The sequence below is a fragment of the Sarcophilus harrisii genome, chromosome 2 (assembly GCF_902635505.1).
Source record: "Sarcophilus harrisii chromosome 2, mSarHar1.11, whole genome shotgun sequence".
Taxonomy (NCBI): domain Eukaryota; kingdom Metazoa; phylum Chordata; class Mammalia; order Dasyuromorphia; family Dasyuridae; genus Sarcophilus; species Sarcophilus harrisii.
This window is the reverse complement of record NC_045427.1, coordinates 226,403,796-226,669,495: the sequence shown is the minus strand read 5'-3', so window position 1 is coordinate 226,669,495 and position 265,700 is coordinate 226,403,796. Positions and strand designations below refer to the sequence as shown.

The following is a 265,700-nucleotide window of genomic DNA, read 5'->3' as shown; positions in this document are numbered from 1 at the left end:
AAAGTCAAAAGAGCTTGGTTTTAGTCCTTCAGTCTGTCACTATCCCAGTCTGGGCCTCGGTTTCCTTTCCTGTAAAATGAAATTGGATGAAATGATCTCTCAGGTCCCTTCACTGATAGCTTTGACATTTTCTATTCTAAGGTCCTACAAATTCTAATATTCTCTGCTCTAAGCTCCCTTATGGCTGTGACAACCCATATTTTAAGATCATTTTGAAGTTTTATTTATAATGATTCTATTGAAGCAAAATGCTTTTTTCTTGTGGTGACACCTTGTAGTTCGTACAAATGATTTGATGAAACTCAAAAAATTCACTTTGCTGAAATACAGAGACTAAATGGTTACTCTTTAAAATGTACCAAGAAAAATAACATGGTCGGGGCCGCTAGGTGGCACAGTGAATAGAGCACTGGCCCTGAAGTCAGGAGGACTTGAGTTCAAATCTAGTTTCAGACACTAAACACTTCCTGGCTGTGTAACCCTGGGCAAGTCATTTAACCCCAACTGCCTCAGCAAAAAAAAAAAGAAAAAGAAAAGAAAAATGACTGGTAGCTGTTGTAGGTATTTTGCTATTTGTAACATAAGCAAGCATAGTACCTAAAAAAATGACAAAATCATTTTTGTCATTTAGTCAGAGGATATATTCATGTAGTAGCAATTTTGTAAATGACAAAGAGTACTTTCCTGCAGGGGATTAAATTGGGAATGAGTCATCTTGGAAGCATATTGGATATTTGCAATAATATAAAAAAGATATCTCACTTGGAAATGAAATCTTCCTAAGGTTTCTGAAGTCTAGAGATCCCCACACTTAGAGATTTATGAACTTTTAACAAGAAATTGGACTAAAACACTCAAATATTCTTTCCAAATAGCAAAATTGGAAGTCTAAGGGAATTGTTCAACATTCACCACAGAACTCACTTTGTATTTGGGAAGGAATTTGAAAAGGGAATCTGTGAAAGGCACACAAGTGGTCTCTTTTAGGGGCAATGGCTGGAAAGAGGTAACATTACCCAACATCTGCTTTAAAATTTTCTCAAATGTTGTTACTTCTAGGGGACTGACGTACAGTGATAAGTAACCTCAAAATAATAATATAATACTTTAAGGTTTGCAGAGTGCTTCCCATATATTATTCTTATTTAATTCTCCTAAAAAATCTTGTGATTTGAAAGATATTTTTATACCCATTCTACAGATCAGGAAACTGGGACTGAGAATGACTTAAATGATTTAATGTAGGATTTGAACTCGTCTTCTTGACTCTTAATTCTAGTATTCTATCCATTATATTACTTAGCTGCCTCAAAAGGGGGATCAGGATAAGGTTGTAAAGTAGTGATTTCCTATCCATAGTGTGGCATAAGTAAGGAGTATTATAAAAAACAACATGGATGTAAACTCTGAGTGGGAGCTGGATTTTGTAATAGAAATCTTTCTTGCACCAGGAGCAAAGCTAACAGTATCACCTACCATCATTTACACTCCACTGCCTAAAAACTATCCAGTTTTCACTCTACATGAGCCCTTTTTTTTATATCCTCTCTCCTTTTCTCATCTTTAGCTGCCATCATTAAGAGCCTCAAACAAGCTCTGTTATGGCTTCCTGCTTTTTTTATTTGAAACTACATAGAAATGAAAAGAATTATAGACAAGGTAACAGTCTTCCCTGATGGGCAGGAAGCAACAGCTCCCATCAGCAGTACAACAGTCACACTCAGTATGCCCATCACTTCTTGGCACAGGAGATTGCTCCAAAGCTGTGATTCTACCCCTACCCTATCATCCACAAAAGCAACTCCAAATTATTCTAATCACTGGAGTCACATAGTTAGAGGAAGTACACCTCATCCATGCCACAGTTGGTCCCTCTAATACTCCTAACAGCCTGTACTTCTGTATCCATGTGGCTCTCAAAATGGAAGTTTTCCTTTTCTTTCTCTCTGTCTCTGACTTTGTCTCTCTATCTCTGTCTTAGACTGTTTCTGTCTCTGCTTCTTACTATCCCTGTCTAAGTCTCTGTCTCTGTTTTTGTCTCCGTGTCTTAATCTCTCTGTCTCTCTCTCTGCCTCTGTCTCTCTGCCTCTATCTCTGTCTTTTTCTCTCTGCCTACCTTTCTCTGTCTCTCTGTCTCAGTCTCTCTGTCTCTCTCTGTGTGTCTCTTTGTCTCTGTCTCTTTCTCTCTCTCTTTCTGTCTGTCTCCCCCCTCACCCCAGAAAAGTCTCCACATTACCTAACTGGTCAATTCTGGGATTCTCAGACAGAATCATAGGATCATAAGATTTAGAACCGGAGGAGTACTTAAGGGCCATCTCATCTAACCTCTTCATTTTAAAGATAAGAAAATTGAGAATCAGAGAGGTTAAGTGACTTGTCCAAGATCACACAACCATCACTGTCAGCCTTCCCGGCTCCCCATCTGGTCATCCAGCCATCCATAGCTCTCTGGCAACTCTTCCACTATAGGCAGCCCCAGAAGGAAATGATTCTGACTATAGGGTGTCATCCTTTTCCATGCAATTCATGTCCATTCTTTATTCAAGTGAACAGCAGCATGGCATAATTGATAGAAAGGAGACTTTGGAATGAGAAAAGTATGAATTCAAATCTTGTCTTTGACCCATACCAGCTAAAAAATTAGTCAACCTCTCAATGTTCTAAGTAACTTTCTAAGACTATAAATTTCAGAAATCTGCATAAGCAAAGGAGATTTCCTCATCTGGGAATGCCCAATAACAATGAATTCACAGGTCTAGTCCCTATCTTTATATTTACTCAAACCTCACAACACTACTTTCAGGGCAACAGTTATTTGATTTTTACAGATAGGGAAACTGCAGCACTAGAGCAAAGGCATTTTCCCCAACATCAAAATGCTCCTCAACAACCAAATTGGAAATAAAAGTAAATTGGACCCAATAGATCATTTAGTACAACTTTTTCATTTTCTTGATATCTGAGGCCCAGGGAAGAAAGGGAAAATTCTTGAAGTCATAAAGGAAGTAAGGAGCAGAACCAGGATAGAAATCATATCTTCAATGTAACCAAATGTTATTTCTCATTCTTTTCATTGTTCTTCCCAGGTTTTCCTGCTTCTGTGCATGTGTATGTGTATGTGTACATGAATGCCTGTACACATTTAGGTATGTGCATGTATATTTTTCAAATCCAGTCGTGAACACTTACTAGCTGTATGACTCTGGGCAAGTTGCTTAATGTCTGCCTTAGTTTCCTCATCTGCAAAAATAGTTATAGTAATAGTACCTACATCCCTAGGGTTATTGTAAAAATCAAATGAGATAATTATATAAGGCACTTAACATATATGCATGTATTATATACATTTAATCCTCACAATAGCCTTCTAAGTTAGATGCTATTATTATCCTCATTTTATGAGGAAGAAATTGAGGCTAGGAAAGATTAAGTGACTTACATAGGATCATGCAGCTAAATAAGTATCTAAAACATGATTTTCCCACATACTATCAATCCAAATGGTCACAGTCCTCCACTATATCATCAAGTTGCCAAGGATTAATTACTACTAAGAATTCATGTTGTAAATAATACCAAGAGGGAAAATATTTTTTCAGGATGCTATCTGCCACTGCAGGAAAAATAAAAGCAGAATAAGGTAGGTTTCCATTGCTATGGACTAAAGTGAAAGTGGGGATGAATTGATGAAATGTCTCAGTGATAGGAAATATTTAAAGAAATCCCATTTCCTTTTAAGTAAATATGTTAACTCTAATAATGAAAAGCTTCCCAAGTGACCTGCTAAGTCTACAGGAAACAGCCCATTTAGTAATTATCAGCATCAGCTTGGCAACAAACCTAATATGAGATGGTCTTATTTTCAGAAATAGGTAAGATATTAGCAAGCAGAAAGTGATGGGGAGGCAAGAAGACACCAGCTATTAATTCCCTATAATCCTGAATCCTGGTCCTGCCAGCTGTCTCTGCCTCTAGTTTTACCTTCACGCTCAATGAAAAACAGAGTTGCCTGGCACAGGGCCATTTGATATGGGCTCCTGAGTCAAGAGATTGTCACAGAGAAAGAAATAAGAAACTAAAACCACATCCTTAGTGGTGTAGCTGCAGCTCTCCAGTGAGCAGCTCTAAGTGAACAGCTGGTGAAGAGAAACTGAATGTGGGGCAAATTTAACTGAGAATTTGAGAGTTGAAGTAGAGGCTGTATCTAGGTGGCATGGTGACTAGCATACTGAAGAGCTGAATTCAAAATACTCCCCCAAAATTTACTAGCCATATGACCCTGGGCATGTTGATTTATCTCTATCTGCTTCCATTTTCTCATCTGCTCAATGGGAATTATAATAGTACCTATCTTCCAGAGCTGTTTTAAGGATAAAATGAGGTAACAGTGAGATGGAGCAATGGACAAAGTGTTGAGTCTGAAATCATGAAGATCAAATCCAGCCTTACTATCTATATCTGAGTAAATGACTCAATCTCTATTTTGCCTCAGTTTCCCCATCTGCAAAATGGAGGTGATAAAAATAGCACCTACATCTCAGGGTTGTAAAGGTCAAATGCCAACATAATTGTAAAGCACTTAGCACAGTGTATATAGAATATAGAAAGTACTATATAAATGTTGACTATTATGATATATTACTATAATATTAATTGTATTATTTATGTTATATTATTAATATATTATCATATTAATACATTATTATAAATGATATTAACTATTATTAATAAATAAAAAGTATTTTGCAAACCTTAAAATGCTGTATAAATGTTAGGGATAAAAGCACCTAATGATTTCACTGGTATAGACAACTCTCAAAGGAGAAAACTCCTTTAACCAAAGCACCTTCTCCAAAATTTCTAATCTGTGACTTGCCAAGGGTCCCACAATCAATATGTCAGACAAGACTTGAACCCATATCTTTGTGACTTCAAAGCCATCTCTATCTACTAGATCACACTGTCTTTCAATATAAATATAACATTATATATAATATAACATTATATATAATATAACATAAAAGCTATTTTTATTCTCCTCGACTAAAGAACAGAGGGAGAAAAGTAAAAAAAATTTAGGAAGAGAGTTTCTGAAAAAAAAAAAAAACTTAAAACTTAGGAACAGGAAGTCTCTTCTTAAGGAAAAAAGTGGCCATTATATGGCCTTTCACACTTTACATACATGATCTCATTTCATCCTTATGAAATAGACAGCCTTTATAAGATATATAGTACAGTTGAAGCAGAATTGAATTAGCCCAAAGGAAATGCGAGATGCACAAAATTAAAAAAGCCACTACAAATGTTCATAGGGACTATTTGTGTCCAACCTGTGGCAGAGCATTCTGAGCTTATGTTAGTCTGATAAGCCATAGCCCAACACACTGTAATTCAACTCTAACAAAGTGATGTCATTTTGGTAGTCTTCAAGTACAAAGGACAACAACCAACCAACAGTTGAGTATATTGAAAAGATTATTGGATTCAGAATCCACACACTCAGACTCAGTTTCAGGCTTTGTCATTTATTTCTTTACACATCCATTTTTTCACCTATAAAATGAGGATTAATAGTGTGTGCCCAGCCTACCTCACAGGATCATTATGTAATGCCTGTGAAGCTGAGGCAAGATAGAGATTAGAGAGTAGTTAAAATTTTATTTAAAAGGGAGAGATTTACTGGGACCAAATGGATCCATAGTTTGGTCCCAGGCCTGAATGAGACTATCATCTCCAAGAATCCAGAAAATAATGTGAGTTCTCAATGACCTATATACAGATGCCTCAGACTCAGGGGGTAGATTGAGGCAGGGATGGAGTCGGGGTGCTGAGAGCAGGAAATGGACTCTGAGGAGATAGGGTGAGCCACCAGAGATGGGGGAAGGCATCTTGATAAGACAGTATCTGACATAGCTTGAGATGGGGAGAGGCATTCTGATACTCTAAAACATAAGACCTTTTATCCTTATCAAATATTCTGATAAAGAGGGAGGGGAGGTTTTGCAGGACTGAGCTTTGAGCTGATAATTATAAACTGAAGCAGAACAATTAGAGAAACTGAGTCAGGACTGGGTCAAGATAATTAGAGTCAGGACAATAAAAGAGAACTGTGGCATAACAATTATGCCTCATAAGTCTTTAAGTACTTTAAGTAGCACTAGTACTGCTATGCCCATTTTACAAATTAGGATATGTAAGCTCTGATGGGTGCATGAATAGCCTGAGGTCACATATAAAATAAGTGATGAAAATGAAATTTGAATCCAAATCAGTTTATTCTTGGTCCAGGACTCTTGCCCCAGATCATCCAAAACTTGCTATACCAATTTTTGAAGGCTAGTGACTGGTAGATTTCACCCACCTCACATTTACTTATGCTTTTCAGTATTTCTCTGTAGCAAAGAAAAATACAATAAAATAAATAGTAGGAGAAAGGTCCTCAGTTTCCCTGTAGGCACTGTCCAAGTCAGTGAAAGAGAAAGAAATTTCATTTAAGTTAGAGAGCCTTGGTTCAAATCCTAGCTCTATCACTTAATATCTATGTGACCTTGATCAAGTCATTTAAAATTCTCTGAAGTACAATTTCCTTATCTATTAAAGTAAAGGGGTTGGAATAGTGAATCCCTCAGTACCCTTCTAGATCTATTATTATGATCTTCCTTCATATGATGCTCAGATCCTAAAGGACTGAAATAAGCTTGCACATTTCCTGAGTCTGCCTGTAGTGTGATCTGCCTCATCATATATACACTTCCAACTAATTACTAACAAAGCGCAGCATTTTCAGATGCTTCATGAAAGGGTCGGGTCATGTACTGCTACTTCTAGCAATAGGTGATAATACATGCACTTTTAAATGAGCAGAATGGAAGAAAAATAGCATTTCAAGGACCACGTGTTTCTCTAGGCATTATCTATTTCTGCAAGAAGACAGACCCTTGGAGAAACTGCAAGACTAGGAATCAAAGGTTATTGTTCAGTCATTTCATTTATGACAGATTCTTCATGACCCCCTTTGGGTTTTTGAGGAGGGTTTTTGGCAAAGATACTGAAGTGGCTTTCCATTTCCTTTTCCAATACATTTTACAAATGAGGAAACTGAGGTAAACAGGGTTAAGTGATTTGCCCAGAGTCACAAAACTAGTAACTATCAGAGACCAGATTTGAACTCTGGTAGATGAGCCTTCTTTACTCCAAGCCTGGCATTCTATCCCCTGTGCTATCTAACTGTTCAGGTGTCAGAGAATGTGGACCCAAATCCCAGTTCTGCCATTTACTCTGTTTGAGGCATTTCACTTCCCTGATTCTAAATTTTCTCATCTGTAAAATGAAAGGCTTGGAGGAGATCAGAGAAGTTGAGTCAAACACCAGGCCTAAAGATAGGGCTAGCAACACTCCCTAGTACCACTGGTAATTAAATATATTAGCAAATAAATAATTAAATGGTGATTTATTTAACAGAATAAATTGAAAATATAATAAAACCCAGATAACATCACATTTTAAAACTAAATCAATATGCAGCTCACAAGGATCCTTATCACAGTGAAGTAACCTGTTTCTACTTGAATTTGATACCTCTAGACTAGATGATCAAAGTTCCTGATTTTCCTAAGTTTTTTTTTTTAATTCCAAATTTCCCCTTATATCTTTTTCTTCCCTCCTCCCAGAAAGTTATCCCACATAACAGATTTTTTTATAAAAAGGAATTAGAGAAATAAATCAACAAAACTGATTGATACATTGAAAAAATATAATATATGGATTGCTCTATACTGTAGACCCCACACTTATGCAAAAGAATGGGCAAAAGTGTCTTATAGTATCTCACCTTTGCTGCTAAATTTGTTCTTTGCAATTTTGTGCTTGTTTTTTCTATTAACATTTTTATTGTCATTGTGTCTATTGTCTTCCTCTTTCTGATTACTTTCCTCTGAATCAGTTCATGTAAATGTATCTATGCAACTCTGTATTTATAATATTCATCACTTTTTGTAGCACAGTAACATTTCATTATATTTACTTACCACAAATTGTTTAGCCTTCCCCAATAGATCGACATCTACTTTGTTTCCAATTCTTTGCTACCACAAAGAGCATTGTTAAAAAAAACTTTGATGTAAGTCAAGCTTTTCTTCCCCCCACCCTACCCCACCTTACTCACTCACTTCCTTGGATTATATGGTTGACTGTAGAATTATTGGGCCATAAGGTATGGTCATTAAAGCTTTCTTTGCATAATTCTAAATTGTCTTTCAAAATAGTTGTACTGATTCTCAACTCTACCAATAATAGGCATTAGTATGCCTATCTTTCAAAAAGCTCTCCAGCATAATTCCCATCTTTTGTCATTTTTGACAATTTTCTGTGAAATGAAACCTCAGGGCTATTTTAATTTGTATTTCTCTTATTATTCATGATTTGGAGAATTCTCTTCATTGAACAGCCTATTGCTAATGTATCTTTCCATTTCTGACACTTGGCTCCTCCAAACTATTTCTGTCTACCAGATAGCTATTACTTTTTTTTTTTCACACTGTCCAGGCTAAACTTGAAAACTGCTTCTCTGGAGCTGCTATCAACAGACCTTGCTAGCTTGGCCTAATGTTCACTCTCAAGCAGAGTTCAAATTAAATCCTTTTCTACGCACAAGGAAGGATATTGCTATAAAATTTAGCTCTTACATATATTTTACTTCCAGAAGTGGTGTTTTGAAACTGATCACAAAGTCTATTAAATTCTTCTTGCCTGTGGCTAGCATCCTCATTGACCAGCAGGCCCACTCTTGGACTTCCTTATAAGGTCCAATGCTACTGGTTTGCAATGCTTCTGCCAGCAAGGACTATCTCTCATTCCTCTCCCAGTTGGCAGCTATGATTAAGTCTGAGCTTTATTACATGCATAGTCCAGAGAGGAGAAAGGTAGTTCTTCTAAGAAGCTGGTTGTTTCTTCAGCTCTGGCTTTCTCTTTGCCATGTCCGATACTTTTAATCACAGGATTTCAATCGATATTTATTGAATACTTCTGTGCAAGAAAGAAAGAAAGAAAGAAAGAAAGAAAGAAAGGAGGGAAGGAAGGAAGGAGGGAAGGAAGGAAGGAAGGAAGGAAAGAAGGAAGGAAGGAAGGAAGGAAGGAAGGAAGGAAGGAAGGAAGGAAGGAAGGAAGGAAGGAAGGAAGGAAGAAAGAAAGGAAGGAAAGAAAGAAAGAAAGAAAGAAAGAAAGAAAGAAAGAAAGAAAGAAAGAAAGAAAGAAAGAAAGAAAGAAAGAAAGAAAAAGAAAGAAGGAAGGAAGGAAGAGAAAGAAAGAAAAGAAAGAAAGAAAGAAAGAAAGAAAGAAAGAAAGAAAGAAAGAAGGAAGGAAGGAAGGAAGAAGGAAGGAAGGAAGGAAGGAAAGAAGGAAGGAAGGAAGGAAGGAAAGAAGGAAGGAAGGAAAGAAAGAAAGAAAGAAAGAAAAGAAAGAAAGAAAGAAAGAAAGAAAAAGAAAGAAAGAAGGAAGGAAGGAAAGAAAGAAAGAAAGAAAGAAAGAAAGAAAGAAAGAAGAAAGAAAGAAAAGAAAAGAAGGAAGAAAAAGAAAGGAAGGAAGGAAGAAAGAAAGAAAGAAAGAAAGAAAGAAAGAAAGAAAGAAAGAAAGAAAGAAAAGAAAGAAAGAAGGAAGGAAGGAAGGAAAGAAAGAAAGAAAGAAAGAAAGAAAGAAAGAAAGAAAAAGAAAAGAAGGAAGAAAAAGAAAGGAAGGAAGGAAGGAAGAAAGAAAGAAAGAAAGAAAGAAAGAAAGAAAGAAAGAAAGAAAGAAAGAAAGAAAGAAAGGAAGAAAGAAGGAAGAAAAGAAAGAAAAAGAAAAGAAAGAAAGAAGGAAGGAAAGAAAGAAAGAAAAGAAAGAAGGAAAGAAAAGAAAGAAAGAAAGAAAGAAAGAAAGAAAGAAAGAAAAAAGAAAGAGAGGAAGAAAAAGAAAGAAAGGAAGAAGGAAGGAAGGAAGAAAGAAAGAAAGAAAGAAGAAAGAAAGAAAGAAAGAAAGAAAGAAAGAAACTGTTTCAAAGAAACGAATTGGCAAAAGAGAGAGAAAGAATGAAAAATCAGAAAGAAACGAAAGAATACGAAAGACTAAGAATAGAAGAAATTAGAAAGGAATTTAGTATTAAAAGAAAATCCTGCTTTCAATAAACCTTACATTTTTTAATTGGAAGAAAGAAGGGTAGTGGAGAGAGTAATGAAAGATCTAGAAAAACTGGCAAGTAACACAGGACTTGTGCTAAGATATCTAAAAATGAGAATACTGGTCTAGATAACAGGACTATTTTCTTAATCCTAAATACTTCCATAAAATGTCCAGTAACATAATGAATTCATAATCATTAACTTTTTATATACTGTTGAATCAGAATATAATGAAGGTAGAGCTGGAAAGGACCTTAGAAATTTAGGCAAGTAAAAAGGACTTGCTGTTGAGATCTTACAGAAAATAAATAGCATGGCTAGGATTCAAACAGAAGACCTAGTCCAGAATCTGTGCATATCGAAGTATCAAACTGTCAGAGAAAGTGGGATAGAGCATAACAGAACGAGCAAAGAAATCAGTTAGACTCTCAGGCCTACACGACTGTTTTAACGAAAAAAGAGAATTGGTCTAGCAGACTTTTAAGATCCCTTACATTTTAAATTTAAGTCTGTGGAGTATTTAAAGACAAGACTTAATTCACTTTGCTTTCTATTACTGTTTGAATTTGCAGAGAACTACATTTTTGTTTTTCATGTGGAATTGGTTTTGATAAGAAAAAGGACCAGACAGATAGAGAAGAGAGAAAGAAGAAGAACAGATGCAGAGAAAGTTATGGGGAGAGAGGCAAAGACAGAGACAGAGACAAAGAAGAAAACAGAGAGAAAGAGAGGATACAGACAGAAGAGAAAGAAAAGAGACCCAGACAGAGAGAAATAATAAATACAAATAGTAAAAGCTGTGAGAAGAATAAAGAAGACAGAGGAGTTTAAAGTTCACTTTTTGCTTTCTATTACTGGTTTGAATTTGTTGTAGAGAATACATTTTTTTTTGTTTTTCATGTAACTTAGGTTTTGACTTAAGATATATGTCTCAGTGGCTTTTCAAAATTGTTATCATTCCTCTTTCCTTCAGGAAGAGGACCAATGATATCATACAGTGGTCTTGACTTGCAAGTCAATTGGATTTAAGTGAGGCAGAGCTACTCAAAATTGTCAGCCTCAATCTTCTAAAGTAATCAAAATCCAGTGGCAAACAAAGGTCAAGACAACTGGAAATGACCCAAGATAGAGGGGGTAAACTTGACCTTGCTTTTTAAAGTCCTAGATGAAAAGGGTCTTAGAGATCATCTAATCCAATGCCCTTCAGTTTTTATTTTTAAATTTCATCTTTTTTGTTAATGACATTTTTTTTTACTTTTTTTCTGAGGCAATTGGGGTCAAGTATTCTATAGGTGAGTATACTCAACTATAGTCCCCTTACCTCTGCAATGAAAGGCAACACATTTTCTTCCATTCTTCCCTGATGCCAAGTTTAACCAAAATAATTACAGAATTTTCAGTTTGAAGTTTGGATTTTTTTTCCTCTTCCATTCACATTTTCATTAAGAATCTAGTTTTCCTGGTTCTTTATCAGTTCATGTAGGTCTTCCTATGAGTCTCTGTATTTTTTCATATTTGTCATAATAATATTCTATTACATATATGTACCAACATTTTTTAGCCTTTCTCCTATTAGTAGTCATTTCTTTTGATTTTAGCTTTTTGCTAGTCCCCTTCATTTTTAAGAAAGTGAAACCTGAGAATTAGAAGGGGATAATTTGCCCAGGTGGCATGTTGGCAAGATAATAGGACCAAAACTTGAACCCCATGTTCCTGACCTCTTGTATACTCTACCTTACTTTCTCTTTTCCAATCTCTACGACTTCTAACTTTTTCAGGGAGGACAAAAATTCATCTCATCTAAGAGCTAGAAGGAAGATCCTATATGCTGATAGTCTAACTACTTTTCCTTGACATCTAATGTATGGCCACTGAACTTGACCTTTCAACAGCTTGTAGAAACTTAATTAGAAGGTAAGAGTTGACAAATCATTAGAAGAAAAATTATAACTGGCTGAAATCCTAGATTGCAGTTCCAGTGGGAAGGGCCTTGGATTTCAAATTCTAAAATCTAGGTCTGAATTCTAACTTTGTTGATAACTCCTTGTGTAGCCTTTTTCTAAGAGGCACCAGGGCATGTGGATAGAACCAGAAATACTAAAATCAAATCCACACCTGACACTAGTTGTGAGAAATAAATCAGTTAAATTCTCAAAGATTAGAGCTTCTATTCAGAGTCTGGCAGGGAAGAAAAAATCCCAGGTCTTTGACACTTTAATGTATCTGGGAAAGTATAGGCAAGTCGATGAATCTCTCTGAGTTTCAGTTTCCTCCTTTATTAAATGAAAGGATTGAATTAGATGATCTCTAAGGTCTCTTCCAACTCTAAAATTACTTGTGATCCATGTGTTAAATTAAGAATAACTCGCAGAGTAGATGTAAAGTCTGTCAGAGGACTTAGGTTCTAGCTGGAACTCTGTCATTTAAATTGCTGTGGCAGTCAACAAGCAATTCTCCAAAAAAAATTACAAAATATTAATAACTGCATGAAAGAATGCTTCAAATCACTACTAATGAGAGAAATGCAAATCAAAACAAACCTGAGATTTCACCTCACACCCTGAAAATTACCACAATAAATAGTAATAATCAAATGTTGGAGGGATTGTAGGAAGATAGGCACACTGATAAATTGCTGGTGGAGTTGTAAATAGGTATTATCACTTTAGAAAGTAATTTGAAATTATGAAAATAAAGTAACTAAAATGTCCATGTCCATACCCTTTGAGCCAAAGACCACATTATTAGATTATACTGCAAGGAAAGTATTGATAAAAATAAGGCCCCTGTATATGCTAAAGTATTTATGATATATAAATTTTTGTAATGTTGTTGTTTATTGTTTGTCCTTCATTTTTGAAGAAGAACAATAACGTTACAGGGTGATGTCTTTACTTTTGAGTTAATTGGATTTAAGTAAGGCTGTCCTGCCTAAAGTCATCATTCTTACTCCCTCCTCTGGAGAGAAGTCCAGTGGCAAGACAAACGTCAGATGACTAGTGATGACCCAAGAATCAGTGGATGACCTTGGTACCACTGATGTCTGATCAAGATGGAAGTAGTCCTTTGTGGCCATCAGGAACAAATTGTTCTCATTCCCCCTATTCCACCGGGGAAGTTTCACGTGCTTGGGTTAGACATCTTCCTAACTCACCTATGGGATTAAGACCTGTTGGTTACCCCCATCCTTGTTTATCCTATCTGCCCAGACAATTTTACCAGGGAGTGGTCACTGTGCATGCTACAGCTTCTAGGAGTCACAGGTGAGAGTTGGGTGCCAGGTGGACAGCAAAAGTGTCTGAATCTGAAAATCTGAAAAAAAAAAAACAGCAAACCTTCACACAAGATGTGCCAGTCTTTCTAAACACTACATACATCTCTCAAAGAACTGAAAATAAAGTAGATGTTAATTGGTTTGGGAATGATAAACAAGTTGTGATACAATAATATAATGGAATACTACTGTACTGCAAGAAATTATAAATGTGATGAATACAGAAAAGCATGGAAAAATCTACTTGAATTGATAAAGCATGAAGTAAGCAGAGCCAAAAAACAATATATTCAAGAACTACAACAATGTAAATGGAAAGAACAACCACACATAAAAATCAAAAGTGAATGTTGTTGTAAACTTATAAAGAAAAAATGTACTTTAAAAGAAAAACTGTAAGAGAATGCTCTCCAACCAAATTCACATCCAACTGCAGCACCTCTGTTGGATTAGTGCCGAGTTTTTCCCTCAGTTTCCACTGGACTGGTCCTGAAGGTCACTTCTTGCTCCTTGGTATCTTGATGTTGGACTGGAAAAAGCTGTCATGGATTTTTACTTTTGGACTCCATAATAACCCAATCTTATTCTCCTAACCTTCTGAAATCCATACAAATTAATCTCCTTCATCCAGAAAGAACAATAAGGTAAACAACCAAAGCCTATTTTTGTGGGAGAAAGTATTGACTTCACAGGGAAGGACCCAACTTTCTGGACAGTTAGAGTCAAAACCAAGGAAAGAGATTCACTGAGAGAACAAAGGAGAATATCTGAGGCTCTGGTCAGCTAATGCCTTTCAAAAATACCTTCAGATCTGGCTACATAGCCAGTCAAAGAGGCTGCCTTTTACCACATGGTTTAGAAAAATAGTACTGATTATAGAATGTCTACACATAATCCACAGTCTCCCAAAGCAAAATTCCATTTTCTATCATCATGACTCTCCTTAGGAGCAGGCTCCTTTACCTCCTTCATAGGAGGAGTAACATCAGAGACACTTGTGTGCTGATTCCCTGATACATGTGACTGATTCTCCAGAACAGATTAACTGACTTGGAAAAATAAGTGTTAAACTAATAATAATAATATTAAACTAATAATAATTTGCCTATAAAATCCAATCTTATTTGAATTAAAGTTTTATCTGCAGCCATAATCCTTCCATTCCCAAGAGCAAACATTTGAAGGGCTAATGACCTAACTGGTCATCACAAATTTATTTTGATGCTGAATTTCTGTTGTTTAATGTAACTCCAGTCCCAAAGTCCATTGGAATGAAACTCTGCTCATTTTGTGGAGCTTGAGGAAACCATCCCACACTCATGAGCTTATAAAAAGAAGTAAATTTGAGAAGTGATAGTTATAGATTAAGTTTATGACATTGTCATATCATAAGAATCATAGCCCAGGAGATCCTAGGGGAAAGCTTAGAATAGAGAATGTTAAAACTGGAAATCTTAATAAATAGAATGTCAGGGAGCTTGGGGAGGCGGGGTTTAGAGCTCAAAGAGAGTTACAAAGACTATTTAGCCTAAGTCCATTGATTACCTACCTAACTACTATTTACATGTTGATTCAGGACTTAGATATATATATATATATATATATATATATATATATATATATATATGCCCAGACACCCTAAGTGAACCAGGATCATTCAAATGTGACCTGTAAGAGAAACATGTGATGGAAAGAGAACTAAGCTGAGTCAGGAAATCTGAGTTGCAATTCTGATTCTGCCACAAATTAATTCTGTTAGATTGAGCAAGTCACAGTCCCTAACCAGCACTCAATTTACTCATCTTTAAAATGAGATGTCTAGGGTCCCTTCCAACTCTAGCTACTATGAGTTTAAGGAGCTAGTTCACATTACTTTATCCTGTACTGCCATCTATGGGTCAGTATTGGTAGTAGGCTTCAAGATCTCAAGATCAAGAATTTGTTTCTGTTTCTAGATGGTCAAGCATCTGCTCTTCCTTGGTTCTCTTCCTACTTATCTAGTTACTTGTTTTCAATCTCATTTTCTGAGTGACCAATATTCCTTGGCAGAGTCTTGACAATAATATTATCTCTTATAGGCTTAACTATTATCTTTATGAAAATGACTCTCCTGGATCTAAATATCCAGCTCTAGTCTCTCTCCTGAGTGCTTAGTACTTCATCAATAATTGTCTATTGGACATATTTTTATGTATGTATATGCACATATACACATATATGTATGTATATATATATATATATACACTTCTACATATATACATACATATTCTATACACACACATTCAATATGTCTAAAACAGAAGCAAAACATAATGTAAATGCGGTATCATTAATTTTCTTCCAAACCTATCGCTTTTCCTAATTTCCTTATTTCTGCTCAGTGCTCCAGTCTCTTTCACTAATTCACAGACTCGAGTCATCTTCAACTCTTACCCTTGCTTGCCAACTAAATCTAATGTTTCCAGTTTTCATTGATTGTTCCTCCAAAGCATCTCTTACATTGTCCACTTCTATCAAATCCACAACTACCATGATATTTCAGGCCTTTATCACCCCTTTCTCTTAGTTGAATAGCCTCTTCACTGGTCTCCCTGCCTTGGAGTTATTCTTCCCCACATGACTGCCAAATTGACAATTCTTAATCAGGCATCTCACTAGTGAATCCTGCTCAAAAAGTTCCAATGGTTCTCTATTACCTCTAAAATAAATTACAAACTTGTTTCTCTGTTCAGTATGTAAACCCTTTCTATGGAGTTCCTAATTCCCTGAAATTACTTTACATGTAATTTGTATTTACTTATCTAAGTCTCTGTTGTTTTCCTCAATAGCAGGCAAATGCCTTGAGGGCTGATCTATTTGGATTTTGTCTCTGTATTCCTGGCAAAGGGACTAAGATATAGGTAGGTACTTAATAAATTCTTGCTGAATGGGATAGAGTGGATTTGTGATACTGTAACTGAGGGGTACCTCCTCTAAAACTTTTGACCATAAATTGTTGCCTGGGGTATCAAGAGATTAAGTGAATTGCCCACATAGCTAGAATTAGACGGAAGAAGGATTTGAAAAGTCCTGAAACCAGGACTTTTTAGCGAAGAGCAATGCTCTGTCTATAATGACATGCTTAATTCATTCAAATAAAATAAAATATATTTAACATTATAAAGTGGGGGGAGGAGGCATTTACAAACCTAAAATAAAGCATATAAAGGTAGAAGTTGGTCTAAAATGATTGAATCCATGGTATTGGCATTCTACATCTGCCAATATAAAATGCAAGAATATATTAGGAAATATTATTGGTGTTAAAAAAAGCATAAATGTTATTAATGATTTGGACAAAACAGTCAGAAACTGAAGATAATTTTTTAGCCTGCAAGGCTGTCATCTATGTATAGATAAAGATATCTTACATATACACTTATTAGAACCTTTCTTTCTCAAAGTACACAAAAGACCTTTGGACACAAAAGCAATATGTTAATCAAAGGAATAAAAGCCCATAGGCCACCTTGGTCCTGTAAATGAGTCACTTATCTTAGTATTATCTAAAAAGAGCATGAAGATAAATTTGCAGGTGAAGAATAAGGGAGCTGCCTTCTAAGGTTAGAAATATACTATGAAAATCTCTTATTCTCCATTTAATAAACTGGGGTCATCTGAAAATTTATCTAAGCCTTTTATAAAGTAAATGTCATAAAAGAAGACATAGAGATCTAATCCAACCTCATTTGACAAATGAGGAAACTGAGGTCCACAATGGAAAAATAACTTGTGCCATATCACTCAACAATTCAGTGGCAGGACCCAAACTCAAACACACCTGACTGTGTCCAATATTTCCTCAACATTTCATGATACTTAATACTCCATTTTTCCTTCTTTAACCTGTATTTACACACAAAATGACTTCTAAAAATTCTGATTTTTAAATATTTTCTTCAGTCAAGACAATAATTCAGATCACTAAATTATGTGCAGAAAACATAAAGTTTAGAAAGGATATGGTTTCTGCCTTCAGGAAGCTGATGATCTAGTAGGGGAAAATAAGAGATTTGGATAACTTACTATGAAACACAGTCACACATAAATGTTTAAGTGGAACAAAAGATTTTTTTAAGTAAACATCATTATTTATGGTGCCATTTGATCTGCATTTTTAAAGTTTAAGGATGTTACAAGCATAAGAATCAGTATGTACCAAGGTATGTTCATGTTGTCAGGAAAGACAAGAATATTTGCAGGAACCAGAGTCTTCTCTTCTAGCAGCTGAACCTCCACTCCAGTCAGGTAATTAACATCCCAGTTAAAGCAATGAGAAAAACAACTTAAAATGTTTGAAACATAAGCTTTTCAGATGAGCGTGATAAGAGATGAGGTTAAAAAAGGTAAGGTTGCACTAGAGTATGGAAAGGCCTTGGATAGGAGAGTTAAATTTTACTAGGTGGGTATTAAGTCTTGAGACCACTGAAGAGTCTCAAGAAAAAAAAAGTAATATAATTGTGCCTAAGGAAATATTCATCTGTCAAAAATGTATTGAGATGGAAAGAACTGTGAAGAAGCTATTGACAAAATGCAAGTGGGTGATTGAGTTCTAAGGTGGTAGCATCAGGAATAAAAGTTGTAAGTTTTACAGAAGTAGATTTGACAGGACTTGGCAACTGATTGTAACATAGGAGGGAAGGGACTAGGAGATGGAAAAGTCAGAAATCACTCACACACATACACACGTTTTCACATATCAGAGAGGGTGGTAATGCTGTTGACAATAAAGTGAAATCAGAATGATAAGCAGTTTAGAAGGAAAAATAATAAGTTCAGCTAGAGACATGCTGAGTTTCAAGCAGCAGCAGGAAACCCTAATGGAAATGGACATTGATCCTTCCTATAGATATGTCTAGAGCTCCAGAAAGAGGGTGCAATCAATCTCTAAGGATTTTGCAAGAAATGAACAATCATCTCAAAGCTCACAGTTATCAAGCTCACAAAATTTAAAGCAATAGCTCAATAATAATAACAAGTCTTTTAGAGGACAGACATGTCAAATTCAAATAGAAGCCACCTAAAAGATACTTCTAAAGGATCATGTAGGCCACATATTGAATTAAAAAAAAATAAAATAAACATAAGTGAATATTATCAATGTCATGTTGTATTTTTATTTATTTTGTTAAACATTTTCCAATTATATTTTGATTTAGTTCAGAACTCACTCCAGAGTTTTGTGGGCTGCTTGTGCCTTTGTTATAAACCACCAGTACCAGAAAAATGATTAGTTAGTAAATTAAGCTGTATCATAAATCATTCATGGAAACTCAGAAGAGACCTTAGAGGTTGGCCTTTGAGGGGGCAGTCGAAACCCTCAGTAGGCGATAATTTTCATTTACTGTGAGGTTTTCCCATCTTGGACCTTTTTCCTTGACTAAGATAAAGCAAAAAAGCAAGATCTATTGAGACTAAGTATAGCTTATGGTTGCTAAGGCAGTGGTGATATAGTTCACGCTCAGAAAGGATTTGCATTCAAGTAAACAACCTGCTGCCCCCTCCTGATTAACTTGTGAAACGGCATCCACATGACTCGTCCGAGCAAGATGTCAGGGCTGGGAGGGATGTAGATTCTAGGCCAATAGAACCACTTTTTTGGATGAAGAACTAAGACCCAGAGAGTATGATAGTGACAATTGAGTCTATTACTCATGTTTCCTCAATCCTTCTCCAAAAGAAAAGGAAAATGATGAAAGATTGATAATATCCATATCAGTTCACTTTTGTTTTCTCTCAAGAACTTGGTTCCCTGATAGTTTAAAGTTCATTCTAGTATAATAGTCTATAATTAACCCTTTCCTATCTTTGACATCCCCAAATAATTCAAGATCTTTTTTACCCATGCTCACTCTAACTTGTCACAAGGAATAATGTCCTCTAAAAAAAATCTCTCTCTCTCTCTCTCTCTCTCTCTCTCTCTCTCTCTCTTTCTGCAATTGTGGGCAGCCGAACCTCGACTCCAGTCAGGTAATTAACATCCCAGTTAAAACAATGAGAAAAACAATTTAAAATGTTTGAGATAACCTTTCTTTCCAAGTAGAGATCTTGTATCCTAGCAACAGTAGGAACACATTCTGAATAGGCTTTAAATAAAACAACAACAGCTCTTCACACAGAAGGGCCCAGTGCCAGGGGAAGCTAGAGCCCTGAACAGCATTCAACTGTCAATTTTTTCCTTCAGTGATCCATGAATGGTTGTGACAGATGCTGCACCTTAGGCCCCTGATCTGGGGCAGTGAAAGGAAGAGAACAGGAGGGGCTTAGGAAAGATAGTCAGGATTATCCCAACTAGACAGCAATACTATGGAATTAACAATGATTTCAGGGAAGGAAATAGACTCTAAATAACCACCCACTCCTCTTTAAAAATATATATGTAGCTATATATATATATACATATATATTTCCACCCACATACCTTGAAAAAATTCATATTTCAGTGATGTTAATAAAGAAGACAACATTGTGAGCATTCAGTTCTTGAGTCAAAGTTGGCAAGTTTGTTGCTGAGATCTGTATTGATCTCTACATGAGCCATGAAAAGAGTAATGAATTGAAGTCAAAAGGCCTGATTTTTAGACCTGCCCCAGTCATTTACTAGTTTTGCAACCTTGGACACCTTATTTTCCCTCTCTGGTTGATGGTTGGTTTACTTTTTCTTATGGAGTAGAAAGTCCTATAATGAAAGAACTTTTGCACAATCTTGGAAAAGTCATAATCCCTCTGGACTTTAGTTTCCTCATTTGTAAAATGAAGGGAGGGAGGGAAATGGAACCAAATAACCAACACTAAATTAATGATGAATCTTGTACTATTTGCCTCTCAGGGTTGTTGTGAGGACAGTTCTCTGTCCTCAGTAAATGAGAAAGCTCTGAAGAAATGTGAGCTTCTATTAGCACAAGAATGGAAAAAACATGGGCCGACTAGAAAAAACTCTGACTATTCTTAGACGGCTACTTAGAACATCTGATCCCATCCTAACCCAGCCCTCTCCTGGTCTATTGTTCCTTTCCCCTAGTGCCATGGTACTATTTAAACTTTGATGCTATCCATCAGATCCACTTCTTAAACAAGTGCCCATGTTCTCTCCTGTGCATTTTCCCCAAAATCTTCACCCATTCTATAATCCCTAGAAAAATTCTGAAACATGTAGCCAAAATCATAGAATTATGGAATCACAAAGTTAGAAGGCACTTCAGAGGGCATCTAGTTTAGCTTCTATTTAAAAGTTTTTATATTTTTTCAATTACCTGTATGAATTTTTTAAACATTCATTTTATTTTAAATTTTGAGTTCCAAATTTTCTTCCTCTTTCCTTCTCCTCCCCATCCCAAGAAGGCAATAATTTGATATTGATTATATATGTACAGTCATACAAAAATATTTCCATATCAGTCATATTAGTGAAAGAAAGCACCAACAAAAATAACAAAATTCCAAAAAAAATTAAATTTAAAAGCATGATTCTATTTGTCTTCAGGTTTCATCAGTTCTTTCTCTGGAGGTAGAGAACATTTTTCATTATAAGTCCTACAGAATTGTCTTGGATCATTTTATTATTGAGCCATTGCTAAGTCATTCAAAGTCATTCATCATTGATCATTGTACAATATAACTGTTAATGTGTATACTGTTCTTCTGGTTCTGTTTTTCTGAAATCATCCTGCTCATCATTTCTTATAGCACAATAATATTCTATTATAACCACATACTACAACTTGTTTAGCCATTCCCCAATTAATGGACATCCCCTCAATTTCCAGTTCTTAGCCATCATAAAAAAGAACTGCTATGAATGTTTTTGTACAAATAGATTCTTTTTCCCTTTTTTGAATGCTTTTGGATACAGACCTAAAAGTGGTATTGCTGCTGTATCAAAAAGTATGCTTGTTTGATCATCCTTTGGACACAATTTCAAATTGCTTTCCAGAATGTTTGGAGATCAGTTTACAATTCCACCAACAGTGTATTAGTGTCTTGATTTTTCCATTTTCCCTTCAACAATTGCCATTTTCCTTTCACTTTAGCCAGTCTGTTGAATGAGAGGTATTACTTCAGAGTTGTTTTAATTTGTATTTTTCTAATCAATACTGATTTAGAGTATTTTTCCTGACTATAGACAGTTTTCAGTTCTTCTTTTGAAAATTGCCTGTTTGAATATAATAAAGATGACAATACTATTTAATCTATTTATTTAGTGTTATACCAGGCTCCCAAGAAACTAATCTATTTATTTAGTGCTATACCAGGCTCCCAAGAAACTATTTTAATGACCTAGAAAAAATAACAAAATTCATATGGAAAAACAAAAGGTCAAGAATTTCAACGGAACTAATAAAAAAAAAATCAAATGAAGGTGACCTAGCTGTACCTGATCTAAAACTATATTACAAAGCAGCAATCACCAAAACCATTTGGTATTGGCTAAGAAATAGACTAGTTGATCAGTGGAATAGGTTAGGTTCACAGGACAAAACAGTCAATTAACTATAGCAATTCAGTGCTTGACAAATCCAAAGATCCCAACGTTTGGGATAAGAATTCACTTTTTGGCAAAAACTGCTGGGAAAACTGGAAATTAGTATGGCAGAAACTAGGCATGGACCCACACTTAATACTGTACACCAAGATAAGATCAAAATGGGTTCATGATTTAGGAATAAAGAATGATATTATAAATAAATTAGAAGAACATAGGATAGTTTACCTCTCAGACTTGTGGAAGAAGAAGGAATTTGTGACCAAAGAAGAACTAGAGATTATCATTGATCACAAAATAGAAAATTTTGATTACATCAAATTGAAAAGTTTTTGTACAAACAAAACTAATGCAGACAAGATTAGAAGGGAAGCAATAAACTGATAAAACATTTTTACAGTCAAAGGTTCTGATAAAGGCCTCATTTCCAAAATATATGAAGAATTGACTCTAATTTATAAGAAATCAAGCCATTTTCCAATTGATAACTGCTCAAAGTATATGAACAGACAATTCTCAGATGAAGAAATTGAAACTATTTCTAGTCATATGAAAAGATGCTCCAAGTCATTATTAATCAGAGAAATACAAATTAAGGCAACTCTGAAATGCTACTACATACCTGTCAGATTGGTTAGAATGACAGGGAAAAATAATGACAAATGTTGGAGGGGATGTGGGAAAACTGGGACACTGATGCATTGTTGGTGGAGTTGTGAATACATCCAGCCATTCTGGAGAGCAATTTGGAACTATGCTCAAAAAGTTATCAAACTGTGCATACCCTTTCATCCAGCAGTGTTACTACTGAGATTATATCCCAAAGAGATTTTAAAGAAGGGAAAGGGACCTGTATGTGCAAGAATGTTTGTGGCAGCCCTTTTTGTAGTGGCCAGAAACTGGAAATTGAATGGATGGATGCTCATCAATAGGAGAATAGCTAAATAAATTGTGATATATGAATATTATGGAATATTATTGTTCTATAAGAAATAACCAGCAGGATGATTTCAGAAAGGCCTGGAGAGACTTACATGAACTGATGATGAGTGAAATGAGCAAGACCAGGAGATCATTATAAACTTCAACAATACTGTATGATGATCAATTCTGATGGACATGGCCCTCTTCAACAATGAGATGAACCAAACCAGTTCCAATAGAGCAGTAATGAATTGAATCAGCTATACCCAGTGAAAGAACTCTGGGAGATGACTATGAACCACTACATAGAATTCCCAGTCTCTCTATTTTGTCCACCTGCATTTTTTTATTTCCTTCACAGGCTAATTGTATACTATTTCAAAGTCCAATTCTTTTTGTACAGAAAATAACTGTTTGGGCATGTATACATATATTGTATTTAACTTATACTTTAACATATTTAACATATATTGGTCAACCTGCCATCTGGGGAAAGGGATGGGGAGAAGGAGGGGAAAAGTTGGAACAAAAGGTTTTGCAATTGTTAATGCTGAAAAATTACCCATGCATATATTTTGTAAATAAAAAGTTATAATAAAAAAAAAGTTCCAAAGTAATGTAGTCAAACTAGCAATGAGATGTCTGAACCAAACTCTCTCCTTACATGGAGATTTAGAATTTATGGCCTTCAAATAGAGGTAGCGTATAGTTAAAAGGAGTACTAAAACTGATGATATTTATTCTTCCCATCATTTGGCTGCTGTAATTGCTAGAAAGTTTTTTTCTTTGTTTTTCTCCCCCACCCCAGATCTGTGATTTCATAAACAGAAGGAATATCCCAAACAGAAACTCTTTTGATTCATCATCAACAATTCATATCCTTTATGAACAGACAATTTTTGGATAAAGAAATTGAAACTATTTCTAGTCATATGAAAAGGTGCTCCAAATCATTGTTGATCGGAGAATTGCAAATTAAGACAACTCTGAGATACCATTACATACCTGTCAGATTGGCTAAGATGACAGGAAAAAATAATGATGAATGTTGGAGAGGATGTGAGAAAACTGGAACATTGATACATTGTTGGTGGAATTATGAACAAATCCAACCCTTCTGGAGAGCAATTTGGAACTATGCTAAAAAATTATCAAACTGTGCATATCCTTTGGTCCAGCAGTGTTACTACTGGGCTTATATCCCAAAGAGATCTTAAAGAAGGGAAAGGGCCCTGTATGTGCAAAAATGTTTGTGGCCACCCTTTTTGTAGTGGCTACAAACTGGAAACTGAATGGCTGGTTCAATTGGATCAAATGGAGAATGGCTGAATAAATTGTGGTATATGAATGTTATGGAATATTATTGTTCTGTAAGAAATGACCAGCAGGATGAATACAGAGAGGCTTGGAGAGACTTACATGAACTGATGCTAAGTGAAATGAAAAGAACCAGGAGATCATTATATACTTCAACAGCAATACTATATGATGATCAATTCTGATGGATGTGGCCCTCTTCAACAATGAGATGATCCTAATCAGTTCTAGTTGTTCAGTAATGAAGAAAACCAGCTACACTCAGCGAAAAAATTATGGGAAATGAGTGTGAACCACAACACAGCATTTCCACTCTTTCTGTTATTGTCTGCTTGCATTTTTGTTTTCCTTCACAGGTTATTTGTACCTTCTTTCTAAATCTGATTTTTCTTGTGCAGCAATATAACTATATAAATATGTATACATATATTATATTTAACATATTTAACATGTATTAGACTACCTGCTATCTAGGGAGAGGGTAGGAAGAGGCTGGGGGGAAGGAGGGGAAAAGTTGGAACAGAAAGTTTAGCAAGGTCAATGTTGAAAAATTACCCATGCATATGTTTTGAAAATAAAAAGCTACAATAAAAACAAACTAATTAGTTAATTAATTAATAAACAATTCATATCTTTAAAGACTTAAAAACTATATTCTTAAAGACTGCTAGATAGTGTAGTGGATAGCCTTTGAAATCAGGAGGATCTGAGTTCAAATCTGTCTTCAGATACTTAATACTTACTAGCTGTGTGACTCAGGATAAGTCATTAAATCCCAAATGCCTTGCAAAAAAAAAAAAAAAAAAGGATTTGGAGGCTTAGCGCTTTTCAAATTACCTGAGTTAAGTGAATGAACCAGGGTGATATAGCCAGTATGAGTGGGGGAAAAAACTTGAATCCACTTCTTCCTGATTCTGTCCATTACCACATACTACCCCTACTGAATCATCCCCTTATGTGGGACTAAAATTAAGCTCCTTGTAATTGTGTTCCATTTACTACTGGTTTAGCCTGCTGGAACCAAATGGTATAAGCTTACTTTCTCCTATCAAAGATTTGTTTAAAGATAATTATTGCATTTTTTCTCCTTTGGGCTAAAGAGTTCAGTTCTTTCTGCATCTTGTCTTATATATGTTTGCAAGTACTTGAATTCTACACAAGTTAGAGTTGGAAGAAATATCTGAGGCCAGTGGGTCCAACCCCTTCATTTTACAGATAAGGAAACTAAAACCCAAAAAGGATAAGTGACTCTTGAGCCAAGACCCACAGGTACTAAATGCCAGCTCTAAAGTCACTCTTCTTTTCACTAGATCATGTTACTTCATTCAATCAAGCTCTCTGTTTACAATGAAGACAGTCTCAGGGAAAACTGAGAGACCACAGTGGAGACTCCCATGTTCAATGAAAGGCATTCTAAATACCTAGAAATTCAGAAAAACGTTGTATCAGGATTGAGGAGGTAGGGGTTTGAGTTTTAGTTCCATAGATAAATAGTTTAGTGTTTGTTCTTGGACAAGTCAATTTCTTCTCTGAATCTCAGTTCTTTGCTCCCTAAAATGAAAGGATTAGACTAAATAGTCTCTAAGATTCCATCCAGTTAGAAAAGTTCTATATTCTTGAACTCTGGGAGATGACTAAAAACCATTACATTGAATTCCCAATCCCTATATTTATGCACACCTGCATTTTTGATTTCCTTCACAAGCTAATTGTACAATATTTCAGAGTCTGATTCTTTTTGTACAGCAAAATAACGTTTTGGTCATGTATACTTATTGTGTATCTAAGTTATATTTTAATATATTTAACATCTACTGGTCATCCTGCCATCTAGGGGAGGGGGTGGGGGGGTAAGAGGTGAAAAATTGGAACAAGAGGTTTGGCAATTGTTAATGCTGTAAAGTTACCCATGTATATATCCTGTAAATAAAAGGCTATTAAATAAAAAAAAAAAAAAGAAAAGTTCTATATTCTCTTAACACCTTCAATATCAGCCTTCCTTTCTACTTTGTAACACATAGGTGCTCTTAGTTTAAGACTCTAAGCAAATATTCTCACTCTCAATACTTAAATTTTTCTTTTCTCCTTTAAATCAAGACACAGATTATGTTGTAGTAAGGTCAGCTTCCATGGAAGCTTTCTGTACTTCAGACCCTATCATAAAGAAAACTATATCAAGAAATTAACTGTGATGTGAAAATCACTGAAGAAAAGAAAATGTAGGTAGATCCTTGGATTACCAAGCAAGAAAAGGAGACCAGTGTAACAGGAACAGAGAAGGAATTTCAGAAGAAACATTATGCTCTTGTTTTAAAAATCACTTTATCATCAATTGATATATGCCTTTCTTCAAAAGGCTGAAGAAACATTCTGTAAGACTCCTCATGTGTGTTAAGCTGTGATTATGCTTTGTGTGGGTCTGTTGTGCTTTCACACTGAACCCCATATGCTATGTCAGCTGGGCTCAGCAATAATCTGTAGATATAATAAGATAAGGACAGAGTAGAGCTTTTAACAGTACATTTCTAGGCACCATTAGTCAATATTACTTTTTAAAATTCATTTTAAACAAGTCTTTTGATATTACTGATGTTAATGATATTACATCCATCATATCTAGATAAATCACATATATACACATAACATACACACACACACACACACACACACACACACACATAGTTGAACCATATCTTGTAACAAAAAAAAAAAATCAAGCAAATACAACTGTTGCAGTAACCATATCTAACAATGTATATATACATATATATATATATAAATATAATATATTTATATATATATATATATAACATTTTGGCTCTTTTTTTTTACTTGAAATCACTCAACTCCTCTTAATTTTGGCATCTTTCTGCTATTATTTCCTATTTATGCCATAAAGAACTTCCTTTGTGTATATTTGCATGTTGTCTCCCCCATTAGATTATAAGCAACTTGTGGTTGCCGCTTTACATCTCCAGTACTTATCACAGTGTCTGGCATATAGTAGGCATTTAACAATGTTAATTGCTTGATTGATTTTAGTCCACTGGCTTCTCTGTGTAGAGGAAGGTATTCATTCTTATTATTTCTAAACATTTTCAGCTTGAATTACCACTTAAACTTTGAGTCATAGGGGTGGTAATTTTTATAGTTCAACAAGCATCTATTATGTATATGGTCCTGTGCTTATAGGGAGATGAAAAACATATAGTCCTTGTAGACTTTTTGATGGTAATCTCAATGAAAATGAAGAGTTGAAGGGGGGAGCTCAGCATGTGGAAAAGAAATAAAACATATAAAAATAATTATAATCAAGTTAGACTATAAAACGAGTTAGGCTGCAAAAAGTGACAGAAGTCCAACACAACATATTTTGAGAGATCTGAAGATATGATCCTTAAAGGGGAAGGAACAAGGAAGATTTTATGAAGAAAGTAGCACCTGAGTTGGGCTTTGAAGGAACAAAAGAATTTCAATAAGCAGTAATATTGAGTATGGGGGAGTGGAAATTGTAATGAGGAATGGCACAGCCAATGAAAGAGAAGGCAGGATGAAATTGAGGAATGAATCCAATTTGCCTAGAATATATATATATATATATATATATATATATATATATATTCAAGTGTAATGTGACTTACAGCTAGAAAGGTAGGTATGAATTAAATTGTCAAAGAATCTCAAATATCAAGCTGAATTTGGACTTTATTCAGTAATAAGAGAACCAGAGAAGATTTCTAAGGAAGAAGTAATGAAATTAGGAAGATTATCAGCATAACAATGTGAAGGATGATTGGAGAGGTAGAGAAACTAAAGGAAAAGTAATTCAAAGGTTATTATAATTTTGTAAAAAGATGAAGAATTCTAAGTTTATTTTGCCTGATTTTCAAAAACTCTGTGAAGAAAGTTGTAATTCATTTCATTTAAGAACCTATAGGTGCATACAATTAAACAATGTGAGAATAATACGTAGCTTTATACATACATAGTCAGAAATACTTTTTGCTTTAAAAGAACTTGTGAAGTCATACATTACTATGTTTCATGTTAACTTATTTTAATTAATTTTGTGTCAGTTTATTAATAAATGTTTGTGGTATTGAATTGTATTTCACAATAAATTAATTCAAAATGAATATAAAATCTGAATATTACAGATCATACTATTAAAAAGTTAAAAGATAAAAAGATCATATTCGTTTTACAGATATGGATAGGAGTAACCAAACAAGAAACAGCAATAAATACAAAAGATGAAATGAATAATTTTTATTATATGAAATGGAAAAGCTTTTGCTTTTCTAGGATAAGAAGGAAAAGTAATCTACCAAGCAGAAATCTTTGTATCAAATATCTCTGATAAGAGTTTGATATTGAAAATTCATGGGCAAATAATAGAAATAAGTAAGACCAAAAACCATTCTCCAATAGCAAAGTGGTGAAAGGATATGAAATAACAGGTCTAGAAATACAAATTGTAAACTATTAACAACCATATGAAAATAGTTGCAAATCACTAATAATAAGAGAAAGGCATATTGAAATTTGAGGTTTCACCTCACACCCAGAAAATTTGCAATAATGACAAAAAATGGGAATAGTCAATGTTGAAGTAGTTGTGAAAAGAAAGACACACTCCGGACTTCCAGCCAACATAGCAGAGGAGACGCACAGATCTACTTAAGCTCCACGTTTTCTCTCAGAATTTATTTCATGACAAGCCTCAGAATTAGTGCTTGACTGAAAAAAAAAACCCCACAAATAATTACCAACAGAAGACATCCTTGAATTTCGCCAGAAAAGGTCTATTTTTGCTCAAGGGTGGGGACGGTTAGACTGGGCACAGGCTGAGGGCAAGCAGCGACAGCGAGTGCACAGCAAGCAGCTCACACTGAGCAGATGGAAGGGGATTGGGGTGTGATCTCAGCCATCTCTGCAGGAAGAGCTTTACTATAGTATTGGCTACTTTGCCTTGGCAGCAAGCCAGTAGACAAGCAGAGAAGCTAAAAACACAGGGGGTGAAGACTATAATCCTGAAAAGCTAGGGTCTCTCAGGACCTGGCCACACCTACCCGCAGTGTCTCAGCACACTCTCAGAGTCTCAGAGCTCAGATGCAGTGCAGTCATTGCTGTCCTGCTAGTGCCTCACTGCTTTCCCCCGCAGTCTGTAGAGGAAGCTTGGTAACATCATCCAGCCCCCGCCCCCCCCCCCCAAATAAAGCAGACTGCATTTGGTTTTTTCCTGCTAGTTTGTCTTCTTTGATTCTTCTTGGACAAAATGAGCAAAAAATTTAAATGGACCTTAACCATTGATAGCTTCTATATAGATAGAGAGCAGACTTTAAACCCTGAAGAGACTAAAAACAGACAGTCTCCAGATGAATCCCCAAAGGGGGATATGATCTGGTCCTCAACATATGAGACTCTCATAGAAGAAATTAAAAAGGCTCTCACAAGAGAGCCTCAATAAGTCATCCCACTCACTTAAAGAAAAAGTGGATAAAGAAATCAAATCCTTAAAAAACAGAATTAGTTAACTGGAAAAAGAAAATAGCTCTCTAAAAAATAAAATTGGTGAAATAGAAAAAAAAATCCATAGAACAGAACAACTCATTTAAAAACTCAATTGGACAATTAGAAAAAGATATTAAAAAGTGAATGAAGAAAATACTTCATTGAAAATCAGAATCGAACAAATGCAATTGAATGACTTGAGGAGATACCAAGAATCAGTCAAGTAAAACCAAAAAAAAAAAAAAAAAAAAAAAAAATGAAACAATGGGAAAAATGTCAAATATCTTCTTGGGAAAACAACAGACCTGGAAAATAAATCTAGGAGAAACAATTTGAGAATTATTGGACTCCCTGAAAAATATGATAAAAAAAAGAGCCTGAACACTATTTTCCAGGAAATTATCAAAGAGAACTGCCCAGGGGTTATAGAAACAGAGAGTAAAATAGAAATTGAAAGAATACATCCATCACCTACTGAAAGGGATTCTAAATTCAAAACATCAAGAAATATAGTGGCCAAATGCCAGAACTATTAGATGAAGGAAAAAATACTACAAGCTGCTAGAAAAAATCAATTCAAATATAGAGGAGCCATAATAAGGATTACTCAAGATCTAGCAGTGTCCACATTAAAGGATTGAAAGGCCTGGAATATGATATTCCGAAAGGCTAAGGAACTTGGTATGCAGCCAAAAATAACTTACCCAGACAAAATGAGCATCTTTTTCCAGGGAAGAAGATGGACATTCAATGAAATAAGTGAATTTCACCTATTTTTGATGAAAAAACCGAAACTAAACAAAAAGTTTGATCTACAAATATAGAACTCAAGAGAAATCTAAAAAGATAAAAAGAAATCTTGGGAACTATATTTCTGCTATAAAGATATATAAAGAACACATGTATACTTTATTCTAGAAACCAGAGGTTGGAAAGGAAATTGTACCTGGAAAAGGGTAAAGTGGGGGTACTACATCTCACAAAGAGGCAAAGGAAACCTATTATATCTGAGAGAAAGAATGGAGGGGGATGAACATAGTGTGTATCTTACTGCCATCAGAATTGGCTTAAAGAGAAAAATATTAGACATATTCCATTTATGGTGAAACTTCTCCCACCTCATTGAAAAGTGGGAGGGGAAAAATGAAAAGGGAAGGAGTAAGCTAAGTGGAAGGGAATACAGAAATTGTGAGGAAAAGGGGTAAGATAGGGGAAGGAACTCTAAGGTGGGGGGAGGGATACTAAAAAGGGAGGGCTGTGAGAAGCAAGTGGTGCTCACAAGTTTAATACTGGGGAGGGGGATAAGGGGAAAAGAAAGGAGAAAAGCATAAACAGGGGTTAACAAGATGGCAAATAATACAGAATTGGTAATTTTAACCATAAATGTGAATGGGGTAAACTCCCCCATAAAGAGGAAGCGGTTAGCAAAATGGATTAAAAGCCAGAATCCTACAATATGTTATTTACAGGAGACACACTTGAAGCAGGGTGATACATACAGAGTAAAGGTAAAAGGTTGGAGCAGAATCTACTATGCTTCATGTGAATTTAAAAAAGCAGGGGTAGCCATCCTCATCTCAGAATAAGCAAAAGCAAAAAAATGATCTAATTAAAAGAGATAAGGAAGGGCACTATATCTTGCTAAAGGGTAGCATAGATAATGAAGTAATATCAATATTAAACATATATGCACCAAGTGGTGTAGCATTTAAATTCTTAAAAGACAAATTAAGAGAGCTGCAAGAAGAAATAGACAGCAAAACTATAATAGTGGGAGATCTCAACCTTGCACTCAGAATTAGATAAATCAAACCACAAAATAAATAAGAAAAAGGTCAAAGAGGTAATAGAATACTAGAAAAGTTAGATATGATAGATCTCTGGTGTGATGACCATGTATTTTAAAATCAGCCGGAGTCAGGAATTCAGGTTAAGGGAAAATCTTCAATCTTTATTTTCAGTAGAGGTGAAGAAGGGTCGGAGGTAAAAGGAGAACTGGCAATAGCAATATATGCAGCTGAGTCAAGAAGCCAGCCAGACCAGAAGCCACGAGACCAGCAGCCACCAGAGCAGAACCCAGCCAGCAGTCTCTCTCAGCTTCTCTTCCTGCCTCTCTGCCTCCACCCACCAAAATCGTCATTTCCTATATAACACATCAGGACTTGCACAGAAAGTGAGCAGGGGTCATTCTTTCTCCAAGCCTCTATATTAATAGAGTATGGTCCAATTACTATTTAGCCTCACATGCTTGGGACCTCAGTGCATCAACTCAAGCCTCAGCCTATTACACTCTGGAGAAAACTAAATGGAGACAGAAAGGAATACACTTTCTTCGCAGCAGCTCATGGAACCTATACAAAAATTCATCATATATTAGGACATAAAAACTTCAAACTCAAATGCAGTAAGGCAGAAATAGTAAATGCCTCCTTTTTAGACCACGATGCATGATGCAATGAAAATTACGTTCAATAAAAAGCCAGGGGAAAAATAGACCAAAAATAATCGGAAACTAAATAATCTCATACAAAAGAATGATTGGGTAAAATAGCAAATCACAGACATAATTAATAACAACACCCAAGAAAATGACAATAATGAGATATCATACCAAAATGTGTGGGATGCAGCCAAAGCGGTAATAAGGGGAAATTTCATATCTCCAGAGGTCTACTTGCATAAAATAGAGAAAGAGAAGGTCAATGAATTGAGCTTACAACTAAAAATGCTAGAAAAGGAACAAATTAAAAACCCCCAGTCAAACCCTAAACTTGAAATTCTAAAAATAAAAGAAGAGATTAATAAAATTGAAAGTTAAAAAACTATTGAATTAATTAATAAAACTAAGAGTTGGTTCTATGAAAAAACCAACAAAAAAGACAAACCCTTAGAAATCTGATTGAAAAAAGGAAAGAGGAAAATCAAATTGTTAGTCTTAAAAATGAAAAGGGAAAACTCGCCACAAATGAAGAGGAAATTAGAGTACTAATTAGGAGTTACTTTGCCCAACTTTATGCCAATAAATTTGATAACTTAAATGAAATGGAAGAATACCTTCAAAAATATAGCTTGCCCAGATTAACAGAGGAAGAAGTAAATAGACTAAACAGTCCCATTTTAGAAAAAGAAATAGAACAAGCTATTAGCCAACTCCCTAAGAAAAAATCCCCAGGACCAGATGAATTTATATGTGAATTCTACCAAACATTTAAAGAACAATTAACTCCAATACTATATAAACTATTTGAAAAAATAGGGATTGAAGGACTCCTACCAAATTCCTTTTATGACACAGACATGGTACTGATGCCTAAACCAAGTAGGACAAAAACAGAGAAAGAAAATTATAGACTAATCTCCCTAATGAATATTGATAGTAAAATCTTAAATAATATATTAACAAAAAGATTACAGAAAATCATCCCCAGGATAATACACTATGACCAAGTAAGATTTATACCAGGAATGCAGGGCTGGTTCAATATTAGGAAAACTATTAGCATAATTGACTATATCAATAACCAAATTAACAAAAACCATGTGATGATTTCATATATAGATGCAGAAAAAGCATTTGATAAAATCCAACAACTATTCCTAATAAAAACACTTGAGAGTATAAGAATAAATGGACTTTTCCTTAAAATAGTCAAGAGCATATATTTAAATCCATCAGCAAGCATCATATGTAATGGGAAAAAACTGAAACCTTTCCCAGTAAGATCAGGAGTGAAACAAGGTTGCCCACTATCACCATTATTATTCAATATTGTATTAGAAACGCTAGCCTTGTCAATAAGAATTGAGAAAGAGATTAAAGGAATCAGAGTAGGTAATGAGGAAGCCAAACTATCACTCTTTGCAGATGATATGATGGTATACTTAGAGAACCCCAGAGATTCTACTAAAAAGCTATTAGAAATAATTCATAACTTTAGCCAAGTTGCAGGATACAAAATAAATCCACATAAATCCTCAGCATTTTATACATCACCAACAAAATCCAATAGCAAGAGATACAAAAAGAAATTCCATTCAAAATAACTGTTGATAGCATAAAATATTTGGGTATCTATCTACCAAAGAAAAGTCGGGAATTACAAAATTACAAAACACTTTCCACACAAATTAAGTCAAATTTAAATAATTGGAAAAATATTAAGTGTTCTTGGAGAGAATGAGCAAATATAACAAATATTTTAATGACAAAAACTACTGGGAAAACTGGAAATTAATATGACAGAAATTAAGCATGGACCTACACTTAACACCATATACCAAAATAAGATCAAAATGGGTCCATGATTTAGGAATAAAGAACAAGATCATAAATAAACTAGAGGAACATAGGATAATTTGCCTCTCAGACTTGTGGAGGAGGAAGGAATTTGTGACCAAAGATGAACTAGAGATCATTATTGATCACAAAATAGAAAATTTTGATTACATCAAATTAAAAAGCCTTTGTACAAACAAAACTAATGCAAACAAAATTAGAAGGGAAGCAACAAACTTGGAAAAGATTTTTACAGCTAAAGATTCTGATAAAGGCCTTATTTCCAAAATATAGAGAATTGACTCTAAACTATAAGAAATCAAGCCATTGTCCAACTGATAAATGGTCAAAGGATATGAACAGACAATTTTCAGATGATGAAATTGAAACTATTTCCATTCATATGAAAGTGTTCCAAATCACTATTGCTCAGAAAAATTCAAATTAAGACAACTCTAAAATACCACTACACACCTGTCAGATTGGCTAAGATGACAGGAAAAAATAATGATGAATGTTGGAGGGGATGCAGGAAAACTGGGACACTGATGCATTGTTGGTGGAGTTGTGAACTAATCCAAACATTCTGGAGAGCAATCTAGAATTATGCCCCAAAATTTATCAAACTGTGCATACCCTTTGATCCAGCAGTACTACTACCGGGCTTATATCCCAAAGAAATACTAAAGAAGGGAAAGAGTCCTGTATGTGCCAAAATGTTTGTGGCGGCCCTGTTTGTAGTGGCTAGAAATGAATGGATTCCTTTAATGCCATCAATTGGAGAATGGTGGGGTAAATTGTGGTATATGAATGCTATGCAATATTATTGTTCTGTAAGAAATGACCAGCAGGATGAATACAGAGAGGCTTGGAGAAACTTACATGAACTGATTCTAAGTGAAATGAGCAGAACCAGGAGATCATTATATATTTCAACAACAATACTGTATGAGGATGTATTCTGATGGAAGTGGATATTTTCGACAAAGAGAAGATCTAATTCAGTTCCAATTGATCAATGATGGACAGAAGCAGCTACACCCAGAAAAGGAACACTGGGAAATGAGTGTAAACTGTTTGCATTTTTGTTTTTCTTCCCAGGTTATTTTTACCTTCTGAATCCAATTCTTCCTGTGCAACAAGAGAACTGTTCAGTTCTGCACACATATATTGTATCTAAGATATACTATAACATATTTAACATGTATAAGACTGTTTGCCATCTAGGGGAGGGAGTGGAGGGAGGCAAGGGAAAAGTCAGAACAGAAATGAGTGCAAGGGATAATGTTGTAAAAAATTACCCAGACATATGTTCTGTCAATAAAAAGTTACAATTTTTTAAAAAATGTCCTGATGAAAAAGAAAAGAAAGACACACTAATGCATTGCACACAATCATTCTAGAAATGACATAACCATTCTGGAAAGAAATTTTTAATAATATAAATAAAATGGCTTAAAACACTCATAGCCTTTGATCCAGAGATTCCACTACTAGGAAAATGATCTCAAGAAGGTCATTAACAAAAAATCAAGTTCCATATACATCAAAATACTTATAGTAACACTTTTTGTGATAGCAAAGGCTTAGAAACAAAGTATATGTCCAGCAGTGTAAAATGGATAAAAAATTTTTTTGAATGATATGAATATAATAGAATATTAATGCGCTGGAAAAAATGACTAATATTATGAATACCAATAGGAATTTAAGTGAAATGATGTAAAGTGAAGTAAACAGAGCCAAGGAAATCATCTCTATGACAATAGAAATGGAAAGATTAAAACCACAATACAACTGAAAAGGAAAACTGCAAAACTTAAAACAAAGAAACAAAAAACAAGTATGGCCTCAAAAAAAAAAAAAGCATAAGATACATGGCCTGGTCCTTTGCATAAATAGTTCCACAAGGGTGAAATATTAAATATAATAAAGATTCTGGGCTTGGAATCAAGAAGACTTGAGTTCAACTCCAGCCTCAGACATTAGTTGTGTGACTCTAGGATTAAACTTCTATCTCCTTCAGTTTCCTCACTGTAAAATGAGGATAGCGCCTACCTTCCAGGATTGTTGTAAGAATCAAAGAAGATATTCCTACAGTGTTCAGCACAGTTTGGCACATAGTAGACAACTACTGAATGCTTGTTTCTTCTTTTGTTCTCTTCCCCCCTTTCAACTGATCAATTTGCTAAATTTTCTTCCCTTCCTCTTTTTAAAATTCTTAAAATTCTTTTGTTCTAAGGGATAGCTCTCTGGGAAAGAGGGAAATATCAAAGAAAATCCATTTTTATGTAAAAACAAAAGATATCAAAAATGCATTTTAAAAAATGTGTAAGCTCATAAAAAATTCTCATTAGATGGGTTGAATGTTACTAATTCTAACCTCTAGTCCCATTTAAAACAAGAAGATCTCAGAAGATCTACACTGTTTTAGGTGTGCATACCATACCTAGCACATTTTATTAATATTTAGTAGTCACAGAAAAGAAGAGAACAATTGTGTCAGCTTAGTTTAAGCTAGGCATTTCCAGTATTCTGCAATCAGGCTTTTTATTTTTTGCCTTTTTTCTATATATTACTATAATTTTTTAGTCAAAAATACACCATATGGTAAATTATTTTTGCAAGGAGTAATCACTGCACTGTGGCTAGATTTTAGACCAGATGCTCTTCTAGAACTCAGAGCTCTAGAAATCCTAAAAATTCATCTGAGCAATGTCCTTCAAAGCCAAAGAGAAGCAAAAATTGTAAGAGAAGATTTGAGATAAGCTGTTGTTGTTCAGTTGTATCTGCATGCCAGGCCCATCTACTCTCCATTATCTTTTAAAATCTGTCCAAGTTCATGTTCAGTGTTTGCACAATAATAATATCTTTTCATCTCATCCTCTGCCATTCCCTTTTATTTTTGTCTTCAAACTTTCTCAATCAGGGCCTTTTCCAATGAATCCCATCTTCTCATTATAGGACCAAAGTATATATTTCTAGTGAATAGTCTGGATTAATTTAAGTATTGACTGATTTGACCTCCTTGCTGTCCAGGGGATTCTCAAATCTTCTTCAGCACCACAATCTGAAAGTCAATACTGCAGTGCTCGGCTTTCCTCAATTTCCAATTTGCACAGTCATATATTGCTACTGGAAAAACAATAACTTTGACTATAAAAACCTTTGTCAGCAAGAAGATGTCTCTGTTTTTTAGTATGCTATTCAGATTTGTTATAGCTTTCCTTCTAAAGAGCAAGTGTCTTTTAATTTCATGACTACAGTCATTGTCTGTAGTGATCTTGCACCCAGTAATATAAAATATGAAACTGCTTTAATTTCTTTTCCTTCAGGATGTGATGGTATCAGTTGCCAAAATCTTAGTTCAATTAATTTTTTTCTATTTTAAACTTCAAGAAAGCTTTTATACTCTCTTCTTTCACCCTCATCAAGAAGCTTCTTAATTCTTCTTTACTCTCTGCTATCAGTGTCTGCATATCTGAAATTGTTGCTATTTCTTGTAACTGTAATTCCAGTTTTTAATTCATCCAAGCTGGCATTTTGCATGATGTGTTCTGCATAAAAGTTAAATAAGGTGATAACCTTGTCATATTCCTTTTCCAATCTTAATCCAATCACTTGTTGCAAGTTTGGTTCTAACTACTGCTTTTTGACCCAGGTTCCTCAGGAAACAAATAAGATGATCTGCTATTCCCATCTTTTTGAGGATTGTAGCACATTTTGTTGTAATATGCATAGTCAAAAGTTTTAGAGTAGTCGATGAAGCAGCAGAACCTATAAAGACTTATATAACTGGTGTTGAGTGAAGTGAGCTGAACCAAGAACACTGCATAGAGTAACAGCAACATTTGATAGATTTGGCTCTTTTTAGCAATACAATAATCTAAGGATGGAAAATGCTATCCACATCCAGAGGAAGAACTATGCAGTTTGAATGCAGATCGAAGCATACTATTTTCGTTATTTTTTTCTTTCTCGTGATTTTTTCTCTTTTGTTCTGATTCTTCTTTAACAACATGACCAATGTGGAAATATATTTAATATGATTGTACATGTATAACCTAAATCAGATTTGTTATTGTATTTAGCAAAAATGATCCTTTAAACCAGTGGTCTCCAGACTTTTTTGATCACCAGCCTCCATCAATAAAGAATTTTGAATACACACATACACTAAAAAAGATTTTTTTTCAAAAACTCCCTAATCCAGCAAATGTTGGTAATTTGGTCTCTAATTCTTCTGCCTCTTTAAAAATCAGTCTGCTCCTCTGACAACTCGTGGTTCACATATTGCTGAAGTCTAGCTTGCAGAATATTAAACATAACCCCCTTGCTGGTGAGAGAAATGAGTGTAATTGGTAATTTGAATACTCCTTAACTTTGCTCTTCTTTAGGATGGGGATGAAAACTGATTTTTTCCAATCCAGTTGCCATTGTTGTGTTTTCCAAATTTGCTGGCATATTGAGCATAGTACTTTAACAGAATCATCTTTTAAGATTTTAAATAGCTCAACTGAAATTCTATCATCTCCAGTAGTCTTATTGTTAGCAATGTTACCTAAGGCCCACTTGGCTTAATTTTCCAGAATGTCTGGTTCTATATCTGTAACCACACCACACCATGGTTGGCACAGTGGTATGATGTTAAGATTTTACTTGCCATCTCTTCTTAATCTCTTCTGCTTCAATTACTATTTCTGTCTTTTATCATGCCCATCTTGGCATGAAACTTTCCGTTGATATATCTTAATTATGTTGAAGAGATCTCTTGTCTTTCTCATAGTTTTTTTTTCTATTTCTTTGCATTGCTAATTTAAGAAAATCTTTTCTCTCCTTGTTAGAATTTTCTGGAATTCAACAATCAGTTGCAGAATTTCTCCTTTACCATTTGCTTTCTTTCTCTCCTCAGTTATTTGCAGATTTATCAAATAGTCGTTTTGTTCTCTTGCTTTTCTTTTTCTTTGGAATGTTTTTTGTTACTGACACCTGTACAGTATTGCAAACCTCTCTCATAGTTCCTCAAACACTCTATCTACCAGATTAGTCCCTTAAATTTATTAATCACCATCACTTCATATTCATAAGAGAAGTTATTTAGATCATACCTATATGGTCTGATGGTTTTCCCTACTTTTGAGATATGGTACTACAGGGTTTTTCCATGTGTATTTTTCATGGATCTAATTCCTAAATAGTTTTTACTATGATGAACAAGAAAGGTGTTTTTTTTTTTTCCAAGCACTCTATGGAATGCAGTTTTTTCATTTATTCATTCACTTAATCAACAATAACAAAAAAATTGAATATCTAATAGGTACAAGTGTGAAGGTAGAAAGAATTACACATGATCTCATGGAATTTACAATCTCATTCAGGAGATAATTCTTCCATGCTTTAAAAGATACATAATTTTGTTCATTGTTATCAATGCAGGTCACAGTTCTTCTATATCTTAATAGAAGGTCATAAAGAAATATTATGACCAAAAACTCACTACCTAACCTGAACCTCTACAAAATTAGCTACGCAATTCCTCAGATGACATGTATGTTATTGAGTCACAAGCCATTCTAACTTGCTAAAACTTGTCATGCTCTATTGATATAACTTTTAAAAACACAGAGTCATCTCCATACCATGATGAAAACGGTTTTGATAGAGGTAAGATAATCCAAAAACACAAATGATAACAGAAAAGTAGAATATGAAAAGAAAAGGTACAAATAAAATGATAAAATTTCAAAGGAGGAAGAGACTGACTGGGATGATTGGGAGGATACCCAGGGAAGCGTTATGGATGAAATGGCTTAGAAAGGGGTAGGAAACTTTTTTCTGCCATGGCCCATCTGGATATTCATAACATCAATTGCAGGCCATACAAAATTATCAACTTAAAAATTCAAGCACTAGGAAATTGTTGTACCTAGCTTTCAGCTCATCATCATTTGTAATTGCCTTGGCAGGACCAGATCAAATAATTTTATGGGCCTTATACCAACTGCAGGCAGACATTCCCTACCTCTGGCTTAGAGTGTCCAACTCTTAGTTTTAGAATTTCAGAAGTCATTTGAATCACTCCCTATTTGAAATAGGAATCCTTTTCACTTCTTTCTAATAAATGGGTTTCCTAGCTTCTGCTTGAAGAATTCCTATGCTGGGGAGTTCACAACTTCTTAAAGCAGCCTATTCCTCCTCTGGACAGTTACATTATGATGTTTTTTCCTTGTATAGGACCAAAAGATGCACACATTTCTCCCCTCAATCTATTATTCCTAGTCTGTCCTTCAAGGCCAAGTAAAAAATGTCCAGTACCTCTTCTACTCTTCAAATATTTGAAAATAGTGATCATAAGCCTATTTTGTCTTTTTTCTCTTTCTGATTATATCCAGTTCTTTCAGTCAAGCTTCCTATCAGCATGACTTCCATCAATTTGGATATGAATTTTGTAACATGTTTGTCAGTTGCAGCAGAGTACAGAAGATTCTGTATTTCCATTAATGCAATATGAGATGGCATAAGCATGTAGGAGAGGACATTTAACTCATACATCAAATTTAGGATTGTTCTTTCTCCCTTATCTCAGTTAATTGGCTTGCCAAAAAACAAAAAAACACCTTCAAGGTTCTTCCTCTAAGCCTTTTTCTAAGAAATAAGCAAGAATAATAAACTATTTCATTAAAATATAAAAACATTTCATAACAATCAACTTCAGGATGAGAAAAAAAAGAAAAGAAAACAAAAATATTTCAAATATAATTGGTTCAAACGTAGTTGGAGTTGGTAGAGGTGCAAGAACTACCTTACATTACTCATAATAATAAGAATAGCTGCTGTTAGTTAAACAAATTAATCATAAATGCAAGAATAAATCTTCTAGGTATGATATTCTAAGACTATCTTCAGGTATTTCAAGAACTGACAGGAGAAAGATGGATTTAATTTGTAAAATATGGCCCTAACAGAAAGAAGTGGGAGTGATGAGGAGTTGTAAAGAAGCAAACTTTGACTTTGTAAGAAAAACTTCCTAAAAATTAGAGATCCAAAAGTGGAATGGGACACCCTAAGATGTAGTGACTTTCTTCTTACTAGAGATCAAGAAAAAATCTGAATGAACATCTGCCATATTTGTGGTTCTCACCCTTCTCCAAAGAAGACTTTGATTTCTGCTAGGAAAAGAGGCAATAAATTCTAAGCAGAAGTTAGCCACCCTGCTTTCCTCAGAGAGAAGAGGTATAAGACTAGAATTAAATCTATTTACTTCCTTAAATACTTTTAGTCTAAAGGAAGTCATTTTTAGTTTCAAGTTGGACTATTGATCATTATCCCTTTTACAAGGAAGGCTTTCCTTCATGCTATGTATCCAAGACTTGATTCTCTTTCCCCCAAATGCCAGTTCCACAATGAATACACAAAGCAAATAGTAAATAACCAACTTATTCAAGCCAATAACAAACAGATATCAGAAATATTCATATAAGAGTATATACCAGACAATACACAGAGTACACGAACTCTCTCACTGGGAACAAAATAAGTCAGCTGACAAAAGATAGCCCAAGATCTCATCCAAGGAAATATTCCCTTATGATAGAGACATGATCACTACATGTTGGCTTCCACCCAGAGTCCTTCTCTTATTTTATACATCTCAAGAAAGTCTGGACCTGTGTATCTTTTCTCTCAAAGCTTAAAGCCAAAATGTTAGGATTTCTCTCCAATCAAGCTCTTACCAATTCTATCTAGCAGCAGGAATGAAGCATTAAATAATCAGTCTTCACCAATGATTCTTCATTCCCATACTTTGAGGTATATATTATACTAAAAAAAATTTATTATTATCATATAAAATTGTACCACCTCTCAAGTTTATTGTGAAGAAATCACTTTGTAAAGTTATATTAGATGAGAACCATTATTATTAATTTTTTCTCAGAAAAACATGGACAAGGGAATAAGATGACAAAGCATGGATGGATTTTGATCTGTGCCAGAGAAAAACTACATTAATTAGATCACCAAATCATTGAATTACTAAAATGAGAATTCTTTACATGTTGCAAATGTAACTGGCAACTAATTTGTTGTTTTCTATTAAATTAATGACTGAGTTTTTGATTGACTCCCCAGGAAAAGTGTCAGTATGGTATATAACTTATAAAGATATTATATAGTTGCACAGAAAATATTATTCATCAAGTATCAATGCATAATAATATTTCAAAGCCATAACCTTCACAATATACTGTGAAGGCATTTACTAAATTATAAAAGAATAGAGAAAATATAGTTTCAGAAATGAGAGAGTTCTAGGAATCTGCAGTCCCATCGAAATAGGGAAACATTCTCTCCAACATACTTAAGAAGTTATCCGCCTCTTCTAAAGAATGTCCAGTGAAGGGAAACCCACTATCTCCCATGCTAGCTTACTCCACTTTTGGTTAGCTCTAAGAATGAAGAAAATTTCTCCAATGTCTACTCCAAACCTTTGTCCCTACAAATTTTATTTAATAAATGATTCTTTAAAACTAAGGTTGTCCAAAATTTTAAACTAGTGGTGATAGGAAATGTTGAATACTTACGAGTACTTATACATTGATAGAATAACATTTTACAATCCAAAAGACATTAAAAATTTGTGAATAAACCATATCTTTATGGTTGTGCTCTCTCTCTCTTTTCCCCTGTCTGTTTTTCTCATAAAAATCACTTTGGGAGCAATGTGGGGAATGGACTAGAGCATGTAGACATTTTGAGACAGGTCACAATATGAAACTATTGCAATAATCCAAGTAAGAGGTGATGAGAGCCCATACTAAAGTGGTACACACATGGATAGAAAGGAGAAGGAAGCAAGAGATAATGTGGAGGTAAAAACCATAAGATTTAGCAAATGATTGGTGTCATATATATGATAAAAGAGAGTGAAGTTGTAGTCCTAAAAGGTTGGAAGATGGTGTCCTCAGGCCACCTAACTTCAGAATCAATACTCTGGCAGCTAGGTGGTGCAGTGGATAGAGAGCTGGACCAGGAGTCAGGAAGACTTGAATTTCAATTCTCCCTCACACACTTAATAGCTTTGTAACCTAGTAACCTCTGCCTCAGTTTCTTCAACTATAAAATGGCAATAATAATAGCACTTACCTCATAGTGTTGTTTTGGGGGTCAAATGAAATAGTTGCAAAATACTTAGCACAATGCCAAAAATACAATATGCATATAAAAAATGCTTATTCTTTTCTCCTTCTCCTCAACACAAATACAAAAATTTGGAAGTTTGAGGAAAAGATAATGTGTTCAATTTGGGAAATTCTAAGTTTGAAAGGTCCATAGAAATCATTTGAAATGCTTTGTACACAGTTTATGATAAGAGATTGGATTTCCAAAGAGAGACTAGGATTCGGTATATAGATCTGAAAGTCCCCTAGATGGAGATGATTATTTTGCTCTTGAAAGCTGATGGGGTCACCAAATGAGAAAGTGTAGAAAGAAATGAGGGACAGTGAAAAAGCTTTAGAGTACATCTTCAGTAGGGGGAGGTGGGGAGAGTAATGACCAAAATGATGAGTCAGCAAAGCAAACAGAGCAGACAGGTGGAAGAAGAACCAGAATGGAATTGTATTATGAAAACTCAGGGAAGAGAGACCTTTCAAGAGAAGAGAGTAGGCAATGGGGCCAGTCTGCAGAGAGATCCAGAAGGTTGAAGAGTGGAAAAAGCACTACTGGTTTTGGTAATTAAAAGATTAGTAACTTTGGGGAGGGAAGTTTGAGTTGAGTGATGATTCTTTAGGTTACCACTTCTCTTTCTTACTCCTCACTATATTCATAATTCCACAAAATGAATGAGGATACATACTTTCTCATCTAAGAAAAAAATTAGCAGTATAGTCTGGCATATTTGGCTTTTAGAAAGTTAGTTGGGAAAGAATGGTTCCTATTGGGACAATTAATCTCTTATTGTTAGTCCATGAAAAGTCTACTGTTAAATTATATTAACTGTGATTAAGGCATCTCAGATATTGCCCATTCAGAATAAAGAATTTAAATGTGCCAGATTCACTCAGACTTCACTAATAACCTGTCTATTCTGTGCACCCAGACTTCAACAAGCTACTCTTGAAAAAGCTCAAATCGTGAATTGATTTCTACATTATCAGAAGACCATCATCAGCCATAGTGAGTCACTACTCTAAAGTGTTTAAATAACCAGAGACAATTATAAAAGTCTCATTACATTGGAAGCTCAGTGTGCTCTGTTCTATTATGGCTCTAAAGGAAATGGTGAGTTACAAGTTTTAAAAACTTGATAATATAAATGAAAAGCCTGACTAGTCCATAATGACTCAATCCTCTGTAAAATACTGTCCAGTTTTAAGTGATTCTGATCTCATTACTGGTAGAAAGATTCAGCTTTGAGAATAAAACTCCCTGCCAGCGAAGGTATTTCAGAATAGTCTATTGTCGAGAGGAACATATGGGAACAGCATATGGGGAACTCTCTATTTTTCCATATCTATATTCATAAAGGTACATGCAATGTTACATCTATCTCAAGTGAAGTTCCACTTTAAAGAGAATGTTTAATCATAACATCCACATCATAGCAGAACCTTCAAGACATATCATGCTTCTTTAATGATATAGTATAAAGGGTGAAAGGAAGTGGGCTAGTGTCGTAACAATAGCAAATGATGAAAGATGAATAACCCAAGTGTAGCACTGCTATTGACAACTTAATAGATGAACCAGAAATAAAGACTCCAGGCACACTGAGTAGAATCTTTATGGGGGATTTATGAAGTCAAACAAGAATCATTCAGGATTAGAAAGCACAGAGAGGTTATTATTTATTGTGAGAGATCTTAATAAAAGTTTGTTAAACTGAATTGGTAGGGGGGGCTACACCAATGAAATCAAGGATGCTTTGGAATATCAAATGCTTTGTTCAGATAATGAATCATAGCCTTGCTAAATAACTATTTAACCATTTAAAACTAAATAACTATTTAAAAGCTTAAATCCAAACTTTATCTAGACAAAAGAAATCCTTAGCAATTTTTTTCCCACTGTAGTGGCTCATTTTTTAATGGAGGAAGGGAAGAAAAGATGGGTTTGAGATAGAAGTATGTATCTATGATTCCATCTTTATAGGGAACTCTATATATGGAGACTGTCTAAAAAATTAAATAAGCAACTTGTCTATATTTTATAGTCTTAGAAAGTTGTCTGGGAGAACTAAGGGATTAAGTGAATCCCCTATTGTCACAAAGTCAATGTATGTCAAAGGCAGAGCTTGAACACAGGTCTTTGTGATTCCAAGGTTGATTTCCCTATCCATTATGCCACACTATCTCTTTTAAAATATTATTACTTAATTGAAGCATACTCTTTTTTTTTTCCTTGAGGGTTTTTTTTTGGAGAGGGGAGATCTATGTTTTCTTTCAAAATATGACCTTTATGGAAATATTTTGCATAATTTCATGTGTCTTTTTAAAGGGGGGGGTAAGGATGATGAGGAGGGAGAAAATCTGAATTCAAAATTTTAAAAGCAAATATAAAAGTTGTTTCATATGTACCTGAGGAAAATAAAAGTATAAAAAATAAAATTAAATAATACTATTTCTTATCATTGTAAAAGACCCCTTATGATTATGGGTAATAATCATGTTATTATCTTATCTTGGCAAAAGATTTTATAGTTTGAAAAGTACTTTTACATACAGGTAGTCTATTAGAAAATGAACTCTAGGCTGGAAGCTGGTGGTCTGGTTCTAACATTAATTTTATGTATGCAAGTCACCCTCCCCTAAGCCTGAACTCTCATTTTTGAAAATTATCAATAATAAATGCTTGTCCTACATGCCTCACATTGTGGGGAAAGTATTTTGTAAACCTAAAAATATTACATATAAACGAGTTATTATTATACAATATCTTATTTGATTTCCTACAACTTTAGTGAGATTGGCAGGACAAAGATTATCTCCATTTTTCAGACAATGAAATTAAGGTTCAAGAGGTAAAATAATTTGCCCAAAGGTACAGATTACTAAGCAATGCTTAGATTCTTCTCCTATATTTTGCTTGCTTATAGGCGTAAGGCCTCCTAAAATATATATAGGTGCATTTTTTTTAAGCATAATATATGAGCCTTTTGTACTTTGTAATGTTTTTTACATCTTGACTTTTTTTAAAAAAATAGATTTTTATTGATACTTTTAATTTTCTCACTACCTAGATGTTCCTGTTTCCTTCTGTTTATTACCCTGCTGAAGAGCTAATCCCCTTTTTAAAGTATTTTCTACATCTTCTGCTAAATTGTCATATAATCAAATTTTGTTAAGAAATTATATATTGTAGAGAATTAACTCTAATTTATAAAAAATCAAGCCATTCTCCAATTGAAAAATGGTCAAAGGATATGAACAGACAATTCTCAGATGAAGAAATTGAAACTATTTCTAGTCATATGAAAAGATGCTCCAAGTCATTATTAATCAGAGAAATGCAAATTAAGACAACTCTAAGATACCACTACACACCTGTCAGATTGGCTAAGATGACAGGAAAAAATAATGATGATTGTTGGAGGGGATGCGGGAAAACTGGGACATTGATGCATTGTTGGTGGAGTTGTGAACGAATCCAACCATTTTGGAGAGTAGTTTGGAACTATGCTCAAAAAGTTATCAAACTGTGCATACCCTTTGATCCAGCAGTGTTACTACTGGGATTATATCCCAAAGAGATTATAAAGAAGGGAAAGGGACCTGTATGTGCACGAATGTTTGTGGCAGCCCTTTTTGTAGTGGCTAGAAACTGGAAACTGAATGGATGTCCATCAGTTGGAGAATGGCTGAATAAATTGTGGTATATGAATATTATGGAATATTACTGTTCTGTAAGAAATGACCAACAGGATGATTTCAGAAAGGCCTGGAGAGACTTACACGAACTGATGCTGAGTGAAATGAGCAGGACCAGGAGATCATTATATACTTCAACAACAATACTATATGATGACCAGTTCTGATGGACCTGGCCATCCTCAGCAATGAGATCAACCAAATTATTTCCAATGGAGCAGTAATGAACTGAACCAGCTACGCCCAGAGAAAGAACTCTGGGTGATGACTAAAAACCATTAGATTGAACTCCCAATCCCTATATTTATGCCCACCTGCATTTTTGATTTCCTTCACAAGCTAATTGTACAATATTTCAGAGTCTGATTCTTTTTATACAGCAAAATAATGTTTTGGTCATGTATATTTATTGTGTATCTAATTTATATTTTAATGTATTTAACATCTACTGGTCATCCTGCCATCTGGGGGAGGGGGTGGGGGGTAAGAGGTGAAAAATTGGAACAAGAGGTTTGGCAATTGTTAACGCTGTAAAGTTATCCATGCATATAACCTGTAAATAAAAGGCTATTAAATAAAAAAATAAAATAAAATAAAAATAAAAATAAAGAAATTATATATTGAATCTTTAACTAAAAATTTCATCAGAATAATAAAGCATGGAAGTGTAGATTGACTCACAGTGCCACCTAGCACCTTTTTTTTTCTAATTTATACTATTATAAAAGCTTAAAATTAAGCCAATCATAAATAAATATAATATTAAAATGAGAGTTCTGCAAATTCAGTAAAATATATTTTTCTTCATTCTTTTAAATGCTTAATTAGTGAATGGAATATTAGGTGAAAATGAAATATTAAAAAAATAAGATTTTAAAAAAATAAAAATCAATTCATCAATGATAAAAAGGGAAGCTACTGACTAGAGATATCAGATATCTTTATAAAAATTTGCTATCCAAGGTATAGAGTATAGGAAATTAATATAATACATGTTTGTGTTATGTGTATATATACATTTATGTCAGTGTGCATATATGTGTACATAAAGAGTCATTCTTCAATAAAGAAGTGGTCAAAGGATATTAATTGTAATATTCTTCTCTAAAATATAATGTTCTCTGGGAGCAGATTTCTTGGGGAGCTTCTGGAGGCAGCCTTAGTTTCAGTTCAGTATAATCACCCCGAATGCAGTCAGGAGTTAAAGTCCAGATCCTTTATTTTCTCTTTCCAAATATTGTCTCCTTCCTTGGGCCCGTTTAGTTTTCTTAGAAGCCTATCTCTCTCCTTGGTTCTGAGAGCTCTTGCTGCTAGTCCTCTGCCTCTGCCAGCTTCAGCCTCTCTTTCTCCGAATGTCTCCAGCCAGCACAAAGGTGAGAGTTGGAATGAATCTGACTCTGCCTCCAAGAGTGGGCTTCTAGAGGTCTCTCGAAGTGCACCCTGGTTGAGGCTCCTAGCTTCTATAGGCTCTCTTAAAGGTGTGAATCTTGTGGAACTCTTAATAAGTACTAAGTACATTTGGAGAACTGTTAAACACCCTGCTGCACAACCATTGTCTCTATCAATTCTACTGACTTAGACCTTGTAAGAATTCTAACAATTAGTATATCTCTCAAAAGAGAAATTACAAACTTTCTACTTGATCCTTTACTCTCTTTTACTCTTGACTCCATACTTGACAATCTTTTGAAAATTTACCCCAAATCCCCAGTAAGAAATATATAGATCAAAACAACTCTGAGGTTTCATCTCCCAATCATACCTATTTCTCCTAAAGTTAATAAGGATGAAAAAAATATGCAAAAAGTCAATTTTCATAAGGGATGCCAGAGAAAGCCACATTTACATTCGTACTTTAAAATAGAGGCAGAGCTGGGACTTGGTCTATATTAGTCTAGAAGGCAATTTGAAGTTTTAATCTTTAAATGGTGACTAAAATGTTCACTTTCTGAATGTGAAAACTAAAGTTCTTTGAGAAGCCAAGATCACCAACTCAAGTAAGCGACATCCTCCTGACTATTAGTTCAGTGTTCTTTCTACTCACTATGACAGTCTGCTTATATTAATAAATGTTGGGATCTAAAAGTTTCATTATATTTTAAAGCTTATTGTGAAAGCAGTATATGAATATGAGTTGAATATAATACTTTCACAAAAAGATTTTAAACTTCTTTAGAGAGGTGCTCCTGTTAGTCAGTCAATAGCATCTAAAAAAGCACTAGACACAAAGGTCCTCAGTCAACATTTACAGCACTGAATTTTTCCCTAAACACTATTTTCTGTTTATACTTGACACAGATTATACTTGGCCATGTTGGTCCTTCTAGTTGTGAAAATAGTTTATCAAGAATCTGGTCCCAATTGAACTATTTTTATTTAGTTGACTGATAACCTGTTTTAAAGTCAAACAGATTTTTCTAACCCATGGTCATACACTGCTAGAATGGAGTTCAATCAGAGTCAAGTGAAAAGAGAAGAAAAGGATGAAGTAGAAAGGTTGGTATCTTTTTATGCCATGTCTTATATATCTGGCAATAGATTTCATGTGCCTTCCAAGGATCAACCTACTTAAGTACAAAGGGAATCATCAATAATTGAATGGGCAACAAGGAATGAATTATTTGACTAAGAAAGGCTAAACAAACCGAAAAATATAAAATGGACTTCAATAATGTGTGGTCCCCTTCCCTTTCTATAATGAAAATAGCAGAAAAATGGACAAAGGCAGAAGAGAATTACAATTTTTTAATTATCTAAATAAATATCAACTATGGGTATTCTAAATATGATACTTATCCAGTGACTAAGTTGACATTATACAAAAACTGAATCATATAGTATGTACTTATTGGAGGACTTTAACCAGCATTTTGGAAACTGGAATGCATTCAGGAGAATGGCTTACCGAATTGTTTTCTGAATACACAATTCTGCTAATAAAGCACTTCTATGGGGGAAAAAAAACAGACATTATAGCTGTCTTCAAGCATTAGAAGAATTGTCCTGTAGAAAAAGATTTAGACCTAGTCTGTTTAGCCCCAGAAAACAAAATTGATGGTAAGGAGTAGAAGCCAACAAAACTAAATTTAGGCTTGATGTTGGGAGAAACTTTCTATTAGAGCTGTCCCAACAGACCACCTTATAGGTAATAGGTCTGCCATCTTGGAGAAACTGGAATTACTTATCAGGATGATTACTTTATCAGATACTTTGTAATGGGAATTCTTCATTGGGTATAATTGAATTAGATGGGTAGTGTCATTAATACCTTGAAATTCCGTGAATGTAGTTTTCCAATAAGGTCTGTCTTCTTGCTTTGTCTCCCTATATCCTGTTCATCCTCCACTCATGTGACTTGATCTTCTAAAAGCATGTCAGACCATAAAACCCCTTTGTTAAATCATTTGCAATGGCACCTTTTTGCCTCTAGGATCAAATATGAAATCAACTACCTTTTAAAAACACCCTCTAACCTGGATCCTACTTACTTTTATCTTTTTTTTTTAATTAGGCAATTGGGATTAAATGACTCCTCCAGGGTCACATAGCTAGGAAGTGTTGTGTTTGCGGCCTCATTTGAACTCAGGTCCTCCAGATTCTAGGACTGCTTTTCCTCTGTGCCATCTAGCTGTGCCTCCTTTGTCTTTTTTTTTTTTTAATAGTCTCCCAATGTGTTGCATGACTAAATAGAAATGACCCTAAAAACTATGAGTTGAACAGGGTACATACATACAGAGGTCCTTGTAGGAGGTGACAATTTCGAGAGTACACAAGTTGTACTTGAAAAGAAAAAAAAAAAAAAATCCTGGACATTATTACTATCAAGAAAAGGTATCTTCAAGTCTTTCTTTTATCTTTATAGAAGCTGTAAGAATAAGATATCTCATAAGGGCATCCTTGAAAAAGGTATAAGGAGGGAAGAAGTACTATACACACACACACACACACACACATTCTATTGCAAAGCACATCTATATAGTCAGAAAATTGAGTAAAAGATACTGAGAATATAAGATTCTACTGAGACTATTTAAAAAAGCATCGGAAGAACAAAATGCTCCTTCAAAGATTTTCAATAGGGTGTCTCCCAAGCATATGTCAAACTCAGACCAGATTCCTTGAAAAAAAAATATTAATAGTTAAGGGCAACCACTTCCTATCATGTTAAGGACATAGGGAAATGTATTCTTGCTAAAGAATTTTGGCATTATCATGAAGGATGTCCAGCAAAGTCCATATGGAAGGGGGAGGGTGGGGGGGAAGAGACTGGGGAGGCAAGTCATCACCTGGTGGCCAGCTCCGGTGATGAGCTTCTCTAGCTCTAAAAAGATGGTTTTCTGACATCATATATGCCTATATCTTAAACCTAGCCTTACCATATTAAAGCATATCCTTATCATAATATGTTAAAGGAAAAAGAATATTGGCCTACATGATTTTCAATAAAGTACCTTCCAAATCTTAATACTGTGAATCGTTTGACTTATCTGAGTTTTCCCTCTCTTGGAAACCCAAAGTTATTTACTATCATGAGGGACTAAAGGAACAGTGGAGTAAAAGTACATTTTAATACTTTAGTTCATATTTGTAAATGGTTTTAATTTTAAGACCTATTTGTTTCTTATACTTTTTATACTCTACCCTGGATTATTTGAGTATTTATCTTATCTATTAGTCTGTCAAAAACAGGATTATTTAAAATTATTCTATATCCAAGGCATTTTAATTTCGATGGAAAGAGGTACACATGGCATAGTCCCCCATGCCTTCCTATGTGATTGCCTCCAGGGCAATTTAGATAAGTTTTCTAGAAATCCAGAGGAACAAAATCACAAATATGTATAGTTTGGGTTAACATTCTAGAACAGTTACCATCCCACAGATCCTAGCCCACTTTCCCTTCAGCAATCTGTAAGTTTCTCCCCAGAGAGCAGTTTCAACAATCTAAACTGAATAGGTAGGAAGAGTGTCTCCCTTTCAATTGGCCCTAAGGCCGATCACTTAAAATAGTGAGCCAATAAAGGTCTTATCCAAAGTGTTAAATTTAATTATCCATATTAATCTATTTTCCTTAAAAAAAAAAAAAAATCTTAGTTTTCATAATATTCATTTTCCCAAAAGGGAAAAACTGGAGTTTGTGGCAGGTAAAATATTATTTAATGTCTATAGAAAATAAAAAGGTTCTAATATGCTTTCATAATAGGAAAAACCATTCCTCATTATTTCTTGAATTTAAATGGCTTGTCTTATCAGAAGACAATTCACTGAAGTGTTTACATACTGTTAACATTTTGTTTGGGACTTTCTTCTCTCAAGTACTTTGTAGTCGAGAAACCTGGATACAGATTCTGATTCCAACACTTACTAAATTACAATTGAGACCAAAAAGTTACTAATTTTCTGAGCTTTGCCTTTTTCTAACAGGGTTATTGTGAGGAAAACCATTAGCAAACCTTAAAATCCCAGATAAACTATGAACTACTTAGTATTATTTTTCTACTCTTCCCTACAAGGCAGATATCAACCGTTTTCTCCAAACTGATAGAATGAAAAAAATGATTCAGAATCATTTAAAAGGCTAAGAGGCAAGTGATTATTTGGACTTTACTATCCTTATCTCACTCTCGGATTTATAGGTTAACCTATCAGCAGATCCCTAAAACACATCACAGGAAATTTGAATAGCACCAGTCCCTACTTTGGAGTAATTAGCATGTAACACCAGACCCACAAACTTCTTCAGGCTGTTTGTTGCCATCAGTCTCCTTTCAGAAACTAATCTAAAGGTTTAAAAAAAGTTTCACCTCCAAATCCTCATTTAATTCAAGACTGTCTTAGATGTTCACGTAACCAAATTTCCAAGTACAAAAGTCCGTGGGGAATGACAGAACTTTTACAGAATGAATGCCAATAGTCCTACAACCCACTAATGATGTCCTTGAAAAGTATTTTACAATATTCAGAGCAGGGAAAACTTTTAAAGTTCTGGGGCGTTTAACTATTATTTGATAGTCAAAGAATTAACAATTTCAGTGACCCCCCAAAAATAAGTACTCATTTACCCTAGTTAAATACCCATTTAGTTTTGACTTAAGCAACAAACTTTTTGAACAATACCAAGTACTTCTATTGTAATCAAAGTGTCATTTTAATTTTGTTTCAAGGAATTCGAATTTTTTCAACTGGGATGCACTTAAATTCCACCGAGCTCACAAAACAAATCAAGTTGGTACCTAAATTAAGTGTTTAAGAGCAAAAGAACATTTCCCCCACACAAAAATCCCTAGAGAAACCATTCATTGTAGAACCAGCGAACTGCTTTAACAATCAATTTTCTTTAATAGGGCAGATCAAAGCATATGGATATATCCAGAGACTATCATTTTTAACCTACTCCCAATCCTTTTTTAACTAGATAGCAGTAGTAAAAGATTCATTCTATAAAGATTGTCTTAATACGATGGACTTTTGGGGAAAAAAATCTTCTTCCAACACCCCTTCCCTCACCATTATTCACATTATAAATTCTTCCTTGAAGTAATTTTGAAATCCATGATTACAAGAGGGGCTTTTTCCATCATCTATTTCACACAAATGAATTACACAACTCAATACTGTGGAAATGTTGGGTCTATTTTGGTGGCCCACGCCATGAGACCTCCCATAACATCTCTGGCCAACAAGGAGTCCAAATCTTTGATCAACAAGCTCTGCAGGACCTTCACGGCTTTTTGAGAATCATTCCCCAGTTTGCAAATCACATAAATGGGGAAAAGTGCCCCTTTCTGGATATTCTGCTTTCCTTTCCTAACGGCGTCTCCTAAAAGTTCCAGGCTTTTGGCCTCTTTCCGCTCCAAATGGCTCAAAGGAATGTGGAGGGCATGCGGAAGGCAACAGATGTCCACCTCCACCTTAGGCCGCACGTCCAGCAGCAGGTGAGGCTGCCCCGCGTCCAACACCTGCTTGTAGTGGACAACAGAAACCCGCTCCTCCTGGGAAAGCAACCGCAGACTACGGCACTTATCGGTGGCCGAGGAGCCGCACAAGGCTTCATAGTCCAGGAGACGGGTCACGGTGGGCTGGTCCCCACACACCACACAATCTGGCCGACGGCCCCGAAGCTGAATGCGGCGGAACTGGCCACTGAGAGCATCAAAGAGCAGGAGACTGCCGCTGTAGGAGGGCCCGAGACCGGCCGCGATCTTGATCACCTCGAGCGCCTGCAGGCAACCGAGCACTCCGGGCACCACGCCCAGGACGCCTCCGTCGGCGCAGTTGGTCACCGTCTCGGCCGGGGGTGGCCTGGGGAAGACGCAGCGGTAGCAGGGCCCGTCTCCGTAGTGGTAGACGGTGAGCTGGCCCTCCAGACGCAGCGCGCTGGCCGAGACCAGAGGCCGGCCGGCCAGCACGCACGCGTCGCTGACCAGGTAGCGAGTGGGCACGTTGTCCGAGCAGTCGGCCACCACGTCGTAGAGGCGGACGAGGTCCAGCGCGGTGGCCGGGGTGAGGGCTTCGGCGTACGGAACGCACTGCACGGCTGAGTTGAGCCGCTTCAGGGCGGCGGCGGCCGAGTGCGCCTTGGCCAGGCCCGCCCGCCCTTCGCCATGCAGGACCTGCCGGTGCAGATTACTCAGCTCCACCACATCGTGATCTATGAGGCCCAGGCGGCCGACTCCGGCAGCCGCCAGATACTGGGCCAAGGGGCAGCCCAGGCCGCCGCAGCCCACCACCAGCACCGAAGAGGCGGCCAGCCGCAGCTGCCCGCGCACCCCGAGCTCCGGCAGGACCAGCTGTCGGCTGTAACGGAGAATCTCCTCCCGGGACAGGGCAGCCTTCGGCGGCAGCGGGGCCGGCTCTGGCGCCTTCCGTGGAGACTGCTCCGCCGTAGCTGCCTCCAGGCGCTGCCTGAGGAACTTTAGCTCCTCTTCACGCAAAGCAACCTCAGCCTCCAAGGCGAGCACCTCTTCGCTTGCCGCCATGCTGTTCTAACCTGGCCGTTGCCTCGGGACGGGCTTCCGCTTTCGTCTCCTAGCGACTGGGCCAAGCCAAATATTGGGGGGTGGAGGGTCGAGCAGCGTGTTAAGGGCGACAGATCGGTGTTTCCACGTCAGCCTAGTGATTGTCCCTCATCTGTAAAACGTTAGCATCCTAACGGAAAATAATTTTCAAAGGGGCCGTGAGAAGAGCAAGAGAACAAAGCCAAGCTGGTCCTTTTAAGCCCTCCTCTATTTGAACTATCCCTTCCCCCTTGCCCCCCTACGGCACTCTGCCGTCTCCGCGCACCGCACGCTCTTCTTTACGTAATTCCGATTCCGGTAGATTGCAGTTCCGCCATGGCCTCCCACAGCGATAGCTCTAGCAGTGCAGGGTCTCAGCGAAGAGGAGTGAGGAATCCTGCAGCACGGGCTACTGCAACGGATAAGTACTCGGTGCTTCTCCCCACCTACAACGAGCGGGAGAACTTGCCTCTCATCGTGTGGTTGTTGGTGAAGAGCTTCGAAGAAAGGTACCGCCCCGGGCCCTCTCTCGGGAAGGATGAGCTGGCCGTCCCTCTGCGGCTCCAGCCTGTCTTTTCCAGCGACCCCCTTCCCGCTTCCTCCCCGGCTGTTTGGTGGCTCCCTTGAGAAAGAAAGCCTCCTCTCTGAGGGCTGCTCAAGTGATCGCGAGCTATAATGGCGGCTTCCTCCCTGGGGGACCCGTTCTGGGCGGCTCTCCCAGGAATCCTCCCCCCCGCGGCATTGGAACCTCCTTCTGTCCTTTTCCAGCACCACCTCTCCCTCCCCCCGCCCTCCCTGCGACTCGGCATGGTCCCTTAGGTTGCCTGTGGGCAAGAGCCAAGCTTGAGGCTGGCCTTCTTTTCTCCCCAAACGCCTCAGACCGAAGAGTGATTAGATTGCCTATCGGTGGGTAAAGACGTGGATTAGCTTTCTGGCTCCCCAGATCTGGGCCTCCCCCTCGGAACTGACACGGGTACTGCAGGATGGGGAGAGGAAGCCCTGAGTCCTTCCTCCCCGGCGTTCTGGCTCCTGTGAGCACTTAGACAAAAGAATGAGAATTGTGCGTGCGCTGTTTGAATAATAGAAATGGAGCTTAACAGCCGAGCACAAATAACTTCCCCATACGTACATCAGTGCGTTTTTACTTAAATGTGCACATGTTATCCTTATGTGGTGAGGGTATATCATTTTGCTAACAGCTGGTAGATCGTGTGTAGCATAAATAGTCGTTTAAAAATTGGGCACAGAAGGTTGGTTTTATTTTTAATTACAAAATATCCCAAGCTTGGCGGAAGATCATACAGAATTGCAGAGATGTGGCCCCTCTGTTAATTCACTTTTGTGTAGCTCTGTAAAGTCGGACATAGTTTGTAACCCTATCTTTAATACTTGTTACCACCTTGACCTTGAATAAGTCATTTCTCATCCTCTTAACAAAAGGTTTAGACTAGCTCCTTCCAGTTCCGAATATCTTATACTGATTTGAAATTAAAAGCTTGAAAAAATTTAACAGCTTCAAAGCTAACATCAGTTTCAATTAAGAATCACTACCGATTTATAAATCAATAGATTTCCTAGTTATTTATTTAGTTGTAGGATATATTAAAGATACTAGAATGGAGAGCTAAAAAAGATTCGTCTGCTTTATCTTACAAGTGAGAAAATTGGTCCTGAATGGTTAAAAGAGTTAACTAAGATGGCAATGAGAGCCCATTTGGACTGTATGAATTACAAGACCTTTTTTCAGCAATACTTGTGATTCAGACATTGGATTCCAGGTCCTCTGATTTTAAATCTCAATTTTTTTCCCATTACACCATAGTTCTTGGTGTCATGCATTTTAAGTTAAAATGTATGATGACAGTACAACACATGTACATGAATTTTTTAAAAATTAAAATATAAAATATCAAGTTGATTTCATTGGCCATAGTAGTTTCAGGAAAATAGATTTTTCATGACTTTTGCTACTTAACTTTCCAAGTATTGGGTGAAAAGTGTTTTCTAATGCTGGATTTATTTGAAAACTGTTCACATCAGAGAGTGACACAGTAGATACAGCACTGGACCTGGAGTCAGGAAGACATAATTTCCCTAGGAAAATGACCCTAGGGAAATAATTTAATCTCTCTGTCTTGGCTTCCTCAACTGTAAAAAAAAGAATAACAATCATACTTTTCCAGGCTTGAAACGCGACAATATTTATAAAGCGCTTAGCACAGTGCTAGCATAGAGTAGGTAATTAATATTTTATTTACTTTATATCTGTTGACTGTTTATCCATTGAAGAATGCTTTTTGATCTTATATATATAGTTTGTAAGTCAGCTAACATTAATTTGGCATTTATTATGTGCCAGACAGTGTGATAAATTTTAGAATTACAAAGAAAAGCAAAAAAAAAAAAAAAAAAAGTCCCTCTTCTCAAGGAATTTATAATCTAATGAGAGAAACAACATACAAACAGCTATGTACAAACAAAATAAATACACAACAAATAGATGATTATTAGGGGAAAGTCACTAAGAGTCAGGGAAACTGGAAAAGGCTTTTGCAGAAATTGAGATACTCTAGTCGATACAGGAAGGAAGCCTGGGAAACTAGGAGGCAGAGATGAGGATTAAGCGAATTGGGGATGAAAGGGGGTGTACATAGAGATAGCAAAAATGCCTGAAGTCTGTCATGTTTGAGGAAAGGCAAGGAGACTAGTGTCGCCCAAGCCTCAGTATGTGGAAGGGAATAATAAGATGTAAGACTAGAAAGGTAGGAAGAAATACATTGTGAAGGGCTTTGAAAGCCAAATAGTATTTTATATATTTCATTCTGGAGTTAATAAGGGAGCCACTGGAATTTATTGAACAGGAGGAGGAGACTACAATCAAAATTGGTTTTTTTGTAAGATTGATAGCTAAGTGGAGGATAGAATGGAGTAAGGAAAGATTTAAGACTAGGAGATTATCAGACTACAGCAGTAGACCAAATGAGGTGACTGGGGCCTATACCAATGTCAGGGGAGAAGGGATTTTATAGAAAAGAAGTTATAAACAACAGTATATGACCAGTGATTGGATATAGGAGGATAAAATAAAATGAGGAGTTATGGTTGCCTAGGTTGCTCACTTGGATGACTGGGAGAATGGGTAGTACCCTTAACAGTAATAGGGAGGTCAGGAAGACAAAAGGGTTTGTAGAAACAGATAATGATTTCAGTTTTGGACATGTCAAATTTACGAAATCTTTTGGACTGTTTTGAGTTCTCTGAGTTGGAGATGCTAGACTGATGGTTGGCAGGACAAGTATATCTAAGAATCAACTACATAGAGATGATCATTGAAACCACAAAAACTTATGAAATAATTTGTATTCGTTTCACATGTATATCAAATATCAGACCCTCATCAGAGATACTTAAAATAAAGATTTCTTTTTCTATCTACAGTTTCTATTTTATTCTGCTATAGTTGCATTGATTTAACTCATGCAAAATTTTTTTCATTTCTTATTATCTAAATGATCTTTTGTCTTTTATGATTAACTTTATAGCTACCTAATCTGGTTCTCTTCCAATTTTTATTTTATATAACATTTAATAAGGTGAATACACTTATGTAAAATTCACTATAGTGACCATCACAGTGTTAAGCTCTATTTTAAAGACACATAAAATCACTTTGGACTAAATAGTAAGATTTTACACATTAAAAAGCTGCAGTTGACAAGAGCTAGAATAACTTTCCCATTAATCTTAATGAGGTCTTGGTATAATCAGGACTAGAACCCAGAGCTAAGTCAGTAATCCAATCTGATCAGTAATCTTTTACTCATAATTCACTGCCTCTTGATATATTCAATTCAAACTCTTCCAAATTAGATAGAATATTTGAGGATTAGCTACACCCAGGGAAAGAACTCTGGGAGATGACTATGAACGACTACATAGAATTCCCAATCCCTCTTTTTTTTGTCCACCTGCATTTTTGATTTCCTTCACAGGGTCATTGTACACTATTTCAAAGTCCGATTCTTTTTGTACAGCAAAATAACTGTTTGGACATGTATACATATATTGTATTTAACTTATACTTTAACATATTTAACATGTATTGGTCAACCTGACATCTAGGGGAAGGGGTGGGGGGAAGGAGGGAAAAAGTTGGAACAAAAAGATTTGCAACTGTCGATGCTGAAAAATTACCTATGCATATATCTTATAAATAAAAAGCTATAATAAAAATATGAATTTAAAAAAGAATATTTGAGGATTAGAATAGGTTTTTGTTTTTTATTAAATGGTACTTTTTCTTTGTAGGAATTCTATATATTTAGTGATACCTCTTAAAAATAGTTTTAATCAGTGATAGCCTAATTTCTCCCTGGGGAGGAAGACAAAGACATTGGTTTCTCTTTACACACAGTCTCTCAGGTTTTCTTTCCTATTAAAGAAATATACTCCCTTTGTTTATATTACATAGTTCTCTTGTTCCCTCTTCCCCTAAGCCTAGCAAATAAAATTTGTTATTTTTAATTTTAACACCTTAGTTATGGTATTTTTCCATGATGTTAATTGGGTTGAGCCTATTAAAAACCTTTTTAGCTTTTCTATGTTACAAGAAAAGCTGAAACTCGTAATTTATTTCAACAAATAAGAATCAGGCTGGTCCTCAATATTTTATCAAATTTCATCTTTTCTATTAGGCAATTGGAATATGACTTGAGTAAAATATTACTATTTACTTTTGTAATTGTATGGTGTTCCTCATGAATAGTTTACAATTTAGAGTGGTGGACAACATTTTTTTTTTCTGTTTTTAGTAAATAATTTTTAAATTTTTTTATTTCAGTGGAAACAACTATGAAATTATAGTCATAGATGATGGCAGTCCAGATGGGACGCAGGAAGTTGCTCAACAGTTGGAAAAGATTTATGGACCAGATAAAATTGTGAGTTAAATTATATTTGTTTTAAACTATATTCTGTTTATTTACAGAAAAGGTGGAGAGTAGTGTTGATATTTTCAATTAATTTACAGAACTGCTAAAGATAAAAAAGTTTATAAATAAGTGAAAACTACCTGGGCTATTTCTTTTTTTTTTTTTTTTTTTTTTTTTTAGTTAGAACTAAAAAATGTTTGATTTTACAAGAACAATACTTAATATAGAGAAATTTAACTTTTTATTGTTCATCACAGATCTTTATGTGAACTTTATATTTTATGGTCATTTATACTACTTTAAAGACAGTTTTTTAAAACGGCAGGAGATTTGTGACAATGAATAGATAATAGATGAATGTTGTGTTTTTTAAAATCTTCACTTCATTGTGTTGTTTTTTTTTAATAGAATGTATTCTCTGATCTTTAAAGCAGAGATCATTGCCTGTAAAATCAGTTTCCCTATTGGTATCATAGAACTTTTTAGAGAGTAATGATAGAGTTCTATACCACATATTCAATGTTATTTACAGTATTAAACAATCAGAATGCTTTATCAGCTGTTTTTTATATAGAGAGAGTGGCCCCAAAAGTCTTACTGCAATTTTGTTATTGATGGCTATATAGTGTCAGAATTAATACTAAAACCAAACTCTTTCATGGGATAGTGGCCATGAAAATTTTCTTTTTATATGAAGAAGTTAATTTAGTATCCATAGTGTACAGTTACTATAAGGATAGAGGATGGACTTGTGATTTCATTAATATAGAACCTCCCCCTCCCCAACCCTTCCACTAGTAGCTGTCAAACTTCTACAATACATAGTCTTAGTAATTGTGAGTTCCCTAGGTTCAGAGTATGACAAAAGCTAGATTTAATTCCTGGTCTTCTTGACTGTGAAGCCAGTGTTTTACTTTTTTTCTTCTTCCACTTTTTACTAGCTCTATGTATTTTATTTTAATCTCCCATGAACCTCTGGAACATAATAAACTAAAACTTTTATTGCATTTCAGAGTAATATGTAATTTGGGATACCCTCAATTCTAAGTCAAGTACTATATTTATATACTCAAGTCTTATAACTTAAGTCTTTTTCTTTCCTGCAACCTTTATATTAATAACATTTTATTTTACTGAATAAGATTACAAAAATCTAGAATGAATAAATTATACTTAAGATGCTACAATAAAACTAATTTATAATGTTGGTAGACAGAAGTGTACTTTACTTCATACTAGTTCACATTTATTTAAATACCTACTATGTGCAAGCATTGTTCTCGATGCTGAAGATAAAAAATTTAAAAACAAAACAATCCTTCCTTGGAAGGAGCTTAAATTCTGTGGAAAGGGACAAGGATATGTACACAGACTTACATTTCCCATCTCTGGGCCTTTACTGGTCATCACGAATACCTGCAATGTACTCCCTCCTCAGCCACCACTTCATGGAAATCCTTTCTCCCTTTAAGATGTAACTTAAGCGCCCCTTTCTATATAACACCACTTTCTTTTTCTTAACTTGGCCAACTATTAATTAGTACCCTTACTCCCAACCTTTCTTGTTTTTATATGTTTATAATTGTTCTTTATATTCTGTATGTGTATGTATATACATAAACATGTAGAGAAAGATTTATGTATCTCTAAAGGCATTGTACATACATATAGACCCTTGATTCCTCTGTTAGGAGGCAGGCATCCTGAGAGTAGGGATTATTTCATTCTTTGTATTTTTATTCCCAGGGCCTAGCACATAGGAAGCATTTAATAAATACTTGTTTAATAGGGTAGTAGAGCCTGGTGGCATTGTTAAATTACTATAATTTGAAGAATTTAAATGTGAATCTCGTATGGATGGGGAATTTAACTAAGATGATTAAATTAGAAAAATTAAACAATTACATAGGTACTTAATAAATTTTTGCTTAAGAATTGTTGAAAAATTCAATAATTAATATAGTAACAATGAAGTAAAATAGTTTTATTTTTGTAATTTTTTAAATTAAGAAAATTATAGTAGAGATATAATATTTTCCCTGAAGTAATAAATTAAATATGTATGAAAAATAATCACTGGGGAAAGTTGAATGCATGACAAATTATAATAATTAATAAAGCTGGAATTAAACTTGGGTCTTCTGATTCCAATCCTATATCTTGTTTCTGTTAAGTAATGCTTTCAGTCATGAAATAGTGCTCTAAAAATTTGAGGTTTGATGTGTTAGATCTCAAAATGAGTTACAAATAGCAAATAAAAACACAATTTTCTTGCATTCATATATTATTGATAAATTTTATTTACATTTATAATTACCTCAGCAAATATAATTCATATGGAATGCTAGATACATTTCTAGTATAAAATTTGTGCATTAATTTATTTTTTGGGTGAATTGAACCTGATTTTTTTAATGCAATAAAATAGTACTTTTTAAGCTTTTTAAAAATCTTCATTTTCCTATATCACATTTATTTATCTTAGAAAATGCCTGTATAGCTTGTACTCTTAATAACTTCACAAGTTTAAAATTACTGATAAGAAGCATACAATTCAAAGAAATTGGAACAGATTTGTTCCATTTCTCCCTTTACCATAAGAAGTACTTATATCCAAACCAACTGTTAGGAAAAAGAGGGAAATTTTAAAATATCTACTACCAAAAGACAGCCTTTTATAAAACCTATGGTTCTCATAATTTCAGTTTCACATACTAAAGAACAATGTGTTTGGTAAATGGTATATTGAAATTTTAATTACATATTGGTTTGGAACTCAGACAAACTGTAATTGGTCCTGAGTGATAAAGAAAGTATGTCTTTTTATAAAGTTTTAAAGGTAGAGACCTTGTCTTATTTATCTTGGTATTTCAGACACAAAGTCAGTATTTAATAAAGGTTTAAATGAATTGAGTAGATAAAAATGACCTACAGGAACTATGCAGTAGTGAAATTTAGGAAAGTTAAAAAGAAAATACTATTTCACGGTGAAAAATAAACATGGAATTCATCGTATATGTAGGCAGGAAATAAAAGAATTTGGACATATTTGTGAATGGTAAAGCCATAAAAGACAACTTATAAGAGAAGCAAGCAAACATTAACATTAGTAATAGTCATTCCTTCCTATGTCTGGAGGTTAACACTGGGTGAGAGGGACATTGATTGTTCAGTTTGGTGACTCCTATGTTCCCTGTTCCCAAGATCCGACTTTCTCTTAAAGTGGAGTTTGACTTTATAGATAACCCTATTTATATATATATATGATCCTTAATTCTGCATTATCCTTTTTATATTGAGATTTTGTGGAAACAAAACATATAATCATAAGTAATAAGAAGTTTTTTTAAATTATTTTATAACTTTGAAAATATTTCATATGGGCATTTTATGTTTCCTCCCAATATATTATAAAAAGTTTAAATGTCCTCCTGGTATCTCAGTTGATTATTTTTTACCACAGAGCTCATTGACTTGATTGTAAGCTGATTATAATTTTAGCTTCCATTTTTGTGTTCACAACCATAAGTAGGTATTACAGTCAGCTTTCTCTGTCTCCTCCCTGTGGCAGACTAGAAAAAATGGGAAGCAATCCTTCAGTATATAACTATTTAAAGCTTGTTGACCATACCTAGATACTAAAGTGTGGGATTATTTCTATTGTGGGGTTTTTTTTATTTATTTATTAGCATTTTTAAACTGTAACTGACTAATGTGAATTTGTCTACAGTATAGATAAGATCTGATGACTTTTTCTTACTCTTACAGCTTCTAAGGCCTAGAGCTAAAAAGCTAGGACTGGGTAAGTAGTCATTAAGAAGAATGTCTCAATTTACATGCCTGGTATTTATCACTATAGAGTTATACAATAATTTTTTTTCTCATTTGAGGACAAGAGAAAACTATTTAATATCTTAGACTGGCTAGTTAATAACTAATCATAATTAAATTGAAATGATGTAATTTTTTCATATCTCACCTGATAATCCTGAAAAGAGAAAATTTTGAATTATGCTTTTTTTGTTTTAAAAAAATTAGCGTGCTTTTAAAACACATAATTTAAGGAGTTGATGGGGAGTAGTTTTAGGGACATGATTTTAATTTGTTGAATAAAATCTGAATTTTATTAAAATATACATAGAGTTCTTGCTTTATGTTAGTGAATCATTCTGTAGATCTTTTTGTAAAATGGTTTTTACATAATGAAATTTGTCCACACTTTTGAGGAAGGGAAAGAGACAGGAAGCACACAATTGAGTTACATTTAGAGGGTGAACATGGATAAAAGCAGAAGATGACTTGTAACACTGGGGCATTCGGACACTCATGTGAAGTATCATGTACAGAAGAATAGAAGACAGAGAAGTAGGCAGAGTGGGGCAAAGTTCTCTCTCAGCTCCAAAGGTCTCAAGCCAAGCCTTTGATCTGGTGGTGAACATAGGTTTGTTGGTTTGTTTGTTGGGGGGGGGGGGGGGGGGGGGGGGGGGGGGGGGGGAGATGGCTTTTTGTTTTCACTTGAGGAGTGCCAAGCTAAGGGTCACAAGGGGAGAGGAAGAGGGAAGGAGGGAGACAAACAGCACATAATCCTACTGGTCAATAAAATTAACAGACATCATTTTTGAATGTGAATTTCTTTCAGAATTCTTTATGTTGTCAGATTTGCCTGATATGAATTTATGTGAAGCAAGAACTATCTGTATTCATTATTAGTGAAATATTTAACACTTACATTCCCTGTATAGAGTTAATTTTAGACTTTTACATTTTGTTTCCCCTATACTTAGGATTCCATAGTCATGTAAAATATGAATGGAATGAATGTTTTTAACTGATACCTAAATGGCTCTGTGATTTCAAAAAAAGAAGTATTATCTCCAGCACTGTGTCACATGATCCATCCATACTTGCCTATCCTGTGTGACTATGATCCATATTTTATAGATTTACAAGGTGGTCCGCCCAAGGCGATTGAGGCCTTTCCTTGTATTCCTTGAATACATTGTCAATTTCTTGCTCTTTAAATTTATAACTAGGCCATAATTATTTCTAATCATACATTTCTCTGATAATCAGTAAATAAGGGCTTAATGCTGTGTTAAGTTCTAGAGGTCAAAGAAATGCAGAAGCAATCCCTGTCACTAAGAAATTCACATTCTAATGTGGGAAAGAAATGCAAACAACTATGGACAACCAAGATATATACTGGGTAAATTAGAGGTAACCTCAGGGAATAGAAGCACTAATATTAAGAGGGATCAGGAAAAGCTTCTTGGAGGAGGTAGGATTTTAGTTGATTTGAGGAAAGCCAGGAAGTGGAGATAAGAAGGAATAGCATTGCAGGCATGAAAATTTTTGGATTTGGGGTATGGTATGTCTTATATCAGTAACATCAAGGGGACAGTATCCTTGGATTTGAGTACAGTATGAGAAGACTACAAAATTAAATCTAATCATAATTCTTTGTCATTGAAGGCAACAGCTGGTGGCTCAGTGAATAGAGCACTGATCTCAGAGTCAGGAAGATCTGAATTCAAATCCAACCTGAGAAACTTAATACCTTTCTAACTTAGCAAGTCACTTAGCCTCTTTACCTCAGTTTCCTCAATTGTAAAATAATAATAATGTCACCTCACCTGGGATTATTGTGAGGATCAAATGAGGTGATCTCTAAAAGTTCTAAGCCCAATGCCTGACACATAGTAGGTGAGTCTCCCCGCTCTATCACAAAAAAATGCTACTATAAATATTTTGATGTATGTGAAGACTTTCTTCTTATCACTTAACTCATTGGAATGTGTATATTTGTGTAATTTCTAGAAAAAAAACAAGTATTCCCATTCTTTCCACTGTTATTTGATATAATTTTGGAAATGTTAGCAATACACAATAATGCAATAAGAGTAGAGAAAAAATTAAAAGCATGATTTTATTGTTATTTCTCTGTAGTTTTCCTATAGATTTTTTTTTTTACTTAAAATGTGTATGATATCTGTTTTTCAAGAAAGCCAACAGTGTGGTTGCTAGAATATTGAAAAGAAGACAGTAAGCATGAAAATTGAAGATAACATAAATTACTTCATGATGCAATAAAATCTTGTGATAAGTCACATTTATTTAAGAATTATATTTAAGGGTAGTTAGGTGGCGCAGTAGATAGAACACCAGTCCTGAAGTCAGGAGAACCTGAGTTCAAATCAGGTCTCAGACACTTAACACTTCCTACTTGTGTGACCCTGGGCAAGTCACTTAACCCCAAGTCCCTCAGCAAAAAGAAAAAGAAGTATATTTAAAAAAAAAATTTATGTTGAATTTTTAAAAACTCATAAAATGCTAAATATGTCTAGGAAATAGTTGATTTCAATAATATGCATATCCTATCCTTGTTAGCTTTTTTTTTTTTTTTTTTTTTTGGTTAGGCATAAATAGTTTTAAAAAGAGAGAAAATTTTTTTTATTTGTAATGGTATGATGATTTATTTAAGGAATCAGCAAATATACCAATTAAAACAAATAACTTCAACAAGGCTGCAGAATGCAAAAGAAATCTTCAAAATATCAAGAGCATTTTCAAAGAATAACAAAATTCAGAAAGCAATAATAGAAAGGGAAGTTCCATTCCAGGTAACCACAAAATTCATAAATAAATATTTTGAAATTATTTTGTCAAAGTACATATATAAGTTAAATTACAAAATGCTCTTTAAAGATATTTTAAATGAAATTAAATGGCAGGAGGAACCTTTAGTGCTAATGGCCTGTTGGCCATGCTAATAGTTCCAAAATAACTAGTACCAAAGTTACTTGATAATTTTACTTCTATAGCGATCAAATTATGAAAAGGATGCTTTACAGAACTCAGTAAAATTGAGGAGGGCAAGTGTTGGGGACAGGAAGATCTGAATACAGGTCTGTTTTCAGATAGCTGGACAAGTCATTTAACCTCTCTGTCTCATTTTCCTCATCTTAAATGTGAATTTAAAATGAGATGATAATTTATAAAAACATTTTGCAAACATTAAAGCACTATATAAATGATACCTAGCTATATAAAAGAATAAAAGATCTTAAATATTGCTCGTAATAATGAAAAGAGCTAAGGACAAAAGGTAATAGCACTCCCAGACCTCAGATTTTGTTATAAAGAAGCAGTCTAGCCAAAAAAAGAATCAAAAATAGCGGATCTCAAACATACCTAGAATAAAAAAGCAAGTGGTCAAATGGGAGGAAGAAGAATCAAATTTCTGATAAGTATTTGGTATCTGAGATGTAATGGACTTTATAAACCAGACAGGTGGGAACAACTCGATGGCAAAGTGGATAGAGCACCGGCCCTGAAGTCAGGAGGACCTGAGTTCAAATCTGGCCTCAGACACTTAATATTTCCTGTGTGACCCTGGGCAAGTCACTTGACTCCAATTGCCTCAGCCAAAAAAAAAAAAAAAGACAGGATTTTAAATTTGAGTCTAGAGATGATAGGGAGCCACTGGAGTTTATTGACTAGCATGGTATCATGGTCAACCTAATTTAGAAAGATCACTTTGACAGGTGAGTGAGTGATAGATTAGCATGGGGACAAATTTGAGGCAGGAAAGCCAACCAGAAAATTATTGTAATAGGCTATCAGTAAGATAGTATGTCGGTACCAGAGTGGTATCCAAAGAGGACGGAGCATTTATGGGAAGGTGTTATAAAAAGTAGAATGGATATAACTTGACATCCACAGAATGGAGAAGAGGAGGGAGAACAAGGAATCATTGATACCTGAGTTGTGAGGATGGTGTTGATTTCTACAGCAATAGAAGAGTCAAGAAGAGGGGAAGATTGGAAGAAAGAGTAATGATTAAGTTTGGGCTTGTGGAGTTTTAAGATATCTGTGTAACATTGAGTTTGAGATGTCTGAGAGGCAATTAGAGATGTGAGCCTAGAGCTCAGCAAAGAGATAAAGACTGGATGAAAAAAAATCTGAGAATCATTTTCAAAGAAATGATAATTGAATCCATTGGAGATAAGGAGAAGAAGTCTCAGAGTAGAGTCGCACTGAAAACCCAAAGTTAATAGATACAACCCGAATGGAGATCCAGCAAAAGAAATCTGAGAGGAGTACCAGGAGATAATACTCACCCAAAGAAAGAAGAAAGTCTTGGAAGAGATTTTGGTTGCCAATAACTTAAAATAATGCCTGAAAGTAAATGTTGGAGCAATGGAAATAATTAAAAGGCAAGATACAGTAGTCGTCCCTCCTAAGACAACTTGGGAAGATGTTAGAAAAAGATCTGACCTGCTGGGGTAGTGGTCTGGCCTGATTCAGGTGTAGCCAGGCCAACAAACAGTAAACCCTAGGGGTAGTTGTGTCATTGGTCTTGTACCCTGCAGTGTGTGGGGAACTGAGGGTGGCCAGCTAATCAGCAGAAGATTGTGAGATGCTGGATACTAGTCCTAGGGATATAGACACATGTCTGTGAGTGCAGTGGCAGAGGGATGAGGACCCTTCTCATGATCCTCTTGGAGAGGACCGGTTCTGGTCCTTTTTAGCAGAGGGGTTTCATCTCCAAAGCAGATGGATACAGCCAGTGGAGAATGGACGATGGTAGTGTTGGGGGACTGTGGAAAATAATAACGTTTGCAGTATGGGAGGGTTCAGGGATGGAAAGGAGTGCTTGGCATCGTTTATAAACTCAGGTGTAAGCCAGAAGAGGAATAACTATACTTGGCTATGTATCATACTTGCTAGAACAACCAAAAAGGTCAAAGACTCCCAGATAAGAGCTCTGAAAACAACAGCATGAAAAACCTGAAAACTGAGACATTATTCCCCACATCCTGGTAATAGAGCCTAACCCCGACGTGGAATTTAACATTTAAGAAAAATGTCATTTTTAAAAATGAGTAAACACCAGAGAAAGAATCTTAACATAGAAGACAATGAAGTCAAAACAGCTACTTGTAAAGTTTCAAAGAAAAATATAAAAAGAAATAAAAGCAAGAAAATGAAAAAAAAAAAAAAAAACATGTAGTATCACATTGGAAAAACTACTGATTTGAAAAACAATTAAAAGAGACGTAATATAAGAATTTTTGGACCGCTTGAAAATCATAAACATAAAAAGAATCTAAACACCAAATTTCAAGAAATCATTAGGGAAAATTGCCTTGAAGTTTTAGAACTAGAAGGTAAGAGGCGGCTAAGTGGCGCAGTGGATAGAGAACCAGCCCTCAAGTCAGGAGCACCTGAGTTCAAATCTGGTCTCAGACACGTAACATTTCCTAGCTATGTGACCCTGGGCAAGTCACTTAACACTCACCCCCAGGGAGGGGGGAATAGAAGGTAAAATGGAATTGAAAAATTTCATCAGTCACCTGAGATTGCAAAATGAAAGCTCACAGGAACATTATAGCTAAGTGTCATCCTAGGTCAAAGAAAAAATACAAACACTAGAAGGAAACAATTCAAATATTGTGAAGCTACAGTCGGAATAACACAAGATTTAACGGTTTCTGCAGTAAAGAAGCAAAAGTATATGATATCCTGAAGAGCAAAAGAGCTGAGTTTGCAACCAAGAATAATTTGCTCAGCAAAGCTATGTGTATTCCTGCAAGGGAAAAAAATTGATAATTAATAATTAACAGAATTTTCCACCATTCTTGAGGGAAAGATCAGAAATGAAGAGACAAATTGACTTGCAAGTACAAGAATTAGGAGAATAAACATGAAAGACTAATAAGGGATTGAATTAGGTTAAATCATCTACTTATCTGAGAAGTGTAACTCTTAATATTATCATTATTATGGCAATTAGAGTATACATAAGTAAAATGTTTGGGGTTGAATTAATTGTGCTGGAATGATCCAAAAAAATAAAATTGGGTAGAAAGATATAAAATGGAAAAAATTATTTCATACATAAGAGGCATTAATGGAAGAAGTTTTACACTGGAGGGGAAGATGGGATAGGTAGTAGACAACACAGGAACCTTATTGTCATCAGAAGTAGATTAAAGAGGGAATAACATGTACGTCTAGTTGGGTATAAAAGTCTTGTCTTACCAGAGAAATAAGAGGATAAAGGGATAGGATAAGGGAGAGACTCTTGGAAGGGTGTATGGATTAAGGAGGCATTGATCAGAAGTAAAATAATTTTTGAGAAGGGGAAGGGTTGAAAGAAGGATAAACAATGGGAGGAAATGGAGTGAATGTACAACTAAATAATTTTAACATGTAATGGGATGAATTGAACTATAATGAGAGATTATAATATTCCCCATTCAGAACTAGATAAATCTAAGGAAAAATAAGAAAGTGAAGCTGATGAATAGAATGTTAGATAAGCTAGATATGATAGATGTCTGGAGAGAACTGAATAGGAATAGAAAGGAATGTTCCTATTTTTAGAGGTGGTATATGGCACCTTTATAAAAATTGACTATATATTAGGGCATAAAAAGGTTATAATAAAATGCTGGGAAATTAAATACATTCTTTTTAGATCATAATGCAACAAAAATTACATTTAATAAAAGGCCATGGAAAAAATTGATTAAAAATTAATTGGAAACTAAATAACCTAATTTTAAAGAATAGGTGGGTCAGAGAAATTGTAGTAAAAGTTTTATTAAACAAGGTGTTAAGATAACCAATCAAAAATAATGGGACTTGACAAAAGCAGTATCAGAAGAGAATTTATATGTCTAAATGCTTACATTAGTAAAATAGAGAAGAGCAGATCAGTGATTGAGTATACAATTTAAAAAACTAGAGAAGGAACAAGTTAAAAATCTTCAACTAAATTCCAAATTGGAAATCCTGAAAATTAAAGTAAGATTAATAAAAATGAATAAGAAAATCATCAAATTAATAAATAAAACTAATAGATGTTTTATGAAAAAAAACATTGATTAATATGATTGAATCATGACCAAATCATTATCAAAAATAAAGGGTTAATCCATACCTAATGGAGATGAAAAATTAGGAGTTGTCTTGCCCAATTATATGCCAATAAATTTTAAAATGGAAGAATATTTACAAAAAATATAAACTGCTCAGGTTAATAGAAGAAAAAATAGGATATCAAAATGAACTTATTTTAGGAAAAGATATTGAGTAGGCCATAAATGAATTTCCTAAGAAGAAAGCATCAGGACCAGATGGATTTATAAATTAATTCTATCAGATCTTTAAAAATCACCTAACTTCTAATATTAAAATAAATTATAAATAATAGGCAAAGAAAGAGTTATACCAAATTCATTTTATGGAATAAATATTGTGCTGATAGCCAAACCAGGAAGAGCAGTAATAGAAGAAAATAATAGGCTAGTTTCAGTAATAAATATTGATGTAAAACATCATAAATAAAATGCTAGCTAGGAGACTAACATTATATCACAAAGAATATATAATATGACCAAGTTTTATTTTTATATACACATACACATACCAGGGATGTGGGATTGGTTCAATATAAGGAAAACTATTAACATAGTTAATTATATAAGTAAATCAAATGATTATAGTTGCAGAAAAAGCTTTTGACAAAATATAATACTCATCCTTATTAAAAAGAAATGAATTTTTTCCTAATGTGATAATAAGCATTTACCTACAAGAAGTATCAGCGAACATTATTTGTAATGGGGATAAGCTAGAATTCTTACAGTAAGATCAGGAGTGAAACAAGGATGCCCATCATCACCATTATCATTTAGTATTGTACTAGAAATGCTAGCAATAGCAATAAAAGAAAGTTGAAGGAATCAGAATAGATAATGAGAAAATAAAACTTATCTCTTTTTTTTTTTTTTTTTTTGGTTGATAAACTAATTTTTTTTATAACTTTTTATAGACAGGACCCATGCCAGAGTAATTTTTTACAACATTATCCCTTGCACTCAATTCTGTTCCAATTTTTCCCCTCTCTCCCTCCACCTCCTCCCCTAGATGGCAAGCAGTCCTATATATGTTGAATAGGTTGCAATATATCCTAGATACAATATATGTGTGCAGAACCAAACAGTTCTCTTATTGCACAGGGAGAATTGGATTCAGAAGGTAAAAATAACCCAGGAAGAAAAACAAAAATGCAAGCAGTTTACATTCATTTCCCAGTGTTATTTCTTTGGGTGTAGCTGCTTCTGTCCATCCTTGATCAATTGAAACTGAGTTAGGTCTCTTTGTCAAAGAAATCCACTTCCATCAGAATACATCTTCATACAGTATCGTTGTTGAAGTATAGATGTCCTGGTTCTGCTCATTTCACTTAGCATCAGTTCATGTAAGTCTCTCCAAGCCTCTCTGTATTCATCCTGCTGGTCATTTCTTACAGAACAATAATATTCCATAACATTCATATACCACAATTTACCCAACCATTCTCCAATTGATGGGCATCCATTCGTTTTCCAGTTTCTAGCCACTACAAACAGGGCTGCCACAAACATTTTGCCACATACAGGTCCCTTTCCCTTCTTTAGTATCTCCTTGGGGTATAAGCTCAGTAGCAGCACTTGCAGGGTCAAAGGGTATGCACAGTTTGATAACTTTTTGGCCATAATTCCAGATTGCTCTCCAGAATGGTTGGATTCGTTCACAACTCCACCAACAATGTCCCAGTTTTCCTGCATCCCCTCCAACAATCATCATCATTTTTTCCTGTCATCTTAGCCAATCTGACAGGTGTGTAGTGGTATCTCAGAGTTATCTTAATTTGCATTTCTCTGATCAATAGTGATTTGGAACACTCTTTCATATGAGTGGTAATAGTTTCAATTTCATCATCTGAAAATTGTCTGTTCATAGCCTTTGACCATTTATCAATTGGAGAATGGCTTGATTTCTTATAAATTAGGGTCAATTCTCTATATATTTTGGAAATGAAGCCTTTATCAGAACCTTTAACTGTGAAGAAAACTTGTCTCTTTCTTAAAGATGATAAGATAAACTTGGAAAATCTAGAGATTCAACTGAAAAAAATAGTAGAATAATTTTAGCAGAGTAGCAGGTTATAAAATAAACCCTAAGTCATCAGCATTTCAATATATTACCAACAAAGCCCTTCAGGAAGAGAGAGTTGAGATAATTTATTTAAAATAACCAAAGACAATATGTAAACTTGCCAAGATAAATCCAGGAACTATAAACATAATTATAAAACATTTTTTATACAAATAAAATCAAACTTAAATAATTGGGAAAATATTGTTCATGGCTGGGCTGAGCCAATATAATAAAAATTACAATTCTGCCTAAGTATTCTACTTTTCAATGCCAACTTTTTCATGTGCCTTCCAACATTTGTTATCTTCCCTTTCTGTCAATTTAGCCAATCTCGTAAGTGTGAGATGGCATCTCAAAGTTATTTTAACTTGCAACTTTAGTCCAAAAGCCTTTGCCCCAAACTATATTTTCTAGTATAGTTTTCTCCATCTTTTCCTTGCCCACTTTTACATTGAAGTTATTGAATGTCAGGGTACATTTTGCTTCAAGTCTACATGGTATATTGAATGGATCACAAAACTTGAAATCATGAAAACCTGACTTTGCTCAAATCCCAATTCATTCACTTTGTGATCACTGTGTAATTCATATAACTTCCCTGTGCTTCTGCATACTCCTCGGTAAAATAAGAGGCTTGGGTTCAATAGTTTCTGAGGTACTTGACAGATTTACTAATCTCTTGCTACAGATGCTAGTGTAGATACTAAAATTATTTTGTGCTGGTTTTTACTTTGTACTTATGGGCCACATCTTTATTCGAATAAAATAACTTAAGAATAACTTTGAAGATCCTATATGATTTATTGTTCTTTTTACATCAAACCCTTAACACCACAGAACTATATATATATTTTTTTTGCTAAGGCAATTGGGGTTAAGTGACTTGCCCAGGGTCACATAGCCAGGAAGTGTTAAGTGTCTGAGACTAGATTTGAACTCAGGTCCTCCTGATTTCTGGGCTAGTGTTCTATTCACTGTGCCACCACAGAACTTTCTAAATGAGATTATAATCACTTTTAGTTTTCCTACGGAACTATATGGATGAAGAATAACTGTTCCGGTGGATTAACAGTTTGGGCAACATTTAGATCCCAAACATTTTAAAAACAAGGGCTCAATTTTAACATAGTTTTGGTATACGACTAAGTCATAGAACATCACAATGTCTCCAAAGAATTGAAATTAAGATCATTTAAAGGTTAGTAAAGAAATGCTTGGTGGACAAGAACAGACTGGAAGACATTACAAAGAAATAAAGTGAAGGATGTCATTAAAGAAATGTATGAGTGAAAGGGAAATTATGACTAAAAAAAAAATTACAGAAAGGTCACATTATTATTAACTATTAGACAGTGCTCTATTGTTATCTTTGAGGGGAGCATCACTGTAAGCTCTCTTCTCTTCCCTCCCTCCATTCCCTCTCCCCTTATTCCTTATATTGGGTATCAGATACTTGATAGCTAACATAGGAAATTGAAAACCAGGAGTATCGCAGAATGCACAGATTGTATGGGTTTTATTCTGTATCATAGAATTCTTATATTATGATCATAAGTCCTTTTTTGTTTTTGAGCAATGCAGAATGTTCCCCCCATCATGACTTGTATGGTTACAATAAAAGTAAAAGTATAAAAGTAAATCTGCCAGATTCTTTTGACTCCAAAAGGAGCTAAAATGGTTGAAGTTTACTCTTTCTGGCAGTATTGGTTGTTGGCATTCTAAATATGAGATTATAAAAAATAAAAATAATACCTATGGATAGACTGAAACATGAATGATTCTTAATAGATGCCTCTTTACTGCCACCACAAAAATGAAATGGGACCTCATAAGACTGACAGCTATTTTGTATTTTTATCTGTTTCATGGTTTACACCCACAGCCAGAGAATCTGTCACCTAATAGCTATTCTTCTGATAACTAACCTTACCATACTTAAGTAAAACTAATCCTCAGCAGACCCAGTCTGTGTCACCAAGACTCACAGCCTTTCTCTCTTGGCTTATATTGGCCTTCAAAAACCTAGGTTTACCCACATAATCTAAGTATGAGGCAGAAAAATTAAATAACGTTGATACTCCTTAGGTGCAGCCAGGCAATCCAAGTCGAAGCCTATACTCAGCAGAACTGGGTTAGATTCTACTTCTAACACATTCATAGCTGTTTGATTATGAAAAAGCTACTTAAAACCTTGGCACATTAGTTTCCTTATTTATAAAATTATAATAATACTCATATAAATGTATCATGCGATTATTTTGAGTAAATTATTTTGTAAGCTTTAAAGTGTTACATAAATAATGAGTTGTTATTCTGCCTTTTTGTGTCTTTCCTAACATCTTAAGTTTTAGGTTGAAGATTTTTATCCTTTGCTAACTTTAGAATTATAGTAGATAACTTGGATAATTGTATATATCTTCTCTATTCCTTTTTTTTTTTTTTAAGTAGATTTACATATTGGAGAGGAAAACTTAGTTCTCTTCTCACTAGTGAGGTAATAATCTGAATTAAAACTGCAGCATTTTGATATGGTAATGTGTCGATATGTTTTACTTAACTTTTTTTTAATAAAGGAGAGCCTGTAGCCTGGGGCATCATTGGGAAGTGATGATATTAAAAAGTAAATAAAATTTTCTTCTTGTTAAAAAAAATTAGCTTTAAATGAATAAATCTGAAATGTGTCTAAGTTGAAAACTTACTACTAATTTATATATGTATCATTTTTAAAATGCTGATTTGTGCTTAAGTTTTTGCCTTTTTTGATAGTTTAACTGTAAAGTCACCAAGAATTGAATAACTTAAACTTTTGCTATCAGGAACAGCTTATATTCATGGAATGCAGCATGCGACAGGAAACTTTATTATTATTATGGATGCTGATCTCTCACATCATGTAAGTGTTTTTTTCTTTGAAAATTTGTTTATATTAGCTTTAGAAGTTTGACTTCATTTTACTTACTGGTTTTTTTTTTTCCCCTAAATTATAGCCAAAATTCATTCCAGAGTTCATTAGGTAGGTTTTATTTCTAACATTTGGGGAAATTATAATAAATTATTAAAATTTAAGTATAACTTTAACTTCCCCATCAGTTTTATACCAGTTTCAAATATTTAATATTTTTGTATTGTGAAAGAAACAGCTTTTATAAATTGTTACCTAATGTATATTTCTTGTAGGAAGCAAAAAGAAGGTAATTTTGACATTGTTTCTGGAACTCGCTACAAAGGAAATGGAGGTGTCTATGGCTGGGATTTGAAGAGAAAAATTATCAGGTAGATAGTTTTAGTAATCTGTAAAGTATTTTTATTTTTTTTTTATTTTTTTAGTTGAATCTTCTATTTTAAAAAGCAAAAAAGTATTTACACTTTTCCATCCATGCATGGAACTTACCCAGAATTTAACTTTCCATTGAGGTATCTATATCACACTTTATAGAATAATTTTTCCTATTATAAAAAAACCATAAAAATAATATTTAACGTGTATTGGACTACCTGCCATCTAGAGGAGAGGGAGTGGGGGAAAGGAGGGGGAAATTTGGAACAGAAGGTTTTGCAAGTGTCAGTGTTGAAAAAATTACCCATGCATATGTTTTGTAAATAAAAAGATGTAATCATTTAAAAAATAAAATTATAAAATAACATAAATAATATAATATTAATTGATGTGAGGACTTTTTAGCTAGGGAAAATTCAGTGCAAAATTTTTGAATGGAACATTTAACCAAACTCTAAAAATTTAAGATATTATAATGTACCCTAAATTATATCATAGTTTTTAGTCTTAAATTGGTTTCTTAAATATGCATAAGATATTTTAAATTTCATCAGTGACTACTTAAACTCCACTAACTTTTTTATGGATCTGGGTTATAGTCCTAACTCTGTTAATAACTTCTATGATGCTGGTTTTGTTAACCACTAATGGACACAGTTGAACCAGACCTCTATAATTTCACTGACAGAATTAATGCTGCGGCCATTATATTCAATTACTTTTGATTCAGAAGTTTTGCTTTTGTTCTATTACAAGCTAGCTAATAAGTTGCTTTTGAATCTAATCTATTTAATTTATTGGGCAAATAAGCCTAAATGTTTGATTCTGTAATAGTTTTTAAGTATATCCAAAGAAAATTTTTTTTCTTTCTTTTAAAACTACTTACTTTAAATATATCACTAATTATTTGCCTGGATTCTGGATTTCAGATATTTAAAAAAATGTTTTTATTCTGACATGTCTTAAAATTTTCTATCACTTTACTACAATTAGTTGCCTTTCATATCTCTATAAGCTTCTGAGCATAAATTGATGTTTGCTTACTATTAGATGACTTGAAAGGCAGCCACTGAGGAATGGATTAAAACCTACTTAAGTTCCACTTTTATACTCAGCCTGGCACTTTAACCCTAGAGATCATTTAAAGACTTAAAAGTTACTGAGACTTTTTTGAGTTATTTTGGTTCCTCTTTCTGAAATTGGATTTATCCTGGAAATCAAAAGTCTGATCTCTATCTATTGAATTCTTTGTAGCCTAAGGAAAATAACTTTCCCTAGGAAAAGGGAAAACTAGTTTCCCAAAGCCTGGGGGGGAAAAACAAGCAACTTTGTATTGGTTTTCAAAACACTTTCTATTGGTCCTGGTACATTTTTGAAATGCTAATGAACTATTCATAGCTTTTAACTTGGAATTCAATTCTATTTAGCTGTGATAAAAGTGCATCCCTTCCAAATGTATTAGCCTGCAACACAAAAAAACCACTCCCAATTTTCCAAAAAGCATGCAAATGAATGATTTGTCCTGGTTAGAACTAGGCCTTTAGAAGTAAATTTTTAAAAGGGCAGGTTTTTTTTTTTCTTAAATACTTTGAATACTAGTTCAAATTAACAAATTTGTTTTTTAGGCTTGGGCCCTGGGGAAATAGAAAGTCCTTGTCCTCAGTTTGCTTACTATCTAGTGGGAGTTGGGGAATCTGAGTACCATTTTCTTGTTTGTATTCATCTCTATTGCTCTTTAACTTAACTGACAAAGGTCCCTTTTGTTAAGCATTTGGGCAGACCCTGTCCTACCTTTCTAATTCAGCTGGATTCTTCTACTATGTTACTTTTTAAATGCACTACTAGGATGCTAGAGGACAGGCAAGTAATATGGATTGCCAAGCCTGGAATCAGGAAGACTCATTTTCAGTTCAATTCTGACTTCAGAAATTTTTTAGCCGTGTAATCCTGGGCAAGTCACCTATCCTCATGTGTCCCTGCTCTTCATCAACAACATGAGTTGGAGAAGAAAACTACAAATTACTCTAATATCTTTGCCAAGAAAGCCCCAAACTGGGTCACGAAGGGTGGGCACAACTGAAAAACTGCTCAATATCTAGTAAACACTTAATACTAGTTTGTTGATTTTTATGACTATGTATACAGAACTGAAGCTATCTGTTGTCTCCCTCACTCTGGACAAGTGATGAACCTGCCTTTTTACATTCCTTCTTAGCAATCATTCACAATATTAGATTATACAATAGAAAGTTAAAGCATGCTAGTAAAGCAAATTACCTCATTTCTCCTTGTTTAATAATTATTAATCCTCTAGAAAAAGAATGTAAGCATACATTAATAGAATTGTTTTAAAATAAGTTTTAATTTAGATGTCTGATGGGAGGGAAGAAAATTTTTTTTTTGAAAGAAAAACTTGAATTTCTGTTTTTAAAAATGGACAATATCACATCTTTTACTGACCAGAAAATTTTTTTATGAGGCAAATATCCCCATCTTGAATTTTTTTTAACCATTAAAGAGTCTTTAAGTAAGGTAGTAGATAATTTATGTTTAATATGAAAGCATAAATTTATTTGTTACAGTTAATGTCACTCAGATATTAATCAGTATGTATGATTGATATTTCCATATCTTAAATTTTGTTGTGACAACTTCTTTTCAATTTTAAAATAAAAATTTTGGATATTTTATTTGGCAGCAGAGTAGCCAACTTCTTAACTCAAATTTTGCTGAGGCCAGGAGTTTCTGACTTAACTGGAAGTTTCAGGTACAGTATACTCCTAAGTTTTATTATTGTATAATATTAATTTATTATATTATACTTAATCTTTGATATATTACATTTAAGTATGAAATATATTTGATACCTTAATAATCATAACTATATCATTACATGGAAAACACTCATGTTTTCCAACAATTTATATTGCCTTCCTCTCTTATCCAAATCCATTAGATTTTTTATATTACTAATGTTATTAGATCCTGGAGTTCATGTCTGTTTCTCAGAAATGCTTGGAAAATATACCTAAATAAAGATATATTCTACAAGAATGCTATATAAGATGTTAAAGCATCCCTCTAGAAGTACTTCATAGGTAGATGAACAAGGTACAAGATTAAACATCTTGTGATCCTTAACATTTCAATTAACTGCATGGAATGAATGTATTTCCATTAAGGATAGCATAACCATAAGCTACATCTTAGTTAAATTTGTCAATTTAAACCTATATGTCAAAATATTCCCTAAAAAAGCATGTTGAGTTTATTTTGAATATTGAGCTTTGTTGTTCTCTTATTTGTAATTTTAAGAACAATTCTAAATGGACCTAAATGCCTTCTGATCTTTTTTCTTTTTATTTTCTGATCTGCTACAAAGGTCGTAGACTTAGGAATGGAAGGGACCTTAAAGGGCATTTGGCCTGGCCCTTCTCATTTAATAAATGAGGAAACTGCATCCTACAGAAGTGTTACATGACTTCTCAGTAGAAAGTCTTTTCCTTCATTGAAAATCTGTTGCCTCTCTTGAAAGATGATGCTGAGTCTCACTGGGTAATTAATTCTTGGCTGTGATTTTATTGTAGAAGCTGCCAGACCTGGGTAATCCTAACTGTTGCTCCTTGATATTTGAATTGTTTTTGTCTGGCACCTTGCAGTATTTTTTCCTTGAGATTATAGTTCTGGAGTTTTTCAGTTGTTCCTTGGGGTTTTCCTTGTGGGATCTCTTTCTGAAGGTGATGAATGGATTCTTTCAATAAGTATTTCCCCCTCTGTTTCTAGAATATTGGGGCAATTTTCCTTGATGTTCTCTTGAAGAATGCTTTCCAGGCTCTTTTTTTGGTCATGGCCTTCAGGTAGATTAATAACTTTTAAATTGTCTCTTCTAGATCTACTTTCTAGGTTGGCTGTTTTTCTAATAGTTCACATTTTCTTCCATTTGACTGATTCTTCATGTCTCATAGAGTCATTTAGCCTTCATTTGTTTCGTTCTAGTTTTTAATGTGTGATTTTCTTCAGTTAGCTTTTGTATCTCTATTTGGTCAATTCTACTTTTGAAGGTGTTGTTTTCTTGAGTGGATTTTTTTGCATTTGGCCAATTGTATTTTTTAAGGAATTGCCTTTCTTTTCTAAACTATTGATTCTGTTTTGCATACCTCTTACTTTTCTTATTTTTTTCTTCTACCTCTCTTTATTTTCCTTTTGAAAGTCTTTTATGAGCACTTCTAAGAAGTTGGATTTGAGAGCAATTCATATCATTCTTTTGAGATTTCCTCTATGGACGTTTTGTCTTCATTTGAGTTGGTGTCTTGGTCTTCCTTGTCACCATAGTATCTTTCTGTGGTCAAGGTTTGTTCTTTTCTATTTCTTGCTCATTTTCTTTCCTTTTCTTTTGGTATTCTGGAGTAAAGGGCGCACTGCCCCAAGGTTCCTATGCAGCTCTAAGTCTTGGTTTTGAGCACAGAGGCCCCTTGTGATGTAGAGGGGGAGCTTTGCCTGCTCTGTTCAGGAACCTGGTTTCCCAGAGTTTGCCTTCTGAGCTGGGACTGGAAGCTGCCTTCCACCCTACCCCCATCTCCCCCTCTACTGAGCCAGGACTGATGGTCTTAGCCGCTGATTTGCTATGATTAAAACACTGGCTTTCCTAGATAGATTCTGTCTGAGCTGACTTGAGCTGAATACCCATTTTACCCCAGTGAGACTGACCTTTCCTGAAGTTTTTCCAGTTTATCTTGAGTTGTAGAGTGGTTTCATTCCTGGTTTGGTTTCTGGAGGTTTTCAAGGGAAACTGGGAGAACTTGAGCAGCTTCCTGATTTCATTCCACCATTTTGGCTCCACTCCAGGAAGTTTGCTAAGTGACTTCTTTACGATCATACTACTAATAAATAACAGCTGGCATTTGAACCCATATCTCTGATTTCAAATCCATATTATCACTTATACCTTACTATTTTTATAAACTATTTGATGTAATTGTGCCAAGTGACTAAGGGAATCACACTGCTATGTTTGTCATCCCTAAAACTTAAAAAAAAAAAATGCTGATTCATTTTACTCCAAGACTAAGTTCTTTTTCCTCGTTTACTTTAGTTTCATTGGCTACTATAGATTTTAGGATAGTTTTTAATGCAGTTATGTTCTTTTTAAAGAAAACCTTGAGTTTTAAAAGCTCCAACTCGTAATTTGTTTATAAGATTACTACAGGCTAATTCTCCTAATTTCTACGTTCTTATTGGCCAAAACCTTTTCAGTTAAGAAATTTGAAGCTAAAATGCTATATACCATTGCCAATTGAAAATCATGTAAAATCAATCACAGTTCAGAAGGGTTTTATTTTAATCTAAGGTAATAGAAAAACAGAATGGTTTTATTGACAAGATTTTGATTTATGTATGAGCTATATTGTTTTCATCAATTTTATTTGAATGTGTCTGATAGGTCCAGTCATATCTTTCATACATAATTTTCAAAAAGAGAAAACAATTCTGGGAGTCATTATGGTTAACCCAGTTTTTTATTGCTATATGAGCAAATTCAGTTCAAAAATGGATATTAGAGGTCATGTCTTTAAGAGCTAAGTAGTGACTTGAGTAGAAAGACAGACCCCAAGGAATATATTTCTGCTTTATGCTTAGGAATAGCCAAATAGGTAAAGGATATGGTACTCCTAAGGTCTTATTTTATGTGTGTGTGTTTAGAATATTTCTATACTGTTTTGCATTGGGTTTTTGCGGAATCAAATGTCTGGTAAATTCTAAGTAAGCAATTAGCTAGTGCTTGGATAAATGAATGAAATAGCAAATAGCATGCCTAATTTTAAAGATGGTCAATGAACGTGTGGTGATATGAAGATAATATCCAATTCACAGTTCCTAAGGATTATTTGATATTCACTACTTAATTTTTAAAGAATCAAACTCAAAATTCCTTTATCAAGAAAAAGATTTGTGGGTTGAGGAGTTGGCACTAAGACTGAATAAATCCCCATATTTCTCCTTGCTTAGCAAAGCCATGCCTATTAGGAACTCCCAGTGTGAAAAACTGAAGAACTAGAAATATCTTAATACAATTTCAGAAGTGGGTAAAAAGGCTCAAAACAATGAACGCTGATTTCCAAATCTAACCCTTAGGCATTGTGGATTGAGGCAGTAAAAAACAAAAGGAAGGAAATTGACAGTTTTTGTTGAATGTCAAAGGGATTTTTCTACAAAAACCTCTTAAGTGGACCCACTCCCTACCCCCCCTTTTAAAAACTGTAACTTTGGAAATATAATTTGACCTCCTTGGGCTTCAGTTTTCTCATCTTTAAAACAAGGGATTTGAACTAGTTGAATTCTCAAGTCCCTATGAAAGAATAAGAACCCACCCTATCTTTTCCCTTTCCTTTAAAACAAGTCCAGGATTTTTGTGAATTGGGAAGTTTTAGTACCCTTTTATTTTAATACTAGAGGTCTGCTTTTTATACTAATGTTACTGGTTTTCTTTGCCTCAGGCTTGTACTTCATTTTGAAGATGTAGATTGACATTTTTCTATCCTTTATGAATGTCCCCATCTTCAGCTTTGTCACATCCCTTCTTGTAAGCAAATACATCCTATTGCCTTCTCTGAGAGTTCTAGTACTTGGAGGCCTAGTTTTCTAGCAAGTTGAAATAAGTAGCCTATTTCTCAAAGAGCATATTGAACTTTTACTGTAAAATCCTAAGGACATTTAAGTGAGAGAATAAATAAAGTTCACTATTATGCCTTTTCTTACCTTATATTTCTACCCTCCCTTCTCTGCGTGCCTTGCTCTTTTTTCATCTGTGAAGGGTTTTTTGGAGTGTGGTCCATTATTCTCTTAATATTTCAGAATTTTGTTTTCTCTGTCTTTTAAAAGTCATCAAATGATAAAAAGTAACTATCGAACTTCTAAAGTATCTTTTTCAACCACAGTTTGGCAGAAAATTGGCTTCTGTAAGTTATTCTTCAGATGATTCACTTAACTATATTTAACAGTTTTTCAAACAGTTCAAAGAAAGGTACATACTTCCCTGAAAGATACATTTCCAGAACTAATCCTACTTTAACAATTAATGTTACATTTTTATGAGTCAGAATAAATACATAAAAATGATTAACATAAAAACTTAATAATGAACATTTTAGAATACAAATATCTGTGAAATTCAGGGAATAATTAGATGTGGTACTGTCTGTAAAAGTGTGATTTCATTGAAGTGGCTGTTCCCCCCAAGAGTTACAACTTGTTACTCACCTTATGTGATTCTTGTCCAAATCTTCCATAAATTCTCCAGAGCTAAATCCTTGACATTATATAAGTATGTCAAAGAGTATACAAACTCGATTTTCTTTCATAGTCACCAATGCTTAATTTGCCTTTTTCAGAAATACATCTCTCTGAAAACTTTTATGTTCTTCTTGCATAATTCTTGACTAGAAATGTGTTGTGACCTACTCTTGCTCACTGTGGGTCTCTTTATGACTCTTTGGGGTGGCTCTCAATTTAATTCTCTTGAGAGGATAAGACTTTATGACTCAAAAGCCTTAGAAATGTGGGCCTATGGTAATATGAAAATCAATTTTACTATATTTGTCCAGGCTTCTTACCATTCTGATGTTTTACAGATTATACCGAAAGGAAGTTCTACAAAAATTAATGGAAAAGTGTGTTTCTAAAGGATATGTCTTCCAGATGGAAATGATTGTTCGAGCTAGGCAACTGAATTTTACCATTGGAGAGGTATGGGACTAATCTAATTAGAAAAGTGTATTTAATGCTAAGAAATTAGTAAAGCTACATTCTGGATTTCTCATTTTAAAAAAAATTAAGGAGTCTTTTTGTTTGTTTCTTAATAGAAGATAGCATTCCCTTTCAGAGTACTCTTAGAACTCTGCCTCCATTTTCTTCTTTTCCCAAAGTATCCCTTTTTTCTTTCCTCCTTCCTTTTATTCTTAATTATGACACATCCCTCCATCATAAATTATTGTAAATTTCTTTGTTACTATCAGCTATAAGTAGGTAGTCAAGTCATTAAATTGTAAAATACATAAGTCCTAGGAGCCTAGTTCATCTAGAGGTGGCTGAAAATTTTTTGGAACCATGAAGAACTGAGAAAATAGGTTTATAAGGTTAATAATTTACATGGAAAAAAATAGCTTATTTTCCTAGAATAGTACTAATTTTTTTTCTTCCAGTCAGAATAATAATATTAAATGGAATTTAGAAAACATTTGAGTTTTGGAGTAAAACTTTTTTTGAAGTAGAATTGCAATCTTGAGAGTTCAATTTATTTTCAAGTTGGAACTTCTTTTCAAAGTAACATTATACGGTTTACATATTATAATTTCAGTTTTAAAATCCATGAATTATTTATGGAGGTATTCACAGCAATAAGATCTTGAACTCATTGAAATATGAAATCTTCATTCCTATGTTGGTGGCTATCTTCATATCAACCCCCTCCCCCCCCCCCAAAAAAAAAAAGCATCATTTAAACTTTAAAACATATAAACTTGGTAATTATTTGCACACTCAACCAATTCTTTGTTTAAGTTAGGTAAAAGTTTTTGTGGATTTGTATCACATTTGAGATTCTGCTTATTTGCTTTTTCAAAGAATACATTGTTTTTCTTTTGTTTTCAAATAGGTTCCAATCTCTTTTGTGGATCGAGTTTATGGTGAATCCAAGTTGGGAGGAAATGAAATAGTCTCCTTTTTGAAAGGACTGTTGACTCTGTTTGCCACTACATAAGATGACACTATTCATTTTATATTTAAATTATCTTGTTCATTTCATTTTAAACATAAGACAAAAGACCTGGGTTGCTGATTTTTAAATTGTACTCTTAAACCATAAACATTAAGGTAAGGTAAATTTCATATATACCTTAATTTTTATTTCTGGAGGTCTGTGTAAAAGTAAATTCACTGTGTAAAGAAAGAAGGAATAATCTTTATGTCTGTTTACAGTTGTAATGCTATTTATAAATAAATTTTATAAGACTTTGGTTTGGATAAAGCATTGTTGATTACTTAACACTAAATTGGATTTTCTTCTGTGCAGTTTTGAAATAATACTTAATAGTAAAAGGAAAGCTTCTAACTTTGGGTATCTATGAAATTTTAGCTTTTAAAATAATTGTTTCTATACATAATTAAGATAAATACCTAAAATGTTTACATGACTTGAAAAACATTACAATTCACCATTTGCTTTAAAATATCTTCTCTTAAACTAACAAGGAAAGCAACCAGCCTATTTAAATTAACATTTTAGGTTTTTTGCCTCATTGCAACTTCAATAAGTAAATCTGTTTTCACTGTTGAATCTGTGAAATACTGCATTCTAATATAAAAAATCATAGTAAAATTTAACCAATTGACTGATGAAAATATTAAATATGTTTTGAATGTATGAAACTTGTGTATAGCTATAAATTCATAATGTTAAGCTGTTAAGAACTTTTTCCTAAATGAGAAAAAGAATCCAATTCTACAGGATTCAATTCTTGCTAGTTCTAGTGATTTAAACTTTGGTTTGGATAAAGCATTGTTGATTATTTAACACTAAATAGTGATTTAAAAAGAACTTACTGAATTCCTTTTTCTTGGACTTTTTTTCCTTAAGAAATACATTTTTTAATTAATGGATTTACATTTGTGTGTTATTCCATTGTGCTCAAAAGTACTTATAGACACATTTTGGCTAGTTAAATAGAAGAGTAAAGGCTTATAATTCTTAACAACAATTAAGGAATAAGTGTTGGCATCAAACACATAGTTGAAGTTCATTGACAGAAGTATAGCTGTTATATATTTATCTCTCTAATGCATTTCAAAAAGTTTAGATATTTTCTAAAAGGCAAATAAATTCCTGTCCTGGGATGCTTAATATTAGGTCATTTGGGCAAGTGTAGTGTAGTGGATAGCATACACGGCCTGGAGCCAAGAATATTTATCTTCCTGAGTTCAAATTTAACCTCAGCCACTTAGTAGCTCTGCCTCAGTTCCTCATTTGCAAAATGATCTGGAAGAGAAAATAGCAAACTGCTCTAATAATAATCTTTGCCAACAAAACACCCAAAAGGGGTCACAAAAAGTTGGACATGATTGAACAATGTGGTTTTGATCCAGTGTTATTGAGAAAGCATTATTTTATTTTAAAAAACCTTTAAAATAAAGTCATACACAATAGTGAACTTTTTCTCAAGAAAATAGTAAGTTTGAAATGACTCTATGAAAGAAAAAAATTAATTTTTGTTTGGTATAACCCTATGATTTCATTATCGGCAGCTCTTAGGAAAAACTTCTATGAAATACCCATTATACCAGTATTCGACTTAGTGTCCTAAAACTGCCATAGGCACTGAGAAATAAAGTGACTTGCCCAGGGTCATATAGCCAACTTATCTGAAACTTGAATCCAAGCCTTTTTGAACTGGAGTCACGTTCTCTATTCACTTATTTCATAATGCCTCTTATAGTCTGCTCTCTGAAAAATATTAGAAATTAATATAGCTAAATAAAGAATTTGTAAGCTACATCAAAAATTAAATATTGCTTTATATAGAGATGGACATAGCAAGTAAGTGAAAAAAAAGCAATAAATCCTTTTATTTTAACAAGTTGTATAAGTTGAGCGGCCTTTAAAGACTTAAAAAAATTTTTTTAACAAATATATACTCTAACATTCTTTAAATAAATGAAGGTTGAGTATTAGGTCATTCTAAGAATGGGATTAAAATAAGATTCATTTTTAATTCTTTTGCTGGTCAATTAAATTACAAAAGCTGTTTATACAATATATTTTTTTTACATTTGTTTTTAAAACTTTTAGTTCCAGATTCTCTCCCTTGCTCTCCACCTACACCCCCTATCAAGAAGATACATGTGAAACTATGCAAAGCATTTCCATAAATCATATTGTAGAAGAAAACATAGATTTTTTTTCCCCACCTCAAAAAAAAAAAACCCTTCAAGAAAAATAAAAGTTTTTAAAAAATATGCTTCAGTCTGTATTCAGATACAATCTGTTCTTTCTCTGGGTATGGATAACATTTTTCATAAGTCCTTCACAGTAGTCATGGATCGTTGTTGCAATTTCTTTTAAAAGTAATTTTTTTAAAAAGACCATGTGTTCTTTCCACATTGTTAGTTGAATCTCAGTCCAAAACCTCACTGTCCAAAGAAGGCTGTTTTCTTTATTTAAAACCTTAACTTGCCCACCAGGGGTCAACCTTTCTTAAAGAAGTTTACCCAATTTATTTTCATTATTTCAGTTTTATTGACAACAAAAACCTTGAAACAACTGGAAATACCTCCTTTTTTTTTGTACAGTAGAATATAAATTTAAATTAATAAGGAAAAAGATAATTTTGACCACCAGTTTTTGTGAACATGTATCTTTTACTTTGTTGCACTCATCCATACTACAGTATGACTGTGAGCAAGTCACTTATTTAACCAGCTTGAGCATCAGTTTCCTCAATTTTAAAATGAAGGGGTTGGACAATGTGACCCTTACTTCACTTCCAGCTCTAAAGAACCTGTGACTTAATTAATAGAAGTTAAAAAACACGGTTTAAAACAAAAAACAGTGAATTAAATATAGGCATTATTACATTTTCTAATTTCCATGAGAGATATGATTTAAAAAAAAAAAAAAAAAAACCTTTTTATGTATTTCTCCTTCAACTGGTGTGTAAGAAATTTATGATTTGATTTAAAGAAAAGCATTATTTGGACGTCTATTCAAAAGGATTTTACAATATGTAAGAGCATTTTTATAGGAAAAATGGATTTTGCCATTTTGAATCTATTCAGTTTTTGCTTTTAAAATCCCATTCAATTTAAGATGTATAGTTTCTTAACATAGTTTTGATACTATAGTCAGAAACCTAAAGCCTAAAGTAAACTGAAGCCAAGAAAGAGGTTAAAGTATTTTGCTCAAGTTCTATTGTATTTTATTAACTGCTTTATTTTTAAAGTAAAATTAGTTTCTCTACTTCCCTTTTAACTTTTGAGTAAACATCTTCCCTTTTGTCCACTTAAAATTCTATGTTTTTATTTTTTAAAAGTTCACACAAAGTAAAGATTAAAGCATACATTTGGATATTTATAAGAACCCTAGCCACCTAATTTGGAAATTAGTATGTAGAATACTTTGGGCAGGGAACAACTTGGACCTTATAGGCTCATACATAGGATTTAGGCCTAAAAGGGATCTTGGAAGTCATCGAACTCTAACCCCATCTTTTTATATAAGAGGAATGACTCCCAGGTGAAGTGAAGTGTGATTCTAAATCCATAAATACTAAAACTGCTTTGAAGACTGAGTTACATAATCTTCAAATTACAATATCTTATACAAATTTGTATTTGAATTAGGTTTTAATAATATTTTTTGTAATCTAAAATTCTGGAATGTTGTTAAAGCTAAATTGCTACTTTAACACTCTTGGGCATTTTCCATAAAGGAAAGCAATTTAAGATTATAGGATTTAGAGGTAGAAGGGACCTTAGAAATCATTTAGCCTAGCCTCTTCTCTTGTACAAGTGAAAAAACTGAAGTTAAAGAGGAAAAGTGACTTGCCAAAGGTCACATAGAAAGTAGAAGCAGGATTTGACAGCACTTTAAAGCCAAGCTCTACTGCCAGCTTAATATTGGTAGAAATTTACAAAACTGTTTTGCTATTTAATCTCATAAAACCACTCAAGTACTTTCAGTTAATCAGTTAGTAGGTTTGCTGGCTTACTCTGAAAAAGACAGATTTAAAAGTGTAGTCATATGAAACATAAATGGGGAGATGGGAGAGAGGGGTCCTGGAAGGGGATAGTATTGGGATACATAATATAGAAGGGAGTTTACCTAAGTTGAATTTTACATCCCTAATGTTCTAGCCAGTTGAATTAAACTTTAAAAAGAAAAGTAGCTTTCAGAGTCAGAACTTCTCATCTTGAGACATCACTAATCCCATGAAAATGAATGTTGGCATCTAAAGCAGTTATGTTGGATGTTCATGTTATGTTCATGACTACAGAGTATGTTCTAAGTATATGAGTTCATTTTTATCATGTAGTTATATGGACAAGACTGTAGAGTTGATTTTAGACCAACTTTCCCTCATTTTACAAATGGGAAAATTGAGGCTACTATGACTAGCCTCAAGGTCTAACCATATGTCTTTGGATGTCTATGAAGAATGTAAAATTATATAAATATATATATATATATTTTAAAAAACTAACTATCCGTAAAAATCAATTTTCATCTGCAGGAATATTCTCACCAAGCCAGGTGGTGGATGGGAACTCTGAGCTGAGAAACTTAAATCATTCTAAGATTTGAGGCAGTGCCTTAGAAACTTTCACCCATTGAGGAAAAATGAATATGGCTTGAGGGAATGTGGCCTTCCTTTTTGATGTAACTTGAGAGCAACTTCTTAACTGTGGCAGGTGATTTCCCTTTCACCCTTAATCTTAATTTGTACTTTAGGGACCCTCTTCCCTTGTCCTACATACACACTTTACTTTTCCACGTGGGTGCATCTTGCCACACACTCCCTCCCCCCACCAAAAGTAGTTCAGGCCCAGCTGGGTCCCTGCGCAGGGATTCTCAGTACAGCCACCTGACTGAGTGCTAGGGCAGTGCTTTGGTCCTGCTGCCTCCGCCTGCAGTGGCCAGAGGAAGGCGCCAGCCGCACACACTGGAGGAGGCGGCGCAGTGCGGCCATTATTCAAGGCGCCTCCTAGTGGGTCAATAGCAAATTCTTCGTCCCCCCCATACACACACCTCCCATTCTCGCGAGAACAACCCCCCCCTTTAATGATATTATATAACTACCCCAGGGAAGGAGGGGGGAAGAGTTAGTATGACCCACAATACTAGGGTAAGTAAAATGCAAAGTGAAATGTAAGTGGGGTAAATGCCCCCCAAAGTGGGGGGGAAGGGGCAAGAGCCCCCCCCAGCTGGACAATGAGTCCTCTTATGCTAATGAAGGACTTACGTCACTTCCGCTCTTTCTCGGCCGCCATTTTGGCCAGGGCAGGTTCGGGGACTCGCTCCGAGGCGCCTGTATTGTCTGCTGAGGGGAGACGCGGGATCAGGCCCCCCTCCCCCGCCTGCCCACCGCCGCCTCCGCCGGCCCGGTCCCCCCAGCTGCCTGCCTGGATCCATGAGCTGAACTCACGCACCCCCCACCCCCCTCCCCGGCCGCCGCCATCTTGTGCCCCCCCCCCTCCCCGGGGCAGCGCTGAGGGGGATTTTCTCTTTTACTCTGACGAGCTCCCTCTCCCGGTCCCGCCGCCGCCGCCTGGCGCTGCTGAGGAGGAGAGAAGCGGCCGAGGCTGCCGCCGCCACCGCCGGTGAGGCCGCCTCCCCACCCACCGCCCCCCACCACCCCTCCTCCTCCTCCTCCTCCCCCTTTGTCTGCACCACTCGACGACTCCGCCGCCGCCCGCCCGGGGACTGGAGGGAACCGCTCGCGCCGCCGCTTCCCCCCGGCGTCTCGTGCTGCCACCGCCTTCACTCTGCTGCGCCCGCCGCTCCCCCCGGCCGCAGCGGCAGCGGCGCGAGCCGGAGCGCGAGACCCCGGGCGAGCTCGCGCCCCCCACCCTGCTGCCGCCGCCGCTGCTGCTGTGCCGCCGCCGCCTCCTGCCCCTCGAGCCTCCCGCCGCTGGGATCCCCCTCTTCGTTACCACGCCGGCTCTGTGCAGCCTTACGAACCAAATCAAGGTAAGTGATTCTTAGACTCTTTTTCCTTTATCTTTCTCGATGCATGGAATAATGCACCGATTGGTTTGCACTTTGAGCTGCATGAACTCCTTCCCTCCTCTTCCCTCTCCCCCGCTCCCCGCCCCCCCCCACTCCCCACACCCACCCCCCGCTACACGAGGAGAGATGGATACATCCTTTCTCCTTCCCGTGCAGCCTCTTTCGTGTAACCTCCATAAGGTGCAGGCTCCATTGCAATCTTTTCTCCAGTGCAATCATCACTGCAGATCCTCAGGAGTTTGCAAGAGGCACCCCTTGTGCATCCCAGTCCTGCAAAGCTTTGAAGGCGTGAAATAGCTCCTCTGCAGACTTAACATCGCTTTGTTGTTTAAATTTAACCCCCTCTTCCTCATAATAGTCTCTTGTATGCTTAAGCTGCTTGAATGGTTTGATCATCCTTTTGCCATAACGGTGTGGACCTCTTAACTACCGGCTTTCTTCTTGGGGGTCTTGGCATCATATGTAGCTTCTTATGTACCCACTCTCCGTCAAAAAAATTTTTCTCCACCTTTTTAGATCCCTGAGGTGCCTATGGAGGACACAGTTGTCAGCAGCAGCAAGACATATGGATGTGGGCTTGGTTTAATTTTTTAAAAAACAAATTCCTAGCAGACTTAAGTCTTCTGCCAAATCGCACCGTTCTCAGCTTTTTGGGGAGGGGGGGAAGATGATGGATTTGTGAGAAGTGGAGGAGCACCAAGGCGGATTAGCATGGCATGAACCGAAGTATTTGCTTTCTGAATGCATTCCTCCTTAGCATGCTAGTTCTTCTCCCTCCCCTTCTGTACAGAGAGCGATAGCATCTCCCTGTTTAAAAATGCCGGCTTGTTTGGTAAACGCTGCTTATTGTCGCAAAGTTGGGGTTTGGACACGCTAATAAGATGACAGAAAATGGCAAGCCAGAGAGCAGAAATTACTAAAATTTAATGAATGGAGAGTAGTAGCCTTACCGCCCTCTTCCATTCCCTTCTTTCCCCCCACCCCCCAACCTGGATGTCTGTGTCTACTGGAAAAGGCGCGATTGCTTCAGCTCCTCCAGCGCCCAAGATCTGGCTTCTGGGCCAGACCCTGTACTCTTGTTTTCCTCTTAGTCCCACCCCCTCCTCTCCCAAAATCATACACCTTGATGTACTTACATCCACTTCCTCTATTGGTTTGGGGTTTTTTTTGGTTGTTGGGGGGGGGGGTTTGTTGTTGTTGTTTGTTTGCTTGTTTTGGGGCTTTGCAGGGTTTTGGCTGTAACCCATGTCTCAGACAAAGCCAATAATTTAATTAAAAAAAAGAAAGAAAGCTGCTTTCTGGATTTGTCATTTTAATGCTGCTCCCTTACAACTCCCATTTGTGATGTTTTGGATGCATGTGTATTGATTCTTTTAAAAAGGGGTGGTGGTAGGAAGCGCACCAGAGAATCCTGATTCAGTATTTGTTTGGCTGTGTTTTGTTTTGATTTGTTTTTTAAATTAAATCTGTATTGTTGCTTCTGGTTTATGGCCATGAAGAAAATGCCAGCCCCCACCCAAAATGCACCGCAGCCAAGTCGGCTAAAGGAGATGAGTGTTGGAGTCAGTAGGGGGCGCATTCTCTGCACTGGGTAAGGCTGCAGAGGGGGGGAAGGGCCCCAGATGTACAACCAGGATCTGCTTCACAGCGCCTTCTACAGACCATGGGAAAATGGGCCTAACACTTAGTTACTTTTGTGAGCTGACATCAGTAGAGATGAGGATTAGTAAGTAAAGCGCAATAGTTTAAAAGATATGTTCATCATTTGGTTCTTTAGTGGTGTTTTGTTTGTTACAAATGTTCAGTCACTAACACCTGTCTGTTACCTCTAATAGCGTCATCATATTACATACCAAAGATAAGCGGTTTAAACTCTCTTTACATTTCTAGAGTCCTTCCTCAGATTGTAGACTTCAAAGATGACCAGGTATCTGTTTTTAAAGGTCAGCAAAATGGAACAAGTAAGGAAGATTGGCAATAAAAGGAAGAGTTTGTGTCTCCCCTAGTTGCCTGAAGGACTTTATTAGTAAGCTATCTGAACTCAAAGTAGCTTTTTCCCTCAAAGCAGTATTGATGGCATTTTAATAACCAATATTTGATTATGGAAAGTGTTAACCATAAACTCAATTATCAATGTAATTTGAGAAATGTGTTTCCTTCCTTGGTTTTGACTATTGGAATTGTCATTAAACAAGTAAACAATTTTCTAAAACAGTACTAGGGAAATGCCAGTTTCATAGGTGTGGGGTGTTCAGTGAGAAATCTAGTCCCACCTTTACACCATGATGTACTAAACTTGTACTTGGATGGCTTAGAGTAATTACTCCCTGCTACTACCATTTGGAAGATGTGAATTCATTCTCTAGTCTTGTGCATTAGATTATGTTGTGGATTCATGGAGTATGTTTACTTTTGAAGGTTGAGAACTAAAAGCTAGAAAGATAAAAATGTCTTCTACTTTCTTCCCCTATTTGCTACTGAAAATAGCCTCAGTTGCTAAAATTTCCTATCAGCCAAGCCACATTCCTCAAGTTGCCAGTTAAAGCTGGTTCCTAAGAGGTACTTTGAAAACTAGCAATAACTTGTGGATTTTCATTTTCAAGTTAACATTTTTTTAAATAACCAGTTGAGTTTATGTGCTACTCTTTCTAGTCTATAGTAATATAGAATGGTTTAGAACATTTAACTGTTGGCTTGAGTCATTTTAAAGTGTTGTTAGATAAGCTTTTTACAATCTTTGGACAATCAACTTTATTCAGAATTATGAGGTCTCACAAAACCGTCTTGCTACAAAATACAGCTGGTCATCGATTCATTCTAACAGGTAAAGTTTTTGTTGTGAGTAACTTTTGGATACACAAAATAAATTCAGGTCAAGAGTGATAGGGTTTTTTTAATGATACATAGTTAATAAATTATCTCAGAGTTATTAGTATTAAATAGTTGTTACCATGTAATATTTGGAGAATGAAAAGGAAGAGGCAGCAAAAGATGTTCAGGTCTGAGATTACATTTAATAATTCATGATCTTTATTATCATGTGGAAATGTATTTGCTGTGTAGAAGTAGCAAACTTGTAACCTGTTTAACCTGGTTTAACTTGAGTCCCAACACTACTTACTATTTAAGGGGAAATTTTATTAAGAACTGTTTAAATTGGGAAAACAACTTCTAAGATTAGAATGTGTAAGAATGTTAGTTGAGAAATGGTAAGGTGCTTTTGTTTGGCAAAGTAAATTATAAGTAAGAAGAATTAGTCAGTATCTAGTAACGAAAGGCATTCTCTTAGGAACTTTTGGTTAGCTCTTGGAAAGCATCTATTCTTCAGTGTTTGTATGAGCATACACAAATAAACACATGTATACTTCTGGTTTTAAATACCCATGTTTGTGCCTATATCTGTTATTTCCTATGATTAGATGTAGTGGAAGTTGCACAAAAGGAGAGTGGATATCTTTCATTTACTGAAGAGTCATTATCTTGGAACCAGTTCTTTGATAAAGCTGTAGAGGGTGAAGGAGATTAGACTAAATCTTTGCTGAACCAATCTACCTTGAAGATTTGGGGTTTTGTCTCTTTTTTTAGTACTAGAGGAATGATATATGATTTACCTTTTTCTCCTTAAAAATGTGTGTTGTGGGAACAGAATGGTGTAGTTGACTTAGATTTTATACTAATTAGTATAAAATAAGACTTTATTCATGTTTAACATTTTAGTTTTGGTTATAAGTAACCAACTGAGAATTTTAACTAATTTCCTAAGAATTGGTTGGCAAATGAACCCTGATTAATACAAATTAGTACAGTTGTGCTTGCATGGAATTGCACATCCCTGAAAGTTAAGAATTGACAAGAAAATTATAATCAGAAAACCTATTTAATAATTAGAGTAAAAATATATAATGAAGATTGTTCAATGAGTTACTCAGTTTTTTTTTAGCTGTGGGGAATGGGATGACTTACAAATCTTGAAAATGGTTGTTAAAATTTAATAAGCAACATTTCTGAAATGCAGAGAAATTATCCAGCAGTGGGAGATTAAGATTAAGGAAATACACACTTTCAACAGGTTTAATTGGAGGAAAAAAAATCATTTCTAATAGGGAAAGTGATAGTTTGAATAAAAAAAGTAGAAGCAAATATTTGAGTTGGAGGAAAGAGACAAAAGGAGACCAGATATTTTAATGTATTTTCTTTTTAGAGAATCTATGAATGACAAATTATAGAAGTTGAAATAGGCTTTTGGCAAATTGTTATATATACCAATCAAATGACTTTTGAGTTTTTTCCAAGCTCTCTTATTTGGGGGGTGGGAGGGGGGAACAACTCATCCAAGGATTAGAACTCAGATTTAGATGGAGCTAAGTTTAACTTCAAAAATGAACAAATTGAAGTTCAACCCTGAACACCTTTCAAAATGTTAATTAAGAAGCTTGAAAATGAAAGTGATAGATTAAAATTTTGTAAATTTTATTTTATTAGATTAGAACCAATTTGTGGTTTATCCAAAGATGCCAAGGAGACAGTTATGCAATGAACTGTTAGCCTGGATTTTCAAAGGATTTTCTGTTTGAAGGAATGTCATAAAGTATATTATAGATTCCACTAGGTGAACTAACTTTAGTAATCTGGGTGTAACTTTTATTTACTTGCCCAAGAGGCATGTATATTAAGACAACCTTGGTCTTGAGAATGAATAAGTTAGTTAAAATTGGATTTACGAAGTTCCCTTTAATGTCATATTATTGTTCAATCTCTTCAGTCAGATCTGATTCTTCATGACCCAATTTGGGATTTTCTTGGCAAAGATACTAGAATGGTTTGCCATTTCCTTCTCTGGCTCATTTTGCAGAGGAGAACCTGAGGCAGACAGGGTTAAGTGACTTGCCCAAGGTCACAAAGCTAGTAAATGTCTGAGGCCACATTTTAATTCAGAATACTAAGTCTCCCTTACTCTGACTGTGCCAGCCTAGCTGTCCTTGTGTGTTATATTAGTGTCACATAAACTTGAAGTAAGATGGGGGAAGGTAGAGTAGATACGCTATGGTTTATGGAATTAAATCGGGAACAAATGCTGTATTTGCTGAAGTGAGTCACTGTCAGTGATGCCATTTGTGTTGTCAGTTTGTAAATCTAGAATTTAAAATTAATTTGACTAATAGTTTCATGCTGATTGGTTAAATTGATATTCTAACCGTAGATAGCTGTTTTCTATGTATCTATTAAGACTCTTTTGTCCTTGATTATTTCTTCATTCTGCAAGACATGCATTTTAAGAAACTTTCTTCTTAGCCCTTAAATGACTTGCACTTTTTCTAGATTTCCTCTATACAGAATGACCTCAATTTTTATCTTTAACTCCATGGGGGTCCTTTGACTGAATTTATTAATTGAAAAGTAGAGTGATAGAGTTGCTTATACTTCTCTCACTGTTCCCTGCACTGTCTCCTGCTCTGGTTGTGCCATGCCTTCCATTAGTATGACTAACGAGTCAACCTGGGTGGGTTCTGAAGCTCTTTTGTACTGTGGGAAGAAAATCTTCTTAAAATATGTGATTGATTAGGCATTTTTTTTATAAATTGATTTTGATCAAAGCTTTTAATATTGAAGACACTTTTATTTGTCTTTATCTCTTTTCCAGGATGTTATGAGAAATTCTCTCAGTATCATTGATACTTGGCTTAGTACAAAGCTGTAAAAGAAATCTGTCATTCCTGGAATCTTTCAAGGATTTGAGCATTATTCCAAAAGTTATGAGTTGGAAAAGACAGGAAATAGACAACGGGGTGTGGTGGAAAGAATGCTGGATTTGCTCTGGAAACCTAGGTTCAAATCATGGCTCTACTACTTGATAGAATTATTCTGTGACCATGGGCAAGTAACTTCTGGACATATTCCTCCTCTTCCTTAAAATGAGGGAGTTGGATTAGATTATTTCTGTGCTTCTTTCTACCTCCCAATTCATGGTGCAGTTTCATATTATGTGAGTAAAAAAGGCTTTATTTTGAACACTGTCAGATGGTTTAGTATCTAGGATTGTGAAGGAATAATATGGATGCATATTATAAAATGTAAGAAAATTTAAGATTTACACATGTGAATGTGATTTTAAAATCTGTTCATAGTTGTTTTTTTTTTTTTTACTTTCCCAATAAACGTAATATTATTAATAACCTCTCAAATGCATATACAGTTGTGTTGAGCTACTCATTCAACTATGGGTTACGTGTGTTTTATGTAAAACTGGCTAATGCAACTTAATGTTTTTAATAAGGCAAAGCACTGTTTATTTATAAAGATTCTCTTGCTGACTAATGAAATTATACAAAATATTGATAGCTCACATTTTTTTAAAGATAGAGATACATAGATAAATATAGATATTTAGATGTGTGTTTATAAGCACATGCATGCTTACATTCTCCCAAAGACTTCATGTTTTACAAATAGGTAAAACAAGATACAGCAAAATTAAAGCGATTTGCTTGAACTGTGACATAAAAAGCTATTCCCATGTTTGTGTTTAAACAGCAGTTCTTTATAGTATTCTTATAAAGTGTGATTAAAGAAACCTTTAAGAAGTACTTTATAACTTAATGGTGATTCTTTGCCCTTTTGTGTTGTCATTCATTCAAGGATTCCAGTTGGTGTGTTCATATAGCAAGGGTAATTGCACTGTGTGTCACTTCAGTGCTGGGCCAATTAATAGCCCCAAAACATCAAAAAGTAAATTTAAAGGAAAGGAAAAACAAACCTAGCGTGCAAATCTTAGAGTACAACATCCAGAAATAGTTGTCTATGGGGCAGGTAGATAGTGCAATGGATAGAGCACATCAGCCCTAGAGTCAGGAAGACTTGAGTTCAAATCTGGTCTCAGATATTTAGCATATACTAGTAGCTGTGTGATCCTGGGCAAGCTACTTAACCCCCTATTGCCTGGCGGGGGGAAGGGAGGGGAGGCAGAAATAGTTGCCCAAAGAAGTACTTACAAAATTTAAATAATTTTTGATCTAGTGTTTATGTTCATTTCTAAATGCAAGAATAATATGATGGAGGTGATAAGAGTAAAAAAAAAAATGCATTTGCTGATTTGAATTAGGGACAGAGTGAGTTTAGGTAGGAAAATCCTTGATAGTGGTGGTTTTGGTCTGAGCTTCAGGTGATTTTAGACAAAGTGAATTTTCTGGATCAGTTCTGTTCTTTGTAAAAATAGGACTTTTGTGGGGAAAGAATGAGGATTAAGTATTTAATTAACATCTTGCTTATAGGAATGTTAAAAATACATAGTTCTGGCTAATTTGTACTCTGAAGATGTCTTGGGAAAAACTTGAGAAAATTGTTTAAATTAAGGGTTTGGGTTTTTTGTTTTTGTTTTTTAAGCAAATAAGATACTTATTGGTTCTGTGTGAAATTTAAGTCTGACCTGTTTGGAATGTGAGTAGTATGTGTATTCTATCTTAAACCATTCAGGTAGGGGAACATGATTAATTTCAGAATAGGTATAACTGCATGTAGCTGAATTTCTTCACACAAATCTTATGAATGATTTCATTCTCATTTTCAAATCTCCAGACTTTATATAGAAAGCTTTGCCAAGTGCCACATTCTTTATTGTCTACACAGTTGGGTAAAATGTTGATGATGGTGTCCATAGCACATCATTCCCTTACCCACAACATTTCCCTGAATTTTTCCTTTTTTGTAAGTATTTGAGAATTCCACTTATTAAAAATAAAGTCAATGGGACAGCTAGGTGGTGCAGTGGATAGAGCACCAGCCCTGAAGTCAGAAGGACCTGAGTTCAAATGTGACCTCAGACACAACACTTCCTAGCTGTGTGACCCTGAGCAAGTCACTTAATCCCAACTGCCCCAGCAATAAATAAATAAATAAAGTCAATTAAGAAATCATCTCTTTCCTCAAATATTGTAGCTTGATGAGATTAGTTAGATGTATTTCTGAAATTTTGTGCCCAAAATAGCAGTGTAAAAAAATTTTTAAACAGTTATTAGTAGCTAGCAGTTGTATACGATAGCAGTAACATTTAAATCTAAATAGTAAATAATATTTCAGAATAAAGGCTAACCTATATTTGAAATTCATACAATTCAAATAGAAGTTTCAGGAATAATTTAAAAAGCATCCTGATCCCTGTTTTACATGTGAGGAAACAAGCCTAAAAGGCTTGTATCTTTCCAAGGTTCACTCTATAATGCTGCCTTCTACACTGCAGATATCCCAAATATATTTTATACATTTACAAATGTAGCACCGCAGCATAATAAACAATGTGGAGGGCCATTGAGAAGTTTGAAACTGTGTGCTATCTTGGATAGATTGCATGTATGTTTAAAATATTAATATATAAAAACACCAAATTCTGTGTCTGTATACATATATGTATTTATATACAATATGCTATGTTAGATGAAGAGCTGTTGCTGTGACAACCAGGACTTTGCTACCTTTCAGGAATTTCAACATTGCAATATAATTGTATTCAGTATGTAGTTTGCAGGCTTTTCAGTTGGTAATTCACTGCTGGGAAATAATTCATTGTTTTTATAGTGATTGTACCAATAATTGAATCCTATGTAGAAGAAAATTTAAGCCTTCATAAATGTATCCTCCCTATGCAAGTTTGAGTTAAGTTTTACTTATTGGTTTTTAGTGGATTGCTTTTATTATTCTCTAAGCAGGAGTGGTGTAGAATTCAAAGTTGACTATTAAGTCAATTGCATGGTGACCCTAACAAATGTTATTGACAGGTTGGATAAAACATTGATTATCAGCATGGGTGCTTTGTATCCACCTCAGTTCTTTGCATTTCTATTATTATTACTTCAGATTTTTATCTATTCTTAGATTAGAACAACTTCCTAATTAGTCTTCCTTCCTCCTGATTATGCCCTCTTAATCCATCTTACATACAGCCACCAAATAAATCTTCCTAAAATATTGCCTGTTATTAATGTGTTGCTGCTTCCCTTATTCAAAAAGAAACAAACATTCCAAAGTGTTCTTGTTGCTTTCTGATTTAAATCCAAACATCCTGGTATCCAAGGCCCTCACAATTTGGCATCAACCTACTTTTCCAGTTTTATCTTCCATTATTCCCCCCAAAAGTATTTGTATCACTGTTTGTTGGAGATATTTGTGTACATAACTTAACATTCCTTGACAGTGAAGATTCAGTATCCTACGACATTGTGTCATGTATAACTTGAAACTCTAGGACCATGCTGTATTTATACTAAATAGGCATTCCAAAAGTTGTAAAGTGAATAAATGACTGTAATACAGGACCTCAGTTATTTTTTTGTCATAGTAGTTTCCCAAAAAAGGATTTGCAAAAAGAAGGTAACTTTAGAGGATAACAACTTGTTAAAATTCTGTGTATCCCAGTTCCTCAGTAATCAAGATCTATATTGAAATATGTTCTTATTCCCTAACTGTTGCTGATACCCCTTCCTACAATCTATTGATAGATCAGAAAAGTGTTTAATCCTGGTAAAGTAATTTTACTTTTTTTTTACCTGATTTCTGGAATTGGTTGTCAGCTCTTTTTTAACAACACCCATTTTTAAATATAAAGAATTACTTGAAAACAGCCTTAGATGAGTGATATCAATTCTCAAGTAGAAATAGGTCCCTGCTGGTCAAATATCAGCTAGAAAACCACAAGTTAATATTATCTATGTTTTATTGTATTTTAATAAGTTTTTAATGATGACTTATGTTTCTTACATCATTATATTTATCCCAAAGTATGTTCTATTGTATTTTTATTTATTTTGTTAATCTGGATCTTCCTTACCTGGGAATTTGACTCCTAGTTTAGATAAAATAATGGGTTGAGAACCAAAAATAAAATCATTATGTAGTCAGCTGTTTACTAACAAACCTTAGGTGTGTCAAGCATATTTGGAGGTCCGTTCTTTTTATCAACTGACTCCTTTACCTATAATTTTAGGTGACTTAAAAAAAAAATCAATTCTCTAAATTGACCTAATAATGTAAATGTAATTTAGAATAACTTGGTGAGCTAAATACAAATGTCATTTACTCTTAAGAATACCACTTCGCAGATTTCATTGACTACACTTGTACTGGCTGTTTTATCTGAAGTTAAAGGATTAAAAAGTTGTGATAAATTAAGGGTGAAGGGTGTTGATTAGTATTTCTAATTCATAGATTATAGGAAAGTTTGTGTGATTTATATAAACCACAGATAAAGTGTTTGTTAGAATATTCACTTATAATCTGAGTATAATTTTGATTTTATTATATCTTTTCTAGATAAACTGGTTTTTTAAAAAAGCTATTTAAACCTAGAAGGGACCTTAGTTAGAGTTCATCTAATCCAATCCTCACATTTTTACAGATGAAGAGGACTAGATTAAGGAGCCTTGGCAAGGTCATACTGGTTGTTGGTAATGTGGATTTCTATTTGAATATAAATTGAATTAGATAACTTTGATGTACCTCCCAGCTCTTGTAATAATGTGAAATTTAGCTTCTTTTTTCTTGGCTTGTGTTTGAAAACCCTTCAAACTAATACTAAACATGATAGTTTAAATATAACCAAAACATACAGTTTCACTTAATGAATTTTACTCACCTTACATTATAGACTCTCAACTGGAAACAATTTAAACAACAAAAAAAAAAAATTGACGGAAACAGAACTTTTAGTATTGTAAAGATTTATGTTTCCATTATATTATCTTGAAATTATGATGGTTTTTTTGTTTTGTTTTCTTAAGCCGCCCCTGTGCCCCCTTTTTATAGTTGTGTTCCTGTATACATTAATAGAAAGCTATACAAGAAAGTTCTGTTCTCACATCTAGAACTAGAAGGCCTTAGCATCTGTCCAACACCCCTCATCTTACAAATAAAAAAACTAAAGGGTAATAAGTTAAAAGGCTAGGATTTGAATCCATGTCCTGTGATTTCAGTAAAGCATATTTTCTGTGATACTGTGTTGCTTCTCTATTAAAGTATATAAATGTACTTTTAATGAAGATTGAGCGGGCGAATCTGTGGCTCTTCAAGCCTGATCTATTACTCTCCTTCAGATCCTTTTTACAGGATTTCAATTTGGCCCATCCATACCAGCAAGAAAACTGTACTAAGCACTTTTGGAAGTTCCTTACAATTTTCAAGCCATCAGGGTACCATTAATACACTGGAGCAATTGCTTACTTAATGGTATTCTAATGGTCTGGAAAACTTAAAGTAACTCACAGTGCATCATTTACACCAGTGGAAGTGGTTCATTCACCTGTAAGATCTGACTCTATAAAAAAGGGGAGAGTAAGAATTAAAAATCAGTTTGATGGTAGAGATATTAGTGATGGCACTTAAAAAAAGATAAACACCACCACCAAATAGTGTTCCTGCTATCAGGCTATAGGTATTATTACCTGTACTATTATTACTCTTTGTTTTGCTTGTCTCAAATTGTATCAGTTTATGGCATCTTAGTAGACAGGAGCACTTTACATTTACTCAAAGTTAAGAGTTCATTTGGAAGAATGTTGGAATCATTTGAACTGAACAATGCCATTTTTATAAAATTTGAGGTAGGCTACCATCAGAAAGATTACCAAGTAACCTATTCATTTCTACTAGCATCCATCCTTTTTTTTACATAATATTTGAGTGGTTACTAGAAGCACATGGAAGTCTCTTTTTAAAACATTACTCATTGTGTGTGACATTTTGGTTTTATATTTCTAATGACTATGCTACTGTATGGAAACAAGAACATATAAAATCAATAGCAGCTAAAGCTCAAGGTCCTAATTGCATCAAATGTGGCCCTTCATTACTATGGCTTCAGCAATGATATTAATCTTAAAATACAAAGTTTTCATCTCAGTTCTGATTGTCTTACCATTTTCTGGCTGGGATACTCAGACATGTAAGATGACCCAACCTGTCTTTTTTCATGTGCCATGGAAGATTAAAAAAAAAAAAAAAAGAACTTAGCTTGACCAGGATGGCGGTATAAAAAACACTGACTAGAGGTTTAAAGACTTGAGTTAAGTATTAACAATACTAATAACTAGCTGTACAATATTAGAAGACTCTGTAAGCTTCTAATTCCCTATCTGTGAAATGTGGAAGTCAGACTTAGATCATTTCCCAGGTCTCTAATAGCGTATAACTTCCTTGAAGACTGGGACTGTTCCATTTTAATGATTGATATTTTACTTGAAGAAGGTAATTTTTTTCTCTGAAAATAAAACAAGTTTTTTTATTTGAAACAATTGATAAATTTATTGGATTGTTAAAGTCATCAAATTGGGAGAGTACTATGTCATATTGCAGTAGTACTAACCATATGGAAGAAAATGTCAAAAAATGATTTGCTTAATCTTTATCACTTTCCTTTTTTGTCTTTGTTATTAACACAGTAATATATTAATGTATGACTAACTTTAAGCTATATTCATTGAAAATCTAGAAGTTTTTCTTGTTGCATTTGTGATGTACAGCTATAGGTATATGCTATAGGTTTAAGGTCCTTTTTTTTTGAGTTTTTCACAACTTAATTCTAGGCCAACCCTAAGTGTTTTTCAATATTAATGTTTAATACTCCTTATCAATTCCAATAAGAGGCTTAACTTTGTTTGAATTCTACTCCTGTTTCTTGTGACTCTTAAGCATCACTGTCCTGGGACTATAGAGGATAACGTGAGAAGAAAAGTTGGAGATATGAAATGGAATGGAAAATGACCCTTTTTTCTTTTAAAATTTTTGGCATTTGAGAGATCAGCTGCCAAAGCATAGAGGACAATGAAAGGCTCATATTTATGAGTGTGTGTTTCGTTATATTGAGCAAGAATTATTAAGAATTGATTGATCTCAGTTGGGATGTAATATCTTACTATAACTATTTGATCAAGAGTTGTTATAATATAGATTTTATACAATATATTTTTAAATCCATAAACTTTTAAAAAAGGTTTTCTTGAGAGTTGTTACAAGTAAAATCTTTTGAAGAGATGGATTCACAGCTAGAGAAGCATATCTCAGAATCTCAGACATTCCAATCAGATCAGTTCCTGGGAAGAAATTAGAAGGAAAAGTATAATGTTAGTTATTTGAGAGTATGTCCTTTTTTTTTTTTTTTTCTTCTCTTTCTGTCATTTTTATTTCTCAAGAACCTAGCACAGTGCCTTGTACACATAACAGACATTTAAATGTTTGTTGAATCAAATTGAAATTGTTTTTTAAAATGTGGACCTCATCCTGGAAATTGTAAGCAGTTTGAGTTAATACATATAAAGTATTAATTATCTTGCCACAGGACATATAGAAAAAATAACAACAATAAGAACTAACATTTATTTAGCACCCTAAGGTTTGCATATCATTTTACATTTTTTAACTTAATTGATCCTCACAACAATCTTCTGAAAGAGAAAACTAAACAATATGAGGGTATTTTCTTTTTCTCTAAAAGTTTTGGTCACTAAAGAATCTTAAATGTTGGCACTAAGATATTGGAAAATCTACAAAAAGAATTTTACAGTTGTGTATAAATGAAGTACTTTCCTGAAGCTTTAATAAAATTCTTAAGAATTTTGTTCCTAAAATGTGTCTTGCCTTTCCAGGGAAATTCTAAATATAACATGGCAGCCTTTAGCTTAGAATATCATTGTGATTTATAGCAAGTTTCAAAATATGAAAGTTACCCAGAAAGATGGTTTTACCCAGATAGATTTAGTAAATCATTTAAAGTCATGATCCTAAAAGTGGTATCATTCTTTCAGTTTCCTTTAGGATTGTCTGCCCAAAGAAATGTTCTCCTAATAATGCCTGTACTCTGGGGAATTGTGGAGTTTCAGGTACTTCAGATACAAGTCAAACTGGTGGGAATTTCTTGGTTTCCTTCTTTCTGCTTTCTCCTTTGTAACCAAAAAAAAAAAAAAAAAAGGAAGGTCAACTGTTGTTTCCATCAGTTTAATTATTTGATCCCACTTTTTGCTGCTGACACCAAAAATACAGTGCTTTCAATTATTTAGAAACAAGAAAAGGGGGAGGGTGCAGTGAGCAAAGGGGCATTATTGTGAGAGATTACAGAAGCAGAAGTTATTTGTTCAGTTAAGAAAATGATTTATCATTATCACTAATAGTTATTGCTCTATTGACAGTCATCTATTGGTTAACAAAGTCGGGGTATAACTTTATCTTATTAAATGAGTTTTTATGGACTTCCCAGAGAAAATACAGGCAAGTAGTCTTTGTAATTGTACTGCAACAGTAAGCATGTGCATGTACCAGCATATTCTCTTTCAACAGACTTGTTTGTTGAAAAATCTACATTATTGACTTATTTAGCTAATAGTTTAGTATATTTACCTTGGTTTCCATTTTGGGTTTTACATGAAATTTTTTTGTGTTCTGATATGATTTCGATATTCCACTTCATTTACTTTAGTCCTGAGTAAATGAATAGTGGAATTCAAGTCAGTAAGAAATAAAATTTTAAATGAGCACCAGCTTCAATATTTTATATAGCCCCTTAAATTCATGCCATGTGCTTAGGAAGCCTGGAGTCATTGCCGCTTATAAGAATATACAAAATATCAAAAACAAACAAAAAAGCTAAAGATTCTCTATCGCAAAATGCCACAATCTGGCTTCACTCCGAACAGGTTTGATCCCTATCTGAAATTTTTCTCTGTGTTTGAGGTTCTTGGGACTTTTTCAGACACAAATAAGGATCCTTAACTTTATATTTTTAAAAGGAGTTTCTGCATACATAAAAATTAGAAAGGATTATATAATAAATTATAGATCTTTATTTTCATTGAAACAAAAATGATACTATATATTTCTAAACAACTTATGTAGCAGTGGTGAAGAAAACTGCCGCCATTTCAATCCATCAAGTATCATTCTTCCCATTTTACCATTTGAGAAAACCAGAATTGGAAATAAGGATACTTATACAAGATCCTGTAGCTAATATAATAAATAATACTGATTTGAGATTTTAAACTCAGGTCTTTGTCTAACTGCTTCTCCAATTAAATTGATCCTTACCTAAGTGAACATATTAAGTATTCAATTTTTCTTTTTCACTGATCCCTAAAAATTGGGAAGATGGTGCTTTGGGAAGTATTTGTCGTAATTGAACTGCTTTACTGAAGGAATAATACAAATAATTAAAAAGTACCTGATTCTCTCCAAGGTTCTTCAAATCTTTCATTGAGATGCTAAACTCGTATTGTTTGCTTGAGGGATATTCAAGATTTTAACTTTCTTTTCTAAGCCAAGACAGCCTTTAGCCTATTTGTGATTACTGTAATTAGAATGGCAGCTGGACTTAACCCTATTTCCTTTCTGAGCGTGATAAGATGGGACAATTGGCTAAGTTATTGGTTTTTAAATAGTTGTAATTAGACTTGAAAGTTAATGTATTAGCTTAAGTAAAGTTTGCACCTTGTTGCTGTTGTATCCTTCTTTACTCTCCTAGGTGAAGATTAACTTCAGGATAACTTCAGGGATAGATGGGATAACTTCAGGATAACTTCAGGGATAGATGGGATAACTTCAGGAAAGCAATAGTTAGACTTGTACTTCATAAAAATAAAAATATTCCATTTTTGAAAGTAACTTGTATTTCTTTAGATGCCTGCTCCTTCCTACCTTACAGGGCCATTAGAAAGAAATTTCATTTGTGTTTGTAGTGTATATGTTGTGTTTGGTTATCTTTGTTTTTTAGTACAAGGCTACAAGTGATAATGACAAAAATATTTGATATTTCTTACATCCACATGTCCTAAATTTATAAGTAAATGGTTAGCCAATCAAGATTGGTTTTTAACCTTAGCATTTGCCTACTCTATTAAATTTGATAGAAGGGTAGGATCAGTTCTTAAGCATGAATTCACATCAATTTAGAATTTGTACATTTATTTCCCCTAAAGCATTATGTTTTTTTAAAAAAAAAAAAAAAGTGGGGGGTGGTATTGAGGCCTATTTGTATGGAGGTTATGATGATAATGACTGGGATCTGGATTCTTTTAAAGTAATGCTGTTCTTTGCTTTGAGGTGTTTAACTTGTTATTAGGAGTTAGGTAGCCTAAGGGCACAGAAAGTTTTTGAAGTTTGATGATGAAAAAGTTCCATTCTCATTGTTTTGATAAAGAATTTTAGAGAAAGCTCCTAAAAGGCCAGGGCTTTACTCCAAGCTTTATAAATATCTTCCGTAAACTTTATATTTCCCCTGGCTTTTAGTTTATATTGATAAAATAAATTGAGTAAATACTAAAATGAAGTTCTCTCAAATGTATAGGTTCTTCAATCCCTATGCCTGTTTCATTTCTAGCTCCAGTAACAAATTTCTATCCTTTTCATTCATGGTTACTGCAGTAGGAACTAGACTTGGGCATGGTTGTAGTAAAGATATTGTAATGCTACTTTTTATAAATACATTCAAATTTATAATTACATTTAATTCTTTTTTGTAATAGATTACGTTTTTGTGAGGCCTTAAAAAAAAACTCTCTGGTGGGATAATTTTGAACCCTTGCTTGGAATACACACTTGTCTTGTTCCCTTGTGTTCCAGAGCAAAAGTGAAGAATTGAGCACTGAAAACACCCTGTTAGGATTCTATGCCAAGCTTTTGCAGCCTTTTAAATATAATTTCTTCTTCACATAGTCATAAGATTTTGGAGTTGAAAAGGATGGTAGAGACCATCTATTCTAACCTCATTGTTTTATGGAGGAAGAAACTGAAACCCAGAAAGGTTAAGCAATTGTTTATGGAACAGAATTCAGGTCAAACTTAGACTGAAGTTGTTTCACCTCTACCAATTTATCTTGGAAAGAAATTACTTGGGTGTGAAGCTGCATTGTTGGGAGCATATGGAGGAGTAGAATGGGCCGTTATATGTTCAGAAGAGGGGAACATTCCATTTTTGTTATTATATATTAATTCTTAACTAATTCAGAAATCCTTAGTTTTATTATGGATAATGCAACCCTTCTTGCCTTAGTTAAATGAATTTTATTTTTTTGACTAAATGAAAAAATTCCCAAATGACCTCCTCTCTGCTGTCTCTTCATAAATTGCTACATGATTCTCAGAAGTCACAAGGAACATAGAATTTTTTAAAACTGGTAGCATTTGGTAGAGCTAGCAATGTGCCAGAATATAATACTAAAGAACTCAAAGTAGCCTCCACTATATAAACAGAACTTAAGGTGAAGTTTCTTAAAGTCTTCTTTTAAATTGCATATAACTCAGTGTGCTGCCATGGAGTCTTCCTGTTATCTCTTCTTAGACAAAACTTTTTAAAAATTATGTTGATTCTGTCATTCCTTCTCACACAATAGGCTGCCAACTCCCAATCACTATTCAGGAAAATAATATTAACTAGTCCTTACTCCCCACCTGCTACTCTTGCCCCATTTCAGCTGAATATTCTCTATTTTTCTTTAATATTTAGGAAACTGCCTAATTAGCAAACAAGTACAGTAGATAAACCCAATATTTCTAGTTATTTGACTATATTATCAATAAACTAGGTGATATCCTTAGCTCCAAGGCAGATAAAGTACTTTACCAGGGTGAGAACTAAGGTGAAAAGTAACCAATGCCTACAAATACAGGGCCTGTGAATTACAGTTGAAATTGTCACTGCTTAACCTTTACCACTCAGTCTTTTTGACTGAATTTCACCAAGAGATTCAAATCCATCAGAGAAAGAGAAGGTATATCATAGAGAAGAATTGGAAATATTAGGGATCTATTTGTGGAGTCTGACAGTGCAGACTTTAACTTAACTTAAAGAACGCTCAAGACAAAGTTTTGTGGCCAGTATATCAGTGCTTGCAAATGTGCTTGCAAATGTACAGATTTACTATGACCACTAGCCAAAATCCTAAAAAACTTGCTCAGTTCTTCAAAATTCTGATTTGATGAGTTAAGCACCAGGCACTATTTAACTAAATATGAAAAGTTTTAAAATATTTTTAATTGAATTTGGTAGACACTTAGGATTCTTGGTGTTTTTAATAGGAGAAAATATAAGTTGTTTTATAAAAGCTTCTTTGAATATTACTCTTAGACTGTTAATTTCAGTTATGCTGATTCCAGGATATGTTGTGGAAATATTTGCTATTTCTCCATGAAATAGAGATAATCTGTACTATCAGTCCCTTTTGAGCAAATTTCAGTTTCTGAGGCAAATTGATATTTACATGGGATAGACCAAAATCATCCTGGTGGCTTGATTTTTTCTAGGAAATTTTTGCATTGAGCAGAGCTGAAAGACACAGTAGCTCTTTTTCCCCTCAAATTTTATTCATGCTCTGTGATCATTGATGAATGTTCTTTCTAATTTAGCCTACATTACTTTAATATTTCTCATGAATGTCCCATAAAGGAGCTTCTCTGCCAAAAGTACCCCCAAAAAAATCAGGATTAGTTTATTTGGATTAATAAGAAATCAAGCCAAGATTTTCTTTTTTGGAAGATCATTTAATTTTAGATTACTTTTGACAAAAGTTTAACAAATGAGTAAAATTTACCTTTACAATGATGGTTCTGAGCTGACATACAACTGCAAAAACATTTATTTGCAGCACAAGTGTGCTTTCCTTCTTTCCGTAAAGAGTTAATACTAAAAAAAATTGTGTTAACTTATTAAGTAGTCAAGAGACCTTGTGTCTTATAGTTTAATGGATATTATTATGCAGATTTAACTTTATATGTTTTCAAGTTGTGATTGTCACATAACATTGTTCATTATGTTGTCCAGCTTTAGTTTAATTTTCATGATGTAATCAAAAGAATTTAGAATCAGAGGGCATGGCTCCAAATCTTGGCTCCAACACTTACCTCTTATGTGATCTTAGGCAAGTTATTTAACTGACTTGGACCTTCCATTCTCCATTTATAATATAAGGAATTTGGACTGAGGTCCTTCTGAAGCACTAAGTGGTTTTTGTTTGGACTTTTATCAGACATTTTAAAATTCACATGATTTGAATCAAATTTCTGTATCTCCATTATTTCAAACTCATATTTTAACAAAATTTTGGATTTAGATTATGAAATAATAAAAACTTCTTAACAAAAAAAAGTTACATTAAAGTGTTGACTACATTGGCTATATTGCATATTAAAGCATGCTAGGAAGTTTAAGTTTAAAAGAATACTTTTTTAGCATTTGGAATACCCTAGCATTTGGAATAATCTGCTCTTGTGCTGGGTTTTCCTTATCCTAGCATCTCTCCTCTCTCCCCCCATCTTCTCCCTCCCATACCTTCTTCCTTTTTTTAAAGAAAAGGCAGTTTCTTTAGTTTTTGCATCCTTCTAAAAATACCCCCAGTTAATGCACAAACATGCATTGGATTTTCTGGACAGTAAAACTAATGTCCTTTGGTGTTTGCCACTGTCTAGTAAAGAGTTAGGCCTCTCAAGAATTTTGCTATCCGTCAAAGGGTAATCTCTCACTTAAGACAGTTGCTCCTCAGCTCTTAACTTTGAGTTCATCACAGTTGGGTTTTTTTTCCTTTTCTTTTAAAAATTAACAGGTGAACTGAGATTTAGAAAGAACTGGATGTATAATCACTACAGTTCAAATATGTCTGCTTCACCCAGTAAATCTTCATTTTCCTATCATGGTTAGAAACTTTAAACCATAATGAAACTTTATTAAACTAATAGGGTTGGGGGATACTTGTTCTAATTCCCTATTCAGTCCAAACTAGATGCCTACACCTGCCTTTTTGCCAGATTCTTCATAGTGTTCATGATTCCAGCAAGAGGCATTAGTACAGCAAATAATGAAAATTGTATGTATTTTAACTAACTTTAAAAAAATTTTTCCCAATAGAAACTATGTTCCAACTTCCTGTCAACAACCTTGGCAGTTTAAGAAAAGCCCGGAAAACTGTGAAAAAAATACTTAGTGACATTGGTTTGGAATACTGTAAAGAACATATAGAAGTAAGTATTGCATATTGTGCCACCTTTTATTTTAAAATATAAATGGTTGGAACAGTTATTTTGGCAGCTATTAGGGAATTTTAATTCTTTATTATTGTTGGTATCTTTAAAAAAAAAAAAATTTAAATCATTTCCAATATAACCTCTTTCTCCTTCCCACATTGAACATTCCTTTGTAACAAAGATTAACAGGTAAGCAAAACTAACTGATAAAGAAACTAAAGATAATAATATATGAAACATTCCATAGTTATAATCCTCCCGCTCTACCAGAAGAATGTGTATCATCTTCTGTTCTCTCAAAACCAAGATTGTTTACCATAGTTAAGTATAGTGCTGTAGACTTTTATAGTTGTTGGGTTTTTTTAATTGATGCTTTGTAATAATTGAATTTTGATCTCTTGGTTCAGCAAAGAAAATACTGCTTCATACAGGTCATCTTTGTTGTTCTGACTTCTTTATTCATTTTTTATGGCAAATAAAGTCATGTTCTGCAGTTTGTTCAGCCATTCCCCAGTTGATGAGCTCTTACTTTGTTTCCAATTTTTTGTTACCACTGCAAAGAATTCTATATAATTTTTGTATATGTGGAATCTTTTTGACATTGACATCCTTAAGATATAAGGGCAGTTCATTTTTATAAATGTTTTATGATACTTTTTAAAGTTCTGCTGTCACTTTCCAAAATTCATACTCCTACAACCACTCACATTCTTCTAACAAAGAAGTATAGTTAATTAAACAGATAAACACATTGACCAATCCTTGATAGTATGTAACTCAAATTCTACCCATTTGCTTAGAGGAGGGAAGTTTGTGACTGAACACTCTGGGAGCTTTCACTTGTATTCTTTCCAGCCTTGTGGCTCCTTACTTCTGAGAGATTCATCATTGATGCCAGACTTAATACAGACATCCAGTTGGTTTAGTCCATTGTGGCTTAGAACCCAGCTCAATTGGCCTCCCAGCTTCAGCCTATCCAGAAGGAGGGATTACAAGTGTGTACCATCATGCCTGGCTCATTCATATTTTCTTTCATCACAATACACTATTAAATTCTTTACCATAATTTGTTCGGGCCCTCCCTAATTGATAGGTACCCACTTTTTTCCTTTTTGAAGTTTTTGCTGTTAAAAAGTATTGCTTGAGTATGTTAGTGTACATGGGGCCTTTCTTTCGCCTTGATCTCCTTGGACCATAAGTGTATTTGATTTTCAAATAGGGAATTGAATCTCTGCTACAGGTAACATCATGGAAATAAGTAGGATCTTAACAGTTACTGTCGTGATTAGCTTCAGCTAGCATATGTGCCCTGAATTATTAGATGTGAAGAGCTTCGAGGTGTTATAATTTGTATGTAGGTTCCTCCTCCCCCTAAGAATTGAAACCAGAGTGTAGTAATATTTGTTGGACCTTTGACCCAGCACAGTAGTAAATAAGTCTTAACAGTTCTGTTATTTTAATGTCGAGTTATCAGTAAAAAGGGCACTATTTCCAAAACAATTTATAAAAATGTGAAATGATGAAGTAGATTTTGTGGGGGGAAGAAGGGAATCAAGCATGGTTTTTCCTGAAACCTATTAATAAATAACATATATATAATTGATACAGATGCTTTTCAAGTGTGTGATTATATGTTTATTATATTTCATGTGCGGAAATATATCCTCCAAATCTACAAAGAACCAGATAAACTTCCTTGGGAAGGGGGAGGTGGAGGTGAAAGGGATAGAATATTCATATTCAATAGAATTGATTCTGGAATCAGTGTCACTCCAGTGGTTAAAGTGCAAATAGCAAAATACTTATGACTGGAATTTTATTTGTACCTTCTGTAATTATTACATATTTCTTTGTAAACTAATTATTTGTGAACTTTGTTCTATGCTATACTCTAAGTTCTAAGGAACCTTGTCTTATTAATTTTTTTATCCCCCACAGCACTACAAAACTTTCAATATAAGCTCTTAAATGATCATTCAAAAAGGAATAAGATATTTTTATGAGATATATATTTTTCATATATATATATATGTTGTTTTATATGCACACCCACATATATGTAGATGGAGTTTTCATCCACATTCTTTAGAGAACTAGTCTTTAAGAATCCATTTTGATAATGTTGAGAAAGAATGATAAAATTATTTCCTTTATCAACAGATTTCTATAGACTAGTGCTCTGTTGGTCACCATGTCAGCAGTCAGCCAAATTTAGTTCTAATTTAGTTCATGCTCTTGTTTTTTTAGAAAATATGTATCTTTAAAGAAGCATTCTTCTACATATATATATTCAATGAGCAATCTTTCTGTTTTCAGAAATCTGATTTGGAGAACCTTTTATTATGAAACTAAAATTTAGGGCCTAACCTCATGAAATAAATATACTAAATTGTAAAATCTGGAATATAATAGAGAAATAACAGGTAAAAAGAACTATAATGAAAAATGCGCTCTGCATTTATGCACTGATTATGACATAAAATTTTTGGCAATTTCCTTGAATAGCTCACTGAGTTTGGAAAAGTCTGGTTGAAAAAGAGTATTATACCATCAATTTGAGGAATGGCTAAACAAGTTATGGTATACAAATGTAAAGGAATATCACTGTGCCACAAGAAACAACAAATATCAAGAATTCAGAGAATTCCAAGTAAAGTAAGCAGAACCATGAAAAACAATAGCATAAAATAACTACAATATTGTAAACAGAAAACAAAAAGAGGAAAAACACTAATTTTAATACCACCTGAGAAGAATTGATAAAAAATGCTTCTCCCTCCCCTTTTTGCAAAGGAAGGGGGACTATATATTGAATATTGCATACTATCAACCTCCATGCTGTGATTTGTGTTGTTAAACTGCATTTTACTTTTTCACAAAGGATTGCTCACAGGTTGAAGATGTGGGGGAGGTAGAGAAATTCAGAAATAAAAGTAATACATTTAAATTTTTTCTTTAAGAATGTTTTATGAGGCTGTGTGCCTTTTTAGTATTTCATAGAATGTTCTACCTGAAGCATACAAGTAGTAGCTTTTCCCCTGTTCTTAGTTCTTGAAAAAGGACATCTTGTGCCCTCCTCCTATCCCCTTTAACAAGTAGTTGGCCCCATGTAAGGTTCTGGCGACTATTAATACTATTGGCAATTGTTTCTTTACGCTTTGTTTCTCTCTTGCAGGATTTTAAACAATTTGAACCTAATGACTTTTATTTGAAAAACACTACATGGGAGGATGTAGGATTATGGGACCCTTCACTTACAAAAAACCAGGTAAAGTTAAACTATATTTGCTGTTTTCCAAGTTGGGGAAGAACCCTAAATGGGATTTTGTCACTATTCTCATCATTAGGCAAAAACAAACAGTGAAAAATAAATTAAAATGCAGTGTCATTCACTAATGGTTTCTAGCTCCAAGGTTTTTATAGGAAAAATCCTGTTGGTAAAATATGTTACCTATTTTATCTGTAATTTGGTATCCCTGCTTTTCTTTGAAATTTAAAAGAGGATATCTTTGACTCTTCTCTACCACATAAGCCTTTCTGGTTTCCATTATTCAGTGACTCTACACTTATATGTTAAAATGCAGGGAAGCAAATGTCTAAATGGAATGACAGTAACTATATGGAGAGAATTTAAAGTGATAACTTATTATTGAGATGCTGGTTATTTCAATTGGAAAGAAACACAGACTCTGAGTTCTCCTTATTTGAGATACAATAGTGTAGCTATTTGAATCTTTCATACTAATCCAAGCAAGAGTGGAAATTACCTAAGGATATTAAAATATAAAAGAATTCTAACATAATTTGCTATGTCCTCTCTTGGGCATGATTTATGATCTCTATCATACATCTTGACATTAGAGGAAGGTTTGAGCTTTGGCAGATAAATGGGCTAATTATTTGATAGTATGTATATTTCTGAAGGAAAAAAAAATCTCCCCAAGCATGTTTTTGGGTTGTTGTTGTTGTTGTTGTTGTTGTCAGCAAAGGACTGGCTAGCTATACAATTGTTAAATATGAAAATTCCAAAAGTTTGTCTCACTCTCCTGTTTAATTTCAGTACACTCTGAAGTACTGTTGTCTTTAGCACCGCTTTCAGCACAGTTTGTAAGAAGTTTTTATTTAATTACTTTGAATCAAGCAGCTATCACTTCACTAGTTCTTCTGAAGGTGCTTCTTCTTAATAAGGAACAACAAAAATTTGAAGTAAAGCCAACTCTTCAAACTTTTTGCCCCCTTATATATTCAATGAGTCTTGAAATATCTCTTTCATCAGAGAAAGGGGAGAGAAATAGTTGGGATTTTTTTGTTTTTGTTTGTTTTTGGAAGATGTAGTTTTCTATGAATTATACTCCATGATGGCAATCATAAAGGGCAGTTCTTTATATCTTTCTATAATTATCTAATTGCACTAAAATGTGTTGGGGCTAGAATTGCACAATAATCTTAGAGCCCTACTATTTAGGCCACTAATTAAAGATAATTTCACTCTTAACTTTTTTCTTGTCACCATTCCTTCTAAAGTTTAACATTTTGTTCTCCCATTAATTTACTTCTGGTTTGATTAAATTCAACAAAGTTCAGAAATGTGATTCTGTTCCCATCCAAACTTACTGGAAGATTTAGAACAATAAAAAATTGATTAATTTTTAATTGTACTGATATAATGCCATGAAACACTAAATGAAGATAATTTCATATTTTGTTTTTAAACTTAAAAATTCTGATTTAGGGAAGTTGCACTGAAAAAGCATGAATATAAATAACTGAATATCTAAAAATGCTATTTGGTGGAAATAAGCAGAACCAGGAAAACAACATGAGCTCCTATTGCTTAAGGATACTTTTAAGTGCATAACATTGCACCTTGAGCTTAAAAGAGCATTTTCTGTGGCTTTATTGAAGTGATGGAGAAATAGGCTAGAAAATCCTTAGATTATGTTTTTCTACATCCTTTTTGTTTCATAAATGTCATTTGGTCAAGCATTCCCATATCCTAATCTTTTGTTTTCTTTCTTTAAGGACTATCGGACAAAACCCTTTTGCTGTAGTGCTTGTCCATTTTCCTCAAAATTCTTTTCGGCCTACAAAAGTCACTTCCGGAATGTTCATAGTGAAGACTTTGAAAATAGGATTCTCCTTAATTGTCCCTACTGTACTTTCAATGCGGACAAAAAGACTTTGGAAACGCACATTAAAATATTTCATGCTCCAAATGCCAGTGCACCAAGTGGCAGCATCAGCACTTTTAAAGATAAAAACAAACATGATAGCCTTAAACCTAAGCAGGCTGACAGTGTAGAACAAGCTGTTTATTACTGTAAGAAGTGCACTTACCGAGACCCTCTGTATGAAGTAGTTAGAAAGCACATTTACAGGGAACATTTTCAGCATGTTGCAGCACCTTACATAGCAAAGGCAGGTGAAAAGTCTCTTAATGGTGCAGTTCCATTAAGTTCAAATACCCGAGAGGAGGGAAGTATTCACTGCAAGAGATGCCTTTTTATGCCGAAATCCTATGAAGCTTTAGTACAACATGTTATTGAAGATCATGAACGTATAGGCTATCAGGTGACAGCAATGATAGGGCATACCAATGTAGTGGTTCCAAGATCCAAACCATTGATGCTAATTGCTCCAAAACCACAGGAGAAAAAGCCTATGGGACTCCCACAAAGAGTTGGTTCCCTTGCCTCTGGAAATGTCCGATCTCTTCCATCACAGCAGATAGTGAATCGCCTCACTATACCAAAGCCTAATTTAAATTCTACTGGAGTCAATATGATGTCTAATGTCCATCTCCAACAAAATAATTATGGAGTCAAATCAGTAGCTCAGAGTTATGGTGTTGGTCAGTCAGTGAGACTAGGATTAAGTGGTAATGCACCCGTTTCCATTCCTCAGCAGTCACAGTCAATGAAACAATTACTGCCGAGTGGGAATGGGAGATCATATGGTCTTGGCTCAGAGCAGAGGTCGCAGGCACCAGCAAGATACTCACTTCAGTCTACCAATTCATCTTCTCTTTCATCAAGCCAGTTGAAATCATCCTCTCTCTCTCAGTCACAGGCAGCCTCTAGAGTATTAGGTCAGTCCAGTTCAAAACCTGCTGCTGCTGCTGCTGCTACAGGCCCTTCTGCAGCAACCAATACTTCATCAACACAAAAATGGAAAATTTGTACAATTTGTAATGAGCTATTCCCTGAAAATGTCTACAGTGTTCACTTTGAAAAGGAACATAAGGCAGAGAAGGTGCCTGCAGTTGCTAACTACATAATGAAAATACACAATTTCACTAGTAAGTGTCTATATTGTAATCGCTATTTGCCCACTGATACTTTGCTTAACCACATGTTAATCCATGGTCTCTCTTGTCCATATTGCCGTTCAACTTTTAATGATGTTGAAAAGATGGCTGCTCATATGCGAATGGTTCATGTTGATGAAGAAATGGGACCCAAAACTGATTCCACTTTAAGCTTTGATTTGACATTGCAACAGGGTAGTCACACTAACATACATCTACTTGTAACCACGTACAACTTGAGAGATGCCCCGGCTGAATCTGTAGCTTATCATGCCCAGAATAATCCCCCAGTCCCCCCAAAGCCACAGCCAAAAATTCAGGAAAAGGCAGATATCCCTATAAAAAGTTCACCTCAAGCTGCAGTACCCTATAAAAAAGATGTAGGTAAAACACTTTGTCCTCTATGCTTTTCAATCCTGAAAGGACCCATCTCTGATGCACTTGCACATCATTTACGGGAGAGGCACCAGGTTATTCAGACGGTTCATCCAGTTGAGAAAAAGCTTACCTACAAATGCATCCATTGCCTTGGTGTATACACTAGTAATATGACAGCCTCAACAATCACACTGCATCTGGTTCACTGCAGAGGTGTTGGAAAAACCCAGAATGGCCAAGATAAAACAAATGCCCCCTCTCGGCTCAATCAATCTCCAGGGCTGGCACCTGTGAAGCGTACTTACGAGAACATAGAATTTAATTTGCTGAAAAAGAGGAAGTTAGAAGATGAGGTTGATACACCCTCCATCTTTGAAGAGAAACCTGAAGAGCCTGTTGTCTTAGCTTTAGACCCCAAAGGTCATGAAGATGATTCTTATGAAGCAAGAAAAACGTTTCTAACTAAGTATTTCAACAAACAGCCCTATCCCACTAGAAGAGAAATTGAAAAATTGGCTGCCAGTTTATGGTTATGGAAGAGTGACATTGCTTCTCATTTCAGTAATAAAAGGAAGAAATGTGTCAGAGATTGTGAAAAGTATAAACCTGGTGTGTTACTAGGTTTTAACATGAAAGAACTAAACAAAGTTAAACATGAAATGGATTTTGATGCTGAGTGGCTATTTGAAAATCATGATGAAAAGAATTCTAGAGTCAATGCTAGTAAAACTGTTGACAAAAAATTAAACCTTGGGAAGGAAGATGACAGTTCATCTGATGGTTTTGAAAATTTAGAAGAAGAATCCAATGGAAGTGGTAGTCCTTTTGGTGCAACTTTTGATGTTGAACATAAAATTCCTAATGATAACATGGTGGATGATAACCCAGAAGAAAGCATTACCAAAATAACTACTGGGGACACTTTAGAATCTGAAGATAAAATAGACCAAAAAGATGAAGAAGATTCAAAATATGGAGATAGTCATTCTACTGAGGAACCAACAAAACTAATACACGATGCCTCTGATAGTGATGTTGATCAAGATGATCCTGTTGAATGGAAAGATGGTGCTTCTCCATGTGAAAGTGGGCCTGGTTCTCAACAGGTATCTGACTTTGAAGACAATACATGTGAAATGAAACCTGGAGCATGGACTGATGAATCATCCCAGAGTGAAGATGCTGGGAGCAGTAAACCAGTGGCTGAAACAAAAGGTGCATCAGAAAGTGATGAAGAGCAGGTGAAATGGAAGAATAGTTCCTATGGAAAAGTAGAAGAATTTTGGTCTAAGGACCAGTCACAGTGGAAAAATGCATCTGAAAATGAGGAAAGTTTGTCCAACCCACAGATGGAATGGCAAAATAGCACAATTGACAGTGAGGATGGAGAACAATTTGATAATATGACTGATGGTGTTGCAGAACCAATACATAGCAGCTTAACTGGTGTAGAGCTGAGTAGCCAACAAGCATAAACTGCCCTATTTCCTAAGCATTGGTGGTAGGCTGTATTCTGTAACTGTTGGATCTTTGCATTTCAGTATGACTGCTAAGCTTAATTCAACTGGTACTGCCTTTTGAGTGCTAGGTCAACTGACTTCAGTGGTTAATGTGTGGCCACTCCTATTCCAGTGGTTCTTTCTGAGTATGCTGTTGGCTAATCTTGCTTTAGAATCTGCTGTGGCAAGCACAGTAATTTAATGTGAAAAACCAATACGCTGGTGGCTCCGGAATGCACATGAGGAAAAGCAGAGACTTATTTTATCTGCATTCTCAACATTTATTTCACTCTGTATATGTTCAGTTGTATGTCCTTTTAAACCATTACCTTTATTCACATGGTAGTATAATAGGTCCAACATATGAGCTACCAGTTCAATGTGTATAGTAGACTCTGGGGAAAATTGATTTTTTTTTTCATTTATTCATTCTGAATAGTTAAAATATGTATATTTGTACAGTCTTTTAGACCTATTCAAGTGACGCTTATGATATTGTTATTGTGTATCCATCATAGATTTGTTTCTCTTTTTTAGTGTTGCCCTGCTGTGTAATAAACGCTGTATCTAGTTTATCTAGCAAAAGCTTGAACCTGCTATAGTATGAACTTTTGACAGACTTAGTTTTTGCACATAATCTTGTACAATCTCAAACCAGAGGCCAGCAATATTAAAAAAAAAAAATTATATCTGGACTCTATTGTATTATAGAATTTTCTTGTTCTGAATATCCTCAAAATTACAGCCAACAAACTGGTATTTCAGATCCATTTTCTGAAATCTTTTAAGCTAAAATCACATGCAAGAAACAAGTTTGCAGCTAATTTTGACACCTTTTAGAACTGTATAAAAGTGTATTGTGTTGAGGCAGCAAACAAACGGAGTGCTGCATTTTGGATATTTAGTTTTATCTTTAGTTACGCACCAACATGGTGTATTCATTTATACCATCTAATATATGACACACTGTTGTAGTATGTATAATTTTGTGATCTTTATTTCCCTTTGTATTCATTTTAAGCATCTAAATAAATTGCTGTATTGTGCTTAATGTAAACATTGGCTTTATTACAAATAACAGTGCTTTGTACACTTGTGCTTTGTGACATTGGAGGCCACAGAACCACAAGCATATGTAACTACCAACGCCTTGTAGAAAACCAAGGCCTGCCATTTGTGAAAGATGATATTGCTGATCTTGCAGATTTACAGATTTCTGTTACAAAACCTTATATTACTCTTTTATTGCTATGATGGAAATCCTTGGGTTTTTAAGTTTATCTTTTGTCAAGCAGGAAGACTGCCTTTGTGTAAATGTCCCTAATAAAAAAGGGTATGTGCACAAGTTGGGACTAACTCAACTTGTAGACAGAATCTTAGTTCAGTGGTGTTCTGTCTTCCCTTAAGTGTATGTTTTCTTTCATTGCAAGATAGGAGCAATGTTAGTAAGTGAATTTCATAACTTTGGGATTACTGGAATTACAATTTTGGATTGAAGCAGCAATAGTGGGGAGACATACCAGGTTACAATTTCATCCCTATAACTGACTTGTGATTTGAAATCAAGTTACTTCACCAAAAGAAGAACCTACAGGTTGTTTATAAGTGGAATATTCTACAAGTTTATTATAGTTTTTATTTGGTCAACACCCCAAAAAATGCATTTCAATCTATAAATAGATATTTTATCCATTAAAGTTTAGGGAGAAACAGTATTTAAAGGATCCAGAATTGTCAGTTTGTCTATTTCCTTCACCAATGCGTATCATAACCTCTCTGTAATTTAGTCATCAGCAATAGCTATAACCAAAAATTGTTGTCCGTTTGATGATAAGCTTCTTTTAACTTTAACTCAGCTGGTTCTTTAGCCTATTCCATCACTTGATATGCATAGGAAGCAGTTCTACTTCAGTAGGGCCTGTCAAAACTTGTCTTCTGCTGGCAAAGGCTTCAAGAAAGCAATGTGGAGGCATCAGAGTAGGAAAAGTTGAGGAGAAAATATTTTGCACCAAAAAAGTGGATTGTCTTCAGATAAGTCTAGGTTCTGAAGATATCCACCTCTCCTCTGCTTCCTTCCTTCTCCCAAAAAAGTCCCTGCTCACAAAGAACTTTCTCCTGAAGTACACAAGTTAATTTGAGCAGTAGAACATGAGTCATAGGGAAAGATCAGAGAAGGCTTCTCAGAGGAGGTAGCACCTGAACTGAGTTGAAAATAAAAATTCTGACAGGTGAAATGAAGAAGGACCTTATGAGTATGAGTTTTTTCAAATTATGCAGGCTGTAGGTGGAATATGGAGTTCAGGTAATTATAATTAATAATCCATTTTGGCTAGGAAGAAATGAAGAAACATGAAACGAGGCTAGAAATACAGCAGATTTTTGGAGTTCCAAAAATTGGCCTGTGTGCATTGATAGTAAAGTATACCTTTTTTTGTGCTAGCCACCATTACCAACTTTAATAAGCTAAGATTTATATGGTACGTTACACTTATTATATAGTGTCTGGCTTTGTTTTTTAAATAAAAGGCATGACATTCTGCTTAGTTTTATAAATGGAGGAAATAAACAGTTTCTACTTTAAGCCTTTAAAAAATATATAGCAAAAATAATTCCTTATTACCTTGTTCATTCCGTTTTTATTGCTGACCTTAATATCAGTTTCTTGAGATAATTTCTGGTCTGAAAGTGGCTCAGATTTACCTTTTCTATAGAACAATCATGTTTTTTACCCAAAATTTGACTTAACAACCAACTTTATCATTTCTCCATTATTGGTGACTAGTGGTGTTTGGGAAAGCTCTGGGTGAGGGAGTTTAGAAAGGAAGTGTATGTAATTCAGTCAGTTGTGTTTCTATTTTCAGTAGGCCATGTAATAGAGTATGAAATAATTAAATTGTGACATATAGACTGCTGCTCAGTGTGAAAGGGATTCTGTGAAGTCATTTTAAAGATAATTCTGAACCGCTTGGATGTTAAAAAAACTTATTTGATATATGAAAATCTCTTTGTTGACTTGTCAGCACATTTCACTCTATTCCTGCCACTCACTTTCTCCATTTGCAGGTCAAAAATCAAAAAATCTTGACCACTGCTAACAGATTTTGGAGTTGAAAATTGCTAGCATTTGTGAAACAAAGGGAGAGGCAATAGGTTTGTATTGAATGCCACTTCTTTTCATTAAATGTGTAACTTTGGGCACCTCTCTTCAGATGAAAAATAAAGGGGTTGAACAGTCCTTTATAGAGAGACAAAATGTGGTGCAGAGAGTACAGGACTGACAGATGAGATGAGGAAGGTGGAGGTCCTGGTTCTGCCTTTAACTAGCTATTTAACATGTGGAAGGTCACTTCACTTCTGTGGTTGGTATTTATTTCTTTTCTCTAAAGGGAGAACACTGGACTCTATCCTTGTTCCAGGTCTAAATTTCTTTGATTTCCTTGACCTTTGTAATTCTTTACATTCCATGGCCTCCACCATCAAATTTTTTTTCCCTAATTATGTTAAGCTAAACTAGATTTAGCTTTCTGAATAAAAAGCTTCTTTGATATAAAGATTGGGGACGGGAGGAGAAAAAACCCTTAAGGAAAGAGTTTTGCAGTTGAACCGCAATACATCCTTTTGTTAATAGTAATATAATAAGTGAAGCAAAATAATTATCCCAAGCTTGTACTATCTTCTTTAGATTGGATCAACATCTTTCAGTAACTGAAACATCAAACTGATAACTTGCTCCTAGAAATAAAAGGGTTTTTTTCCTACATTATTTAGTTGCATTTACACTTAAAGGAGAGTATAAACACTATACTTACTGTCACTGAGTCTGTAGCAGAATGTGACAGCTGTGTATGTTGAAAAGCCATCTGGGAGGCTAAGAGCTGAAAGCAAATCCTGTCTCTGAGACTTTGTTATAAAGAGAAAAGGAAGGATGAGACAGCTGCATGACTGCCTGTTACCTCTTTTCAGCCTGTCCTTAAAGCTGGCTTTGGGAAAAAAGAAGTAGAGTAATCTAAAAGCCCTTAGCTCTGTGGAGGAGGAGCAATTGGCAAACCTTAGAGCCAAGCTCTTCTACCCTTAACACTAAGCCATGAGGATCTTTCTGACTCCCTGTTCAAGACCTAAGTGGCAGGCACCATGATGGAGTAGAGTGTGGATTAAAATTGTGTGGCTCTTAGAAGATTGGAGGTAATTGAGATATGGTAGCTATCTTCTTAGGAAGTCTCTCAGGAGGAGGAAAGAAGGAAGGGATTAAACTTAACCAACTTGGCCCCAGAAAGGAGAAATAGAAAACTTTAGAGAAACGGAGATAGTGAAAGGAAAGTTATCCCTTCCACATCATGAGTTTCTCCATCACAGTTCCAATATGTCATGATTAGCATAAGAAATATTAATTTTGGGGAGTTTTGAGGAAGCTGCAGACAATAAGCAAAGACCAGGAAAAAAGTTAGAAACTCAGAAATGCACAAAATATATGTACAATTTGTATAATATCCATCCACATTTTATAAGAGACTGAAAACATTCCATCAAAGAAAAAATAATTTAGACTTCTCTAAAACAAAAAGAGGGCCAAAAAAAATTTACATGAATTTTTCACAATACAAGAGAACTGTGTCTTCAGCCCCAATGATGTTGAAGGGATAACTGTACTCTAGCTATTAAAGCTGCATAAGTGAAGTGAATTCCTCCTCACTAAAGATCTTCCACTAGAGAATAGCCATTAGGGGGATTGTAACAGGTCAGGTTTGAGTACAGGTTGGAGCAGGTAGTCCCAGAAGTTACTTCCAATGCAGATTCTGTAAATTTTATAAAGTTCTTTCCCTCTTCTGGCTCTCATTTTTCCTCATCTTTAAAATGCAGGAGTTGAACTAGAAGGTTTTTAAATTTTAAATCTACAGGCCAACGAATAAAGGTATATGCTCTGATTTACCAATTTATTCATCAATTACTATGTGAAAGTTAGTGCCAGAAATATAAAGATGAAACTGCTGTGTCTCAGGAATCTTAGAATGGAAGATATGAGATGCACAAGTATGTGTTAAGGTAGTGTGTGTGTGTGTGAGAGAGAGAGAGAGTATAAGAGGAAGGAAAGCTCTCTGGATTTCGGATTTAAAACTGAAAGGGTTAAAAGGTGGAAGAATTGGCAGTTTAGTTAGATCTTGAAGGATTTTGTAAGAAGAGATGGAGTGAGTACACCATCAATATGAAGGAATGATAATATAGTATGTATAAGTGTTTGGAATAATGTCAAATCACTGCAAATAGTTTGGAGTCAGATGTGGGTGACTTCTAATGCCAGGCAAAGAAATCCAGAGTCTATTTTATTGACAGTGGAGAATTCAGGGAAATTTTTGAATAGGAAGAATATGCTTATGAAATTAAAGCACTTGCTCAATTTTTTAAATTTATTCAGATACTTCACATTTAAAAACAAACAGATTTATTCATCATGTCTATAAATAGAAAGATGTAATCTGAACAGTTAAGTCTTACTCATTATAGAATACAACTTATATCTAAGTTAATATTTCAGTGTAGCTTATTCTGGCTGATATATATATGGCTATGTTTTCAAGTTGATCATTCTTCCTAAAGGAAAAGGAATTCTGCTATGTCGATTGATCAGTAGATATTAAGTGCCTACTATGTTCCAGCGTAAATGTGTGCTGGACTTGGCACTTGAGACATAAGTACAAATGATGAAACAATCTATACTTGTAGGAGTCTTGAGAAGATTTTTTTCTTCACCATATAATAACTAGAAAAAACCTTAGGGGCCATCTACTCCAACCATGAATTTTGGAATTGAAAAAACTGAAGTCCATGAAGGTGTGTCTCCAGAGTATGTTCCTGTGTACTACATTGTTGTCTTTCAGGGTCTTATCCAACTTTGAAATCCTATATTTTATGAACCTTTGACTTTTAACTTCCTTTGCAGATGAAATTCTGCAGCCTCTTTTTTCCTAACAATGAACACTTTTATGGGGAGGGTTTAATAAGAAAGTCGTCCTAAGGGACAACTCTCAGCAATCAATCTTGCCTTATTTTAATTTCTGGAGAGTTTCTGCCAAAAAAAAAATTCTTCTTAGTCCTCTCCCACCATCTCACCTCTGAATGAAAAGCATCTCCAGGCAACCAAAACAAATAGAGCTTGTAATCCTAAATTTAAAAAATACAACATGACAAAACATTTATTTATTCCCTACTGTGTACAGAGCACTGTGCTAAATATTGGGAAGATAAAAAGCTTAAATAAAACAATCACTTCCCCAGAGGAACTTTTATATTTTTAATGTTAATAAACAGCTGTGATGTGCAATATTGCGTGATAAATGTAATAGGATGCAGAATAAAGTGTTAGATGAAGTCTGAGAGAAGTTTCAAGGAAATCTTTGGGGTGGTGATGGCTTTTGGTTTGAATTGTGAAAGTAGGGAACAATAAAGGTCAATAAATATACTAGGAGAAGTTTTGATATATATAAAATTAAAGGTTTAAAAAGGTTTAAGATTAAACACTTTTTGAGTCAGGAAATTGTGCCTTCCACAGACATTCTAGGATACCTGTAGTAAGGTCAGATGAATGTTTCTTCTCAGAAACAGAACTAGGTCACTTGGTCAAGAGGAGTAAGATGACAATCATTTTCTATGAAAATTTTCTCTTATCCATAACCACACTGCAGGAGTTGGCCTGAAGGAAAAATGAGGCTTTGTTACTGTGAGGAAGTGAAGATCACCAGACTAGCTGACACAGCTCACATTGCTCTACTTTACAGCCAAACAGGGCTATCAGCTATTCTCTGATCTCATTCTGCCCTCTCCCACTTCCATGTGTTCACATAGACTATCTCTGATATCTAGACTACATGTATTCACATCTTCACTTGCTAAACTCCTTCTCTTTCATGGACCAACTGAGCTTCCTAACTTCCTTAGGCTGAAAGTGATCTCTTCCCTAGGACAGAATCTTCTCCCATGCCCTCAACGTTCCAGAGAACTATTTGAACCAGATTGAAATGTAATTAGGAAATAGTTAACAAAATAGAAATATGGTAGAATATAGATAATGTTTATTTGCAATTTTCTGAATTAATATGTAGCAGGCAGGGATCCTTTTGTAAGATTTCATGCCTTCTACCTCCCACCCTGTTTGTATATGTGAATTCAACATAGTCTTAGGGCATTGGTTTCTCCTTTATCCTATTCTTACTTTGTATATCTAATTGTGTGTTTTGCTGTGTGTTAGAATGGTATATGTAGTTTCAAAGAGGCAAACTCAGGCTTGATATAAGGAAAAACTTCCTAACAATGTCCAGAAATGAAATGGAATACATTAGGAAATAATAAGTTCCTTTTCATTAGAAGTCTTCAAACAAAATCTGAATAATAACTTATCGAGTGTATTGTTGAAGATGTTATTTTTTTGTTTGGGGGTTAGAGTAGATAATATCTGCAGCTTCCTAAAGTGCTGAAATTTTTTATTCTGTTCTAGCATGAGAAGCCCTCCACACATGTTTCCTCAGCCCAGAAAAACTATCCCAGTTTTGAGGCACTGTTACTATAGCACCCACTCAAATCCATAGCTCAGAAGCCCACAGTGATATGTTTATTTTTACCAGCTAGTCAGTTGACCCATTAATTGAAATAAAAGACATTTAGTCAAATTTAACACAGCAAATGAGACGTCAAGAAAACATTCTTCCAGTCTCATATATATAGGGGGTTATTGTACTGCCAGTGGAGGATGGCATACACAAAACACATGGGACTAGGGAGCATATTTAGAGGGCATGTATATGTGTGTGTGTGTGTGTGTGTGTGTGTGTGTATATATGCATCTCTGCTCAGCATCTGATCTCTTCTGATTGCATTATCTCTACCAAATACTATCTTTAATAGATGTTATCTCTGTGCCAGTTATAATCTCTTCTCTGTTATGTTGTCACATCAAGGCATTTCTGCTTGTTTTATGGATCAGTGAGCTGCTCTTTGCTCTCTCTTACCATTGGCTGGGGGGGGGGGGGGGGGGGGGGGGGGGGGGGGGGGGGGGGGGGGGAGAAGAGGGAGTGAAGAGAGAAAGAAAGCACAAGTGTGCATTCCTGCCTTTTTTATGGATATCTCACAACCTTGAAACCTCATGGTTCCCTTTTATTTACCTCTTCCCAGAACAGAAGTACTTATCAGCCTATACTTTGATTGTACTTTGCTTCAGAGAAGAACTGCTAGAAATTGCAAAGGGACAGATTTAAGTTTAATGTAAGGTAAATTTTCCTGAAAATTAAAGCTGTCCAAAAACGGAACAGTCTACCTTATGAGGTGATGGGTTCCCCTATAGTAGAAATATTAGCCACTTATTAGGCATATTCTAGAGCAGTGTTGTCAAACCCAAATCCCATAAGAAAGAATCCTTGCAGGCACATATTGACTTAGAAAGTCACATTAATGGCATTTACTTGTGTTCTATTGTATATTTGTTTTGTTGCCTATTTCCCAACTACATTTTCATCTGATTGAGCTGCACTCTGGAAAGGTGTAGGCTGTACATGACAGCCACATATTTGGCACCTCTTTTTTGGAAGGAATCCTTATTCAAGTAGGTTTATGCTAAACAGCATCTGAGGTTCCTTCAAAGTGAGATTTTGCATCTATTCTTTACAGCACTAAATTGTTGGTCCTAAGGTTCTATAATTCTATACTGAAAAAGAATAGTGGATTCTGAATTTGAAGAAGTACCTTCAAATCTCAGCCACCAGCCACTACCTATGTGACCATGAACATTTAAGAATAGTGTCAGAATCTCAAATTATATTACAAAACTAATTATCAGAAATTATTTGTGTACTAATGAAAAATTATAAAAGATCAGTAAAATAGACTAGATAAGCAAGATTCAGGAACAAAATTCAACCTATTTTTGAATAAACCCAAATGCATAAATTAATTGGGGTAAAAATGATCTTCTGATTGCCTGAACAACTAAAAACTATATCAAGAGAGAGAATACACGCACAATGAACTCAAAATGAGTGTAGGTGACAACTGAATATTAAAGGTTCCACCACGTAGAGCTATGAATTGGTACAATTCTGGAAAGAAATTTGGAATTAGTGCAAAGAGTGAATAAGTATGCATATCTTTTAACCCAGACTCAAATGTTACAAATATACCCCACCAAAGGTTAACTGCAGATAAAAGATCCCATATGGACCAAACATAGCAGCCTTTATTTTGTGTATGATAGCAAAGATGTAGAAACAAAATAGGTTTCAATCAACTGGGGAATAGCTACATAAATTATTGTTATGAATGTAATGGAAAATGACAAGGTTTTAGAAAACATTAGAAGCATGAAAAAAGGCATGAATGTAATATGAACTAATGTAAAAGTAAAGTAAGCAAAACCAGTAAAACTACATCATGACTATAGCAATGCAAATGGAAACAACATCAACAGTAACAAAACATTGAAAACAATGCTGCATAATTATGTTTACTAAGTTTGACCCCCCCAAAAAGAATTAAATGGCAATTCCCTTGCTCCCTACCATATCCCTGGATAAAATCATTCTTTTTTGAAATGTTGGTTAGTTTCATGGAACTTTTTCTTTTTTTTTTTTTTTTTTTTTTTTTATTCTTGTAAGGGGGTACTTTTCTGAAAGATGGTAGGGGGATATGATAAGAAATGTAGATGATGTTAAAAATACTAATAAAATTTTATTTTTAAAAAATAGAGAAATCAAGCATCTTTCACAACTTTGACAAGAAAGAAATTTCTTAACAGAACAAAAGATAATGATGGTCATGAATAAATTTGCCTGAAATTAAAAACCTTTTGCATGAAAAAAAAAAATCAATGCAGCAAAGAAGGGAAGTTGTCAGTGATGGAAAAAAAAAAAATCTTTGCATCAAATATTCCTTGTAAGGTTCTTAATATCCAAGATTTGTAGGGAAGTAACACAGATAAGGCAAAAGTCATTCCCCAATAAATAATGATATGAATAAACCATTCTCAGAAGAATTGGCAATAATCAAATGAAAAACTGCTTTATATCAATAATAAGAAAATGCAAATCAAGACAACTTTGATGTTGGCTCTTGTTAATAGCCAACAAAACTGCAAAATTGACAAAAGATGGAAATAGTTCTTGTTGGAGGAGCTATGGAAAGACTAACACATTGTGGATGAAGGTATAGCAAGCAATTTGGAATTATGCTTTTTTTTTAAAAAGCAGCTAAAATCCCTGAAGTCAGGAGGACCTGAGTTCAAATCTAACCTCAGACACTTAACACTTCCTAGCTGTGTGACTCTGGGCAAGTCACTTAACCCCAATTGCCTCAGCAAAAACAAACAAACAAAAGCAACTAAAATGTCTCACCTTTACCCAAAATACCACTGCTAGGCATGTAAAGGACTAGCGCATATTGGAGAGTCTATAGCAAAGAATTAGAAATAAAGTAGATTATTACTGATTTGGGAATGGCTAAATAAACTGGTATATGGGTATAATAGAATACTGCTATGCCATAAGAAACAATGAATATTAAAAAGAAGCATAAGGAGACTATAAACTGATGCAGAATGGAGCAGAACCAATAAAATAATATTCATGGTGATGATAACCGTATTCTTCCATGTAAATATAAAAAAGATAAAAAATGAAAACACTTTGTAATTATAATCCTGAACAAGAACTGGAATATTGCATGTGAAGTCAGTTTTGATTGATAATGTTGATTAGGTTTGATGAGACACGTTTTAAAATGCCTTTTTCTTTGTTTCAAAGGGATAGCTCACTGGGTAGAAGGTGGGGAAGAGAGATTCAGAAATGAAGGTGACATTAAAATAATGCATGAATAAAAAAATTTTTTTAAATGTTAGTGCTGAAGCCAAGAATGAGTTAAGACTGACAACAAATGCTAAAGACAACAAAAATGCATTTCATTTTATTTTCAACTAAATTGGAAAAGGAAGGGATGAAAGAAAAATGACTGCTGTTCAGATTAGATGTCATAATAATAAACAAAGAGAAGACAGAACTACTCAACTCTTTCTTTCTGTTTTCTCTAGGTTCTGTTTTCTCTGCCAAGGAATATGATCTTTGGACTGGAAAGAACAGAACAAAAAATGGTTAATAATGAGTTGACACCCAAGAGAGTAAGGAAATGTTAGGAGAGAACTACAATGAATTCAAATAACCAAGGCTAAATAAACTTCATCCCAGGGTACTGAAAGAACGGGCAGATGTAAATGATGAGCCAGTCAGTGATCTTTAAAAGGTAATGGTAAATAATAGGTGACAAAGAACTGAAGAAGAGTAAATTTTTGGGTTTGTTTTTTTTTTTAAAGGAAAGGGCAATCTGAAAGCAATAAACTGATGAGCTTGATTGATTCCTGGGGGAAAACTTTAGAATATAGTATTAAAGAAATGGTTTGTATACACCTAGAAAGGGGATCAGTCACTGCTGAAGTTTAGAATGATTTCATGTAGAAAAGATCATAAGAAACTAGCCTTAATTTCTTTTTTGAGACAATAACTAGAATGGTAGATCAGAGCAATGCTATAATCACCGTTTGGTTACCTATCAACAAAACATTTGCTCATTTCCACATGTACAAGAAGGAAATAAATGGGCTGGACACTATAAGATATATGGACTAAACATAGTAGGAATAAAAGAAAACTAGCATTTAGTAAAAATCTACTATCTATCAAACACTGTGCTAAGTACTTCACAGATACCACATATGATCCTCACAAAAATCCTAGGAGGTAGGTTTTATTATTAACTCCACTTTACAGTGAGGAAACCGAGGCAGATAAAGTGACTTGCAAAGGATCACACAACTACTATTGTACCATCTAGGTGCCTCTGGTAGTTAATTCCTTGGTTAGTATGGTTAAATGGATTTGGAACTAACTGAAGAAATGAACCCAAAGAATTCATGTATAATGTCTATGGCCCATCTACAAAGCATAAAGTCAGGTGATGAAAAAAGCCAAGGATGAGGGAACTAAGTTTCAGACACTATGCTAATATGAAATACAAATCCAAGCAGGAAGACTCTCCCTTCCCTCAAGGAGCTTGTATTCTAATGGGAGAAAACAACATATTAAAATGAGCTGCAAATAGGGGTTTAAGGTACGGGGGGAAATAGAATGAAAGTATTCCATAGGAGGCATGATAGATAAGATGCTATGAAGATGCATTAGGCCTCCTGGAAAGGAATAAAGGCAATGGCTAGCCTAGTCTCTCCTTTAAAAAGCTGGAATAAGAGGAACTGGTTAATCAGAGGTAGAGGCTACAGAGGCAGAGGGTATCTCCAATGTGAAAAGTAGTCTGGGGTGGGGTAGGAAGTGAATTTTCAGGGCAAAGAGGTTTCTTTGACAGAGAGTTTGAGACAGAGAAAGTTATATAGAGAATTAAAAAGAAGCTGGGGAAATGATGCCTTGCTAAAACAATCTGTATATTCTTCCTCTTAAATTATCTGAACAAGGGCTATGAGAAATGAGCTAGCTGTGTGCTTTAGTGGAGCTATACATATACACATAGATACACACACACTTTTTTGTCTTGAAAGGAGCAGATACAATTTAAATGAGACTACTTGAAAAAGAACCAGGCATTGAAAAACAAATGGCAACTACCTGAACAAAGCCCTTTGCATTACATTCAATCTACTTCCAGAGCACAGACTACCTTGATAGAAGAACAGCAGAAGTATTCTAAATTCCTGACTCATCCCAACAGAGGGTATAGCTTTCTGAATGTATTTATGTTACTTACTTTTTTCATTTATCATATTCTGATTAAGTTTCATAAAATGTGCTTTTGTAAGTGATTCAAAAAAGCAAAAGACTACTGGCACAAGGGTTTTTCTAGTAATTATGGAACTTGAGTCAATACTTAATTGAATAATATACACCTGCAAATTCTAGACCAATGAGATAAGGCACTCTCACTCATTAAGAGTAGAACTAAAGGAAAAGAGACAACTGGATCCATGAGAGCCAAAGAAAGTTTGACAATTACCGCAGAGAACTCTGGTGTTAGGTGGTGTTCATGACAGATGAAATTGTTTGCTTAAAACATCTGGTCTTTATCACTGAACAGAATCAGCTTCTCTAGCAAAGTTTCATTGCCCCAGCCTCCCTCTTCTAAATTGTCATTGTCCTCTAATTTTTTTTTTCAATATGACTCAAACTAAAGCTTTGTGATCAGGGAACAAGAATTGTAAATGGATGCAAATAAACTTAGAGAAGATCTTTAGCACCCTTAGAATCTGTCCTTGACCTGCATTATTTAATATGCTTATCAGTTACTTGGATGAAAATATATATGGCATGTTTATTGTTTTTCATGATTTATTATTCTGAACTTAACACTAACAAATATAAACATTTCTATACAGAAAGAACAGAAAAAGAAAATTGCCATTTAAAATCATTAATCTTCATTATATTCACCTTGTTGGTTTTTAATTATATAATACATTTTGAATATCTTCTAATTTTCTTGAGACCTGGCTCCCTCCTGATGATACAGCTTCCCTCTCTGGCTACCCTTACTAGCACTGGCTGTACTTTGACTTATTCCCTGCCTACCCTCAGACTTTGTGGGAAAGAGGGGCAGCAATCCTTGCTTCAAATTGTCACTTCCAGGTTTTCTTACCATACACATTCAGTAGCCTCTTCTTTGAAGTTCACAAATCTACATCTCCTACCCAATCAAAATCCTGATAGCTATTGTCTACAGATCTCCAGGACACCACTTGCCTTAACAAGTTCAGAATCTGGTTCATCTTTCTCTCCTTCCTACTCCTGCCCTCATACTAGGGCACTTTAATATACATGTGACACTCAAACCTCCCGGTTACTGAACTTAACTCATTTCCCTTGACTTATTCTTCCATCTCATATCAGCCACACACAAAGATGGTCATACTCTTGATTTTGCCATAACCTATATATACACTGGCCCCATTTATGACCTCTGACATTACTTTAACCACAGCCTGTTGGCTTTCCACCTCTCCTCTGTCTTCCAGTGCTTAATCGTGTTCTTTATTCACATAGTGACCTCTAGTCCCTTGACACCTCATTTCTCTCCCAAGCCATCATCCCAGTATTAGCCATATTCTCCTTTCTCCATTATGACCTCTTAGTAAAACAATTCAACTCAATATTGCCTTCTCCTCTTGAATCCCTTATCATATTGTTGATCTGTGCTCTGCCAAGCCTTAGCCTTGGATAACTCCTACTATTCTCTGCCATTATTCCTACATGTATACTATTGGACAAAATTGGAGAAATCACACAACTGTACTAAGTCCACTACAAATTTGTGTTATATAACATCCTCATTGCTGCTAGGAAATACTTTTACACCTCTCTAATTAACTCCTACTTACCAAACCTCCCATTACTCCCCTACCCCCCACCTCTCAGTTGAAAACTCTGCCTCACATTTAACTAAAAAATAATTCAGGTTATTCATTGGTAACTCCCTCTTCTCTTTTCCTCCTTATTTTTTATTGCCTAAATGCCTGAATTCACAAATTAATGCAATAGTGATTCCATTCCTGATTGCTCCTTCTTTCATCCCCCTTTCTCCCTTATTTTCAGTTTCTCATTGTCTTCTTTTTACTTCCCTACTGCCTATAAATATGCCCATCTTTAAAGCAAAATAAAAGTTAAACAAACTTTTAATCCATTGATCCTGATAACTCTCCACAGAATAACTTCTGACTTCATGCATCATTCAACTGAAACTTCTCCCTTGAAAGTTACCCATGATCTTTTAACTGCCAAAGCCAGTGGCCTTTTATTAATCCACATCATTCTTGATCTCTACAACCTCTGACACTGTCACAATCACCCTCTTCTCCTTGATTCTTGCTTCCATTTTTTGGGACACTGCTCTCCCCTGTTTCTCCTACCTATATAACCACTTCTCAGTCTTTTTTTATTGAATGGATTTTCATCCAGGATACTCTCTATCTTTGGGTGTCCCATTGGACTCTATTCTGAGCCTTCTTCTATTCCCCCTACATAGTGTTTCACTTGGTGATTTTGTCAATTTCCATTAATTTAATTATCATCTCTATTCTAATGATTTTTAAATCCACTTTTTCTCTGTCTCTACTGACCTTCAGTTTTGCATCTCCAATTGCTGCTTTACATCTGGATGTCTCATAAATATCTTAAAATCAACATGTATGACATTGAAAGAATTAGCTTTCCCCCAAACCCTCTCCCTTCCAAATATCCCTGTTACTATTGAGGGTATCACCATTCTCCCAAACTGGCAATTTAGATGTCATCCTGAATTCCTTACTCTCTAATCCCACTCCACTCCCATATCTAATCTGTTGCTAAAGTCTATTGATTTCACCTTCCTAACATTTTTTCTATAGTCTTTCTCTTCTGTGCTACTTCTACTGCCCTAATGTAGGCTTTCATCCCCTCAAACAGACTATTGCCTACTGTTTGGTCTGTCTGCCACAAGTCTCTCCTCAGTCCAGTTCATCTTTTTTTTATCCTCCAGAATGATTTTTTTAAAGGAATTGGAGAGAATGGAAGGTAGAAATCTAGCAAAATCACATCAACCTTAAAATTCAGACTTCCATCTTACTTTCTTTCCCTCTGGTTAGAGAGAAGGGAGGGTAAATAGTAAATAGCTTCTTCTAGACCCTCCATTTAAGGAGAACACCCAGAACAGCCATTTATTTCTCAATCAGCTATATTTCTTAGGACTTTAAATCCCCATTCACCCTTCTTTTCAGTTTAGTTTTATATATTGTCTTCCCTCTGCTACATTAAATTATGAGTTCCTTGAGGGCAAGAACTATCTTTTTTTTTTTTTTTTTTTTTTTTTTTTTTTTTTTTTTTTTTTGTAACCCCAGTGATAAGCACAGTGCCTGGCTATAGTCAGTAAACATAATAACCTGGTCCTCTTCTATCTTTCCAGTCATATCTTACACCACCTTTCCAGTGTTCTAAAACTTTATACAGACATCCTTTTTTTATTCTCTACACATACCCCTACCACGTACTCTTTGATTTAGTGACACTGGCCTCCTTGCTGTATCTCAGACAAATACTCCATCTCCTATCTTAACATTTTCACTGGCTCTCGTCCATAACTGGATTGCTTTCCCTCCTCATTTCTATTTCCTGGCTTCCTTCATGTTTTAGGTAAAATCCTACCTTCTACAGGAAACGTTTCCCAATCTCTTTTAATTCTAGTGCCTCCCTTCTTTTGATTATTTTTTATTTATCTTATATAGTTTGTTCATACATAATTGTTTGCATGTTGTCTCCTCCATTAGATATGAGCTCCTTGAATGCAGGAACTATTTTTTGCTTTTATTTGTATCCCCAGCACTTATCACATCTGGTATATAATAAGTATCTGGTATCTAGTATATGATATCTGGCATCTGGTATATAATAAGTCTTTTGAGTGCAGGAACTATTTTTTGCTTTTATTTGTATCCCCAGCACTTATCACATCTGGTATATAATAAGTATCTGGTATCTAGTATATAATATCTGGCATCTGGTATATAATAAGTCTTAATATATGTTCATTGATTGTGTCCTTTTCCAAAAAACAAGTTTATTTTTTTTCTTAATCAAATTATCCCTTTCAATTCCCTCCCATTGAATACATTTTTTAAAAAAACCATCAGGATACAAATACTCATAGTCCAGTGAAATAAATTCCCATATAACTCACTCATGTCTGAAAATGTATGTCTCTTTCAGAATTTTAAGTTTTATCACCTTTCTGTCAGGAGATAGATAAGTGAATGTTATATCCTCACTCTTTTGGACTTATGGTTTATCATTGAGTTGATTTAAATTTTAAGGCCCTTTAAAGTTTTTTTCTTCTCTGCAATGTTGTTATTATTTTATAAAATTGTTTTAGTTCCCTTCATTTAACTCTGTATCAGTTCATAAATAAGTTACTTGAGGTTGAGATTAAGGCTGGTGAAATGTAAATTACCCAATGTAGGAAGAGACTAAGATGGCATTGAGATCTGGCCCCCAGGAAAAACACATTCAAGAGGGAAGGAGTCAAAAAGTCAGTGATAAGTGACTAAAAGAAAACAAGACTGAGATGGCTAAATATTGCAAAAAAAAAAAAAAAAAGCAAGCAAGAAAGAAAGAAAGAAAAAAGAAATCTTATTTAAAGACCCTAACCATAAACAGATAAACCAACAAGAAAGATACTGATAACAGAAGAAAATATAATCTCCAGAGCAGGTTAAAATAAAGTCCAAACAGATATGAATAAATTTTACCAGACAAAGGAAACTGAATCAATATGTGATAAGGCAGTCTATCCCATGGCTTCCCAAGAGAGCATATCACCACAGCAAAATATTCCTGAATGCTTTAAAAGATATATGAATTTTGGAAGTAGAATCTGTGGTTTGCATAGCAGAAATAATTGACTATAGTAAAGTTTCAAAAGAGAAAATAACTGGCAACACAAATACAAAGAAATTCAATTAGGAAGAAGAGAAACAAAAAATAGTAACATTAAAAGAAAATACAATCTATACACAACCAAAATATATTTATCTCAAAGGCTGAAATGAGGCAACTTTTGGATTATAGGTGTTCCAGAAGAAAATAACAAATAAAAAAATTAATGCCACAATGCATGAAATAATACAAGAAAATTTCCCAGAACTTCTGAACCTGGTGTGGAGGGGAGAAAAAAGTACCAATCAAAACACCTTCAGGTCACCACACACTCACACACACACAGTCCTATACTGCAAACTCCCAATGGTTACATTAAATAATTCCATTGAAAAACAACAAATTCTGAAAACAACTAAGGGAAAGAACTTCAAACACAAGGAAAAAAATTCATATGACAGAAATTTTTTGCATCTAACAATCTGCTAGAGGAAATGGAAAAAAGAATGTGTTTTGAAGAGCAAAGGAACTCAAGATGTAAACCTTAAAACATTCAGTAAAAAATAAAATATAAAGTCATTCAAAATATTTCTAGAAAGATATCCTAACCTGAAGAAATTATTCACTTTCCAAATACCCAAATACAGTCATACAAGAAAAATAAACAAATACAACAACAGGAGACCTTTAAAAGATTTCTTAATGTACTAAAGGAAACAAGGGTGAAAATAAAAGTAAAATAGAAGTGAAGATGGAAAAATAAACCTGAAACATCATAGACTAGATCTCACAACACCCTATCTACAAGTGAATAAATTTGTTGTTCTTGGGGAACTAAAATAAGGGAAAAGTGCATAAAAGAGAGGAGGAGAGGTAGAAAATAGAGGAGAATATATATATATTTGCCCTAATTAGGTCAGCAGCTAAAAAATGAATGCACAATAACATTTGTGAGCTCTCCAAAGGAAACAAACCAACAGGAGAATGGATAAGGAAGAGAAGGGAGAAAGTGAAAAAAAGAGAGCAAGCTTGTTTTAGTTCTGGGAGGGATATTTCTGATGAATGTTCCTATGGGAGAAGAAAGATGATCCTATAAAGAGGATGGAAACCTTATAATGATTACGAGCTATAAAAATGTGATTCTTAGAAAAAACACTTATCTTTCTTCAGAATATGGGGAATCAGAGCTTGTTGGGGCAACTGACACCCAGAAGAGTTTGAGGAAATGGACACAGGAATGAATTGTCAAGGCAAATAGCATTTAAAAAAAAAATGACTATGGGAAGGGCAAAAGTTAATAATGAACTTAATAATCAATCTCATGGGAAAAATATTACCTTGAAGCAATATCCTTGATATTTCTATGAGGGAAGCACAACAAAAAATAGGGGAACCATGGATGCCAGACCTATAAAGAATAACAGATTTAATTAGAAGATTTAATTCCATGATGAGGACTAAATAAGCATAAAAGTTATGAATCAAAGTTAAAAGCCTAGAATAGACAGAAGGGAAGATAAATGATGAAAAGAATAAAGAAATCACTTAGAAAAGGAGAAAATGAAGTTTTAAAAATAACATTTGGAAGGTGAGGAGAAAAAGATGTAATTTACTTAACTGAGGGAAGAAAAAGAAATTAAATAACTAGATAAAAGCAAGAAAGACAAAGGGACTACTAAGTTAAGTAAACTCCAAAATTGGGAAAATGAGTAACAAATAGAGAAATGGAGACTTGAAAATGAGGTAAAGTGCTTCAGGGGGAAAAAAGAGAGAGAGAAAAAAGAGTTGCCTTAAACTAGAGTAAACTAAAAATAACTGGGAAGACAGAGAGAAAAGGGAAGAAATGCTAATTTAGGAGAAAAAATTTAGAGACCAATGGGGGAAAATAAACTGAAATCTCATAACTTTAAATGTGAATAGAACAAATAATTCAATAAAATGAAAAAATAACAGATTGCATCTCACAATCTGCTGCTTATACAAAATATATTTTAAAAACACAGACATACACAAATTGAAAGTAAAAAGCTGAAAAAAAATTTACTATGCATCAAGTGAATCCAAAAAAAGTAGGAGTTACAATCAAAGTAGGAATAGGAGCTAACAGACAAAACAGAAATAAACATTCAAAACACAAAAAGAGATCAACAAAAAAACTACATTACAGGGGCAGCTAGGTGGCACAGTGGATAGAACACCAGCCCTGAAGTCAGGAGGACCTGAGTTCAAATCTGTCGTTGGACACTTAACACTTCCTAGCTGTGTGACCCTGGGCAAGTCATTTAACCCCAACTGCCTCAACCAAAAAAAAAAAAAAAGAAAGAAAGAAAGAAAGAAACTATATTACATATACAGACAACAATATTAAGCTTATATATTCCTAATACCATAGCATCTGAATTCATAAAGGAAGTGTTAATTAAACCACAAAAGACATAGACAATAACACAATAGTGACAGGAGATTTCAATACCCTTTTCTCAGTTTTAGATATCAAACAAAGATAAATCAAAGAGAAGAAAACTAACAAATTATTGGAAAAACTATAGCTGCAAGACTTCTGGCAGCTTTTAAATGGAACTTCTAAGAGTATACTCATTTCTCATCATCACATGGAGCTTTTATAAAAACTATTATTAGATCACAGAATATTGCAAATAAATGTAAAAATGGTACATATAAGAAAGTACAAATAGTAAACACATCTTTTATAGAATACAATACAATGAAAAGTTATGGGAGCACAGACCTCACTAGATTTCTTTTATAAAACAAAACATAGCCCCATTGATTCAAAAATATTTAAATGGATAAAAGCCTAAATAACAAGTAGATCAAAGAACAAATCAGAATAACTACTACTAATTATGTGAAAGAAAATTATTATTAACTAACCGAACAAAATGTTTAGGTTTCAGCTAAAGCAGTCCTTTAGGGGGGAAAATGATTTTCCTACAAATATATTAACAAAATAGAAAATAGAAGGATTAATTAACTGAATGTGTAGTTTTGAAAAAATTCAAAAGCCATCAAGTAAACCCAAAATCAGTACAAAAGAGGAACTCTTAAAAATTAGAAGAACTAGTTAGTTAGAAAAACTAACTAGAAACCAAAAAATAACTTATAAAATGATAAATAAAAACTAAAAGCTGACTCTTTGAAAAGACTACTAAAATTGTGTAAACCTTTAGTACATCTGATGAAAAAGAAGCAGAAAATCAAATCAACAAACTAACAATCAAACAAGGTAAAATCGCAACAAAATGAGAAGAAATTTTAAAAAAATTATCAGAATCTGTTTACAGTCATATGTTAAGAAAATTGAGACTACAAAAGAAATAGAGGAAAATACCTTCAAAATATCAAATATCCAAATGAATAGAAGACTAAATAGAGATCTTAAATACTCCAATCTCAGAAAAAGAACTAAAATTAGCTGTAAAGAAGCTACCAAAAGAGAGGAGAAATACTGACACCAATGAAATGACAAGAGAATTCTATCAAACTGTTAAAGAATAATTAGTACCAATACAGCCAAATTATTCTCAAAAAATGAGAAATAAAGCACCTCACTAGATTTCTTTTATGATACAAACATAGCCCCAGGCCAATATTATTATTGAATATTGCTTCAAAAAAATTTAAATGAAATCTTGTTGAATAAATGACAGTGATTTATCCAAATCATTTGTGACCACATTGGATTTTTACTAGTAATGCAAAGATAGTTAAGTATTAAGAAAACAATACACCTAACTAATCACATTAAAAACTAAAATATCCCAAACCACATGATTATGGAGGAAAAAACTGAAAAAGTGCAACACTTATTTATGTTTTTTTAAAAAAAAGTTTCATACTTTCAACATTCTTTTTCTACTTCAGTGTCACTACCTATCCCTTCTTAATTCTACCTCCTCTAGCCACAAAGACAAAATATTTTGCAATCAGTACACAAACAAAAAAGCAAATTCACACACTGAGCGTGTTCAAAAAAAGAATGTTTTATTCTGTACCTTTAGTCCATCTCCTCTCTGTTAAGTTATAGAAAGCATGTTTCATCTTCAATCATTTGGAAACATACTTGGTCAATGCACCAAAGAGTTCTTAAGCTTTTTAGAGCTGCTTTTCTTTATAATGTTGTAGTCATTGTACAAATTATTCTTCTGGTTCTCAAATTACTCTGAATCACTTCATACAAATACTTCCGGGTTATTTTGAATTTTCTCATTTCTTACAATGTAATAATATTCCTTTAAACCCAATTGCCATAATTTGTCTGTCCATTCCTCAAATAATGGATGTACTCTTTATTTTCCATTTCTTTTTTTTATTCTTAAATTCAATGTTTATTGTTCATTAAGATCAAAGTTTTTAATGCATTTTCAAAATTAAGTCAACAGAAAAACTCCTTGATCATTTATGCATAGCTTTTTAGGAACATGCCTAAGGGATAATGTCAAGGCCAAAATACTTCACATTATATAACCAGAATGCTACTAGAGACCACATTGATTCTTTTAGGGGGGTAGGAGAGGAGATAGAAGGATCTGTAGGACAAGGGGTTGTCCTCTGATACACAGGTACCATTCCTAATAATGTCAACCCTTCTACTCATATATTTCATATTTATATTGGCTAAATTGTGATTCCACTGCAAAAAGGAAAGCTGCTGAAGTGATTATATGCTTTGTGTAACACATACAAATCCTTCATTAAAGCCTTTGTGACATCTTGGCTTCCTCATGTACATGTAGCGGGGACCCTGGGTTCTTGAAAGCTGTTCGAGGAGAATATGAACTCTGGTAGAACAGACCAAGCTAATAACATTTTTTGAGTGTTAGTTATCAGTTAAATGAAGACCAGCCTAGCAAAATATGAATAGGCTTAAACCAGTGTCATTGGTCTTCATGTACTACTAACCCTCAAGAAAGGGATGGCATGCCTGGACTGAGAACATCACAGGATTCTTGTAATGTGCTGAAATATAGCAGTGTGTATTGGTAGAGATGTAAAGATGTATCTATGTTCAATAGTTATTAGGAAATGATGGGTTTTGTATGCATATATAAATATGCATGGTTATAAAGTCTTAATTCAACTTTAAACTTTGATAACTTTAGATGACAAGATAGAAGAGGCCCGGTAAACATTAATTCTCCAAGTAATTTATGAAGCAGGGTCCACTTGTTTTTCTTACTATTTTCTATTTCTCTTTGACAAAAAAAAAGTGTTGTCATAAATATTTTCATACTTCTAGTTTCTTTCTTTTAACTCTCAGGTATAATGTAATAAGAAAAGCTAGAATTTATATACAACCCTGGAGGTAAGGTACTATTACCATTTTCATTTAATAGATGAAAAAACTGAAGCAAATAAAGATTAAGTACTTACCCACCCAGAGGCTCACTGAAGCCATATTTAAATTTCAGTTTTCTTGAATTCAGATCCTAGCACTCTATTACCACTCTACCAATAATATTGCTAGGTCAAAGGGTATTCACATTTTAGTGACTTTGGAGGAGTGTAAGTGCTATTCGGATGTGCAGATGACACAAAGCTAGGAGAAATAGGTAACATATTAAATTGCAGGATCAAGTCAAACAATTTCTTGACAGACTTCAGTGATAGGCTAAGATAAAATCTAATGTAAATTTGAAAATGAATATAAAGTCTAGCATTTGATTTCAAAAAATCAACTTCACAAGGAATTTACCTTCTTTTTAAGATGTGGAGAGGAATAATTGCTAGACAAAAAGATGTATGAGTTTCACTATTAGTTAATAATAGTACTTTGAACCAAACTTTCTATTTTCTTCCCAAGCTTCCTATACCATCATCTCATTTCTCCATCTCAGTATGAAACCTAACTTCATGTTTCATAGCCCTCTATTGGATGTTGCTCTGCTCTCAAATTCTACATTTTAAATTACTTAATCATATTCCTTTACTTTCCTCCTTTGCTCCTATTTTAGAAGGTAAGTCGGTGCTTCTTTTGCCAGTGCCAGCCTCTTATGTTCTTTCGCTCATCCCTTCTCCTCTCTTAATAAAGCACCTGACAAATGCTTTACCCATTCTATTCCAATCTTTGCTGTTTGTGATTAAGACTCAGGCAGCTCTTAGCATTGTTTGGAATACAGGATTTTCTCAAGGACATATACAACACAGGAAAACAGAGACAAAGAAGGAAAATTCTCCAGGAATAATAGATCCCCGAAACTAAATTGTTCTCCAACAAAGAGATCTAACCTATCAGTTATTTTTCTCCTTCTTTTCATGAAAATCAGTGTTATAACAGTAAAAGAATGATTAAGTCTTACTCTAGTCTCAGAGCACTTCTCTCTGCTTTTATCTGTTGGCTAAAGGCAGTATTAGCATTAAAAAAAGATTGGCACGTCTCTTACAATGCCCATTCCTCCATATCTTCCTTTATGTGCTAATAAATAATTTTTATATGAAGGGGTCATTAAAACAACATTAAATTCAAAGAGGCTAAAATGATGATTTAAGGCTAATGTCTATGCATCTGAGAAAAATAAGTTGTATGTGGCTTGGAGATCTTTGTAATAACCAAATAACCTTTGGGTTTTGACTGAAAATAACAAAGGCCAATGGTATGAACTATACTGTGGAGAGGGACACAGTAACAACTATCATGAATATCAAGGCCAGTTCACTTGGGATGGGTCAGCTTTAATATTATGACAGGAATAATTTTCTAAGAAACAAATATACAGAGAAAATAGCCAACACTTATTGTTCTTAAAACCAATCAAGACCAGGTGTTTGATGCTTTTTATTGAGTTCACAAATAAAACGAAGAATAAATTGACCTCCAGGCATCCACAGTAAACAAACCAAGGCTGTGACTTTTATTTATTGATCACCACTGAGTAGAAAAGAAAACCATGCATATATATGGGCAATATCCAAACAGTGTGCACATTAACATTCAAAAGTCTATCTGGCTAATCTTGAACAAATGGGCACAGATAGAGTTTTTGAGCTGCATTTCACACAAAATCTTTTATAAAAAAGCAAGAAAAAAGTTGAATTTTTTTTCTTAAAAAGCCAAACTGTTAAATATATGATATTTCATTCTCCACCATCAGGAATCAAGAGATTGAAACAGCATCTCTGGAAAAGCTGCAAGTGAGTGGATATCCACTATGGTGTTGGACATTTTGTTCCAGGCATCTCCATGGGAAAGTAGTCTTCAGTTCTGTAGAGTGTGGGCAATTCATACATCTGTGGAACTGGTGTGGACTGTTTCTGAAATCAAAAGAACAACTTTTCAAAGTGGTTATGTGAGAAGAGGGACTTAGCTAAACACTATAACACTGGACATTTTTGTAAAGGTCTGAAACTCTTGAGTTGATGCACTGAAGTTGGACAACCGAGCACTTAAGGCTACTTACTGATTGGACAATACTCTGTAAGCATGTGCTTGGAAAATGGCCCTTCCCACTATTCTGTGCTGGCTCAATAATTGGTGTATACAGAGAATTGTAGGAGGGACTAGGGGGTGGAGTAAGACTAGCCAGAGTCACTTTTGGGCTGGAGACGAAGAGGAGAGATGTGGAGATTCCTGTGTCCATTTCCCTTCATTTCTAACCCTAAAGATGAAGAATAAAGACCAAAGACTTTTGCTTATCCTGACTCCGGCTGATTCTAAGGTACCCAGGGTACTAACTTGGTCTTCACACATTATAGATTGCATTATTATGGAATCATATATTGCTCAATAAATGACTTATAACGGATTGAAACTTTTGAAAATGTTTCTTATTCTGCTTGTATTTTTTGCCACCAGTTGATACAAGATCTCAATTGCCCTAGTCTTAACCCTTCTATCATTACCCAAATGGCTAACTGAGCCATTTTTGGAAAAGCCCGATCTTACCGTGGCCCCTAATGCTCTTCTATGCCAGTAATATAAATCACTTTGTTCTGTGTTGTAGGGGAAGAACGTGATCCAAAATTGCCATTATTGTTTATTTCCAGGTTCCTGTCTTTCCCAGAAGACCAATGCTGGGCAGCAGCTGCTCACTCATTTCACTTTGGGGAGAGGGAGAAAAATCTCACAGTGTCTTGTTTTTCTATTCCACATCTGGAAAAACTAGTATGATGGCAACTCCCCATGGTCAAAGATGCCTTCTAATAAAGTATTCAGAGCCTTGTACTAGACCTTATCCTATTTAAAAGCCTTATGAAGAACTTAAAGACATCATCAAAGGATCATAGAATTTCAGAGCTAGGATGAACCTCAAAGGTCATCTATCACAATCTCGTTACCTAAAGAAGTCTCTCTACAACATCACTAATAAGGTGACATCCTTCACTTAGTCATGCACCCTACCGCATGATACAGTTCATTCTATTGAAAGAGACTTTTAATTATAATGAAATTGTCTTTACTATCAAGCTGAAATCTGCCCCTACAGTTCCAAAGCAAGGTGTTCTGCTTTCTTGAGGAAAGCCTACTTCTTTTCACCTTGAACAAGTCTCTTTTCTGGGCTCAATTTCTTCTTCTGTAAAGGAGGGAATTGGAAGATTGTAATGACTCCTTTGGAATGCTTAAAAACTCTGATTAGTGTAATTGTTGTTTTTGTTGCTGTTGAGTCTTTTCTGTCATGTCCAACTCTTTATGATCCCATTTGGGGTTTTCTTGGAAAGGATCCTGGAGTGCTTTGCCTTTTCCTTCTCCAGCTTATTTTTACAGATGAGGAACTAAAGCAAATGGGATTAAGTGACTTGCCCAGGATGATATAACTATTATGTATCTGAAACTGGATTTGAATTCATGAAGAGAATTTTTCTGATTCCAAGCACAGTGCTCTATCCAATGTACCATTTAATCAATCAGAAGCCCAATGATGAAGCATGCCAGTAACCTCTTGACAGATTGGTGATGAGATCAAAATGCAAAATTGACAGATTTTTGCACATGGCCAATTTTTTTTACCTCTTTACTATGCATATTTGTGGCAAGAGTTTTGTTTTTCTTTTTTCTTGTCTGAAATACAGGGTGGGATGGGAGTGAGGAAGGAAGGGAGAAAAAAATAAATGCTTATTATTTTTTTTTAAAGTTTAAGTGAGGGAATTGGACTATATGATCTCTATAATTCCTTCTCATTTTAAATCCTTTGATTTTCTACTTGAACCTAAGTTGTCTAAGCTATAAAATTAAGGTATAAAAAGGGTTTTCATAGGGAAAGACATTTGTAAGGAACAGATGAAATAATGTGACCCCTGACTCATGAGTTTGATGGTCTTATGAAGAACGGCCCTTTGTGTCTGTAGGAAGATGTAAATTCTGATAGGCTGAGAGATCTCTGAGTCCATATAATGCATATATATGTAGGAAGAAATTACTTACTGATTGTAGAAGAGAGAAGCAGGAGTACAGAGAAGCCCCCAGAATTATAAGTTCCTGAGAAAGAGCACTCCCATCATGTCCTTTGATTCCTAGTGCCTGTACCCAGAGATTGCTAAGTGAGATCATTCTCTCTGCAGCTAAGCTGAGCTAAGATTTTATCACATTTTCAGATTTTAGAGCACTTTGACTCATATATGCTCCATCATCTACACAAATATGAATGATTTCTCCATTACTATTTTATTGTTTTCTTTGATCAATATTTTTGCTTGGTATCTGTAATTGTCTTTTATCTAATAAAAAGTTGGTGGGAAAGAGTCAACCGGGCAGAGATTAAGCTCCAGGTCTGGGGCAGGACTATTTCCTTCCCTCAATCTAATAATAAAGTAAAATAGCTTTTATCCCAAACTTTACAAAAAGGAGTTTCAAAACACTAGATAGTTTATTACAATTGATGGTATAAGCCTATTTTGGTACCTTTTTTGAAGAGAGAAGAGTGTAGGAGTGATTGCCCAGTTACAGCCATCTTTCCACTCTCCACAGAGTTGAAACTCCAATATCCCTGAGACATGAGATGACTCATTCCAGATCCATCTAAAAATCAGTGCTATAAGCATAATAGCTCTGGTCCTTAGTTCCACTGCATTTTTTGTTACTAATATATATATATATATATATATATATATATATATATATATATATATAGTATACATTAATATATAAAACAACCACTATGATCCTAAGGTGCTATGAAATTGGAGATTTGAGCTGGTACTTTGTTGAACTTAATATTTTAAAAATAATATAATTATAAGGCTACTGATTATCATTGGAAACCCTGAAACCAACCATACTACTTAGATTTTAGTGAGGCCAATCATGAATCACCTATTATACACATACACAGGAACTGGCCCATGTGCCCAACCCAGCAGTCCTGCCTCATCAGGAAGCAGTATTCTGACCTGACCTCATTGCCACAACTAAACACCAGCAGTCCCCTCCTCCCCAGAGCAGTTGCACTCTAGAGATCAGATGCAGCCAATTCAACATTGCCTTTGTAACCTTGTAAGGTCTAAAATCACTATATGCTAGAGTCAAACAATGGGGAAATATCCAAGGGCTCAGATCCGCAACTGGTCATTCTTACCCCAGAAATGGGTCTTTAGAAAAGCTAGGTTTTCCTCATCAAACTTCATAGACTAGACAAGCCAGTCCTGAGCTAGAAAATTAAGTGCTAGTCTTAACTCTATCTCTAATTCCTCCTATAACTAAGCCCCATTTTCTCTTTTCTGATGGAATCTTCTTGTGGACCTAAATCACACAAACTACCACCTCCAGCATGCTTGTTTCATGATAATATTAGCTTATATTTTGTTAACTCACATAATGGCAAACTTATGGCTTGCCTGTCTCTTTGAACCCATTATCTGATTATATATAATAGAAACCTCCTATCCAGAATCAAGTGGAACCTTTTAGCAACATATTTTCCATTTTCTTTTCAAAAGCTGCTTATGTGTTTATCTTTTCCTATTACACTGTAAGCTTCACAAGGGAAGAAGTAATGTCATAACTGAAACTTATAACTTCCCTAAAACTTAGCACAATTGCCTTCATCCAGTCAGTGCCTAATAAATGTTAAATAAAGTAAAAGAAGAAAAATAATAAATAAAAAGAGTAAGGTAATAAAGGAATATTAATAAAAGGATAAAAGTAATATTGGGTAAGCTACTTTCAGACCTTGAGCCTGTTGGATTTTTCCCCCTAGGCAGCTTCACCAAGAAATAGCAATGTTTTCAAGTGCTAGGGAAACAAAAATAGGCCTTCCTCTCAAGAAACTTACAGTCTATCAAAAGGACAAAATTAGATGATCTCTAAGAGCTCTTCCAAGTATAATGATTGAGAGCTTTCTGGGAAGCCAAGGGAAGCCGTTGCCTGAGCTGAGGTTGAACCCAGTAGATGGTGGAAGAAGCAGAAAGTAACAAAACAATAGCAGAATATGATAGAGCCTCTTGGGTTGATTTCACTAAAAGAGATGAAGAACAAACAAATCCATTTCAAATAGGGACACTCTGAGGTTTGAGCTACATTTAATGTGAATCCAACTCCTAGCACAAGTACCATTCTCGGTTTTCTAGATGATAAAGCAAAAACTCAAAAAGGTTAATATAATAAATAAGCCATATCTAGTCACTTGGTGAGCCCTTGGAAGCACAGTGATTTGAACTAATTATCTGACTTAAAAGCCAGTATTCTTCCTACTTTACAAAGATTGTCTCTCCAGTGTGGTTGCTCTAGAATTGATGGGGGCCCCTGAAAAACTTTACTTATTCCTCTTATGTTTTATTCTACAACTTGATAAAAGGACAATATCTCACATCTGAACTGTTCCAGAATCCCAGTAATTCTTCACCATCCAAACAGAGCTAGCACTGAGCTAAACACAGAGGAAAGGTGGAAACTCAAATTGAGAATGATACAACCCAAAGGCAGCATTAGACAGTGGAAGAAATGCTGGCCCTAGACTCAAAGGACCTGGGTTCAAATCCCATATGAGAGCCTTCTTTCTCCCATAACTTTAGGCAAATCACTTAGCCAATCACATCTATAAAAATAACAAGATTGGATTAAATGGCTTCTGAGGTTTCTTAGGGTTCTAGATCTGCTATCCTGTAGGAGGACCAGGTTTTCACAGCGGCCTGCTCTCACTCTAGAATATAAGGCCTTTTCCTAACAACAAAAAGAATGGCTGGAGCACAGCTAAAAACAATAAAGCCCATCAATACCATACAAATAGGAACACAGAGGAGATAGAACTGTGTCCAACAAATAGGTCACTTTACAGAGAGTAACAAATTAATGGGGAACTGAGAACATAAGAAATTATATATTTTTTTGTTTTGTTTTGTTTTTTTGTTTTTTGTTTTTAATTTTTTTTATTATAGTAACTTTTTATTGACAGAATCCATGCCAGGGTAATTTTTTTACAACATTATCCCTTGCACTCACTTCTGTTCCGATTTTTCCCTCCCACCCTCCACCCCCTCCCCTAGATGGCAAGCAGTCATATATATGTTGAATACGTCCTAGTATATCCTAGATACAATGTATGTGTGCAGATCCAAACAGTTTTCTTGTTGCACAGGGAGAATTGGATTCAGAAGGTAGAAATAACCCGGGAAGGAAAACAAAAATGCAAACAGTTTACATTCATTTCCCAGTGTTTTTTTTCTTTGGGTGTAGCTGCTTCTGTCCATCAATGATCAATTAAAACTGAATTAGGGCTCTATGTCAAAGAAATCCACTTCCATCAGATTACATCTTCATACAGTATCGTTGTTGACGTATATAATGATCTCTTGGTTCTGCTCATTTCACTTAGCATCACTTCATGTAATTCTCTCCAAGCTTCTCTGTATTCATCTTGCTGGTCATAAGAAATTATATTCTTGAACCATATCACTGTGTTTCATTTAGCCTGAGATCCTACTTCTGATTGTTCTCTAAGGAAAGAATCATCAGGGAAGGATCCTGTTGAGCATCTGTCCTCCAGTGATTTTTCCCCAATGTCATATCCTTGTTGGATTGGGTATTTTTTTTTAACATCCCTGTCACTGTCCAATAATCTCCCCCTACACACCCATATGTCCCCTTGTAACATATAAGCACAGTAAACAAATCAACATTTAACTATGCCTGCAAATGGCTTCCTAATTTTTCATTTAGATGCCAACTTCTTTATTGAGTAGTAAGAGTCATGCTTTAATTGGATATCCTCTGAAATCTATTGGTCACTGGTTAGTCTTTTCACTTCTTTTTTTCTATATTAAAGTGTGTACTGTATATATTTTTCCTAGTTCTGCTTACTTTACTTTGTTTCAGTTCACACAAGTCTATTCTACCCAAGTTTCTTTTAATTCTTTACATCTATCATTTCTTAATGTACAAAAAATATTTCATTTCACATAATAAAATTTGTTCAGCCATTCCCCAGTCAATGAATCTTCACTTTGCTTATGATTCATTATTGTTATAAATATTTGTGTATGCATGGGACCCTTCCATCTGTTTCTGACCTCCTTGGGATATATTCCTAGTACTCATGTAACAGGATGGTGTCTTTTTTAGTAAAATTTCACATTAATTCCAGATCTGCTAGACTATTGACAACTTTACCTATGGCGGAATGTTCCTTTCTTTGTTCCTATCTTCCCACAGTTTCTCCAATATTTACCATTTTCATCTGCAGGCATCTTTGTCAATTAATAAGGGCAAGATGAAAATACAAAATTGTTTTAATTTATCGTTTTCTTATCACTAAATCATTCACTTATCATTCTTTATCACTAAAAAGTGATTTGGAGTATTCTTTTTTTTTAAATAGCCTTTTATTTACAGGTTATATGCATGGGTAACTTTACAGCATTAACAATTGCCAAACCTCTTGTTCCAATTTTTCACCTCTTACCCCCCCACCCCCTCCCCTAGATGGCAGGATGACCAGTAGATGTTAAATACATTAAAATATAAATTAGATACACAATAAGTATACATGACCAAAACGTTATTTTGCTGTACAAAAAGAATCAGACTTTGAAATATTGTACAATTAGCTTGTGAAGGAAATCAAAAATGCAGGTGGGCATAAATATAGGGATTGGGAATTCAATGTAATGGTTTTTAGTCATCTCCCAGAGTTCTTTCTCTGGGCTTAGCTGGTTCAGTTTATTACTGCTCCATTGGAAATGATTTGGTTGGTCTCGTTGCTGAGGATGGCCAGGTCCATCAGAACTGATCATCATATAATATTGTTGTTGAAGTATATAATGATCTCCTGGTCCTGCTCATTTCACTCAGCATCAGTTCGTGTAAGTCTCTCCAGGCCTTTCTGAAATCATCCTGTTGGTCATTTTTTACAGAACAGTAATATTCCATAATATTCATATACCACAATTTATTCAGCCATTCTCCAACTGATGGGCATCCATTCAGTTTCCAGTTTCTAGCCACTACAAAAAGGGCTGCCACAAACATTCGTGCACATACAGGTCCCTTTCCCTTCTTTATAATCTCTTTGGGATATAAGCCCAGTAGTAACACTGCTGGATCAAAGGGTATGCACAGTTTGATAACTTTTTGAGCATAGTTCCAAACTACTCTCCAAAATAGTTGGATTCGTTCACAACTCCACCAACAATGCATCAATGTCCCAGTTTTCCCACATCCCCTGATTTGGAGTATTCTTTCATGTGATTGTTGATAGTATGCATTTCTTCTTCTGAAAACTGCCTGTTGGACTACTTATTCTTGGACACTTATCTATGAAAAAATAGTTTCTTTAAACTCTTCTTAATCTGTTTCTATTACCCATACTGCACCACCACAAGTGTATTCCCCACTGTGTTAAGTGGAATGAAAGCTTGTACTTTAGTCCTTCAATGGATCTGAAATCTTACTAATGTCATATATCCCCTCCAAAAGTATAAACCTTAATTCATCCATGTTTCCTCAACCTGTATAATTCTTGTCCACTTCTTCCCAAGAAATTCTCCTCAGGGGATGTTAGAAGCTTTCTTCTAGATAGTAAATATCTCATGAATACCAGTGCAACACTATTTTCCCTAATTCTTATTATATGATAGTTCACCTCTTTTTCCAATCATATAGATGCTAAATGATATCTTCTCCTCTATATGTTGCATGGACCTCATCATCATTAATATGCTGCAGCCTTCTGCTCACCATACATTTCTCCATTGCCTATCTATCTTCTTTATTCCCACTGTCATCTTCTGGACACCTGAAATTCTAATTTTTCAGAGACTCTAGTGTTTTGTGATTTGTGCCCAGATAACACCACCAGAAGAATAACCATGGTTTTAAAAATGAATTCTAATTTCAGATAGAATTATTGAAAGTGCCACACAATTTCCCAAATGCAATTCAGTCAATAAACATCCACTGGGTGTTGATATTACACTAAGTCCCTCCTTTTGATGATCTATAACTTCTCACTGTCTAAATGTGATGTCTAAAATTAAACACAAAGTTCTAAAACAAACTGTGGGTCATGACTCCATATGGGCCTGTGTAACTGAATACGGGGGTCGCAAAACATTTAGTAAAAGATTTTTGAACACAAAGACCAAAAATTAATTCAAAATCAAACAAGTAAGGAATCCAAGGTGGCAGCACTCATACAACTTCTCTTCAGCTTTGGTTCTGAACACACAATATGTGCATTTTGTACTATGTATGCACAAATGTTGCCAGAAATACCTTAGCTCAGATTCAATACAGGGTCATGTAAAAAATTTTTCAAGGGGAAAAAGAATCATAAATGGAAAAAGTTTAAGAAACCCTGCTATAAAGGTGATATGATTAGGACAAAGAACTGAAGGATTATGCTCCTCATAATGCATTCTAAAAATCACATTAGTATTCCAATCTGTGTAGTGACCACAAGGAGCCACACAAACCTATACCCAAAGCCAAATAGGAATAGAAGCAGTAGTATACTAGTCAGTATTTAATAACTGATTCTCAAAAGTGTGTGTGTGTGTGTGTGTGTGTGTGTGTGTGTGTGTGTGCAGGTAGATAGTTAACAAAACAATAAATCAAGCCCTGATTTGTAGCATTTGCTGATTTCCAAGATATAAATGCTAACATGAATATTTAACAACCAGTTCTCTGAAACCAGTTTGACCTGCATTCAGCACATCCCTGAAAAAAAAATCCCAAGACCATCATGACCCTACGCATTCCCTCAATTCATACTGTTTTGGCTCTTCCTTAGAGATTACTTAGTCCAAGGGAGTTTATTCTAATTTTTTAATCAATCAATTTATAATCAATAAGCATTTGTGAAGTGCCCACCATGTTCCAGGCTCTTTCTAGGCCAGATGTTGAGGACTCAAGACAAGAGGCTACACAATTTTTGGAACCAAAATAGCTGGTCTAAGATCACCAGTCAACAGAGTTCTTATTCTATCTTCAACAATATTGCCTTTCCTATCTAGAGCCTAAAAGGACTGAACGCAGATCAAATTTAGCTGCCACACCTGCAAACTTGTCCCAGCCTCCCCTTCTCTAACCTATTATGTCAGGATAGGGTGTGACTATTTTGCCTCCCACAGCATGGCCTCAAACACTGAACTCAGTATGGGAACATGGCCACCTCCTCTGGGCACCAATCCCACATGTTACAGCAGGAAATGAGGCACATGAGGGGGCTCTTTGTTCTATAGCTACTCTCAGAAGCATCTTCCTCCTGCTTCACATGAGAGACCTTGTCACTATCTCCTATCACTGAACCAAAGTCTAGTGATTCTTTCCCATGCTATACCTGTTATGATCCAGGGGCGCCTCATGAAGCCTCTGTCTGACTATCTAATCCAATATCCTCATTTGGTTTTATTATTTTTATTGCTAAGTCCAGTTTTATTACCTACAGGAACAAAGCACTTCAAACTTTCTATTTCATTAGTAAAAAGATTCCACAAAGAAGTTTAAATACCCATATTTTATACTTAAGAAAGCTGATGTCCAGAGCAAGTAAAATTTCTGAGGTCACTTGGATAGAGGGATAGCCAAAACAGGATTCAAACCCAATTCTTCTGATTCCAGATCTTAAATTACTATAGTCATTTGGCAGCCTTCATTTTGGAACAATGAGAAAAAAATACTCAACTTGAAATTAGGAGACGCAGGGAGATTAAAGTCCTAACTTTGCCACTTGCTATGTATCTATGACAAGTCAGTTAATTTATCTGAACTTCAGTTCCCTTCTTTTCAGAACAAAAATATTAATATAAGATCAATAGGTTTGAAGGCAAAGGCTCAAATTTTTGCTGTGCTACTTACTACCAACATGACTATGGGTAAGTCATTTAACCTCTGTGGACTACAATTTCTTTGTTTGTAAAATGAAGTGGTTGGACAAGATGTTCTCCAATGTTCTTTCAAATGATAGATTTTAAATTCTGTCTTTGAACTTCTTACTCCACAGAAATGTTGTAAGTAGTATACTATATAAATGTGAGTTTTTTATAGCTATGTATATTATTAATATTCCATCTCTCCAGATTCCACAATTGTTCTCTGCCCAATATCCTGTTTAGAGTAATAATAATTATAACCATGCCAAACCTGGACCTAAAAAGTTAGTAGGCCAATCAAGTGTTTTGGGGGCTTTGCTTCTTTGCTGTACCTCTTGCCTGCATAGTCATTACTGCAACTCCTAGGACTAACTCTTGAGACCTGCCTGGGCAATAGCTATGCCCAGGGGCCAGGAACCTTGGAGGCCATCCCCAAGAGGAGCAACACTCCTTCCTCTGTTCAAAAATTCTACATGTTGAGTCCTGCCTAGAGGGTTAAAATGGCTGGTGACAGCTTTGCAGAATGCAATTGAGATCTCCCCTCCCCTTCTCCCACCAAGATCTTCCTGATGAGGCTCATTCTACACACAGAGAATTTCATGAACAACACATCTTAAAAGGCAGTGACTAAAAGAACAGCCAATGGGAAGAATGCATAAGTCCCTTTTTCAGTTTGGTGGAGATACCTCTAGGACAGTAAGATATTGGTAAGTGCTAGTTCCAGGATAGCTTTTTGACATCTGAAATATCCCCTTTATAGATTTCTATTTGAAGAACAATTCTTTTTTTTTTTCAATTAAAGATTTTTATTTACTATTTATTTATTACTATTTATTATTTATTTATTAAAGCAAATGCATGGGTAATTTTTTCCAATATTGACCCTTGTATAACCTTTTGTTGCAAATTTTCCCCTTCTTCTCCCCTCTCCCCTCCTCCATCAGGCAGGTAGTCCAATACATGTTAAATATGTTGAAATACACGTTAGATCCAATATTTATATAGTTATCTAGTTGCGCAAGAAAAATCAGATCAAGAAAGAAGAAAAAGAAAAATGGAAAAAAAATGCAAGCAAATAACAGAGAGTGAGAATGCTATGTTGTGTTCCACTTCAAGGAGAAATTCTTTTAAAAAAAAAAAAGAGTGGCTTACAAATTATTGCACTTAGTTTATATTATTTTTTAAATAGACAACACAGAAAAAGTGTGGAGCATTATGTAGCTGAAAGAGTACTAGCTTTGGAATCAGAAGATCTGGGTTCAAATTCTGTTACTGTGTGACATTGGGCAAATCCTCTCTCCTCTCTGGGCCCTAGTTTTCTCTAAAATTAGGTTGGGGGGGTAGTAGAGTGGGAATGATTTTATTAAAGTAACTTCTAGTTCAAAATCCTATGAGTCTATGAAATATCAAATGTTATTTTCTATAAACCATTTAGAGGAATCCAAACTTACAAAGCATTCTTGTCCTTCAGAGAAGTAGAAGGGCTAAGAATATAGATTAAGAGACAGTTTGATGGATTATTATGATGATAACACATTTGCAAAGTATTCTCATCTCAACAAATCTGAGAGATAGGTGATGTGAGTATTTTCATCTACATTTTACAGCTAAAGCTGAGGCTAAAGGCAGTAAAAGTGACTATCCCAGAGCTAGCCAATAGGACAGCAGAAAAGGTACAGACTTCCAGATCTGATACTTTAAATGACCCTGAGCAAACCACCTCTCACAGGCTATTTCTCTTATATGTAAAGTGGGGGTGAGTTGGGTAAAAATACTATCAACTATAGTACCTACCTTACTGGGTCAAATAAGGATCAAATAAAATAATGTATGTAAAGCACATTGTAAAGAGAAAAGAAAAAATAAACCATATTGTAACTGATAGAATAGTAAATCAATGTCAATAATCATTAGCACTTTTAATATGATGATAATTGTCAGAGAGCTTGAGTCAGAAAAAACATGCCTAAAACTTCAAACAGGTATTACATGGGTCAGAGTTTCAAATCTGTGTTCTTTAAGGGTTCTTTAGCCTGTTAGTCATTGAGCATTTTCAAAGCACCTACTGTGGGCCAATTGTGCTAAGTCTTGGGAATACAAAAAAAGAGACCAAAAACATTCCCTGCCCTCAAAAAAAAAAAAAAAAAAAAAAAAGCAAATAAATATGTACAAACAAGGATAGATAGGAAATAATTAAGAAAGAAAAGGCACTAAAAAGAGGGATTAGGAAAGGCTTCCTATAGAAAATGGGATTTTTGTAGGGATTTGAAGGGACTGGATTTAAAAGCCAGATGAGGATCAGGAAATAGAATACTCCAGACATGGGAGAGAGTCAGAGAAAATGCTCAGAGCTGAGAAATAGTTTGTTGTTTGTGGAACAGCAAGGAAACACTGGTCATTGGATCAAGGAGTACCTAGTAGAGAATAAGATATAAAAAATCTGGAAAGATAAGGTGAGGAGTTAGGTTACAAAAGAGTTTTGAATACCAGAGGATTTTGTATATAATCCTGGAGATAATAAGGAATCACTTATAGAGAGTTTATTGGGTAATATTGTCAGTCCTCTACCTTAGAAAAATCGCATTGGCATATGAATAGAGAATGGAGTGGAATGGTGAGAGAATTGAGACAATCAGACCCACTAGCAAGTTATTGTAATAATCTAAAACAAGAGATGGTAAGGGTCTGCAGTAAGGTAGTAGTAGTATCACAGAGAAGGGGGTATATTCAAGATAGTTTGCAAAGGTGAAACTGGCAGACCTTAGCAATACATGGTATATGGAACATGAGAGATAATGAGCATGATACCAAAATTGTAAGCTTAGGGAACTGGGAGTCTGGTGTGGCCCCTTGACAATAATAGGAAAGTTTAAAGGGTATGGAGAGGGAGGTGATTAGAGAAAAAATAATGAATTCTGTTTTGAACATGTTGAATTTAAAATGTCTACTGGACATCCACTTTGAGATATCTAATAGGGAGCTGGAGATGTGAGCTGGTGGCAACTTTGAAGCATGCAGCATGAAGATGGTAGTTGATCTATGGGAGCTAATGAAATGATCAAGTGAAGCAGCCTAGAGGGAGAAGAGAAAGAGAGCTCAGGACAGAATCCTGTGGGACACCAAAAATGGCCTGGGTAACGGTACTGAAAAAAGAGACTGAGAAGTGGTCTGACATACAGGAAAAGGACCAGGAGAGTGGTTTCATTTTAGAGAAAGGTTAAATGATTTATTCAGCCAAGATCACAAAACTAGTATTATAGGCAGAATCTGAATCTAGGTCTTCTTGATTCTAAGTTCAGGACTCTCTCTCTCTCTTTCTCTCTCTCTCTCTCTCTCTCTCTCTCTCTCTCTCTCTCTCTCTCTCTCTCTCTCGATCCTGTGCCCCTACTTCCATACTAATGACTGAGACTCTCCCCTTTTCCAGCACGTCAAACTCTTGACTATAGAGAGTTCTTGATTCTAGTCTATGTTCCTGACTTCACTTGCTATTTGCTCTATCTACTCTGAAATCCTGATCTTTTTGTTCCCAGTACAAACTGTGTGACCTAATCACCATTTCTGACTTGGTCTAGATATAGGGGCTTGGCTTGGTGTTCTTAGAACTTTATTATACCTTCAGTTAGTACCAATTACCATGGCCCTAGCAGCTTATCAGAAAAACCAAACCTCCTCCTAATTAAAAATATCATGTGCCCAAAGATTGTACAGGCTGATATGTATAGAAAAGATAGGATTCCCAATCTAACCAAAGGAGATAATAATCAAAATTAGTACTTGTCATAATGGAGAAAGACTGCTGGTTTTTGAACCAGACCGTAACAACTCAGACATAGTATCATCATCTCTTTGCTACCATACATATAATTATCTCCTTTTTCTGGGCCTCAGTTTCTTCAAACAGTAAAATGAGATGGTTGGGGTAGATGATTTGTAAGCTTTTTTCCATTTCTAAATTCTTACATCCTGTGTCCAATATTTTCATAGCCAACAACTAGATAATGCCCAATAAATGATAATGTCCAAAAAGGAAGAACACATTAATAAATTTTCTTGACACATTTTTCTCAATCTAATGATCTGTTTGTTTAGGGTTTCTCTAATTAAACCCTCAGGATCATCAAGACAGTGTTGAAAATAACAATCAGCCTTGAGGACAAAAAAAAAAAAGTAAATATTAGTACAATTGACCATTTTTCTGAAGCTCCACAAAAGTCACTAAAATGTGCTGATAGTTCCTAATGGGGCCAAAAGCCATTAGTCAAATAAACAAATAAGAACAAGATCAAAAGTGTCAACTAGAACTTACCCAAGTAGAAATGCTCAGTCTCAGAAGCCTCTTTTAGGGCACTTTATCTTCAGGCCTCTGACCCCTTAACCAAAGTCATTTTTCAGAAGTGAATTGAAATTCTCCCACAGAAGGAAGGTGTGGGTCCAGTACCTTATCTTTAAAGGCTATTGAATGAAAGAGTACCTCAAGTCTCTTGCCAATCATTTACTGGTCCTCCTCAGCCTGAGTAAATTGTACTACAACAATGCTTACACTGCTTCTCAGGTCCTTCCCCTAGTAAGAGACCATCAGAACCCACCCTAACAGCCTAGTTCCCCAGCCACCTGATTCTTCAAGCTCTATTCCTCTTCTGTCACAGTTTCTTCCCAAAATGAATAATTAAGCAAGTTCAGAAATACCATTCTGGCTCTTTTAAAGACCAAAGCCTGTGGCAGAATAGTATAAGGCTAATGGACCTACAGAGGTTCCTAAGTGCATAAAGACTCAGCTTGAAGAGCAGCTGCCCTGTTTACCTGTTAGTAAATTAATTGATTAAATCTTCATTGGTCACGTACACCACCAGAGGATTAATAAACTCAATCCATAAGGTCCCTTTACAAGACAATTTCCACTAATATGTTTTTTCTTAATCATATTTTATCCATCTGAGCCTCTTTAATATGAAGAGTCTGTAACCAAGATTGAAAAAATAACATGGGGGAAAGGAAGGGAGAGGAAAAAGTGGGAGGAAAAGTGAAGGGAAGTGAAAGACAAAGGAACAAGAGACAGAAAAGAAAAAGATGTTCTCTTAAAGGAAAACAGAGAGAAGGAGGAAAGAGAGAGAGACTGAAAAAAGAAAACAAGAGAAGGCATCATTAAAGGAAATGATGGGATTTAGAGCTATAAAGTCTCTTAAGAGAGTTTTCTGGCCATCTCCTCATTTTACAAATCAGGAAACTGGGATTAAGTGACTTGCCTAAAGTCATGCAACTAATGTGTAGCAGAACTGGGATTAAAACTCTAGGCTTCAAATCCAGTGTTCTCTATTCTACCTACACTAACTGAAAAAGGGAATCCTAAAAAGAGGAAACAATGAAAGAAAGCATTAAGAAGAAAAGTGGGAACTCAAAGAAGAAAAAGAAAGAGGGCAATGAGAAGGGAATTCTTTTCCCTAAATCATATAGAGAGTGAGTTCAGAATGAGGACCAGAACCCAAGTCTGCCTTCCAGTTAGATGCTGTTCATTTGATGTGTCTTCCAACGTGATACAATGTGCTGCCCTCTGTGTATAAAGACCTACCAACAGTCTGACATGCAATTCAAGCTCTTTTCCCTCTGTCAGCACTGAGTCATCCATATATTCTTCCCAGTCCTCCTCATAAACAGCTGTGAGCACCCAAGGTACTGAACTACCTGGGCAGGTGCACTAGGTAAAACTGAAGAAAAGAACTGCAAGAAGACAACAATGCAAAGAATGAACAGAATGAAAAGCAGGCTGGCTCTGGATAACCCCATAGAGTTACCTTGGTGTAATTCTGGGGACTGTCCCTTTCCTCTATTCCTATTCCCAGCAATGGAAGAAATGAGGTTCCAAAGAATGCCCCGCTTCCTCTAAGCAAAGGCCAGGACTAAAGTCAAAAAGCTAGGAAAAGAATGGGAAAATACAAGGCCCTTGGCCATCTCCACCCCCAACCATGAAGCCTTGGTCTAGAATGTCCGCCTCCCTTCCCCTAGTTGGTGATGATTCTGTTGCATATTGGGAAAGGGAAAAAAGAAACAAAGACAAGACCCTTTCCTAGATGCCTTGCTTAGTAAGACATTTGCCTAGGACCTCAAAAAATTCCCTTAAGGGGAAAAAGTGAGAACACATTAAATAGAAACAAGGCAATAAAAGAGTTAAACCCAACCTAGGGGTACAGAAGCAGTGGGGCGAGAGGTAGAGGATTACACACACACACACACTCAGACTCACATCCCCTCACACACCCCTGTGAAGGGCCCAGCTCAGGTCAAACCAGTGGTTACCCATGGAACAGCTAATGAAGAATAAAAATAGTCTGTGTATGAGTATGTGAGGGGGAGGGGGGACTGGCGGTGGGGGAGAGAGAAGGAGGCAAGCCCACAGAACTGGCATTGCAGTCGCGTGGGGGGATGGGCTGCATTCAAATCAGGCTGCAGCTCGGGGTGACTCCTGCAGGCTGGATCTGCTGGTGAACTAAGCTACACAATGCCGAGCAACCACCAGCGACAGGCCGGCCGGAGGCTCCGCAACGCCACTGCAGTCAGACTCCACCCGCCAGAGGGGACTAGAATATTCCGGGGGGAGGGGGAGGGGAGGCTGGGCAGGAGAGGAAGCTCCTCTTTGGTTATTGGCTGCGGAGGTCCGACTCTAGCTTTGCGGAAGACATGTCAGCTTTCCCACCGCCAGAACCGAGCCAGACAACCGAGAGCAGTAGGAAGGGCTCAGGACTTGGAACCACGGGACTTGGGTTCAAATGCAGACTCCACAATGCTTATTTGACGCTGGGTTAAGCGCCTCATCTCTCTGAGGCTCAGTTTCTTTCTCTGTAAAACGAATGATATTTGATCTAATGCCCTCAAAGAATTATGGTGAGAAAAGACTGTGTTCTAAGAATTCATATTTATAATAGCCTTTAAGGTTGGCAAAACAACTTTCCACACAAGTAGCTGCTACAATGGATAGAGCATCGGGACTAGTGGAGACAAGAAGACCTGAATTCAAATGTGGCTTCAGACACTTACTAGCTATATAACTGGGCAAGTCACTTAACTGCTATCTGACTTGGTTTCCTGGATCGTAAAAGTGAGAATAGTAATAGCAACTACCCCCACAGAGTTATTGTGAGGATCAAATGAGATTATACTTGCAAAGAGCTCAGCACAGAACCGGCTAGCAAATAGAGGGGCACTTAAATGCTTCTACTCTCCATCTTCCCTGAGGCAGTGTTTGAACCGAAGTATTTTGATTCCAGCACTCTTTCAACTGCACTATGCCAAATTGCCTCTCAATCTTAAGAAAAACTAAATAAAAGTGAGTGGTTATTAAAACCAAATGAGGTGGGGGGAAGAAGTCTTGTTCTAGAAGACAATTGAAGGGAAAAGTGGAGGCAGAAAAATCTTAGAAGCAAAAATGACATTTTTCACTGACACTTTCTCCAGACTGGTAAGCCATAGTCATTCTTAGAGATCCCAAAGACTGAGTTGTCCACCTGCATCCTCTCCCTCATGCCCCAAGTGAGGCACGGTACTGCCCATATGCTGACATAGTGAATCAATGCTTAAAGACTGTAGGCCCTTGTAATGGGCCTGGGAAGCTGTGATCTAAAACAGTTTCTAACCGCTGGAGCCAACCAGGGCTTCCTGATTGGCTCCAAATGATGTCATTCAGATGGCCAGCATCCCCAGCTCAGAGAGTCAGGGCTTTTACTTGCTCCCCAATCCCATTTCAGAGTAAGCACCTTCAAGATCCCCATCAAATTCCCCAGGTTAATGATTATACTTCTCAGGTAATAGTTAAAGTCAGTCTGACCTTAGGCCTCAAAACACCCATCAAGGTGTGATATTATCACACCAAAACAGCCGCCTGGAAGGTATTATTGCTTAATGAGACAAGGTTTACTTCATAGCCCGAAGGCAACAAATTAAAGGGTTTTCCCAAGCTTGAAGGGGCATCAAAGAAGTGTCAAAGGGATATCAGAAGGGCCTCTGATTCCTCCAGAGCACCTGGAAGAGCAAAATAAAAAGCTCATAGGGTACTAAATATTGAGAATTATAATTAAGTACTCTTTTCATTGTCTATATGATCTAAGGTAAGCTATAGTTCTAAATAATCCAATAATAATCTAAATAATAAAATCACTTCTATTTGTTACAACACTCCATAGTCAAGAGTACATAATGTCTTTGTATTGCCTAGTCCAAACTCTTCTGACTGGCTTTCAAGGCCCCTCTACAACCTGGCTTCCCAACACAGCTCTGTAATGGCTGGTCACTCTACTGTCTTCCTTACTCCTATCTCTATGTCTCAGGTTACAGTGTTGTCTCTGACTAGAATTTCCTCAGTCTTCCTCTCCCTATCTATTATAGCTCATATTTATTCAATACTTAAAGAATTACAGAGCCCTTGGCTCACACACAACCTTTTCAAGTAGTAAATGCTAGAATTAATATTTTCATCTTACACGTGACAAATCTGAAGCTCAGAGAGACAATATAACTTACCCATAGGTAAGTGCTATGATCACATAGCACTGATGATCATAATCAGGATTTGAACCCACAATTCTTCTGACTATAAATCCAATGTCCTTTCTACTATACAATGTGGCTTTTGTAAAGGCCCAATCAAATCCTGATGATATTTGCACCTGTTCCCCCTAGATAGGATGGTAGGATTAGTGGAAGCACTAATTCTAAAAGAAATTCCGGGTACACTTGAGAATCTGAGCCAGAGAGAAGTAAGGTCAGGTCATCTGTTTCATCCCTAACCCAAACTATAGGACTTGTGTTTTCTCAATTTCCCCAAGAACTAAACTGGTATTCACTGGACAAATTAAGAGCTGTTTCCTACTAAAATAGAAGAAAATAATCCATTAACAATCAGCCCAAAGGATCAGACAAAAAAAATCGATTTTTAGGGCCAAGACTCCTTCAGAATGGTTTTGAGATGATTTCCTAGTCCATGAAAACAAATGGTAGTAAAGAATGGGACTTGGCCTAGGTTAAGAGTGATTGCCTACCAGCATCCCCAGTGTTAACATTCTGGGACAATGCAAGAGTGCTTGCATGGGGGTTGCATGTGCAGAAAGGAGAAAGAAGGCTGTGTAAAATATTAATCAGGCACAGTTTTGAGCAGAGCTTGCAACAGTCCTGAACCAATCCTCTCTCTGCAGCCCAATAAGCTCAATGACATGACTCACAACTTCTGGAACTCATACATTCTCTAACCCTGGATGAATGTGGAATAGTTAAAACTACTCATAGCAAAAGAATAAAGCAGGAAGCAGTGGTGGCACAGAGCAGGACTAGAAAATGAGGGTAATCTCACATCATGATAATAATAATAATTTTATGTAGTGATTTAGGACTCAAAAAAATCTGCACATATGTTAGCACATTTGATCCTCACAAGTCTGGGAGAGAGGTGCTATTATTTTTCCCATTTTGTTAATAAGGAAACTGAGATTGAGAGATATTATAAGACTTGGCCCAGGATCATATAGCTAGTAAATATATGAGTGAGGATTTGAATTTTGATCTTCTTGACTCTAAGCCCATCATTCTTATCCATGGCACCATAACCATACTGTCAGTCTTTCTGTGGTAGGGATGCCACTACATTTGGATTCTACTCATATTAAATTCACACAAGTAAAGAGTGATTGCTACTATGTGGGCCCTCCTTCCAGCCATGCTGATTCAGCATTCTACATTGTATTTGAAAGTTTCTGTGGCCAAAATAATTCATCATTCCATGGTCAACCTGGCAATAAGTCTCTGCACTTAGCAAAGTTGTTCCTCAGGCAACAGACACACATTTCATCACTGATCTCATACTGGAAAACTTTCTAGCTTAGTGGCCCTGGCAGAGCTTGGGGTCCATCTGAAAAACATTTAAGAACCTATTGTCAGAGAAGAAGAAAAATCATGGTGAAGAACTGGCCTCATAGGCAGGAAGACCAGGGTTCAGATCCAGCCTCTGTGTCATTCCGGCTATGTCACCTGAGGGAAATCACTGGTCTAAGTGCCCCCAAGCAACTCTCTAAAAAAAAATTTTTAAAGTCACTAGATGGAGTGCTACAGTTGAAGTCAGGAAGACCTGAGTTCAAAATTTGCCATTAGCTAGGTGTACTTGGGCAAGCCACTTAACTTCATCTAAATTAACCTCTCCTCCTCTGTAAAATTGGGATAATAACACAAGGTTATGGAAAGGATAAAATGAGATTATTACTAAGCAGTTTCTTCAGAATGACTCTGAAAGGTGGATAGGGACAAAGATATAATAATCTATAATTTCATTGATATAGCAAGCTCCCCAGTCGGGAAATTCCTTCCACTTGGACAGGTTAGATGAGAAGTTAGATGTTAGATGACTTGCTCGGAGTCAATGAGATAAAATGAGTATTAAAGTAATCTATAAACTTTTAGGATTAAGTTACAGGGCAAGAACCTGTGTACTTTCATTAAGGGAGTTTTCTTCACTCTGGAGTTCCTATCCCAATGAAATCTTAAGTCTAGTCAAAGAATGAGGAGAAAGTGGAGGAAGAGGAAGAGGAAAAGAAAGACAAGATGGAAGAGAAGGAGAATGAGGAAAAGGAGGAGGAATAAGATGAAGAAAAAAATGATGGAGATGATGATGAAGTAAAGATAACAATTCCCGCGAAGCTAAGGCATCAGAAGATTTTCACAAATATTAAAATTCCTATATCTATCCTGACAGAGAAACTGAGACAGAGAAAGGGTGAGGGGGAAAATACATATATACACATTATCATATACATACACATACAATATAAACATACATATTTTTTCAAATGCTTCTATGTCATTTAAAAAATATGTATGTTTATATTGTATGTGTATCTTATTTAATCCTCATTTTTCCTCATTTTATAAACAAAGACAAATGTGGCTCATAGCAATGAAATGATTTGCCTAATAAGAATACTGAACTTCAGTTTCCAAATTCAGATTCCAAGTTCAGTGCTCTACCACATTATACTTAATCTTTCAAATCCTAAGTGTGAGTACAGCTTTCCAATCACTGATTTGCCATGAATGTTGTTCAAATCCCAGCTCTGCAACTTACTGTCTTCAACTCTTGGCCAGTCACTTCATTTCTCTTAGGCATCAAAGTCTCTTTAACTGGAAACTAGAGATAAGGAACCTCTTCCTACCTTTTACGGTTCTTATGAGGCAATGTGGTATAGGGAATAAAAAGTCCTACCTTTTATACATCCTGGCTGGGTAATTCTGGGCAAAAGCATCTCAGTCCCCCTAGCCAGTTCTCTAGGACTTAGGAATTCAAAGACAGTGCTAACCTGTCCAAATGGAGGGAGTTTCCCAACTGGGGAACTTGCTATATCAATGATATTACAAATTATTATATCTTTGTCCCTATCCACTTTTCAGAGTCATTCTGAAGAAACTGCTTAGTAAACATTAAAGCACTATAGAAATACAAGGTATCATTAACAATGGAAATGTAAAGTATTAATGGGGGAAAAGGACAGTGGCCTAGACAAGCCAACTTTTTACCTAGTATCTGGAGAAATACCTGCCTTTAATAGACACATCATTATTTAGCTTCCCTTAGCGAATCAAGCTTACCCCCAAATGATTGTACCCTTCAAAATGTCCACTAAATTAACAACTAAAATTGTACCTCCAGAAATCCTCTGCCAGTCAACATGGCACCCAACATTCAGAGTGAGATAAATTTATTACCTTATAAACACTATTCAATTAACTGACCAGCAATACAGGTGGGAGGTGGCTGGCTCAGGAGCTAGGGAGGGATAGTGACAGTGGAGAGAGAACTTGGGTCCAGGCACACAGTTAAATCTACTCCTCTCAGACCCTGTATTTTGTGTTAATATTTGCCATCTGCTCATGTTGCATTTTTACCACAGACAGGGAAAGGAAGGGGGGAGGAGAGATAGAGAGAGTCAGAGAGACAGAGAGTGAGAGAGGTGGGGGAAGAGAAGAGAAGGGAAGTGGATGACAAGGAGAAGGAAAGAGAAAGGAGCAGAGCAAAGATAGAAAGATACCATGGCTTAGTGTTAGACCTAAATCTTAAAGGAAGTCAGTCATTCTAAGAGGGGGAGGGAGCTAATGAGAGAAAGAAAGAGGGAATGAAAGTGTGAAGAAGAGCAAAGGGAGGAGGGAGAGAGAGAAGGGGGGAGGAGAAAGAGAAATATCATGGCTAAGTAAAGACACTAAAATCTCTCTCAGTCTTTGTGTTGCTCTCCTTGCTCTGGTTTCACCACCAGAGAACAAAACCAGAGCCAAATCATGCCTTCTCAAAATTGCCTCTGAAGGGAAATTCTTCAGGAGGAAGGGAAAGGAAGAGAAAGCAAGGGGAGGCCTCCTCTGCACGTCTGATACTCCAAAAGGCAAGAAATCTGCCTGAGGGAGCAGCTCAGTGCAGAGCTGTTGGGAGGAGGGGAAGGGGGGAGGGAGGAAAGGAGAGAGAGAGGAGGGAAGGGGGAGGGAGGAAGAGACAGAGACAGAAACAGAGAAACAGAGATAAAGACAAAGAGACACAGAGAGAAACAAAGATAGAAAAACACGGAGGGAAGGAGGAAGAGACAGAGAGAAACAGAGAAATAAAGACACAGAGAGAAACAAAGAGAAACACACAGAAACATGGGGGGGGGAGGAGAGAGAAACAGAGAGATAAAGACACACACACAGAGACACATGAGAAACAAAGAGAGAGAAAGGAGGAGGAGGAGGACGAAGAGAAAGAAGGAGAAGAAGAAGAAGAAGAAGAAGAAGAAGAAGAAGAAGAAGAAGAAGAAGAAGAAGAAGAAGAAGAAGAAGAAGAAGAAGAAGAAGAGGAAGAAGAAGAAGGAGAGGAAGAAGAAGAAGGAGAGGAAGAAGAAGAAGGAGAGGAAGAAGAAGAAGGAGAAGGAGAGGAAGAAGAAGAAGGAGAGGAAGAAGAAGAAGAAGAAGAAGAAGAAGAAGAAGAAGAAGAAGAAGAAGAAGAAGAAGAAGAAGAAGAAGAAGAAGAAGAAGAAGAAGAAGAAGAAGAAGAAGAAGAAGAAAGATAGAGGAAGAGAGAGAAACAGAGACAGAGGAAGAGAGAAAAACAGAGAGAAACAGATAGAGATAGAGCGAGGAAGGGAGTGAGGAAGACACAGAGAGAGAGAGAGTATGAGTGCATCAGTGTGTGTATATGTCTGTGTGTGTCTGTGAGCGTATTAGTGTGTGTGTTTGTGTATATGTTGGAGTGGAGATGGGAGGGGGTGGGGGTTCCAATGGGGAGGAGACTCAGCGGCTGGCAGCTGCGACTCCTACAGGCAGAGATAAGGGACAGCATCCTCTCCCACATCCTCCTTACATCACAGACAGAAAAGCGGCCCTAACCACAGAAAAAGAAAGGCCTCAAACTTTTTTTCTGGTGTCCAGGGCCAGGCCTGCCTAACTGGATCATATGAACAAAACATTATTCAGGAGAGGCTTCAGGACCAGGGCTAAACAAATCATTGTTTTAATCAACTTAAAGTTGGGTGGTGACATGGACAAAGCCCTGGCCTGGGAATCAAGAGGACTGTGTTTTAATGTTCCAGGTCTGCCATCCATTTTTTGAGGTGATCTTGAGAAAGTCACTTCCCTCTTTGAATCTCATTTTTTTCCTCAATAAAAATGGCAGGCAGTATGTGTAGGTCTCTAAGGGTCCTCTACATCCTAGGTTCTTCCTAGCTCTGACATGTTCCAAAGGCCATTCCAGTTCAAACATTGTCTGTTATAAGATTCCTCCCAGTTCCAGTTTATGTTGCTGGGTCCTTTCAACTCCAATATTCTATTTTCTCCCCAATTCTGACATTATGTTCTAAGGTCCATTCCAATGCTTGCATTATGTTCTAAGATCGCTTCCTAATTTAACATTCTATGTTCTTTCCAGTTTTTGACATTTTGTGTCAGATCCTTCTAGCTTTAACATTCTATATTCTGTTATTATTTGACCTTCTTCAGACCCCTTGAATGAATAACAAGTATTACCCTTTCATCTATAAAACAGGGGAAGCCTCATGGAATACTGAGTCTTCAAGTCAGTTTCCCATACTGCAAGAGACCAGTTAGTTTGCAGACTCAGCCTGTGCTGGAATCATCTAACTTTTGGGAAGAAAACATGGACTTTTATCAAGAGAGAGCCACCTTAAACGGGTCTCTGAACTTGAGACCAAATTTTACAGTCCTGCCTCTAGGTGCCCCTTTCTCTAGGGCCCCCGGCTTTACACACTCCATTGCTCTCCCCTGTGCAGAATCTGTTTCTTCAACTCTGGAAGCCTGGTGTTGGGACTTGGCCCAAAATGGTTTAGTTATTAGCCAAAGAGTCATCCTTGGAAAGAGTTGTGCTCTTAACCATTGGAAAAATTAATCAAAATGACACCTCGTGAACAAGATGTTTTGGCTCACTGGAAAACAAACAGCGGTTTACAACAAATTAGCAAGGTTCACTCTGTGCTTCTGGGCAAAGAGGCAACTTAGAGCTTTCTGAATACTATTCCTGGGGCCTTTACTAGACTGGGACTGGTTCTTGGCAAATAAGAAAACTATCCAAGACAACCATGTCCCTGGGTCTCCCTCGCCTGCATTTAGAAGGGCCTCAAGGCCTGGGGAGCAAGCTGAGATGTCTCCAGTTCATTTTTACACTTTCCTGCTTCTGCTGCCTGCCCTGATAATGTCTTGCAGATGTGAGACTCTTTCTTCCTTTGTATGAAGTTGTTGGGTCAGACTCTCTCATCAGAGCAACTGTGCTCTCTCTAAATTTGTGTCCTTTGGTCTAGGTGCCCTCCTAGGTGTCTTTGGTATGCTGTTTAGCAAGACCACTTCCTCCACTATCTCCCTTCATTTCTGGAGTGTACATTCAAGAAAAAAAGAAACTTGGTGGATAGCTGACAATTTCTCTCTAGTTCTAAGAAATCAGTTCTAAATAACCAGAACTGTGGAAGGAACAAAACTTGTCCTGGGCCCACCAGAACATTCTCTCTCTTTCCTTCAGTCTTCTCTCTACCTCATTTTCCTTAGAGTTTGAAAGTGATGTTCAGAAGCCCTAGCCTCATCCACCAATAAGGATACTGTGGCTAACCTAACCTGACACCTCTGAAAGTTATTCAGCTTCTGGTTTCAGCCATAACAGAGTGTTCATTTCACCTACTTTACCATCTTTAAATGGTCTCAGGGTGCCAGGCATACAGGGAAAATATTTCTGATAACCCTATGGAAAAGCATTATTCCTAAATACCCAAGTCTCTCCCTTTTTCTGAAATCTACCTCCTGTGTTCATTAATTGCACAAATATATGTGGAAGCACTTTCTACATTCCAGAAATTCTATTAGGCACTGGGGAGGGAGACAAAAATGGGGAGCTTACTTTAGCAAAGGAAATAATATGAATATGAATAAGTAAATATTAAATGCTCAGAATAAAAACAAAAAATTTGAGAGAAGGGCTCTAGCAACTGAATAGTGAGAAGGATTCTAATAAAAAATTCATACTAATAGGAACTTTACACTTTTCTAAGTGCACTTTTCAAAATGTTTTCACCAGTATGATCACATTGGTTCTCTTTCATAAAACTTCTGAAGAACAACTCTGAGATACCACTACACACCTGTCAGATTGGCTAAGATGACAGGAATAAATAATGATGATTGTTGGAAGGGGTGTGGGAAAACTGGGAAACTGATACATTGTTGGTGGAGTCGTGAAGGAATCCAACCATTCTGCAGAGCAATCTGGAATTATGCCCAAAAAGTTATCAAACTGTGCATACCCTTTGATCCAGCAGTGTTTCTACTGGGCTTATACCTCAAGGAGATACTAAAGAAGGGAAAGGGACCAGTATGTGCCAAAATGTTTGTGGCAGCCCTGTTTGTAGTGGCTAGAAGCTGGAAACTGAGTGGATGCCCATCAATTGGAGAATGGTTGGGTAAATTGTGGTATATGAATGTTATGGAATATTATTGTTCTGTAAGAAATGACCAGCAGGATGAATACAGAGAGGCTCGGAGAGAATTACATGAACTGATGCAAAGTGAAATGAACAGAATCAAGAGATCATTATATACGTCAACAACGATACTGTATGAAGATGTAATCTGATGGAAGTGGATTTCTTTGACAAAGAGACCTAATTCAGTTTCAATTGATCAATGATGGACAGAAGCAGCTACACCCAAAGAAAAACCACTGGGAAATGAATGTAAACTGTTTGTATTTTTGTTTTTCTTCCCGGGTTATTTTTACCTTCTGAATACAATTCTCCCTGAGCAACAAGAGAACTGTTCGGTTCTGCACACATATATTGTATCTAGGATATACTAGGACATATTCAACATATATAGGACTGCTTGCCATCTAGGGGAGGGGGTGGAGGGTGGGAGGGAAAAATCAGAACAGAAGGGAGTGCAAGGGATAATGTAAAAAAAAATTACCCTGGCATGGATTCTGTCAATAAAAAGTTACTATAAAAAAAAAAAAACTTCTGAAGAAAGTAGGACATGAATTACTATGTCTATTTAGCAGAAGAGAAATTAGGGCTTAGAAAGAGAATTGGTTAGAAAGTAGTTATCAAGACTTGAACCCAGTCACAAAAACATAGAGTTTTTGAGTTAAAAGGGCCTTTTAAGACCATTTATCCCTTTTTTTCAAATGAGGACATTAAGTTCCATGCAAAGGAGATGATGTCGTTGCCCATCCAGCTAGTATCAGAGCCAGGAATAAAACTTAGCTCTCCTGATTTATATTACAAGGTTTTATTAACCATACATATTGAGCCCTCTGAGGACTTTGTCTTTAGGAATATCCATCATCCCCAAACCCCACTTTTTCACATACCTAGCACAAGGTTCATTTTAATAGTAAATAAGGAGAAAAGCCTTGGGAAAATGGGACTTATTTATTCTTGGTAATATTACAAGCTTGCTATGTGATCTCTGCCAAATCTTTTGATAAGCTGGCTGATTTTAGAAAAATATAGAAAGACTTGCTTGAAATTATGAAGAGTGAAATGAGCAGAACCAAGAGAACATTGTATACAGTAACAATGATATTGTTCTAAGAACAACTTTGAACAATTAAATCATTATGAGTTTTATAAGGGCTAAAATCAACTACAAAGGACCTATGAAGATACTATCAACATCCAAAATAAGAAGTGATAAACAGAAGTAGGTATTGTATAGTATACACATACACCTTTAGAGTGAAATGGGGGAGGAAGGGAGAAAAAAATAAAAAGCTGAGAATGTGAAGGGAGAGATGGTTTATTGAAAGAAACCCTAGATCTAAAGTCAGAAGACTTGGGTTTTATGAAGACTAGATGAAAAGTCCTAGCTTAGCTGTATGCAGACTGATGCTGTGACCTTCCCTTCTATGATTTCTATCAAGTGAAATGGTTGTCCTAAGTGACCACTCAGGTTCAATGCTAACATTACATATTCATTGTTCAGTTGAATTTAACACAAATTGGTTTCCTGCTACATATAAAGGATCATTTTTAATTCTAGGAATATGAAAACAAAGATGGTATAGTTGCTGCCTTTAAGGAGCTCCCATTCTACTATAATTCGAGGAGCTTCAACATTCTATGATCTAAGATCCCCCTTAACTTGGGCAGTCTATGTTCAGAGAAGAAAGGAAAACTTAAAAGATAGCACGGAAAAGCAGGGTAGCTTTGAAAATGATGAATAGTATTTATTACATGGTTTTTAAAAAAAAAAAGTAAATTACTAAATGAAATTCATAATTTTATCTTGAATCCTCTATGGATTCAATATATACATGGAAATGTTCTTTTTGTTTTTTGTTTTTTTGTATTTAAATTCAAAATTTAAGAGGGGGGGATTACCCTCTCTGACTCCATTCATTTTTTTTCTTTTTTAGTTTAGACTTATAATAGCATTGGTGTAAGGAATTTCATTTGAGAAAATTCCCTTTACCCATGGGATAAGCAATTATACTGCAATTCATTTTCTTGGGGTGCTGTCCAGGGCACTGAGAGGTTAAAGAACTTACCCACACCACAACATAACATTTTCACTCTTTCTGTTAGTTTGCTTGCATTTTTGTTTTCCTTCTCAAGTTTTTTCTTTTTTTCTAGATCCGATTTTTCTTGTGCAGCAAGATAATTGTATAAATATGTATACATGTATTGGATTTAACATATATTGGACTACCTGCCATCTAGGGGAGAGGATGGGGGAAGGAAGGGAAAATTTGGAATACAAGGTTTTATAAGGGTCAGTGTTGAAAAATTACCCATGCATATGTTTTGTAAGTAAAAAGCTATAATAAAAAAAAAAGGAAAAAGAACTTACCCAGGATGACTACCGGTATGTGCCATAGCTAGGAATTAAATTTGAATCTTCTTACCACTCAAATTTAGATCCTTCTTACCTCAAGGTTAGCCTTCCATACTTTTCCATTTCTTTCAATATACCTCCATGTGTAAAGTTAGAACATTGTAATGAAGATATGGCTAGTACAGGTAGAAAATCAAGAAAGAATAATTTTCTTCTCAGAAGCTTCTTGTTAGTGTTAGAATCTGTAGAACATAGACTGCCCAAGCTAAGGGGATCATAGAATGTTGAAGCTCCTCGAATTATAGTAGAATGGGAGCTCCTTAAAGGCAGCAACTATACCATCTTTGTTTTCATATTCCTAGAATTAAAAATGATATGTAGCAGGAAACCAATTTGTGTTAAATTCAACTGAACAATAAATACGTAATGTTAGCATTGAACCTGAGTGTCACTTAGGACAACTATTTCACTTGATAGAAATCATAGAAGGGAAGATCACAGCATCAGTCTGCATACAGCTATGCTAGGACTTTCCATCTAGTCCTCATAAAACCTAAGTCTTCTGACTTTAGATCTAGGGTTTCTTTCAATAAACCATCTCTCCCTTCACATTGATTCTTAGTCCACAATCAATAATTATTGTTGATATGAGGGCAGGGATAAGGTAGGATGGGGAAGGGAGGAGGGATTTATACAGTTTCCTGAGGGTGGTAACTGTTCAGTGCAGCTGCTTCTACATAAAACAGAAGGACAACAAACTGGCCAATCCTCTTCCAGCCTCCCTGAGGCTCCACAAAGAGGTCTCCTATACCCTCCCCCAATTCTAAAAAGCCCAGCCTCTAAGACAGCTGTACTGGACTATGTCTTCTGGGCTGGGTTTAGTGAAAAGGAGGAGATCCAGAAATGGTGTGGCTAACCCCACACCTTAATTCAAAAGCAGCTGGATCCCAGCCCAGGGGCTGTCAGAGCCATCAATTCCCCTTCCCTCTCCTCACCAGGAGAGGGGAGGGAGTTATCTTCAAAGATAAGGAGGGTTGGGGGGGGGGGGTAGAGAACTAGGGTAGAGAACAAAAAGGATTGGCTGGAATAGAGAGATGGAATCAAGGAACAAATCAAGACTGATGGGGAGAGTAGAGAAGATAGTTGGTCTTCAAGGTGGGGCCTCCAATACAGCCAGGGCAGTCTTCCTTGGATGTTTTCAACTAAGTCAGGCAAACTGAGTGAGATCCAGGCCTGGGTCCTCCCAGATGTTTGACTGAGACTCTGATGTTCCTGAGGCCTTCTTTCCCCCTTTCAATGTTTACTGAATCTAGGGCAAAAGGGGCCAAGAGGAGGAAGAGCAATCAAGAGCACAAGTCTGGCTAGTTTACTTTGGTTTATTCCCTTCTCCTAGGTGAAACATTTAGAACTGGGAGAGATAGGAAAGTCCGACGTGAATTTCAGTCTTAAAAATCAGTTGTTGATACTAAACCAAATTCAGATCCCTGAGATCAGACCACCCTTCTCTAGGGGGGAATGGTTACCTCTGGGACAGGCTGTGGGGCAAGACAATAAGGGAGAATGAACTCAAGACAAAACAAGTAGTGCGTTATGGGTTTCAGAGAGAAAATTAAGTAGAGAAAACTAAGACCATTAGGGATTTTCAGATGCATGCCTGTGCGTGCCTCCTCCTTCCCCTCCTCACATGTACACACCCCCAAACCCCTCACATCCTCACTCCTACACACAAACACATCTCATACGACCTGTCCTTAGTGACTTGTAATCATGCCACCAAGCAAGGTCCCTTATATAGGCTAGACTGTACTCATTGGCTATTGGCAGGGATGCACTTCCCAGGACAAATTTCTACAAGTAATGTCTACAAGCTTCATGTTGCATTGGGAAAGCAAGATCCAAGAAAGAGTCAAAGTCCCAATAGCAGGAACTCCCACCATCTTCAGGCTATCTGAAGGTCATCAGAAGGCTCTGGACCTCCATCTCATCTGTTTTTCCCAGAGCAAATCCAGAGGGTTGGAAATCAACCAAGCACTTTTAGAATGCCTCTCCCTTTTTGATGATGCAATCAAAGAGCTACTGACCTAGCTTTGCTTATTTCTTCAACAAATATTTGTTGAAAGAACTGGAAACTAAGGGGGTTCCCATCAATTAGGGAAGAGCTGAATAAATTATGGCATATTACTACATATGAATACAGTTGACTATTACCATAGCCTAAAAAATGATGACAAGAGTCCATTTTCAAAGAAACTTGCTGAGATTTATATGACCTGATTCAGAGTGAAATGAGGAGAACCAGGAGCACAGTTTATAAATGGAGCATACTACCCATCTCCTGACTGATAGTTAGTCAATAAGCATTTTGTTTTTTGTTTTGTTTTGTTTTTACAATATGCATTTATTAACCAACTATTTTGTACCAGGCACTGTGCTAAGTGTTGGGGATACAAAGAAAGGCAAAAGTCAATCTCTGTTCTCAAGCAGCTCACAGCCTAATGGGCGCAACAATAAGCTCATGTTATTTGGTGCTTTTTAAGTTCAGATAAAAAGTTAGGTGGTAAAGTAAATAGAGCAATGAGCCTGAAATCAGGAAGACCTGAGTTCAAATTGGTCTCCAGACACTTATTAATTGTGTGACCGATATGTCATTTCATCTCTAAAATATAAAGTGGAAATTATAATAGAATATCTCTCCCAGGGTGATAGTGAGGATCAACTAAGAGATTTGTAAAGTACTTAGCAAAGTAACTGGCACATGGTAGATGTTTACTAATTGTTTGTTTCCTTCTTTTATTCCTACTACTGTTTAGTTCACATATCTTACTGCTGTCTGCTCCATGTATCTTCTTCTTGTGCTTAAGAATAGCATGAGAAATTAGCAAATGCTTTGCTGATATGTAATAAAATTGTGATTATAAAGTGCTACCCTAATCCACCAGTCTATCTACCCTCTGAAAAAAGAAAGTGAGGTTAGTTTTTTATGACCTTTTTTGGATGAAATCACTTTGGCCTTCATTAGTGACTAATCTTTTTTATAAGTGTCAACATAAGATTTCTTTAATGTTATTTTTTTTATTTTGTTTTGTTTTTTCAACTAATATTATTTTATTTTTTCCAATTACACATAAAGATAGTTTTCAACATTCACTTTTATAAGATTTTGAATACCAATTTTTTTTCTCCCACCCTCCCTCTAATATTATCTTCTTAAATTTTCCCAGTAATCAGTTAAGGACAGTGCCTGTCCCACAATGCACAACCTATAGATATTAGCTATAGATATGGTTGTGGTTGTTGTTGTTGCTAGAAAATAAACAAATATTTGCTGAGGGCCTCTCCTGTATATAAGGAGACTCCACACAAGAATTAAAGAAATTATAGCTAAGTGATATTAGGAATATTGTACTGGATTTATAATCAGAAAGAACTGAATTCAAATCCCATTTCAGGCAATTCCTAACTGTGTGACACTGGACAAGTAACTTAATCCTTCCGTACCTCAGTTTTCTCATTTGTAAAATAAGGGATTAGGTCCAATGGCCTCTAAAGTCTCTATTCCCTCTCACTTGGTGATCCTATGAACTATAACAATTATATGTGATTAATTTCCCATGAGATAACTACACATTACAGCTGGTGAAGACCTTAGAGAATATCTTGGATCCAAGATCCTTCCTATACAGGGAGAAAAAAACTGAAACACAAAGAGTTTTAAAGTAATTTGATCCAAAGTTATATGGTGAGTTAGTGTCTAAGGAATATTAACAGACAGCCTGTGTGATAGGGATAATTGGGAGGGAAGTCTGTGATCTGCATGAGTGGAATGATTAGACATATTGATTTCACATATCCAGCAAATGCTAAAACCCTTCCTTTATGTAACCATTGCTCTCTCATTGTCATAGTCTAAATTATAGCACTATAGACCAGTAGAGTAAGAAGGAACACATGAATGTCAGTAATTATCTGGAGGGAATCTAAGAAGACATCTCATTCCTATGATGAACCTGAAGTACCTAAAGGGAATTGACTTGCACAAGGTCACTTTAGCTGATTGTTAGTGGTAAAGCTGGAACTAAATCCTTAGATTATCAGGGCCAAAGGGGTTTTGAATGAAGCCAATCTTCAGGTTGGTGAGGAAATAAAACAACTGAACTAGAGCACTGGAAAGCCCTTTCTCTCCAGTGTACTATATACTAGGTAGGGTCATGGTTTCCATCCCCCCTTCCTGCCAGGAGAAGAAAGTGAGATACTCACATTTCTGAAGGCAGGCAAACTGGTTGACTGGAGCCACTTTCGAATACTGTGAGGAAATGTTCCATAATCTTTCTCAGCCTGGAGCACTTGTGCCTCCAAGAAGGAGACATGATGTCCCACCATCTTCACAAAAGCCTAGGAGGAAAGGGTTTGTAGTTTTGGGTTTTTGTGCGTTTTTTGAGGAGTAGGAGGAAGAGAATGGAAAGGAATATGGGTACAAAGAAAACAAAACCAGGAGAAAAGCTTAGACACATCTGCCTTGGATTTGAACACATTCCTGGCTACAGCTCCATGGCCCAGAGCAAGACGTCAATACCCCTAATTACTACCACAAGTTTTCCCTCAGCAGCTCAAGTTTCGTGCCATGCCCCATAGCCATCCCTGGGAGGACATGACAGCTAATTCCTGGGGATTCCAGGGTCTAAGTGAACACATTTCAGATAAATTAAGGCTAGTACTCTGATGATTGATTTGTTAAATGACCTTACTAAAAAGTCCTTAACCTTTCTGGGTTTCAATTGCTCCAAATGTCATAAAATGGAGGAAACTAGGAGCATGGTATAGTGGAAAGGGAGCATTAAAAGTAAAGGAAAGGGAGTAATCAGAAGACTTGGATTCAAATCCTGATTCACAGCTATTTCCTGTATCATTTCAGGCAAATCATTAATCTCTCTAGGCTTCTGAGAAAAAAAAAATGGATTACATGATCGCTAGGGTAAAAAACACTGTCCTACGGATCTTTTCCCATTTCACAGAGCTGAGAAGGAATGATATCAGTCCTTCGAAGTTCCTTGACCAAAAGGCATTAAAGAAATTCAAGATGGTATTATTACTATAATTCTTCAGGTGCTCCCACTGATGTGATTTCTCAACAATAGCTTTAACACGACCTAAGAAGCCAGTCCCCTCTTTGGGGAGAGGGGAGAAAAAGAATCGAAACGAAGAAGGGGTTCAGGATCTACTTGGCAAATGTATAAACAGGGACTAGAAAGTCCCTAATTAACAAGAGCATTGACTCTCTTCACCCTTTCCAAGTCACTTCACCTGCTATCAAAGAATAAGAAAGTCTTCCTCTATCTCTCTCTTCCTCATGCTTAGCATCCTATAAACAAGGCCAATTTCTTTTCTCACATTAATACCATTCTGGTAGGGAGTGTGAGGCACTGCACTGGAATGTAATCATTCCAAGGCCTGAGCTGCCTTTGAAATGCCAATAACGGCCTCATGGCAAAACCACAGCAGGAAGAGAGAAAGAAACCTGCAGAGCCCAACGTACTCTGGCCTCAAGTCTCATTCAATACCCCTAGGGTTGTTTTTATTTTGTTTTGTTATGTTTTGAAATATATTTGCTAAGCTTCTTTTCTTCCCTCCCCCCACCCAAACTTACCCAAGGTCTACTGGGGACACTGCCTAGAAACGACTTCAGACCTCAAAAGGCTGAAGAGTTCATAGGATTTAAAACTGGAAGAGGACCTTTGGGCTCTTTCTTATTGTACAGATGAGAAACCAAGCCCTAGAGAGGGGGGAGGTGATGCCCGAATAGTAAGAAAATGATAGAGTCCAGACTCAAAGGCAAATTCTCTGACTCCAAATTGTGTGCTTAAATATGTCCTAGGCATCCAGACTGACTCTGCACAGAAGGGCCCTTGTCTCCATGAGAAAAGCATCTTTGCTGGGAGCCTGATACTGGGGGAGATGGGAGCTATACTGAGGAGGATGTAATAACAACAATTCACATCCATAGAACTGTCAGGTTTCTAAAGCATGGACCCAGGCGGGTCCAACATTGTTAGCCTCACTTGATAGATAAGGAAAATGAAGCAGGTTAGTTTCTTTCTGGTGGTCTTCACTTCTTCATCTGTAAAATTAGGAGATAGAACTAAAAGATCTATACTGTCCTTTCCAGCTTCTTGTCAATGATCCTATGATCCCTAAACTCTGAGAGATTAAGGAATTCACCTATCAGACAGCTAAAGGTCAGAGCTGGAATTCTAGCCTCCACCTCCTCCCATAAGTCCAGTGGCCTTTCTTTCATGCCTCACTGCCTCAATGCCTGTCTAGCTCCTGCCAGGCTTGCCTTCAGCTCTTCCACCTCCATATTTCCTTCAGTTGAACAGGAAATCCTGGGCCTTTTAGTGCTTTAAACTGCCACTTCTCTTTTCCTTGTATCCCCTCTCCCCACAATCTCACCCAAAGTTTTGCTCCTGAGTTTAAACTGAGGTCCCACTGGGAAAAAGCAGAAGGATGGGGTTGGTTATTGCTCTATTGAGGACAAACTAGAGAACTTTACAGGAATAACAACCCTTTAAATGACATAGATGAAGTTATTAAATTACTGTAGATGAGGAAACAGAGACTAAAAGAGGAGGCAACTTGCCATTAATCACACAGCTAGTGTCAATGCTAGGCTTTGAACTCAGGAGTCCTGACTTAAGCCTTTAAGGTCCCTTCAAGCTCTAAATGTAGGATCCTATGACTCCAAATTAAATGTTCTTTCTGTCTACACCATCATCTATAATGACAATACAACTCCACTGTCTCACCCAACTATGTTGTCTCTCCAGATGAATCCCATGAATACACAGGAGGTGAATGAGGGAAGGGACTAGCCAGAATATACATAACACTAGTCCCAGATACTGTTCTACTTGTCTTGAAACATTCAAATCAAATCCATTTTAGAGCAGATTGGCAAATATGTTAAATTAATTGCCCTAAGTAGCAGCCCAGCTACTACCGGATCAAATTACGTATGTTTAATGTCTGGAGAATATCAAAGCACTTTTCAGAACTCTGAAGAGAAAATCTTGATGAGTAACCATAGAAATGGGTTCATTGACCACTGGTTTCCCAACTGGACACCCTCTCCTCATGGACTGGCCTTCACACCATGGTGAATCTAAACATGAATTAATTTCTCTGTCTCCAAGAAGTCCTATATTACTATATCTGGGAGAATCCCATCCTATCACCCCACTACGTTTGGAACAATAAGGCTATGACAAATATCCCAAGTTAGCTTTGGTGTTGGTTTAGTGAGGTAGGGTGGACTTGTAGAAAAAGAAGCCTTTTTGGAGCTCAGAGACCTGGGTTCAAATATCAAATGAAATTCTTCATGGCAGGATAACCATGGGCAAATGATTTAATATCTCTGAGACTTGGTTTCCTCATCTGTTAAATAGAGGTGCTAATACTTAATCCTTACTTCAGGAAGCTGATGTGAGAAAATCACTTTGTAAATGTGAACTGGCATAAAGAAATGTGAGTTATTCTGATTTAGTGTGAGGGGTTGGGCCTCCGTTAAATAAGGATTGCTATGATGAGCTCATTGTGGTTTAGAGGTGACCCTGCTTCTTGACAGCTCTTCCAGAAGGGATACAAGTTCCAGCATGTTCTACCATGTTGAAAAGCCTTTTAGTAAAGACATGGTAAAAGAATACAGGTCTATCATCTAGAGAAAAGTCTAATATAAGTTGGAAACCACATTGTTTTCAGACTGATAAAATTCTTGGACACAGCAATTCTGTAAGAATATCAACTAAGCTTTGAAGGGGTCGCAATCTGTGTCAGTGAAAGAAGTATATATCCTGAAGAACTCAGAGATGCCTGAAGTATTTAAAGTAAATTGAATGTGGATTTAAGAGGGGCAGAGTGGTTTGCAAATCAATCCAGGCTCCTGTAATAGCCAACAAGATCACCTTGTTAAGAGAGAGAGAGAGAGAGAGAGAGAGAGAGAGCCTTTAGGGGTAACTAGATAGTGTGCTAACCCTGATAGAGCACTAGCCCTGAAGTCAGAAGGACCTGAGTTTAAATCTGGCCTCAGACACTTAACATTTCCTACCTGTGTGACCCTGGGAAACTCACTTAACCCCAATTCCTTCAGCAAAAAAAAAAAAAAAAAAGATATAAAATAAAAAAATTAAAAGAGGCTTTATTATTGGTTTCAGCTAAAATTATATAGATCACAAAGATTGTACTTGGAATCATGAGACAGGATTCAGGAAGTAGGGTGCAGGCTAAGGTCAAGAATCAAGCATCCATCAGGAAGAATCAGACAGGCTGGGGCGCTGATGACCTCTATGAGCCCCTGCCTCTGCTCAGACTTGTCTTAGCTCATTCCCAGACTTCAGGGAAGGGGGTTAAGAAAAGGAGAAAGTGGTTCAAGCTAGTCCAGGTAGTAGTGGATAGAAATCAATTTCATCCAAGCTGGAAACATCATTTCATGCAAAGGGAATGAAGACAGAATTTCTGGGGAAAGTTAGAGAATTGGGGGGGGGGGGGCTAAAAATTTTGATTTTTTCCTCTTAAAAAATCCATTAACCAGAATTAAAATTGATCAACTATTCTAATGTCAACCTTAAAAAAAAAAAAAAAAAACAGTATTCACTCCTGGTTCTGAGGTGACTCTATTTCCTAAGTATATCTGGTTCATACTCACATAGCAGGAGGTCCAAAAGACAGGAATAGTCAATGTTGGACATACTGATGCATTGCTGGTGGAGTTATGATTTGGAACTGGAAAGCAGTTTGGAATTATGCAAAGAAAGTAACTAAAATGTGCATACTCTTTAACCCAGAGATTCCATTGTGAGGCATAAACTCCTAAGGACTTAAGTGACCAAAAAAAAAGGCTCTATGAACACTAAATATTTATAGCAACCCCCCTTTTTTATTGACAAAGAACTGGAAATAAAGTAGATGTCCATTGAAGAATGGCTAAACAAATTATGGTACATGTATGTAATATTTAAGATACATTTAAAAAAGAAATGAAAAACATAATGACTATAAAACATGGAAAGACATATATAAATTAATACCAAATGAAATAAATAGAGCCAGGAAAACAATATACACAACTGTAAGAGTGTAAATATAGAGAATAACTGTCACAAAAATTGAAACTGAATGTTGAAAAATTATAAATAAGTTTGATTCCAAAGAAGATATATGAGAAAACATCTTTCCTTCTGCTCCTTTGCAGAAATGATACATTTGACTGTGGGGAAATTGCAAATAACAGAATTTTTTTCAATGTTTTGGTTGGTTTTGCTGAATTTTTTTTCCCTTTAGAAAAAAATTCTTTGTTACATGGGATGACTTCCTAAGAATGAGGAAGTGGGACATGGGAAATGTAGATAATGTCAAAATATACATTAATAACAATATTTTGGAAGGAAGAAGGGAAGGAAGGAGGGAGGGAAGGAGAGAGGGAAGGAAGGAAGGAAGGAGGAAGAGAAGGGGAAAGAAAAGAAGGAAGGAAGAAAGAAGGGAAGGAAGGGAGGGAGGGAGGGACAGAAGGATGGAGGGAGGGAGGAAGGAGGGAAGGAAGGAAGGGAGGGAGGGAGGGAAAGAAGGATGGAGGGAGGGAGGAAGAAAAGAGGGAAGGAGGGAGGGAGGGAGAAAAGGAGGGAAAAAAGAAGGGAGGGAAAGAGGGAGGGAGGGAGAGAGAGAGGGAGGGAAGAGAGGGAGGGAAGAAAGGAGGGAAGGAAGGAAAGAAAGAGATAAGAAACAGAAAATGTCCAGGTTGCCCAGGTTTAGCACAACAGTTTAGCTCATTATTTAATTCCAATCCAATGCTTTCTTCTCAGAATTAGATTCTTGACAAACCTCTAATTTTTCCACTTTAGTATATATGCCATTCATCTCCATCACTTTGGCTTTAACAAGGGGAATATTTTCATCCAGAATCTTTGATGTGTCATTCCTGATCTGTATAAAACAAAGCAGTCCATCAGTGCAAAGGATTCTCTCTCTGGGGCCCTGTTCCCTATTCTATATCCCTTGCCTTCCTCCATGGAGGGGCATGGATTGTGGTCAGCAAGGTTCTGGGAGAAGAGAGGAGAGGAGACAATCTCATCAGTGACATAAAATGACTTCCGTGACTTGCTGACATATCAGTACGTCATAGTGTATTGTAACACCTTACTAACATTATCATCAGAGACATGAATCAACCTAAATTAAGAAAAAGAAAAGAAATGGAACATGCTAATTTTCTCAAATCCAAATCAACCCAAATATAAATTAGTTACTTTACTAGAGACAAATAATTTTTCTCCCTTCCTTTTCTCCAATCCTAATCAACAATCAAATACATTTTCTTTTTTTCCTTTTTTTCTTTCTTTATTCTCATTCTCTTTTTTTATAATTTGATTTTTATTTTTTTAATTAAAGCTTTTTATTTTCTATATATATGTATATATATATATACATGGATAATTTTCAACATTCACCCTTACAAAATCTTGTGTTCTAATTTTTCCCCATCCCTTTCTCTCACCCCCTTCTTAGTGGCTGTGTGACCTTGGATAAGTTATTTAACCCCACTCTCAGTTTTCTCATCTATAAAAGGAGAGGGTTGAACCCAATGACCAGCTCTAAATCTATAATCTGCTCTTGAGTCCTGGCTGTGTCACTTATTATCTGTGTGAATTTGTGCCAGTCTCCTCACTTCTTTAAGACTATTTCCTCATCTATAAAATTAAGAGTTAAACATAACACTCTCCAAATAAGGGTTCTTCAGGCTCTGATATGGTTTGTTATATATTTTAAGCTCCCTTCCAGTTCTGATATTCTAGGATTATCTAGGAGAGAGCAGAGAAGTGTCCGCATAATTAGGTTCAGGTCAGGGCACTTATGAACTCTTCAAGGAGAAAAGATTGCCAATAGATTGGAAAGGTACAGTTGTCTACTTTCCCCAGCATTCCCTTCCCATTACCCTCTGCTCCTTCCTTATTTGGAGAGCAGTTCTTCCCCACCCCCAGCACCTTGCTCTCATTGGCCAGAAACCAAAAAGGACTTTCAAGCTCCCAGAGTTTGAAAAAGGGTCTGAGAAACATCAAACTGAGACCCACAGTGGAAAACCAAGTGAACAATTACGGGTATACCTGCTTAGGAGGAGGGTGGTGATGAGGAACTGGGCCAATTTCTCGGGCTCATTATGTTGGATAGGAAACCAGATCAAGCAGTGGGAGGGACCATCAAAAGGGAACCAGTGCCTCACTGCTATGCTTCAAAGAAGGTTATTTTTGTAAAACCAAAATGGAGTGAATGGAAAAAGACAACCAGCTGGGGACCTCAGCTCTGGATCCGTATGTTGAACCTGCCTATTCCCTCAACTCCTGAGAAGGACTGAGCTTCAAACTGATTGCTGTGGCCTTGGTGGGTTATCACTCTCTTTCTCTACCCCATCCCCTCTGCACTTCCTACCTGTTCCCTGGCCCAGAGGAAATGGCCAAATGCTCAGTGCCCCTTTGTGCAGAATCCATTTCTAGAGAGGACCCCACCACAAGACAAAAGCCAACCAGAGACAGAATTATTCAGTGCAACAAAGAGTAGAAAATTATCATTGCAACAAGGTCAGAGTGTCAGTGGAACAAGCCCAGATCTTCTCTCTCACCCTTTTCCCATCACCTTTTGATTTTTTCAGAAATAGAAAAGGAAAGAGAAAAAAAAAATATGGCATAAGATTCAGGCTGTTAGTTTTGTGGAACAAAAGGCTAAGAAAGAAATGCTTAAAATCATATAACTTGGGACAGAAGAGAAGGAGCTTCTCCAATCAGGTGGAAATCCTGTATTATGCTGGGAATTCCTGTGGAAAGCACCTTCATTTTGGTAATTTGATAACAACATGGCATATTAATCAGGTCACTGAGAAAACCTAAGTTTGAGCCCCAGCTCAAATCTTTGTGTCTGAGGGCAGGTAATTTTACATCCTTGAACCCTCAGGTTCCTCATCTGCAAAGTGGAGATAATATTTGCACAATCTATTCCATAACTGTTTTGAAGGGAGTTCTTGGCAAAGTATAAAGGTCATTTAAAATGAATTGTTTTGATTAAGGAAGACCCTATCCAGAAATAAGAGTAGAAGCAAAGGGATATCAGAATAGGAATTAAAAAAAACTTCCTCTAAGAATTCATGAGATTCAACCTCCCAGCATAACAGTGCAGATCTAATTCCCTTAGGTTACTATTCTCTCATCTTCTCAAAGCTACCTTCCTGAAATTAGAGGTGTAAGCAATGGGTGCGAAGGTCAAATGCAGGCCCACCCCTAAGAAGTAAGGAATATCCTCAGTGATTCAGGGCCCCAGGGAAGAAAAGCAAAACACACTTGACCCAAGAAAGAGAAGTGCTGCCAAATGCAGCTGTTGGAGTAAAGCCAGGGAGAACTTTTCTCTCACTATTTACAGGGAGGAAAAGCAAGCTCCCTGGAGAAAGGTGGGATTCAGGCTGGGGAGAGAGAGAGAGAGAGAGAGAGAGAGAGAGAGAGAGAGAGAGAGAGAGAGAGCTGTTATCCTAAGGTGTTCCAGTGAAAAGTGAGATTTAAGCTATTGGGAGCCCTGAGTGGGCAGATTGTTCTAGACCCTACAGATTACCATGTGTTGGAAAGTCTTATTAGCTAGGGTACTCATTTCTACTTACTTATGATACTGCTGCCCCCACCAGAAATGATGTGTCTACATATGAAACACAACTATTGATTCTGCCGCTTCTGTGATGACATTATTTACTTCCACTGCTAGAGCCCTTTACCATTTAGAAACTATTTCCCTTATCACAGCCTTGTAAGGTAGGTAGAGTGTTATTCTTATTTTAAAGATGGGAAAACAGAGATTTTAAAAAGTTATGTGGCTCACTTAAGGATACACAGCTGGTAAGTAGCAGACCTAAGATTCTTGACCCCAAATCCAGGGTTCTAGCCAATAAACAACACTAAAAAGGAAGCCCTTGTGTATAACTTCTTGCAGCTTATATAGTATAGTCATAACATTACAGTTTATAAAGTGCTTTCACATGTTACTTTCAATAACCCCTATATTACAGCCAAATTAAATTATTCACTATTTCTTTAATTATTCCTACACTTTTCCACCGTTATACCTTTACCAGTGCTGTTCCCTATTCTTGGAGTACCTTTTCAATCATCTCTCCCTGTGGGCATCTACTTAAGATCCATGTGCTACTTGTCATTTCAATTCAATTCGATGGAAAAGATATTTATTATGTCCCTGCTGTACGCAGAGAATTACTATGCTTGAGGAAGATAAGAATTAGTCCTTGCCCCTATGAGAATTCGTTCAGGTAGCACTGACATAAATATAGATAACTCTAACATATATTACCTGACATCTTACATGAATGTTCCCTGATCCCTCAGTTAAGTGCAATCTCTCTGTCTCCTCTGACCTCATAGGACTTTGTGGTTTTCTTATATTCCTCATACTCTTATCATCGTCAAAATCAAAAGACATATCTGGTCATCTGCTTGTTTTCCCATGGTCCATAAGTTAAGACTTGTTTTTATATATGTAAATAAATTATATTACAATACCTAGTCTATTTCTTTACCCTCATTTAACTAAGCTTCTTAAGGTCAAGAACCACCTTCTTACTTGTTCCTCTCAGCAATTAATACAAGACTTTGTACATAACAGTCACAAATGTTTGTGGAATAGAATCAGATAAACTGCACTAGTTAAGTAACAGCAGACAAGATGAACTTTGTCATTTCATCCAGACATAGCAGATATGTTCATGAGCATTTTGTATTACTTAGGACACAAAGTGATAAATAAAAAAAATTAATTTACATACAGTGGCAGAGTGATGTAATTTACAGAACATAGGACTTGAGAGTTAGGAGATCTGCATTCAGATCCCTGCCCTGTTATTTACCAGCTATATTCTCTGAGCAAGCTTCTCCAGGGCTGCCTGTTTTTGCATCTACTACATAGGAAATTATAGTACTAATGCTATCTATCACACAGGGTAGTTGTAGGATTGTTATAAGGATAGCATTGTTATAAGGATAGCATTATAGAAACATAGATATTTCTGTCTCCAGCCTCAGAAGTAGGAAATGATTCTACAAGGTTCTAGCAGCAATTGTTATCATTTACCTTTGTAGGTGACCATTGATATTTTGTTCAACAAAAAGTCCTGACACTGCAGTAGGGATTGAATGGGTCACTTTTATGAAAGCTGATTCCTAGTTCCTGCTTAAGTTCCACTCTGAACAGAAGTGCTGAACATAAGGCTACAATACAAGTCCTCTCAGAAGATAGCCGCCATTCTTAAAGAATTTTCAGAGCCCCAGGAGCATCATCCATGAAGATTGGTGATGATCCCATATACTACAATACTCTGAAGACCAGTTGGAAAGTTTCTAAAATCTAAGCTTGCAGAATCCTTGCCTGTTTAGCCCATCCTCTGAGACTCTCCTCATCTAGCTGGGAGTCAGCTCTAAAGTATATTGGGATGGGGAACAGGGATGCTTTGACAACATGGCCTGGAAAATAATCAAATCCTAAAATCCTAGAATTGGAGAGGCTCTCAGAGCTCAAATATGAGAGCTGGGAGAGTCCTCAGAACGTGGAAAGTCAGAAAGAATGTGTGGGAGAGACATAACAGCATAGAATGTCAGAACTGGGAGGAGACTTGGAATACAAAATGTCAGAGTTGGGAGGAGCCTTGGAACACAGAATGGCAGAGCGAGGAGAGATCCTGGAACACAAAAAGATAGAGCTGGGAGAGGCCTTAGAACATAGAGTATCTGAGGAAGAGAATATGGGAATTGGAATTTTGGATATAAAAAGGGCTTTAGGGACCATAAGGTCTAATCGACTTACTTTACAGAGAAGGAAAATGAGACCTAAAGAAGAGGAAGTGGCTTTTCAAATTCACACAGAAAATGAGTGATAGGCCAAGATAAGACCAGAGTCCAGATCTTCTGACATCCAATAAAGTCCTCCAAGAACCAATCTTTACAGCTCAAAGGCAATTTCTTCATGGGACAAATGCAACTTTCATATAGCCATGAGGGTTTTCAATCAACCTGCCTTTTCGTTAATAAAAAAGGGTAGAAACCAGTCTAGTGGAGGCCTTAGAGCGCAAATGGGCTCAAGGCAGAATGCTACCCACAGGGACATTTTCCCTGGGCCTCAGCATGCTGAAGCCCCTTTGAGGCTTCCTAGATGTTTGTACAGTGAGCTGCCTGGAACCAGAGGAGAGTTAAATATAGTATTTCCATCCCCACTGTACATCTTCCTGCAGAGGTGCCCGAGAGTGCCACCTTGTGGCTTGGTCTGCGATGCTCTGTGTAATAAGACCATCTCAGGGGAAGGGAGTAAGGGAGTTATCAAGATGGCCGCCTCAGGAAATTGTGTGTGTGTGTGTGTGTGTGTGTGTGTGTGTGTGTGTGCGCGCACGCTCCCTCTCCACTGCTGGCTGCTGCCCCACTCGTCTGGTTGCTAAATCACTGGCAAAATGGCCTCCCTAGAAAGCTCCCGGAAGGAGTTTTCTGGCCTGGGCCCTTCAGGCAGAGAAACACCTACCATGTCAGTGAGGCCACAGAACTCCTCCAGCCTGAGAAGCATGTCTTCAATATTGGCTTCCACTTCCTTCACCTGCAAGGGAAAGAACAGCCCAGAGGATTAGTTTTACTGAGCAGAAGGAAGGTAAAAAACCTTTTTAGAAAAATAACTTTTTTCTTTCAAAGGAAAGAGATATAAGAATAGGCCAATAGAGCAAAAAATAACAGGATTTTGGATCAAAGGACCTGAGTTCAAATTCCCAGTTTTGCTTAATTCCAGTGTGACTTTGGATGATTCATTTTGCCTTTGGTTCTCTCCTTTGTGAAACGAGGGAGTTATAACAGATAATCTCTAAGATTCCTTTTCAGATAAAACATTTTTATCCTCTAAAAGTTCTTCCAGATCTAATTTCTGTGATCCTTCTAGGGGCGGTTTTGGTTTTTTATATAACCAAATTTGGTTTTATAAACCAAACAATAAGGCATGTATAAGGGGGAGGGGGAAAGACTTTGGATCATGAACCACTGCTAGGTACCTCATATAATAATGATGATGATGGATGACAATAATTACATCTCTAATTGCATTTATTGGGTAAGCTTTAAGGCTCACAAAGCACTTTCCTCACTGGTAATGCAAATATTATTGTCCCTGTTTTCCACTGAAGAAACTGAGGCCCTGAAAGGAGAAGTGATTCACTCAAGATCATACACGTAATAAGTGGCAGAGCTGAAATGGATCTAAGCATCTAGACTAACCCCCTTATTTGACTGAGATCAGAAGGGAGAAGTAACTTGCCCAAAGTCACACTGCTAGCTGAAACCCAAATGTCTCCTTCTGCTTTCTAGGACACAGGCACTGGGACATAGTAGAGTTTTTGTATAGGTAGTAGCTGGTAGACTTTTTCCTGACCATCTTCCTCTACTTCCAGCCTCCAAAATTCTATTTTTTCCACCCATCTTTTCTATGAAGAATTGATCCTACTCACATTTATACAGCTGGGTACTTTCAGACCAAGGAGTAGTGGTATAAAGAAAGAAACATGTTTAGAAACATTTTTGGGGATGGAATACAAACAGGACAAAATAGATGTAAAACCCTGAAAGCTTTGTCACAGCTGGAGTTATTTCTGTGGATAAATTGGGGTGGGGGGAGGAATGAAAACTGTGAACCATATTAATGGTTCCTGGGGAAGTGGAAAATGTGCAGGAAGCACTCCCTGCCCCTTCCCCCAAAGAAAACAAAAACAAAAACACTATTGACACAGAGAAAAGTTTTCAGAACAGTGAGGAGAAGAGCTGTCTTATCAGTGGCCAGAGTAGCAGCGAAAGGAAGGGTGGGTCTAGTTCCTTCCATTCATCCATGGGAAGCCAGGTAAGATGTAAAGGCTTCACTGAGGAGCTATGTGAAATATGAATACATTCCCAAGGAACTTGCTCAAACTCAAGGAGGCTGAGGGTGAGCTAAATTTCTGTTTAATCAGCTAGACAATATTGGTAGTCCAAACCCTGGTTTCCACATCTACCAAATGAGGTAGTTGGACTAGGTGATGTCTAATGTCCCTTCTGGCTCTGTTTATGAGTCTATTATCCTGAATAAGCATAATAAAGAAGGCAAATCTGTATGTTCTATTCCCCTCAAAAGAGAAAGAAAATGATACAACACATTCAAAAGTCACACACAAATAGATGACTTTTGGAATGTCTGCAACACAAATGAAAAAACAAACATGTTGTCTACAATATTCTTTGGGTAGAGAAGCCATTAAAATGTAATTGGGAAATATTTAATAAAATAAACAAAAATGCAATAAATCATAACACTACATTTTTTAAAAATGTGGCAGACAAGGATCTTTATGTATAGTTTAATGACTCCTTTTCTACTTGAGTTTGACACCTCCAGTCTAAACTATTACTTCCTTTCATCACAGCAGATAACTGTGCAGATAAGATAAAGCAGAAAAGATAAACTATTTTTTCCCTCTGAAATATATTCTCTAATAGTCATGCAAATGAAATAGCCACATTGTCCAGGCAAGCCTGCTATTTTCATCATAGGTGGGGGAAAATGGCTGACTTCAGTATTCTTGACTCATGTACAGGTATAAATTCTTAGTCCCTTTGGGTGATATAGTGTTTGATTTTAATATGAATACCAAGAGACTTCACTGACAGCCATTATCGAGACCCTCTTTATTTCACATATGAAGAAACTGAAATTCAGACAGGTGAAGTGACTTGCCCAAGGTCAATCAGAGGCAAGAAGTCATGTCAGAGAGATCCTTTAACTCTTCACTAACATCTTCACTAACTCTTCACTTCATAATGTCTGCCTGAGTAGGGATCTATTATCTCCATCTTACACATGAAAAGACAAAGGCTTAGAGAAAATCAGTTCCATTCAAATGTCTGAGGCACTAAGTACTGAGGTTACAAAAGACAAAAAATGAAATAGACCCTGCCCTTCAAGAGGCTACATTTTATTGGAAGGCTACAATGTGTATATAATAAGTAAATACAAGTAGTACAAAGTAACTTAAGGAAATCTCAGGTGCCTTCAACTGAAGAGATCAGAAATCTAAATGGCTAATAAATGGCAGTCAAAGACACTACAACCCATCTTCCATCTTCCATCTCCGATCGGTACTCTTCCCATGATAATCATGACACCTACCAGGGCTATTCTCAGGGAAATAAAGGCTTCAGTTTCCTCGTCTATAAAATAAAGGGGCTGGACTCTACTAGATGATTTCTTAAAAGTTCTTTCCAGCATTGATATTCTCTGAGTCTGTCTCTCATGAGATGCAAAGTGGACATTTTTCTTTGTGTTTGTGAATAACAGATTTCAACTTATTAGCTCTCACATTTTCCTTTCTCCTTAGGGGAACACTAAACGTAGCAAGAAATTTGATATAAGACCCAGGATCAGCTTGAAGGACAAGATAACTGGCACGAGAGTCCAGAAGAGTCCTGTTCTGGTCCTAGCTCTATTCTTGGATCACTCTCTGGATTCAATTGAACAAGTCACTAACCATCTCTGTTCTTTAGTTTCCTGTCTGTGAAATAGGAAGGGCAATTTTCTATGTATTCCTGCTTTACAACGATGTCATTAGTGGTCAACAACATAGCCAAAGAGATTGTAAGCTTCCTAAGGGAAAAAATTGGATTTTTTCCTTCCTTCCTTCCTTCCTTCCTTGCTTCATTCTTCCCTTCTTTCCTTTCTTCCTTTATTTTTATTTTTTAATTCTGAACTTGAACACCAAAAAGGAGCATTTCAAAATATACAGAACATAAAAGAAGGATTATATAAGAAATGGTGACTCTCCCTTTCATACCATTTGCTTTTAAACATATATATGTAATATATACAATAAATTTCGGACATTACTTTAAATAACATTTTATTTCTCTATTTACATCTAAAAACAATTTTAATATTTGTTTAAAATTTTTTGAATGCCAAATTATCTCCCTTTATCCCTTTCCTTCTCTTTCTCCGAAACAGTAAGCAAATTGATATATGTTATACATGTGCAATCACACAAAACATTTCCATATTAGTCACATACATTGCTTTCAAAACTATACTGTTATTCTGTGCTTCCTTCTGAACTTCTCCCTTTTTTTCAGTGTATTTAAAAAATGTGTTTCAATAGTCCTCTTTTGGGGAGCATCACTATTGCCAACTCCTAATACTTAATTACAAATAGAGAAAAAGAAGAAAAATGCAACAAATAAACAAGGTAAATAAAATGAATCCATACAGTGGTCATGACCAAAAATATATTCTCTTTCTGAACCATAAGTTTTATCACATATCAGGAAAAGAACATTATGTTTCCTTATAGAGCCTCTGAAGGGATCATTATACTGATCGGAATTCTTAATTCTTTCAAAGTTATTTTTCTTTACAATATTGTTGTTATTGCATAACTTGTTCTCCTGCTTTTATTTACTTCATTCAAACATACAGAACACTTCATACTACCTAATAATTCTCTGAAGTCACTTCTTTCATCCTTTCTTATAGCACAATAATATTCCAGTACATTCATACACTACCATTTCTTTAGCCATCCCTCAACTGGTTGTTCAGTCATTATCCCTCTCAGATTTTAATTCTGAGGGGCTTTTTTCTTCTTCCTTTTAAGTCCCCCTTCAAGATCAAGAAGTTACTTTTCCTTGTAAACCCTCTAGGAGTTGTCCTCCCTCTTAACATCCTTACTTCCCCCCTTCCATTCCATATTCCCTTATCTCCTCCAATGGAGGTTTTCAATGACCACATCATTCCTGCTGAGATTCCTGCTGAGATACAAATCATTTGAATAACTCCTGAGATCCCTTCCAGCTCTAAGATTTTGATCTCTTGTCCTTCATTTTTGCATCCTACAAGCCAAGCACAGGGCTTATACTTATCATTAGTATGATCAATACACAATGTCAAAGATACTGCCATCTTCCCATAATCATAGCTTACTTCAGTTCCTTACTCTCCCTCATCCCATATATTCAATTGGTTACTTAACCTTGTCACTTTCACAGCATTTCTCACCGACTCTTCTCACACTCCTACTCCTGCACCTCACAAATCTACCATCTTAGCTCAGGCCTTCATCACCTGTCTCTCCTCTAGTTTATTGTAATACCTTCTAATTGGCCTGTATGCTTCAAGTTTCTCACCACTCCTACACACAAAGGACAAAGTAATATTACTTAAGCACAGATCTCATCATGAGATCCCTCTACTCAATCAACCACTTCAGTATATATGTATGTATGTATATATATATATATATATATATATATATATATATATACACATACATTTGTAAACTTTAATGTACTGTATAAATGAATTTTATTATTCTAATGAATTTATTATTCTTTGTGTGAAAATAGGAGAACAAATGAATAGTTGCCACAATTAGAAAGAGTGTAGTTATAAATGATATTGGTTTGGTACATGTTGAATCTGAGGTGCCAGAGGTATAATCAAGAGGACAGTATCCCAGAAACACTTGCAAATGGTAAATCTGGAAATCAAAAGAAATATCAGGATTAGAAATAAAAATCTGGAAATCATCTACATGAAAGTAGTACTTAAATCCATGGGAATGAAGGAGAGCTAAGGGAGAGAATTCAGAGCAAAAAAAATGAAAAGGCTAAGGACAAAGCTTTGGAGAACACTCACATTAAGGGATAAGAAAGAAGATAAAGAATTTGTGGGGGGGAAAAAAACAGAGAAAGAGCAATTGGTGAGCTAGTAGAACAATCAAGACAGCACAGTATCTTGAACCCAAGGAGGAAAAAATCTATCTGATCAATGGTGTCAAAAACCAAAGAGGTCATGAAGTATGGGGACTGAAAAGATAGAAAGAGAGAGAGAGACAGAAACAGAGACAAAGGGGACAAACAGACAGATAGAGGGTAAGAGATATAGATTAAGCTATCCAGAGGTCACTGACTATATTAGAGAAAACAGTCTCTCTAAGATGGATGGTTGGAGGGAGGGAGAAAAGATGAAACCCATTTGCAAGATGGTAAGAACAGTATGGATAGTGAGAAACTGTAAGCGCGAGTCTTTCAAGTTTAGCAATAACAGGGGAAAGACAGGAAACTATGACTGGATGCATCCAAGGAAGGCTTTTTTAGAACTGGAAAATTCTGAATATGTTTCCAGGCAGATAAGAAGCTAATAGCATAAGATGGTCTAAAGATGGCAAAAGAGAGAGGATGCTTGATTGAGCAAGATCTTGGAAGAAGTCAGGAAGAATGGGATCAAGGTCACAGAGGAATTACTTTAAATGATTAATAAAAGTAGTCCTCCTTTTGACTGAAGGAAAAGAAGGAATGAGGAATCTGTATAAGATGATTTTAATCTTCTCAGAGAAATAAATACAATTCCAAAATGCAGTGTTGAGTTTTCTTAAGACAGCACAATGACTTTTGGCTCTCCCGACAGAAAACAGTCAACTTTCCACATACTCTCTACACATGCTTCTTTAAAAAGTAGGTTTACAATAGTAAAATGGAAGGTCCTTGGAAATTGAGTCCTTGAAAACTGAGGGATTTTTTTTTTTTTTGATCTTTCAATTTTTGTATTCCCTATATCTAGGCCAGTGCCTGGAATAAAGAAACTATTTAATAAATATCTATTTAACTGAATCTAGGTTGTGGTTTGTTGTTGTTGGTTTTTTTTTTTTTTTTTTTTTTTTTTTTTTTTTTTTTTTTTTTTTTTTTTGATTTTTGTGAATAAGAAAATGGGAGATGTGCAAGGTTGTGACCACAAAGTAAAATTTCAAAGTTATGGACCTGGGAGGTAGCACAATTCCAAGAGGTGGTCAGATATAAAGTATGTCTATATTCATATGTGATTGAAGTAAGGGTGGAAAAGGAAGAAATTGGAATTAAAGAGGGGGATAAGTTAGTATGGACCTAGTAATAGTGAGAGTTTTTAGAAGATGACAGTTTGGGAGTAAGTAGATTGGGTATGCCCCTTGCAGTTGGTATGACTGAACACTCAAGATTGGTCCCAGAATAAGCTACAGCATATTTCCTCTAGATAATTAAACCAAAAGAGGATTTGCAGAGTTTATCCCTCCTGTGATAGAATTTTAAAGCTTGCTGCTATGTAATATGCATACATGAGCTATCCACTATAGATAGACTATGGGATCTGACTGAAGAAGCAAAGGCTATGAATTTTGCTGTATGTCTTGTGGTTCTTATGGGAGACAACCAGATATTTGGCTTCCTCAAGATCCCTTCTTCAAATGAGCTGATGAGGATCAGGGGCCTGATCCCCAAGAATCTGGGATTGCTGGGGGTTGCTGGGACTTGAAAAGTTTCAGTGCTCCAGGGCTCCTGGAAATAAGAAAGGACATTACTTAGGAGATGCCTTATCCCCTCCCTCCCCCTACTCTGCTTTTCTTTCCTCCTGGGGACATATTTTGACCTCCCCATAATCTTTATCTACATAGCAGGTGTTTAATAAAGCACTTCATCTCTCAAACTCAGCTCTCTTACATTGCAGTCCCACATCTCCAACTATCTGCTTAAATTTCTACCTGGATATCCCAAAGGCTTCCAATTCAGCACATCCAAAAATAGAAGTTTTCTTTCCCTGTCTAAATTTATTCGTTCTTCTAATTCCCCCATTTCTGTTTAGAATATGAATATCCTTTCAGTCACCAGGTATACAACCTAAGAGTTATTCACAACTCTTCATTCTCACTCCAGATCCCATACCAAAATTAGCTACTGATTCTACCTCCTCAGCATCTCTTAGATTCCTCCCCTTCTAAGTGGCAGAATAGGTAGAGTGCTGAGCCAGAAGTCAGGAAGTTCTGAGTGATCAAATCTGGTCTCAGAATTGAACTGTGTGTCATTAAGCAATTCACTTAACTTCTTCCTCATCTGTAAAAGTGGGAGATAACAATAGCACCTACATCTACAATTGTGAGGATAAAGTGAGATAATACCAGTAAAGCTATTGGTAGTGTGCTATCACTACCACAATCTAGCCCAGGCCTTCATTTCTCACTTGGACTCCCCTTGCCTCCAGCACTTAGCACGGTGCCTAGCACATAGTAGATACTTTCATAGAAATTTATTAATTGGCTGACTATTTAAATAAAGTTCTACTTGGTCTTCTTACTGAATCTTTTCTTCCTGCCATCCATCTACCAAGAAGAAGCCAAACTGATATTTCTAAAGCTCAGGCCTTGAACATGTCACTTTCAAGTTCAAAAACCTTCACTAGCTCCCTACTGCCTCTAGAATCAAATACAGACCCCTCACCTTGGCATTTGAATCCCTTTACAATCTGGCTTCAGACCTCTCTTTTCAGACTAATTAGCTATCTCCCCATCAAGCACTCTACTCTCCAGCCAAAATAATCTAGCTGATGTTTTCTACATTTTCTACCAGCAGCTTTTACAGAGATGCTTTTTGACTTTGGACTGCTCTTCTCTCGAGCATCTTGAAATCCCTACCTCCCTTCAAGGCTCAAATATTGCTTCCTCCAAGAGACTCTTCCTTATCCCCCTAATTGCATGGGTTCCTTTCTAATCTCTGTATATTTATTTTGTAAATATTCTGTATTTACTAATCTATGATTGTGTAGAATTCTCTGAGCAGAAAGTATACATTTTTAAAAACTGGGACTATTGGAGCAGCTAGGTGGCGAAATGGATAGAGCAACAGCCCTTTCAGTCAGTCCAGAGGACCTGAGTTCAAATGTGACCTCAGAGACTTAACACTTCCTAGCTGTGTGACCCTGGGCAAGTTACTTAACCCCAAATGCCTCAGCAAAAAACAAAAAACAACTTGGGACTATCTTCATTTTTGACTTGTATCCCTAGTTTCTAGCACAATGCCTGGCACATGGAAAGTGTGTAATAAACACTTGGTGATTGATTGAATTAAACCTCGATGAAGTACTCCAAGAAAAATGCTCTTTAAATCTGATAAATATAATATTACAAATATCATGACTTGGACAGCACTTTTCCAACCAAACCTCTGATCTCCTGTCAAAGGTGCAGACCTGACCAGGGACTGACCCTGGCTAAGAGTTGTCCTACAAAACAGATGGGGAATGTCTAGCCAATGGGCCATATAAGGCCCATAAAATCATTTGCTAAAGCAACCACAGGCTATGATAAATTGAAAACTAGGTACAATAACCTCTCATAGCTTGAGTTCTACAAGTGTGATAATTTTATATGGCCCTAGAATGATGTTATAAATACTTAAATGGCCCTTGGCAGATAAAAAGGTTCTCCACCCCCAGTTCTAAAACAAAGCTTCTTAAACTGTGGGTGGTGACCCCGTATGGGTTTGCATAACTGAATGTAAGGGTCTTGAACAATTTGACAATAGTTAAAGGTATCAGATATTCCATCAAGACGGAATTCTTTATGTAAAAGTAAACAAGCACACCCATCTTATTCGTATGCAAATTTGCTTTCGTCTTTAATAAAAGGCAAAATTATATTGTTTTAAATTTTTTTAATAATTTATTATCAGTAAATGTTTGATTTGCATACAAGGTCACATAAAATTTCTCAAGTGAGAAGGGGTAACAAATGGGAAAAATGTCACAAATAAGGACTATTCTTCCTTATCTCCTTCAAATCTCCCACAAATGGCGTCAAAAGTCATAGACTTGGGGAGCAGGTAGCGTCAAGGCAAAAGAGGACATAGAACAGTTTGTTAGAAAGACCTATGGATTCACTCCTTTCCAAGATCTTTAGAAAAACGCAGACATTCATCTGTTTCAGATGGTTAAGAAATATATAGAGGCAAGAAATGTATAGAGGCAAAAGAATAAACTTAATGACCAGTAAACACTCTTAAAAACTTTGGGACTGCATAATTCCACAGTTACAATCGAATAATAACTTGGAAGCCCAGGAAATGGAGTCCTTTTTATTGAATTTCTTACTCCTAACAGTCTAATGCTTTTGGAAACATGATCACTAGTTTCTTGGGGGGGAGAGGGGGGAACAACAAAACAAAAACAAAAAAGCTTAGATCAGTCTTTCAACTGCCCTCTTCAATGACAACTACTTCCCACTTCCTTTCCCTATTAGATTTCCCAAAATGAGTGTTTTATACCTGTTGCCCCTTTTTCTTTTAAAAATGCTTTTATGTTAATATAATTTGTCTTCACATAATAAATAGATAATTCCCCCCAAAATCTAAACAACCTCTCTTAAAAGCACATTCCTGGGAGGAGGGGAGGATAGTTTTTTCATTGCTGTGAAAAGAGGGAAATGTCCTTTAAATTTAATAGTATGTTACTAATATTTATAAGATTCTAATTCTAATACTAATAATATATGATACTAATATTCACTGTTATGTTTGGTCAGAATTCTGTTTTCACTTGATGCTTTCTTTCTTTATATTGGTAAAGTCATAGTGCATGGTTGTCTTTTATCTATTTTCTTCACTCTGCAGGAATTCATGTCTTCCCATGTTTCTGCAAAATTTTCATAGTCATTATTCCTTACAGCTAAATTATATTCCATTATGCTCATATGTCTATCCATTGTCCAACTATCAGGTGCTTTTTTTATTTTCAGGTGGTTATCACAAATAATGCTGCTGTAAACATTTTTGTACAGAAGGGTCTTTTCTTGTGATCAAAAATATCCTTGTGATATAGTGCTAACAGCAGAATTTCTGGGTCAAAGGCTACAAACAATTTAGTAACTTTCCTCACTTAATTCCAAACCATTTGCAAGAACAGCTAAATCAGTTTAGAGCCCCAGCAGCAGCTAATTAGCAAGGTTATCATCCCAATGCCTCTCTAACTGTGCTTTTTCACTTTTTCTCACCTTTGTGTGCCCCTCCCATTTCTTCAACACCCACACTCTCGGTAATCCCAAGCAATCTGAACGCAGCACACCATCCTAGTCCTCTCCCTACCTCTGTGATAGCTCCTCTAGTCTCCTTTGCTAACTCATCTTCCTCCTTCCAGCTTCTTAAATCTGGACATTTTTTAAACTTAATCTTTAGCCTTCTGCTCTTTTCTCTTCCCTTTGTGCTAACAAATATATCATGGACTCTCAGAATTAGAAGAAATTTAGGCTCTAGCTACTGCAACCCTTATCTGAACCTCTAGCGGTCAGCCAGGCCTTGCTTAAAGTGATAAGGGAAACCTACAACCATCTAAGGCATCCCCTTCTGCTCTATTTATTGGGAAATTTTTCCTTATATTGAACCAAAATTAATCTTTTTTTGTACCTTCTATTCACTGTTCCTGTTTCTACCAAGTAGTAGAAATCTGATGCTTCTCCTACTTTACATATCTTTGGGTACTTAAAGATGAAAGTCATGTCTTCTCTCCTGATTAAACATCAGCATTTCTGTCAACTCTTAATGTCTTTCACCATCCTTGTCATTGTCCTCTGGATATTCTTAAAGTTTAGTGATTAGGTAGGGATAGGAATTGCGCCTGTACCTGTGATTTTATTGGTACAGAGACCTCCTGCACAAAGAAAATCCCTCTGCCAATGCATATTGGCACTTTCTCTGCAACTGAAGTCTGAGAAAGTTGCCTCGTATGCAATACTAAGGTTGCCCAGAATCATATAGCCAACATTTATCAAAGATAGGATTTGAATCCTATCTTTAAATCCAGCCTTCTATCCACTATACCACATTGGTCATGATCACAGACTTGCTAGCACTCTATATTGTGATAGGCAAAACCAAGAATGATGAACCCCATGTGGTCTAACTAACTAATTCTTATGATTCTTATGATGTGCTCAACAATCAAATTGAGGTTTTTGGTTCCATGGGACATTGTTGATTCATAGAGGGCCCATTAAAACCTTTAGATGATTTTCCACATAAACTGTAACCTATCCACTCTCTTGTATCTGATTACTTATGAATTTTGAGCTCAAAAGTTAGACAGTAGTGCATTAAGTGATAATGTTGGTTCTAGGTCTTTTAGATGTAAAAACTAAATTCCAGATGAATATCATTATCATGATTATAATTATTTATAACTCACATTTATGCAGTATTTTGTTTTTCAAAGCACTTTCCTCGTAACAAACTTGTGATGTAAGTAAAACAAGGATTATTAATCCCTCAATTTAAAGAAAAGGTTTGAAAGGTTTGATGCCTTGATCACTGTCTCCTGGCTATTAAGTTTCAGAGGCAAAATTAAATGACTTTCCCAAGCACAAATAACAAACTGAGGTAAGGACAAAAAATTCTTCCTTAGATATTTGAGTTCACCTTAGTTTTCACTAAAGGTTGAGACTTATCAGAGGACTACAAATACTTAGAAACTCTCCTTGTTTTCTTTCTGTAAAAATTAGAAACAATTCAAGTAAAATCAATGAACTTTGCAAAAGGCCTTCTTGGTTTCTGTTCTTCTTGCCTCTACCTTCAAGTGCTAAGAAAATGAGTTATTATAATCCCAACAACCCTAGCACTGACTTCTCTTAGGCTAGCAAGCTTCAGCATCTTTCCTGGAGAAACTCAGACTAGACTCAGGAAAGGGCCTTGCCTGAGTCCTTTTGGGAGCTTCCATAATTAAATGACTTTATTGCTCTCTGAGGTCTTCTCCTGTTCAGCATCACTTGTCCCAAAATTCTGTTCATCTTCTGTTCTGGAAATCAATTTGGAACAATTTTGAAAGATTTAAGAATATCAACTGGTACAATGACCAAACACAATTCCAGAGGTCTAATGATGAAGCATGTAACCCATCTCCAGATGAAGAGGTGATGGATTCAGTACAAAGTGAGACATGTGTGTATGTGTGTGTCCCATACATCTATACATATATATACATATATGCATCACTGAGTTAAGCATTTACACATGTATATATCAATAGGTTTGTGTGTGTATTAGTCTGCAGTGCAAAATGCATATAATGTATATGTATGTATGTAAACACATAATACATATGTACACACATACATATATATATATATATATATGTATATATATCTCTAGATGGGGATAGGAATTAGAACCAACCACACTTGTCTTTTCAGGTGTGTGTATGTATATATATTTTTATTTATTTATTTATTACAAGGGCATCTGTATATATCCTTAAAATAAACATATATCCTTTTAATGAACAAACTCCTTAAACATGCATAGTGAGTCAAATCAAATTACTATTTTAGTAATGTGCAAATACATACATATGTATCTATGTATATAATTATTGCCTTGTTCAAATACACACAGAGACATCAGTAACTTGTTTTGATTTACTATGTATGTTTATTGCAAAAAATTTTTTCTTTTCCAATAGGGAGAGAGGAGAAGATGTAGGAGGGAGAAAAATGAATTTTTGTTTATCAAAAAAATATATATGATTAGATGCATGTGCAGAAAAAAAAGAAGAAGAAGAAGAAGAAGAAAATCGGTTTGGCATGAAGCAGGCTCTTGGGTAAAGGTTTCACAGACATTCCAGGGCCAGAATGTTCTGGTTATGACAGAAGCAGCTCACATTTCTTGCACACTTAAGATCTACAAAATATTTTTCTCCCAACAACCCTATAAGATGAGGAATATTAGGATTATTCCCCTTCTTTTACAGATGAAACAACTGAGGCAGAGAGAAGCAAATGATTTATCCTGAATCCCAAAACTAGTAAAGAGTCAAAAGACTTGAGCACAAGCTAGGTCTTGAAGAAGGTCTGTGGAGCCCAAGGTCAGGGCTGTTTCCATTACACCAGTGCCGCCTTTACACTGAAGCTTAGGGCCTGCCCACAGCATCTCTAGCTGCAGCTGAAGGGAGAACAGCCCTAGACTCCGCCCCCAACTCCTGACCTATCAGTGCAAAGTGAAAGGCCAAAGAACTCAGGCAGGAGGCAGCTGACAGAGACAGCCTGGCCTGTTCCCAACAACATGGGCAAACCAATTTGAGGAGTATCAGCACTGGTTCTAAATTTCAGCGATGAGGAAAAAATAGGGGAAAAAGGCATAAGTTGGGGAAAGGGGAAGGCTTATTCTTCTAGCATGTGATTAGAGTCATAGAATTTAGTACTGGAAGGCACCTTAAAGAAAACAACCCTTTTATTTTACACTCAAGGAAACTGGAGTTCAAAGAAATGAAAGGACTTGTTTAAAATCACACAGCCAGTAAGTAGCAAAGTTGGGGCTCAAACCCAAGGCCCCAGCTTCAAATATTTTTTTCTTTTCCATGGTTTCCTATACTATGTTACCTCCTTTTAGAAATGTAATTTGCTCTACTATTTAGAAGAGAAACAGCTACAAGCGTCTTTAGTAGATTAAGATCAATGAGGGGGGAATTCTCTAATGAAGCACCCAAGAGATCTGTGCTTGACCTTGTACTGTTGATAGAATTTCACCGAGAGAAGTTTGTTGACTCAGTAGATAGATCATCGGGCCTGGACTCCACGAGGATCAGAGTTTCAAATCTAGCCTCAGATATTTATTAGCTGTGTGACCTTGAGTAGATTACTTTATCCTTTCTGCCTCAGTTTCCTCATCTATAAAATGAACTGGAGAAGATGATAAACTGCTCCAGTATCTCTGTCAAGAAAACCCCAAATGTGATCATGAAGAGTTGTCAAAAAAAAAGAGCAAAAATACAGTCTTATAGGATCAAAAGCATAAGATCATAGATTTTTATTCATCAAAAAAACTGAATTTAAATGCAAAAAAAAAAAAAAAAAAAACAAGAGAGAGAAAATCAATTTGACATGAAGTGAAGATTTTCCAGACCTTGCAGGACTAGGATGTTCTAAAGCCATTGAATTTCATGCCTTTATTTTACAAATGAGGAAATCAAGGCATAGATATAGAATGACTTGCATAATATCACACAAGAAGCAAGTAGAAGAGCCAGAATTTTCATCCAGGTCCCTCAGACTCCACATCTTGGGCTTTTCCCATGCTATTATTGCTTGGGTTACCAAAAAATGAACCTTATAAGTATAAGATGGGAGAGGAGCAGCTGGACAACACCTCATGTGAAAACAACTTCAAGATTTTGATGGACTACAAGTTCACTGTCAATATGTAATATGACAACCAAAAAACAAAACAAAACACTTAGCATTAAAAAGTAAATGAGGAAATTAGAGACCATAGTCTTACTTCAATTTGTTCTAGTCAAACCCCAACTGGAATACTGCCTCCAGGAGTAGGCATCGTAATCAGGAGGAACAATGACAGACAAAGTAGTAGTGATCAGGACAGTGAGAAGTCTGGAAACCATACTGTCTGAAGATCACTTAAAGGATCTAGGGAGGTTAATCTAGAGAACAGAAGCCAAGAGAAACATGAAGACTGAAGAGCTGTCATGTGCAAAAGGCATGAATTGTATTCTGTTTGGCGCCTGAAAATAAAACTAGGAGTAATGGATAGATGTTATGGAGAGACAAATTAATGAAACTCAATGTATGGACAAGGTTCCTATAAAACTATGCTATCCAAAAGTGAAAAGGACTGTCTTGGCAGAACCTTTTTATGAAAACTGGATAAACACTTGCTGGTGGAGTTTGTAGAGGAGATTCCTTTATAGGCTGGGAGAACTGGCCTCTGCGATCTCTTTCAACTGTCAGATTTTGTGAGTAGAATGAGCAGAAGTTAGAAGCAGGCAGATTATAGACTGACATAAGGAGGGAAAACCAAATAATTAGCTGTCAAATAGGATGAACTACATTGGAGGGGTAGTGAGTTCCCTATCACTACAAGACTACAGGCAAAAGGTAGATGAGTCCATATTCAGGATACTAGATAGAGATTTCATTCATTGAGCAAGGAGTTGTGTTAGATTCCGTTTATCATCTCTTTCAGTTCTGACATTTTATTTTTTATGGTATCTGCCGGCACTGACATTCTATGTTTTAGGTTACCTTTCAGCTCTGAGATTTTAAATATAATTTTTTGAGGTCCCCTCCAGCTCTTTCTATAATAATGACATCCCAGAAAAGGAGAAATGGATTAGGGTTGGGGAAACTTTTGGATAGAAGGAAGTTTGCCCTGGCCAGAATTAGATCCATCTGTATTTTAAGGAATTTAAGATGCTAAGATAATTTTCTTCTCTTGCTCAGGCAAAATTTATCTCCCTGCAAAAACCTTCTGTTTCCAGATTTTTTGGAAAGCAAAACTGTATGGAAGGAAGACATTATAACGAGAAGAACATTGGATATACAATCAAAAACCTTGGGTTCAAATTCTAGTTTTGCTACTTACTATGTGACCTTAATTTTTTAGAATCAAATTATTGCCTTTCCATAAGACGCTGTTTCTCCAGCTATCAAATGAGGGAGTTGTACTCCCTCACACGTTAGTAATTTTGTGTGTGTGTGTGTGTGTCAAAGACCTTGGATGTCTGATGCACAGTGCCTAGTACATAATAAGCACTTACTGTTTATTCATTGTCTAACTGAAGCCTGTGGACATTCTCTGAATAATGTTTTTAAAGGCATAAAATAAAATATGTTACAAAGAATTACAAAGTATATTGCAACAAAGATGTAATCTTTCCCAATCAAGTTCACAGACTCCTTGAAACCCACCCATGAGCCAGATTAAGGTCCATTGAACTAAATTATCCCTAGAGTTCCTTACATTTCTTACAATCTGTGAACCTGATATCTTGAGGCTTCTTCTAGAGATGAACTGTGAACTTTCCCCCAAAGGAGGAAGTTGGAACTGAAAAAAAAGCCAGTGACAGGAAACCCCCAATCAACCAGTCTGCAGCATATACCCATTGAACAACCAGAACAGAATTTAAGAATAATATGCCTTCACCAACAGCCTCCTTACCCATACCTATTACCCCTCCCTTCCACCTCAACACACCTCCACCTTGGGAAACCAAGATTTCAATGGCCAGTCTGAATAACAACTGACATTAATATAGCACTTTAAAGATTTACAAAATCTTAACCAAATTTGGATCACGTGATCCTCAAAGGAACCTTGTGAGACTAGCAGTGCAAGTGTATTATTTTCATTTTATTACTGGCTACTAAGGAACAAAACAGAGTCTCAAATGCAGACCCCCAAATCAAATCCAAAAGTAGCATTATCTCTTCCTTCACTACACTGCCTCCTCTGTCAGAAATGTTATTTGTTCTTCCAAATGGAATAGAACAGAACTAAAATAATCAAAAGGAAACTGAGGCTCAGAGAGGTAAAATAATTTTCTTAAGGTCACAAAACTAGTGAATGATTTAACTAGCAGAGATTTAAACATCAACCTTCTGCTTTTAAGTACAATGCTCTTTTCCATCTCACCATGTAAAGGTCAAAAATCACCCTGGAGAAGTTCTGCCAAATTAGCAAGGTCAAAGGACATGATTTAGCCAGGCCTGGTTCCCATTGGACTTTTATTTTCTAAAGGCAACACTGCCACACTTAAGATAGCAGCTTAAAAGGCAGAAGACCAGGGTTCCAATGGTCTGTTCTGGTATCAGATTCAATCTGTGACTGAAAGCAAAACATTTTCCCTTCTCTGTGATTCTGTCCAATAAGAGTATTGGACTACATGAGTGATAAAGTACCTTCCAGGTTTAAATCCCATAATCCTTCAACATAATCAGAGTCCTGATTATATTCCTAAAATTATTTTCTTAATGTATATTAAAACAACAACAACTCAATTCTTGCTCCTTAATTCTAGTTCTGGTTCTGTTATTAACTAGCTGTGTGTGTCCTCAGGCAAGTCACTTCCCCTTTTTGGGTCTCAGTATCCTCATCTGTCAAATTAGAAGATGGGACAGTCTATGATCCATTGATCCTTGCTGATCTTATCTTTAATATTTTCATTAAGTCCAGCCTACTCTATTATAAATGATTGAAATCTACTAATGAGCTGATTTTAAGGGAGAAGCACTGACTATCTTTAAGCCCCTGTCATTCTTTCTCTTAACTATTTCTATTTCTTTTTTGCACCAAGGGCTTTTAAATGGGTCTATCATGGCACACTAATTAATAAAGAAGTACTTCAACTCTTTTTACATTTAGTCACTTTACCAATGCTGAAGATCGCATCTCTTGTGTGAGCAAAGGAGAATACTGAATGAGGAAATTAATTTAATATACATTGCATCTCTCAAAAGCTATCCCTAACAGTAAAAAAAAAAAAAAAAAAAAAAAAAAAAAAAATAGCTGCTGAGCACAATGACATCTCCTTATTTTGAAGAGAGAGGATGGGAATGAACAAAGCATAAAATGAAACAAAAAACTGAAGAATGAGGAATATTGAGCATAGGTTTAATTTCCTTCACAGAGAAACTCCAAATGAACTCAGAGACCTGACTATCTTTTTTTCTGATACTATCACAAGCTGGGGTGTGTATGACTGTCCGGCTGACAGATTTTGTTTTTGTTTTTGTTTGTTTTTTTTTTTTAAGTGCATTTCTTTTGTGGTAACAGGAAAGGGGATTGTTACACTTATAAAAAGTCATCTTGAAATCATGTTAAGAGCAGTCAAAGGAATTCAGGATCTAGGTATTCTGGAGATGAAAGAGACCTCTAAAATAATCTAACCCAATCCTTTCATTGATTCCTAAAGACTCTAAGTCATTTGCCCAAGGTCACACAATAAATAGCAGAATCAGGATTCAAATTCAGAGCTGCAGGTCCAAGATTCTTTCCACCAAACTATGATGCCTCATTTTTTGCCTAAAGAAGCTCAAGTAAGGACTTGGTTCCTGAATTTAACTATTTAAAGGGCTGTCATGCAGAAAAGATCTTCACTTGTTCCAAAGACCAATTGATAGAAACTACAGGGACTTATATTTAAATTCAGCTGAACTACAAGGATTCCTAACAATCAGAGCTGTCCAACACAGCTGTCTCATAAAAGAGTGAGCTTTCTGTCACTGGATGTGTTCAAGCTGAAGCTGGTTGTTAAAGAGATTCCTGCCTCAGAAATGTACTGGCCTATATGACCCCCAAGCATCTTATCCAATTCTCAGACTTAAAGATTCATGACTCTAAAGCACAGGCCCCAATTGGCAAACTATCCCACTGTTCTTTAGGTGATAAAAAAAGTTGATCAGAGATCAGTGATCTGCTGGAGTCTTTGCAGGCCATTAGGCTAATGGGAAAAGGTCAAGCCTCTTTCTCCCTTTTTCCACACTAGAATTTCCTTGAAGGAAGGAGGAGACTTACAAACTATTTCATTTTTGTGAGAAAACCACTTTTGCCCAAACCATCTGGTCTTTAAAGAGTTATGGGAATGATAGGGTGGGAGAAGGACGTGTATATCAAAGCTAAATTGGACCACCCTGAAATGAATGCTTGAATCCACGTTCCTTCTCACATTTCTTCCCAATGACTTTACCTGGTAAACATTACCTGGGTAACAGGAAACGCCTCCGGGAATCCCCTAGCGAGCTTAGGTTAGTAGTTGAAGGTGCATTTAGAGTAGCACCATTCCTTTGAGGATGGAACAACATTGTTCCTGCTGAATATTCATCCTAGATCCTATCTGCTTGAGGACGGCTCCTGCTAGGCCCCTGCATCTACGGGCGCAGCATCATAGGCTACCCTGGAAGGAGCCTTAGAACAGAATGCCAGAACTGACAGAAACAAAGAATATGTCCTAGCGCAATTGGAAAATACTTGAAAGCTCATTCAGTACACCCCGATCCTTTCACTGAGAAGGTAACTGGAAAAGAATATTAACTTTCTCAGGATGGGGGACGTAAAGGACCCCATAAGCACTCACGGTAAAAGTTTGGCTGCATCAAACGGACTCGTTCCCTCCCCCACTTTCTCTTCCTCCTCCTCCCAGTCCCACCCCAGTAGAGTCCTCACTTTCCCCAAGATGGTTTAACCCTTAGAGGCCCGAGCTGCCCCTTCGGGGTCCTACCTCGGCCCCGGGCTCAGGGGTGAGGAAGAGGGCGAGCTCCTGCGCCCCGTTGTGTAGCGGCTCGGACTGTGACTCCGACTGCTCCCTGTCCCCAACCCTTCCCCCGTCCCGGTCCCTGTCCCCGTCCACCATCAGCATCATGAAAGCAGCGGCAGCGGCGGCGGCGGCTGCGGGACCTGGATCCGGTACGTTCATTTCAAAGGCTCTGGAGTGCCGGCTCCTCCCAACCGCGCCCCGATACCCCGCCACCCCCGGTTCTTCCTGGCAGAGGCGGGCAGGTGCATGCAAAGTCGGGGCAGTGAAGCGTCGCCGGTGATCCAACCAAGCTCCTGCACTCGCGGGGAGCCGCTGCCGCCGCCGCCGCCGCTGCTGCCACTGCGGCTGCAGCAGCTGCCGCTCCCGCTGCTGCGATTGCTAGCGCTGATGCTGCCGCCGCCACCGCCGAAGCCAGTCCAGAGCCGCTGCGGGTCTGCCACCCAGCGGCACGCGGTCGGTACTGCAGACTCGCCGCCCATCCCAGCCACTCTGCCTCTGGGTTCTCTGCTCCCTCCGCCTCCCGGCAGCCTAAGGTTCCTCCCCTCCACTCTTCCTTGCAACTAGAGATAGGGACGGCTTAGCGGCCGGGGTTTGGCGGGGTCGGATGGGGCGGGGCTTCGGGGGACCCTGGCTGCAGAAAAGGGAGCCTTGGCTACTTTACATGCCAGAATCTAATCCCTCCCCTTGAGGTTTTTTTTTTTTCCCCTCCAGTTCTCCAGTTCTAAACTGTAGTCTTTGGAACGATAATCTCACAGTCTCAAGAATTTGGGTTCTTTTTTCGTTTTGTTTTCCCTTGGGATTTCCCTGGGGCTTTCTCGGATTGAACTTTTAGGTGAAACTGTTTTGTTTTGTTTTGTTTTGTTTTAAGAGAGGAAGAGTTCAGAATAATTCCTAATTTTTCTTTCTTCGAAATTTTATCTTTAAAACACTGATTTTTCTCCCCCGTCCCTTCCTCTCCCATTCGTTCATCGAACTTTATTCCTTTTATTTCAGATCCTTAATGTTACTGAATGTCCGCTAGAAGGAATCTTAGCAACCATCAAAATTATAGGATGTTAAATTAAAGTTGGAAGGGGCCTTAGCGTTCATCTAGAAGAGCACCTTCACTTTATTGTATGGAAAGTGAGCGCTTAGTGACTTGCCTAGGATCTACGAGCTATTTAGTTTTTTGGTTTTTTGTTTTTTGTTTTTTTATTTTAAAACGCAGTTAATTTGATTCTACATCCCGTACTTTCTATTATATATCATTGGCTCTAGCCCAGTAGTCTAATTTTACAAATAAAGGAACCAGAGAGCAGAAGTGATCTTTCCAAAGTCATTGGTTAAGTTTTAACAATAGAACTGATCTAGAACTCTGGTGTGTAAACTCTCTGTTGGGGGTATAAGGAGGCAAGTCAGAGAAAGCTTTCCCCCCTGTTTGTGAGGAATGAAATTCTCAGTTCTCTGGAATATAATTGCCCATAGCCAAGTAGCAATATTCACACTTCCAGAAACCTTTCTAAAAGGTGACCCTAAGGCTGGAGACACAAGGTCAGAGGAGTTGCATAGCAGAAGAGGGAAACTGCCTTAATTAGAAATCAAATGAACCCATGCTCCACTATTTATTGTCAGCAGGAGCCACACATGGAGACTTTAAAAGCTTCTTTCTTAGCTGTAAAACTCTTCTATCTCTCTTTTTTGACTGGTGAAAGTTCCCTGGAATAAGGACTTGTTATGTAGGGCTCTACATAACCTAGGACTTGTGAAAAAGATGAATTCACAGTCCTCTCAATTCCTACTTTTGCCCTAGTCTGACTTGAGAGAGCTCCTAAGTTATCTCATCTTGACTTAAAGTCATAGAATGTCAGCTGAAAGGAACCTTAGAAGACTGCCTGGCAGAGTTAGACTCACCAGAGAGATTATCCAGTCCTATCCTGTCCATGTTTTTCTTGGCCCTAGCCAATCTCCACTTTTCCTTGGAACCGTTTCTGAAGATGGACATTCAGGCTAGAAGGTGTGAACTTGGGGAAGTCCTTTTTGCCTCTGGGTCTCCATTTCTTCATTTATAAATGAAGGCTTTGTATTAAACTAGACAGTCCCTTGTAGCAATGACATTCCATAGTCCAAGACTAATAATAATTCCCTAACTTCCAATATCTTATGTCCTAAGGCCCCTTCCAGCTCTGACACATGCATTCTGCACTCAGAGGTCCCTTCCAGCTCTAATAGAATTCAGACTAGTAAACATGGTGGATGAGGGGAGTGGGGAAAGAATGGAAGTGCAACAAAAGCTGCCCCAGGGACTTTGTTGCAAGGCTCTGACCATGCCAGTCACTTCTGCCCTGGAAAGTGGGGAAGGCTACTGCTTCTCTGTGCCCCCACCATGCTTGGAGAGAAAAGCAAGGGGAGCAAAAGCTGGCAGCCCTGAGGCCTGGGACAGAAGGCAGCTGCCCGCACTGACCGCACCCTGACACAACCAGTTTAAACCGGCTGCACTGATTGAGGAGGAGCATCAGAGACCAGCTCCCTCTAGTGCTCAAGTGAGGCCTTGAAGGCTACTCCATGCAGAGCAGGAGGAAGGCGGGGACAGGCTCAGGCCTGGTCTTCTGCAGGAATGCGGCCTGCAGGTGGGCCATGAGGCGTGGCTTGACTGGCTTCAGAAGGGAGCCTGCCTGGCACCAAGGGGATCCAGAGGCCTTCTTCCCTCCTTTTCCCTGTCTTCCCCGCTCTCCATCTTGTCCTTACTTCCAGATTCAAAACCAGTATTGGGGCATGGCAAAGACCATCCAGTCCAATCCTAGCATTTTGTAGATGTAGAAACTGAGGTCCAGAAAAAGAAAATGACTTTCTCTTTCAGCAAGGCCACTTTTCCAGGCTTTTTGGCTGAGAGGCCCTAAAATAAAGAGGGACTTATTTTTAGCAGGTGATATCGGCTCTGAATCCCAATGTTTGCTTTGCTCTATGATTCTAGACAAGTCGTCTTTCCCCTTTTAGTTTCTCCAGCAGTGAAACCCCATTCACAACCTTAACTTCTCTCACAAGCACACACATGTTCTGAGGAGTAGCAAACAGGGTTATTGGGGAAGTTAGTAGCTAGAATACTAAGAAATAATAATGTCCAAATTAAAATGGGCTGCCTCAATAGGTAGTGAACTCCTTGTCAGTGAAGATCCTCAAGGGCACACTGGATCCTTTGTGTTGGGGATATCGTAGTAAAGATTCCTACTCATGTCTGAGAGAAAGTGTGGTAGCCTCAGTCCAAGATTTAGCCTTAAAGATCCTGATTCTGGGCCCCCCAATCTGATACTTAGTGCCCATGTGACTTTTATTAACTTATTTCCTGTCTCTGAATCTGTTTCCTCATCTGTCAAAAGAGAGCTTTGGTCTTTACCAGCGCTAAGATCCCTTCCAGCTCTAATCAGACTTCTGAGGTTCTTCCAGTGATTCTTTTTTCTATGCAATTTTAGGCCTCCAGTTCCCAGCAGGAGCTTAGCTCGTTGCCACCTTGCTTCTATCCCAGAGTACACACAGAATGTGGAAGGTGCAGAAATATTCAGTTCAAAGCTGTTTTCAGGAACCTGGTATTCTTTTTAATAGAAAGAGCCAGAGACAGGATCACAACCAGATAATATTCCTGGATATAGACAATGGATAGAAGACTTAGGATAGGAAGGAAAAGCAGAAAATTCCAGAATCTCTCTCTCCCAAAATATTTATGCATTTCATTCATTTAAGAAATTCCTACCTTGCAAAAGTTCTGGCAATAAAGGACTCTTTAAAAAAAATTATCCTAGTAGAGCCAGAGATTAGACTGTTCCTACCTAGCAAATTGGGAAGATTGGAGAATGGACCTGGAAACAGATTATCTCTTGCTTCAAAACCATTCTAATTAAGTATAAAGAACCTTGGGGTACAATAGTAAGAAGCTTAGATTTGGAAACTGGAAGCCTGATTTCTTTTTTTTTAATTAAATTAATTTGGGGGGGGGGTCATATTATAAATTCTGAAGCATTTCCTTCCCTCTCCAAGCCTGTTTTCAAAATCCATTCTCTGTCTGTATGTTGTTATTCAGTTGTATCAGGCTTTTCATGACCCCATTTCAGGTTTTCTTGGCAGAAATATTGGAAGAGTTTGCCATTTCCTTCTTCTGCTTATTTTATAGATGAGGAAACTGAGGCAAACAGGATTAAGTGATTTGCCCAGGGTCCCACAGCTAGGAAGTATCTGAGGCTATATTTGAACTCAGGAAGATAAGTCTCCCTGACTTCAGGCCAAATACTCTACCTACTGTGTCACCTACCTGCCTCTCTACCTGTTTTACTTTAGGCAAATCATTTAAATTCTCTGGATTGGTCTCTTCATTGGCTAAATGAAATCCAATCTGGATTAGATGACCTCTATGGTCCCCCCTGTATCTTAATCTATTTTCTTCTGACTCATTGACTAGGTTCACCAGAGGATAATGAATTTTTTCAGCGCGTCACAAGGACTTTTTATGTAGGCATGGAAAGCTCTATAGTTTTTATTGGTGGAAAGTCCTCTCATACCAATGAAATAAAATACCCATGAAATACTGAAGTAGAATTGTAGGATTTAGAAGGGACTTCAAAAGTCATTTAATCCAATCCCCTCATTTTAAAATGTGAGGGCTCAGAACAGTAAAGGACTTGTCTGAGGTAACCCAAATAATCCTGGGACTAGGATCAGAACTTGGTTCTCTGCTTGACTGAAAAGTATTAGTTTTTAAAATACCATTAAAGGAATTTTAAATTAAAAGAAGAAAGGGGAGAGGAAAAATTTGCCTGTATGTATCCACCAACCTGTGTACCATAAGGACTAGGTACAATATAAGAAGAACAGCAGTAAAAACTACCCAGAAAGTCACAGGAGACAAAAATCCAAATAAACCTATGGCCTCATTTATCTTGTTTGTCCTTCGTACTCAAAGAGGACCAATAAGATCATGATGTTGGGGGGGGGGGGTCAAAGTACAGTGTGTCCAGCTATGGCTGATCAGTTCCATATGAGTTCAGAAGGCTCTGCCACAAGTTGGGCACAAATAGTCCATATGAATATTTAGAATGAAGGGAAATGTCTCTAAATTTGTATATCTCATATTTCCTTTGTGTTCCTTTATTTCTGCTTTGCTTGTAGAACTCAGTGCCTTCTCTGGCATCATGCTGTGCATTTTGTGCCAGTGTTTCCCAAGTCTCATAAGCTATACTAAAGTTCAGAGAGACTTTGAAAAAGTGCTTTTTTCCTCACTATCACATGAGCACTTTACTTGTGCTAGCTTTCTGTAAAAGAGTCTTTTAGGTAAACATTCATATGGTGTTTGGGCTACATAGCCAGTCCATAAGAGTTAAATTCTCTGCAATTCAATTCCAGAAAGTACCTCAGTGTCCTGTACCTTATCTTGCCAGGTGATCTTCAGAATCTTCTTAAGACAATTCAAATGAAAGCAGTTCAATTTTCTGGCATGGCATTGCAATACTGTCCAAGTTTCACAGGCAACAACAATGAGGTCAGTACAAGGGCTCTATAGACCTTCCATTTGGTGTGCAGCCTAATACCACTTCTCTCCCACACATTCTTTTGGAGCCTCCCAGTTGCTGAACTAGCTCTGGTAATGCCTATTTCAACCTCATTATCTCTGTGGACATCCTTAGAAAATATACTGACAAGGCTAGTGAACTTATCTACAGCATTCAAAATTTCTCCATTTGCTGTTTTATGGTTTTATATATGGATAGTGTAGTGCTGACTGATGGAGAACCTGTTTTCTTGGTGTTAATTATCAGGCCAAAATTAGTACAAATGGCAGAGAATCCATCCATATTCTATTGCATCTTAGCCTCAAGAAAAAGTCACACATCAACGTTCCCTCCACTTTAGTCTTGGCATTTAGCCTTTTGAATTTTAAATTTACCTTAAGTGCAGTAACTGAGCTTTAGGTCATGTTTATCCTCATTGAAGGTGTCTGACAACATTGCAGAAACATCATGCTAAAAAGCATGGAAACAAGCACACAGCCCTGCTTCACTCTACTGGTAACTGGGAAAATGTGACAGCATCATCCTTTATCCATTATCTGTGATAGTATTCCATCAAGAAAGTGGCATACAATACTGATGACTTCTCTGGGCAACCAAATTTTACCATGATCTTCTACAAGCCTCTAAACTGATAGTATTGAAGGCCTTGATCAGATCAATGAATGTTATATACAGACCTTTGATATCCTTCTAGCATTTCTCCTGGAATTGTTGGGCAGCAAACCCTGGCTCTCGGGTAAATACTATCTTCCAGATAAAGAAAGGATCAATCTATTAAGGAGGAGGATTCTGATGAGAGTCTTTCCAGCAATGACTGAGAGAAAGAGACCTACCTTGTGATTGTTATAGGTCAACCATCTTTTATAAAGATGGGCAATAAAAGCATCCTTGAACTTCCTCTTGCCATACAACCTAGAAAGTATCAATTAGTTTCTGTATGGGCAGATGTCTACTTTATGGATCTCTGCTGGGATGGAATAAGCACCAGGTACTTTGAAAGGATGACACATGAAAGGACACTTAATAACCTTCAAAACTTCTTCTTCAGTTGAAGTTTAGCTAGAGAGAAATTAACTTCAATCTGGGGTATATGGTCAATGACTTTAGCATTAATTGATGATAGTGTTGGAAATCATCTATGGAAGTGCTCAGTTCATGTCTCCAGAATCATATCTCCTCATTACTAATCAAAATAACTCCATCAGCACTGAATAATTGAGGTACATCATGGGTCTTTTACGCATAAAAAACCTTCAGGAAATTGTATAAGCACTTTGGGTTTTTGGTATTGGTATGAAATTGAATTTCATCTGCTTTCTTCTTGAGCCCCAAATCTTGCCTTGAAGCCTCACTCACACTTCAATTTTGATGGAGTAAAATACTGATGGGTAAATTGTCCTAGTAAATCCTGTGAAGTTGTTGTTTTTTTTTCATCAGCTTCTGAATTTCCCCACTATTTTTATCAGTCCTGATGTTATTGAGTGTTCTGGCCCAGAATAGCAAAGGGAGTTTTGTCAACAAGTCTCTGAATGCTTCCCACTCCTCTGTTACTATGTGCTAGCTCAGCTTTCCCTTCAGGTCAGCAACAAACTGTCCTCCATGGAGAAGCATTCTAATCTGTTGATTTTGAGTCTTCTGAGAGTCATCTTGACTTAGGGCCTCTTTTTCTGTCAAATCCAAATGTTTAGCTTGGAGAGAATAAGCCTCTGATTGGTCCAGCACTCTCACATTCTGTCCATCTCTATCCCTTACACAACATTAAGCTATTAAATGCCAGTGATTGTGATCAAAGCGCATTCATAAAATTTTATTGCACTTAAGTAAATGAAAGACTATGTTGGGGATGAGAAGGTTATGAGAGGCACAAGTCCAGTAGGGAGAGACCACTGTTGTTATGTTTCCTCCCTGCCATGTCTGAAAGTCTGTGCCTGCTTTGGTGTTAAAGTCACTCAGAATAACAAGCTTTTCCACTTTGGACACATTGATTAAGAAGGTATCCAGGTCTTCATAAAAGTTTTCTTTTAACTCATCAGGGTTCAACATATTTTTTTGGATATATGTATTAATTGTGGTGGAACGATACTCTCTTTCAAATGGCAGTCACATTATCATGAGATTATCACTCAGTCCTTTTGGGAGGAATATAAATTTGTTGTCTAGATTAGATATAATTATGAAACCTATGCTAGCCTCATAGTGTTCCTCATCACAACAGCTATCCAGGAAAAAATGTTCATCCAACTCCAACTTCAGAAAGCTGGGCTTCATTTGCCATCCTTATTTCACTCAGAGCTATTAATTAGATGCAGTACTGCTGAGTTCCCTCATAACAAGAGCTGTTCATTTTTCAGGCCTATTGGATTTTGTTTTTTCCACAAATGTGTACACATTCCATATACCAATCTTAAGGTGAAACATCTTTGCAAAAAAATTTGTACTTTTTTTTTTTTTTTCATTTCAATCACAGGGTGGGATTCCTGCCTTCTGCAGACCAGGATTGACTGAAGCAGACAACTTTTAGGATATCTTTTCTAGCTCCTTCTTCATGCCAGGAGTGAACAGTGAAGTCTTTTAAAAAGGCTGCTTGGCAATTTGGAAATATGAACAAATATGTATAACAGCTCTTTTCTGGTGGCAAAGAATTAGAAATTGAGGGAATGCCCATCAATTTGGGAATGGCTGAACAATTTATAGCATATGATTGTGATGAAATACTATTGTGATAAGAGAAATGATGAATTATATTCTTTCAAAAAAACCTGGAAAGACTTACATGAACTGATACTGAGTGAAATGCAATAACCAAGAGAACATTGTACATAGTAACAATAAAAAACAATCAGTTGTGAATGACTTAGCTATTTTCAGCAATACAATGTAGATCAAAGGATAGTATTTTCATCTTTTTACTTGTTATTGTTTGCTTGTGTTTTTTCTTCTTTTTTTCTCTTGTCTTTTTCCATTTTGATCTAGTTGCATTTTTTGCTCAGCTGAATATGGAAATATGTGTGAAAGAACTGCAAACATTTAATCTATATCAGATTGCTTGCTGTCTTAGGGAGTGGGGAGAAGAGAGGGAGAAAAATTTGAAACACAAGGTTTTGCAAAGGTGAATGCTGAAAACTATCTTTGCATGCATTTATATGAATTTGCATGAATGTTGAAAATTGTTTTTACATGTAATTGAGGAAAATAAAATACTAAATGAAAAAAAATTTTTAAAGGCTACTTGACACCGAAAGGCCTGGTGAATCCCACTGATACTTTAGTACAGTATGAAGACAACCCTTTGGCTTGAGCGTCCTGTTTGCAGGACTCCCAGTGATTTCACACTTGCTGCTTTGTCACAAGCCTGTTGTTATAGGACTTCACAGTAGGTAAAATAGTAAGAGAGTAAAATAACAAAATAATAAAATAGTGGATGATGAGTGATATCTTGGCTTGCAAATGAATTGGATTTAAATGAGGCAGAGTTGCACAAGGTCAACAGCCTCCCTCTTTCTTCCAGAGTCATCCATAGTAGAAAGACAAAAATCAAGTCTGTTAGTGTCCCAGGATGGCCAGGGAAAGTCTTCATATGCTTGGGATAAACATCCCCCTGACTCAATAACAGGCTTGTTGGTTACCCTCAACCTGATTTGGCTGTCTGCCAAGATAGTTTTACCAGGGTGTACCTATTGCTCTCTACATAGCTTCTTGGAGCCACAAGTGAGCTGAGTGACAGACTGACCAAAGGTGGTGGATGAATAGCCCTGAAAACAGTTTGGCAACCCCTCATGCAAGAAGTTCTAGTTTTCCCTAAACACTCTATACACCCTCACTTTGTCTATACACAAATGCAAAAACTACAGATCCTAAGACATGGAGGCAAATTTGATATCTATATCACTGAGATTTCATGAGATGGCTCTCATAGCTAGAATATGAATCTGGAAGACTAAAGTTTATTCAAGAGAAATGTACAGGCAAAATGAAGTGAGGAGAATGAGCAATGCAGAGTATGTATTGCATTTTTAATAATAATAATTTAATTTTAACATTTATTTAGTGCCTACTGTGTGTCAGATACTGTGTTAAGTAATTTACAAATATTATCTTATTTGATCTTTACAATAACTGTGGGGGGGTAAGGACTTTTATTATCCCCAATTTACATATGAGGAAACTGAGGCAAATAGAGATTTAAGTGATTTTGCTTACACAGCTGGTAAGTGTGGCTATATTTGAAATCATGTCTTCCTGATTCTAAGCCCAGTACTCTATTGATTACACCATCTAAGAAAATCCAGAAACCAGAAGGGAGAATTGGAAGTGAAACAAGTTTGGATGAAGATCAATGGAGACAGATAGAAACAGAAACAATATTGTCTTTAGAGCATAATACAGACCACCTGGATAAAAAGAGGAAAAAGATAAGGACTTCATGAAACAAAGTACAAGCCTAGCACAAAAACATGATATAGAAATAATAAGTTACGGGGCAGCTAAGTGGCACAGTGGATAGAGCACCAGGCCTGAATTCAGGAGGACTTGAGTTCAAATCTGATCTCAGACACCACTTTCTGGCTGTGTGACCCTGGGCAAGTCACTTAACCCCAATTGCCTCAACAAAAAGAAAGAAAGAAAGAAGGAAGGAAGAAAGGAAAGAAGGAAGGAAGGAAGAAGGAAGGAAGAAAAAAGGAAGAAAGAAAGGAAGGAAGGAAGGAAGGAAGGAAGAAAAGAAAGAAGAGTTACTTCAATCATTTCCTTTTGCTAGAAAGAAAGAAAGGAAGGAAGGAAGGAAGGAAGGAAGGAAGGAAGGAAGGAAGGAAGGAAGAAAAAAGAAAGGAAGAAAAGAAAGAAAGAAAGAAAGAAAGAAAGAAAGAAAGAAAGAAAGAAAGAAAGAAAAAAGAAAGGAAGAAAAGAAGAAAGAAAGGAAGGAAGGAAGGAAGAAAGGAAGACAGAAAGGAAGGAAGAAAGAAAGAAAGGAAGAAAAGAAAGAAGAGTTACTTCAATCATTTCCTTTTGCTAGAGCATGACCGCCAGTAATTTCTTGATATACCTGTTTTGGACCTGGTACTGACCAATAAGGAGGAATTAGATCTGGGATGAACTTCAAAGGAAAATGACCATTCCATCTTAGAATTTGTAATATAGTAGAAGAAATCAATCACATTGTAGTCTGACACATTGGGGAGAGCAAATTTCAGAGAAAGGATAGATTTCTACTTATAATTATAGCAAGAAAAAGGAATTGTTTAAAGAAACATATGTGGATGCACAAGGAGCTTAGCTTTTTCAAAAAGATATATATAGCTATATAAATAAAATGATTAAAATGTCCATACCCTTTGATCCAAGATTCTATTCCTGGGTATCCCCCAAAGAAGTCATCATATAAGAAACGAAAGAAAGTTCTCATATATCCTAAAATATTTATAGCATCACTTTTTTGTAATAACTAAGAATTAGAAACAAAATCAATTGTTGTTCAGGCACTTTTCAGCAATTTTCAACTATTTGTTATCCAATTTGCCTATCAAAGTAAATGCCATCATTTGAGGAATGGCTCAAAAAATGTGATGAAGTATGGAAAGATGAACTGATGCAGAATGAAGTAAGCTGAACCAAGAAAACAATACATACAGTAACTATAACAATGTAAATGGACCCAACAAAAATTTAAAAGTGAAAATAACAAAATTATAAAGATCAAGCCAGATTAGAATGAAGAGATATGAGAAGATACCTCTAATCTATGCCCTTTGTGGAAGTCCACAGGTGCTATAAAATTTTTGGATTTTTTCAACATATTAATCAATTGTGTTCATTTTTTTCCTCTCTAAAAAGTACTATTTGTTATATGGGATGATTCATTGGCAAGGATGGGGGGGGGGGGGGGAGAGAAGGATACTGGCAATAACTTTGGTAATAGAAGAAATAGAGAATAGATATAAAAACTTAACACAAACAAAAGAAAAGACATACAGATGTTCACAAGGGAATGTAATGGGAGGATGAATACAAATTTATATAACATCATATGAATAATCTCAGGAGTTTTAAAACTCAGAATGAGCTGAGGTTTATGAAGAAAACTAAGAACAAAAAAAAGTGTTGTTTTGTTTTTCTAGCTCTATTGGGTGAGAGAGGTGGTTGGTAGAAGACATAAGAAAATGGGTGGCAGTGAGGAGTAGTACAAAGAAGGTGGAGCAATATAGAAGACTTTAGAAAATTTCTAAAAGGACTCAGAGTTGACAGATCTTTTTGAAATTCCTCAGCAGCCAATCAAAGAGCTTCTTCTTCATCACATGGTTAGCCAGATTAGCTAGGGCCAACTACCCATAATTAGCTACAGAATGTCTACTAATGTTCCACAGCTTCTACAAGACACTTCCATCCCTCCTCATCCCAACTCTCCTGGGAAGCAGTTTCCTCAACTTCTCTATTGGAGAGCTGCCAACCTGAGTGTTCTATACATGCTCCAGGCCTAGGTTGCAGAAATCAATCCAGATTTAGTCCTCTATTCCTACTGCTTGTATGAGAATTATGAAGATCTAGAGTTTCTACTCCATTTCATGGCCCTGTGCCTTACTTTTCCTCAGTCTCCACTTCTGCATAGATTCAGAATTCCTTGGATCCCACATGTCCTTATTCTAGAGGCAACTAGATGGCACACTGGGCTTAGAGTTATAGGCCTGAGTTCAAAATCAGCCTCAGACAACTGTGTAATCCTAGACAAAGTAATTTAATCTCCATCTGACTTAGTTTCCTTATCCATAAAAGGGGGTTTGTAATAGCACTTACATCTCAGAATTGTGAGAAATCAAATGATCAACTCTTTAATTAATAGAGCTAAATGAACTTAAGGTACTGAAAACTGGAGAGTCTGATTGCTGATCCACTCTCAGTAGTCTTCGAAAGATTACAAAGGACAGGAAAGACACGATAAAATTGAACAGTGGTAGATATCCTACCACTCCAAGAAAGAGAGATAGTGTAATGTGTATTCTGCAGGCCAGTGAGCTTGACTTGATTCTAGAAAAGGAAGCAGTAATAACAAAGACCCAGCATAGCTTCAGGAAAAGAAATGTCAGACTCATTTCCTTTTTAATAAGATTGTAAAATTAAATTATTATTAAATTCATAATAAATTATAAATAAATAAGAAAATATTTTTAAATTAAAGATTGAGGCAGTTATAGATTTTATGCAGATTTTTATAAACCATTAGACAAAGTCTCTCATTCTATTCCTGTGAGAAAAATTGGAGAAATATGGTCAAGAAAATAGTATAATTAGATAGTTTAGGAATTGACTAAGTAGCCAGACACAAAGAGTAATAATGAAATGAGTCAAATTCCATGTAAATTTCAAAGTCTCTAATGGAATGCCCCTAAGACCTGTGCTTTTCTTTGTATTGTTAAACATTTCTAATTTTGACTTAGATGGCATACTTACCAGTTTGTAGAATACAGAAAGCTGGTTGTAATAGCTAATAAATTAGATGTTCAAGAATCCTAAAAAGATTTTGACAGACTGAATGATGGACTGAAACTAATTAAGTAAGTGTAATAATGTGGAGGGAAAGTCCTACATTTGGGTTCAAAAAAATCAACTTCACAAAGACAGGATGGGATAAATATGACTAGATAATGGTTGATCTGAAAAAATGAAGGAAGGCAGTACTGCTTTGTAGACTACTGTAGTTCACATTGTATATACTAGCCAAGAAAAACTAACATAATTCTAAATTGCATTTTAAAAAGCAGTGTCCAGCATGAGAGAGGCCATCATCTCATCATACTCAGCCTTGGTCAGACTATGTAACATATTTATTTTTAGCTGTTGTATTTTTGGAAAGATGTAGGTAATCTAGACAGCACCTAAAAGAGAGTGACCAGGATAATGAAGGACTTTGAGATTATGATATGAGGCTCAGCTGAAAGCAACCTGAAAGAAAAGACATAAGATCTGTTTTCAAATATCTGAAGAGCTGTCACTTGGAAAAGGAATTAGACTTGTACCTCCCAGAAGGTAGTACTTGAAGCAATGGATCAAAGATGCAGAGGAGTTAGATTTAGACTTGATGTAAGAAAAAGCTCTTTAATAATTATGGAATAAACTACCTGGAGGAAATTGTAAGTTCTTCCTCACCAGAGGTCATTAAGCAAAGGCTGGCACATTATAAAGGAGATTCTTGTTCTGGAATAGGTTATTAGCCTCTGAAATCCTTTCTACCTCTGAAATATTGTAATTCTGTGACTCTAAATCCATTCTCTTTCTCCTGTGAAATGTCAGGGCATGAAGGGCCTTTAGAGATCAACTGTTCCAAATTCCTCATTTTATAGAGGAAGAAACTGAAGTCCAGGAAAGACACATGGCTCATTTGGGGAGTAAGTAGAAGATAGGATAGGTAGAATAGGATAACTGGTTGTCTGGCCAGGGCTTTCTGTCACACCACATCTGATAATGTCTGTGGGAAATAGGGACAAAAGAGAGGACCCATAATATAAGAACCCCCAAAACCATTTTGTTCCATTACTTACATGGCACTAGGGGAACAGCCAGAAAATAAATTGTCCCTGTGTTTAAAATCCTGGGGATGGGTGACAGTGTTTATGATCCCTATTGCTGGGGAGCCTGGGTTGGTGGATCACTTGAGTTTAGGAGTTCTGAGCTGCAGAAAGCCAATGTTGGGTGTCTACTTTATCTGCCAATATGGTGAGACATCAGGAGTGGGAGGTCAGAAGACTAACTGAAGAAATGGCAAATAAGCCCAAGCTTGGAAATGGAACAAGTCAAAGCTTCAATGCCAATCAGCAATAGGATTGAGTCTATTACCATTGCTTCTCTACCCCAGGCAAGATAGAAGAATTGTTGAGTTATTTCAGTTGTGTCCAACTCTGTGATTTGGGGAGGGGGTGGCGGGGTTTGACAGAGATACTGAGCTGTTTTGCCATTTCCTTCCCCAGCTTTTTTTTTTTCCTTCCTCATTTTACAGATGAGAAAACTGAGGCAAACGAGAAAACTGAGGCTTGCCAAGAGTCACACAGCTAGTAATTGCCTGAAGCTGTATTTGAACTCATGAAGATGAGTCTTTCTGATTCCAGGCCCTGCACTTTGTGCACTATGGCACTACCTAGCTGTCCAAAGACAGGAAAACACAGTCTCAAAAAAACAAAACCAAGAAAACAAAATCCCTGTATTTAATCATTCATTCTGCAGACTCAGCTAAAGCTCTGCCTTGATAGCTCACTGCCCCAGTCATAGCAGCCAAAGAGAAAGCCTACTAAAAAATATACAGGTTTCTGGCAGCCTTTTTTGTAGTGACAAGAAACTGGAAACTGAGTGATGCCCATTAGTTGGAGAATGGCTGAATAAATCACAGTATATGAAAGTTATGGAATATTATTGTTCTGTAAGAATGACCAGCAGGAGGATTTCAGAGAGGCCTGTAGTGACTTATATGAACTGATGATGCTAAGTGAAATGAGCAGAATCAGGAGGTCATTCTACACAATAACAAGATATACAATGATCAATTCTGACGGACATGGCTCTTCTCAACAATGAGATGATTCAAGCCAGTTTCAATGGCCTTGTGATGAGGAGAATCATCTACAGCCAGAGAGAGGACTGTGGGAACTGATCACAACATAACATTTTCACTCTTTTTGTTGTTGTTTGCTTGCATGCTATTTTCTTTCTCATTTTTTTTATCTTTTTGGTTATGGGCCAGAACTCTTGTACTTGAAACAAGAATTCTTACAAGGTGTTAAGTCAGTGGAATTGATTAGACAATAGTTATCTAGTTTAGCCTGGTGATTAATAGTTCAGTATGACTGATTAAATCTTTCAACAAATAATGGTTTCCTAGTGATATAATGATTGGTTTATACTCCATGTAGAGCATATAAACTGGAACAAACTCAGCTAGAGTCAAAGCCAGATTCACTCATTTCATCTCACACAACCTTGGTGGCTGGCCTCCTGCACTTCCCCCACTGAGACCAAGGCCCATCTTAAAGGCTCTCCAGAAAGCTTGCAGAAGCCCCATGCAAGGAAATTAGATTGTGAAGGAGATAATAAAGAATTTGGACTTTAACGCCTGCCTATTCTTGTGGTGATTAACCTGCTGAAAGGAAGGCTGCTCCAGAGACCTCCAGAAAACCAAGCAAGAACATTTCACTTTTTGACTTGATTTTTCTTGTGCAGCAAGAAAATTGTATAAATAAGTATACATATATTGTATCTAATATATATTTTTCCATGTTTAACAGATATTGGATTACTTGCCATTTAGGGGAAGGGTTTGAGAAGGGGAAGGAAAATTGGAACACAAGGTTTTTGCAAGAGTTAATGTTGAAAAATTATTCTTGCAGGTTTTAAAATAAGAAGCTTTAATAAAAAATTAAAAGATATATAGATAGGGAGTAAACATTATCCAGGAAGGACCCAAACTCTGTCAATACCAGAGAGCAAATGAAGTTTTTGGATAGTGAAGAAATGCCAGCATGGCAGAATGGATAGTGAATTGATGTTAGAGTCAGAAAGATATAAGTTCAAATCCTGCCTTTGATATATCCTGACCTGGCATCAGAGGCAAAACAGCTCTCCAATACTACATGTTGAAGAATAGTTGCTGGTATATATACATTGGTAGAGGGAATTTCTTTGCTAGTAGTTCTTTATATAAATGACATCACAAATATGTGTATCAGAAAAAAAAAAAAAAAAAAAGAAGACAAAATGCCATAAAAAATATTTCTTCATTCCAAAACTCCAGCTTCTGGAGTTCACAAAAATTGCTGGAAAAACTGGAAAATAATGTCAGAAACTCAGCATAAATCTATATCTCACACCCCATACCAAAATAAAGTCAAAATGGGTACATGATTTAGGCATAAAAGGTGATACTATAAGCAAATTAGGAGAGCAAGAGATAGTTTGCCTATCAGAACTTTGGAAAAGGGAGGAATTTATGGTCAAAGAACTAGAGAACATTATGGACATCTTTGATTTCATTAAATTAAAAAGGTTTTGTCCAAACAATCAATGCAACCAAGATTTAAAAGTAAGCAGAAATCTGGGGGGGGGGGGGGGGGGGGGGGGAAGACTTGACAGCCAGTGTTTCTGATAAAGCCCTAATTTCTAAAATATGTAAAGAACTGAGTCAAATTTATAAGAATACAAGTTATTCCCCAATTGATAAATGGTCAAAAATATGAACACACAGTTTTCAAATGGAGAAATTAAAACCATCTATAGCTATATGAAAAAATGCTCTAACTTACATGAACTGATGCTCAGTGGAGTGAGTAGAACCAAGAAAACATTGTACACAGCAACAAGATTATCTGATGCTTAATTATGATGGACTTGACTCTTTTCAACAAATGAGGTAATTCAGGCCAATTCCAAAAGACTTGTGATAGAGAGAACTATCTGCATCCAGAAAGAGGACTATAGGAACTGAATGTGGATCACAACATAGTATTTTCACCTTTTTTTGTTGTGGTAGCTTGCTTTTTATTTTCTTTCTCTTTTTTATCCTTTTTTGATCTGATTTTTTTGTGCAGCATGAGAATTTTGGAAATATGTATAGAAGAATTATACATGTTTAAGATATATTGGATTACTTGCTGTCTAGGGGAGGGGATGGGGAAAGGAAGGGAATTTGGAACACAAGGTTTTGCAAGAGTGAATATTGAAAACTATGTATGTGTTTTGAAAATAAAAAGCTTTATATAAAAAAAGAAAAAAATGCTCTAAATTAGTATTGATTAGAGAAATGAAAATTAAAATAACTCTGAGGTAACAGCTCATACCTTTCAGATTGGCTAAGATAATAGTAAAAGACAATAAATGTTGATGGGGATATGGAAAAATTGGGACACTTTGATCAGTGGAGCTGTGAAATGATCCAGATCTTCTGAAGAGCAATTTGTAGCCCAAAGGGCTATAAAACTTTGCATACATACCTTTGATTCAGCAATGCTGGGTCTGTATCTCAAAAGAAATCACAAAAGAGGGAAAAGGACTGACATATACAAGAATATTTGTAGCAGCTCTTTTTTGTGGTGGCAAAAAAAGTTGGAAAATAAGTAGATGCCCATAAATTGGGAATAACTGAATAAGTTATGGCATATGAAAGTAATGGAATATTATTATTTTATAAAAATGATGGAAAGGTCTGGAAAGATTTACATGAACTGCTATTGAGTGAAACAAACAGAATCAGGAAAACATTGTATACAGCAACAAGATTGTGTGATGATCACCTATGACAGACTTGGTTCTTCTCTGATGTTCAGTGATCTAAGCTCCAATAAACTTTGAATGGAAAATGCCATCTGCACCCAGAAAAAGAACTATGAAAACTATATGTAAAACAACACATGCTATGTTCACATTTGTTTCTTGCATCTGCCCACTTCTCCTCCTACTCTCAGCCCCTGCCCTAAGTTAATTTCAGCCTTTCTCACTTGGAAGTTACAATAGCTTCCTAATTGGGCTCCCATCTCCCAGACTCTCCCCTTACCAAGCCATATTTCAGTTCAATATCCTATGGCCACCTCTGTGCATTCATATAGGCCTGTTGATGGTATTTGCAAAGTTTTTTCTTCAAATCACCTCCAAGCTTTTTTTCCTTCAATGATGATATTGCTGCCATCTTCTCCAAGAAATCTTTCCTGAACCCACATGTGCAAAAATGTTTGTAGCAGCCTTTCTTGTAGTGACAAGAAAGTGAAAACTGAGTGGATGGTCATCAGTTGGAGAATGGCTGTATGTGTTATGATATATGTACATTATGGAATAATACTATTCTATAAGAAATGATCAGCAGGATGATTTCAGAAAGGGCTGGAGAGATTTACATGAATTTATGCTAAGTGAAGGGAGTAGAGCCAAGAGAACATTATACACAGAAATGAGAAGATATTGTGATAATCTGTGTAATGGGGATAAACTAGAAGCATTCTCACTAAGATCAGAAGTGAAACAGTTGTCCACTATAACCATTACTATTCAATATTGTATTAGAAATGTTAGCTCTAGCAATAAGAGAAGAAAAAGAAATTAAATAAATTAGAGTAGGTAATGAGGAGATAAAATTATCACTCTTTGCAGATGATAAGATGGTAATTGGTTCTGCCTACTGAGGCGGCTCAATGGCATTGTATCTCATGTCTGGGCGGAAGTTAGGAAGATCTGGGTTCAAATCTTGCCTCAGATACTTACTGGTTGTGTGACCCTGAAGCAGTGACTTTTCTTTTGCTTGTCTCAATTTCATTAACTTGAAGATAGGGATAATAATAGCATCTATCTCCCAGAGTTATAGTGAGAATGAAATTAGATAATATTTGTAAAATATTTAGAATAATACCTGGTATTTCATAGTACTTTTAAAATGCTTGATTCCTCACTATCACCATTGGCAATCCATACATGTCTGTTTCTAGAAGTATGTGATGATGTGTAATGGAGGAGCCTACCTTGTCATTTCAGAGTATGTACTCATATTTTGTGACTGTTTCCTGTCCATTTACTGAGTGGTGAAGAAAAACATTTCTACTGATAGCTGAGCTGGAAGTGAGTGTGCATACAAAAGGCCTTCACCAGCTGACTTAATCTCCCTTTTCCCTGGTGGCAAACAAGGTCAAGGATGATTAGCAACAAAACAACCTTGTAAATTTCAAAAGGTCATTAAAACCAGCAGAGAGTTTGTTTTCTTTCTCATTTTTTTCCTTTTTGATCTGATTTTTCTTGTGTAGCAAGATTATTATATAAATATGTATGCATATATTGTGTTTAACATATATTTTTAACATGTTTAACATATTGGATTACTTGCTATCTAGGGGAAGAGATGAGGAAAGAGGGGAAAATTTAAAGCACAAGATTTTATAAGGGTCAATGTTGAAAAATTATCCATGCATATGTTTTGAAAATAAAAAGCTTTAATTAAAAGAAAATAAAGCCAGCAGAGTTTACCGATAGCAAGAGCTGCTTCAGCCCCAAGGAGAAGTCTGACTGTGGATCTCAAGTGACTAAAAGCCCATGTCCTGCAAGCTTGTGGAGTAACTAATCCTTTGGCCATGCTGGACCACAAGTAAACTTAATGGTGGGGGAGATATTTGCAGCAACCTCTTTATGTTTGAGTCCTCTCTCCCAGATAACCATAGTAGAGGGAATGGTATGCTCCCATTTTGGGAAGATGTGTTCATACTTCTAGTCTTTCTATATCATCTTGGTAAATATCCCTTTGCAAGATAAAAACAAAACAAAACAAAAAAACCTAATCCATTATGTATGTCATAGATGAGGTATAATCTAGTTGAATTGATAGTGGAATACTAATCAGTGGTATTGATGATAGTAAGGAAATACTATCACTGGGAATTTTATATTGGAAAGAACATATCAGAATGAGAACTACGGCTAAAAGCTTGACAAGAATCACCATAATCTCTTGGAGTTACCTCTTGAACCCTGTGAAAGAAATGTAGCTGCTCTCTGACATCCAATTTGCTAGTGCAAGTGGAAATTGGGATTAGGATCCTCAGAATCTTATAATTAATTAATAATTAGAATGAGTTTCATTTTAATAAGTGTCCAACAAATTTTAAAATGTCACAGTTTCTTCCACTGTAAAATGAAATGGGAATTGAATATGAACTATAAAAATCTTTTCCACTCTAAGTAAATAATGGTAACAAATGAAGTGCGTGGGTCAGGTGATGGCTAAAACAAGTATGCCAACATATACAATGCAAATTAGATTGTGATAATCCCATAAAAGAAATATAAAGTACTAAGAGAGCAGATGAGGGAGAGAATGCTTCCAGTTGAAAATAAGTGAAGTTTTCACAGAAGAGAGGGCATTGAAGCCAGTCCAGTAAAACCAATCCTATATTCATTAGCCAGTTCACTTTCTCCATTTCTAAATGAGGCTGTGTCTAAAATCCTACTCAAAGAATTATCAATGAGTTGAGCTATTTAGAACACAGTTCAGGGTCCTAATGGGAAGAGCAGAAATTAAAGTCGTCCAGAAACTCCATCAAGTCGTCAGGCCTTTATTTGTCTCTATTCTCTCCTTGTTTCACATCTCTGTGTCTCTTCCTTATTTGACTGTAAATGCAGTCTGTTTGGCACCATTCGTAATGTTAGTTTGCACAGTGCAGGTAAATAACAAACACAATTTAGATAGAACTATTGATGGAATGTGTAACAGTTTTGGTGATGACACATAGCTGGGAGGAGTGGGTGATTAAGATACTGGATGACAGAACAGGGAGATAAGACTGAACAATAGTTTATGTGAAAGAAACTTGGGAGGTTGAATTTACTATGCATTAAAAATGAGTCATCAGTATTACAAAGGCAGGCAAAAAAAAAAAAAAAAAAAAACTAATGTGACCTCAATATGAAGCAATAGATTCCAGTATCTAGAAGGAGGAATGAAATAGTCATATTGTCTTCTGATCTAGTCAGAACTCATCTGGCGTCTTGAGTTCAGCTACAGGCCCCATGTTTTGAAGAAATGTGAGAAGTTCCAGCCAAGATGGCTTTCTAAACAAAGAAAGAATGTCTAGCCCCCACATAAGAGCTACTTAAGCAAAAGTTCACACCAGAACAAACAATGATAAAGCAATCTGATGAGACAATAATAGTAAGTAACTACTTATACTCCAGATGTAACTGAAGCAACATCAAAAAGTCTTCCAGAGCCCATAGGAAATAGGAAGGATGGCTAACAGTCAAGCCAATGCCAGCAAAGGCAAACAATTCTCCCCAAAAGACCAGAGATCAGCCAGAACCAAGTATAGTCTGCAGGGCTCTGTGTCCAGAGGAAGCAAGAGCAGAAGGGCTCCCAGGAGAAAATCAAGAAATCAACAAGCAAAGAACTAGAATCAGGAAGGAAGCTAGGTGGCGCCATAGTGCATGGAATGGGGACCTAGAGTCGGAAAGACTCCTCTTCCTGAGGATAGATATCCTCACCAGCTATCTGTGTGATCCTGGGCAAGTCACTTAAAACCCTATTGGCCTCATTTTCCTCATCTGTAAAAAAAAAAAAAAAAAAACAACTGCAGATGGCAATGGCAAACTGCTCCATTATCTTTGCCAAGAAAACCCCCAATGGGGGCACGAAGAGTCAAACAGAACCAATAATAACAAAAGAATGGGGCAGGGGGAAAGAGGAAGACTCATCACTTGAGGAATAGCTGAACAAAGTGCCACATTTGAATGTTGTAGAATACTATTACGTCATAAAAATGGTGGAAAAGATGATTTCAGAGAATTGTGAGTAGAATTGCTTTTTGTAGCATGAAATGAGCAGAACCAGAAATATACTATATACAAAGACAAAAACATTGTAAAGAAAATCAGCTTTTAGAGACTTAAGCACTCACCAATGAAATGATAAATCATATCTCCATGATGAAGCATGTTATACCCACCTTCTTACCAGGGAAGTGATGGATTTAACACAGACAAAAAGATACTGTTTTTGACTGTGGCCACTGTCTGGATTCATTTTGCTTGACTATGCTTATTTATTACAAGGATTTTTTTTATTCCTCTAGATTTTTAATTAGGGAGATGCATGAGGAGAGACATTAGCAAACGTGATCTCAAAAAAACTGAGTTATTTAAACATGTTTTTAAAAGGCATAGAAAAAATGATAAATGCTGGAGGGGATGTGGGAAGACTGGGAAAATAATATATTATTGGTAGAGTTGTGAACTGATCCAACCATTCTGGGCTATCAAACTGTGCATACCCTTTGACCCAGTAGTGTCTCTAATGAGTCTGTATCCCAAAGAGATCATTAATAAAGGGAAAAGGACCTATATGGGCAAAAATGTTTGTAGCAACCCTTTTTGTAGTGTCTAGAAACTGGAAATGGAGTGGATGTCCATCAGCTGGAGAATGGCTAAGCAAATTATGATATATGAATGTTATGGAATATTATTGTTCTATAAGAAAAGATCAGCAGGATGATTTCAGAGAGGCCTGGAGAGACTTACATGAACTGATGTTGAGTGAACTGAGTAGAATCAAGAGAACACCATATACTACAAATAGATTATGTGATGATCAACTCTCATGGATGTGGCTCTTTTCAACAATGAGGTGATTCCAATAGATTTGTGAGAGAGCTGCACCCAGAGAGAGAATTGTGGGAACTGAATGTGGATCACAACATAGTATTTTCACCTTTTTTTGTTGTTGTTTGTTTTTTTCTTTTCTCATTTTTTTCTTTTTGGATCTTATTTTTCTGGTGCAGCAGGATAAATATGGAAATATGTATAGAAGAATTTCACATGTTTAACATATATTGAATTACTTGCTATCTAGGAGAGGAGGTGGGAGAAGAGAGGGAGAAAAATTTGGAACACAAGGCTATGCAATGGTGAATGTTGAAAACTATCTTTGTATACATTTTGAAAATAAAAAGCTATTAATAAAAAGGCACAAAGAGAACAGAAGAAAATTCAGAAAGAAGCACAAATTAGCAAAACAGATTTAAATTAGTGAGTAAAATGTGTTAAATGCTTTTCTTTGATTACATGATTTTGTGCATATTCAGATCACCTGAGATGACATGAACCATCTTATATAGGAGATTGCATGAACCTGCTTCAGGGAGAAGACATCCTGCATTCCTCTACCACATGGTGGGAACAACTTCTTTATATTAACTGTGTAATTAGAAAAGATTTCATCTTTAAAATTATTAGCCTGTGATCTCAGAAAAACCTGGAAAGACATCAACTGATCCTAAGTGAATTGAGCAGAGCCAAAATAAAATTACTAGCATGAAACAGTCTCTTTCCAGTAGAGGACAGGGGGTAAATATCTTGTTCATTCACAGACTGAGGGCAGTATTAAGCTGTGATGGCAATGGTTGCCCCTTTCCCAACATCCCATTCCCAGCTTCCACCTTTTAGGTCCTGTGACTTAAGAATCAGGTTTAGGATTTTGGTCTGTTTTGTTTGTTCTTTTCAGTTGTAGGTGCAGCCAATGTAGTCTCTAGATCTTAAAGCTCAAGCCATGGCAACCATGGAGCTAACATTCCAGGCTGGGTATTGTTCCAACTTAGCAGGGAAGCCCTAAGAAGCCAGAATCCCACAACACAAGTCCATGGAGCTTTGATTTTGGAACTTGATAGGATTGTGCTATGCAAAAACTGAGTTAGGCTGTTCACTTAATCCTCCTCCCCTACTTGGAGACTTGATCTAAAATGGGACTATGCTTCCCCCAGGTGTTGGAAGGAATATCTGTATATTTGTTCTTGCTATACCTCTGACTGTTAAGTGGTTAAATGTAAAGATGATCCAAGAGATTTCTCAGGAGAGAGCACAATCAAATAGTAGAGGTCAAATACCCCCAAACTCCCTTAAGAATACTGAGGAACTGTGATAAATACATGCTGGCAAATGTTTAACAACCAACTCTCTGAAAAGAAATGTATCCATAAAAGTTTAGTTTAGTACGCATTATTAAAAATTTTCCATAAGTTTAGGCAACAAAATAAATAATAAATCAAGCTTTGAGTTATATAACGTGTCTCAGTTTCTAAGGTATAAATGCTCATACTGCAGTTTTAACATTAGCTCTCCAGGACTGATAACAAGCTGGTTCTAGCTTGGGTGAAATATAAAAGGCCTGGCCATCCAACAGTGAGAGCTAGGGTAATTGCTGTTATATTTTAAAAAGCAAGTGGCTATAAAAAGGAGATTCACAGTTTCATATAATCTTTTTTTTTCAAATGCTGTGTGTATAGAAATGCTTTCTTTTGTTGTCTAATTTCAAAATAAAACATAAAATTATTTTTTTAGAAAAGAACGATATTGATAAAGTAGATCAGGTGTCCAAGAGGGTAACCAGCTTGGTAAAAAAAAGTCTTTATGTTATATAAGGAACTAAGAAAGTAAAGATAGGAGTTGGTGGGAAGAGAAGGTTGATTTCAAATATCTAAAAGATTTTCAAGTAAATAGAGATGAAAACTGTTTTGTATGGCCCCTGTAGACAGAACTAAAACCAATATGTGGAGCTCATAGGCAAATTCTGCTTTGGGATAAAGAAGATTTTTCTTTTAAATGAGAATTGAAAGAAAATTTAATAGATCACTACATAAGATAGTGAACTTTCTGGTTTCTGGATATGTTCAAGTAAAATATAAGTGAATAAATACCAATGTGAGGTGCTCCTGATGGACTCCAACTTTGGAAGAAAATTTGGACTAGTACATATGTAAGGTTCCTTCCCATGTGAGACTATGATTCTAAGCACATTTAAAATATTTTCAATCTCTGACTTAATGATCTTTGTTTTTCCTTTATATCAAACTAAGAATAAATTTTGGTATATAGAATACTTTTTCAGAAAGTCAAATATACATAAAAAAACCACATGAAACATTTCTATTTTTCATATTATTGGTTTAAAGAGGACTGCTAACACTTAAGACTTTTGATTTAGTGGGCATTGAGAGTAAAAATCAATGACATCATTTTGGCAGCAACTGTCATCTGGTGAGCCATGTAGAATACTTTTTGTAGTCTGACTGAGCAGTAGCCATTTTCCTCATTCCACAAGGGACTAGGACGACACACAGAATGACCTCTATCAAGGATATACTTGGAATTCCTCAGTAACTCAAGGGGCTGAACTACTTGCTTCTTTTAACCCATAAAGGGTATCATTTCTAGTAAGTGTTTCAATTAGTCTTATCTGTTCCTGAGAGATCCCAGTTCTGTTTGAAATAGCTCATGAAGAATTAGACCAGTAATCAGAAAGTTTTCATTTCAGTTAAGGTCATAAATAACAATAGTCAGCAAAGACTATCTAGATATACAGAATCAAAGGATGACATGGAAAGCTTTACAGTTTGTATTTTAAATATTTTATTTTAAATAAATGTAATTGATTATGACATTTGAGATTATGCTGGACAAAACACCTTTTTTGTCTTTCCCTCCTCTTTCTAGATCCTTCCAGGGACAATATTAATCTTCATCTAGTCCAAGGCCTCATTTTGCAGATGTTGCTCAGAAACTCAAGAAAAGTTTTTCTTGCCCAGTAAGCAAGGCAATGTTTAGAATTGGGACTTGAACTCAAATCTTCTGACCTAAATTCTATTGGGTCCATTTCGATATAACAAAAATTAAATACATGACTACTATGTGAAGGCACTGCTCTTGGCACTTGTGGATACAAAGACATTATCTCTGCTTTCTAAGCTAATGGGGAGGCTATAAATACAAATACTTATAATTCTTGGGAGAGTTAGACAAATGCAGTGTAGAAATCCTGGCAAATTACTAGGAGAAACATGAGATCCTGTATATATATGCTAGAGGGGAGAGATGATATTGATCAGAGAAGATTTCATGGAGAAAGTGACACCTGTTTGGGCCTTGAGATATAGAAAATATTTTGACATAAAGAGTGGGGAAAGTCTCTTTCAAGAATGATGGATGCCATGAGAAAAGGCATGGAGATAGGAAAGGACAGGAAGAAAATGAGGAATGAAGGAAAAGTAATGTGACATATTGAGGGACCCAAAATTGACCATAAAGAGTCAAAATCAGAAGTTTATTTAGTAAGAATTGGATAGTCAGTGAATGTTTTGAATAATGGCATTATTCAACAAATAAACATTTATTAAGTATCTACTCTGTGCCAAACATTATACTAAGTGCATGCTGGGAATAAAAAGACAAAACCTCCCACAAAACTCAAATGATTCCTGCTCCCAAGGAGCTTACATACTAATGGGAGAAGAAAACATGTATTATACAAAATATACATGTAAGGATTTTTGGACAATGCCAATGTGAGAATTTGTCATTGAGATCTATATCTATATATATTCATTTATGTATTACAAGTTTTTTTTTTTAATTTATGGAGGTTGGGAGAGATAGGAAGAAGAAAAAATAAATCCTTGCTAATTGAAAAAGAGTGAAATGAAAGGCTTTGATATCTCAAATCAATTAATCAATAATACAAATCAAATGCTAAGAAATCTTCCAACAATCCTACCTTAATATATAAATAAGCCATTAATTAATTTGAGAGGAATATAAGGTTTTTGGCCATTGGATGAAGACAAATGATATCTCACAGGAAAGGCTGAAAAAGTCAGATATTCCTGTGGGTCCAAGTATAAAAATAACAGACTATGAAGTGGTAGGCAAATCCAAAAGCTGAGAATTATAGAATTGGATAAAGGCTCCTGAAAGGAAAACATTTTTTTTTTAAAGGAGAACACAGTTTCTCTCTTCCTCTACTATTAACCACATCATAGGAGAGAATGAACCAGTTGCATACAGTGGGTCCAGCTAGGATCAGAGGGACTAGACCCAGAAGATATCACACATTCCTCTGGGAGCAAAGTAAGAAAAGTTACCTGAAAAAATAGATAGCCTCAAGGAGTATGACCTTTTCCATCAAAAATAATGCTACATGTGGATTCAAGAAAGGAATTCTAAGTTATAAATACCAGAAATTGAGTTACTTACCTTTTTGTCACATGCTCCTTCCTATCTTACTACCATTGTACTCTAAATTTGTTTCCATGCTTCTTTTGGACATGTATGTATGTATGTATTTGTATGAGAGCATGCCCCAGATTTAAAGAGAAATATTTTGTTCCAACTGTGTTTTCTCTACCACCTTAATAGATTTCTTTGCTAAAGCTACTTAAATCTACTGGCTGGTGATTGACAGGAAATTCATTAATAAATGACTGTACTAGAAACCTAGACTCTCAGAATTGCCCTTAAAAATTTAAAAGGGAAAAGATATCACTCCTTGCAGAACTCAAATCACCAATGTGAATGTGAGTTGTGCAAGTGGGCTCAGAAGGGATATATAAACAAAATAAACACAAAGTAGTTTAAGGAGAAAAGTACTAGTAGTGAGGAAGTATCAGAAAAGGCTTCATATGGAAGATAATGCTTAAGCTAGGCAGATATTCTATTTTTTTTTTTTTTTTTTGAGGGAATGCATTCTAAGCAGAAGTGAAAGTTAATTGTAAGGAAATACTTGGGAGGTAGAGTGTTGTGTGTGAGGAATAATAAGGTCAGTTTGCTTGGTCCATTGGGTATATGAAGAGAAGTGATGTCTAAAAAGGTTAAAAAGGAAGGCTTGGAATTAGGTTGTAAAGGGAAATGTCATAAAACAAAGGAATTTGTACAGGATCCTAGAGCCAATAGGGAGCTACTGAAGTTTACTCAGCAGGATAATAACGTGGTCAGAAATAATGCTATATGATTCAAAGGTCTTTTAGGAAGATTATCACAAAGCTATTATTTTTCACAGTATAATAGATTATCTAGTTCAACTCTTTCATTTAATATTATTATTATTATTATTATTATAGCTTTTTATTGACAAAATATATGCATGGGTAATTTTTCAACATTGACTCTTGCAAAACTTTCTGTTCCAACTTTTCCCCTCCTTCCCTCCTCCCCCTCCCCTAGATGGCAGGCAGTCCCATATATATTAAACATGTTAAAGTATATGTTATCATTTAAGCTTTTAAAAATAAGTTTTAGTGCTACCTTTTGTTTTTGCTAAATAGTTATAGTTATTCCCACATATACTCTACCCTACCACCAAATGATCCCTCCTTTGTAACTAAGTAAAACCAACTAATACAGGCACTTTCTTTGATAGTATATACAACATTCTGCAACCATATTCTCTGGCCTCTTCTTAGCGCCCAAATTGGTCATCACAATGATTCGATTTACATTGTATTATTCTTTTTTGTATATTATTTTAATTATTATGCAGATTATCCCCTGGTACTGTTTAATCTGCATAATTTGATTTGCCTTGCCATATTTCTCTGAATTATCATAATCATCATTTCTTTTGGTGCAACAATGTTCTATTATGTTTGTATACCATTTTATTTAGCTATTTTTCCAGTCAATGGGCAAGTACCTACTTTATTTCCAGATTTATTTATATTTTCACAGCCACAATGTATACTGCTATGGATATTGTAATCCATGTTTTTGGTCTTTTACCTATTTATATACTCAGTAGTAGAGGTTTGGGGTCAATCAATCAAGTTTTTATTAAGCACCTACTATGTTCCAGGAATTGAGCTATGCACTGCAAATATACAAACCAAAATTAAATAGATCCTGCTCTGGAAGGCAGGGACATTTTATCTAGGAAGACAAATAGAGTTTGGGAGCTTGAAGGGGTCCTGAGGATCATCTTATAGTACAATCTTCTCACAGATGAGGAACTGAGGCTGAGAGAAGGGTAGTGAATTACCTAATGTTGCTTAGCTGGTTATTGACAGTGTTAGTAGAGCTAGGATTAAACTCAAGTCTCCAAATTCTCAGTTGAGGGGAATTAATAGAACAATGGTTTGTTTTTGTTTTGCATAATTACGTTTTATGCATAAAGAAACTGAGATTCCCTGATAGGGAATGACATTCTTTCTCTGTACTTACAAGGTCACACAGATAGTTAAGCAGCAGAATCAGAACTCAGGTATGTCTTTGCTTAAAAAAAAAATCTGATATGGATATTTTTTGGGGGAACTAGAAATTAACAATTGTAAAGTGCTTGGAGAAGTAAACAGATTGTCAAAAGACTCTGCTTCCCCTGGTAACCAAGCAGTTGTAGCAAAGGACAACAGGGATATTTGAATCATTAGCAAGAGCTAATCTGGTCCATTCAGAGGTTCCCTGCTTGGCTTCCCTCCTGGGTTCCTTTCTTGACATTTTGGCATGGGTCATTTCTCCCTTTACCACACACTTCCTAACATATTCTCACTGCCTCTTCTGAAGTCTTAGCTGCTATTGGTGTATGCATCTATCTTGGCATTTGTACCCATAAGGATGTAGGTGCCAGGACAGTCTAGAGGTGGAGGGAAAGATGCAAGGCTTCTGGACAAAGAGATGCATTGCAATCAAATTTGCAGTGGGTTATATATAGCTTTTTGTGCAGGCCGTCTTCCACTTCTCCAATGTATTCGTCCTTCCTTGGTTCTATCTCTTAAAATCCCTAGCTTCCTGGAAAACTCATCTCATAAGCCTTTTCTGATGCTTATTTCCTCCTTATTACAGTAGATACTTATCTGTTTACAATGTTCCATTCTCTAAGTAGGATATAAGCTTCATAAAGGCAACAATTGTATCTCACTGTGTCCTGTATCTGCAGAGCCCAACCTCATATCCAGTAGGCATTTACTACTTATTGGATTGGATTGGGTTGCATTGTTGGAGTTGTTGTGGACAAGAATTTTTGGTTGTGATTTTGTTGTTGTTTTTACTTCATGTATTATTAGAATCATAGAATTTAGACTAACTAGAAAAGATTTGAAAGTCCATCTAGTTTTTCCTTCTTTTCAGTCATTTTTCAGTTGTGTCCAACTCTTTATGACCCATTTGGGATTTTCTTAATAGAAATACTGGAATGGGTTTGCCATTTACAAATGAGGGTTAAGTGACTTCCCTGGGGTCATATAGCTAGTCTGAGTTTGACACCAGATTTGAACTCTTCTGGTCTATCTTTCTTACTTAGCAGATAAGAAAAATTGCCCAAGGCCATGTAGGTAGGATCATGGGCTTTGAACCAGAAAGGGCACTAGGAGTCATTTAGACTAATTCTTTTCTTTTCTTTTACTGAGGCAATTGGGGTTAAATGACTTGCCCAGAGTTACACAGCCAGGAAATGTTAAGTATCTGAGGTCAGGTTCTCCTGACTTCAAGGCTGGTGCTCTATCCCGGCACTATCTAGCTGCTCCTAGTCCTTTTATTTTCACAAGAAGAAACTGAGGCTAGTAACTGGAGGAGTCAGGTCTTAAACAAGAGCATCTGTACCAAGGGTCCTCAAACTAATGGCCAGATGCAGCAGCTGAGGACGTTTATCCCCCTCACCCAGGGCTATGAAGTTTCTTTATTTAAAGGCCCACAAAACAGTTTTTGTTTTGACTTTTTGTCAAAACAAGTCCGGCCCTCCAACAGTCTGAGGGACAGTGAACTGGCCCCCTATTTTAAAAAGTCTGAGGACCCCTGATATGCTATGATATGACTAGATTAATTGAGCCCAGAGTCACAGAACTGATAAGTTAGTAACAAGGTCTTGGAAAAAGAATCCAGTAGTTACTAAAAGTCTTACATACTCACAAAATTCCTTCTTCAGGAATCTGATCCTTGCTCACCAGGGAAGTTTGACTATCTCTCTACTGTCATGGGTCACTGCTTTATTTGTACTCCTGTAGTCGAGGTAGTTACATTTGAGCTACTATGCTTTTCCATCCTTTTGAGAGAGTCACCAAGTTAATGATTTAGAGCCTGAATAGCTCAAAAGAAAGAATTTTCAATTGAGTCAACTAAGATATATTTTTAAGGCAGCTGCTAAAGGTATTTGGGAGTGCTAAAGAAACCTGAAATTCAAGTCAGTACATACCATAGATGTAGATTGAGCACGTGCTACAGCCAAGCATGGGAACAAAACAGAAAGTCTTTTATGTTATATAAGAACAGTATTGCTGTTAAGTGCCTTATAAGCTGCTCTGAGATCAGGCCTTAGTCACGCTGACAAAGAAACAAGGACCATTTCCTTATGATTTCAGGTCATGGCGAGGGATTGAATAGAGATGGAATGCTGTCCTGATACAATCTGGTAGTTGTGTTATGAGTGACATTCTGACGTTTGTTATCCCAGGTGACTGAGTGACCAACCTCAGTTCCCCCTAGAAACTGATCCAGGTGTCCTTCCTAGTCCGGATATGTTGTTTGCACCACCTGTGGGGGAGGGCACAAGGGTAGGAATTGTTTCAAAGTCAAAGTCATTCTCAGGCACAGGCAGCATGGTTCTGGCAGGCAGAGTCTTAACTAACACAGGGCTAATGGGGCTTTGCCCAAAACACCAACATCAAGGGATGCTCTTTTTTCCACAAGGATGCTTCCTCTCAATTGTGATTACTGGTCTCACAACTTACTTCCCAGTCCACTGCTGGCCCAGCATGCTGCAACTATGCCGGATGTCTTATGATCTTGGTACTCTTCACTACCATAAGTGGACAGCCAGACTTCCAAAAAAAAGTACTGGCATCCTTGCACATGTGGTTGGGGTTGGACTGTTCTATGCCCTCTTGATGCCCCCTCTTCAAATTGACCTCCCTGCTATGTTCACTGTTTTTAAATCTAGGTAAGAGAATTTCTAGTTATGGCTCTTTTGTTAGGAGTGAGACTGACCAGCAAAAAGGAAAGAAGATCTGACCTGTTTAGAAGTTCTGGGTGTAAGTAACTTAGTTATCTACTATCTATGAGCCTTTGAATAATCACCTAACCAAGAGGAACGATTAAAGAACAATTCCAAGGCCAATTTGGCTAGATCACATAAGATGTAAATAACAGGGGGGAACTGGATTTGAGGGCCAGGCCTTGTGAACCTGTTCTGCCTGATGAGAACTCCCCACAGAGTATTTAAGACCGTGTACAGGTATTATGTGACTATTTCTTCTCCAATTACTATGTGGTAAATAGGGAGACTCTTCACCATATGATAAGGGGACAGGAAGTAGTCACAGAATTCTTGAGTTAGCTCCACAAATCCATGTTAACTGGGGGGATTATGTCAAGCCAAGCATGCTGCATATACTTATAAGGACTGGTCTGTCATTGGCCAGTCCTCCATTATATATAATAAAGTTGAAAAGGAAAGTCTGAAGTCTTCTGTCTAAAATGACAACCTGAACAGAAGTAGACTACATATAGCTCCCAAATACCTACTCCAGCAAAAACCCTTAAATTTGCACCAGGACAAATAATGATCAAGAAATTCATGGAGAAGCAAAAATAAGAAACTTCTTCAACCCCAGAACTGTACAAAAAATCTCTAGAAAGTCACTTCATTTCTTTAAACCTTTTTCCTTTTCTGTAAAATAGAAACAATAATACTTTTTCTCAAAGAATTTCATTCAACTTTGTAAAATGTAAAGCTCCATAGAAACACTATCAGTTCTAAAATATTCCACTAATTCAAGTAACTCAATAGAATATGTTAAACTATTGAGACAAGATTATTTTCCTTTTTAGGGAGGAAAAGTTAGCATATGAGCAGAAATCTATGAATCTTCATTTTTCTGTTGATTTGCAATAATTATACCTAACAAGTTATATTCACAGAACTTCATTTCATCTTTTCAACCTATAAGCTGCTCACACCAAATGAGTGAAGTAGTGAGATATAGTATAGTGGTATCTCAGTAACTGAATGTATGAAACTATACAAGACATCTTGCTCTTCTGTACCTGTTTTCTTCTTCTTCTTCTTCTTCTTCTTAAAGCTTTTTATTTTAAAAACCTATGCATGGATAATTTTTCAACACTGACCCTTGCAAAGCCTTGTGTTCCAAATTTCCTCCCCCTTTTCCTCATCTCTTCCCCTAGATAGCAAGTAATCCAATATGTTAAACATGTTAAAAATATATGTAAAATCTACTAATATATGTATCCATATTTATACATTTATCATTGTGTCTGTTTTCTTCTCTGCAAAATGACTGGATGATCTCTGAGGTCCTGCAGAAGGTCACAATAGATGGTAGAAGAACTCTGGGTGAGGTATAAGACCCTTCAGCCCAGCCAAAGAACCTGCTGGTGTGTCTGGTTTGGCTCCCCATGCTCCCTAGGGGTGTCTCAGCCTTTCTGAGGTCAGGGTGCATGACAACCTGTGTTGTCATTATAGCAGAGTTATACTAAGTGGCAAAGAGACATCTATACACAATAGCAAGTTGTTTATGTGGTCCTACATGTGCAGTATATAGTTAGCACATGTACAATATGCTATAGTCATATAAGAGTATTAGGATATAGTGAGAGAATTTTGAATAAATGAACTCCTGTTTGACCATCCTTAGTGAGTTCTGTCTCTTCACTCCTCACCCCAAATTTGGGCTGGTACCAAAATCCTCCAGTGAGCAAGTCTGGACAAAGTCCCTTCTAACTATAAAGTTCTGTGAATTGTATTGGACAGATAAGAACACTCATTGATGAATAGATGGAAGAAATTAATGGGAATAAAATAAGTGAATTTGATTATTTAAAAAAGGTGTTTTATACAATAAAAAAGCAAAATAGTCAAAATAAAAATAAACAATCCCAAGGTCCAATAACAGGAGAATAATTATGTAAATTGTGGTTTATCAATGTATAGGTTGCCATTATAACCAATAAATATGAGGAAAACAGAAAAATGGAGTTTATGTTAACCAGGAGGAAAAGTGAATGACAATGAATGAACAAAAAAGGAATGTCTGAAGAATTAAGTTACCTTACATATTGAAATTAATTGGTTTAAATGCAAATTGTTGATGAGCAACTTTAATTGATTATATTGATGTTCAGCATTATTTATTTACAAATACTTTGTTTATATATTTTGGGTTTTTAATATCACCTAAAATTTCTTCTATATCTCTTCTATTCCATTCTCTCAGATAGCTATTATATTTAACAAATAATTTTTTTTTAAGATGAAGATAAAAGAAGAGAAAATACTAACAAAATTGATAAATAGATTGAAAAAAAATTCTGACAATAAATGCATTGCTCTGTATTGGTGGACTGGCTCCCTCCCAACTCTACAAAGGGCCCAAGATCATTATTTGTCATTTTTCAATATTCATTTTTTTGTGATTATTTTTCTATTTCCATTATTGTAGTTATTGTGTATACTATCTTCTCGGTTCTGCTTTGCTTTCATCAGTTCATGTCAGTCTTTATTTTTTCAATTAATTAATGAGCATTTATTAAATAAATGCTATTTTGAGAAGTGTAGATATACTTTTTAAAATGTGAAAATATCCCTTCTTTCAAAGAATTTACATTCTCCAGGGAAACTATATGTATAAAGATAAGTAGATAGAGGTCATATTCTAGATGAATGAAAGGCATTTGAATGGTTTAGCAGAAAGAAAACTGACACAAGAATTAGAAAAATTTGAAATTAAGTCTTGCCTCTGGCACATATTGGCTTTGTGACCACGGATAAATCATTTAATCTCTCAGTACTCATATAACTTTCTTGAGTGTGTTTTTTTATTCTTTTTTTTTTATAAAGAAAAATTGCTCCATCTGCCTATTTCACTCATTCTATATTCAATTGTGGAAAAAAAAAAAAGAAAAACAATGTCTCTGTTTTTATATGTACAGTCAAGTGAAACAAATTCCCAAATTGGCCATGTTCAAAAAAATATACCTTAATCTATACTCTAAGTTCACCAGTTTTCTATCAGGAGGTGAGCTGTGTGTTTTGTCTAGAGTCTTTCAGAATTATCATTGATCATTGCCACTATACAGAATTCCTAAGTCTTTCATAATGGTGTTTTTTTTTTAAAGTTCTACATTATTGTTGTTAATGAATAAATTGTTTTGATTCTACTCACTTCACTTTGCAACAGTTCACACAAATCATAGGAGCTAGGTGAAAAGGGCCACTGGGCCTGGAGTCAAGAAACTCTGAGTACAAATACACCCTCAGGCACTTAATAACTGTGTGACCCTGGGCAAGTCACTTAACCTGTTTGCCTCACTTTTTTCAACTATACAAAGGAGGATAATAATCATCCCTACTTCCCGGAAATGAGGAATACTGCATACATGTTAGCTGTTATTAAGCCTTCTTCAGGTTTCTTTGAATCCATCACTTTTCCGACCTCACTTGCATGTCCTGATGTCACCTCCTTGATATCATTATCCTCTTGGAGAACAAAGAACAAGCAACCACATAGCACAACAGTATTCTGTCACATTCATATATCATAACTTGGTCAGTCATTTTACAATTAATAGTTATCCCCTCAGTTTCCAATTCTGTCACCACAAAAATAAAAGCTGCTAGCAATATTTTTGAACAGCTCAGATGAAAGTGAGATTCACTATGCAATCTTTGTAACCTTTCCTTCTTATTTGTATTGACTTCTACTTATAATCTCAATTATGTGAAATAATTTTCTCCACTATTTCTCTCCTAGTATGTTCCTCTAACCCTCCCTTTCCATTCTTTTTTTAAGATCATCACAATGTAATTGAACCACTTCAAGGGCCTCTTTTTCACTAGACTCCCTTTATGATTACTGATGATAACAGGGTTCCAAGTGAACACATGAACCCTCATATTAGAAAATAAACAGTTTATCCTTGCTTAGTCCCTTATGCTTTGTTGGCTCATGTTTACTTTTTTTTATGTTTTTTTTTTTGACCCTATATTCACATTTCAAAATTTCTAGGCAACTCTCTTCTGTTCATCAGAAATATATGGAAATCTTTTATTTCATTAATGATCCATTTCCCTCCCCTCAAGATTGTACTGTTTTTCTGAGTGAGTTATTTTAGGTTGTAAATATATATTCTTTGCTTTCTGGAAAATCATATTGAAAACACCCTTTAAACCAGTGAATAATAAATCTGGCATGATCCTATCTGTAGCTTTTTAGTATTTAAATTCTTTTCTATGATTCTTTGTAATATTTTTATTTGGCTTGAAAATGCTGGATTTTGCTAGGACACTGATACATTGTTGGTGGAATTGTGAATACATCCAGCCATTCTGGAGAGCGATTTGGAACTATGCTCAAAAAGTTATCAAACTGTGCATACCCTTTGATCCAGCAGTGTTACTACTGGGCTTATATCCCAACAAGATTTTAAAGAAGGGAAAGGGACCTGTATGTGCAAGAATGTTTGTGGCAGCCCTCTTTGTAGTAGCCAGAAACTGGAAACTGAGTGGATGCGCATCAATTGGAGAATGGCTAAATAAGTTGTGATATATGAATGTTATGGAATATTATTGTTCTGTAAGAAATGACCAGCAGGATGATTTCAGAAAGGCCTGGAGAGACTTACACGAACTGATGCTGAGTGAAATGAGCAGGACCAGGAGATCATTATATACATATCAACAACAATACTATATGATGATCAATTCTGATGGACGTGGCCCTCTTCAACAATGAGATGAATGAACTATAGAGTTCCAATAGAGCAGGAATGATTTGAACCAGCTACACCCAGCGAAAGAACTCTGGGAAATGAGTATGAACCACTACATAGAATTCCCAATCCCTTTATTTTTGCCTGCCTGCATTTTTGATTTCCTTCACAGGCTAATTGTACACTATTTCAAAGTCTGATTCTTTTTGTACAGCAAAATAACTGTATGGACATGTATACATATATTGTACTTAACTTATACTTTCACATATTTAACATGTATTGGTCAACCTGCCATCTGGGGGAGAGGGTAGGGGGAAGGAGCGGAAAAGTTGGAACAAAAGGTTTTGCAACTGTCAATGCTGAAACATTACCCATGCATATATCTTGTAAATAAAAAGCTATTTTAAAAATTAATTAATTAACCAATGGTACACTCAAAAAAAAAAATGCTGGATTTTGACTATAATATTCCTGGAATTTTCATTTTGAGATTTCTTTCAGAAAATGATTGTTGAATTCTACTCCCCACTCCCCATTTTCTCTTTGATTTGTGGGCCTAAGAAATCTGGGAAGTTTTATTTTATTATTTCTAAAAAATAATACATCTAGCTATTTTTTAGGAGAATGACCTTCAGATAGTCCAGTGATTCTTAAGTTATTTCTCTTCAATCTATTGTCCTGATCAGTTGTTTTTGCTCTGAGAGACTTTACATTTTCTTCTATGTTTTCAGTCTTTTGATTTTGTTTTAATATTTTTTGTTTTCTTATAGAGACATTAGCTTCTATTTAATTCACTCTAAATTTCAGGGTGTTTTCAGGTTGTTTAAAGTTTTGTACTTCTCATGCCAAGCTGTTAATTCTTTTTCCATTTTTTCTTTTGTAGCTTTCCTTTCTTTTCCAACTTTTTCTACTGATACTCTCATTTATAAAAATATCTTAGCCTTTAAAAAACCCCAAAACTCTTGATTCATCTCCTCTAGACATTCCAGTTCAATTTGTACAAGAAATGTTTTTCTTTATGGCTTTTTTGTCTTGATTATCCTGTCATCATAATAATTTTTTAATGATATAATTCTGTTTGCTCATTCTTCAAGCCTGTTTCCTAACTTTGGACTTCATATTGGGACCAAGCCCTACATATTTCTCGAGGGAATGTCTCAATTGAGCTTGTATCCTTTTGAGTTCTTCTTTTTTTCTTGTGGGTACTAAATATTCATTTATACCAGACCTCAGAGATAGCTAAATTAGGTAAGGATTTACAAGCTTTCAAGTGTGCTCCCAAATTGTTCTGATCCAGAGCAAAGTCTGATTTCTTCCTGCCTGGTGTGATCTTTCCAAATTCTTAATGAGGTTATGGATCTGAGCAACATAAGTTTGCCCCACTTGGAGTTACAGGAGACTGTTTCTGGAATCAGCTGCTATTATTCAGTTGGAACTCTCTGATAGTTCAGAGTGACACAACTATAGACTATCCATTTGTCTTAGATTCCTGACCTAATAATTCTGTCTCAGACTTCAGGTAAGGATGGAGACTGGAATCTGTGCTCCAGAGGTTCAAACTATACAACCTGCTACTTGCTTCTGTACTTGCTCCTGGCTCAGTAGACCACATAGAGCTATGACCATTCCTTGCCTTGCACCTCTGTCTCTTGACACTAGACCCTTGGTCAGGTAATCTTGAATCACTGATTGTGAGACATGACAGAACTACTAATTGGCACTTATTTCTGCTCAAGTTTACTCTTTTCTGTGTAGGCTGGGACCACTTTTCCCCTGATACATATTTCCCATTCCCACTCCCCACACTGTACTGGAATGCTACAGGCAGTGATTCTTGGCTAGACCCCATCCCCATCACTCAAAAATTTCTCCATATGTCTCCTTTTGCTGACCTGGGCTGGAAAAATGATTTATTGTTATTTATTCTTGGATTTCCTGAATAGGATTTGGTCTTCCATGTTGTTCGATCTGTGTGTAGGAATTGTAAGGGAGAGCTGGGTTGTATTGCTATTGTGCTATTATGCCATCTTGGGCTCCACCTCTTTCTATTCTTCTCTGTATTCATCATTGTTTCTACAAAATTTTAACATTACATTACATTCATGTGCCACAATTTGTTTAACCATTCTCTCAACCAGTGAGCATTTACTTTGATTTCAGTTCTTTGCTTCTACCAAAAAACGTTGCCATAAACATTTTGTATACCTGAGACTTTTTTCCAGTGACTAACTTGGGTTCTATGCCTAATAATGAAGTACCTCAATCAAAGATAATGAACATTTTAGAGTATCTCTCTCTCTCTTTTTGTGCATAATTTCAACTTGGACTAAAAGTGATAATAATTCATGGATTCATTAGCATTTCATTACTGTGTCAATCTTTCCATATCTCTTTCAGCACAAATTATTTTTGTCTTTGTCATCTTAACAAGCGTTTATTCAGCACTCACTATGTGCTAGGCATTGAACTAAGCAGCAGACATATATATTCTGATTGGGGAATGGAACATTAAAACTACTATGTATTTAAAAGATAGGTAGTATAAATGGAGAGTGGCACACAGTGGATAGAATGTTGGACCTGGCTAGAGGAAGACTCATCTTCCTGAATTCTAGTCAGTACCCAGACATTTTCTAACCTATATCACCATAGTCAAGTCACTTTATTGTTCTGGGCCCTGGGTGCCTAATACATCAAATGGGATGTTGGAGTAGATTATTTCTAAGATCAGATTCAGACATTAGCTGTGTGATTGAGCAAGTAACTCTGCCTGAGCTCCTCACCTAAAAATGGGCTAGAGAAAGAAATGGCAAACCACTCCAACACCTTTGCCTAAAAAATCCCAAATGGGGTCACAAAAAGTCAGACACAATTGAAAATGACTGAACAATAGTGAAAAGGAATGGAAATTATAAAGAGAAGGCACTAGCAGAGGATGGGGAGAAGGAAGTAAGGTAGGGAGTGGGAAAGGCTTCTTGTAGAAGGTAGGATTTGAGCAGAGTTTTGAAGGAAGCCAGAAAGACTAGGAAATCGAAGTGAGGAAAAAGAAAGCATGGAGGATAGCAGCTGAAGGGCACAGAATCTATAGTTGTAGTGTTGTATGTGATTTACATCGAAGCCAGAATAGCTAGATATTCAGAGGGAATTATCAGAATATGCATTATAGTATAAGTACACAGAGGGGTTGGTAAAACCTCAAGCTGCTTTGATTTGCATTTCTCACTACTAGTGATTTGGAACATTCTTTCACATGGTTGATAACAATCTGTAGAACTTCCTTTCAGAACTCTTTGTTTGTATTCTTTAACCATGCATCTATTGGGGAATGGCTTTTTGTCTTTAATAGTTCTATTAGTTTTCTACACATAGTTGAGTTATCAAACCCTTAACCAAGAAATTTGATTTTAAAAAATGTAGATTTTCCCCCATGCAATCCTTTTCCTTCTTATCATAAATGCAAATAGTAAGTTTAAAATAAATTACATATTTTAAAACTAAAAAAAATTGAGCAAAACATCTTTGAAGCAAATGTCTCTGAACACTATAAGAAGCAACACTGTGTGGTGATCAATTGTGAATTACTTAGCTCTTCTCAGCAATACAATGATCCAAGACAATTTCCAAAGGACTCATGATGGAAAATATCATTCACATCCAGAGAAAGAACTGATGGAGTTTGAATGCAGATTGAAAAATATTGTTTTTTACTTTCTTTACTAATTTTTTTGGAGGGGTTCTTTCCTTTGTGTCTATTTCTTTCACAACATAACTGATATGATTACATTTATATGATTATACAAATATAAACTATATCAAATTGCTTACTTTTTTTTTTTTTGCTGAGGTAATTGGGGTTAAGTTTGCCCAGGATCACACAAGTCAGGAAAGTGTCAAGTGTCTGATTTGAACTCAGGTCCTCCTGACTTCAGAACTAGTGCTCTATTTACTGCGCCACCTAGCTGCCCCTAAATTGCTTACTAATAGGGAAAGGAAGGAGAGGAAGAGAAAAATTTGGATCTTAAAAAAAACTTTTTAAGGGTTAAAAATTGTCATTACATTTAATTGGAAAAATAAAATAGTATTTTAAAAAAAGAAGCTATAAAGAACTGCTACAAACAATTAAGATTAGCCAGTAGACCAATGATCAGAAAATACATAGGGTCATATAACTAGAGATAGAAGAGAACTCAAAGGCTACCTGGCCCAATTCCTTCATTTGTAAAAATGAGAAAAGTGAAGCCCAGGGAGCTTAAGCAATTTGCTCAAATCACACAAGCAATAAATTTCAGAATGTGAATTGATCCATGTCTTCTGATGCAAAAGTAAGTACTCTTTTTTTCTTTTCTTTTTTTTCCCCTGACGCAATTGGGGTTAAGTGACTTGCCCAGGGTCACACAGCTAGGAAGTGTTAAGTGTCTGAGGTCACATTTGAACTCAGATCCTCCTGACTTCAGGGCTGGTGCTCTAACCACTATGCCACCTAGCTGCCCTTAAGATTCTGTTTTTCAATCCACCTAGCTATTCGTTTCCATTTTATGGAAGAGTTCATCCCAGGAGTAAGTACTCTTTACCCTGCACAGTGGTGTCTCCACTCCATACCAGTTTTCTCAAAGGAAGAAATACAAACATCAGTCCCCAAACTATACAAACCCTTTGAAACTCAAAGAGATTTTACTTATCAGATTAATAAAGAATTAAACACAATAAAATGCAATGAGCAGTAAGGCAGTGAGGCATCACCCTTGTTCTAGCTCTCATCACCCAGGCTTGTACTATTGCATTATCTTTCTAATTGGCCTTCATGCATCAAGTCTTTCTTCTATTTACGTAGCTGCCAAAGTGATTTTCCTGAAGCACTGATCTAACTATGCCATTCCATTAATTAATAGATTCCATCGACTCCCTTTTAAGGTGCTCTGGCATTGATAGATCTTACTAAAATGATACTTTCTTGCATTTTTGCCCTGCACATACTCTATGATCTAGCTATACTGGCTAGAACATAGAATGCTCCCCCTTCTCACCTACTCCTTCTACCTTTTCTATCATTAGTTCAAATCTCATTTTGTTTGAGAGGCATTTCCCAATCCATTACTTCCCCTCGCCCCTTGCCTGTGCCTCCCTTCCATTTACACTATAAATTATACAGGTCTAATCTTGAATGAATTATTTTTGCATGTTGTTTTCTCCATTACAATGTGAAATGTTATGCAGAAAAAGCATTGACAAAATCCAACACCCATTACTATTAAAATACCAGAAAGCATAAGAATAAATGTAGTTTTCCTTAAAATGATCAGTGGCATCTATCTATTTTTTTTTTGTTTTGTTTTGGTTTTTTTTAGTTTTTTTTTTAGTTTTATTTTTTTTTATTTTTTATTTTTTTAAATTTTTTTTTGTTTGTTTTTTTATTTATTTTATTTATTTTTTTTTTTTTAGTGGCATCTATCTAAAACCATCAGCAAGCATTATATGTAATGGGGATAAACTAGAATCATTCCCAATAAAATCAGAGATGAAACAAGGTTGCCTACTTTTACCATTACTATTCAACATTGCATTAGAAATGTTAGCTTTAGAAATAAGAGAAGAAAAAGAAATTAAAGGAATTAGAGTAGGCAATGAGGAAACCAAATTATCACTTTTTGCAGATGATATAATGGTATACTTAGAAAATCCTAAAGAATCAACTAAAAAACTACTAGAAACAATTAATTTCAGCAAAGTTTCAGGATACAAAATAAATACACATAAATCATCAGGATTTCTGTATTTTACCAACAAAGTCCAACAGCAAGAGTTACAAAGAGAAATTCTATTTAAAATAACTATAGATAATATGAAATATTTTGAAATCTATCTTCCAAGACAAAATCAGGAACTATATGAACACAATTACAATACACTTTCCACACAAAGTCAGATATAAATTGTAAGAATATCAAGTACTCATGGGTAGGCTGAGCTAATATAATAAAAATTACAATTCTATCTAAATTAATCTACTTATTCAGTGCCATATCAATCAAACTGCCAAGAAAGTACTTTATAGAGCTAAAATAATAATAATAATAAAGTTCATCTGGAAGAATAAAAGATGAAAAACTTCAATGGAATTAATTTTAGAAATGCAAATGAAAATGGCTAGCTATACCAGCTATACCAGTTCTAGATCTGTATTATAAAGCAGCAATCATCAAAACTACTTGGTACTAGCTAAGAAATAGAGGAGTGGATCAGTGGAATAGGTTAGGTTCACAAGACACAACAGTCAATGATTATAATAATCTAGTGTTTGATAAACCCAAAGACCACAACTTCTGGGATAAAAACTCAGTATTTGACAAAAATTGCTGGGAAAATTGGAAAACAGGATAGCAGAAACTAGGCATTGATCAACATCTGTGAAGTCCTCACACTTTCTCATCTGGGTGTTCTGAAAACTTTTCTTTTTTCTATAACTTGCAGGATTCTTTAAGGTCAATTGTATTATGTTTTATATATATATATATATATATATATATATATATATATATATATATATATAAAATGTTTCTTTGGAAATTGACTTGGAATCATTATCATTATAATATTCACATAGTTGATCTCCTACAAGCTTCCAATTGTCTAAACTATCTCTTCTTCATTGAAGAACCAAGGGGACGTATGTTCTAATGTATACAGGAATTCATCAATCTGCTCCCAAATCACAAATAAGCCCTGTCTTTTTATCAGTCTGAGTATGCTTCCTGCAGATTTCCTTTGGAGTAGGGTTGGGGTGGGGCTGGGGCTGGGGTTGGGGGAGAATCTTTTCCCAATATCTACCCCATTTCATCCAGAAAAGGTTACTAGTTTAGCCCTTAACAAAGTAAGTTCCCTGTTTGTCTATTAAAATACTTATCTAATTTCCTGGTCACGGGAGACTTCTTCAGTGAAAGTAGGGTCCTTGGCCCCATGTTGGGCGCCAAATGTGAAGCCCTCATTAGCACCCTGAATACTTTAGAATTGGCTCGAGTCAGGATCAGCAAAAGTCCTTAATCTTTATTCTTTGGGGATGTAAACGGAATGGCTATATGAAGTGAGAGCAATCTCGACAAGAATCTGCCAGGAATGACTCTGGCTTTCTCACACACCCCCCTCCCCTTCTTACTCCACCCAATCTCCTATATAACAGATCAAGCTTGCACAGTATAGTGGGCAGGGCCACTCTTTCTCCAAGCATATACAAATAGAGTATTGTCCAATTGGTAATTGGCCTTAAGTGCTCTGACCTCAGTGCATCTGCTCAGAGTTTTCAGCCCATTACAAACATCTAACAGCCTATACCAAGATAAGGTAGAAATGTGTTCATGATTTAGATATAAAGGATGAAGCTATAAGCAAATTAGAAGAACAAAGGATAGTCTACCTCTCAGATCTGTGGAGAAGGAAGGAATTTATGGCCAAAGAACAATCATACAGTATGAAGTACAAAATGGATAATTTTGATTATATTAAATTAAAAAAAAAGATTTTGTAGAAACAAAACCAATGTAAACAAGATTAGAAGGGAAGCAAAAAACTGGGGAAAAAATCTTTACATCCAGGGGTTCTGATAAAGCCTCATTTCTAAAATATATTCTTAAACATTTGAGTCAAGTCTCTATATAAGTCATTCTCCAATTGATAAATGGTCAAAGGATATGAACAGACAATTTTCAGATGAAGAAATTAAAACTATTTCTATTTATATGAAAAAAATGCTCTAAATCACTATTGATCAGAAAAATGCAAATTAAGATAACTCTAAGGTACCACTACACACCTCTCAGATTGCCTAAGATGACAGGAAAAGGCAATGATGAATGTTGGAGTGGATGTGGAAAAATTGGGACACTAATACATTATTGGTGGAGTTGTGAACTGATCCAACCATTCTGGTGAGCAATTTGGAATTATGTCCCAAAAGTTATCAAACTGTGCATACCCTTTAATCCAGCAGTGTTTCTCCTGGGCCTGTTTTCAAAAGAGATCATAAAAAAGAAGAAAGGCCCCACGTGTGCAAAAATGTTTGTAGCAGTCCTTTTTTGTAGTGGCAAGAAACTGGAAACTGAATGGATGCTCATCAGTTGAAGAATGGCTAAATAAGTTATGGTATATGAATGTGATAGAATATTATTGTTCTATAAGAAACAATCAGCAGGATGATTTCAGAGAGGCCTGGAGAGACTTACATGAACTGATGCTAAGTGAAGTGAGCAGAACCAAGAAATCATTGTACCTGGCAACAGCAAGATTATGTGATGGTCAATTCTGATGGACATGACTTTCTTTAATAATGAGATGATTCAGACCAATTCCAATAGATTTGTGATCAAGAGAACCACCTGCAACCAGAGAAAGGACTGTGGGAACTGAACATGGATCACAACATAGTTTTTTCACCTTTTTTGTTATTTGTTTGCATTTTGTTTTCATTCTCATTTTTTTTCCTTTTTGATCTAATTTTTCCTATGTAGCACGATAATTGTGGAAATATGTATAGAATTATATATATTTAACATATATTGGATTACTTGCTATCTAGGAGAGGAGGTGAGGGGAAGGAGGGAGAAAATTTTGGAACACAAGATTTTGCAAGGGTGAATGTTGAAAACTATCTCTTCGTGTATTTTGAAAATTAAAAAGCTATTATTAAAAAAAAATGTGAAATCTCTGAAGGTAGGAACTATGATTTTTGTCTTCTTTGTATCCCCAGTACTTAGCACATACCTGGCACATAATAGTAAGTGCTTAATAAATGCTTGTTGACTGTGACTGATTGCTTATAACCCATCATTTATTTATTTAATAGCTTATAGATAGAGCACTGACTCCAGAATCAAGAAGGCCTGAGTTCAAAGCCATCCTTAGGTACCAACTAGCTGTGTACTTTTACCCCTTACCTCAGTTTCTTTGTCTGTTAAATGTAAATAATAATACCTTTCTCCCAAGATTGTTGCAAGAACCAAATGAGATACTTGTAAATGCTTTGCATATATATTATAATGTTTAAAATACTATATAAATGCTAGTTATTATCATCATACTTATCATTGTTGTTATTTGTAAAGTCCGGTTTAGCTACCTGGAGGCCGCGGGATCAGCCAGAGTCAGGATAAGTAAAAGTCTTTGGTCTTTAGAGGGAGAAGTGAAGGAGATGAACAAACTGCCACAAGCTCGCCATCAATTTCTCTCCTTGTCCAGTGGCAAAGTGAGTCTCGCTTGTCTCACCAAGCTCTCTAATCCTTGCCTATGATTATCTGTATACACCAAACATTGAACTAGCACCAAACAATGAGAAGGGCCATTTTTCCAAGCATATGCTAATAGTCATTGTTGAATAGGTAATTAGCCTTAAGTATTCGGATGTCTGATTCAAGCACACCTTTTAAGAGCTCTTTACATCTCCCACTTTCTTTTGTTTTAGAACACAGGTGGTCCTGCCATCCCTGACTTCTCAGGGAGGTGAGAACCCAAAAAGGAGGCGATCACGCCCTCCCTGACTTCTCAGGAAGGGAGATGAAAAGCACCAAAGGGAAGTGGGGATTGCTAGTGGGATTCTGGGCTGAAGGATCTTATTAAAAACAGGTATGCACAAACTCATCAGCATGGAACGTATTACACAAGAACATAGCAATAACGCACAGGCTATTAGTGATGACCCTCCCTGCAGCCGGTGCAGGCTCAATGTGGTATAACAAACATGAATTGTACATGCAAGTAGTGGTATAACAAACAATATAAATCAACATGGTGTTGTAAAAGATTTCCAGAAGTCCTAGAAGGAGGGTATGTAAACAACAGTCACATATATGTCTTCTTCAGCAGTCAAGAGATAGTCCAAAACCAATCTATTGTCCTTTGCTTCATGTGTCAGGGAATCCAGTGATCCCCGTAAGTTTTTGAAGTCCTGCAATAGTCTTTTTATGTGTTAGGGAATCCAATGATTCCTGAGAGTTCTGAAGTCCTACAACAATCTTATCATGTCTCAGGGATTCCAATGATTCCTGAGGGTTTTGAACTCCAACAATTTTTGATGTCCATGATTCAAATGCCATAATTGCCAGGCTCTTTCAGTGGTGGGCACAGTCAGTCAGCGATGGAACCACCCAATGTTTCTTGGGTATTCACCTTCATTTCAAGGGTCTGCTCCATCTCTCTCCAATGGACAAGGCAAATATGGCTTGTTGGTACCCATATGATTCCTTCTCCATCTATAGAGACACAAGCAAACCCTCTCCCCCAAGCAGTTAACCAATCTGACCCCTTCCATTCACCACTTTCTGGGTCTCTCCACATCACCTAGCGATTATCTAAAGATAGTGGAGTTGCTTGCACTGGACACTGCCCATCTGGTGGGTTATATAACCTGTCTGCCGGAGCCAGTGCATCTTTGTCCAAAAATCAAGAAGTTAATAGTATAAAGGGCTCGATTTAGAAGTTCTCTAGAATTACCTGTGGCTCCTCCTTGCTTTTGTTTTTGGAGGAGTGTCTTGATGTCTCTGTTTCTCCTCTCTACAATTGCCTGTCCTTGAGGATTAAAGGGTATGCCAGTGGTGTGTAAAATCTGATACTGTGCACAAAAGTGTGCAAAATGTTTAGAAGTATATGCAGGTCCATTGTCTGTTTTTATTGCTTGTGGCACACCCATAATTGCAAATGTTTGTATAAGGAATTCAGTGACCACTCAGGCTCTCTTTTGCTGCTAGTATTGCAAAAGTGAATCCTGAAAAGTGTCTACCCACAACATGGATAAAAGACAGACAATCAAAAGATGTATAATGGGTTACATCCATTTGCCAAATTTCATTGGGTTTCAAACCATGAGGGTTCTTCCCTGGAGGCAGTGTAGGAGCATGGAAAGGAAGGCAAGCTGTACAGGCTTTTACTATGCTCCTAGCTTCCTCTCTTGTTATTCCAAATTGTAAATGTAAAGCTTGAGCAACTTGCTGATATTTAAAATGAGATTCTTGAGCTTCCTGAAATAAAGACGCATTGGCCAACTTGGTTAGAAGGCTATCTGCCTTTGAATTACCATCAAAAATAGGACCTGGACGTCCACTATAAGAGTGGACATGCAAGATATAAATCTTACCTAGATGCTTTCTCACTTGCTCTTGAAGTTCCTTAAAATGCAGATATATATTGGAAGCTGAAAATTTTATTTGGGCTGTGGCAATTCTTTGTACCAGATATTATCAGATATTATATTTATATCTCCTGGATAAGTAAGAGCTAGAATGATTACATACAATCCATTCTGCTGTGTGGACTGAAAAGGAGTTCTTACTACTCTCCTTATAGTTAAGTCATGAGAGTATATAGCACAACTGTTATGTTTGGATGCATCTGTAAAGATAGTTGGTCCTTTAAGAACTTTAGAAACCTTTTCTTTAAGAATCCATTGCCAAAATAACGGTTTGGTCATGTATACTTATTGTGTATCTAAGTTATATTTTAATATATTTAACATCTACTGGTCATCCTGCCATTTAGGGGAGGGGGTGGGGGGGGGGGGGACTCCTTACTCAGTGCTTGTGGCTAGAATTTTACTAAAGGCCATTAAGCAATATTAAATAAAATAAAAAAAAAAAAAAATAATCCATTGCCAATTATGTAATAGCCTGGTTGTCTTTAATGGAGACTTGTATGTAAAATTTGGAGCCATGGCCAATAAAATTTGCCAGTATGAAAGGTGTATATCTTGTCAGGTCTTATCCCAGATAATTGTATTGCTTGCTTAATGGCCTTTAGTAAAATTCTAGCCACAAGCACTGAGTAAGGAGTAAGGCTTTGTCTGGTTGTGCGGGGAGGTTCACCCACTCTATCACACTGTCTCCTTGATGAAGGACTGTTGTGGGTGCCTCTTGTGTGGCAAAAACTTTCTAAGGGTTTGGAAAAACCCAAAAAAAAATTTTCCAAGGGTTTTTAAGTGACTCTTTCAACCACATTGGATAAAGCCAGTTCAACTTTTCTCAAAGCCTCTTGAGCTTCTTTTGTAAGCTGGTGTGGTAAGCTTAAAGCACTGTCTCCCCTTAAAATGTCATATGATGGTTATAATTGATAGGTAGTCAAGCCTAACACTGGACGCATCCATTGGATATCTCCTATCAATTTCTGAAAGTCATTTAAGGTGTTTAGCTTCTCTGTTCTTAAGGAAAGTCTTTGTACTGCAAGCACCTTAGGGTGTCCTTTATATCCTAAATATTGAAAAGGAGCATGTCTTTGAATTTTTTCTGGAGCTATGTACAATTTGTAGTTCCTTAGTGTTTCTATGATCTTTTGTAGACATGCTTCTAACATTTGTTCCTCAAGTGCACACCCCAATATATCATCCATGTAATGTAATAACATTACTTTTGGAAACACTTTTCTTACTGGAGTAAGAGCAGCAGCAACATACATTTGACACATAATAGGGCTGTTTTTCATTCCCTGTGGCAAAACTGTCCATTCATATCTTTTATAAGGCTCAGCTAAGTTAACACTAGGCACTGAAAAGGCAAATCTTTTTGTATCCTCCTTATCTAGAGGGATAGAATAGAAACAATCCTTAATGTCTAAAACCCAAAGAGGCCATTCTCTAGGCAATTGAGTAGGAGATGGAAGTCCAGGCTGACGAGTTCCCATAGTTTCCATCTGTTCATTTACCTTTCTTAAATCAGTCAATATCCTCCATTTTCCATATTCCTTTCTTACAACAAATACATGGGAATTCTAAGGATTTAGAGAAGGTTGTAAGTGTCCTTGGTAAAGTTGCTCCTGTACTATATCTAATAAGGCCTGAATTTTATCGCTACCTAAGGGCCACTGTTCTATCCACACTGGTGTATCAGTTTTCCATCGGATAGGAACAGGGGAAAGTGTTGTCAGGCCTTCAACAGCAGCCCTGCCTAAAAAAACCAAAGTACTCATTTTTAATCCTAATTGTAAAATGTCTCTTCCCCACAGATTGATGGGGATTATTTCAACTATAAAAGGAGTAAAAACTTCTGTTTCACCTTCAAAAGTCCATCTCAAATGGGTAGCACTAACTTCAGTTGCTATTGATCCTCCTATGCCAGACATGTAGGTGTCTGCCTTAATCTTTGGCCAGGGACTGGGCCAGTTGGTACCTCTAATGACTGTACGATCTGCACCTGTGTCTACCAATCTTTCTAATTGTATGCCATTTATATAGATAGTGAGCATAGGTCAGTCAGCTGTCACAGCTGCTGTCCAGAATATTCCTGGATTTTGTTGTTTGGAATCAGAATTTGGGCAACTATCACCAGATTGCCTATTAGGAGTCTGCATCAGTAAACCTGATGCTACTACTTCTCCTGATTCATAAGTCACACATTGTCTACCTGTATTAGTGACTGGGATATTATCTACACATTCCCCAGTTTCCCACATCAGTGTATGGATGAACACTGTTTTGTAAGTACTCTCAGGAGGTGAAATGGTCAAGCCTACTGTGCCTGGAGGCAAGGGATCCATAGGCTGGAGAGGAACAGATTTCACCTCTCCAAGGGGAATCTCAGTTGTTCCAGCTCTATTCTCCCCAATTGTAATCCCTTTCTCCCATCAGATGGCTTCCTGGCTGATTGGTCATGTCTGGATACTGGACTTCTAGGCACTTTCTGGGTGTAGCATTGGCTGCCATCATGCTCCAAGTATTTTTTGCCTTGGCCCCCCCCCCCCCAATCCCATTTCCCTGAATCAGTCTACATTTTGATGCCCAATGGAAGCCTCTGTTGCATTTTGGACATGGGGTTTTAAGTCTTGTTCTCCCACCCTGTTTTCTCACTCTGTCTCTATGCCAACATTGAGCTTTCAGATGCCCTACTTTGAAAGCATTGATGAGTCTCTCTGGAAGTTCCTTGCCAAAAGGGACCCTGTCTTCCCATGTTAGGATCTTCAGAAGTTTGCATCATAGCTTGGCTATAAAAGGCATTTGTGCCCATAAAGAGTGCAAGCCTTTTTTAGGTCTTTGAGGATTTCTATATCAAAAGGAGTGTATCTTCTCCTTTCTTGACCTGAAGAGTTAACCTGTTCAATCACAGGATACATTTCTATTCTCACATCAGTTGCATTTTGTGCTTTCTCTTTGGCTTTAAGTAGTGCCTTTTGCAATCTAGTTATAGGAGGGGTGATTGCTCCAATCAATTGGAACAGAAATTCCAGAAAACAAAACTACAAACTAGAAACAATACTTTTATTAAATAATGGGGAATGGCCAAATAATGATATATCACTGTAGAGCTAGTGAAATGAGTAGACATGTGATTTCATTAGCATAGGGAACTCTTAGAAGAGACAATTAGTTCTCTCTGATGATGCAGATATGTTCTCTTTTTCTCTGCAACTAGTTGTATATAGAGTTCCCTTAGGCATCGGGAAGTTAAGTAACTAACAGAGCCACTATATTTCTGTGATAGGGCCTGAAGGCAATTCCTTGTGGCTAACTCTTGAGCCACTTTGATATGGTGTATTGTATTCCATCAATGTAATGGAATATTGACGTGCCATATAAGTGACAAAGATTTGTGTAAAGTAATATAAAGAAGTCAGAACCTAAACATATATACTCTTACAATATCTTTTAAAAAAATCAAAAGAAACTCTGGCAGGCACATGAAAGACAGAAGGAAACAGAAGCAAGGAAGTTATTACTTGATACTTTGGCCTGTCATTTCATCATGACAGGTCCTCTGTCCCCCTCAGTGGGGGCAGATCCTAAGCCATCTGTATCTGCTCATTTTATGGGACTCTTGTTCTTGTCCTTCCAGTAATCTTCCACAATGAGCTGGCTCCTTTCTCTAGATCTCTGGACATTGCATACATAGCAACAGACCACAAGAACTGTGGTCACCCTTCACTCTTAAAAAACTGATTTATCTTTTTTTCCCCCTGCTATCCATTTCTGACATCCTTTGCTGATTTTCTCCTTTATGTATTACAGCCTATTTATACCCAGCCTGCACCTATCTATTTCCCTTTGGTAAAAGGTATAGATATTAGTGTTATAGGATTTGCTGATGATGCAAAACTAGAGGAATATCTAACATGAATGATAGGTAGACCCCAAAAAGAATATTTACAGGCTGAATCTAAAAGATGAAATTCAACAGGAAGAAATGTAAAGTCTGGCACCTGGAGACAAAAAAAAAAAAAATCATTGTCACAAGATGGGGAAGAAATGGAAAAGTAGTAGCTTAGAAAAGGATCTGGGAATCTTAGTGAACTCCAAACTCAAATGAGTTGGTAGTGCAAAGTGACAACCAAAAAAAGCTAACACAAGCTTAGGCTGCATTAGGAGTGCCTTAGCTTCCAGGAATACAGAGGTGATAACCATACTGTACTGTCAACATCAGAATTCATTTGGAGTATTGTGTTGAGTTCTGAGCTCCATGTAAGAAAGGCTTTATAAAGTGAAGAGTATCCAAAGGAGGGCAATCAGAATCCAATCACTGTCAGTCAACAAGCATTTATTAAAGTAATTTCTATGTGCCAGGCACTGGACGAAAGAAAGCACTAGAGATTCTAAGAAAGGAGTGAGGAGAACAGTCCTTGCTTTCAAAGAACTCCATCTAATGGGGAAGATAATATGCAACAGCCATGTACAAAGTGTGTGTAATAAATTGTGATAAATTTGTATCTAAAAGATATATTTATATGTGTATCTAAGCGAAGAATTGGAGTTTAAAGAGCACTAGGATAGGCTTTGTGCAATTGGGATATTAGCTGAGACTTGAGGGAAGTTAGAGAAACCAAGAGGAGTGCATGAAGAAGAGGAATTCTAACCATGGGACGCCACTGAAAATACCTAGAATCAGGGGAGATGGAGTGCTGTTTTTTAGGGAGGACAAGAAGTCATTGACCCTACAGGAGTATGTGGATGGGAAAAGTGAGATATTATTAGACTTAAAAGGTAGAAAAAAAAAAAAAAAAAAGGTAGGAAGAGCCATATTATGAAAGGCTTTAAAAATCAAACAGAATTTTCCATTTGATCCTGAAAGTAAAAAGGAGCTACTTAAGTTTATTGAATGGGAATGGGGTGGGGGTGAAAGTTGAAGGGGAGAGGGTGGAGGACCTTGAGTTCACAGAAGAATTGGTTGAAGGAAGGAAGTGTTTCCAGCCTAGAGGAAAATCAGAAGACAATTTAACATCTCAGCATAAATGTTAGAAAATACCACATGGAGAAAATAGATTTGCTTTCTACACTAAGTGGCAGAAACAGAAGCAATGGACGGAATTTTAAAGAAGCAAATTTAGCCTTGAGGACAGGAAAGACTTCCCATCAATTACAGATATCCAAAAGTAGAATGATTTGCCTTAGGAGGGATAGATTTCTCCTTCTTTGAAGGTCTTTGAGCAGGAGCCAGAAGACCCCTTGTTAGTCTTTGACAGATACTGCACTTAAGAGTATGGATTCCTTCATGATTGGATTAGATTAGATGCCACTGAGATCCCTTCTAATCCTCAAATTTTGTGATTTTTGTGGGTGGTCCTCAACTATGGTATAGCAGGTCATAAAGCCATGCATATTAACCAGAAAATAATGATTTTAAAAAAGATGGGAGGGACCTCTGCTTATTCTAAATATCATAGAAACATAACATATAAATTTTAAAGTTTTAACAAACTAATTTCTAATTTCATATATATATAAATTCACTGTAGTTTATTTTCAATTTAGTTTTAATTCAATTTAAATGAGATTAAGCATCTACCATGTTCAAAGTACTATGGAAATAAAGGTAAAAATAAGTCCCTTAAAGGACCTTATAGGCTATTTTTGTACATATACACCAAAAAAAAAACAGATGCAAAATAATTTGAGAAAGCATTAACTTCAAGGAACAGTGCAGATTTAGGGAAGGGAAAGTGGCATATTTTCAAAATTACTTTAAACAAAATTATTTCTTTAAAATCCTTTAAGTATGATGGAACTTGAAATTCTATCACCTAAGGAGGCATAAATAATTATAGGAACTGAGAATGTTTTGGTTTACAAAAAACTTTGGAGAACAGAGCTAATCTTCAAATATTTAAGATGTTATCATGTACAAAGATTTGGGTCAAAGTTATAAGGCAGCAGATTTTGATTTAAGAGGTAGAGTGCTAGGCTTGGAGTCAAGAAGATCTGAATTAAAATGTGACCTAAGACATTAGCTGTGTGATCCTGGGCAAATCACTTATTCTTTGCTTCAAGTTTTTTTAATCTATAAAAGTGAGACTAAGAGTAGTACTTACATCCCAGGATTATTATGAGGACTGGATCATTGTATATAACTCCTGGCTCATAGTAAGAACTATATTAATGTTCGTTATGACAATAATGATAATGAAACACTCTACTTATAGAACAATACCCACCTACTTGTTACAAGATCCCTTTTAGTTGAAGATTTTAAGCAGAGGCTAAACATCATATTGGAGCAGTTAGGTGGCAAAGTGTACCACTTTGCCTTCCTTAATTTAAATCTGGCCTGAGACTACTAGCTGTGTGACCTTGGGCTTAATTGGACCTTGGACACTTAATTCTGTTTTCTCAATCTGTAAAATGAGCTGGAGAAGGAATGGCAAACCACTCCAGTATCTTTGTCAAGGAAATCCCAAATGGGATCAGAGTCGGACATGATTGAAAGAAAAAAACAAAAAAAAAACAAAAAAAAAAACAGAACAACAAATGCCATTTCTTTAGTGTTGCAGATGAGATTCAGTTTCAGTGAAGGATTTCAGGGGTCCTCAAACTACGGCCCGTGGGCCAGATGCAGCAGCTGAGGACGTTTATCCCCCTCACCCAGGGCTATGAAGTTTCTTTATTTAAAGGCCCACAAAACAAAGTTTTGTTTTTACTATAGTCTGGCCCTCCAACAGTCTGAGGGACAGTGAACTGGCCCTCTATTCAAAAAGTTTGAGGACCCCTGGTCCGATGATTTGAATTAAGATTGCTCATGGCTTTCAGATACTATTAAGTGGCCAACAATTCTTTCCATGTTTTCTATGATTATCTTCTTCAGGTTAACAGGTAGAACACATAACATCACTATCCATTCATTGTATATACTGACCCTGTAGACAAGAATCAAAACTATCACCAACTGAATTATGGAACAGCCTGAATGGAATTCAGACCATTTCACTACCAGAAATCTATTCAAATTTAATGAACTGTTAATTACTACTACATAATTATTAATTATGCCATTAGTTGTCTCTTCATTAACTGGAAAGTTTTAAAGTTTCATCACTTAAGAGAATTCAGTTTTACCAATCATAGGATAACAGTGTTCAAGTAAGCAATTAACTCAATAATTGATAAGAAAGTCCTTTTGACAGTGCCTCTAAATTAACTGATAAGCAAAAAACGACTACATACAGCTCAGTTATGTTCCTGAGCTTTACATTGCATTTTTATAACACTATCTGTAATATCTGGTCATTTATTATTTTTTAGCTCTGACTTTGGGCAGATAATTTCATGGCTGAGCTTCTTCTCTAAAAGACATAAGGCCAGTTATGGGGAAAAAGTACTTTGCACTTTAAGCTATTATTAGTGGTACAAAACCAAACATTAAACAAAGAACTGATGCTCAATTTGTGTTTGTGACATTTCTTGCTACAAAAGTTTAGAATACAAAAGAATTAGTTTACAGGAGGCAACAACCTCACAGGATTACTGAAAATGAGAACATAAATTGTGCTTTCAAATCTAAATGTGCTAATTAAAAATGAATTCATCAGAACCTTAATACTGGAAGAATTACATTTATCAGTTAATGCATTTTGTTTAGTTTTTCTTTTCCTTCCTTCTAGATCTTTTTCTTGCACAGCAAGATAACTGTACAAATATGTATACATATATTGGATTTAACATTTATTTTAATATATTTAACATGTTTTGGACTACCTGCCAGCTAGGGGCAGAGGGGAAAATTTGTACCGAAAGGCTTTTCCAAGGGTCAATGTTGAAAAATTACCCATGCATGTTTTGTAAAATAAAAAGCTTCAATAAAAAAAATAATAAAATTATGGCAGAAAGCTAATATATATATGAATTATGTCAAAGTAGCTCATTAAATGTTCATCCATTCCCTATTATACATGACTATAATGGAATCTCAAGGTACCATTATAGGAAGAATTCAGAGAAGCATAAGACAAAGCAGATACAAGGAAAAATGCACATGGAGGGCAGGTAGGAACAGTGAATGGAGTGCTGGTCCTGAACTCGGAGAACCAGAGTTCAAATCTAGCCTTAGTCATTTACTAGCTTTGTAACCATGGTTAAGTCATTTAACCCTAAATACCTGGGGAGGAGGGGGGAAGAAATACTTAACAAAAGACAATAAGTGAACATTGACCAAGCTTGGCTATGGAGAAAATATACTTCCCTTCTTTGCAGACATGGGATGTACCATGGGTATGAAATATTTCTTGCAGAATATTATCAGAAAGTGTTCACTTGGTTTTGCTAAACAGCTTCTTTTTAAAAAAAATTCTTTATTATAAGGGAAGGCTCATTGACTCAAGGTATGGGGAGGGATATTATTCAGAAAAAAATATTATATAAGAACAAAAATAATAATTAAGATGGAAACTTTACATAAAAACTTTACAATAACCATTTTGATTCAGTGACAAATTTATATAAACAAATATTCTTAATATAAGTCTTTTTATTGTTTATAAAAAATACCACTAAAACTAATTTGATTTTTCAAAAATCAAAGTTCATTTAGTGAAATATCAATGTACATTTTATATTAAAGTTGTAGTAAAAATACTGATATTTAATAGTTTATACAAGTCTCATTCATGTAAAAATCACATAGCATGTAAAATTTAATTAGAAAAATTCATAATATTCACAAAAGTACATTATTTTTGTTGACAGCTCATGAGAACATTTGTCCTAACTCTTAAGATCCAAAACATAAATTTCACAGTTCAGTTTATCTTTATCATAGGAGAAAAATAACTTCAGAAAACATTTCACTCTAAATCCAGTGTGCTATGTATTAAAATAAGATGCACTTGAAGTAATCTGTTTAGACTACCAACGAATTGTGTAGTAAGAAATAATTTTTAAGATATCCTTAAAAATAAATCATTTTCCAATTGCTGTATCTTTAATTTACAGAAATCTGGTTGAAAAATCAAGTTTCCCTAATATACTTGAACAAGAAAATTAGTATTTTTAAAAAAAATATATTGTGCTAGCAGCTTTGACTTTCCATTTCTGGAAACTTGGAATTATTTTTTGATTACAATTAAATTTGGATTGTTTAAAAATTATATTAAGTCCTGAATTTTTCCAAGAAAAAAGCTTGAAGACGTTAACTTTGTAAAAATAAAAAAGAGGTAGTATGTGAAAGGCTAGTGTTTATATTTTAAAAGCTTAACTTGAAACCCTGCACCATTAACATATAAAAATGATTGAACAATCTATGTGCTAATTTTTTATTATGATTCCATTCCAAAGTTGCTTGAAAAATAACAATGGAATATAAATGGAAGAACTCCAGTGAATTTAAAAAGAACTAGAGTATAAAACCTAGTATTACATAATGCTGTGCAGTCGGTATTAGTTTAGTGGTACTATAAAACAAAATACATTTATGTATCTTGTGTTTTCAGTATTTTAGCAATACTTTCATTCTTCACATAATTTTACTAGAAATAAATCCTTCAAAATGGAGTCATTTAATTCTTCATTTTAAACAGCATACATTATAAAGGCATTCACACTAATTGTATCATAAAGTTAATTAATAAATAATTAGTTAGGGGAATATGCCCATAGGTCATAAGTAAAAAGAAACATGCATTTCTTTATAACAGCTTTTAAGTTCTATATACAGTGTTCATGCACATGTCAATTATAAATACAAAAAAATTAAGCAAAGAATGAAAGTTAGCAGCATTACTAGTTCTATTTGGAATGTTTGTGTTAAAGCAATAAATATCCTCTCAAAAAATTAATGCAAATATACTGTTTGCCACACAGTTTGTCCTAAAATGTAGGCAGCGTTCCATAATCCAGATACCAATACCATTAAAAGAAAACCAAAAATTCTTTTTATAAAAAGTGCACAAGTTTGTCCTATATGTATGTAGTTCTTAATCCATGTGCATATTACACTCATAAAAATTCACATTAAAAGGCACAAATATACATCAATACCAACAGAAATAATCTTAGAGATTCCCTCTAAGACACCAAGTTACAACCACATGGAATGAGTTTGTCAGTAATATTACAAAGTAGAGTGCGAGTTACAACTTCACCACATTCAGGAATCATTTCTATATTTCATAAAGTAGGTTTGCAATTTTTGAAAGCTCTTGATTATTTTGATTTCTTTGAAAGTTAACATAGAACATTTTGTCATAATTAGCAAAATAAGCCTAATGCAAGAAATCAAAGCCATAAAATACTGTAAACCAAGAGAAGAGAACTGGTCCTAAACATACCACGAGGAGGCAGAATCAGACTTTCACATTAGAATCAAAAGACTGCATCTAACAGCATTAATACAGAATAATTTTACTGGGCTCTGCATGGCAGGTTAAATATGCAACCACTTCAACTGGAAATGATCTAATTCATTTTGCAGTACTGAAAATGTACCCCTTTACTATAATATTCCTTACAGACAGAATATCAAAAGTATACAATTTCACTTTCAAATTACAATGGTTATTTTACATTAGTCAGAAGAGCAAACTAACATTTTAAAGCTTCATTGTTTGCATGTACACTTTATGTCATTGGTATAGAGGTACATATACTTTTGAATAGCCAAATGTAAAGTTCTATGGCACCTTCGTTTTAGGAAACCATTCAGACAACAAATATCATAATGTTATAATTGTTCCATCTTCTTCTAATGGTTTTTGATCAGAAGTATGTGCTTTATGTTCCATCCCTGTGCCACTAGTTTGCTGTAAACTCACATCATTAGGAATAAAACCATTCTGTGCTGACTCAAAACTCAGTTCAATTTGTGTTAATGATTCTAAGCTCTCAGCCATAAGAACTGCTTTAGGTATTTGCTGGGGCATTCCATTATCTTCAATAATTATATCTTCTTCATCACTCTCTTCATCTTTCGGGTCAAAATTCATCTCAATATGTGGTGAGTAGCTGACAAGACTGTTATCGGTAGACTGACCTGAGCTGCCAGAAGTCCGACTATTCCTGACAACATTATTTCTCTG

General features: G+C 36.0%; 5 protein-coding genes across 7 annotated transcripts in view; 2 read left to right on the top strand and 3 right to left on the bottom strand.

Moving 5' to 3' along the window:
- Positions 1-52,967: 52,967 nt before the first annotated feature.
- MOCS3 (molybdenum cofactor synthesis 3) lies at positions 52,968-54,845 on the bottom strand. Its single transcript, XM_031951632.1, has one exon. The coding sequence runs from the start codon at positions 54,820-54,822 to the stop codon at positions 53,452-53,454; it is 1,371 nt and encodes a 456-aa protein (XP_031807492.1). The 5' UTR covers positions 54,823-54,845; the 3' UTR covers positions 52,968-53,451.
- A 292-nt stretch (positions 54,846-55,137) lies between these two features.
- Positions 55,138-85,695, top strand: DPM1 (dolichyl-phosphate mannosyltransferase subunit 1, catalytic). 2 transcript variants are annotated; one of them, XM_012539697.3, is made up of 9 exons: positions 55,138-55,349; positions 59,681-59,780; positions 63,540-63,573; positions 75,581-75,657; positions 75,752-75,777; positions 75,942-76,037; positions 78,743-78,808; positions 83,670-83,784; positions 84,692-85,695. In XM_012539697.3, the coding sequence occupies exons 1-9, from the start codon at positions 55,177-55,179 to the stop codon at positions 84,794-84,796; spliced, it is 792 nt and encodes a 263-aa protein (XP_012395151.1). In that variant the 5' UTR covers positions 55,138-55,176; the 3' UTR covers positions 84,797-85,695. The 2 variants fall into 2 exon arrangements, with proteins under 2 accessions (XP_012395151.1, XP_003757733.1); XM_003757685.4 differs by having other exon boundaries at positions 78,740-78,808.
- A 4,997-nt stretch (positions 85,696-90,692) lies between these two features.
- On the top strand, positions 90,693-120,358 carry ADNP (activity dependent neuroprotector homeobox). 2 transcript variants are annotated; one of them, XM_031951630.1, is made up of 4 exons: positions 90,693-90,778; positions 110,685-110,797; positions 113,976-114,068; positions 115,823-120,358. In XM_031951630.1, exons 2-4 carry the CDS (start codon positions 110,690-110,692, stop codon positions 118,958-118,960), a joined length of 3,339 nt encoding a protein of 1,112 aa, XP_031807490.1. In that variant the 5' UTR covers positions 90,693-90,778; positions 110,685-110,689; the 3' UTR covers positions 118,961-120,358. The 2 variants fall into 2 exon arrangements, with proteins under 2 accessions (XP_031807490.1, XP_031807491.1); XM_031951631.1 differs by lacking the exon at positions 110,685-110,797 and having other exon boundaries at positions 90,721-90,778.
- Positions 120,359-143,194: 22,836 nt separating this feature from the next.
- BCAS4 (breast carcinoma amplified sequence 4) lies at positions 143,195-207,333 on the bottom strand (the record flags this gene model as incomplete). The annotated part of the gene is made up of 5 exons (XM_003757694.4): positions 143,195-143,685; positions 176,251-176,385; positions 181,861-181,962; positions 187,588-187,659; positions 206,920-207,333. Coding segments are annotated over 5 exons (828 nt in total), but the record flags the coding sequence as incomplete, so codon positions are not given.
- A 55,807-nt stretch (positions 207,334-263,140) lies between these two features.
- PARD6B (par-6 family cell polarity regulator beta) overlaps positions 263,141-265,700 on the bottom strand; it is a 16,850-nt gene continuing 14,290 nt past the window's right edge. Inside the window, exon 3 of the mRNA XM_003757687.4 lies at positions 263,141-265,700. This exon is cut by the window's right edge and continues 461 nt beyond it. Coding sequence (XP_003757735.2) covers positions 265,338-265,700 — 363 coding nt within the window. The 3' untranslated portion in view covers positions 263,141-265,337.

Coding starts and splice junctions, on each gene's coding strand:
- MOCS3 (XM_031951632.1), bottom strand. CDS start 54,822: ATGGCGGCAAGCGAAGAGGTGCTCGCCTTGGAGGCTGAGGTTGCTTTG.
- DPM1 (XM_003757685.4), top strand. CDS start 55,177: ATGGCCTCCCACAGCGATAGCTCTAGCAGTGCAGGGTCTCAGCGAAGA. Junction 59,781..63,539: donor TTTATGGACCAGATAAAATT/GTGAGTTAAATT, acceptor TTACTCTTACAG/CTTCTAAGGCCTAGAGCTAA. Junction 75,658..75,751: donor ATGCTGATCTCTCACATCAT/GTAAGTGTTTTT, acceptor CCTAAATTATAG/CCAAAATTCATTCCAGAGTT.
- ADNP (XM_031951630.1), top strand. CDS start 110,690: ATGTTCCAACTTCCTGTCAACAACCTTGGCAGTTTAAGAAAAGCCCGG. Junction 110,798..113,975: donor ACTGTAAAGAACATATAGAA/GTAAGTATTGCA, acceptor TCTCTCTTGCAG/GATTTTAAACAATTTGAACC. Junction 114,069..115,822: donor CTTCACTTACAAAAAACCAG/GTAAAGTTAAAC, acceptor TCTTTCTTTAAG/GACTATCGGACAAAACCCTT.